At 40.6% G+C, this 258,292-nt stretch overlaps 5 protein-coding genes across 5 annotated transcripts; 3 read left to right on the top strand and 2 right to left on the bottom strand.

The window, feature by feature from the left end:
* Positions 1-2,064: 2,064 nt before the first annotated feature.
* Positions 2,065-33,263, top strand: DNAI4 (dynein axonemal intermediate chain 4). Its single transcript, XM_075936182.2, has 17 exons — positions 2,065-2,290; positions 4,309-4,498; positions 8,051-8,244; positions 11,236-11,345; positions 11,575-11,731; positions 14,923-15,062; positions 17,549-17,710; positions 21,281-21,478; positions 23,452-23,708; positions 25,239-25,325; positions 26,011-26,162; positions 26,739-26,896; positions 27,101-27,222; positions 28,058-28,156; positions 29,273-29,499; positions 30,348-30,501; positions 32,939-33,263. Exons 1-17 carry the CDS (start codon positions 2,238-2,240, stop codon positions 32,981-32,983), a joined length of 2,505 nt encoding a protein of 834 aa, XP_075792297.1. The 5' UTR covers positions 2,065-2,237; the 3' UTR covers positions 32,984-33,263.
* A 9,996-nt stretch (positions 33,264-43,259) lies between these two features.
* INSL5 (insulin like 5) lies at positions 43,260-45,024 on the top strand. The gene is made up of 2 exons (XM_089780460.1): positions 43,260-43,437; positions 44,780-45,024. Exons 1-2 carry the CDS (start codon positions 43,260-43,262, stop codon positions 45,022-45,024), a joined length of 423 nt encoding a protein of 140 aa, XP_089636586.1.
* Positions 45,025-50,627: 5,603 nt separating this feature from the next.
* DYNLT5 (dynein light chain Tctex-type family member 5) lies at positions 50,628-63,633 on the bottom strand. Its single transcript, XM_075936187.2, has 5 exons — positions 63,431-63,633; positions 62,307-62,421; positions 60,409-60,494; positions 56,453-56,577; positions 50,628-51,978 (listed from the first exon to the last, which is right to left on the bottom strand). The coding sequence occupies exons 2-5, from the start codon at positions 62,417-62,419 to the stop codon at positions 51,775-51,777; spliced, it is 528 nt and encodes a 175-aa protein (XP_075792302.1). The 5' UTR covers positions 62,420-62,421; positions 63,431-63,633; the 3' UTR covers positions 50,628-51,774.
* A 12,888-nt stretch (positions 63,634-76,521) lies between these two features.
* Positions 76,522-257,989, bottom strand: SGIP1 (SH3GL interacting endocytic adaptor 1). Its single transcript, XM_089780458.1, has 28 exons — positions 257,385-257,989; positions 239,052-239,169; positions 238,633-238,677; positions 185,570-185,633; positions 177,630-177,654; positions 171,206-171,262; positions 168,639-168,693; positions 165,884-166,062; positions 158,728-158,739; positions 151,991-152,002; positions 150,921-150,945; positions 150,107-150,158; positions 147,877-147,962; positions 147,071-147,163; positions 143,208-143,282; positions 140,653-141,108; positions 134,587-134,714; positions 132,268-132,394; positions 128,040-128,045; positions 127,294-127,353; positions 126,337-126,396; positions 97,519-97,630; positions 92,190-92,345; positions 90,745-90,877; positions 90,241-90,443; positions 89,240-89,304; positions 88,352-88,516; positions 76,522-82,247 (listed from the first exon to the last, which is right to left on the bottom strand). The coding sequence occupies exons 3-28, from the start codon at positions 238,640-238,642 to the stop codon at positions 82,225-82,227; spliced, it is 2,439 nt and encodes an 812-aa protein (XP_089636584.1). The 5' UTR covers positions 238,643-238,677; positions 239,052-239,169; positions 257,385-257,989; the 3' UTR covers positions 76,522-82,224.
* LOC142830638 (uncharacterized) lies at positions 248,637-250,081 on the top strand. Its single transcript, XM_089780674.1, has 2 exons — positions 248,637-249,149; positions 249,497-250,081. Exons 1-2 carry the CDS (start codon positions 248,765-248,767, stop codon positions 250,033-250,035), a joined length of 924 nt encoding a protein of 307 aa, XP_089636800.1. The 5' UTR covers positions 248,637-248,764; the 3' UTR covers positions 250,036-250,081.
* Positions 257,990-258,292: the final 303 nt, after the last annotated feature.

The following is a 258,292-nucleotide window of genomic DNA, read 5'->3' as shown; positions in this document are numbered from 1 at the left end:
AGACCCCAACTACCTTACCCATTACAAAGATAGCTTCCCCAATTATCACCTCTAATACCATTAGCTCACAGACATCTACCTTTCCCCACCTCTAATATCATTAACTCACAGACACTTACCTTCCTTCTCCCCCCCCCCCCTGCATCCCCCTTCTGTTCTGAAATGTGATTTGTCCTTTTCATATGTGTTCATTTTTTTAATTGTATCCTTTGGTATATATGGTTGTGACTATTTTCTTCCACTATTTGATCTGAGGAAGTGGGTCTGGCCCACGAAAGCTCATCATCTAATAAACCATCTTGTTAGTCTTTAAAGTGCTACATAGTCCTGCATTTTGCTTCATGCAGTATGGACGCTCTCTTGTGCAAAAGCGCATTGCAAAAGGTGTAGATGTGCTTTTGCGCAAAGACTTCTTGTGCAAAAACCCTGCAGTGTAGACATAGCCTGAGGCTTCCTTCATCTTCACTGGGACAGGCATAAGGATCTTGCACAAAACGGGAGTTTTGTGCAAACAGAAAAGTCCACACTGCTTCTTTTTGCACAAAAATATCTTGCACAAAAAGAAAGCAGAAATATGCTAATGAGATTGTGACTTATGTTAATGAGTCCATCATTAGCATATTTTCTGCAGGAAGAACGGGCAGTGAAGATGTAGCCTGAGAGTATGTTAACACTGCAGAATTTTTCCAGAAAAACAGCCATTTTTTCTAGAAAAACTACATTCACACTGCAATTGCATTCTTTTGACAGAAAGTCAAAAGAACGCAGGTGGGTTTCTGACAGTGGTAAGCCTCTTTCTACGAGGAAGCCTTTTTCCAAAAGAGCTCTTTCAGAACAAATAAACACAGTGTAATAATCTTAAGGCTGGTAAAGTGTCAGAGAAAAGAAACTTTATTAACCCTATTTACAGATGATGTTTAGAGCTTAAGTAATATGGAAATTTGCCAGGAACTAAACACGTCTAGTACTTTAGCCACAAGAGCATTCTTGACTATTCTTTTTATTCTATCCTCTAATTCTCTCCCCTACAATCTAAACTAATACCAAAATAGCTAAACAATGTAAGTGTTAAAAGTTTGTACATTTCTAGTCTCAATGTGCCTCTCACACACACTACACTCTCTCTGCCAAAGGCACACTGAGATCATTAATCTGGATTGCACCAAAATGTTGAGAGGGAACCTGCATCCACACTGTGCCTACTGAATCTATTTTGTTTTTTAGTCTGTGGTTGTGTTTTTTGGGGGGAAAATGTGTTATAAACAACAGGTCCATAGGCAAGGGAGGGTGCAAAGGGTGAGAAAGCACTTTCCTATGGGCCCCCAACTAAACATGCTCCTGCCAGTCATGGGAAGGCAGGAGTGGCACGCTGCCTGAGCCTCCCTCCCCCTTTCTCTGGCTGGCCAGGGACAGGCTGGGGCTGATTTCCCTGCTTATTTGGAGGACCATGGGGGGGGGGGTGGTGGTGTAATCTCACCCTTGCTGTTCATATTTACAAAAAAAAAAAAAAAAGCACATACATCCCCCACAGAAGTGCCTGCAGACGGGCCTGTCCAATATGTATTTTATTACACACTCAGTCCTCCAAAGCGACCGTTTTTTTCACGGCACTGGCGTTCATACTTAAGTGCTGTTACTTTCATGCACTCTTTGCCCACATTGATGCAACATTGTTTTCCTTAAAGAGGGAGATAAGATCCCCGACTGGCCTCCACGCCCCTTGAGTTGAAGGCGGCGTGCACCATCTCTCGCTTTCTCAAGGGTTTCTGTTCCAGCGAGAGGGGCTGGGCGGCAGCCTGCGTGGCCCTAAGGAAGGGAGGTAGGAGCCCCCCACAGGAAGGCTTGTTTGAACTCGAGAGCGTGACTAGTGTTCGGGGGGGGGGGGGGCAGAGCACCTGGACCCTGCTCTGCGGGGCTCCCGTACCTAGGGGAGCGGGAGGGCTCCTGGCTCGTGGGAGGAGCCGCGAGCCAAGCACCGGAAGAGTCGGAGGCGGACCTATCGCGACCGAGCTACGTCAACCCAGCGTCTCGCCGGTGTTTCCGTCCCTCTCGGCCAGCCAATCGCCTGGCCGCACGTTGGGAGCTGGTTGCCATGGTTACCATGTCAACACGCTCCGGCTGGGCTCGCGGAGGAGCGCGTGCAGGGTCGCTGAGACCGGAGTTGTAGAAGCCGCCCCCCCACTCCGAGGACACGGGCACCGAGCCGCCCCCCCCCCCACGGCACCGCTGCCAGCACCATGTCCTTCACCCAGCCCCGCAAGGGCAAGCGGCAAAGCATCGTCGTCAGCACGTGAGTGCCGGCCGCAGGGGCCCGAGTCCGGCCCCGGCTATGGGCAGCGGGGCCAAGAAAACACGTGGCAGGTCTGGGGGCTGCCACCTCCCCAAGCCCTGGCTGCCCAGGCAGCGCTCAGGCCTGTGGTGGTCTCGGTAGGGATGTAAGGGACTAGTCGACTCTCCAGTAAGCACAAGCTTATGGGATAGTGGACACACTAGTCGACTAGTCACCCCCCCCCCCCCAACTAAAGGGAGCGCCTGCCCGGGGGCGCGGCCCCTTGGACTCCAACTGCAGCCAGTGGCTGCACCCCTCCCCCACCAGGTCTGCTTCCCACCCCCAGGCTTCCCCCTCCTCCCAGCCAGCAGCACTTCCCTCAACCACACCCCCCCTCCCAGTTCTGCTCCCCCTCCCGCCCCCCGGCCTTTAAGTGTGTCCGGTTTTTTGGCAGGGTCTACCTGGTAACCCCATTGCTGCCTCTATCACGGAGGGGAGAAGAGGGGATGCTTCGAGGGAGCTGGCTTTAAGCCGGTTCCCAGCTAGCTCCAGCTCTGTGGGACAGGGAAGAGGTGCAGCGATGGCACTTCCTCTTTCAAATGTACAAGAGCCCCTGTGCATTTCAAAGATTGAAACGCTGCGTTGACTCCGGGCTCCACACAGTGCTTCCGCTTTGAAATGTGCAAGAGCCCAGCGGGGACTCTAGTATATTTCAAGGTTGGAACACAGGGTGGAGCCCAGAAACAGCAGGGAATCCCCAGGCTCCATGAGGGTGCTTCTGTTTTGAAATGTACAAGAGTCCCCACTGGGGTTCTTGTACATTTCAAAGTGGAAGCACCGGCCTGGAGCCTAGGATCAGCAGCTCTTGTACATTTCAAAGGTGGAACATGCACTAGTCCTTATCAACTAATCAAATCGTCGATGGAAATCCCATTGACTATTTGATTAATTAATAGATATTTAGCAGTCCTAGTCTCCGCTAACCCAAGCATGCTGGGTGCCATTGCGCCGTAAATTTGCACTGAGGATGTGGGAGTTTGCTGGTTATCATGGCCTTACTGCACAAGTACTATCTCCGTCATCTGATTTGGGGGGCATGTTTCAGGTGCACCCCTCCCTGCAGCACCTTGCCACCAAGAAGCTTTCTTTGCATTTATCATCCCAAGGCGTTTTATGGCAATGGGCTAAGCCTCACTGCTCCCTTGCAAAGGAGGGAAATGGTAGTGTGCTAATTTTACAGAGGGAGAAACAAAAGCACAGAAACATGATTCACCAAACTCGAGCAGAAAATCTGTGATAGGAGTTGAGAACTGTACCTATATGGCCTCAATCCCAATCCTGTAGTTTTAGGGTGACCATATTTTCTCAAAAGGAGAATGGGAGAACTTCTGCCCTAGTGCAGGACCAACCCAAACCAACCCTGCATATGCGGGACTGCCCTCTGAGTTCCCTGCTACTCCCCTGCATGGGGCCAGGTTCTTCCTCCCCTGAAGTTCTCCCTCCCCACTGGTGCCTCAAGTCCCTCACCCTGGCCTATTGCCCACTTGCATAGGGAACTATTTGTCTGAGCCCTCAGCCTCCCTCCTGCCTCTGACCCCCACCTCTTTAGTTCCCTTTGACTATGGGTGTGGAGCTGGTCCTCCAAGCCCGCCCCTTCGTCCTCTCACCTGTGAGTGAGGATGGTCTGCTTTGTTGGCAAGAGGAGATGGGACAAATGCCCACTTTTGTCAAAAAAGTTGGAACGGCCAGGACAGCAAAACCAGGAAATATAGTCACTGTTTACATTTTAATCCAAAGACTGTGCTTCTTGGTTCTTCATTTCCATACTCATTGCCTTTCACCACACTTAAGACCCATAAATAGACAAGAACATTAGTATTTCTTCTATTCCATTATTTTACAGTTAACATTTGCTTATATATTTTTGAGGTTGATATATTGTAATAGAAATCTACGATTTCACTACAGCTTGATATTGGTCATTATCTGCTAAATAATCTACACACTTTTCTTGATCATATTTTGTTTGGTTGAAATAGGACATCAAAGTCGGAGTTACAGATGAAGAGGACATCTGTTTCTTTTATTGGCAGCCAAAAACAAATGAGCTACATTAGTGGTTTCAATCCAAGTAGAGTGGGATCATTGAGTCGAAGAAGCTTGCTGATGGCTTCTGATGGCAAAACTGTAGATAAGGGGTCTCTCATAGGTAGCAGGCATACCATTCAGGTAATAAACTTTGCAATACCAAATATTTCTGTTTAATTGTTTATCTTAAAACTTGTCTGGAAGGAGGATTGGGTGGAGTCCAGGGGGTAAAGGAGACAATGTGATTGGCAAGTATGAAGTTGTAACATTCTGAATGTAACAAGGGTTGGCTTTCTAGGAAAAGGGAGAGCCACAGTGTGGGTGTTCCAGAAGGCAAGAAAACCAGTTGGAAAGGATGATGAACTGTGTTTAAAATGTATCTTCCCTGATTCCTTGAAAGTACAGAGAATTAGTGTAGGAAATGCCTTTATTCTTGCTGATCAGGGATGTTTAATTTTTTTTTTAACAAAAGATCTTTTATCCCAAAATGACATCAGTCATATGTGTTAATTTAAAAGAATAGCAATTAAAATTAATTTATTTTGAAGGTGCATAAGTTTCACTCCCTTGGCATTGGTACTTTTGATGTTATAAGCTATCTTGTTCTCCTTGTCTATGGCGTCTTGGGGGGAAATAAGATAGATGAGACCACGGTTTTTGCTTTTAATAAAATAAGCAGGATTTTTTTTTCTTAATGTTAGGCATCCATCCATCATAAAGGGAAATATTTCTTTTGTCACCTCTTTAGCAAATATTTGATATGTCTAGCATATTTGCTTGACTTCATTTTTGTTTAAGGCTGTATACAAACAGCTAAATGCTCAAGGAAAGCTTAATTCCAGATACAATAAATGAATGATACATTTTATAAATTCAGTATGTTACATGTAACTAAGGTTTTGCATGCAAACCAGGAAAAATTGTCAATCTCGGATAAAGCATATTACATACATGCATTTCTCTGCTAGTGAAGGGGTCTTACACAGGCCCTGTCCATTTAATTAGCCTTGAATGTATGGCAAAGGCAGTGCACAAGACACTGTACAATGGAACGACTTTTTCCCTTAGGCTATGTCTAGACTACATGGCTCCATCGACGAAGCCATGTAAAATAGTTTATTCAGCATAGGCAAAGAAGAGGGGATTTAGTAATCCCCGCTTCATTAAAATAAACATGGCCGCCGCGCTGTGCGTGCCGACAATCAGCTGATCCGGCATAGCGGGGCAGTCTAGACGCGCCGCGGTCGACAAGGGAAGCCTTTCTCGACCACTCCGGTATGCCTACACAGCATCGTTAGCTTGAAATAAGCTACACAATTTGCACTATGCAAATTGCATAGCTTATTTTGATGTTCTTTTCAAATAGCTTACTTCGTAATTTGGCGCTGTCTATATAACACCAAATTTCGAAATAACTCGCTATTCCGAAATGTCCCTTAACCCTCGTGGAACGAGGGTTACCAGGATGTCAGAATAAGCTGCCCATTATTTCGAAATATATTTTGAAATAATGGGCTGCTTCAATAGATGCAAAGTAGATGCAGTATACATGTTCTCTTCGAGCACTGTTTTTCAACTAGTGGTACAAATACCCTTAAGGGTACTCGAGAGGAATCTGTGGGGTAAGTCAACACAACTGAAATTTGGAGAAAACTGAATTTTTGTTTTAAGTTTTACAGAGCTTTATTATTTTTGTACTTTTTATACCCAAAAATTTCATAGCCCGCCTAGCTACGATTGAGTTGTTTAAACAAATGTGTTGCAATGGTAGAAAAAAATGTTGTGTGTCTGAAAACTGTAGGTCCTGGGGATACTTATTTTTTTTAAAGGGGTACTTTATAAAAAAAGAAACACTGCCTTAGAGAATTTCAGGTTCCAGTTATGTTAATCTGTCTCCTTTCACAAATACAGGCAGTCCCCGAGTTACGTGGATCCGACTTACATCGGATCCCTACATATGAACGGGGCTTTTCTTGCCGTGGAGGACGCGGGCGGCGGGACCGCCCAGACGCACCGCGGTCCCGCCACCCTCGTCCTCCGCGGCGAGAAAAGCTGCTCCGCGTCTCCCTGGTCTGCTGGGGGGGTACCCCAGCAGACATGGGAGACGCAGGCGGCGGGACCGCCGAGACGAGCTGCGATCCCGCCATCCGCGTCCTCCGCGGCTTTGCTCCGCGTCTCCCTGGTCTGCTGAGGCGCCCAGGGAGGCCCCCCCCAGCAGACCAGGGAGACGCGGAGCAAAGCCGCGGAGGACGCGGGCGGTGGGACCGCGGCACGTCTCGGCGGTCCCGCCACCCGCGTCTCCCTGGTTTGCTGGGGGGGGGGGGCCACAGCTAGTGCCCCCCCCCCCCAGCAGACCAGGCTTTTCTCGCCGACGCCTGGGGTAGAGCAGCTGGGGCGCTGCCGGGTTGGTCCAGTAGCACCGAGGAGCGGCGCTGCGGGACCAACCCAGCAGCGCCCCAGCTGCTCTGTCCCAGGTTTCCAGATTCAGCCACTGTTGAAACTGATCAGCGGCTGATTCCAGGAAGCCCGGGGCAGAGCAGCTCTGCCTCGGGCTTCCTGTAGTCAGCCGCTGGTCAGTTTCAACAGCGGCTGAATCTGGACGCCAGTTCCGACTTACATACAAATTCAACTTAAGAACAAACCTACAGTCCCTATCTTGTACGTAATCCGGGGACTGCCTGTACGTTAGAGTTGTTCTCCTATTTAAACAAAAAGTGGACAATACATTTTGAAAGAACATTTTTCATTTTGTAATAATAATGTTTTGAATGATAGAGCTTTTATCCAGTATTGTGAAGGCACTATATATATATGATATTTGCCTCACTGCACTCTATGTGGGAAGTATTATCTCCTTTTTATAAATGGGAAACTAGAGTAGGGAAATTTAAGTGGCTTACAATGGTATACAATTACTCACTTAAATAGCCAAGAAATATATATATATTTACTGAGCAGTGAAATTAACTTTCTCCAATATTAGTGTGGTTGATTTGAAAATCACCAGTTTTGAGAAACAATCATCTTCTTAAATTGAAAATAATCTGTGTTTAAATCCATGAGATGTTGACAGAGAGAAGAAACTCCAATATAAAGTATAAAGAAAATTCTGATTAGAAATTTACAATGTGCTTACAGTATTTTTTTTTTTTTTTTTTGGCAGATGAAAGTTTTTTAGGGAGAAGTTAATACAAATGTAATAAAGTTCCATAATAATTTTACAATATTAGTGCTATGAACCGGCTAGCCTCTGATTTGTACCAGATTTTGCTATAAGTTAGGTCTACTAGGTTCCTTCACAATGACTATTATACAGCAGCACAGCCTGAAAAATCAGTAATGGTGACCAAGCAGGAGTTGTGGCTCATTAGTTTCTCAGTATTCCTGAAACAGCTTCCACTGGCAGTGTTCCTAAGAAGCTCTTGGCAGAAACAAGCTGCTTCTCATGGCTGAACCCCTTGAGGGAGAGTGGCAGTGTAAACAACATCTACTCTGTCAACGTATGCTGGTAGAGAGGTTTCCTTCCCCCTGCGTATGTCAGTTACTGGGGTGAATATTATCTGTAGCTCAAAAGCTTGTCTTTTTCACTAGTTCTAATAAAAGATACTACTTTACTCACCTTGCATGCTACATATAATTTTCATTTGTTTAGAGAACACAAGATTTTTATTATTGTTTTATTTAAATATTCAGATTTTTGATGAGCAAGGGAAAGATGTAACTCCCCATCCACTCTATCGTCCAGAACCAAGTGCTTCACTACACAGACAAAGCAAAATCTTATCTGCGCAGGATATCTCAGGGGCCACTGGATCTGATTTTCTGTCTTCCTTGTCCATCCATCAGACTTCTGGAGTTAATGCCAGCTTAGTGGGTCCATTTTCAAGGTATGTTGTTGCATTCCTTAGGTCAAATTCTGGTCCACACTATACATAGTTCCAGAATGGCCATACATGTAAGCTTCAGAAGTGTTAGTACCAGGAATATTTGGAGACCTGGGTTCTCATCCCTTCTCAAATTACTTTAAGGCCTCTCCCATTTCCTTAGCATTTCCTGTCAGCTAACTTAGGTGGTTCCCTGCTCAGCATGATGGCTTTTGTGAATCCCATTCTTAGACTCTCCTAATGTATTGTATAATGAGCCTATGCATTTCATCCAAGGCCGTGGATTCCACTAGTGGGAAAGGACCTAAAGTTAGGTGTTTCAATGCTGAGGCTCAGTCTGCTTTGTAGATCTAGCCCTCAGTTGCCATTGCAGCACCACATGAATTTAAGTGTGTGCACTATCATTTTTAGTTACTTTAAATTTTGGAACTGATAATCCATATAATAGAATCTATAATTTGAGTTATTCTTTCCTTAGCCTATTTTCCTGTGCTGGATTATGCATGTGTATATTTTTAAACACACACCTTTTGGGGAAAGGAAGTATACTAAGAAAATTGTTATATATCATAGAATACTAGGACTGGAAGGGACCTCGAGAGGTCATCGAGTCCAGTCCCCTGCCCCCATGGCAGGATCAAATACTGTCTAGACCATTTCTGATAGACATTTATCTAACCTTCTCTTAAATATCTCCAGAGATGGGGATTCCAAAACCTCCCTGGGCAGTTTATTCCAGTGTTTAACTACCATGACAGTTAGGAACTTTTCCCTAATGTCCAACCTAAACCTCCATTGCTGCAGTTTAAGCCCATTGCTTCTTGTTCTATCCTCAGAGGCCAAGATGAACAAGTTTTCTCCCTCCTCCTTATGACAGCCTTTTAGATATCTGAAAACTGCTATCATGTCCCCCCTCAGTCTTCTCTTTTCTAAACTAAAAAAACCCAATTCTTTCAGCCTTCCTTCATAGGTCATGTTCTCTAGACCTTTAATCATTCTTGTCTACATGCATCTGACGAAGTGGGTCTTTGCCCATGAAAGCTTATGCTCCTACACTTCAGTTAGTCTATAAGGTGCCACAGGACTCCTCACCGCTTAATCATTCTTGTTGCTCTTCTCTGGACCCTCTCCAATTTCTCCACATCTTTCTTGAAATGCAGTGCCCAGAACTGGACACAATACTCCAACTGAGGCCTAACCAGTGCAGAGTAGAACATAAGAATGACTTCTCGTGTCTTGCTCACAACACACCTGTTAATGCATCCCAGAATCATGTTGCTTTTTTTGCAACAGCATCACACTGCTGACTCATTCAGCTTGTGGTCCACTATAACCCCTAGATCCCTTTCTGCCGTACTCCTTCCTAGACAGTCGCTTCCCAGTCTGTATGTGTGAAACTGATTGTTCCTTCCTAAGTGGAGCACTTTACATTTGTCTTTATTAAACTTCATCCTGTTACCTCAGAGCATTTCTCCAATTTGTCCAGATCATTTTGAATTATGACCCTATCCTTCAGAGCAGTCGCAACCCCTCCTAGCTTGGTATCATCTGCAAACTTAATAAATGTACTTTCTATGCCAATATCTAAATCGTTGCTGAAGATATTGAAGAGAGCCGGACCCAAGACAGACCCCTGCGGAACCCCACTTGTTATACCTTTCCAGCAGGATTGTGAATCATTAATAACTACTCTCTGAGTACGGTTATCCAGCCAGTTATGCACCCACCTAAGTTGTATTTGCCTAGTTTATTGATAAGAATATCATGCGAGACCGTATCAAACGCCTTACTAAAGTCTAGGTATACCACATCCACCGCTTCTCCCTTATCCACAAGACTCGTTATCCTATCAAAGAAAGCTATCAGATTGGTTTGACATGATTTGTTCTTTACAAATCCATGCTGGCTGATCCCTATCATCTTGCCACCTTCCAAGTGTTTACAGATGATTTTCTTAATTACTTGATCCATTATCTTCCCTGGCACAGAAGTTAAACTAACCAGTCTGTAGTTTCCTGGGTTGTGCTTATTTCCCTTTTTATAAATGGGCACTATATTTGCCCTTTTCCAGTCTTCTGGAATCTCTCCTGTCTCCCATGCTTTTCCAAAGATGATAGCTAGAGGCTCAGATACCTCCTCTATCAGCTCTCTGAGTATTGTAGGAGCTTATATAAATAAGTTTAAAAAATTCTTCACCACTACCACCTTTCCTTCCTCATATATTATCACTTTTTTCATTTTAACTTAATTGTGTTAAGTGTATATTATTTTTAAAATGTTTTCCTATATATTTAAAAAAAAATTCAAAGGATTGATAGTGAGAGGTTCTGAAGATTCTCACCTGGCAGTTGTGAGCTCATAGCATCACATGGGCTATATCTAGACTATGTTCTATTTTGGAAAGAGAATATGCAAATTCTGCGGGGATTTGCATATCTTCTTCCGATCTCACTTTCAAAAGAGGATCTTTTGGAAAAAAACAAAACCTTTTTCAAAAAAACTGCCCTTCCTTAAAAAATGAGGTTTATGCGGTTTTTTCGAAAAAGGGTTTTTTCCCCCAAAAAACGCATCCAGACTACTTTTACTTTTGAAAGAGCCTCTTTTGAGAGATTGGAAGATATGCAAATTCCCACCGAATTTGCATATTCTCTTTCGGAAAAAAAATGTAGTTTAGATGTACCCATGGTGTCCAATACCTTACAGGATTAAAAAACTATGTAAGAACGAATCCCAGATCTTATTACAGTCTCCCTAATGATCTTTTTAGTACCATAGAATACTCTCTTTTCAATAAATTCATTGTCTTTCCAGTGTCTTTCTATGATTTTCTTTTGTAACATAAGCATTTGCTGTATGCACAATCACTATATAAAGTGACGAGGCTATCCTCATACCAGTACTTTGGTTTTTTATTATTAATTATTATTATTATTTTGAATACGGCCATATCTGGATTCTCACATCTTATTTCTGTATATTTCTTTATTATTAAAGGACATATGGAAGCAGCAGTATTTCTAAATCAACCATATCTACAACTGACTCTACTACAGATGAAATAGTAGAACCTGGTTCTAGACGGGACACAGCTATTAGCTTATCTGGTAAAGAAAATGTACTTCTGTAATTACAGAGATTCATACTGTTGGCTTTGAAGTAAGATTCTGGGATACACTGAAGTCAGTACAAGTTGAGGGTACTGAGCACCCCTCAAGGAACTCAGTGCCAACAGTACATCGCTCATAGTCAACACTTATTTTTTCACAATTAAGTTTTCCTCTTTTGATCTTAGACAGAAAAATATTTTTATTTTCACATTATCTGATTTGACAGAAGTACAAGTGAGGCGGGAAGAAATTAAAGAACAACTGACAAAAGAAGACATTGATAAGAGAGTGGATATTTACCTCACGGAGACAGAAACAATGTGGCTCTTCGACATGCCAACTGTCATGGTGTCTGTAGAATCTGAAGATGCTGAAAAAGTGCAGTATGTATCTGCACTTACAATTTACAGTTTACAATTGCACATATCCTGTGGCATCCTGAGCCACAATGTGGTCAGTGCCCTCAATTTCCATTGACTCCAGGGAATTGAAAGGGCTCATGAATGTACTGGATCAAGGTCCTTACTATCTACATTTCAAAACATTAATTTTGTCTAAAGGCCATATTGGACTCACTTCCATCTATAACAAGTTAGTCTTCTTTACGCTGTCTTGCTGACAGTTTAGACCTTTCATCTTCTTGGGCAGGTAAAGCAGTTAGTGAAAAGCAGAGGTGGGTAGTAACTTAGAGCACGTCTGCACAGTAGGGCTAAAGCCGAAATAAGCTACGCAACTTGAGCTTCATCAATTACGTAGCTTAAGTCGAAATGGCTTATTTCGGCTTTTGGCACTGTCTATACAGCAGGAAGTCCAAGAAAGCACTCTGCCTCCAACTTCCCTTCCTCCTTGTAAAATGAGGGTTGCAGGAGTCGGAGTAAGAAGTTCTCCAGCTCAACATTATTTTGACATTATGTTGAAGTAACTGCTTGTAGTGTAGATGCCGACTGTGTTATTTTGGAATAACTTCAGTTATTCCAAAATAACACTGCTGTGTAGATGTACCCTTAGAGACGACAAAACCCAGTACTGAAATGAATGTTTTATTTAAAATAATTTCCCTTTATTCAAGTAAAAAGGCTTTAACAAACAAATGTCATTCTTTAATTAATTTACCATCAGTTGGAGCTTCATTATCATTCTAGGAACAGAAAAACATGAGCAGTTTTTTATTGATTAAAATGCATTTATTATGGAGAACTTGCTTTTAAACAGTTATTCATTGTCGTTAATGCTGTGCTTGCAGGTAAGTTATGGGAGGATCAGGTTCTGTGTGGTTAGAGAGCCTTCAGGAGTTATGTTTTGATACAGAAAAATGTTCTGGGATTTCTGGTTTACCTATAGTAGTTCAGGTTTATTAAAATAAATAAAAATAAACCAACCCACAAGTTTGGTAAAAAATTCTGGATGTATGTTTTCCATGTATCTTTTCAGTCAGTAATTCCTAAACAAATGTATAAACACATATATAAACAAACAGTTGGGTCATAGGCCTGCTGGGTTACGCCACTGGCGAGCCTACAATGCATTATTTATCTTGGGCTGCTGCTTCCTGAAGCTCCCCGTGGCTGGAAATGGCGAACCATTGCGGGCCCACCAGCATTACCCCAGTGGGCCAGCGAATCAACTGTGAAAACCATTGCACTAACGTAACTTAGCTCCTTTTAAAAGTGTAGATCCTAAATAGGTTCAGCTAATTAGTTTCACTTTGGCCTTTTAGACTAAATTAACAAAAGTTCATAGGTGGCTACACCCCAGACTTAAGTGACTAAACCCACATTTAGGCACTTAAGTCCCAATTTTAGTCTCCATCGTGATTGACAAATCTCAGCCATTTTCTGTAGGGGCCTAAACAAGCTTGCACCTAAATGTACAGAGTAAATATTTCCTCAGCACCTAAATGTCTGCCTCTGGATATGCACTCTGGTGCCTCAGTATAGGCATCCATGTGACTATCTCCCACCTAAGCCTCAGTGTGATTCACAAACCAAGGTAAATAGGCTTACCTGTTTCCTGCAGGGCCCTACTCATAGGTGTGCTCAGAGACTTGTCTTACACATTGGATCTTATTCAGAATCTGGCCAGAGGAGGAGCAGCTGGGTGGTAGTGCTATCCTCCTTACAACTCTTAGCAACCCGGTGACTAGAGCATTACCTCTGAAGTGAGAGATCTGGGTTCATCTCCTCCTCTGTCTGATGGGGAGAAATAATTTGAAAAGGAATCTCCCACCCCTCAGGAGAGTGCTCTACCACTGAACCATGTGATATTCTAATGGGGGGGGGTCTCTGTCTCTCCAGTTGTAGTATGCTGTCTTTTGTGAATCACAGTCTAAGGCATGGGTTCCCAAACTGGGGGGGGGGCATGCCCCCTTGAGGGTGTGTGAAGAAATTCCGGGGGGGGGGGGGGAGCGTGTGACGTGACCCAGCCACACACCCCGGTCAATCCCACCCCAAGTTTTGCTGCTATTTTTTTGGAGGGGGGGGGGCGTGAGGGTTTCTCAAAAATCAAAAAGGGGGCGTGATGCCGAAAAGTTTGGAAACCACTGGTCTAAGGACACCTATCTCTCTATAGTCATTTTATAAAGAACCTAAGTGCCTAACTCAGGTTCAGAAAAATCATAAATGAGACTGTAATTCACAAGGTACTTAAAAGTCACTTGTGAGTCTTGCTCTTCCTCCCTAGAGTAACTGTCTGATCCTTGGCCAGGAGTTAACCCCAAAACCCAGAGATTCCTGGCCTCTCCCTAGGAACTTCACTGGGTAGAGTGTGCTAGGGCTCCGCCCACCCCCATGAACTCTAAAAGTCTGTCACAATGCATTTGCAGAATTAAGCTATGAGGGCTGGGATTCAGACTCCCACACATGATTTGGCCTACCAGCAGCATTTGGCATATTTAACATCTTATTACTGATGGCCAGCTGCTTATGGTACAGGATGCAGGGAGGAGGTAATCAATCCATCCTGGTTCCTAAGGGGTCTCCAGCCACAAGATATAAGATCACACCACTCTGCTATCCAAGGAATGTAGTAAGGGAATAGCGGGGAATAATCTGACTCTGTATGCACAGCATATACTGTGGACTTTCTGAGGGTATAGAGTGACTAAACTTTGTAGACTCTGGTTCAGTATAATCCACTTCTGCTTTTTGAATGTTAAAATAACTTTAAAAAGTGACATTTCCTCTTCACCGTTTCTGCACTCATTAGAGACTAGACAATATAGATTAATCACATTCCCCTTTGTATTTAGGCAGCATTTAATTAGCTTCATTCTGTAGTGAAGATGGTCAGAGCTACACATTTCAGAACTATATCTGAATTTCCCCAAAGTTAAAAATGTTTGGATCTGGTGTTTTGGCTCAGGCCCATCTCTATAATATTTTTCTGACCTATAACAATGTGGCAAAGTTGGGGTAGTAGTAACCACTGCCATGGAATATTTGGAGCCAAACAACCTCTGCTTTCATTGAAAAAGACAGGATCAGTAGCCCTTAGTTGAGAATACCATATCTTTTTCAATGTGTGGTTTTAATATGAAGAGATTTGGGTTTTTTAACATATTTGTAATTTTTCAAAGGAAAAGGAACAACGTTTATATAGAACTTTGTAAAAATAGAGTTGGTAATGATTGCTTTGTGGAAAGGATGATGCAAACTCTTAATGGAGCACCAAAGACTAAAGAAGTGCAATGTGACAAAATCTTCATGGAGGATAAAGGTAAATTATCATTCAGAAAAATGATAAATATAGCAAATGTTTACAAGCCCTTTCCCATTAAACATTTTGTACCTATGCTAATTGTTATTACTATATCTCGTTAGTTATTAAACTTAGATTCAGGAGAAACAGGGATCACATGATGATTACCAGTTGTGGTCTCTCCTGGGGCATCTGGTATTAGCCACTATCAGTAGACAGGATACGGGGCTAAATGGACCATAGGGCTTACCCAGTAGGGCCATTCTTATGTTAGAACACTAAAACAAATTAAAGGAAGACCTTGGGACTTGGTTGAGGCTACTTTTGTTAAGGTGCACAAGCAGGCTGGCAAAGAATTCAGGAAGTAGACCTGTGTGGGAAATGGTATTCGTATTTTGCTAAAAGTTGTGATTTCAAGATTTTTTCACCCCAAACTGAGATGAAAAGTTAAGATCTCAGATTTTTGCACTCGGAAAATCTGAAAAGAAAATTTGGTTTGGATCCATCAAAATGTTTTGAAAAGTAGTTTCAAACAAGAAAAACTGGATTTTTTGTTTAAAGATATCAAAATGGAATGTTTTTACTATATCTCATTACTTTCTAAAACTTGCAAAGAATATCTGAAATGAAAAATTTATCAATTTCTCTTTCCCGAAGAACATTTCATTCAGACAAATACGTTTTTTTCCCATAAAACTGTTTCTCTCAAAAAATTCCTGAGCAGTTCCATTAGGGAGTCCTTTCCCTGCTTGTACATTCATGTAGGAGCCAACCAGAATATCAGAGTTTGCATTTCTTGAGCATAAGATGTAGGGATGCTCGAGTGACCTGAAGTAGTCTTCCTTCCTACAGAAATGTGTCAGTAGGGGTAGCAGCATCTGCAAGGCCTTTGCCTCACTTCTCCATCTCCTGACATTTAGAAACTGAAAAAACTTAAACAACATATGGTCCTGTTTTTTAAGTTACAGACTAACATAGCTACCCCTCTGAGATTTAGAAACTGGTTCAGGGAGCAGCTCATTCTGCATGCAATAAAAGGATGTAGTAGTTGCTTCTTCTAAGAGCTCCCTTTGTATACTGTCTGGCTATGTTGGCAGAGAGTATGCCAATGAAGTACTCATTAGCAACTTCTCACTCTTCATTAGCATAATCTCTGCCCGAGGCTTTTTGCTCAAAAACTAGCAGTATAGACGGATCCATTTTGTGCAAGATCTGTATTCATCCTTTTTTGAGGCATATGGATCCTGCACAAAAAGGGTTTTTTTGAGCAAAATGGATCCGTCTACATTGCTAGTTTTTGCGCAAAACCTCTTGTGCAAAAAGCCTCAGGCAGAGATTATGCTAATGAAGTATGAGAAGTTGTTAATGAGTGCTTCATTAGCATACTCTCTGCCGGCAAAAACTGACAGGCTACGTCTACACTGGCATGATTTTCCGAAAATGCTTTTAACGGAAAAAAGTTTTCTCTTAAAAACATTTTCGGAAAAGCACGTCTAGATTGGCAGGATGCTTTTCCGCAAAAGCGGTTTTCCGCAAAAAAGCCCCAATTGCCATTTTCGCGATTGGGGCTTTTTTGCGGAAAACACTACTGTGCTGTTTACTGGCCCTTTTGGGCAAAAGTCTTTCGGAAAAACACTTTTGCCCAAACGGGAGCAGCATAGTATTTCCGGAAAAGCACTGACGATCTTACATGAGATCGTCAGTGCTTTTCCGGAAATTCATCTGATTTTGCGGAAAACCTTGCCAGTCTAGACACAGCCACAGTGTAGACATAGCCTCTCAGCACCACAAATGCAGACAAAAGCTGCATGGCAAGAATGTGGGTCGGGAAGGCTGGGGACGGGGGCCCAAAGGCAGGTGGATACTGTTCCAGGGGACGCGTGGGGAAGGAGCCGCCGTCTCCCCCATTTCATGGAGGCTAGTCAGCGGGGAAGTCTGCCAGCAGCGCTGGTGGTGTGGCAAGAGGCGGTGGGTGTGCCAGCTGGGCAGTATTTGAGCAGGCTGGGGCAGGGTGTGAGTAAGAGGGATGAAGGTGGTATGGGGAGATGCTGCAGCCAGTAGAGCTGCAGGCAAAGAGTCTGGTCAGCAGGGAAGCCTGCTGGTAGCACTGGTAGCATGGCAAGAGGCCGTTTCTGGGGGAAAGGGTGTGTTCTGGGCTTGGAGTGTGGTGTCATCCCATAGGAAAAATGTATATTTAGAGAGAGAGAGAGAAAACAGCAAAAGTACCACCTGTCAATTGTAGGACCCATGTTAATGAAGCTAATTAAGTGGTTTCGAGGTGTCCTATTCAAAGCTATTGATGTTAAAATTTGGATGTCAAAGGCAGGGAGAATTGACTTTTTAGTGTGTTAACCAGTACTGTACTGTGTTTGCTTTTATTTATTTTTGTGTCTGACACCATATGACTGTATTTCCAATTACAAATGAAGTGTGTAGGTGGCCGATAAGTTTGTAACTCTGGTGATCATAACTCTGTGCTATGGTACTGCGTAATTCATTTTTAGGCATAATGGCCACTTCTTGGGACTTGTATGATTCCTTTAACGTCTTGGAAACAACACCTTCAGTAGCAGAAAGAAGTAGCAGACCAACAAGTGTGAGTAGCAGTAAATCTAACTTGACCAAAGACCGTGAACGAACTATGTCTACAGCTTCTGCAGGCAGAGGTAACTTTTCTTTCTAGGCTTAAATTTCTAGTGTTTTTAACTGTATAATCATATAAAGTTATGCATATTATCTGTATTGTTTTGGAAAAATTATACCAAGAACATGTTTAACTTTGAATGCTAAATTGTGCAGTTTGAAGTAAAAAACCCCCACAAGGTTCTGCATTTCACCTGAACCCTAATTTTGTCCCGTTGTGTATAAGTACTATGATAGTGTTTTATTACATGGTCACCCTCCACCTAAAAATGCAGTATCATGTTACACTTTTCACTGCAACCTTAGCTACTCATTGTAGAATCATGTATTTCAAGATGGTACACCTAAGTATGGTGAAACATGGTCACATATTAATCATAAGGCTTTGTCTACACTGCTGAATTTAAAGTGCTGCTGCAGCAGTGCTTAAACATAGCAGTGTGGTCACAGCATCAGTGGTGGGAGAGAGCGGTAAACCCCCTCCACAAGGGGAGCCTATTTACACTTGTGCTTTACAGCTCTAACTTGCTGTGCTTGGATGCGTATGTGTGTTTTCCACACCCTTAAGCAAGAAAGTTACATGCAGTAAAGTGGCAGTGTAGACAAGACCTCAGATAAATACAGTACAGTTTTTATAATCCTCAGAAATTACTGATCAAAATCCCTTGTTTGCTTTTGAAATAGGCTGTAATCTTGCAGCTCATACAGGTCTTCAGTTAACAAAACAAAACAAACCCAACTAGACAAGATAGCATTTGTGCTTCCCTTAAGCCTTGATCATCCATCAAAGCTTTCTAACTTTTGTTTCCCCAACTGCTATTCCTTTAATCAACAAGAGATGTTGCTACTGAATGATTTGAAAACCATTCTCTGCTGTGGGGTTTGCTCACTATGGCTGCGTCTAGACTGGCATGATTTTGCGGAAATACTTTTAACGGAAAAGTTTTTCCGTTAAAAGTATTTCCGCAAAAGCGCGTCTAGATTGGCACGGATGCTTTTGCGCAAAAAGTGCTTTTGCGCAAAAGCATCTGTAGCCAGTCTAGACACAATTTTGCGGAAGAAAGTCTCGATCCCCATTTTAGCTATTGGGGCTTTTTTGTGCAAAACAGTTCTTCCCTGTCTACACTGGCCCTCTTGCGCAAGTATTCTTGCACAAGAGGGCTTTTTCCTGAGCGGGAGCATGAAAGTATTTGCGCAAGAAGCACTGATTTTGTACATTACAAAGTCAGTGCTCTTGCGCAAATTCAAGCAGCCAGTGTAGACAACTGGCAAGTTTTTGTGCAAAAGCCATTGCTTTTGCGCAAAATCTTGCCAGTCTAAACGCACCCCCTGCTGCTTCCAAAGAACTCTAAACCCATATCCCCTTCATGGCCTGATGCAACTTTACAGGCTGAATCATAAGACTGTCACCTTATTTAAAGAGACACTTATCAGATTAAAAACAAAAGCAGTCAAATCAGTTTTCCTTTATTATATTATTAATACCACCTTAGAATATTAAAACTGGAAAACAAACTAAAAAAAAACTAATGTACTTTCCTCCGTGTATAGAATCATAGAATAATAGGACTGGAAGGGACCTCGAGAGGTCATCGACAGATGTCTATCTAACCTGTTCTTAAATATCTCAAGAGAGGGAGATTCCACCACCTCCCTTGGCAATTTATTCCAATATTTGACCACCCTGACAGTTAGGAATTTTTTCCTAATGTCCAATCTAAACCTCCCCTGCTGCACTTTAAGCCCATTACTCTTTGTCCTGTCCTCAGCAACCAAGAGGAACAAATTTTCTCCTTCCTCCTTGTGACACCCTTTTAGATATTTGAAAACCGCTATCATGTCCCCCCTTAATCTTCTTTTTTCCAAACTAAACAAGCCCAGTTCATGAAGCCTGGCTTCATAGGTCATGTTCTCTAAACCTTTAATCATTCTTGTCGCTCTTCTCTGTACCCTTTCCAATTTCTCCACATCTTTCTTGAAATGTGGCGCCCAGAACTAGACACAGTACTCCAGCTGAGGCCTAACTAGTGCAGAGTAGAGCGGCAGAATGACTTTACGAGTTTTGCTTACAACACACCTGTTGATACCAACCTAGAATCATATTTGCTTTTTTTTGCAACAGCATCACACTGTTGACTCATATTCAACTTGTGGTCCACTATGACACCTAGATCCCTTTCCGCCATGCTCCTTCCTAGACAGTCGCTTCCTATCTTGTATGTATGGAACTGATTGTTCCTTCCTAAGTGGAGCACTTTGCATTTCTCTTTATTAAACCTCATCCTGTTTACCTCTGACCATTTCTCTAACTTGCTAAGGTCATTTTGAATTATGTCCCTATCCTCCAAAGAAGTTGCAACCCCACCCAGTTTGGTATCATCTGCAAACTTAATAAGCGTACTCTCTATCCCAATATCTACATCATTGATGAAGATATTGAACAGTATGGGTCCCAAAACAGACCCTTGCAGAACTCAACTTGTTATCCCTTTCCAGCAGGATTTAGCACCATTAACAACAACTCTCTGACTACGGTTATCCAGCCAATTATGCACCCACCTTATCGTGGACCTATCTAAGTTATATTTGCCTAGTTTATCAATAAGAATATCATACGAGACCGTATCAAATGCCTTACTAAAGTCTAGGTATACAGTGAACCCTCGTTTATCGCGGTAGATAGGTTCCAAACCCGACCGCGATAGCTGAAAATCCGCGAAGTAGGATCCTCAAAGCCTCGGGGGAAGCCGGCGGGGGGGCATCCCAGGCGCGCCTGGGCTGCTCCCCCGCCGGAGCCCCTCCGCGGCTTTCAAAGCCTCGGGGGAAGCCGGCGGGGGGGCATCCCAGGCGCGCCTGGGCTGCTCCCCCGCCGGAGCCCCTCCACGGCTTTCAAAGCCTCGGGGGAAGCCGGCGGGGGGGCATCCCAGGCGCGCCTGGGCTGCTCCCCCGCCGGAGCCCCTCCGCGGCTTTCAAAGCCTCGGGGGAAGCCGGCGGGGGGGGGCATCCCAGGCGGGTCCTGGGCTCATGTTGCAATGTCTGAGTTGCAAACATTGCGGGGAAATAATTAAATCTAAGCAAAAAATAATTATTTAAAAATACATGGGAAAAAAATCTTAGCTTGTTTTTCTCTTTTAAACAATACTTCCACTCACCCACATCAAGTTGGGGAAACTGATGGGGCCTGAGGTGAAAGGGGGTGGTCCCAGTAGCAAAAGTATGAGACATTCGCCAAGGGACAATAGCTTGTTCCCCTGCTTGGGAATCTATAGCACTTATTGGCCAGCACAGGAGAGGAGTGCTGATTGGCCAGCACTCCCCAGCTCCTAGGATTTGTCCCTACTGCACATATATACACAGTGGGGCACAATTTAGCCATAAGAGACTATAATACAGACCCTTTATATGGCACTACCACTTGATAGAATTTTGGAAATACAAAGAAAAACTAAAGAACTAAAAAAAATTAATAGATAAGATATTTACTGATCATGGCAAGATTTTCTGTCGGTGGGTTGGTTGGATTTTGCCTGCTGAATGCATTGGATTATTATGCTAATCATGCCTTTTTTCAATATCATCTCTTGGTTTTCTAGAGAGCATAGCCTCAAGTTCCATAATTGATTTGGAAAGCGTTATTCTTGACAAAATCCATGAAGAAGAGAAAGACCATTCTGAAGCTATATTAAAATCAGAAAAATTTCAACAGGATTTATTTTTCATGGAAAGAGTTCTAATGGAGAATGTTTTTCAGCCCAAACTTGCAGCTTATCGGCAACTTCCTGTTCTTATAGGTATGCTTCTCATCAGATAAATAATTCTCAATATGAAGGAGCCTGTTTTGCATGCTAACAAAAATACTAGGTAAAAATGAGCCTACTCTGAACTCTTGCTAGAGAAACTGATTCTATTACATAAAGACGAAAGTGGTGAAAAGATTTGCTAAACCTAAACTGGGGTTGTTCAGTTCTAGGCTCCATTTTACCAACACCCACAAAACAGAGCTTTGTGCAAGGTTTGGATAAATGGTTTTTGAGCTGGCTCATCTTTACTATTAACAACAGTAAGCTGAGACCTGTTTCTACAGTATTTAGCAAGCTCATTTTTTACATTGTACCTTCAGCTTCAAGAAACAATATGGCTTCATGGACAGAGCACTGGATTTGGACTCAAAAGATTAGACTTCTGTTCCTCGTTCTGCCACTAGTTTGCTGTGGGTTCACAGGCAAATTACTTCCCCGTCCTGTGCCTTGGTTTTTCCCCATTTGGTAGAGGGGACAATGAAGCTGACCTCTCTAAAGCACTTTGAGAACTACTGATGAAAAGTGCTAGAGATGATTGTCTAGTATGTTTTCTTGGTATTACAGCTCTTCACTAGAATACACAGTCTTTCAGTTCATATCAAAATTTAGACCAGACTGGTAGTAAAAATTTAATCACATGATGGCTATTCAGTGCCTATACAAAATGAGAAGTTGGATTCACTGTGGATCCTAAATGGCATTTATTGGACTACTGTTGGCATTCTCAACAAAGAAGCCAAGAACTAGCTGGGGGTAGAAACTCAATTACCATATTCCCATTAAGGGAAGTACAGTGAAAAAGAGATTAAAAACTTATGAAATGAGGAAGCTCACATGGCCATGGCCTATATTGTATTGTACACCAGACAGAGGGCTTCAAGCGGTCAATCCAACACTGACCACAAGCAATACATTTTAGGGAGGAGAGGGGGGAACCTTCCGCCATATCCACCCCTGAATTTTAAAGGGCCAAGCAGAGTTCTTGCCCCACTTATCCCCATATAAAAAATTTCACATCTTACAACCTCTTTGGCGTAAATCCGCTAGGGTACGTCTACACTGTACCCTGTGTCTGAACAAGCTGCCCATTATTTTGAAATATTTTTTGAAATAACAGGTGTGCTATTTTGACATCCTGGTAACCCTCGAAATTTGGCGCTGTGAAGATGTCCTAAATTTCAAAATAGCTTATTTTGAAATTCCATTGAAATAAGATATGCAATTTGCATAGCGCAAATTGCATATCTTATTTCAATTTTAGAGTGCTGTGTAGATGCACTCCTAGCTGTATTTGCTCTTGTTTGACACTTTAAAGTTCTGGGAAGTAGATAAGGAAAAGATTTGCAAAAGCTCAGATGAGAGATAGGTGCCCTTGTACAGTGTATCCATATTACTTCACAAGAATGACATGAAATTCATTCCAGATTCACAAATTTTGATGTGGCAACTAAGCAAAAACATAGTAACAAATTAAATATAAATACACTTTGCACATTTATACTGACAAATGCAAATTTCACTGTAATTATAACATTACATAGTAACCATCCAATGTGCTATGGTGATAATTTTCAAACCTGGATCCATAACATTTGGCCTCAAAGTTAAAAAATGTACTGCTTAACAAATAAACAGGAGGAAGCTTTCTTTGGGGGTAGGTTATTCCGAACTACCTCCTTCAGGGTTCTTGAACCCTCATATGGAACACCCATTACTGGATACAGTAGGGGACAGGACACTGGACTATCTGGATCACTGGTAAGAATGCTAGCTCCTATGATACAAAAAAAATGTTGGCCACATTTTGAAGAAGTCATGAAGTGTTGCTTTTCTGAATTTTCATTGTAGTGATATGCTATGAAATCTTTGCTGAGAAGTGGACTGAAATCACTGTATTTCTGGTCAGAATTAGCAGGACTGCAGATTAGTTAAGTGAGTACTACTGTATATATGTTACACTGTAGAGCCAGTTCTTAAATCTGATGCTGAAAAAGAGGAAGCGGAAATAGAGGAAACAGAAGCAGAAGAGGAGGAGGAGGAAGAGGCTGAGGAAGAGGAGGAAGAGCAAAAGGAAATAGTAATTAGTCCATCACTTCTGTTAGATCTAAGTGAATCACCAGAAGAAACCTTGCCGCCCAGTCTGGAACGACTGTGGTCCTATACATGTGATTGGACTAATGGGCACAATGTGAGCAGCATGGCTTGGAACAAGTTAAACCCAGTGAGTTACCAAATCCATTCTTCTAAATGTATTTCTAGAATTGGGTGGGTACTTGTCAAGGTAAAATATAAATCGGGGGCTTGATGCACCCTGCTGGAGCAGATGTGAGAGAGGGAGGAATTCATCCCTGAAATTAGACAGGTGATGCAGTCTGTATTTTCTTCCTGCAGTCTGTATTTTCTTCCTCCATATGCTGACTTAGGTGCATTGACTGACTCTTTCATGATCTGCAGGATAGATAGTTGCACCTCACCATTCCTAAGAATGATCACATTTATCTTGAAATATCTTAAGTTGGTTCAGTATGTAGTAGCTCATCTTCTCAGCTGCACTGGTCTCAGAAGGCACTTGACCAGGATGTTCAGATAACTACCCTCATAGAATTCTGAGTCAAATTCGAATTCTCAGTACTAATGTATAAAACCATGCATGGCATGGATCCACATAGTTTAGAGACCACTTCTTGCTCTGTGACAATGATCTCCCTAGACCACTGCATTTCTCAGAAAGGAGAACACCAACAACCTTCAGAATAAGACTCATGAGAATGGCAGGCACAGCAGCTGGTGCAAGATTACAGAACTCACTTTTTCCTGTGAAAGTCAAAATGATCTCAAAGCTCTTTACCAGCAGAGCAGAATACATCTCACTTCTTTGATTTAGCTTTCTCATGGCTACAATAAAAACAACAATGTAAGGGATGAAGATAAAAATGGGAGAGGAAGAATATAAAAACAGTAAGATTGCCTCAGTAAGGGGAAAAGGAGGAAATAAGGCCATAAAAAAAGACCTTTGAACCAGATCCTCAGATGTAAATTGGTAATCCATAGAGCTAATGAGTACTAATCCACATGTTCACACTGACTAGCCACAAAGTAAGAATTGTAAGGCCATTAGATACTTAGTTTCAAAATGCTCATTTCACGATAAGCAGTTATTTTGTGTAGAGAAATACAATTTAAGGGAGTTGAAGAGTAAGGTCCTTGCTGCTAAGTTTCTTGCTTGTTACTTATAAAACACAATCATAAATCATTTTTTGCTTGTTACACATAAAACACAAGCAGTGGCAATCATAAAAATATTATGTCTTTCTGCCTCAAAATATTTAAAACCAGAAACATTTACCATATTGTATCAAATTCTATACATTAGCATGCCATTATAAAACACACACACACACACATGTAAATAATTTGGATATATTTTATAGGGTATTCTTTATTTGTGGGCACAATCTGTGCTCACCAAAATTGCACATGCAATTTAATTTTCATTTCTGCATAGTGAGTAGTGCCTTACACTTACTACACTAAAATCTGACCCTAAGAGTAAATCTTATTTACTGTAAATCACCCAACTTTGCTTATGTGACTACATTACTGAAAGGTGTACTTAATACTGAATACTTTATTACTGAAATAGAAAGATTTGCACACTCATCTGCAGGCAGAACGCTGCCACTTAAAATTCTAGCTCTAAATTTCTGCTTTAATTTAAGTATATCCACCAATCTGTACTTTTGGGTTTTAGGATCTTTTGGCTGTTGGTTACGGGCAGTTTGGTTTTACAGAACAGAAGAAAGGTTTGGCTTGCTGCTGGTCACTCAAGAACCCTATGGTAATACAAGTTTTGTATGATTTAATAACAGCTCATATAGTTTCCTGTTGCTTGAGAAAGCAAGTCATTTAGCAGTAACGTTCATTTGTTGGCCTAAACCTCAAACTCTTCTGGAAAATGGATTATAATTAACAATTCTTATTTTTAAAATGTCTAACCTACCTTAGTGCTAGTGAAAGATGCCAGAAAACACTGGGGACTAAAGTTCTTATTCACAGGACAGTTACCAGGGAACAAGGACACTTCCTCCACAATAGTCTGCCAATGTGCTTGACCAGAAATAAGTGCTGTATCTATAGAAAGTAGCATAGCCTCTTGTGCCCATTCATCTTCTGTACTCCGTCGACTTCCCTTACTGCTTGCTACAGCGAGGAGTACGAGAGCCAACAGGGGTGTTCTCAGCGTTTGATTTAGTGGGTTTTTACTAGACCCACTAAATTGAACCCCGGAGGATCGATCACCAGAGCGTTGAAGAGGTGGCCTTATAATACAAAAGTCACATTGCTGCACAGCACAGCTTTCAAATTTGACAGCCACAGCAGGAGATAGAAGTCTCACTTATTTGGAATATAGCCTTAAAGTTGAATCTGGTGAAGCATTTGTAGCTTTAGAAAAACAGTGGGTAATCTAGCGATTAGCTGATACTCAGAAAAATGAAAGAAATGTGTTGTTTTCTTCTGTTTAGTGGCCAGAGCGTATTTATCAATGCGATCATGGTGTTACTGCATTGGATTTCTCTCTGGTCAACCCAAACCTTTTAGCAGTTGGAATGTACAATGGCACAGTAGCCATCTATAATGTACAGACTCGTAATTCCACTGCAATTTTGGACAGTAGGTAAGACCACAAACTCTCTGCCTTCTTGTACTACTTTTATGTCTTGTTAGCTGTGAACATTCATTCCAATGTTTATTTAAATTTAGTGAATGAGCAGAAGTGCTCTTAAAAATGGATTCAGTGAAGGAAGGAAAATGCTGGATAATTCCCCCCTTCCCAGCTTTGCTTTGGTCTGTCAATTGTGATTTGAAATATCTACACTGTACAAACCTACAATTTGTGGTTGAAAAGAAACAGTCAGGCATAAAGACTTCGATACTTATACACATGTCCATGAAAGACTAGACCGGCCAAGAAGCAGCACCAGTACAGAAAAGTGCTTCGGTCCTTTAAACATTATTCTATAATTATATATGTAAAAATATTTTCTAAAATATACTTTTAAACCCACTTTTCGAAACAGTAGATGTGTCTTTTCTCCCATGAACATTAACTATTTAAATAACCATTTAATAAACATAGGACCACCCACCAGCGTTTGTTCCCAAATTACATACTTTTTTTATTGTTTTATGTAATAACTTTTTCAAACTGCATTTTCCTTTATTTCTGTTAATGTGTGTTCCTTTATTTCAGTGAATCTTTTGATAAGCATATAGGCCCCGTATGGCAGGTGAAGTGGATTGAACAGGACAGGGGCACAACGGGAGATGACAAAGGAGAGATACTAATCTCTATCTCTATGGATGGCAGAATAACCAAGTGGCTTCTACGCAAAGGACTAGGCTGCATTGGTGAGCATATTCTCTCAAGACTTGTCTACAGTGGGCTATTGTGTAATACCTTGTTCCAGGCAATTTCCCTGTGTACGTAAGCCATAGGTAAACATTTCAGAATTGTTAACTATCTGCAGTATTTATGAGTCATTCAGAATGTTCTAATATTCCACTATCTCTTCCATGTAAAATTCATATTCCATGTATTGTGTATTTGGATAGATCTGATGAAACTGAAGCGAACAGCAAGTGAAAGGAAAAAACTAATGGGTGAAAAAGAAAAGAAAAGTGAAGCTCTGATATCTCGACAGGCACCTGGAATGTGCTTTGACTTTCATCCACGGGTAGGTTCAGGAAATCCATTATGATGGATTTATGCTTCAAATTTGGTTGACTGAAGTTTTCTCTATTAGAACAAAACATTATAGTTTTCAAATTCTCAGCTGGTGAATACTGATGGAGCTATACCATCACCAGCTAAAGATTTAATCTGTTTGTTAAATCACTGTAAGTTTGAGTAGTCTCCTGGATTCTGGAGACAAACTAAATCAGACCTAAGTGCTACTTTAACTGGGTGAATATTCTCATATGAATGAATAAAAATTTCAAAATGGAAGCTGTCTGGTGCCAGAACATTAACACACTTGCCTTTTACTTTTAGTTGATTTTATTCAAAGTTGGCTTATGCCACCAATGAAACAAATTTGGAAATCTCTCTTTTCCCAAGAGAATTTTTCCAGTCTCAAGACCACTGCATGCATCTCTGCATTGTAGGCACTCTCTAATGAAAGCCCCCAAACAGTTCAAAAATGGAAATCAGGATTCAGGTATAGGGGAAGCTTGCATAGAAGTTGCCCATGTTTCGCCTGTAATAGCTATAGACTGGTTCTGATGTACAGCGCTGACAGTATTACCCAAAATTGATGAGAGAGAAAAAACAAGCAAGCTAACCTAACCCTTATACTTTGAATTATGTTACTCCAATTGACTTTGGGCCAGCTACTGAGGGCAGGTGAACGAATACAGTTCTCATAGAAGTCAAAACAGAGTTTGAGAGCTCAGCATCTCTGTGGTCCTTAGCTGTTTCACAACCTAAACTCCACACAGTTCTTTAACTATTTCAGGATAAATAACCTACAGGATGAATCCCACTTTGAAATACCTGGATTTTTGTTTCAGGATACCAATATATATCTGGCTGGAACAGAAGAAGGGTATATTCACAAATGTTCTTGTTCATATAACGAGCAATTCCTAGAAACCTACCGAGCACATAAGGTGGGTAAAATTAAACCACAGAAAAAGTGATTGGATCAGTTAGATCTCAGAACAAATATATTATTATACTGAATAAGTGTATTGTATTTGTTGTAGTCCACAGACAACATACAACACAGATTTTAAAACCAAAGTCTCTTTTCTCAGCCAGAGTAATAAGGCTAAAAGTAGCATTGAAAATGCTTTAGAGATTATACTCTTCAATAGATTCTTTAAGAATTAATTAACCCTTTATTCAAGTTTTGACTAACTAAATAAAATTTAGTCCTGGCTTTACTTAAATTAAAATTAAAATGTGATAATCAGATTGTAATCTCATTGAATTGGAATTCATGGATTAATATCCACAAGAATGTAAACACCCCAGTTGCTCTGCACCTTAGATTTGTCTCCTCCAGCAGATTGCATTCCCAAGTGTAGTTTTTCCTAATATCCTGACAGGACATTGAATGAGCAGGGAAAAACAAAACCCTTCCTGAATCATCAGCATCACCAATAAAATATTTTTGGTCTTAGAACATACAGTGCATCCTGTAATCTTTGTATGTGGCAGTGAAATACAGATTGGACCACCCTGGTCCTGCACTCTCGGGGCCTGAGTGGTCCCAAACCAGGGAGATCAAGGTGCCCTTCTCAGCTATGAGCCCCGGTCACTAGGCTGTGTTCCTGCCCCTGGCCACTTGGTCTCACTGCTGCCAGCCCCATCCGGGGCACACTCCCCGCTGTTCTGGCCCCACTGCTGCTGGCCCCAGCCGTGTCTGTGCTCCTTACCATGCTGGCCCAGGCCTCACTACTGGCCACCGGCCTGATGAACTCCCAGCTGCCAGACTGGCTGCCACCAACTGGAGTTTCACTCCTGACCCTGGGCAGCCCTTACTCCCAGCCGGGTTCTCTGGTCTAGCAATATCAGGACCATGGATGTTGCCAGATCAGAGAGTTCAAACTGTAAAGTATTTTCAGGGTGGGGAAGCAATGGCAAAGACACAAAGGGTAGTGAGGTACCCAGCTCCCATTTAAAATAATTGGGAGTTGGGTGCCTAGTTTGCTTGAGCTCTTTTGAAAATCTAAGTTGCTAGTTTTGGAGTAACATGCAATTCCTTTTCCCCCAATGTTAAGGGTCCTGTATACAAGATAGCATGGAATCCATTCAGTACTGACATGTTTTTAAGCTGCTCTGCAGATTGGAGTATTATTTTATGGAGCCAAGATTCAGTAAGGCCCATTTTAACTTTCAGTTCCACCACTAGTGTTGTTCATGACATTATGTGGTCTCCAAAATCAGCCTTTGTATTTGCATCAGTGAATGAAGACACAGTGGAAATTTGGGACCTTAGTGTCAGCACGTAAGTAATAACTTATCTTGAGTAGGGTTCTGAAATAATAGAAAGGCCTACTAACTCTTATACAATATTTAATTATAGTAATGCTCAAAGGCCCTACTTGGTATTAGTGCTTGGCCATTTTAATTATAAAGTATTTAAATGTAATAACATTGTATTGTGTTCTAGAATGTTCACTTTATAGGAAACAGGTAACATATGTTTAAAGAAAATCTAGGGCAGGGGGCTGGATGGTTCAGGGAACTGGGAGGCTTCCCTTTTGCTACAGGAGTCATAGATTCTACAATTTCCAGGTGTTTTTAAAAACCGTCTTTGAAGCTTCAACATTTTGGGACTTTTGCATGTAAGCTACACACACCTGTGGGGGATAGGACATCTGCCCCTTTTCCTCCTTTCAGTTTTTTGATGAAAAGTGAGTAAAAGGGTGTCAAATAGGAATTACGTGCTCACTTACAATGGTAAGTGAACAGCACTGAACACCCACTTTACCCCAGCATCAATGACTGTACCAAGTACAAGGCAGTAGAGAACTAGGCCCACTGTATCATTTACTACAGAGCAAATGATTTCTATTCTAAACCCCTAGGTAATAGGAAGTAGAGCAGATGATTTTTCAGGTAGCTAGAATGCCCTGGTTAGAGAGGATTGGGATTTAAGTTGTATTTATCAGAGAATTAGCTAAATACACTTTCACCATTACTTATGATGCTAGATTTTAGTTTACCTGGATAATAAAAATTAAAAGCAATACTGGGATTAGCTTATTCCTGTAATTTTGTTCTGCAACAGTAATCTAGACTGCTGGTCTTCATTCTAGGAGCTATTAACATCTGTTCATTTTCTGATTTCAGTTTGGACCCCCTGATTGTGACCTTTGCTAACCCAGGGGTAAAATTCACAACTGTGCTTTTTGCTAGAAACACAGACTGCATTCTAATAGGGGACAGTGATGGAACCATCAGTGTGTATGAGCTGAGGAACATGACTGCTTCAGATAGTAATAAGGTATGACTGACAGGATAAGTGGATTGATCCTACCATGCCCATATGCTTATCTCTGTCCATCTTCTTTCATTAAGCATTTCTCTTTAGGTTAAAGAAAGTTTAGCTAATAAAAGATGTTTTGTGTAACACATGGATTGGATGAATGGATTCAAAGCACAGCTGGCTCCTGATCTTATACATGCATAAATAATAGGATTTCTGAACCAGAGGGATTCATTGAAGTCCAGTCAGGACTTAGGATACGTCTAGACTACATGGCTCTGTCGATGGAGCCATGTAGATTTGTTTATTTGGCAAAGGGAAATGAAGCCGCGATTTAAATAATCGCAGCTTCATTTAAATTTAAATGGCTGCCGCGCTATGCCGATCAGCTGTTTGTCGGTAGATCGGGGCAGTCTGGACGCTCCCCTGTTGACCTTAAAGCCCTTTGTCAACCTCCCCGGTAAACCTCATCCCACGAGGCATAAAGGGGAGTTAGACAAAGGGCTTTCAGGTCGGTGCGGGAGCGTCCAGACTGCCCCGATCTGCCGACAAACAGCTGATCATCAGCTGGTCAGCAGAGCGCGGCAGCCATTTAAATTTAAATGAAGCTGCAATTATTTAAATCACGGCTTCATTTCCCTCTGCCGATCAGCCTAATCTACATGGCTCCATCGACGGAGCCATGTCGTTTAGACACACCCTTAGACTCCAGTTGATTGAAAAGCTGCAATAATGGGATTAGGTAAAATCTGTGGATTTTCTCCCAAAAGCTGAAGAGTTCATACATATTTCACTGATTCTCGGTGGCCATACTCAAAGGAGGAGTTTCTCCAGGGTAGAGAAAGGAGTCAGAGGTGTGGTGTATACATTTTATCACATTCCCACCCCAAGAATTAATTTTATTCCTAGCATGAATAATCTCCATGTATATCTGATTCAGATTGCATGTGCTCTCCCAGCCATTCAGAATAGAGGTTCACACTAATGCTGTCCTCTCATTAGCAAACTCACTAGTGTCTTTTCCCCATCTTCTCTGGGAGAAAAATAATGGCCTTGCTCCTGTCCCAAAATGCAGGTCTTTCCAGTTTCCTAGGATTAGTACTGAGTAACTCTCCCTACAATACAGCTACTGTGGATTTCATGCTAACACAGGCATATTCACGTGAGATGTATCCAGCAGTGAATACCTGCTGCTCACCTTGACCCTATCTTTTAACAGCCGTATCTGTGACAATTTATCCTGAAACTCTCCTATGGGCAGAGGCTGTGCTGACTAAATCAAACAACTTGGGTCCTTCATCCAAACTGGGGCAGTCTGCAAAGGTCTTGGGCAAACAGGCTTAATAACTGGTACATACATGTTACAAGGCTGTGTGCTTTAGATGCCTTTTTGTAAAATGGGGATACTATACTAGTAACCCCCTTTGTCTGTTTTGCTCATTTCTTGAGTTAGCTCTATGGACAAGAATCTTTCTAGGATTATATACAGTGCCTAGCACAGTAGACTCAGATCACTCATACTACCACTAATAAAATGACTAGACTGAAGCATGGTGCATGGTGCCCTATGCATAGGTACAAGGGATGTCAGTGAGTAGGCAACTTAATCCTGTCGACTATGTGCATTCCCTCCCACCCCACACACCTTGCTGCCTCTATTAGACTGCTCTAATAGAGCAGCAAGAAGGGGGAGGTGGGAGCTGGTGCCCATGGGAAGCTGGCTCCTCACGAGCACCGGATCCACCTGCCCCCGCCTCCCTGTGCTGCTACCTGATAGAAAGGCAGCAGTGAGGAGGGTAGGTGGGAGCTGATAAACCCATGCTGCCCCCCTCCCTGTCTCCTACAGAGGCAACATGGAAGGCAGGCAGGCAGGAGCCAGTGCTGAGGGGAGCCATCTTAGGAGCCAGTTCCCCCAAGCACCAGGTCCACGGCACCATCTGTCCCTCCCTCCCCCATGCTGCTGCTCTCTCTGATAGAGAGGCAGCAGTGTGGGGTGGCAGAGGCTCCCCAGGAGTGGGGCCGGGAGCGCACTGACTACCACCCCCGGGGACTATCAAATAGTCATGTAACCAATACATTGTGATGTGGTTACATGATTGTTCAGTTACATGGTATTTAACATCTCTAGTAGGTACTGCCTGGAAGATTAGCCTCTTTTTATATAGAAGGGTCTAAGATTGAATAAGTTTATGCTGTCAAGAATGATGTTGCAAATCGCACCACACAGATCCATCTACCACGAGAAATCTCTTTAAACTATCATAACAGTTATTTCAAAAAGTGCTATTTAGGAACAGTAAGTCTGTAAAAGGCAACAACTAGTAACATATATTGTCAACCTCTTGAAATCCATTAGGTGGATATCATTTGGGACTAAGTGGGGCTTTTTAGATCACTTCATTTCTTAAGCACAATTACAATGCAATACAATGTCTTTTTGTCTTTTTTTTTACAGGTGGATGCTTTACATGACATAATTGTCTCTGCTCTAGCCAGTTAACACTAGTTTATTGATAATTTTTCTCAATCAGTAAACAAAGGAAAAGACAATAAATAATTATGTCCCATGTGTCTGTATACCCTGAAGCCTGCCATTTAATTATGCAGAATAAAATCACCATAAAATGCAATATTGTATTAAATAAAGGGTAACAATTTTTCCATCATTAAATGTATCTGTATTTCCATCATTAAATGGAATCAAACTAAATGTCCTAAATTTTCCTTTGGAAATGCCCATCATTGTACACACTTTACGAATAAATTTACCTTCTAATATATTTTTCTGTATCATTGCATAATGAAATAAATAAAACAGTCCTTCCTTCCCCGTGACTCAAGAGTTCTCAGGCATCCTGTACCTAAGAAGAGGGCTGTAAACTTGAGCCATAATGGTAGAAAATTAAGTTTGTAACAAATAACTTGAAACAAAGAATTTCTCCAAGCATACTCTTTTCCAGCACTAAGATTTCACCCTCTGTCTATGATCCATCCCTGATTTATCTTCAGAGCACTAAACATCCCAGACACCTAGTGTAATGCGTTAACCATGAGAATCCCAAAAGTTCTGGCTAAAGGATAAAGCCCATTTATCCAAGAGATAGGGCTTTCTTTGGGAATAGCCTCAGACTATGAAACTGAAGGAACAGTCAGGAACATCCCTCAGTTCTGCCTTTCTGACAGCAAGGGCCTGAGCCAAAACCTAGTGAAGGTAAAAGAAAGATACGCACTAGAGTCAATGGGCTCTTGGTTAGGCCTTAACTTACTAGAAGAAGAAACAAATCTGGAAGAGAACTATTTAGATCACCATAGTGGGATTTGAGATATTGTCTCAAGTCTGCATTAGAAGCAGTGAATTTTTCATCTCTTGCTCCCAACCTAGTGTTGTCTTGTCTAGGAACACATCATATAGTGAGCAAGCAATATCTTTATCAGATCCCATGCCATCTGCATTCAAACCACAGCTAACAATAAAGGCACAGCTCCTTAGGCAATTACAACTAAACTCCATCAAGCAGCCAGTAAAAGCTACTAAGGCAGATACATAGTACCTCCACAAATTGTTGCACAGTGATGAATGACAGGCCAGATTTGAACATGGATTCCTTGTACAGAGGCACTTTATACTCTCTGTAGACCACATTGCTAATTCTGTTGAATAATGATACTGGATGAATAATGATAGTGGGGGTCCTTACATGAGGACAAATGTATTATCCTAGAGGATTTGGGGATATAGGTGGTCCAGAAAAATGGATCGTGTCCCCATGTGACCAATAAAAAATTAATTCCAAGTTCTCGCCCTTTTTTGGCACAGTTAGGAGAGAGCCATCTCTAGACACAGGAAAAACAAAGTCTTGAAATGAAATGCTCTGCCTATCAATTGACAAATGCAGTATCTGTTCTGACCTTAAATGTTATGTTGTGAGACATATTTTTTAAATGTACAGAACATTTAGTCGGTCTCATTTGTTTTACAGCGAATGCTCAATGTTTAAATACCACCAAAATCGTACATCGTTTAGTGACCCATTACCATTCATTTCCTTTGACATTATACACTTTATGACAAAACTGCTAGCCTGACTCTTGAGAAAAAACAGACTCGCCTATGTTACTGAGAGGACAACCATTAAGGTGAATCATGTGTTAATCATTATTAAAAATCTGAGCAAAAATACATGACTTCTTTTCGTCAGTGAAGATAGTTGTTTACTTACCGGTATTAATAGTGAAAACGCCCTTTCCATCACACCCATAACATGCAATAACTCACTCTGAACAAAACAATTAAAGTTTAATGTCTTGGTGCTGGGAAACACCTGTGATTATAGGAAGTGATAAAGATCTACATGACTGCTCATGTAGTTTATTTCTAAATAATGAATTTCTGAACTTAAAGGCCCCAAACCATATACATTTTCTTAAGCATGCATTATTGCAAAATAATGCTTTAGGCACCTACAGACATCATAGCAATGCTATACCAACAATAATACAGCTGGACCATTGCACAGTGTTCAAATCTCTCTTCATAGGTCCTATGCAAAATAATAACAAAGCTTCTCAAGCTGCACTCTTTCAAAAATTCCTTTTTTTTCAGATGTTGCCAAAATAAAAAGGATGAATACAATAATTGTAGCTATTTTGTCATTTGTTTTGATGCATGTGGAAATAATCCATTTCCACTATATTTCCTACTTAAAATGAAATTTAAACACCATATGTCTACATGGTCAGATTTTCAAAACTAGTCATATACAACTGTACATGTATACATGGTCACCATCTAGTTGACTATATAAAGGTAGCTTGTATGCACAAGACAATTAGGTGCATGGTAAGGATGTTGAACTGCATTTAATCAGCTGATTGAGTAGTCGATGGAATTTCCATCAACTACCTGATTAGTTGATAAGGGGAGAAACTGCAGAGCTTACAGTGGGGTTAGCTCCCAACACCTAGGGCAGGCCTACACAACTCGGAAAGCGGCGAGGGCCATATTACTCCAAAAAAACCAGCTGTGGTCCGCAAGTAGGGATGCTCTCCCAAAAAATACCGAACACGCAGGCTAAAAATTTTTGTTGAGGGAAAAAAAAAAAATGTCTCCCCACTTGGCCCCCTGGCATTTGTCTCTCCTGCACCCTGCCCCTTGGTGCCTTCCCCTTTCTCCTGACCTGCCCTCCTCCCCTCAGCACAAGCCCCTTCCGCTCCCCTACCTGGCTTCTGCCTTCCAGGTTGCGGGGCTGACGGAGCCCTTTTTAATCTGGTGGTCGCCAGCTGTGACGTCACAATGCCACGTCATGCCAGCATCCTGGCGTCTGCTGGCGTCCCGCTCTCTAGCTCAAGTCCCGCCTCCTCGCGCCAGAGCTGCATGCAGGCAGCCCTGCTGCGAGAATCACCGCACTTCCCTCTCCCCGGCAGCGCTCCACTCCTCCGCCCGGCCGGCGGATCAGATGGGGCCGCGCTGCCCATGGTCGGCACGGACCACACATTGAGCCCCTGTGGGCCATATGCGGCCCTCGGGCCGTATGTTGTGCAGGCCTGCCTTAGAGCTCTGCCTTTTAAATTTAGTAAGGTGCACCCTGCAAAGCTGGTGTTGCCAGGGGGCCTTTGGATATCTTGACTACGAGATGCTGTTCCAAGAAGGAGGTTCACTTTTCGAGGAAGAGAGTATTTGGACACAGACTGGCTAACCATGTAAGAAGGGCTGTAAACTAAGTTTGATGGGGGCAGGTGACGAAAGCCCAGAGGTAAGTGAAAAACATGGAGACCTGGGAGATAGGTTGGAAATGGGAGGGAGAATGGGCTATAATAGCAGAGAGCTATAATAGGAGGGACAAGGCAGAACTGGGAGGCAAAATCAAATCAGTATTTTAGATGCCTGTATACAAATAAGCAGGAAGAATTTGAACTGCTAATAATCACAATTATGACAGAGCTGCTATCACACAGACTTGGTGGGATAATACAATTGGAATATTAGTATAGAAGGGTACAGCTTGCTCAAGGATAGGCAGGGAAAAAAGGGAGGAGGTGTTGCCCTATATAATAAGCATGTATACACTTGGACTGAGGTGGAGATCGACATAGATTAAGAGTCTCATGATTAATTTTTAAAACAGTGATATTATGCTAGGAGTCTACTACAGATCACCTACCAGGGTAGAAGAGGCAGATGAGACTTTTTTTAAACAACTGACAATATCATCCAAAGTGCAGGATTTGGTGGTGATGGGGTACTTCAACTATCCAGATGGATAAGAATATAAGAGCAGCCATACTGGATCAGGCCAAAGGTACATCTAGTCCAGTATCCTATCTGCCGACAGTGGCCAATACCAGAGGCCCCAGAGGGAGGAATCACAACAGGTAATCCTCATGTGATCCCTCCCCTGTCACCTACCTCCAGAGAAACAGAGGCTAAGGATACCATTCCTACCCATCCTGGCTAATAGCCATTGATGGACCTAAACTCCATGAATCTATCTAGCTCTTTTTTTAATTCTGTTAAAGTTCTAGCCTTCACCACATCCTCTGGCAAGGAGTTCCACAGGTTGACCGTGCTCTGAGTGAAGAAAACCTTCCTTTTGTTTGTTTTAAACCTGCTGCCTATTAATTTCATTTGGTGACCCCTAATTCTTATATTGTGGGAATAAGTAAATAACTTTTCCTTATTCACTTTTTCCATAACACTCATGATTTTATAGACCTCTATCATATCTCCTCCTAGTCTCCTCTTTTCTAAGATGAAAAGTCCGAATCTTTATAATCTCTCTTCATATGGGACCCGTTCCAAACCCCTAATCATTTTTGTTGTCCTTTTCTGAACTTTTTCCAATGCCAGTATATCTTTTTTGAGATATGGTGACCATGTCTGTATGCAGTATTCAAGATGTGAGCGTACCATGGTTTTATATAGAAGCAATAAGATATTTTCTGTCTTATTCTCTATCCCCTTTTTTATGACTCCCAACATTCTATTTGCTTTTTTTACTGCTGCTGCATACTGGGTGGATGTTTTCAGAGAACTATCCACAATGACTCCCAAGATCTCTCTCTGGAGTAGTTGTGGTCAAATTAGTCCCAAGCATATGGTGTATATAGTTGGGATTATTTTTTCCAAATTGAATTACTTTACATTTATCAACATTAAATTTCATTTGCCATTTTTTTTCCCAATCACTTAGTTTAGTGAGATCTATTTGAAGCTCTTCACAGTCTGCTTTGGTCTTAACTATCTTGAGCAGTTTGGTATCATCTGCAAATTTTGCCACCCCACTGTTTACTTCTTTCTCTAGATTATTTATAAATAAGTTGAATAGAATGGATCCCAGGACAAACTCTTGGGGCCCCACTAATTACCTCTGTCCACACTGAAAACTTACAATTTATTCCTACCCTTTGTTTCCTGTCTTTTAACCAGTTACCAATCCACAAAAGGACCTCTCTTCTTATCCCATGACAACTTACTTTACTTAAGAGCCTTTGGTGAAGGACCTTGTCAAAGGCTTTCTGGAAATCTAAGTACACTATAGCCACTGGATCTCCCTCGTCCACATGTTTGTTGACTACCTCAAAAAACTCTAGCAAGTTAGGAAGGCATGATTTCCCTTTACAGAAACCATGCTGACTTTCCCCCAACAAATTATATTCATCCATATATCTGACAATTTTATTCTTTACTACAGTTTCAACTAATTTGCCCAGTATTGATGTTAGACTTGCCAGTCTGTAATTGCCAGGATCACCTCTAGCACCCTTTCTAAAATTTGGCATCAAGTTAGCCAAATCATTAGCTACGGAAGCTGATTTAAAGGATAGGTTACAAACCACAGTTAATAGTTCTGCCCATTTCAGTTCTTTCAGAACTCTAGGGTGAATGCCATCTGGTCCCGATGACTTGTTACTGTTAAGTTTATCAATTTGTTCCAAAACCTTCTCTAATGACACCTCAATCTGGGACAATTCCTCAAATTTGTCACCTAAAAAGAATGGCTCAGGTTTGGGAATCTCCCAATATCCTCAGCCATGAAGACTGAAGCAAAGAATTCATTTATCTTCTCCGCTAAAACTTTATCATCTTTGGATCTCGATCATCCAAGGGCCCCACTGGTTGTTTAGCTGGCTTCTGATGTATTTAAAAAACATTTTACTATTATTTTTTGAGTTTTTGGCTAGCTGTTCTTCAAATTCATTTTTGGCTTTTTTTATTATATTTTTTACACTTAATTTTACAAAGTTTATGGTCCTTTCTATTTTCCTCACTAGGATCTGACTTCCACTTTTTAAAAGATATCTTTTTATCTGTCACTGCTTCTTTTACCTGGTTATAAAGCCATGGTGGCACTTTTTTGGTTCTCTTACTGTGTTTTTTAATTTGGGGAATACATTTATGTTGGGCCTCTATTATGGTGTTTTCAAAAAGTTTCCATGCAGCTTGCAGAGATTTCACTTTTGTCATTGTATCTTTTAATTTCTGTTTAACTAACTTCCTCATTTTTGTGTAGTTTACCTTTCTGAAATTAAATGCCACAGTGTTGGGCTGCTGAGGTGTTTTTCCCACCACAGGTATGTTAAATTTTATTACATTATGGTCACTATTTCCAAGCAGTCCAGTTATATTTGCCTCTTGAAACAGATCCTGTGCTCCACTTAGGACTAAATCAAGAATAGCCTCTCCCCTTCTGGTTTCCAGAACCAGCTGCTCCAAAAAGCAGTCATTTAAGGTATCAAGAAATTTTATCTCTGCATCCTGTCCTGAGGTGACTTGTACCCAGTCAATATGGAGATAGTTGAAATTCCCCACAACTATCGAGTTTAATTTGATAGCCTCTCTAATCTCCCTTAGCATTTCATAGTCACTATCACGGTCAAGATCAGGTGGTCGATGATATATCCCTACTGCTATATTCTTATTATTGGACCATGGAATTACTATCCATAGAGATTCTATGGAACATTGTGACATTTAATATTTTTTACTTCATCTGATTCTACATTTTCTTTCATGTATAGTGCATCTCCCTCACCAGCATGACCTGTTCTGTCCTTCCGATATATTTTGTATTCTGGTATGACTGTGTCCCATTGATTGTCCTCATTCCACCCAGTTTCCGTGATGCCTATTATATCAATATCCTCCTTTAGAACTAGGCACTCTAGTTCACCCATTTTACTATTTAGACTTCTAGCATTTGTGTATAAGCACTTGAATAATTTGTCACTATTTATCTGATGTGTTAAGACTCTTTTTCATTTGATTTTGTCTGTTGATCTGACCCATACTTCCATCCTCACCTCCTGACTAGAGCATCTCTATTAATAGAGCCTCCCCTAGTAGATGTCTCTGTCTGAACCATATGCTCCTCTGCACTCATCGGCTTTCCCAGAGCCCTTAGTATAAAAACTGCTCTACAACCTTTTTAATCTTTAGTGCCAGCAGTCGGGTTCCATTTTGGTTTAGGTGGAGCCCATCCTTCCTGTATAGGCTTCCCCTATCCCAAAGTTTCCCTAATTCCTAATAAATCTAACCCCTCCTCTCTACACCATCGTCTCATCCACGCATTGAGACTCTGAAGTTCTGCCTGCCTGCCTGGCCCTGTGCGTGGAACTGGAAGCATTTCAGAGAACGCTACCATAGAGGTCCTGGATTTCAATCTCTTTCCTAGCAGCCTAAATTTGGCTTCCAGAACCTCTTTCCTACCCTTCCCTATGTCATTGGTACCTATATGTACCATGACCACCGGCTCCTCACCAGCACTACACATAAGATTATCTAGATGTCTTGAGAGATCAGCAACCTAGTTGGGATACTAACACAGCAGGGCACAGACTATCCAATAAGTTCTTGGACTTCATTTGGAGACAATTTTTTTATTTCAGAAGGTTGAGAAAGCTACTGGGGAGAAGCTGTTCTAGATTTAGTTTTAACAAATAGGGAGGAACTGGTTGAAAATTTGAAAGAGGAAAGCAGCTTGGGTGAAAGTGATCATGAAATCATAGAGTTCATGATTCCAAGGAATGGTAGAAAGGAGAACAGCAAAATAGAGACAATGGATTTCAGTAAGGCAAATTTTAGTAAGCAGAGAGCTGGTAGGTAAGGTCCTATGGGAAGCAAGACTAAGAGAAAAAAACAACTGAAGAGAGTTGGCAGTTTTTCAAAGGGACATTATTAAGGGCCCAAAAGCAAACTATACCACTCATAGGAAAGATAGAAGATATAGTAAGAGACCACCTTAGTTTAACCAGGAGATCTTACATGATCTAAAAATAAAAAAGGAGTTGTATAAAAAGTGGAAACTAGGTCAAATTACAAAGGATGAATATAAGCAAATAACATAGGTATGCAGGGGCAAGACTAGAAAGGCAAAGGCACAAAACAAGCTCAATTCTAGCTAGAGAGATAGAGGGTAACAAGAAGACCTTCTATGAATATATTAGAAGCAAGAGGAAGACCAAAGACAGGGTAGGCCCACTGCTCAGTGAAGAGGGAGAAACAATAACAGGATACTTGGAAATGGCCGAGGTATTTAACGACTACTTTGTTTCAGTTTTTGTCAAGAAGACTGATGGTGACAGGATGCCTAATATAGTGAATGATAGTGGAAATAGGGTAGGCTTAAAAGTTAAAATAAAACAAAGAACAAGTTAAAAATTAGTTAGAAAAGTTAGATGTCTTCACGTCACCAGGGCCTGATGAAATGCATCCTAGAATACTCAAGGAACCGAGAGAGGAGGTATCTGAGCCTTTAGCTCTCATCTTTGAAAAGTCATGGATATGTAAAGAACAGATCATGTCAGACCAATCTGATAACTTGTTATCCTATTAAAGAAAGCTTTGTGGATATGGGAGAAGCAGTGGATGTGGTTTACCTAGACTTTAGGAAAGCATTTGATGTGGTCTTGCATGACCTTGTTATCAATAAACTAGGCAAATACAATTTAGACAACAATTTTTGCTGCTATTTTGGAGGGGAGGGGCCATGAGGGTTTTTCAAAAATTGAAAAGGAGGTGTGATGCTGAAAAGTTTGGGAAACATGGATTTAGATGATGGCATAGAGAGTACGATTATTACGTTTGCAAATTATGACAAACTACAGAAAAGGCCTTCATAGGATGAAGTTTAATAAGGACAAATGCAAAGTACTTCACTTAGGAAGAAACAATCCATTTCACACATACGGAATGGGAAGGGACTGTCTAGGAAGGAGTACTGCAGAAAAGGATCTAGGGGTCAGAGTGGAACACAGCTAAATATATGTCAACAGCATGGCACTGCTGCAAAAAAAGCAAACATGATTCTGGGATGCATTAACAGGAATGTTGTAAGCAAGACACGAGAAGTCATTCTTCTGCTCTCCTCTGCACCGAGCAGGCCTCAGTTCTGGGCATCACATTTCAAGAAAGACGTGGAGAAGTTGGAGAAGGTCCAGAGAACGTGACCTATGAAAGAAGTCTGAAAGAATTGGGCTTGTTTAGTTTGGAAAAGAAAGACTTAGAGGGGACATGATAGCAGTTTTGCAAGTATCTAAAAGGATAGTACAAGGGGGAGAGAGAAAAATTTTTCTCCTTGGCCTCTAATGATAGGACAAGAAGCAATGGGCTTAAATTGCAGCAAGGGAGGTTTAGGTTGGACATTAGGAAAAACTTGACTTGGTTAAACACTGGAATAAGTTGCCTAGGGAGGTTGTGGAATCTCCATCACTGCAGATATTTAAGAGCAGTTGGGCTAGGCATCTATCAGGGATGATCTATACGGTGCTTGGTCCTGCTATGAGGGCAGGGGACTGGACTTGATGATCTCTCGAGGTCCTTTCCAGTCTAGTATTCTATGATTCTAAGAGCTCTTCCCACATTTAAAAGCAGAGGTGCAGCGTCTGGGATTGGGAACAAGCCAGGACACCTGAGTCCTCGCTCACGCCCGGTACCCCACTTTTAAGCCGGCTCCCCCAGCACCAGCTACTGCTCCCCTCACCCTGCTGCCTCTGATAAATGCAGCAGAGTAGTGACTTGACTACCCAATAAGTCTAGGCATGTGCAAATGTTTAGTGTATATGCAAATACTCAATTTGCTAGTGCACAAAAAATATCCATGTGAACAAATTAAATATACACAATGGATGTGGGTGCCAAACTTTGAAAATCCAGTCCATATTTTTAAACACAATTGCCAAATTACATGAAGGAATACTTAACAAGAGCAAAAATGATGAACAACCATGATTAGATAAATGTGAGCTAAATAACTGAAAGAAGTTAAATTGCTGTGTAGTTTAAGATTTTTGAGCTACAAATGCCACGATCTCTGTTTAAATGATGATAGCAGAGCTGTGAAATTGGCCACCAGAGACTGAACTTTTTAACAGTCAAAAACAATATACACAGTTAAATGTGTGAAACCTGCAATAAAACTTCCATTCATTTTTACAGAAAGTACTCATTAGTAGTCTTGATCTAAGCTGGTGCTCTATAAATATGCTGCACTACTAGATATGTTTCCATTGTTAAGCAATAGTGCTACTTAACTATATCTTTAATAATTGTTTGCTCAGAATCCAAGTGAAATTCCGAAAGCACTTACACAGTCACCAGAAACAACTGATTAACTCACATACTTGACAAATATTAAAGCGTTATCAAAATGAGCTCTTACTAAATAGAGTGAATGGACGTATATAAATAAGCTGGATTCAAGCGACTCCTCGGATCTTAGCTTTGCTGGCCCTCTTTCTTCCCCATTTACTTCTGATCCAATAGGTGCTATTTCTGCAAAATGAAGGGTGCAATCCTGGGTTTGGTTTTAATCTCACTCCTGATAGCAGTTTCTCATGTAAAAGGTGAAGGGAATTATATGAAGCTTTGTGGGAGAGACTTCGTAAGAGCTGTTGTCTTCACGTGTGGGGGATCCCGATGGAGAAGGCATCTGATTGATGATCCACAAGATCTATTTGGTAAAAGTGCTGGCTTACGTGCTTTGGGCTCATTTTTTTCCTCTTACACACTGACAAACCTTACTGAATTCAATGGGGTGGTGTCACTGAGATGCCTCAGAGGGCACAATTGGATGCTTAGTTGCTTCTATCTCTGCTAAATGTATGTCTTGAGTCAATATTGAGGGGCTTGTGTTTCAGACAAGGGAGTGAAATTGCACCACTTTGCACTGTTTTTATGAAACTTACCTAGCTTAGCTTTTGGGGAGTTTGTTTTAAATAAAATTGATCTAGGTTGAGTTATCAAGCCATCTGTGTGCTAAATCCTTATTCAGCTTTTGAAATTCTCAAGCTTAGTTTTTATGACAAAGGGGCAAGTACTGGCTGGCCCCTTCAATGTGAATGGAAGTTTTGCCAATGTCTTCAAGAGGCAACGCTTTCTCCCAAGAAGTTTTATGGTACAAACTAATACTTCGCAAATTTTGGGAAAGTTTCAGAAAATTCAGCAATAGACATTAAAGTCATACCAGTGTAATGAGCACAGCTAGCAATTTGTACTCAAAATTATTGAAAGGGTTAAATAAGTAAATTTAGTTTTAGAAAAACATTCTCTCTTTGTATTTTGTTTTTCAGTCAAGCATCTACTTTCATTGAAACTCTTATACTAGTTAAAACTTAAAACTCCTGGCTACACGCAGAGAAAAAAAATTGACTAGAAATACTTCTGCAAAATATTTGAGAGACCTAGCCATCGCTTAACTCTGCATTAAGCAAGGACGTTGTTGTATGTTATGATCATTTCTTTTTTAAATGTATTCCATCTTGTATTAAGAGCTTCAAAATATTCCTTAAAATGCACCTAAAACAGCTGTGAAACTATTTGCACTACCAAGGTAATTTAAAAAAATAAATCTTGGAACTATTCATACCTGATACCAGAAGCTAAGACACTTGAACTTCAGGAAGGAGTGTATGATATGTACAATATGACAATTTTAAATGTAATGGTCAGAATGAAGCTGCATTGTTAAATAAATTTACACAGTTTAAGTTAAAGCAATTTCACCAACAGAAATCAGAATTGTTGTAATCTCTTAAAAAGAGAAACTGTAAAAAAAAATTAGATTCTATAATGGATATTAATAGACACTTTAATTCTTAGAAATTTATTTTAGTGCAATTCAAGCAAATCTTAATCATTCAGACCACAATAGACATGCACAATGATCCAGAATGAGGTGAGAATACCTTTGACATTTTAGGTTTCTTTGGTGTAGGGTACTTTTTTTCTGTTAGATCTAAAAGTTTAGACTTTAGTAAGGGTTCTATGCCCTCTAATAATTTGTCTCTAATTTTTATTCAGAAGACAGAAAAAGTCACCTGCATTTACCACATGAAAACAGTGATTCAGCAGAACCCTTGGAATATGGTGTTCAGAATCCAGAATCTCTGAGTGAAGAAACCCTTAACTCGAAATCCCAGTCTGAAAGAGACTTAAGAGGCATCAGGCAAAAGTCTATACAAGAAAGGCGGGAAGTGGTTACGCTGCTCACTACATCCTGCTGCAGCATTGGCTGCAGCGAAAAAGATATAAGCTCACTGTGCTAAAATGTATCAGATGCTGGATGGATTATATCCAATAGCTCTCATACATGTTGTGATTATTTTAATGTAACTGTCTGAAATTAGATTATTAAAATTATGTTTCTTGAATTCTAACTTTATTTTCTGCATCATACTGAGGCTTAAAGGTTAAATTTTAACTAGTGTCATGCAAAGCAGCCTTGATATGCTTTTTTGTGATAACTCAACTGTTTATACAAGGCATTTAATGTGTTAAATTTCAAACCACACGTGCTAATATCTTCCCCTGTCCAATTATACTAGTTTCAGTTGTTGTGGTTAAATTTTAATAAAGTGTGCAATACACCATGTATGTTTTTCATTGTGTTTTTTCAATTATGAACAGCCCCAGCAGGTTTACCAAGGTTGGGAGGGGAGAGATATACAAGCTAATAGTATTACTTAACTGAGCAAATAATAATGTGGTACATGTAGTATCCCTAATGCCTTTCCATCATGCGTTATCAGAATGAAACTGTGATTCAAACACCCATGCGCATCATCAGACTTGTGGTATCAGACCAGTGATCCACCTAGTCCAGTGGCCAGTCTCTAACATTGGCCAGTACCAGAAACTTCAGGAACAGGTTCTAGAATTCTGATAATGGATGATTAGGAAATAATCTGCTTATCAAAGTTTCTTCCTCTAAACCCCATCTATTAGTAGGTGGCTTTTCCCCTGGGCATAAGGATTTGTAGCCCTTATACTTGTATCTTAACGGAAGCAGTTAGTGTCCCCATGGTTCTTTAAATAAAGTCTATACAAGGTTAATTCTGGGCACAAGGTCAAATTTGCCCCTCCCTCCCCTCTTACAGAGAGACTGAAGATACAGTTCCAAGCAAAGGAGGTACATTTCCTCTTACACTAAAGAAAGACTTCAACCAAGATCCCAAAGTCAAAATATTGATTACCTTTATGCACATTGAAAAAAAACTCTAAGCATGTTGAATATTACTTAAAAACACATAGCAAAACAACCTCCAATACAATGAGACAACAGCTATATCCTCCCGTATGGCCCACATCAACAAACTGAGCAGACAAAAAGCTAAAATTATCCTCCCTTTCCACCAATTCCCAAACTTCCCGAGTCTCTCCCACTTTCAATTCCCTGGAATAAATAAAAGGTGGCCAAAAATTTGCCCTGAAGATCATTAGATCTGGTGTAAAGTTTTCAGAAGTACTTCAGTGGCTTATGAGTCTAAATCTAATTTTCAAAAGTAACTTAGCATTTAAAAACCTATAAGCCAAATCTACACTAAAAAGTAAGATTGACCCAGCTATTTGGGCTGTTCAAAGTGTAAACATAGGGTACGTCTAAACTACATGGCTCCGTCGACAGAGCCATGCAGATTAGTGTACTTGAAAAAGGGAAATGAAGCAGCAATTTACATCAAAATGGTTGCTGCGCTGTGCTGATCAGCTGTTTGGCAGCACAGCGCAGTAGTAGATGCTCTGCAGTCGACAAGGGAAGCCCACGAGGCATAACATTCCTCATTCCATGAGGCATAAGAGGGCGGTCGACAAGTGCTTCCCTTGTCGACCGCTGAGTGTCCAGACTATCGTGCTCTGCCACCAAACAGCTGATCGGCACAGAGCGGCAGCCATTTTGATGTAAATGAAGTGGCAATTATTTAAATCAATGCTTCATTTCCCTATGTCTAGAAACCTCATCTACATGGCTCTGTCGACAGAGCCATGTAGTCTACATATACCCATAAGGACTTAGGCTTTGAAGTGCATAAGTCACTTTTGAAAATTAAACTCAGGCTCCTAAAATACTTGTATTAAACCTAGGGTATTTTGATTCAAGGTCATGGTAGGAAAATAGTTTATAAGATGTGGGAATAGCCTTCTGTACTTTGAGGAGGCTACTGGAATTAATGTACAGACAGCTCTAAGTCCCTGGACCAGCTAGGGGCTCAGTCTGGCTCCAGCACAATAGAAAAAACAGTGCTGGCCTGAGAAGTTAGATAGGCATCCTGCGTGCTGGAAATACAATTCAGTCAGGACACTGAGCTGTAACACAATTACATTTCATAGCATGGATTGGGCCTACTCATGCCCCCATAATCAGGCAAAAGCCTTGGACTGTTCCAAGCTTTTGCCTAGTTATGAGGAAGCCACGAAGGTTCCCATCCACACTGCAGTTTTAAAATGGTGTTGCAGCTGGATTTGGGAGTGTTGACAAGCTGACAATCCTGAAGTTAAACTGTGACAATATGGCACAATGGTCAATTCATTAACTGCCCTTGATTTCTAACATCTGTGCTTTTCTTACAGCAAAACTCTCCTGAGCAGAGGAGGGATTAAGCCAAATTGCAGGGTTCTACTGATTCCAAACTTTTTTCACTTAGAACTAGTTCTGCAGAGGTATAAAAATAAAGTGGGAGTTTATTAAACAGTATCTGCTTTACTGTTTAGTGCTTGCAAAAACAAAACTCACAGAATGACCTATTTTAAACACAGATGGTGCCAACAAGTTCAAACATAAACATGTACTAAAGAGTAAATAACAAAGGTAATGCTGCATATTGGTGCAGAATCGATGTACAAAGTACACATTTAAAGTACAGATTGAACCTCCCTGGTCTGGCACCCTCAAGACCTCACTGGTCCCAAACCAGAGAATTTGCCAGACCAAGGGACGTCAATGCTGGCCTCTATGCTCCTGGCCACTGGTTCCCAGGGCACTGGTCCCTCCCCCTGCTCTTGAGGGGCGCCGGGGTCTCTGCCACCAGATCCCAGAGTGCAGGGGGTCTTCTTCTCTGGGGGCACTGAGGCTCCTTTTTGCTCAATGCCCTGGGAACCAGTGGCCAGGAGCACTGAGGCCAGCATTGACCTCCCCTCATCTGGCAAATTCCCTGGTTTTGGGCCAGGAAGGAGTTGGGTGGTGGCTGGGAATAGAACCCTAACACCCTGGAGACCAGTCCAGAAGAGTAGAGGGGAGAAATTGATTTGTTTAGTCTGAAAAAGAGAAGACTGAGAGGAGATATAACAGCTTTTAAGTACTTAAAAGGCTGTTACCAGGAGGAGGGTGTAAAATTATTATTCTTAACTTCTGAGTACAGGACGAGAAGCAATGTGCTTAAATTGCAGAAAGGGAAGTTTAAGTTGGACATTAGGAAAATGTTCCTGACTATCAGGGTGTTTAAGCTCTGGAATAAATTGCATAGGGAGGTTGTGGAATTTCCATCACTGGAAATGTTTAAGAACAGTATAGACAAATATCTGTCAGGGATGGTCTACAATGGTACTTGGTCCTGACATAAGTGCAGGGGGCTGGACTTGATGACCTCTCAAGGTTCCTTCCAGTTCTAATATTCTATGAAAAAATATATAAATGATCCATGGGGTAAGGTACATCGGCTGGTTAAGCCATGAGTCATTTCAGTGCTTTAAAAGTTAAGGTCTGGACATACTACTACTTCACACAGGTCACTTCTAAGCAGAAGAATACAATATATGAATTGCAGATAAACCATTTTCTTTAACTCATAATGAGAGAACTATCCTACCAAGATAAAACTGAATCCCTTGCCATATCTGGGTAATATTTTTTTCTTTTTTATAGTTCAATATAACTGCGGTATATGATTTTTATACTATAAAGATAAGTTTATGTAACATCAAGAGATAAAACCAGTTGGTTCACATTACAGATGCTGCTGTGCTATTTGACTTTTACTAAACCATAGCCACTTCTGTTAGAACATTAACTATAAACTCACATTATGTATAAAAATAAATGGAAACCAGCTCTATGTTTCTCAAATGCCAAGAAAGATTTATTTTTGACGCTTTAGTCAATTAATTTAAAACATGTTCCACAATACTTGCTTTCTAGTATAAATTTAAAATCCAAACAGACCTGCTTGAAATCTTGCACATTTTGATCTTCCATGAAAATTACTGTGTAAAGTTTATAATGGGAGGGTTGTGGGCATGAATATGATCTAACCCATCCAATATATCAACAGGACTCTAAAGTACACAAATCCAAAATGTAAGCTGTGTGGAAGGTGGACTTAATCACTTGAAATATTGACCCAATTACCTTAAAGCCATTTCTCACCTCTTCGCACAGCCTCATCCCTGCAAAATCAAACTAAATTGTCTTTACCCAGTTACTTGGGGGCTACAGTTGTGAAAGAATTCATCCAAATGATCTCTCCTGGATCTAGATAGCACTATCAGGGATCAGAGAGTGTTAATTCCTGTAACTTCTTTTCCTACTTTTCTCTCCCTTCCTCCACATTTCTTTAAATAAAAAAAGAGTTTATAGCAATTTAAAACCAAATATGGGATTTAGCAGTAATAGCTAGAGGTTTTAAACTTCAGCATGCTGACTTCCAAATACTGCATAAAGAACATTGTAAGAGCACCACCCTGATACTATATGCATCCAATAATAAATAAGAAGGATATTGATTGTACTATGCTCCCTTTGATTCAGAAAAATATAAAAAGGAGTCCAGACTCATGAGTCATACAAAAGTACTCTTATAGGATTTACTTGTTGGGGAGAGGGGAAGGACTAAAAACAAAATAGTTGAGGACTAAAGTCTAGATTTACCCAGAGAATATACCATTTATAAGATCTTGTCAGAGGAGAGGTAGGAGAATAGGTAGTATTCGCTGGTAAGAAGGTATTGTGAGAACTTCTGGGAAGTGTGCCAAATCAATGTTCTCAATGAGGTAAAGCTACCCCCAGGACGAAGCATCTCCAGCAGTCTTCAGGAAGAGTTCCCATAGAGCCAAAATAAAGATGTAGATCATGCAAGCATGCTATAATACCAGAAGTTCAGAACCTTGCCCACAGAAATGTAATAAAGGGTTTTGTATGGGGGATAAATTCCATCTTTGCACACAACTCTAATTTGTATCAATTGGGATTCCATGAGTGAATCAAAAGGAGCAAATACCCCTAATATCTATATATTTTGGTTTAAGCATTTATCATGACCTCATGCTTAGTGGTCAACTGATGGAACAATTAAAAATCACTTGGCACGTTTGGTTAGCAAATGACATCTGGCATTAGATCAAATTTCTTATGCTATTTAAACAAAAGTGTTCTCCTCTAATCTAAATGGTGTCATCTCAACTTTTCCTGGGTAATTTATCAACTGTTTTCAAAATATTTAGTTTCAGGTATAAAAAACAACTAGGAGCAGAGCAGATAACAATTTAAGCCTTTAAGAAAGTGAGGTTCTGTATACACTCTTGTTGGTAAACTTTTGTCAGTCTGAGGTGTGAAAAAGAACACAATCTAACAGACATGTCACCAGCAAAAGTGCTGGTGCTGACAGAGCGACATCTGCAGGAGACGCTTTCCAGATGACGTAGCTAACATTGCTCATTGGGGATGGTTTAATTATGCTAGCAGGAGAGCTCTCTCCAACCGGCACAGAGTGACTATATATAGGAGATCTTATAGCTATAAAGGTAGAGGTTTGTGGTGTAGACATAGCCTAAAAGATTAGATTGATAAGGATTTAAATTGGATTTTCATTTTAATCCAGAAACTATAAAGAAATAAAACTACCTGAAAACATTAAATCATTAGTTCCACCTCTTGCACAGGGCAGTTTTAACTAATTGATTTTATTAAGTAAAATAGAAACAGAATTTCATATACATACCACTAATTAGACACACTGCTGCTTCCAGTACAATAAAATATTTCTCAGCATAATCAGCTGGTTTTACCTGTCATGATACTTATCTAGATTTTCCTCATGGTTCTTAATTCTTACTAGTCAAGGGTCAAAATTCTCTCATTGCAAAAAGAAAAAGTGGAAGCGCTACAGCTTTGCAACACTGGAAATAGAAGCAGGAGGAAAGATGGTCTAGCCCCACCCTGATTCACTTGCAAGAGCTGTTAGGCTTGGAGGGTGCAATTAAAAGTAAAAAGCCAGCTTAATTGAGGACCAGTTGGGAAGGACAGTTTGTTACCAGAAACTTGGTAGGGAGAGCAAGCTGCATCTGGGATCCGTGTGAAACGAAGGGGAATGAAATTTGAGCCCAGAAGACAGAAGGTTCTTGTGGTTTGTGTTGGATTTTAACTCGGTACTTCGCTGCCATGGAATGGGTAGATCTTCCTCAGTGACTTGGAGGAGGCCTAAGCCATATCCATAACTAAAATGTGCAGAAGACTCTCAGCCATAATCAAAACAGAATCAGAGATGCCACATGAGAAAGGGGTGAACAGGGACATCACTTATGCCACGGGGGTGGGGGGAAGGGGCTGAAGACAATGAAATGCATGGATCTAGTACTTGTAAATCTTTTAGGATACTGGTCACAGCTTGTGACATAGCTGTGCAGCTGCTCAACATTTTAACTCCATAATGAAAGCATTTTTTTTAACTTCTGCAAATCTCAGATTGGCCTAATGCATAAAGCCCTTTTACTTTGGTACTGAAACTGAGGTCCAGGATTTAATTAGAGCAAATAACAATGATACAAGCTAATACAGTGATATGTGGTTCTGAAACACAATTAAAGAATCAGGTGCAAAATGTCTTATTAGTATTAATCATTTCCTGTGGAAAGTAGCAAGAGTTGAAAATGGTTTAAGTTTGCATGATTATTATATTTATCACTGAAAGGCCTATTTTCTCCATTTTAAAACAATTGTATGTTCACTGACTATGTCTTCTAACAGTTTTTCTAATATAAACATGATAAGTTAGATATTTTTCTTCTGCTGATAAAACTAGAACGTTTTGTTATTCAAAATAAACAGCATAGACATTTGCAAGAGCAAATAGTGAGGTATTTTTGAAAGCATATGATGACAATGTATCACTGGCAGGATCCCAAACACATCTGCTTCCAATTTGCATGCTCTGTTCACTTAGTTGTCCAATATGTACAATCACAATAATTTTGTACCTTGGTATCATAAGGTCTTTTACCCGAGCCTTAATAACCTATAAGAGAGAAACATGTTCAGACAAATTATTTTATATACTAGCTTCAGAGGGTAAAATCACTGCCTTGATACAGTATACTATAAAGATGCTATGTCTAGTATTATTGAACATTTTCAAGAATCTTGTTGATAATCACCTAACCACAGACTTGCAACATCATCCAGTAAGTATTCCAGTCCCACTAGAGGGTCGAATATGTGAGACTGAGGTTACAGCACCAATGAATCAGTATTTCAACATTGATGACAGTAATATCAATTCTTGGAAATACCTCATCACAAAAGGGATTAACTTCAGGAGTTACAATTTTAAAAAGAGGTGGCATCTTCGTGATGAATTACAGCACCGATGGGCAACCTGAGGCCCATCAGGCTTGTATGTGTGTGGCCCACAAGACATTTTGTTTACTGTTGATCACATGCAAGGTTGCCAGATTCCACTGGTTTCTATCCACATAGGTTTTTTCCTACTGGTATTATTAAACTGATAGGCACGTGAAAATGATAGCAATGGACAAACTAGGCTAGTGAGTGAGCCACACATCTCAGTGGGCCACAAGACTGTCATAATCAAGATGGCCTCCAAGGATAGGGCAGTTTTGCTAACTGCGCTTGCATACCTAGAATTTGTGGGGAATGCCAACTGAACCATAGCAGCTTTTTGATGGATGCAGAGGGTGTGCACAGCTCTCACAAATGTGTGCAATCAGCATGCATCTCATTTAATGTACCCTTGTTTTACATGCACATTACTTTTCCATTAGGGAAAAAACAGTACCTATGTGGACCAAAATGAGTGGAATCTGGAACCCTGTACATAGGCAATAGTAAACAAAATGTTTCACAGGCCACAAATTCAAGCCCGATGGGCCGCATGCCCACCACTGTGAAATGTGGTCCACTCGCTAGCCTAGGTTGCCCATCACTGAGTTAGAGCAAAGCGTAGCTCAAATATGAAAATTGTCTACAAAAAAGATGGCACCTTCATGCTTAACAGATTGTCACCAAATTGGTGATCATGAGATGGTAGATTTCAGGATCCTGACCAAAGGAAGAAAAGAGAGTAGTAAAATACACACCTTGGACTTCAAAAAAGAACAGATTTTGACTCCCTGAGAGACCTGACAGGCAGAATCCCCTGGGATGCTAACATGAAGGGGAAAGGAGTCCAGGACAGCTGGCAGTATTTTAAAGAAGCCTTATTGAAGGCACAGAAAGAAACCATCCCGACGCATAGCAAGAGAGGCAAACATGGTAGGAGACCGGATTGGCTTACAGAGGAAATCCTTGGTGAACTTAAGCACAAAAAGGAAACTTACAAAAAGTGGAAACTTGGACAAATGACCAGGGAGGAGTTTAAAGGTATAGCTCGAGAATGCCGGGGGGTTATCAGGAAGGCGAAAGCGCAAATGGAATTTTGACTGGCTAAGGATGTGAAGGATAACAAGAAAGGTTTCTACAGGCACGTTAACAAGAAGAAGGTGATCAGAGAGGGTGGTACTGGATGAAGGAGGTAACCTAGTGACAGATGATGTGGGGAAAGCTGAAGTACTCAATGCTTTCTTTGCCTCTGTATTCACGGATAAGGTGGGCTCCCAGACTAATGCACTAAGTGACACAAGATGGGATGAAGATGGACAGCCCTTGGTGGGTAAAGAACAGGTTAGGAACTATTTAGAAAAGCTAAACGTACATAAATCCATGGGTCAGGACTTAATGCATTCGAGGGTACTGAGGGAGTTGGCAAATGTCATTGAGGAGCCTTTGGCCATTACCTTTGAAAAATCGTGGAGGTCAGGAGAAATCCTGGATGATTGGAAAAAGGCAAATGTAGTGCCCATCTTCAAAAAACGGAAGAAGGATGATCCAAGGAACTATAGGCCAGTCAGTCTTACCTCGGTTCCTGGAAAAATCATGGAAGGGATCCTTAAGGAATCCATTTTGAGGCATTTGGAAGAGAGGAAAGTGATTAAGAATAGTCAGCATGGATTCACAAAGGGAAAGTCGTGCCTGACCAATCTGATTAGCTTCTATGATGAGGTAACTGGCTCTGTGGAGGTGGGAAAGTCAGTGGATATGATATATCTTGACTTTAGCAAGGCTTTTGATACAGTCTCCCACAATTTTCTTGCCAGCAAGTTAAGGGAATGTGGATTGGATAAATGGATGGTAAAAAGGATAGAAAGCTGGCTAGAAGATCGGACCCAGCGGGTAGTGATCAACGGCTCGATGTCAGGATGGAGGTCGGTTTCTAGCGGAGTGCCCCAAAGTTCGGTTCTAGGACCGGATTTGTTCAATATCTTTATTAATGACCTGGATGAGGGGATGGATTGCACCCTCAGCAAGTTTGCAGATGATACTAAGCTAGAGGGAGACATGGATACCATTGAGGGCAGAGATAGGGTCCAGAATGACTTAGACAAATTGGAGGATTGGGCCACAAGAAATCCGATGAGGTTCAACAAGGACAAATGCAGAGTCCTGCACTTGGGACGAAAGAATCCCAAGCATAGTTACAAGCTGGGGACCAACCAGTTAAGTAATAGTTCTGCAGAAAAGGACCTGGGGGTTACAGTGGATGAGAAGCTGGATATGAGTCTACAGTGTGCCCTTGTAGCCAAGAAGGCTAATGGCATATTAGGTTGCATTAAGAGGAACATTGCCAGAAGATCCGGAGTTGTCATTATTCCCCTTTATTCAGCTTTGGTGAGGCCACATCTGGAGTATTGTGTCCAGTTCTGGGCCCCCCACTACAAAAAGAATGTGGACGCATTGGAGAGGGTCCAGCGGAGGGCAACCAAAATGATCAGGGGGCTGGAGCACATGACTTATGAGGAGAGGCTGAGGGAGTTGGGTCTGTTTAGTCTGCAGAAGTGAAGAGTGAGGGGGGATTTGATAGCAGCCTTTAACTTCCTAAAGGGAGGTTCCGAAGAGGATGGAGGAAGGCTGTTCTCAGTAGTGACAGATGGCAGAACAAGGAGCAATGGTCTCAAGTTGTGGTGGGAGAGGTCCAGGTTAGATATTAGGAAAAACTATTTCACTAGGAGGGTGGTGAAGCACTGGAAAGGGTTACCTAGGGAAGCAGTGGAGTCTCCATCCCTAGAGGTGTTTAAGTCTTGGCTTGACTAAGCCCTGGCTGGGTTGATTTAGTTGGGATTGGTCCTGCCTAGAGCAGGGGGCTAGACTTGATGACCATCTGAGGTCTCTTCCAGCTCTATGGTTCTATGATTTTGAAGAAAAAAAAACTGAGGCACCGTCTTGTCAGGGATACAGGGTTTCCCTGTCTTGTAATCTGGCAGATCCTAGGGATTCACAGGAGAGCTAGCACTAACATCGACATCCCATTAACATCCCCACCATGGGCAGCGTATAGCCATTTAAACGATTAACTGATAAATCTAAGGCTTACCAGTTAATCCAAACGATTACATGCCATCCCCCTCCCTACTTGCTGCCTCTGTATCATAGGCAGCAAGGGGAGGGAAAGGCGGGAGTTGGTGCCTGTGGGGAGCCAGCTTTTAAGTCACCTCCCCGCACATGTTGGTTCCTGCAGAGCCACCTGCCCCCCTCCCACTGCCTCCCACAGAGGCAGCATCACAGGGGGCAAGAGGAAGCTGCTGCTTCGGGGGAGGCAGCTTAAAAGCCTGCTCACTGTGAGCACCAGATCCTGTGGAGCTGCCTACCCCCCAACCCTATACTTCTGCCTCTGATAGAGAGGCCACAATGTGGAGTATGAGGGGTGCAGGTGGGAGCATGGTACACATGGGAAGCCAATTTTCTAGCCAGCTCCCCATGGGAAGCCAATTTTCTAGCCGGCTGCCCGTGCATATCGGCTCCTACAGAACTGCCTGGCTCCTGTGCTGCTGTCTCTCTATCAGAGGCAGCAGCGTGGGAGGAGAGAGGGCAAGCAGGATGCCAGAGCAGCCTCTGTCCATGGGGAGCTCAGGCCTGCTCACAGACAGGGGCTGCTGCTCCCTTTATATCAGAGACAGCAACACGGGGTGGCAGTCAGTCTGTGTGGGAGCCAAGTTTAAACTGGACCCCCTCATGGATAGAGGCAGCAGCTTGGGATGGCAGGGGGCTCCCCAGAAGCACAAGGGCCGTCAGTCCCACCCCTGGAGTCTTTTAGTAACCATGCAACTGCTAATTGTTGCAACTGTAATTACTAAAATACACACTAACATCCTTAGCATATGGTACACCTAAAACACACTCACATGGATGATTCAGAGGATAAATTCAGTAGAATAACTCTCCTCTGGCCACAGAAGCCCCCTATGACCATCTGGGGGCTCCCCATAAGTTACCTGGGACTGTTCCATTTTCTGCATTAATTTTGAGGACCAGAGGAAGGATGTTGTGCAATTTGGCTCACCCATTTGTCACAAGCCTGACAAGTCACAAAAAGGGGGTGAATCTGACCCATAATTTACCCCAAAAGTGTAATTGTACTAATAATTTATTTTTTGTACCTCAGAGATGGTCTTTGTCATTTGTCTGCATAGTTCTGCTTCATATTTTTCTTGTTGAAGATAACTAGTCAGCACATCCTTCAAAATATTATTTACTGTGACCACTGGAAAACGTTTTGCAGGACCTGGTATATACAGATATTTTATAATGCTTTAATTTGTAAGTCCATTTTGAGAATAACTGAACACACATTGTAAACTGCTTTTTTAACCTGATTAATCAAAATGACTAATGAAAAGAGACTAATTAGTACAGTGAACTAAAACGCTAGATATGTGCTTGTGTCTCTCTTTGAAGACCTGAATTCAAGTCAAAATTATATAATACTTTTATGATCTCAGCCATTATAAAGCTACTATACAATTTGGTATGGTTTAAAGTCTATTTAAAAGAGACCAGAAACTGAAATGGGAGTGATGGTAAAGATCAGAACTGAGGTGCTTTATTCAAGCTTGCACAGCATCTCTTCTAGCCAGCGCTATTACAATATTTCATTTTAAGAACATTAATTCCCCCCCAAATTAAAGAGAGAGACTGATTTTTATTACTGGAAAATGAAGCATCTTCCAATATATATATATATTTTCTCTTTAATTACAACCTTATAATAGATTTACCAGAAAATTAAGTAACAAATTAAGGTTTCAAGTATCAGAGGGGTAGCCGTGTTAGTCTGAATCTGCAAAAGCGACGAGGAGTCCTGTGGCACCTTATAGACTAACTGAAGTGTAGGAGCATAAGCTTTCGTGGGCAAAGACCCATGCATCTGCATGCATCTGTCGAAGTGGGTCTTTGCCCACGAAAGCTTATGCTCCTACACTTCAGTTAGTCTATAAGGTGCCACAGGACTCCTCGTCGCTTTTGCAAATTAAGGTTTGTAGCTCTTTGGGAATTTTTAATGAGATTCTTTCATTCTCATTCCCCTCCAGAATTTTTACCAGAAAATAAAACTGGTAAGTAAAACAGGAGTGACAACCATGTAAGACATCAATAGACCTCTCTAATTCAAAAGTAAATATATGGTTAGCTGTATGCTAACGTGACCTGCTAACAATCACTTGAAACAAATGCTATATGATAGATACCCTACTAAGAAGCTTCTGGGAAGGAATCTGCCTAAATATGGATTGTTTTCTAAATTCCACATTTGTGCCACCATATAACTTTATTTTTAAAGCAGCAAGAAAAGTTCCCAGGTTTATTTTGATGTATTTTTTTAACCTCTTCTCCCTAGTATTGGAGTGTTTTCTGACTTTTAATTAAGGTGCACAAAAAGAGGATACCTACAGTTTGTTATACCTCTTCCATGCTGAAATCTATTCAATGTAAATGTAATTCCCTTCAAAGTACTAGAAGTACTATAACCAGCAGAACAGCAGCAGTTGAAGTATTTCCTTCCTCACGTTCCTCAAAGGTCAAGAATATTTTATTGTCTCTCTGGAAAAATGCAATTGTGGATCAGGCAGTTTTGTGGCAGAAATGTATATTGGTTTGATCCTATAAAATGTTCTCAGTAAGTTCTTATACATAAGTCTTAGTTTAAAAGATTGCCTTACAAGAAGATTGACAAGTGCGCCATGTACAGCTACTCAGTAATTTTTCAGCAAATCTTCCCGTTAAAAAACATTGATTAGTTCTCTCACTGAAATTGCTGGAGAGAAAAGGTCAGTTTCAGTAAATTTTTTGACTCTAACAATTTTTGAAATTTTTTCTAAACTGATCAAACATTCTGTTTCTAACATTTAAAAATGAAAAATTAGTTTCCCATTTTGAAACATTACACTTTAGGGATGTGAATGGTTGACTGCTAAATATCACCCTTATCAAAGGATATTTACCGGTTACAGTCAACGAGCGGCCCAGCCAGACTAGAACAGCCCCCCACCTGCCAGCTCAAGCGCTCCTGCCTAGGTGGGCCCACTGCGCTGCAGGTGGGGGGTGTTCCTGCCCCAGGTGTCCCAACGCAGGTGGGGCATATTCTGCCCTCATTTAAACAGTTAACTGGTTAAACATAACATTTGACCAGTTAACTCATTAAACAGGATTTTACTAGGGGTGTTAGAAAGCAGTTAATTAGGTAACCGTGTAAGTGCTCCCAGCACACATTAGTTCCTACCTGCCTCCCCGCTCCCTGGGAGTCAACAGCCACCCCTGATACAGAGCCTGCAGGGTGGGGTGGTAGCCAGCTCCCTGGGAGTGGGGCCAGGAGCCTGCATGTAACCAATAATGGTCACCAATGAACCCAGGCTTATTGATTAACTGTATAAATGGTTATACTATTACATCCATAGACTTTACATCCCTATTTCATTTAGAAATTTAAGTTAATTACAGTACAAGTGAAAGCATTCATCAATAGGGCTGCCAGATACTTTCACAAAAAATCCCAAACATGGCAGGGAAAAAAATTGGTTGGAAAAAAAAAAAGTCTCCTTTAAATTGCCGTGCTGCCCCAATACTCCCGCCAGATGTGGCAGGGGAAGAATGTCCCCTTCCGGCCTTTTTACCAGACAGAAGATGCGATTACTGGACTGTCCGGGTGAAAACTGGACACCTGGCAACCCTATTCATCAAGAGGTTGCAAAAGAGCATAAAGAGGTATGTGGAAATGGCATCTGCAGAGAAAGAGACTGGATTTAGACCAGACCAAAGAGCAAAAGATCAGTTATTCGTGATTAAAAGAAAAAATCAGATAAATACACAGAACACAACCAAAGTAGATACGGGCTTTTCACTTAACAGAAAGGGTTACAAGTTATGACACTGTATAGCACTCCAAAAATGGTTGAAAGTTAACTGAAACAATTTGAAATGATCAAAACAAAAATTTGACCCTAACTGAAATCTTTTTGGTTTGTCAGTTCACAAAAGTTTTTAAGATTGCAACTTTTTGTCTCAATTCAAAATTGGATTTTAAAAAAAATCTTAAATATTTTACTGGGATGGGAAAACTGTTTCCTAACCAGCGCCAAGACCATTTAGTGGACAAACTTTATCCATCTACTATGCTGTGAATTAATTGCTCCTATACCTTTAGCCAAAAAAAAATAAATAAACTCCTTCCCTAGCTGTTAATAGCACCTCAGACACTGCAACTTTTAGATGCCTAAACTTTGTTTTCAATTAAAATATACATCATGCTATTTTCAATTCTAAACTAATACGAATTTTGATCCCTAATATTCTCTCATGCTCAGACTCAATTATGATAAAGCTGTTTTATCAGGAGCCTTTATGGCCGTAACAATTTAGGGGCAGGACAATCCTTTTGTTATGAGTTTGTACAGTACCTAGCAAAGAGTGGCACTGATTTGGAGCCCTTAGTATTACTTGAAAATCAAGAAGATAAATTACTATGCCTCCCGGTCTAGAAATTAAGAGACGCACTCCTGATAAAACAGTTATCTTAAAGAGATCCTATCAACCTCAAAATCCTTGTTCTCCCTTAAATTTTTCAATTTACAATTATTAAAGGTGGCAACTAAGACTATAATAAAATTTATAGAATTTTTTTTCTAAATTTAAGTCGTTAATTTGATAACTTGATGCATTTAACTGCTATTTGGCAGTCTCTATATGTTTTTTCACACAACAGGGAGAGATGATGTGTTTTAGGTTTTTTTTAAAAAACACAGAGAGGTGATTGTAAAACTACAAAAACTGTCAAAAACAGTTCAGGGCAAATATAGCAATGGAAACAATAGTAGGTTTTTGTTTTTGTTTTTTTAAACTGACTACATTTTGACGGTTTCTCCTTAATATTATATATCCATTTAGCGAGTACCTGAGTGATGCAGTTTACATTTTCAATTCATATTTGATGGTCAGAAGGGATCATTAGAGCAATTAATTTAACAGCTATATCACAGAGCATTAAATTTCACCCAGTTATGCCTATACTGAGATTATTCCTTTTTTTTCCCCAGCATGAGATTGAGGAGGAAGTGTTCCATACCCAGCTGATAAGTGTTCTCCAACTGAACAGCAAGACGAGGAATATCATGACCAGGTTCATCCATATAAGATACTGTGCTCATGGAGCTAAAAATAATCCAAAAAGTGACTGTATAAACTAGTGTATATTCAAAATGATGTTGATAAAAATAGAATGCAAAATTGTAGATAGAAAGCTGTGTGTCTCTACTCTCTCAGAAAACGTTAAGATCATCTTTGGACTGTTTTATATCAAAATAAGATCAGTTAAGAATGTCTTCTCTCAGGATATTCGATGCTAAAGAAATATGCTGCCACTTAGTGGGACATACACAGCCGTTAAACACTAAAGAGTAGTGGAAACAAAATATCTATTCTGCCTTGTAAAGCTAACTATTTTTAAATGACATAATGCATAAATTTGCCAAAGTGTATTCTGAACAGAGCTTCTGTTTTAAAAATTAATCTGCACTTAAGAAAACAAATTATGTTTCTAGCTGCATGGAGTTGAATAGAATAAAGCAAAACTATCATTGTAAAACCTTAATTTGGTTTTACTGTAACATAAATACAGTAAAGAAGCCCAGACTTTAGAAGCAGCTAGGGGGTCAACTGCTCAATTTTAAGGAGGGTGGTGGGGAAGCAGGATAGAGATAAATAAAAATAATTTTGATAGACTCTGATATACGAAGCAAGCAAAATTCATCTTAAAATACAACTTTACATAATATAATTTTGGTAAATACTTTGTCACTCTTCTTTGTATTCAAATTATCACTAAGCTTGTCTGTGGATTGAGGTGACCCCCTAAAAAGGGACACACTCTATAATGGAATCTACCTTCTGGTTCCAAATGGAACCCACTGGGTGAATATGTTATTGCTTCCCTATGTTCCAATTCATAGGGGGCATGAGTTGTTATAGCCTCTGTCTTTCATCTCATGATTTTCAGTCTGGAGGTTCCTGGTTCAGTCTCCAACATGGCAGTCACCAGTTACACAGTTATGAAAGGAATCACAGAAACACTGCATTTGAAATCCTTTTGAATTCTGGCATTTATTACTGTGTTTGTTATAATAAAAATAAATGAATATTTAAAAGTGATTGTTTTGCTTTACTCAATTCTACACAGCAAATTTTTTCTTAAATGGACATTAGTTTTGAAAAAAAAAAGCTGAATTCAGAATGCACATTGGAAGGAATAATTAGAAGACAGAAATCCCAAAGATGAACTTTTCCTCTTCCCATTAAAGGTGGTAGAGGGAAAGGATTTTGAGAGGGAGAGTAAACATAAATATTTTCAAAAAAAGAGAGAGAAAAAACTTAAAACGCACAAGCAGTTCCTCCCTCACCAAGACAAAAACAAGGAAACCATCCGGTTACAATTAACATTTTTAAATGGGTACTCTCCATGGGCTTCATCTCAGTACACAGGCCCTGACCCAAACATTTAAGCACTTTTTAAACTTCAGGAAATGAGTAATCCTACAGAGTTCAGTGGGACTACTCATATCCTTAAAGTGTTTTGCTGGATTGGAGCCAGAGCATTAGACAGCTTTCTGGGCCTCTTGAAATCAGGGGTGATCTTAATCATTACCAAGAACCAGTTCTTCAAGTAACCCCCAACTTATTACATCGATCAGCATTTACATGTGTTGTTTATGACAGTATGTTTGCACTAAAAAGGTCCCAAACATTTAAATTTCAGATTTAGTGAAGTAATCAATGATGAGAAAAAGCACTTTTACAGTGATGCCTGAATGACAGAACATTTTTCCTTAGGAATTGCTATGCAAAGAAGCTTCAGAAACAGGAGTTAGATTCAAAACAACCCTTCAACAACTACCCTTTTTATTTCTCAATTTCCTAACTAATGCACTGACATTTTAGAATACAAATTAGGAAAAAAGAACTACTCACTCTTTGTTTTTTCCAAGGATTTCTTTTGCTTTGACTTCATGGCTGCTTACAGAGGATATGCTGCCTCTTTTCTTTAACAGACGTGCTGCCTTATCCTTGGCTATGTCTGACATGTCTATTAAATATGAAAATGTATATAGTATGACAGAGACCCTAAAACATAAGAGTGGCTGCAGCCACAGCACACACATATTAGCAAATCAGCAATATTGAAGAATGTGCTCCATTGAAAAATGATTGATCCAATGGAGGTTTTACAATATTGTAGTAAACTAATAATCCTTGACCTAGTTTGTTCCATGTACACAATCATAAAAAAACTGAACTGGGGCATCACTGACTATAAAATGATTCCCCTGTTTTGAGTTTGCAGTAAAGAGCTTTACACGGAAAGTAAAATGAAAAGATTTTAGCTACAGAATTAAGATGATCTTGCCCCAGAAACAGGTTTCTCTGGGTGGCAAGTGCCACGCATTAGGTGAGGACCACTTACAAACCCTTTATCACCTTGCAGGACTGACTGGAGTGAAAATGAAGAACACCTTAGTCATTGCACAGCCAGCAGAGCTGACTGCCCTACACAAAGGGGAGAAGTACTGAGGAAGGAGAGACAAAATACAGGACGATGTAGCACTTTAAAGACTAACAAGATGGTTTATTAGGCGATGAGCTTTCGTGGGCCAGACCCACTTCCTCAGATCAAATAGTGGAAGAAAATTGGCACCAAGTGATACAATCAAAAACAAGTGAACTGAGAAATGAGATTTTAGAAGAGAGGGGGGATGAGGGGGGAGGTTAGTGTCGGTGAGGTGATGATATCAGGGGTGATACCTGTGTAATGGGTGAGATAAAGTGTTCAGAGAAACAGAGGCACCTTTGAACGCGGGTGCTCTGGCCTGCGGCGGGGACACACCAGCCCACAGGACAAACCTACTCTTAGTCCATAATCCCAGCCGCGCTGCGAAGCTCAGCCCAGGCTCCATCTTCCACCCCTGACGCAGAGAGCGTGTCTGTGCGTCTGTCTGTCTGTCTGTGTGATCGCCTGGGGCTGGCACGAGCTACAGACACACGCCCCCCCCCCCCCCGTCCCCTCAGCTCCCCGCGCCGCGCTCGCACCCACTCACCCCCGCCCGCAGCCGAAGCGCCGCTTGCCAGAGAAGATGCGGCTGCGGCTGGTTTCCAGGGTTACGGCCAAACACGCCCTCTGCTGGGGGCGGCTCCCACCATGGGCCCTGCCCAGCCGGTGCGGAGAGGGGCTCCCGGGGGTGAGCGCCGGGCTCTACCCCGGCCGGCTGGGCTCTCCCGCGGGGGGAGGGGGGCGGGCAGCCTCGCGCCACTCCGCTTGTGATTGGCTGGCGGCCGGGGGGCGGAGCCGCGACTTGCTCTCCCCGCCCCCCGCGGAGAAGCCGAACGCCGGCTGGTTCTGTATCCTGCCCCCCCCCCCCCCCGCTGCGCCCCCTAGGCCGGTCTGGCCACTGGCCCCACGGCCCCCAGCGCTAGGGGCAGGGAGGGGTAAGGCGGGATGCAGCTCAGTCCCCACCTCAACAATTGTTCCAGCACCACTGGCCATTCTCCCAGCAGGGAGCCAAGAGGGGACCAGGAGCCCATGGAACCAGCATCTCAAAGGGTAGCAGGGCTCTCAGCAACAGCCCGCATAACAGCCTGGCTTGGAGCAGAGACCGGGCAGCAACCTCGCTGGGAAGCCAGGAACCTGGTTTAAGACTAGCCCTACTGGGGCTGCTGCAGGTCCAGCTAGCCCAGCATCCTGTCTTCCAACAGTGGCCAATGCCAGGTGCCCCGGAGCAAATGAACAGAACCAGGAATCATCATGTGATCCATCCTTGTTCATTCCCAGTCCGGACAGAGGCATCCTGGTTAATCACCATTGACTTGGTCTAGTTCTTTTTTTAAACCCTTCACACCATCCAGTCAAAGAGTTCTAAGGGTTGACGGTGTTGCATGAAGAAATACTTCCTTTTGTTTTAAACCTGTTGCCTTATTTTTTTCATTTAGTGACACCTAGTTCTTTTGTTATAAGAAGGAATAAATATTACTTACTTATTTTCTCCAAACCAGTCATGATTTTATAGACCTCTCTCATACCCCCCCCCCCAACATGTCTCTCTTCCAAGATAAGAAGTACCAGACTAATTAATCTCTCCTCATAAAGGAAGCCATTCCATACCCCTAATAATGTTTCTTGCCCTTTTCTGAACATTCCAGTATATCTCTTTTTAAATGGGGTGACCACATCTGCACACAGGATAGAGGATGCAGGCATACCATAGATTTATACCAGTGGTCCCCAACCTTTCAAGGTTGCCAGGCGCAAGGGGGAGGGGCCGGGCGCCCGCCGGGCGCCAGGGGGCGGGGACACTTGCGCCCCGGGGGCGGCCCCCCCCATAGCCGCATGCCCGGGGGCGGCGCTCCCCCCGCCCAGCGCCGCGCGCCCGGGGGCGGCGCTCCCCCCACCCAGCGCCGCGCGCCCGTGGCCGGCGCTCCCCCCGCCATGCGCCGTGTTGGGGACCACGGATTTATACAGTGCTTTGAAATTGACAAAATAGCCAATAGCTGCTGTAAGGAATGCAATGTCCACAGCAGTGATGAGCAACCTCTCTAGTTAGTGGGCTGCATGGGTGGCCCTTTTTCATCTCAGTAGTCCACAAGATTGTCATAACCAAGTCTCCCAGCATAGGGTAGTTTTCCTAACTGTGCTTACATACCTAAAATTTGTGGAGGTGCCAATTGAACCATAGCAGCATTTTGAATGCAGAGTGAGTGCACAGCTCTCATTGTCAATGTTGGGTGTTGACTGAACACATCTCACTTCACAGGCCCTTGATTTACATGTATCAGTTAGTAATACCGGTAGGAAAAAAACCACACAGATGGAAATCAGCAAAATCTATCAATCCAGTGCATGGGCCACACAGAACCTCTATGAGCCATGTGTGGCCTATAGGCCGCAGGTTGCCCATTATTAGTCTGTAGAGACACTGAGTCACCCTAACTACACCAACATAAGCCAGATACTTTTGGGGGAGGTGGAGATATTGTTGGTATACAGGTTGAATATATCTAGTCTGACACTCTTAGAACCTGACTGGTGTCGAAACAGAGAATTTGCCGAACCAAGGGACGTCAGTATTGTCTAGCAATATTACCAAAACTTCCACTGCTTACTGGCCCCTAAAAGACATTTAGGGATGAAATTAGAACTAAATAGAACAGAACATAGAGCTGGGATTGGTGGTTGTAAACAAACTTCATGGGACTACAGGAAATGTAGCCACACCCACGATAAGTGGATATCCAGCTAACTAAAATCATGCTGGACACAGATGTTACTGGACCAGCAGAGAGTGCTGGACTAGAGAAGTTCAATCTGTAGTAGGGCACTTACATTTGGAGGAGCAAAGCTGCAAATCTACCTTAGCTCAACCTGACTGTGAAGTGCAGACCAGGCCTAAGTCTGCAGCTATGTGGAGAGCCACCCTGACGACTGGCCCTGAAGTAGCCCCATTTTCTTTACATATAATACAACTTTAATTACAATCTCATACTTCTCCCCCACGCCATACACCACACATGTAAATTGTGTGTTACATCCCTGCGGGCTGACGGGAGCAAAGATTAAACTTCTTTACCACGTATGAAAAAGCACACCCTCCCCCAAACTACAACAGACATGCTCTTTCATACAAAGTTAATTTTTACAAGTAACAGTTTAATTACTTTATGAATTAACATTATTTGCTGTATGCCTGCTATTCCCCAATGGCACCATTTTTCAAATATTGCCCCAAGATAGCAAAGCTTCTTCTGGTTCAAAGCCAGCACTTTAAATTGCTCTAAGATCCACATGCATTAAGAGATTTTACTCTAGAAGTACTGTCTAGGACAATAATATTAAGTGGTAGGAAGATGAAAGACTATGGGAGCCAGCTGCAATGACTAATACCATGCAAGGATACGGTCTTCAGTCAAAGTAGTAACTGAAGTTGATCATGGAAAATAAAATATATTTCAATTTGCTTCCATAATTCATTCTATCTATACAAAATAAAATTTCAAACATTAGTTTCATCCCTCAAAGCACTATAGTTTCTGTGAAAAGGTATCTGAAGGAAATGGCAAATGCTATAAAAATTGTCATGGGGCGGAAGCTATATCTACACTGCAAGGTTTTTTGGAAAAAGATATGCAAATTGTGAACCACATGTGTCTGCTGCTTTATTCCAGCTGGAGCCAGGGCCGCAATACTAAAAGTAGCACTGCAAGCAGCCTCTGCTCCAGTCCCGGCATATGGTCCCATCCCAGGAACAGCTGGGGCTGGGGCTACAGGGGCGTTGGGGGTTGGAACTGCAGTACTAAAAATAGTACCACGGTCCCAGCCCCTGCAAACTACTTTCCATGTGGAAGGCAAAAGGTGTGGAAAGGGGCAGGTGGTGAGCTAAGGGGCAGGGGGTGAGGAGAGGAAGGGGCTTGTCCTGAGAGGAGAGGAAGAGGCCAGGGCAGGAGAAGAAAGGGGCAGGCAGCAAGGGGCAGGGTGGAGGAGAGACAAATGGCCAGGAGACCAAGAGGAGACAACGAGGAAAAGGGCAGGAGCAGGTAGGGGAGGGAAGGTGTCAGTGGGGGTGCGAGAAGGGAGGGGACAGGATAACGCTGGGAGAAGAAAGGGGAGGGACAGTGGGGGCAAGAGGGAGGAAAAGGAGAGAGGAGGAATGAGTATCAGGAAAAGAGGGGTTGAAAGGAGGGTATGGCATGAGGAAGGCAGAGGACGGAGCAAGTCATGTTGAGAGTCTATGGGTTAAATTTAGACGTGGAAGCAACAGGGGTGATGTTGTGGTTGGTGTCTGATATAGACCACCGGATCAGGTGGATGAGGTAGGCGAAGCTTTCTTTGGACAATTGAGAGAAGCTTCCAGATCGCAGGCCCTAGTTCTCATGGGTGACTAATCACCCTGACATCTGCTGGGAGATCAATACAGAAGTACATAGACAATCCAGGAAATTTTTGGAGAATGTTGGGGAAAACTTCTTGGTACAAGTGCAGTCGGCAAGGGATGTGAAGGGTAACAAGAAAGATTTCTACAGGCATGTTATGATCAGAGAGAGAGTGGGGCCCTTACTGGATGAAGGAGGTAACCCAGGGTACATCTAGACTGCACACCTTTTTCGACAGAGGCTTTGTCAACAGATACTGTTGACAAAGCTTCTGTCTAAAAAGAGCGTTTAGACTATCACCAGTACTGTCGACAAAGCAAGCCGCTTTTTCAAAAGAAAGTCTAGATGCTCTCTTTTGAAAAAGTACAGTTTGCATGCAATAGTGCCTTTTTTGAAGAGAGTACTATCGAAAAAAGGCGTTACTCCTTGTAGAATGAGGTTTACCGCCATCGACAAAACTGCTGTGTTCTGTCGATTTAGTGTTGACAGAACGCGGTGGTAGTGTAGACACAGGCAAAACACTTTTGTTGAAAAAACCCTGTGGTCTAGACACACATCCAGAGACAGATGATGTGGGAAAAGCTGAAGTACTTAATGCTTTCTTTGCCTCTGTCTTCACAGACAAGGACAGCTCCCAGACAAATGCACTAGGCAATGCAGTATGGAAAGGAGGTGGACAGCCCTTGGTGGGGAAAGAACAAGTTAGGAACTATTTAGAAAAGCTAAACATACACAAATACATGGGTCCGGATTTAATGCATCCGAGGGTACTGAGGGAGTTGGCAAATGTCATTGCAGAGCCTTTGGCCATTATCTTCAGATAAGATTTTTTACTTTATCTGAAAACTCGTGGAGATTAGGAGAGATCCCGGATGATTGGAAAAAGGCAAACGTAGTGCCCATCTTTAAAAAAGGGAAGAAGGACAATCCAGGGAACTACAGACCAGTTAGCCTTACCTCAGTACCCGGAAAAATCATGGAGGGGATCCTCAGGGAATCCATTTTGAAGCATTTGGAAGAGGGGAAAGTGATCAGGAATAGTCAACATCGATTTACGAAGGGCAAGTCATGTCTGACCAATCTGATTAGCTTCTACGATGGCTCGTTGGATATGAGGAAGTCAGTGGATGTGATATACCTTGACTTTAGCAAAGCTTTTGATATGGTCTCCCACAATATTCTTGCCAGCAAGTTAAGGGAATATGGATTAGATAAATGGACTGTAAGATGGATAGAAAGCTGGCTAGACTGTCAGGCCCAACAAGTAGTGATCAACGGCTCGATGTCAGGTTGGTGGTCGGTTTCTAGTGGAGTGCCCCAATGATCAGTTCTTGGACAGGTTTTGTTCAACATCTTTATAATTATCTGGATTAGAGGATGGATTGCACCCTCAGCAAGTTTGCAGATGACACTAAGCTAGGGAGAGAGGTAGATACGCTGGAGGGCAGGGATAGGGTCCAGAGTGCCCTGGACAGATTAGAGGATTGGGCCAGAAGAAATCTGATGAGGTTCAACAAGAACAACTGCAGAATCTTGCACTTGGGATGGAAGAATCCCAAGCATTGTTACAGGCTGGGGACTGAATGGCTAAGTAGCAGTTCAGCAGAAAAGGACACTGGGGATTACAGTGGATGAGAAGCTGGATATGAGTCAACCGTGTGCCCTTGTAGCCAAGAAGACTAATGGCATATTAGGGTGCATTAGGAGGAGCATTGCCAGCAGATCCAGAGAACTGATTATTCCTCTTTATTCAGCTCTAGTTAGGCCACATCTGGAATATTATGTCCAGTTATGGCCCCCCCACTATAGAAAAGATGTGGGTGCATTGGAGAGGGTCCAGTGAAGGGTGACCAAAATGATTAGGGGCTGGAGCACATGATCTATGAGGCGAGACTGAGGGATTTGGGTTTGTTTAGTCTGCAGAAGAGAAGAGTGAGGGGGGATTTGGTAGCAGCCTTCAACTTCCTGAAGGGAGGTTCCAAAGAGGATGGAGAAAGGCTGTTCACAGTAGTGACGGACGGCAGAACAAGGAACAATGGTCTCAAGTTACAGTGTGAGAGATCTAGGTTGGATATTAGGAAAAACTATTTCACAAGGAGGGTGGTGAAGCACTGGAATGTGTTAATCTAGAGAGGTGGGGAAATCTCCATTCCTAGAGGTGTTTAAGTCTCAGTTTGACAAAGTCCTGGCTGGGTTGATTTAGTTGGGATTTGTCCTGCCTTGGGCAGGAGGCTGGACTTGATGATCTCCTGAGTTCTCTTCCAGCTGTATGGTTCTAAGTGTGAGTGCACAGAGAAGCACGTAGAGAACTGGGACAGAGGGTACTGAGGGGGTGGGCACCTGGGAGAAAGAGGGCAATGGGGGGATGGCACCAGGAAGATGCAGGGTAAAGGGAAGGAGCAGGTGCCAGGGGCATTCTGGGGGTGAAGCAGAAGGGCAAACACATGGAGGGGAGGGATGAGCACCAGAAGACAGAGGAGAGAGGCAAGGCAGGGGGTAGAGGGAGGTGTTGGGAGAGGGGATGGGGTGGGGTAGATATATATGATCAGAGTGAGGCTAGAGGAGGACTGGGCACAGGGGGAAGAGAAGGGTGGGTGCACCAGTCAAGGAGGATGTGTGTGTGTGGGGGGGGGCAGATCCCCAAAGGGCTGAGGGGAATGAGAAAGGCAGGAGCCAGGACAGCAGAGGAGGGTGAGAGGTGGGGGGCAGCAGACACCAGGGGAGCAGACGGGGTAAGGGGAGGGTAGGAGAAATGGCAGCAGAGGGGAAAGAGGGAGGTTTATAAGATTTTTCTTAACTTAGGTGCCACAGTGGCACACATCCAAACAAGCACACATGAATTCAATGGTGGTACACGAGACAAAACTCCCTCTGTTCATAGATGGAAATCTTAGAGGGAACACTGGCCACATACACCCTGACTGAATTGATCTTGTTAGCACTGGTCCTCCGTATGGTAGTATAATTCACCCATCTTTGTATGTGCTTGTATACCGACGAAGCGGGCTCCAGCCCATGAAAGCTTACGTCCAAATAAATTGAAATTGCCACAGGACTCCATATTTTTGTGAAAAAGACTAACATGGCTATCCCTCTGAAGTTTTACTCCATAATATAAACACCATAAAATCCTTTCTGAATACAAATTATGTACACATTAGTGACACATTTGCCTAAAAATCAAGTCCACATACTTATGATTTTATAAATGCTACATAAACGTTTATAAATTCTACATATACATTGCTATTAAACAGTACATTTCTAAAAATTATCACACAAATCTGATTACATGCTCATTATCTATACTATCTGTAAGGCACAAGGTAATGCCAGGATCCTTAACTTTCTTCAGCTCTACATCAGCAAAAGTGACTAAAATAAAACCATATAAGGGTATGTCTACACTACCCCGCTAGTTCGAACTAGCGGGGTAATGTATGCATACCGCACTTGCTAATGAAGCCCGGGATTTGAATTTCCCGGGCTTCATTAGCATAAGCGGGGAGCCGCCATTTTTAAATCCCCGCTGCTTCGAACCCCGTGTAGCGCGGCTACACGGGGCTCGAACTAGGTAGTTCGGACTAGGGTCCTATTCCGAACTACCGGTACTCCTCGTGAAACGAGGTGTACCGGTAGTTCGGAATAGGCACCCTAGTCCGAACTACCTAGTTCGAGCCCCGTGTAGCCGCGCTACACGGGGTTCGAAGCAGCGGGGATTTAAAAATGGCGGCTCCCCGCTTATGCTAATGAAGCCCGGGAAATTCAAATCCCGGGCTTCATTAGCAAGTGCGGTATGCATACATTACCCTCCTAGTTCGAACTAGGAGGGTAGTGTAGACATACCCTAAATGTTTTGGCTGGGGAAAGCATTATTCATGATTTACGGTGTCAAAGATACCAGCAGATAATTCTGATTCATTGTCATATATTTAAACTTGTGGCGGCAAAACTGCAAATACTACATTGCGAAACAAAACTGATAAACAAATGAGTATTTTAATTTTTTCATTTATTTTCAAGAAAAAAAATCACATTTAAATTACAACTTAATCAAGTACTTAATTTTGTTTCTGTGTATAGAATTAATAAACTTTGTTTTGAAATTGGGACCTTATTTGTTGCAATAGTCTATATGGTAAATAATTGCATAATCGGGATTTTGTGAAATGGGTCATTGGGAAATATCATGAAGGAAAGACATTTATAAAAAACATTATTTACAAAAATGATATCCACATATCTGTATCCTAATCTATAAGGCAAGTAACATTTAAAATATGTTGTTTCATGATTATCTTCAACAAGTCAATACAACACATTCATATTACCAGAGGTCAAATACAAAGCTTTGTTGCAGTATATCAAATGCAACACATCTTTGTATCTTTTACAATTTTTCTCTGAGAACATTAGGTAAGCAGCAAAGTTTATCATCACAGACTAAGCAATAACTAGGGCATCATAGACTAAGGGTACAGTATATTTAATTGCATGTGTAGGCTAAAAAGGCCAGACTAACTTTTTAACTTAAATCTTAAAAATATACTTGTGAAACTTATTCCACAAATATTTAAACATTTTATACACATGGTATTTTATAAAACAACATAGGTTAATATAGGGTAGTACACTTGGAAATCCAATTAATTTCTGGGACTTAGTTTGGGGGTGTGGAGCATTACTAACACTACAAATGTTAGTAAATAGGACCTAATCCTGTAAATACTTGCACTCTTTGGGTATGTCTAGACTGTAAGCGTCTTTCGAAAGAAGCTTTTTCGGAAAAGATTTTCCAACAACAAAAAAAACTTCTTCCAAAAGAGAGCATCCACACTGCAAAAGCGCATCGAAAAAGCGATCTGCTTTTTCAAAAGATAGTGTCCACACTGAATGGATGTTATCTTGTGTCAAGTTAAGTTATGATTACTATGGACAGAGTGGCCACCAAGGCACCTGTGCTTTTTCCTGGAGACTTCCTCTTTCGAAAAAATTCCCTTTTCCATGGCCACACATGCCTTTTTCCAAAAGAGCTCTTTCAGAAAAGGTGTTCTACCTTATAGAATGAGGTTTAACAATGTTGGAAAAACCCCTGCGTTCTTTTGATTTTCTTTCGAAAGAACACAGTAGCAGTGTGGACATAAGTGAAGTTTTTTCAGAAAAACGGTTGTTTTTCCAAAAAAAAACCCTACAGTCTAGATGCGCCCATACTGAAAGTTAAGCATGTGTGAAGTTCCACTAAAGACATATATAAATGTTTGCAGGTTTAGGGCTTTCCACTCTAATATCCTAATCTGACTCTGTCCACCAAATGACAATGTGCATTTTGACAGAATTTCTGACCTGAAGTAATTAGTTAGTATCATTATCTTTGGAGAATCGCCTAGAAGATTTTTTTTTAATTTTCTTAGGTATTCAGTGGGGGAGGAAGGTGTGGTTTTAAACCATGGGTTTAAGAATTAAACTGCAATATTTCATTTACACAAAGGTTTGCCATACAACTTGTAATAAACAAATAAGTTAATTTCAAATAAAGTATCATTAATATTATAGACCCTCATTTTAAAAAGCTGATTTTAGATGGACTTTTCAGACTGCTCGGCCTGTAAACCTTTGAATATCACCACCAAAAGAAAACTTGAAATTTTCAAGAAAAATTGTTCAAGCAATGTCGGTACTTCCACTCCTAAAAAGGGAAAACACACAGGGAAACACCACGGTCTTACATTTCTATAGCTTATTTTTTGCCATATTTAATGGTGCAATAATTAAAATGCTGACTAGCATAAAATATGTCCAACTCTACAAGAATTCTAGTTTTGGAATGGAGTCTTGAGAGAATAATTTCCTTACAAAAAATAGCATTGAGTGTGATATTACATATTTTGGTCATGTTAAATTTTCAAATGATGATTTTTAAACAAAGAATTTTATGTAAAAAATCAATACGTATTAAAAAAAAAGGGGTGGGAAATGAATCCATCCACATATAGGATCTAGTCTTTTATGTCTATGCCAAAATAGATGTTAGATGTTTAAGTGTGACAACAGTTTGTACTATATTTAGAAAATTGTCAAACTATTCAGAGTTCTTCTTTAAATGCAGAATTAGGAGTACCTTTCAGCGACATGCATACAGACATAACTGTACTCAATTTAATGCTAAATTACTTGTAAAACTAGAAAATTGAGGAACAAGAATGAGATTAAAGAAGTGAGGAAAACCATAATCACATTTTTATAGCGCATTATAAACATTCAGTAAACCATTATTTCACTTTGTTCCTCTCCGGCTGTTTAAAAGTTACTGTATATATTTGATTGTGATTCAGCCATTTTAAAATGTCTTCAATACAAAACGTTAAGCAGTGATAGCTCATATTATGCTTATGCTGAAAGGATCTCAAAAAGAACCATTCATTGGTGTCATCTTATGTGCAGTTCTTTAACATTAGCATTTCAAGTCAACGTAATGCCATCCTTCTACAGGTGTAGTCCAGAATTGTACTTTTAAAAAACAAAAAAATATTTTTCACTCTAAGAGAAAAATGGTTTAAGGGTTGAGCCAGTCTTCCATTTTACTTATCAACAGGGCAGCAGGTGCAATCAATGGTGAACTCAAATTATATTATTTAAATGCTTAACTTGATTTTTGAGGGTATGTAGATATGTAAACGGAATAGTTTTTAAAACGGAGCACTAGAAGTTTAAAATAAATATCTAATACTTATTTTTGATAAAAATAAAACAAAATAAAAATTGGACCTTCATTGTCAACAGTACAGCTGTACATAATTTCAATTATACATTTTTAAGGATAGTTTCTCCAGTTTTCCCTCTGCAGCTCAGCCTGCATATATATTGAAACATCATACCAGCAGATGGCAAAGGGAAATAAATCCTGAATTTGTTTTGCAGTGTCACTCCCTATCAAAGGCTGAAGGGGCTCTCTTTCAGTCCTGTCACTAGCAAGCTAAAATAACTCTTTCAGTCCTGTCACTAGCAGGCTAAAATAACTCCCTGTCTAAAATGCTATGCTTCTGGGACAAATACGTTATTTAAGTTGCTCAAGTTATACAAAAGGACCCTAAGGGTACATCTACACTGCAACACTATTTGCAATGCTATTTACTCTGCAACCAGAGTATCCCGAAATAGCTATCCTATGTCTTCACAGCAAGCCCATTATTTGGGGGCTTGCTATTCTGATGTCACTGTAAACCTCATTATATAAGGCCGTGGTCCCCAACACGGTGCCCGCGGGCGCCATGGCGCCCACGGGGGCATTTGTATGCGCCCGCCAAGTGCTCGGGGCTGGCCTGGCCCCGGGCACATGGTGCATGGTGAGCGCCGGCCCCGGGAGCGCCGCGGATTGGCCGCCCGCGCTCTGGGCGCGGGGTGCTTGCAGGGGGTGCCAGGCGCGCGGCGCTTGGTGGGGGGAGCGCCGGCCCCAGGTGCACGGTGCCTGGGGAGGGAGAGCGCCGGCCCCGGACGCGCAGCGCTTGGGGAGGGAGAGCGCCGGCCCTGGACGCGCGGCGCTTGGAGGGGGCGCGGCCCTGGGCACGTGGCTATGTGGGGGCCCCGCCCCCGGGCATGCGGCTATGGGGGAGGGCGCCCCCCGGGCGCGCAAGTGTCCCCGCCCCCTGGTGCCCAGTGGGCGCCCGGCCACGCCCCCTGTTGCCTGGAAACCTCAAATGGTTGGGGACCACTGATATAAGGAGTAAGGGACATTTAGAAGAGCGCTTTATTTTGAAATTTGGCGTTGTGTAGCTCAAATTGCATATCTTATTTCAAGTTATGGTGTAATTTAGACACACTCTAATGACTCTGAACGCAAATAGGAGCTGAAATTAATATAATAAGTGTATCCAAAGTGTCTACCTGCTTAGGCCTCCATTTCTGATACTGGTATGTACCAGTATGTACCAGACACTAGAAATAGAGCCCTGTTTGCTCCTGAAGTGACACATGCACGTACAATGGATGCCAAACTGGGGAAAAAAAAGAAAGAAGAAGGAGGCAAAGAATGAATATTCTTAACATCTAAAATCGTTCATCTGCAATCGTCATGGAAGTAAAAACTCCAGTTCAATGGAGGCTTGCCTGCATTGAGATTTTGCAGGTTCAAGCCTTTGAGGGTATCAGAAAAAATGGAAGAAAAAGAATACAGAACCAACTAGCTGAGTACACCCTTTTAAGACAATAGTTTTTTTCTGCAAACTATTTTACTTAACCAGCCAAAAGAGATGGGCCCAAATCCAAACCTAAATCCAGATCTGAATTTTGCTAACAATTGCTATCTTCACAATCATTCAAAGCAAAGACCTAACTATTGCTGAATTTGAAAGAGTTAATAATTTCAAATTAGTAACTCAGGTATATGTGAAATGAGAATCGAGTTTTGCAGCTTCCACACACTGTTAGAGAAACAGATCATATCTGAGCCTATATTCATACATTTGAATAAATGTGGATGCTATTTAGTTATTGGAAACTTAATCATACAATTTTAAAACATATCTTATGTTCACAGATATTCTTCTTTCAGGATTTTTGTGGGTAGCACAAAGAATGCATTTTTGAATGGTACAGAGGTATACCTGTGTAATGAACACCTTAACAATACACTAGCTTCTGAGATGCAGTTTGGTGTTTTTTTAATTCTTTTGACTTAGCAAGGTAATGGCATATTTTGCTGTATGGTTTCTTGCCTTGAGGAAGAAGCTTCCACTAGCTGATAATGTAATTCCAACAGAAAGAATTAAACCCGGGACCTCTGGAGCTCAGTACATGATCTAAAAGCAAGCTAGCTATAGAGTGGACTCACTACTCTCTCTGAGCTAGTCTACGCTACAAAGAAGATGGAAGCTGCCGCAGTCAATCTTCTGGGGGTTCAAATTAGAGGGTCTGGTGAAGACAAGCTACCATATTTTCCGGCGTATAAGGTGACTGGGCATATAAGACGACCCCCTAATTTTCTAATTAAAACATAGGTTTTCGTCTTATGCTCGCCGTATAAGACTACCCCCCTTAAGAGGCCAACCGGCAGCGCCCCAGCCCCTCCTTCTCCCCGGCTTTGCTCCCAGTGTCCCTGGTCTGCTGGAGATGGTCCCCAGCAGACCAGGGGCACCGGGAGCAAAGCCGCAGCCGCGGCGGGGTCCCGCGCCTCTGAGGCTTTGCCAGAGCAAAGCCTCAGAAGCGCGGCACCCCGCCGCCGCTTCGGCTTTGCTCCCGGTGCCTCTGGTCTGCTGGGGACCGTCTCCAGCAGACCAGGGACACCGGGAGCAAAGCCTCTGAGGACGCCGGCAGCGGGACAGCCGCGGTGCGTCTGGGCTGTCCCGCTGCCGGCTTCTCCCGAGGCTTTGCAAAGCCGCGGAGGGGCTTGGGCAGCGGGGCAGATCCCTTATTCCTACTTTCAAGTAGGGATCTTCCGAAAAAGGGCTTATTTTCCGCAAGATCCCGTCTAGACTGGCGCTTTTCTCCGGTAAAACTCCAAGCCGGAAAAAAGCGGCAGCCATGTTCATGCAAATGCTGCGAGGGATATTTAAATCCCCCGCGGAATTTGCAATTCCGAAGTGTCTCATTAGCATCCCTTTTACGGAAAAGGGTGCCAGTGTAGACACAGCCAATTTGTAAAAGGAGGCCGGGTGCTCTTAAACATCCAATACCAAGATGAGACAGACACATTTAAATTCCTCCATCCTGAAAAGGACCACTGCTGGAAGAGTAATAAGACTGCCAGATGGCTCAATTGCAATGGTAAACAAAGACTTAAATCTAGAAGGGAAGTCTTTTACTGTGTCACTACGATATGACACTAACACGGATATATATTAATGGAGTTCTCACAAAGGAAGCAAAAAGGTTTGATTTGTTCGGATAGAAAGAGAAGACACAACTAAGTAATACTGAAGAAAATCTTGTTCATCCTTAACGTATTTGACAAACTGTTCTTGAACAATTACTCTGCCAGGACAGTGGGGAACCTGGCAATCTCAGATTCTCTGGCTCAGATCCTTTCAACCAGCCACGCTGTGCTTGATGCAACCCAGGGTTGGTATGGGTGGGCAAATATGGTGTTAAGCCATCTCTGTGGCTCTCTGACCTTGTTGCTTTGACCTATTCCCCAGACTTTAGGTTGCTCTATTTTACATCAACTGACAACAGCCTACAGGGACTGTTCTAGCAGCTATTGATTAGCCAGGGTGACCCTGAGCCTATGTGCTTTCTTCACTGTAGGGCAGGAAGGTGAGTGGTTTAGGTAGCACTATTACAGTCTTGCAGCACTATAGGATTCAGGTATATAGTTAAGCCAGGTTTAACTCTGTTTTGTTCCACTGAAGCACCTCAAAGCAGATCAATGGGTTGGAGAAAGGCTAAAAACTAGAGATGCAGAACACCAACCTAATGTATAAAAAGTTAGAGCATCTTTAAATGTTTGTATCCATGTTTTCTTAAGACAGAATTGCTTACTTTTTATTCAAGGAAAGAAAATTTGAAACTTATTCATCTAACCCATAATTTCTATGCATTTCTACTTACCTCACAGTGGCATTGTGAGGATTGTGATTAAGGGCCCAGTTTGCTGTCTCCATGCATTGCCTGCACACACCTGCAAATATGCATGCAAGTGTACATACTTGATTGAAGGCTCATCTGCAGTATCTAGCCATGTATGTATCAGGGTCCAAATGCACACTTATTCAAAGGCTAAATATTAGATTCATTAGGCTGGTAAAGGGTTTTGAAAGACAGGACTGGATTTACGTGATTTCTTCTTTGGCATGCCTGGCACAGTGCTAAAGACACTCATTCAGGGCAAGTCTACACTACAGTGTTATTTTGAAATAACTCCCATTATTTCAATATAACAAGGTGAGCAGCTACATAGCAAGCCCGTTGTTTCAAAATAAGTTTGAAATAATGGGCTTGTTATTTTGAAATAATAACCACTTCTTCTCTGAGAAACAACACCTATTTCAAAATTGCTATTTCAAAATAGTGGTGGCGTGGATTCTCAGCTGCTGTTATTTCGAAATAATTAATCCCCAGAGTCAGTCAAAGTAATTACTCCCCAGTGCTTCCTGGGGCTCTAAGTCGAGATAGCACGTCCACATTAAGGGAGCCTGCCTCGGACTAATTTTGAGGCTTCTCTGCAGTGTGGACGCACTATTTCAAAATAGTTACTTTGGGAGTTATTATTTCAAAATAACTTATTTCAAAATAACCTGGTAGTGTTGATATAGCCTCAGATAGCAGAAAATAAGAGCTATGCTGAGCATAAGAGCTAGGATGAAACAGCATACTAATGTAGAAGACTGGTCTTCTCAACAGAACTGTCCTAGTTCTGTGATTTTTTTATAATGAAAGTTTTCATGATTAATATAATTATAGATTTGGGTAAATCAATCATTCAGTTCTTTAAAACAAAGTTCTGGTTGCTGCACATACTTGCTCTTCTTTGTGAGTATGTTCTGCTAGCCTCACCACAACTTAGTGTGAGAGTCTTTCTGAAGGGAACTGAATTTACAGATAACCTCTGTCCACAAAGAGCCAGAATTTTTTTAAAAATATTTATATCAGTTCCTATGTAACCCACTCTGGTGTATTCATATTCAGCTCACACCAGGGAGGTTGTGTGGTTTTTTTTAATATAGTTACTGAGGATGTGTGTCATACTGCAGCACGAACACTGTCCTCTTGTCAAAAGCTACATTAGGCTTGGTGGGTCCTTTTACTGTATAAGCAGAATTATTTCTAGCAACATTTAAAAACTGCCATAACTTGTGTTCGTTATTATCAAGTTCTAAATCTCCTTAGCATAAAATATAAAGTGAATTGCCTGTGTTTAAGATTTACATTTTTAAAAAACATTCTTGGTGTGGATAACAATTTTTAAAGTATAGTTTGGTGAATAATGTGTGGTATATTTCATAAATTGATTTGAAAAATGTACTTTTCTCATAGGTTTTTATTTTTAAATTACTTGCCTTATGATGTTGAGTTCCCACCTCAAATGTTAGCTATACAGTCAATACAGTCATATTTCCAGTCAGGGAAAATCAAACTAGAATGGTGAATATCTTATTTAGGAATACTGTCATGTTCACTTTTAAATTTTTGGAGGATGTATTAATTTTAATAGCTTAATTGTATTTTTGGGAACATGCACACATCATGTACACATCAACAAATTTGTAATTTTGAGTTATTAATCTAGGTTTCTGCTCAGTGTTTTAATATCTACACTCTTCCTTATTTGTCAGTAATTTTAAAATAAAGGTGCACTTAAAAAAAGCATTCAAAGTTCAGCTGCTAATAAGCACTTATTGACATACATGATCTGCAACAAGTACATGACAATGTTTTTATTTTCAATTGACATTTGTGAGCCTGTTGCTGGCAACTTTTGAGACACTAGAGATATGGGTAATGAATTTAAAAGCTGAAAATTAGCATTATTTGATATTGCATATATTTCTGCAGTACCCAACATCATAATTAATGGATACACTTGTAGGTTATCGGTGTACCTCAACATCAGAACAACATTAATGTTTAATTTTGAACAGAGATTTCATTTTCTCACAGCACAGTTCTTACATTAAAACAGGACAGAAACTACCTTTCTACCATTTCAGCTGACGTGCCATTAATGGCACCCATGAAAACATTATGCTTGCCAGAAGTAGGCTAACACATGTCAATTTTACTTCAGAAATACTTTTCAACTGCATTTCATGCAGTCTGTGATGGGTCTGTGTCACAACATATAAACTTCATTTGGATCCCAATTTTGTCTAGAATAGGGAGTGTTTGGATCTCAGATCCTAGTTCAGGCCCATCTTTAAATTTCACAATCCATCCATGATGAGACATGCTCCTCACTCAGAGACTTTTCAAAGTATAAAAGCAAGATGTAGACACCTGGTTTATCACAGCAGATGAAGATTTGTGAAATTAATATTCCGTCACGCTCTTGTATGATGGAACTGTGAAGATAGACAAAACATCCCTTTTCTACTGAAGACTGGCTCATCTAGTAGGTTGTACATTGTTAAGTCTGCAAAGTTTAATGATGTTTTATTTAAAATAGTTTCCTATCTAAAGAAAAAATTCTCATCTGAGAGCCACATAGAAAATCTTGATTGACATGCTGCTCTCTTTACATGCATGAACTCAGTTCCACAAGCAAAGGAAAAGTAGAATAGTTGAATTGAGATTGACTATGCCAATCTCAGAAGAAACATCTAGGGCCAAAAGTTTCAGCCACGAACTCCAGTTTTAAACACCCACTTTTATACATGCAACTATTTTTCCCAAGTACAGCTATTTTCTTCTGCAAATGAGGCAACTGAGTATAAGATCTGCATGTACACATTTGTACGCCATACACACAAAGTGGCCAGTGGACACAGTTAGCTGCCAAACTAACTGTTAACCTCATTTTCATGTTTCATTTTCACAATCTTTTAATTTAGCTCCCATGTCAATGTTAAAAACTTTACATTTCCAAAATAAATAAATAAATATGTAAATAAATAAAACCTCGGACCTGGCAAGTCATGTGCCACATGTACACTGGCAGCACTTCGAAGGTTTCTCCTGGTGAGAAAGATTTGCTAGTTCTGCTGGTCTGATCCATTCTAGACACAAGAGTTAGCTCTCTCAGTTCAAACTATTTGAAATATAAGCATTGTAACTACTCAGTCTTTGCACAACACAAAATTAACCAGTTGACAAGACAAAGGACTGTGAATTAGGAGACCAGGGCTCTATTTGTAATTCTGCCATTGAATCAACTCTGTGCCTTTGGGCAGGACTTGAGTTTTCAGTGCCTCCATTTCCTCAGGGTGAAATCCTTCTTCAATTGTGTAACGAACTTTATGATCTACGGATAAAAATTGCTATATCAAGGCTATAGGGTAGGAATATATTGCATTCTTTCACCAGTGAATTTTGCAGGGGGTGGGATGTTGGATTGTTTTGGCTCTTAAATATCGAGACAAGGAGTTTTTCTTACATTGCTGTAAAGCATCTTACATATGGTAGTCCCAAATCCCCTATCAAAAAGGATTGCAAAAGTGGAGGCGGTAGCTGAAAATATGCCCAATTACTATCTGTGGACATCCAGTGTTCTGTAGGCTCAGAGTAATCACTAACCGTCAAATTGTTTGCTTACGTAATAATCTATACATTTGTAAAGTGTCAGAATATTGGGAAAAAGCAAAAGTCCATAAAAATAGAAAACTATATTTGGAAAAGTTGCATTATTTGTTATGAAGTCTGAAATAAGTATTTTAAGAAGTATGGACCTTGAGTTTTTATTTTTTGTTTGGTTGTTCATTTTGGGGAGAGGGGAATATGTTATAACCTCCATATTTACTAAAATATTATTTTGGAGTTAAATCAGCTAAACAATTAAAGATAGACCTTTTATTTAGCACTATTATAAGACATACTAATGACTGAAGAAAAAGTAAATCAGTTTGCAGGTTTTACTTAACTCTCTTTTCATGAGGCACCCCCTTCTTTTTAACAGCTACCAGGATTGTATTTAAATCGCATATATTGACAAAATGTAATCTACCTCTGTAAGCATTGTGCCATTCAACAGTACTACTATTAAATTTGTATACCACAGTTTAAATTACATCCATTTCATGAATGGTAAAATGCTAAAACTCAAGTGTCTAACTGCCAAAATACAGCCTTACTGCAATGAATACAATTTACAAATACAATAATTACATTTTAAAACCATTACCAATGTTACATCTAGAAGTAAATACTGTAGGACTGGTCAAGACGGTGTTTTCTCAGGAAAAAATGCTGAAAGTCGCTGACACTTCCAACAGAAGTGCCCCAAATGCAGGATTTAGTTCATTTCCCTTAAACCGTAATTTAAACCCGTTCCACACAAAGCAGTCCTTGGTTATATGGATTTTCCATATACTTGCATAGGCTTCCTTTAGTTATCAGCCAAGTATTTTCCTGTAAATAGAATATATTAAAGCAACAGGTTACTGAGTGTGTTAATTACCTCCTATCTATTTTGTACCTAGATAATCCATATCAAAGCTAAACAGTAACACTTGATTTCACCCTGGTTCCACCAGTGGAATCGTCCTGGTTTTAGATGGATCATCATAAAATCACTTCTTGATTGTGCTTTTTAAATATATATCTGTCAATTTCATGCACAGGAACCCAGACTCTGGACCCATTGGATGAAGGAAGTCCACTGACAACAAGGGTCCAGTGGCACATTGCCTTCCTCTCCAACAAAGGGTGTATTCAGGGGTGAAAGTAGACATCTGGACTTACCAAAATGCTCTGAACCCTGTGGCATCCTTAGAAAGGGGGACAACTCTGGGCCCCTGGATGAGGCAGGTTCTCAGGCAGAAGGGGAATGGTTAGGGGCAGACCTTCCCAGCCAGTCCCTCATGGCCAGCAAATGGTAGCTCCAGGGTTCTGGCGGCGATTTGAATGACCTGGGCTCCTGAACACTGACATGGCAGCCAGGAGCACAGACCCTTTTAAATCATTGCTGCCCCTTTACTCCCCTCTGTTGGTGTCCCTGCCAGAAAGGTCCAGCAGCACTGCTGTGGCAATGCTTTAATGTCACTCCTAAGCCATACCAGCAGAGTTCCCTCTAAGCTGCATGGCAGCACAGCTTCACAAGTGATTAATCAGCCCTGCCCGGTCAGTGAGCTCCATGCAGGAGAGTTTGGAGAGGGAGTTCTCCAGGTAAAAGAGGAGTAAAAACGGGACCCTTGTGGTAAGTGGCTGTCTGGAGTGTGTGTTTGTGTGTGGGGGAGTTATTTGCAGTGTGCTGAGCTTGTGTTTGTCTGTTTGGTTTGTTTGTTTGTTTGCTTTGTTTGTTTGAAGGAGCTTCTAAAAGGTTTGAAATCTAGAAGCCTCTGTTAATTGGCTGAGCCTCAGTCAGGGGGAGGGGCTACCAGAGCTATATAAGCCTGTGACTCAGCGACCAGGGAGAGCGCGACCAGAAACAGCTAACAGGAGAGTTTGGAGAGGGAGGTTAGAGGGCTCTAGTGACTTGTGACCTTCTTTAAAACAACTCTTAGAATAATCTATATTCCAGAGGTTTAAAAAGAAGCCCAGTTTATACTTAAACTTATTCATTAGAAAAATGGAGACAGAAGCCCAGCAGCAGAGTGGGGGCTATCCTGTTTATTGTGTCGAGTGTAACATGTATGATTACCTGCCCTGTGGGCGGGTGGCGTATGTGTGCACCCATTGCAAAGAGCTCCTGACCGTCAGAGACCAAGTTCGGGCTTTGGAGGCCAGGGTGGCTGAACTGGAGGAGCTAAGGGAGGTAGAGAGCTATGTTGATGAGACTTTCCGGGACACTGTAGTACTGTCCCACCTCCAGTCTGAGATCCCCAGTGCTCTTAAGGAGGATGAAAGTCTCAAGGGAACAGAGCATTCAATGGGAGCAGAGGGAAACCATCCCGTAGTTGGGACCCTCCTCCCAGAGGATGTTGCGGTATCCTCTTGCACTGAGGATACCTCTGAGGGGGAGGGAATGCCAGTTAGGAAGAGGCAGGTGTTAGTAGTGGGTGATTCGATCATTAGAAACATAGATAGTTGGGTTTGTGATGACTGGGAGAACCGTATGGTCACTTGCCTGCCTGGTGCGAAGGTTGCGGATCTCTCGAGGCATTTAGACAGACTTATGTATAGTGCTGGGGAGGAGCCAGTGGTCGTGGTACATGTAGGTACCAATGACATAGGGAAGGGTAGGAGAGATGTCCTGGAGGCCAAATTTAGGCTGCTAGGAAAGAGACTGAAATCCAGGACCTCTATGGTGGCATTCTCGGAAATGCTTCCAGTTCCACGTGCAGGGCCAGGTAGGCAGGCGGAGCTTCAGAGTTTCAATGCATGGATGAGACGATGGTGTAGGGAAGAGAGGTTTAGATTTATTATGAACTGGGGACACTTTTGGGAGAGGGGGAGCCTAAACAGGAAGGATGGGCTCCACCTAAACCAGGGTGGAACCAGACTGCTGGCACTAAACATTAAAAAGGCCGTAGAGCAGTTTTTAAACTAAGAGATGGGGGAAAGCCGATTGGTGCGGAGATGTATGTAAATTGGAGGGAGACTTCTCTTAGAGGAGAATCATTGATAGAGATTCTCTAAGCTGTATTCAGAAAGAGAGGAGTGGAGAGGGCAAACCATGGGCCAGAGCAGACAAACAACCGCATATAAAGGAATCCAATGCATCAGGGAAGGGCAGACAAATAAGCAGTGGCAAATTTTTAAAGTGCTTGTACACAAATGCTAGGAGTCTGACTAATAAGATGGGTGAACTAGAGTACCTCGTATTAAATGAGGAGATTGACATAATAGGCATCACTGAAACCTGGTGGAATGAGGAAAATCTGTGGGACACAATCATACCGGGATATAAAATATATAGAAAGGATAAAGCAGGCCGGCTGGGTGGCGGAGTGGCACTGTATGTGAAAGATAATGTAGAATCAAATGAAATAAAAATATTAAGTGAATCAACTTGTTCAATAGAATTGCTATGGATAGTAATTCCATGCTCCAATAATAAGAAATTAGCAGTAGGGATATATTACCAACCACCTGACCAGGACAGCAATACTGACATTGAAATGCTAAGGGAGACTAGAGAGGCTGCCAAAATAAAGAACTCTGTAATAATGGGGGATTTTAATTACCCCCATATTGACTGGATAAATGTCACCTCAGGAAGAGAAGCGGAGATAAAATTTCTCAATGGCTTAAATGACTGCTTCTTGGAGCAGCTGGTGCAGGAACCCACAAGGGGAGAGGCAATTCTCGATTTAGTCCTGAGTGGAGTGCAGGATCAGGTCCAGGATATAACCGTTACAGGACCGCTTGGGAATAGTGACCATAATATAACAACATTCAACATTCCTGTGGTGGGAAGAACACCTCAGCAGTCCAGCACCCTGGCATTTATTTTCAAAAAGGGGAATTACACAAAAATGAGGAGGTTTGTTAAACAGAAATTAAAAGGCACAGTGACTAGAGCCAAATCCCTGCAAGCTGCATGGAAACTTTTTAAAGACACCATAATAGAGGCCAACGTAAATGTATACCCCAAATTAAAAAACATAGCAAGAGACCTAAAAAAGAGTCACTGTGGCTTAACCACCATGTAAAAGAAGCAGTGGGGGACAAAAAGGTATCTTTTAAGAAGTGGAAGTCCAATCCTAGTGAGATAAATAGAAAAGAACATAAACACTGTCAAATCAAGTGTAAACATGTAATAAGAAAAGCAAAAAAAGATTTTGAGGAACAGCTAGCCAAAAACTCAAAAAGAAATAACAAAATGTTTTTTAAGTACATTAGAAGCAGGAGGCCTGCTAAAAAACCTGTGGGTCCCCTAGATGATCGAGCTTTAAAAGGAGCAATCAAGGACGATAAAGCCATTGCAGAGAAACTAAATGATTTCTTTGCTTCAGTCTTCACGGCTGAGGACGTTGGGGAGATTCCTGAATCTGCACCGTCCTTTGTGGGTGATGAATCTGAGGAACTGTCCCGGATTGAAGTGTCATTAGAGGAGGTTTTGGAACAAATAGAAAAACTTAATGTTAACAAATCTCCGGGACCAGATGGCATTCATCCAAGGGTTCTAAAAGAACTTAAATGGGAAATTGCTGAGCTATTATCTGTGGTTTGTAACCTATCCTTTAAATCAGCTTCCATACCTGATGACTGGAAGGTAGCCAATGTGATACCAATATTTAAAAAGGGCTCTAGAGGCGATCCTGGCAATTACAGACTGGTAAGTCTAACTTCAGTACCGGGCAAATTAGTCGAAACAATAGTAAAGAATAAAATTGTGAAGCATGTAGAAGAACATAATTTGTTGGACAAAAGTCAACATGGTTTCTGTAAAGGGAAATCCTGTCTTACTAATCTGTTAGAGTTCTTTGAAGGGGTTAACAAACATGCGGACAAGGGGGATCCAGTAGATATAGTATACTTAGATTTTCAGAAAGCCTTTGACAAGGTCCCTCACCAAAGGCTCTTCTGTAAGTTACATGGACATGGGATAAGAGGGAAGGTCCTTTCTTGGATTGAGAACTGGTTAAAAGACAGGAAACAAAGGGTAGGAATAAATGGTAAATTTTCAGATTGGAGAGGGGTAACTAGTGGTGTACCCCAAGGGTCAGTCCTGGGACCAATCCTTTTTAACTTATTCATAAATGATCTGGAGAAAGGGGTAAGCAATGAGGTAGTAAAGTTTGCGGATGATACCAAACTGTTTAGGATAGTCAAGACAGAAGCAGACTGTGAGGGACTCCAAAAAGATCTCACCAAACTGAGTGATTGGGCAACAAAATGGCAAATGAAATTTAATGTGGATAAGTGTAAAGTAATGCACATCGGGAAAAATAACTATACGTACAGTATGATGGGGGCTAATTTGGCTACGACAAATCAGGAAAGAGATCTTGGAGTTATCGTGGACAGTTCTCTGAAAACTTCCACACAGTGTGCAGCGGTGATCAAAAAGACAAATAGGATGCTAGGAATTATTAGGAAAGGTATAAAAAATAAGACCCAGAATATCTTACTGCCCCTGTATAAAACTATGGTACACCCACATCTTGAATACCGTGTACAGATGTGGTCTCCTCATCTCAAAAAAGATATTTTGGCCTTGGAAAGGGTTCAGAAAAGGGCAACTAAAATGATTAGGCGTTTGGAACGGGTCCCATATAAGGAGAGGTTAAAGCAACTGGGACTTTTCAGTTTAGAAAAGAGGAGACTGAGGGGGGATATGATAGAGGTATACCAAATCATGAGTGGTGTGGAGAGGGCTGATAAAGAAAAGTTATGTATTAGTTCCCTAAATAGAAGAACTAGAGGACACCAAATGAAATTAATGGGGAGCAGGTTTAAAACTAATAAAAGAAAGTTCTTCTTCACACAGCATGTAGTCAAGCTGTGGAACTCCTTGCCAGAGGAGGCTGTAAAGGCTAGGACTTCATGGAGGTTAGGTCCATACAAGGCTATTAGCCAGGGGATAAAATGGTGTCCTTGGCCTCTGTCTGTCAGAGGCTGGAGAGAGATGGCAGGAGACAAATCGCTTGATTATTGTCTTTGGTCCACCCTCTCTGGGGATAAAATGGTGTCCTTGGCCTCTGTCTGTCAGAGGCTGGAGAGGGATGGCAGGAGACAAATCGCTTGATTGTTGTCTTTGGTCCACCCTCTCTGGGGCACCTGGTGCTGGCCACTGTCGGTAGACAGGATACTGGGCTAGATGGACCCTTGGTCTCACCCAGGATGGCTGTTCTTATGCATAGAGCCCTGAGCCTGTGACTGGGCAGGGATCATTAATCACCTGTGAAGCTGTGCTTCTCCACAGCTTAGTGGTCTCCAACCTCTTTACACCCAAGATCACTTTTTAAATGACAGACCAAGCCAAGATCTACAGCCCCGCCGCTTCCTTGAAGTCCCACCCCTTCTTTGAAGCTCAGCGAGGATGCACCACGCTCCACATGGGCTGGCGCAGAGGAGAAGCTGCCTGGCCAGCTGGCTGTGGCTTTCAGCCCAGAGGAGGCTGAAGCATGCTCCAGCGGATCAGGCAGCTTCCCCTCTGCGCCTGCCCACGTGGAGCTTGGTGCACCCTGGCTGAGCGCCATGGCCAGCCGGCCGGGAAGCCGCTTCTCTTCGCACAGTTCAGAGAGGGCTCAAGAGCTACTCTTAGAGCCTCTAAGATCTACCAGTAGATCGCGATCTACTGGTTGGTGACCACGGGAGGGAACATTGCCTACCAGGAGGGCTGCCAATGGTGGGAGGGGGAACAAAACATCGGTCGTGTGTGGGCTGGGCTGGTGGCTGGTTCTTAATGGTGCACTGCACCAGCCCACTTTGACTCTGATGTTATTCACAAACAGGAAAGAAATAGGGTTGGGCTAGTCTGGCTGGGAACTGGGCATATTCAACACATGTCCTGTGAAGATTCTGCCAGTGAAATACTTATAGCTCCCTTGATGGCACTCCCTGGGCTGAGCACCTGTTACTCAGTGCCCATCCAGTTAAGGAGAAGGGGTTTGTGACACACTTACCTGCTGCAAATCTCTTTTTAATGAGTGAAAACCGGTACCCTGCTCCCACAAGTTCTATATCACAGCTGGAGAGAGTGCTCCCTTCACTTGTAAACTGCACTACCAGTGGCGAAGGTTTGCTCGGTCCTTCAGACAGCTGGAATCTTGCCAGCAAAGAACCCACACCTTGAGATTGAGAATTCCAGAAGGAGATCATTACAAGAGAACACCACATACACTGCTTCTTAGCATAAAAGCCAAGGGAATGGAATAATAAAGAATATTATTGATTCCAAAAGTGCCCAGAAATAAACCTGATTCTCTAAGCTGTATAAATGGCAGCAACAGCACATTGATAAGAATGTGAGCGTTTCATCAAATCATACTTCAGCGGGCTCTTACCTTTTCAGACTTCAGAGATATAAATCAGGTAGCAAATAAGCTGCAGGAGTCACATCAAGTAGAAATTAAAAGCAAATGAACTGTTTCCATGGTATGTACAACATGACATCATAAAACACAGCTGGCCTTAAGTGTGGCCCTTGGAATAGAAAATGTATGGGGAAATAAGAGGGATTACTGAATCTTGGACGTAGATTTGTAGGAGCTCCCTGGAGCTGAAGACACTTAATTTTAGAAATCAACTGGTTTTTCTTTGATGAAATTAAAGCCCAAGTCATTACACACCTCCCTTTACTTTCCTAAAATGGGCAGTAAAATGTGAGACCAGTTACATTGATCTTGCTCACGCTTGACAAAGCTAGTTTGTTCCCGTGCTGTGATCAGTGTCCTATAATGTCAAGTTTCATCAGGAATTGATTTGTTGGTGGATGTGCATAAAGACAATAAGCTGGTCAATGAAAAACAATTAACAACCAGAATCTATTAGAAGTAAACTTGCATTATTACCTCCGTTTTCTGATTTTTGTGAGATATCAGGAATCTTCCACAATATTCTTTGCTGTTCAGCATTCCTTTTTTAAAAAAAGGAACAAAATAGCATAACTGAGGAGGAAATGAAGGAGCTCTTCTGAGTCATTTGCATTCTAGAAAAAGTAGTGGGAGCGGTATGATATTTGTTGAAAATACTTTCTTCTGGTCAGGCCCATCAATGGGGGACGGAGGGACATAGAGGGGGCAGCTCCCCCAGGGCCCGGTGGTTCAAAAGAGCCCAAGGCTCCCAGCAGCAGCCCCAGGACCTTGAAATTGTTGCTAGAGTACCATGCTGTGCACTCCGGGGGCAGCACTAAGGGCTGGGAGGAAATGTGGGGCAGCTTCAGGTGGTATTCAGGGCCCCATCCCTTCTGCCTGAGACCCCAGACCTTCTGGGAGCTCAGAGTCAGCCCTCACATGCACCTTGCCCAGGGGCCCTTGGAAGCTATTGGTGCTCCTGCATCTGGTTAGGAGTCTCATGAGGTTGTATGGCATCCGTTTTGCTATCAAAATGAGTTCTAGGCCCAACTCTGCCAGTGATTTACTCTGTGATGCTGAACAAATCACAAACTCAGTGCGGCAGCTTCCCCATCTGCATGCTATGGAGAATGATGTCTACCCATAACTGTAAAAGTACTTTGAGATCTATGGTGAAAAGAACTCTCGGTGCTAAGTATCGTTAATATTAAAAGTACTGATGTGACTGTCACATTCTTGCATGCTGGTTAAGATCAGACTGTCAATTTGTGAAAGTGACAGGAAAAAAAACAGAAGAGCATTTCATGTCTTCCTTTGCTGTAGAAAGCAGATTCTAATGTCTAGCATTCCCCTTGTGATCCTGCATGCCTCAGCTAGAGCCTTATGAATATCAGCATGTCACTATACCTATTGGAGATGAAGTACTGTTATGAGCATGAAAGTGGCAGGGTGGTAAACAATAAGGAATGGCTTTGTTGTACAGTACTAGACTTTCATACCAAACAGCAGGTGGAAGCACAGCTTGAAGTTTTGTTACACCTCCATCTATGGGAACTAGGAATTGGACGTTGTTTAGCGCTACGGGTGTAGTCATTGCCTCTGTATTATATTTGTAGTCAATGCGAAGGTCAGTGCTTGTAGATTCACACCGCCAGCTCACTGCAAGGTTTAATGGAGTAGACTGAATACCTTGGGCTGATACCTTAGAAAACAACAGAAAAACAATATTTAGTTTCCATAAGGCTGGAGGCATATGCAGCCATAGAAATAAAATCTTTGTTGATTTTAGAGTAGAGAACTTCATGTACTTCCTCAGTAAGTTTGTCAGGGACTTAAGTCACGCCCAGTTCAATGGTATTGAAAAGGCAACCCTCGTGCAAAATTCATTTCCTATACTAAAGAGCAGACTATTCCAGGCAATTTTCTGTACTAGAGACAGTTGCTAGCAATGGTACAAGGTTAATTGCATTTTTAACAATATTTTACTTTGGCAAAGAGCTTACCTGGTATTTGAGCATATCCACATTGTAATACGTTGCTTGTGGTTTCTGTTCAGACACTTTTTTTAGATGAGTCATCAGATTTGGCATGTTTACCCAGAATTCTTTTGTGTTGGCATCAGTTTGTGTACTGTCACTATGGATTTATAAAAGATAAAGGATTAGCTATTTTAACAAACAGAATCTGTAAAAGTAAGTTCTTCTCCAAATAATCAGAGGATGCAATCTTTGGCATGCTGTGTAGTAGGATTTAATTCTAACACTTACAAAACAATGCCCTTCTCCCAATTTTTGAAACACTTCATGAAAATTCTACCTTGGCCTCAACTATAAACATTTCCACAAATGTATCATATTATATATATATATAGCTTTGAAAGTTAGTTTCTCTTGAGAACGAGAGCTTAATAAACACTGGCTGCAGATGGCCATAGTGAGAGAAAGTGTTTACTCTGCTGTAAGACAGGCATATCTTTAGGCTGGCTAGCCTTTGCTGCAGCATGCACTTCCGAGGCTATATTCTATTTTTAACAAACTAGTTTGGATGGGAGTTAATGGGAATTGGTCTTCTTGAGATGCAAATGGCATCCCCAGGTCAAAATGAATACATGCCCAAAGTGAAGTTAGTGTCAGCGAGAACTGCCGCATTGCCAGACCTGTAAAAATTTTCAAAAGTGTCAAAGTCACGGAACCAATGTTCCATTTTCAAAAGTGACTTAAGTGCTTAGGAGCATGTGTCTCATAGTAAGCCACTTAGGGTCAGATTGTTCATGTTATTTAGGAGCTTGAAGATGCAGAAAGGCACCTACTGGGATTTTCAGAAGCTCTTAGGTTCGTAACTGCCCTGGATTTCCATGGGGGTTAGGCACCTAACTTCTTTTAAAAATTAACTCCTGAATTCTTAAAGTTTTGAATTTATATCTCCAGTGGTGAAAGCCTAGCATAGTATTATGGCACTTCATCCATATGCATGCTCCACCCATAGCACTAAATTGGTGTTAACATCCACAGTATTAAACGAAGCTGGAGGGTAGCTGGGTTGGTAGACATCCAAGAATTAGGAAGGCAGAGAGGTGACTAGGTCCTACACACAATCCAGGTTTCCAAGATCTGGGAATTTTATCTATTTTGTCCAGGATAAATGCCAAATTAACTTTAAACTAAGAGTTGTCAAATGAACAAGAAATTGATCTTAGGCATTATTTAAACAACTGTAAACAAAAACATTATGAGCTAAAATATTATTTTAAAATTGACTGCATCCTATTCAGTTTTATACTAAATAATATTAAGAGATGGTTACTTTTATGAATAATTCTGTAGTAGAGGCCAAGGTTTAAAATTCCACAGGATCACCATATTTTATTCTCTGGAAATGTTTCTTCTAACACAGCTACAGATAACATTTCTTATAAGTCTCTACAAAGTTTTTGTAAAATTATATTTACCAGCAGAGAAGTTGGGGATTTGGCAGGACGTGTTCTAACCTGTTGTAATTTATCACACGGAAGGTTAGAACAGCTGGGGCTGGATTATTGGCAAAATGTCTGGTAATTCCAGCAGGAAATGACAGCACCATTTCTCCAGTTATCTTCACTATACATCTTCAAAAATCAAATAAAAGGAGACAAAGGGAGAGAAGAAAGAAAGCAGCTTTAAAAGAATAATCTGGATCAAGCCAGGCATGATGGAGATGGTGACATTTCATTCCTTCCCTATTATACCGCAAAGAAAATCTTCTACTTCAAAAATCAGCATTACTCTGAATAGAGAAAAAGTCTGGTATTTGAGCAACAAATAGAAAACATGATCTTTCTGTGAATGCCTCTGGACTTGCATTTAGAAACAACCTGCTTCTCTCTTCATAAGAGAAAAACAAAACCCAACCATTTTAAACTGAACAGTTGCCAACAGCCCACTTCTGCCTAGGACAGCCCTGGCTTTCTGCTCTCTGATCCAGGCAACTGGAACTGAGCTGTAATTTCATTGCAGGTCCTGATCCAGCCATATTTACTGCTGTCCTGTGGCAATAGAAGCAGCCCACTTGCAGTGCTGTACCTCAGTGTCTCTGCTTGCAGTAGGGAGAGATGAAGCAGCCAGGGCAGCCTTCAGGACTCTCACTAGCAGCAGCTTCATCTCAGCCCATTTCCTCACTGGATCAGCAAGGAAGAGGAAAGAGTTCAAATCAGATATAGTGGATGTTCTAAATGTAGGTCTAATTATTTTGAAAGAGGAATACTGAGGATACTGAAAAGAGTTGTTCCTGGCAGTCAGATTGCCCCTCCCCGCAAAAAAAAAAATCCATGACAGGCTTTATCAAAGGAAAATAACATGCCCCAGCTTGTTTGAGTTTTACCTTGCCACTCAGTGCTTTCTCATGCCAGGTTTTTACATACATAGTAAGGCCACAGCCCACCTGGTCTTAGAGCTAAGGCTGACAAGATGTGTGCTTAGACTATCATCTTTAACAATGAAGTAGTGGGTTTCAATGATTCCATAAATGGGAGGTAGGGGATAAAGTGAACCTGGATACAACATAAAGAGAACTGGGAAACCCCCACAATGAGTTTTGCCATTTTTATTTCCTTGCTTATATGTTGTTTCTAGGCCTCAAACTAATTCAGAGATTGCACTATTAGTTCTTTGCTTGTTGCTGATCCATGTACATTAATACAAGGAAGCAGACTACAATATGCTCAGTATCCAGGTGTTCACAGCAACTTCCTTACAGGAACTATCACTTTTAAATACAGTCTCTGAATTTGCATTCTTATGTCTTTTGGAGATCACGTTATCCCCCTCCAGCCCTCTTACACAGATAGGCTATGTCTACACTACGAGTTTTTGCCAGAAGAGGCAATGCAAATGAAGCACTGATTAGCATTTTGTCGCGCTTCATTTGCATAATCTATTCAGAGCTATTTTTGTGCAAGAAGTCTTTGCGCAAAAGCAAACAGTGTGGCCGTGGCCGTTTTGCACAAAACCCCCTTTTTGCGGAAGATCTGTATGCCTCTTCCAGCGAGGCATAAGGATCTTGCGCAAAAACCAGACACGGCCACACTTCTGGTTTTTGCGCAAAAGTCTATTATGCAAAAACGGCTCAGAATGGATTGTGCAATGAAGCATGACAAAATGCTAATCAGCGCTTCATTTGCATTGCCTCTTCCAGCAAACACTTGTGTGTAGACATAGCCATAAAGGGGGAGGTAGTACATGCTGCCAGTTTCTGGCTGTGCAGTGGTCTATGTGGAATCCCTTGGACTATTCTAAGCTATTCCACAGGTTGTTTTGATTCCCTTTTGGCCTAGAATCTCACCACTCATCCTCAGCTGTTCTGATTTTAAATCCAGGGCTGAGAATCTAGCTCACTGAAAGAGATACATATGTATGTATGTAAAGTTTGTAGGAATATTGTTGAGGACATTGCTGACGAACATAGATAGGACAACCTCTGTCTTTCCAGTAAGAGGCAAAGAGCATCTAAGGATGTTCTGGCAAGGAGATGGCCGTTAGCACAGTACTAGGTCTGCTGTGTGTAAAGAAGAACTCATGGTGAAATGGTATTCTAGTGGTATTAGTTTGTGTCTATCAACTACTTGTCAGGGGAGCAAACAAGTACACAGGACTGAAAAAAAAAAATCAGGAAACCTGGGATAAGTCTCTTTACCTCTTTGTGCCTCCATTTCCCCATCTGTAAAATGGGAATAATGATACCTGCTGTCTTCTTCTATAAAGCACCTCAGAATATTCCTATACAGCATTCAGAAATCTCAAACATACAAAAATTTCATTAAAAATACTATGTTATGGGTAAATAAGGTCCCAACTAAACACAAAAATCAGGAAATACAGAATTAAAAATATCACCTTTCTTTCTTGCACACACCCACCATCGTGAGCAAATCAACAATAGCCACCAAAGATAAAGATGGGCCTTGAGTCCATCCATTTCTATATAGCTTTCTATTGGTATGTCTATATTGCATTCCTTTTTCAAGAGAGAAATGCAAATGCAGCTGAGCGAAATTGCTAATGAAGTGCAGATTTGAATTTCCCATGCTTCATTTGCATAATCGCATCCGGCCTCTATTTCAAAATACCCTATTTCGAGATAAAAAATGCTGTGTAGATGCGGTTATTTTGAGAAAAAAACCCTAGTTTCGAAATAATTCTTAAACCTAAGGAGTAAGGGTTATTTCGGAAGAAGGGTTTTTTCTCAAAATAACTGCATCTACACAGCATTTTTTATCTTGAAATAGGGTATTTTGAAATAGAGGCCGGACGCGATTATGCAAATGAAGCGTGGGAAACTGAAATCCACGCTTCATTTGCAATTTCATTTGTCTGCATTTGCATTCCTCTCTCAAAAGATAAATGCAGTGTAGACATAGTCTATACTTCCTGCAGCCTCAGGTTAAGTAAACCTTGGCTTCTGAATGCCTGCAGTGCTTTGAATAAGAAGACATCACTGTCATGGAAAGTTGAGTTATGCAGGATTTACAACAGTGGAAATGAGAACAGAATTTGGCCCATCATACACGTGTAGGAGGGATAATAGGTTAGTACAGTCATACTAGCTAGCATCAGGTCAGAATTTTCAGAATGCAACATCCAGAAAGTAGAGAGTGGGAGAAGAGTGGCCAATTACATGTATATTACTCCCTAATAAGCCCTAGGGACTCACTTTCTGGTTCCTCTCTGTCACTACTTTTAAAATTAATTCCTTGATTAACAGAAACAGATGTCAATTAAAGTATTTTTCAGTCCATAACGGGTAAGCCTGACACACAGAAGCAGAACTTTTACCTTGTTGGGTTACTTGTGGGTATGAGAAAACTGGTAATCTTACCATCTAAAAATCAAACCTATTAAGAGGATTTAACTATTTGTGCTTCTCTAAACTAAGAATAGCTCTTAAGAGAATATTATTTCCCTCATATTTATAAGAAGTTTTATAATCAGTAATGCATATTTAATGTGTATAGTATATAAGTACATTAAAACTTTTGTCTAACCATGTGACACTTTGCCTTGAGGAAGGAGACAGGCTATAACCAATGCTTTACCAGCCTGATTCTAGCATACACTTGTCTGGACCCAGGGTAGCTAATAAGGCTGTATGACATGAGTTGTGTCTGCAGTATCCCAGCAACTAAACTGCGAGCATCAGACAGAAGATACGTTTTCCTATCTTTTGCTGTTCTTTCTTCCTTTTACTGCTCATTTGTGTTCTCTCCCCCTTTCCTGCCAGGTTCATTTATGCTAAAAAATCAGAACCAGACCTGCATCACAGAAGCTGAGAGCAACCATCTAGCCTGACCCTATTTTCTCTGAAAGAATCACATTTGATGTCCTGCAAGAGCTTTCCCTTTAAAAAGGCATTATGCCTGGAGCTCTCTTCTCTTACCTATCTGGTGGAAATAGACAAAAGGCAAATGAGAATCTAATAAAGAGACATCAAAAAAGACGGAGACAGGGGAGAAACAAATTGATTTTCTACCTCACTGTCCTAAATACAAAATAAGAAAAAGAGACACTTCCTGAGGGTTCCACAAATAGTAGACAATTTCCCATTCAACTTAAGAAAAAACTGTTATGCACTCCATCTGGGGAAATAAAAGCCATAGCAGTCAAATCTCATGGTGTGAGCAATAGTATCAAGATGGCCTACTTCTGTCTACAGGACAGACATGCTGTATAAAATGGACATTATCTCTGGTAAACCTATTCTAGACATAGATAACAAGGATGAAATCCAGGCCCCATTGAAATCAATAGTTTTGTTATTGATCTGGGCTGGGCCAGAATTTTATCCTGAAGCTTCTGAATTTTAACATTGATAACTCCTGCCTAGCCAATAAAATAATTCAGGAACTGGGTGTTTTTGTTTTTTGGTAATACTTTCAGTTAGAGATGGCACAAAATATAACACCAGATTTGAATGTCCTTTGACTTTGGGGAAGATTCAGATCCATACAGACCCAATTCCTTTATTGCACATGGCTATTTGAGCACAAATCTACCTAGTATCTACTTACATTTAGCACTCAAGGATCTGATTTCTGTATGTGACAAGCATCAGAAACTCTCACTCAAGACTTATATAAAACGTGACCTTCAAAATGCTATCCAGATCCAATTGTTAGAACATCCCAGCAAAGCAGGAAGGCAGGCAAACATATTCCTTGCTTTACAAGGAAAATGAACTAAAGCGAGGCTGGGTGATTTTCCTACGGTCCCACAGCGAGTCAGTGGCTGAGTCAACCATGTCATTGGGACAGTGCTGGTACTCTTAGTGTTCAGATCATGACACTGCTCCACTGCGCTATGCATGGTTTGCACTGAGGTTTTCAATCTCTTCACCCACTTTTTTTTAAAACCCCACTAACTATACGGTTTGAACAATAAGATATGTTCACAATAACTGGTAAGTTTTACTGACAGCCATCAATATGGAGGTATTTTCCTTTGATTCACACCTAAAATTCCATTTAACAATGATGGGGATTTATGCACAAGCAAAGGAAAATATACTGTTAAATGAGTAGTAACACGAAAAAAATTGAGTGAGCATGCCCCTCAATGAAAGCAGTGTTTAAAGAGGCTGGATAGTTTTTACAATCACAGGATGTAGTTTTTATAGTCATAGTCCTGCTAGATAATTGGGTTGATTCATGCCCTTGGAGGGCTCTGGAAATAGGGACTAATGATCCAAACATTACATTGAAAAGATTTGTACCTAAAGTTGACTATTCCACTGGGGGTGGGGGGACTTACTTATTAGGGTCTGCTCCTTTAAAGTATGCATTAACAGTTTCTGTGAATGCTGCTGCTACAGGGAGGGTATCCTGTGCTCCCATCGTCAAAGGACTGGGTCCTCTAGAAGAGCCTGCAACAGAGAAGCAACTTTCACTTGTTATGTGCATATAGAACATTACAATTACTCAATACCGGGGGTGGGGGAATAAAGAATCATTAACTGAAAATAGAAAGTCAAGTCTTGCATTTTGCTTTTATTTGTGAGCAGTAAAAGTCCCCTGGGCTTTCAGAATAGAGGGTCATTTAATCTCTATATGACCAAAATAATTTATATTCTTTATGACAAACTGCCTGTGAAAGCAGAACACAGGGAGTGGCACACATCTAAAGGAACTTGGATGCATTATGAATAGGCAGTATTTGCATGACAGTTTGTGCAGTACACTTTTATATTCTACAAAAGAGAGTTGGGCGATTTAATTAAAAAACTCATTCACCTCACAATTTGCAGTAAAATATTTGGCACTGTTTTGTTTTTGCTTTTGTGCCCAATGTGCAACACACACTGATGAATCTCTTCCAAGGCTCTGCAGTTCCCTTCCTTCTTGCTTCACCCAAACTTAACTGCAGCTGCTGTCTCCAGAGGTACAGATGTCTGTGTCAGAGGCTATGACTACACTGCACTGTTCCTCCGGAAAAAGCTACACAAATTGCAAACTGCAATTTGTGAAGCTTTTTCCGCTTCTTTTTTCAGAAGAGGCTTTTCCAACATTTGGCTCATCTACACTGGGCCAAATGTTGGGGAAAACCCCCTTTTTTGGAAAATCCCTTCTTCCTCGTAAAATGAGGTTTACAGGGAAGCCAAAAAAGCTCATCTGCTTTTCCGAAAAAAACTTCAGAAAAGCAGACACGTTCTCTGGACACAGCAGAGTTTTTCCAGGATAGGTATCCTGGAAAAACTCTGGAGTGTCGATATAGCCTAAGTTAAATGATGCTCCAAGCAGCATTCACACAGATTTAATACTTGCATGGCTTTCTGAGATAGGGTTTGAACAGATACTGACTGTTTGTCTGCTCAGCTGCAGCCAGGCTCTCATAGGAACATGGCCAACAGAGATAATATAGAGCAAAAATGCTTCTATCACATTGGGGATTCTTTTCCTTTTGGATCTTGGAGATCTGTAGGAATATTAGGAATGCTTCAAAGAAACTCTGGCCTTGATTCTGCAAAACCTCAAGCACATATTTATGTCCTTTTGAAGACATTGAATAGGAATATGTTTAATGCTTAGCTGAATAGGAGCCTTTTACATTCATTTTAGGGAATTTCTAGCCCCTCTCCAGATAAGAGAAGGACAGTTTGGCCTGAGTGGCTTGTGAACCTTCCAGCCTGGCAAAGCTACCATACAAGCAAGACTACCATGAATTATGGTATCAGGTGGAAACAATGAAAAACTCTGAATTCAACTCAAAATCAGACAAACCATGGTAGCTCAGATTGAGTTTTGGGTTTAAATTAAATTCAGAGTGAAACTAAGGAATGCAAATTCACAACAATTAATTCAGGACAACCATAAAATTAAAAGAAATGGAAAGATTTCAATCATTAAAGTACCTAGATATTTGCTTCAGTCATGTGCTGCATGTTCTGTAATGAAGAATCTATGGAGCTGGCACCACACATACTCAACATGAACACTAAAAGAACTAATCCCCTGATGTTTGCAGCCACTGATTTTTCCTTTGCTGGCAATGAGCCTGCTTCTATGTAAGAAATCTGAAGTCAGCATCAATCAGGTAAAAACTGAAGGTTTAATAAAGTCATGTTAGGGGAAAAGAATAGTTGAATTCAGAATTTGCATATAAATCAAATATGGGCATGTGGGAGTTACACACTATTTTCCAGATAGACAGCTAAAGATGATGCCTTGTTCACTGAAAACAACAGAGAGGAGTATTTCTAATAACAAGTGCCTTGGGCATTAAGTATTGTTTTGGCAAAGATCTAGTTTCTCTCTTTAATGGAAATTCTAATAGATCAGAATGACAATTAGTAGTCATTTACCAATGCACGACATACTAAAGCTATGATTCAATAAAGAATGAATGCCTTTTACCTGTCATTCACACACTGGGAATCTGAATGCTTCAAACTTTCAATCCCTACTGAGATAGATTATGCAATTCAATAAGTTAGGGATGAAAATGAGGACAATGTGTTTGTGTGCATGGGGGAGGAGGAGAAATGTAGCATTGCCTTGATTTTTGAAGGTACTGTCACAGCTCCTATTACTTTGATTTGAATTGGAGGTGCTCTGCACATCTCTCAAAAGCAGACTTCATTTTTTTTTAAACAAAAGCCAACCCATTACATTCCCTATCTCAGCAGTTCCCAACCGCCGGTCTGTGGACCGGTGGTGAGCCATGAACCGCTGCTTGGTGGGCCCCAGTTGCTAATTGAGCCCTGCCCGTTGGAGAAGTGTGTACCTGTGCACAGAAAATTCTCCGCTCGCCCACTTCCTCGCACAGCAGCACACAGTGAATGATGCATCAGGCGGGTGCCCCAGGGGTCTGTGTGGGACCAGCGTGTGTGGGGGGGCCAGCTGCAGAGCACATGCATGGAACTGGAAGTCCATCAGTCTTTGCTTCTTAAGGGCCCCTTCTAGGCCATTAAGCCGAGGCATCTCTATGGAACGCAGCAGCTGCTCACGCAGGGGGCTGAGACGACAGAGGAGAGCAGCGGTGGCAGCGCTGCCTCCGCCTGCCCTATGGAGGGTGCGGGGATGGGCAAGAGCATCAATCCTATCAGTGTGATCCTAGTGAGCTTGGGAAGCAGCAGCAACAAGTTGCTCTTCTGCTTCCCCAGGCCGGTAACTGACAGAGTGGGGCCACGTGCCGGGCACACGAGGCCAGGGCGAGGCTTTGTCCTTTGGGCCTGATCACGCGCCAGGGTGGGGCCTGACACTGAATGGGCAGAACTTGTAGGCATGAGGGCTTGATGCCAGTCACAGAGGAAGAGCGAGGCAGGGGTTGGGCTCAAACTGGGCAGCACTAAGGGGCTGGAGGTGGGAGCACATTGGGGGCCAGTTTCCAGGCACTAGGGGGGTGGGTTCCTGAGGCAAAGGGAATGAGGAGGGAAGGAGGCAAAGAAAGACAATGAACCTCAAAGCAGGCAAATTTGGAGAAGTGGTAGGTTTGTGTGTGTACAGCTGCAGTGCAAAATAAACACGACTGCTTAAAATTAAATTACCATAATGAATATGCAAGTGTTTCTATATTGGTTTGCCAAGTTATTGAATGAGTTTGCTGGTCCACAGTATAAAAAAAGGTAAGGAACCACTGTTCTATTTGTCCTTCTTGACCTGGCTAACTCTCCCAGAAACAAACAAACAACCAAAAAAGGATCATTCCGAATGAAAGATTGTGTTTTAGAGATGGGATTTAAAAATATAAAAGTCAAACTATGCCTACCAGACCTCAGGGCTTTTATTTTGCAGTACAAAATTTGTGCACTGCTGGTACTTACATATTTTGCAAATGCAATTTAGTTTGTTAGAGCTTCCAAGGCCTCAATGCAATAAAGATTAATGATTTATGTCATTCATTCACAGGCTGCAAGTGTAAATACAGCAGGAAATCCCTGGATGATTTCAATCCACCCATGATTTACTAAGTGGTGACGCTCAGGTAAAGGGATGAAGTCACAAATGGGTGCAGGCAGCACTACATTTAAACATCCTAGTGTAGAACAGGATTCCAGTTCTGTTCCTCGTCTAGCACAGGAATGCTTGTATCATCCATTTGGAAGAGCAATCCTGATGGCTGCATTTTGACTTAGATTGGGTTACATTACATCCATGCAGAAGCAGCAGTATTAAAGGGAATACAAGTGAGATAGCTGTAGCTTCTAGATCTCTTCCCTATAAAAATGGCAGAACACAAAAAAGGGCAAAGCCCCTTTGCTTGTGGGTCGGACTACAGCATGTATACAGTAAGGGATCTGTTGATTGCTCAGTTTCACTTCCAAACAAAGAAACAAAAAGTAGGAAAACCAAAACTACTTAAAAACTGGAGACTGTGGAGTGCTTGTAGGGCTCGATGCCCTCTGCTATTCAATGGACTGGAGAGGGTAGGGAATTTAGAAGAACAAACTATATGCTATTCTCATGTGGAAATTTCTTTCCACTTGTAAGAGTCTGAATCTTTCTCAAAGTAAAAGACACATGAAAAATTTTCAAAGATGTATCAACTACTTTTAAAATATCAGATCACTCACACAAGCGATCACATTTATTTCTTCCTTTTGGCTATGTCTACTGGCGGCTTCTTGCGCAAGAACATCTTGTGCAAGAAGTCTTGTGCAAGAAAATGTTCACACTGTCATGTGCGAGCTGTGCTTTTGCGCAAGAGCGCCCATGGCAGTGTGGACGCTCTCTTGTGCAAGAAAGCTTTGATGGCCATTTTAGACATAGGGCTTTCTTGCGCAAGAAATCCCTGCCGAGCGTCCACACTGCCCTCTTGCACAAGAGCTCCTGTGCAAGAGGGCTTACACCTGTTAAAAAAGAGTGTAGCTCTTGCGCAAGAAGCCCTCTTTTATCATGCCATACTGTAAATTTCCTTGCGCAAGAGTGGGCAGGCAGTGTGGACGCTATGTGGATTCTTGTGCAAGAATGGCCATACTTGCGCAAGAAGCCACGAGTGTAAACATAGCCTTTGTGTTTTAATGATCTTGGATCTGAATGTGGGCAGAGTTTTTCCATCATGACCTCATTTATCTCAAACATTTTTGATTGAACCCAGTTTTTAATATGGGTTTGATCATTACATATTTATGTTACACCTCTTTCCTCAAGTCTGGATCTTCTTGCAAATATGGATTGGATGGGGGGGAGGGGGAGAGAGAGAGAGAGAAGCAGAGCAGAGTTTAGTTCAGCTCTAAACCAGAAGGCTACATGCCCTCCAGGCATGAGCTGTAAGACTGATTCAACCTGTTTCTCTTCTCCCCTCACCCCTGTTCTAATGATAGAACTAAAATAGACTCCATAAGGGATCTCTTTATTTTCTGCTGGCCTGCACTGTGGGACAAGAGCTGAAATCACTGAGAAGCTGAAATCACTAGATTTGGCCCAGATCTAAACCCATTGGCAGCAGTTGGCCAGCAGGGCGGCTGTCAGGAGCACGTGGCTGGTGGGCGGCCAACAGGAGCAGCAGCAGGTGGCCAGCAGGGTGGCTGGCAGGAACATGGGGCGGTGGGAGCAGCCGGTGGGAGCAGTGATTAGTGGTCAACGGAGTGGGTGAGATGCCTCCATTTCCCTCCCCTACCAAGGGTGGGAGGAGAACTCTGAAAAATCACCTCTCAGCTCTGGTCTGCTCTGACCAACGGCAGCAACTGTGAGCAGGGTACAGAGAAAGGTTGGGCATATGAATGGGACACTTACATTGCTGGATTTGTGAGCCTGTGAAACAAAGAACATTGCTCAATCCACTTGAGTGGGGATGTTAACTCGCGGGTTGGTTATGAACTCTGTCTGTGGTGTTTTCCCAAGTTAATGCCATGTTACTTCTCTCCCTCTTTCATTAAAAGTTTCTTTTCTATGCTCAGACTCTATGCTTGCGAGTGGGGAAGCATTCCTTCTCAAAGGCACCCAGGAGTGTGTGAAGTTCCCAGGCTCCTGGGTGGGAGCTCAAGCCAGTTCTGTGTGGATGGATGAAAAGGAATCCCTAGATATTGAATCTGGCCCTGGATGCTGCTGGTGCTACCTCACAGAAGGATTACGCAAGAAATGGGAATATTTTAACTCAAATTCTTGCTTCTTATTTATATAGCACGAGGAGCATGCTAGCCACTTTTAAAGGCAGAAAAAAAAATCATTCTCCTTGCCCTGAATAGCTAACAGTATCCCCACGCAACATACAAAGGTGTGTGTGTGTGAGGAGGGATGGGATGCTACAAAAAGCACAGTGGTGGTAACGTATGTCCAGGCCCCAGGGGGAGCTGGCTCCAGGCACCAGAAGGGGTGGGGCCTCAGGCAGAAGGGGTGTGGTAGGGGGCCTTTAGCACATGTGGAGCCACAGGCTGCATGTCACCAGGGGCTCCAGAGGTGATTTAAAGGGTCCAGGGCTCAGGCTGCTGCCGCTGCCGCCAAGGTAAGCCTTGCCCTTTTAAATTACTGGGCCATGGGGCAGCTGCCCCCCCCCCCTTCGCCTTCTGTCCCCATTGGCAATCATGTGTAGGTCTTGTGATTTTCATGAGTAACTATCATCTTCTTCTTAAGACTTTTTTTTTTTTGAAGGGTATTAAGTCTTCTGGAAGAAGTGTTTGAACAGTAATATTATGTTGAATTTTTGTGAAATCATTAGTAAATCATCTTTAGTTCAATGTTGTCCATTCATTAGTTTACAGAACTGAAGTTCTAAAAAAGTGTCTTGGAGGCACAAATGACCATTGCTAATTTTGATTGCTAGGATTTTCCCTTTTAATTTCTGGTGTAGCTCAAAAAAGCGTAAAAATTAGGGTAGCAAGGCATCTCCTCCTTGACTGAATATATGAAGAGACTCAAGTTAATAAGCAAAGGTATCAAATAAAAGATGGTCAATAAATTTGCACCAGATCAACATGTTTCAATCAGTAGAACAAACAGAACAGACATTTGGATGATTGGCCCACATTTTGTTATCCATACATACATACACATGCACTTTTCAGATGGATGCATCAAACATACTTATGAAGAGGATTTCTTTGGTGAGAGCAGAAATCAAATGCATTCACAGTTTAATGCAAAAGTGCTTAAATGAGTTTATCCAAACGTCAGAGACCAACCATCTAAACCTAAGTCCACAATTAGGCTCATGCGAAAAAGGCGCAGTTCTTTCATCTAGACAAGCTAATTCATCCCTAAAACCAAATATAGACACACATATTGAACAAAAGATATGATTTCCTAAGCACACATCATACTGAACTACAAAGTAGGTTTTTCCAGTGCACTGCATGGATGTGTAATAATATAATATAAAATTAACAACTGATGCCAAAAATGATTGATATGCAGATTAAACAAACCCTCTTTTGCTTCCACACAAGTTCACTTTTGCCCTTTCATTCTAAATTCCATGCTGCCACATTCTACCAAGGTATTATGGAAGACAACAGACATCTTGTACCTGACCAAACATCCTTAAAACCAGCTCAGCAGATAACAGATGTAATGAAATCCCTGAAGCTAGGTCTGGAGTAAAATAGTTTGAACAGCAGCAGCTAGATCCTTAAAATTTCACCTTTCTTGGTCAGGTTGAAACATTCCTTAATTCTCAGGATTCTGAAGACTCAAACACTATAGAGCCTGTGACTGCATAATTCATTTTAAAGGGAGATATTTTATTTCTGCTAAAGTACTCATGTGGAAGGCATCCCCAGTTTCTCTACACTATCTCACACACATCTACAACTTAGCAACTCTGCACTGTGCAACACTTTAGGAACAGAAGGTCAGAGGTGAGACCCTATCCTTATCACAGAGAGTAGCTAACTCTCAAAAGATGATGAGCTGTAAAATTTCTACCTCAAAGAAGGACTATCTATTGATAGCATTTTCCTTTCATAGATGGACAGTACAAGATTTGAAACAAAGAATGATCATAAAAAGATATTCTAAAATACCCAGATACCTAAGCAGAGTGTCTGCTGGACACTGCATCATTCCACATTAGTCTAAACGAATATCTGTTATGACATTCACCAAGGCAGCCCAGAGTTATTCTGAGCTCATGTGAAAATATTAGAATAGGGATTAAATAAGCATGGGACAGAGAAGGTCTACAATATGATGAAGAATTGAGCTTACATTTGTAGGAAACTGCATCCATGAATTATCATAAATACAGAACTAGGATAGCACTTCATTTTCTATTTCCAAAATCTTAGTTTTCAACCAGATAGAAATTATTTAATATCTTTGCATATCTAATTTTAAATCCCTTATTATTTATCCCTACTTCCAAAGGGCAGCTTTTTTGTAAACATGTTCCATAATATAAAAAGTCAAAGTTCTATTCGATGAAGAAATGAGACTAGTGAAAGATTTTTGTATCGATACTAAAAATGTAGAACTGATCTGGGAAGTGAAATTTTGATAATTTTAGCATAGCTTTAGATGTGTATAAAAGATAAAATGTGGTAAAAACTGGTTACCTTTTAATTTAAGAACAAATGGGGTTTTGTTATTTTGAGAGTAATGGCTACACATTTCTATGTTTGGCTGAATTTGGCGCATTCTTTACTAATTCTCAAAACCAGTTTGACATGAGCATCCACAATACAATTTCCCATAGACTTCCCAAGCTAATGTGCATGAAGCACGGCCTGAAAAGATCATCTTCTAGGATCAGCAAGGTTTAGTTTGCATGTCCATTTGGTCTTTGTCCTCTTAGCAAAAGCTAAGTACAGAAATGCCAATTAAGATAACAATTCTTGTAATATGGACTATTGCCTTCAGGAACTGGACTGAGACCACCAATTCATTTCACAAAGTCTGGTACACAACCATCTTTTGGCCACAACTTTCATTCATAGAGCCAGCTGAATGAATATTGTAAACAATTATGAATATTCAGTCACAGTTTAAAATGAATTTCTTGGAACGTTATCATATCTTTTCATCTTCTGTGATTATTTGAGTGGATGAGTTTGCCAACAGGAATATTCACTGAAACAAAATTCTTAGTGCACTGGAGAGAATGTTTGTGGAAAGCAAATATTTAATTTAGTAATATGAATACTGTAGTCACTAGAAATTAACTTCATATAACCAAGTAACAGAAATATACCCCGTGACCTTTGTGTCCAATCAAAACAAAACATAGGTTTTAATACTCAGTCAGACACTTGCAGCAAATGATCTATAGATATAGAATTCTGTGAATAATTTTGAATACAATTCAAACAATTGTGAGCTTTTCACAGACAATTTATAAATAGAAAAAAGGAAACGTTAATAAAATATCTGATTTACTGAAAGTTGGCCCTGCTCTCTCTACCAGTGTTTTGTTTTAGATTCTCACTCATGGCATATCAGTGAAATGCAACACAGAGTTTGTTACTGCAGACAGAATCAAATTATGAAATACAGACCTGAAGTGAGAAGACCTTAAGAGTTCAGTACTGTACAGCTGCAGAGTTTTGGTTTGGTCAGGATTGGGATAGAAGATAAGATCATCACACAGTATTACTTCTTTCTTTCTTCTACCTCCTCAGGAAAACAAAGCATCCACCAGTTGACCCCATTTTTCAGTCTTGCGCTGTCTGTTCAGGGATCCGTGTCATGACCATGGACTTGCCTTCTTTTGCTATAATTTTGTATAATGTGTGTCCAAGTTTCTTTTTCTTGTCCCTGGTGGTGTTTATATTATCACATATGGTGGAAGTTGTGTGCGGGGCCATCCTTAAATTGAGTCCTAAGTAGGTCTGTTGTATTCTTACACAATATTTGATGCTCTAGATTCCATTACTCTTAGAATTTTTTTCCACTCTTTCCAATGGACTCTGAAGACCTTCTGCAGTATGGACTTTGGAATCTTATCAGTTTCTATGACTTTGCTCCATAAAGGAGGATAGGCCTGATACTGGTGTTCAAAAACATGTATTTTTGTGTCAATACCCATGATGAAAACTTTCCAAATCTTTTTACAATTTTGAAACTTGTTTGATACTTGCCACTTGATTTCTAGCAATGTGTCTCTACAGTGGCACATCTTAGTTCCAAGATAGGTAAAATGACTTGCTTCTAGTATTTCTTCATCCCCTCTAATGGTTACTTTTGGGACACTGATGTTTTGCCTTTCCCTTTTGATGAATAAGGCAACTGGTTTTGCTATACTGCCAAAAGCTGAATCTTTTCTTCCATTAAGACAGTGATGTGTCAAACTAAGCAGAACACAGTCATCAACAAAATCAAGGTCATCCAATTGTGCTTAATCATTTGTCCATAAAATTGATCAGTTGCCTTCTGCAGTTGTTTTCTGCAGGATACAGTTAACGTCTGAGAAGATTTGTGACATGTCTAGAATGGGGCCACCTCTTCCTATTACCAACATATTACTATGCTCACTCTTGTTCTCCTACAAGTTATTCTACAAGGTGACCTCCTGGTCAAAACATTATTGTTTTCTTTACTTACTCTATTCAACATGCTTTGATCTTTTACCTTTGTTCTATTAGTAGTCTGTACACTGACTTAACACTCTCTACTTCTATTAGCAGTCTGTACACTGACATAATCACTCCACTGCTTTTATTGTTCCCCCTTTAGAGACAGCTTTGGATAACAAAGGTACAGAGAGCCAACAGTGAATCAACAAAAACACTTACATTTTAGGCAACAATAGCAACCAGAGGGTTGTAGAGGGTGGTTGCTCTTATCATAAATTATTTTTACGCAAGCACCCGCAGGGAACAATTCACTTGTTCAAGATGACACAGAACCCAGAATAAATCAAGAGTACTACTAGAGGAACTCTCACTCTGTTTGAAATCAGGTCTCTCAAAACTAAAGCAGTGACAGCAGCAGCAAGTGTGGATTTGTAAAATGTCACAGAAGATTATAGTTGCCAGGTGGTAACAATCATCTCCACCATATTTATACATATATGACACACATTTGAAAATTATTATCAGGCATCTTCTCAAGCTTGAGGTAGATATTAGATAGTTCTGAAGACTGGGACATATGACAATAAAGAAATCATACCGTTGTTAGGGACACAATTTTTTTCTTTTTTCAGAGAAGCTAGCTCTAAAGTCTAATTTCTTGGAGGTTAAGTAAGGTGCATGCATTCAGTTGTGTACATGAGAACTGAAAATTACAGATACTGCTCAGAATCAGAAGCATCAAAAATATCTTGACAGAAAAAGAGGGACTAAAGCTCCTTAGCCACCAAAAAGCAGAAGAGCTTGTGATTCACTATCATGCAACTGTTATCCCTGGGGGGGAATTTGCACTTGGAAGGCAACATAATCAATGGAATAAAGGTTTTTTTTGAGTAATTTATCTGGCCATCCATTTTAATAATTCAATTAATGTTTATGCCAAGAAAGGTATAATTGGGCCACCAAATCTTCAGTCACACCAAAAATTAAATAAGGATAAGGCTTTGCAGGGTTTACATACATACAATGGAAACTAGTGAGTGTTCATTTGTTAGACAACGGGTTAAGCAAAATGTAGATTCCACTCATAGGCAACAGATCCAAGAGGAATTAATAAATTGCAGTACAGGAGATTATACAATCACATACTTCACTATAATTAATTAAAACTGCCTTCTACATTAACACTGCTGTAGGAGACTCTGACATTTGGTTGATCAGACTGCATAACACTGTTTACAGTCAGGATAATTTGGGAACAATGTAGTTATAAAGGATGTTCTTCCTAGTATGATTAAAGAACCAAGAATGGCTTTGTCCATCTCAAGGAATCTAAGTGAATTCTACCACGTCATAAGTGAATTCAGGTTGCAGAAAGCATGTGTGTGTTTCTTCTATGGACAGGAGAGGTATTTTGGTACTCCTTCACTAATAATCTTCTCTATCAACCAACTGTTGATACACCTCAGTTGTTTAGTCATTTGTGAGTACAGTAATGAGACGTATATAATTACCTTAATAGGTAGATGATGCCTGTCTTTTCTTTTTCTAAGCTTTAAGGAAAAAGCATTTTGACTGAAGAATAAAGATGAAATATAGTCTTTTAGCTGCCAAGTTCTCAGTCACTGCAGTCAGTGACATCATCAACTATAGCTGGAGGCACAGAAAATCCTCGTATCAGGTCTTGTCACAAGTCACTTGTCACAAAGTATTTGGAAACCCCTTTCTTCCTTTAGGGGCTCAATCCTGGAATCCTTTATGCATATGGATTGTCCCTTCAAAAGAGTACTGCTCATTCCTATTACAACTATATTTGAAGGATTACAACAGTGTTTCCAAACATTCAATTTGAAAATCAGGGGTGGACTGAGTAGGCAAGCCCAGATTTTTGAAAGTATTTAGGCCTTGCTATACTCAGTGTTGCAACACCTAACTGATTTAAGAGCCTAAATCTCATTTTAAAAATGATTTAGACACTGAAGAGCTCAAATACCATTAACTGGAATTGAATTAGGATAGTGTCCTAGGCAGTGTTCCCTGTAAGTTGAGTGTTTGGACATCCACCTAGGAGAGATTCAAATGCCACCCAGCTGACTAGCAGAGAGCCTACTGCCAGCAGCATGTGCTTCTGCTGGTGAATGCACACAAAAATTATTCTGCACATGGATGGAAAAAATGGAGAAGGAATATTGGACCTGGATCTGAAACCAAATCAGAATGAAGACCTAGGTTTGATGGGTCAAAGTCTCATGAGCTGTTTTCCCAAGATTTCAGCCAATCGCATGAGATTTCCACAGTTTTAGGAGTTTGAGACTTCATTCATCTCAAAGAGTGAAGTCGCATAAAAATCAGCACAGTGCTCTTCAGAACAACAGACCCTTTTTTAATTCAAATGCTTCTGAACAGGAACAAGAAAATCAGTTCCATCCAATTTTAGAGTCAACTTTGAACCAAAATCACAGGATGGGTTTAGAATACAAGGGTCTTGTTTGGGATTATTTAAAAAAATACAGCTTCATATACAAATGATTTGAAATCCCTACCAGAATTATGTGCTAGAAGGTTTACGTTTAATGATGCGCCAATTTATTTTTTAAGTACTAACATCAGTTGTGCATGCATGTCTTGGGGGCAAAGGGGAAGGCTAAGCTAATATAAACAGTGTGGCTCCCTTACAGAGATTTTAAGTGTTGTTTCAAGGTCCATATTTTATAAACTTTTCATTTTGGCAGGATGATCTGCCAGTGAAGATGAAAAATCTTGATTTTTAGTAGGACTTTACATTCAGTTTCTTGTCTTACATTCCAAGGCAGGAAGGGACCCTCTGAACCAATCTAGTATAAGAGAGATCCTAGAACACCCCAAAAGCAATGCTTAGAATATATCTTTTTGAAAACCATCCAGTCTTGACTGAAAAATACTCCACAACACTTGGTAAATTGTTTTTAACTCACACTGTTAAAACATTATGCTTATTTCTGGATTTAGCTAGATTCAACTCCCGAACACTAGATAGTGCTATGTTTTTTCTAGTAGGCTGAAGAGCCTATTGCCCATGTAGACAGACAGCAGTCAAGTCACTCCTTAATCTTTTGTTAAGCTAAACAGATTGAGCTTCTTGACTCAATAACTATAAAGCTTCTTTCTTATCTTGTAAAACACTTGTAGTCATTTCTGTAGCTCTGAACCCCCTCCAATTTATCAACACCTTTCTTGATTTGTGGGCAGCAGAGCTGGCCACAGTATTCCAACAGCAGTCACATGAACATCAATGCAATTGCTCTACTCCTATTTGAGGTGCCATTGTTTATACATCCCTGGATCACATTAGATCTTTTGGACGTAGCATCACATAGTGAGCTTATGCTGTGCAGATTATCCAGCATGAACCCCAAATGTTTTTCAGAGTCATTGCTTTTGAGGATGGAGTCTCCTGTCCTGTAAGCATGGATTGTATTCTTTTCCCCTAGATGTATATACATTTAGCTTTATAGGTTGCACCACACAAGACCACTCTCAGGGCGGAGGAGGGAGAGGGTGTCTACACTGCACCCTAAACTCAAAATAAGATACACAATTTATACCATGCAAATTGAGTATCTTATTTCGATTCCATTTCAAAATAGCTTATTTTGAAATTTGGTGTGTCTACACAGTGCCAAATGTTGAAATAACACAGTATTTTGAGACCCCCCTTCGCCCTTGTGGAATGAGGGTTACAGGGATGCCAAAATAGAGCACCTGTTATTTTGAAAAATATAACCACAAAACAGCTGGGCAGGGTATATGTACCCTGGTCAAGTAACATCTGTGGTTAGGACCACAGAAAGCCCAAGGGCCAGGAGCTTAGTGGCAGGAGGGCTGGGAACCTAGTGGTAGGTGGGCCGGGGCCGTTATCTGGCAGCCTGTCTGGGCCCAGGGCAAGCATATGGCAGCCCAGTTAGGGTTGATGCCAGTGCCAGAGGCTGGTGCCAGAGCCAATGATAGCAGGACCAGGGCAAGCATTGAGGACTAGAGCCAGAGCCAGTGGCAGAGGGGCCGGAGCCAGCATCCGACAGCCTGGCTGGGGCTGAAGTGGATGGTAGCCTGACTGGCACCAGCAGTCCAGTTAGGCCAGAGGCAGGGGGACCGGTTGAGGTGAAACAGAGGCAACAGTGGGGAGTGGCAATGGGTTCAGGGGCCGGTGGCAGGAGACCTCCCCTGGTCTGGCAAATTTCCTCATTTGGATTTGGTAAGGTCCTGAGGGTGCCAGACCAGGGAAATCCACCCTGTAATAAAAACACATATTGTTTGCTGGCACCCAACTTATTTAAACAATTCAGAAGACAAATCATTCCAAACCAATGACTTTTCTTCTTCGTTATTTCCTACTCCACCAGTTTTTATGTCATCTGCAAACTTCATCAGTGATGATTTCATGTTTTCTTCCAGTTCAGTGATAAGAATGTTAAATTATGTAGAGTTAGCAACCAATCCCTGCAGTACCCTAGTGGAAACATCTGCTCGATGATAATTCCCCAGTTACACAGTTACATTTTGAGATCTATCAGTTAGCCAGGTTTTAATCCATTTAATGTGTGTCATGTTAATTTTATTTCACTCTATTTTTTTTTTTTTTTGGTCAAAACATTGTGTGGTACCAAGGCAAATGCCAATATAGTATATTAGTTTCTCAAACAAACTTGGAATTTCATCAAAAAAAGATATCCAGATAAGTTTGACAAGGTTTATTTTCCATAAGCTCAGGTTGATTTGCATTGATAAAATTATCTTCCCTTAATTCTTTATTAACTGAGTTTTGTTTCAGACAATCTATTATTTTGCATGGAAAGGATGTCAGGCTGACTTGGTTATATTTGCCCATTTTAGAAGTTGAAAAACTGAAAGAAAGTTTGTCTGGAACAACACCAGTGCTACAAGACTTATTGAAAATCAACATAAAGGAATAGCCAGATCTTCAGCCAGTTCTATAAAGAGATAGTGTCTCATTTTAGACCAGCATTTATGCCACTGAGATTAAACCAGGCACATTTTTAAAAAAATAATAGATTAAAAAACAGTGTAAATTTAATTTTTATATCAGCAAATGTAGTCAGCAAATTTTGCAAATTCAATACCTGCTTTAATTTTCTAAATATAATTTAATCGTGTAATTTCAAAGAACAATCTATTGTACTAATTAGCAGTGTATTTTTTTCCATGTTGAATTGGAATCTTTTTATTTCTATAAATTCAAGGAGAGAAAATACATGTTTTTAAATGCATGCTTCCACTTCCCCAATTAAAAATCTCCATGGTGAATGATGAATTACTTCTATTTAAAAAAAAAAAAAAAGTCTAATCTATTTTTCTCTTAACATAGAAGTACCCAATATTTCTGTTAATTTTTAGATTTTTATTTAATATTTATGCAGTGATGCCTATCCAATGATTGCTTTTGTAATGTCTATGTCAAAACTGCATTTTTATTTATTGTTTTTTGTTGGCTGAATTGCTTCTGCTTATTGCCCAAATTATAAAATTCTACCCATGTTATCCTTCTACATTGGTTAGTAATCTATTGAATACATAGTAATTGACAAAGGAAAATTAGTAAATCATATTAAGCACCATTGTTTTGGTAGATTAGTTTCCTATCTACTGAAATAACTTGTCATATTATCCAGTCACTTTTTTTTAAATGCTAAATTTGAGTGCAACTCTAGAATGTAATGCATCTCTAAGCATCCCTTGGGTACATGGAGCAAATTATGCATCTGGGTTTTTAGACCAGGTTAAATTAGGTTTTATATTAGGGGGAAAAAGCCAAATCTAGTGTTTTATCTATTGTTTTAGGTAACAAATCCATTTTTCCTAGAAGCTTCTTTTCTTGTTCTAATGCCACTATATATATGGAAATGATCAACAGATCCTTTATTTAGATACACTACTTTCTGGAATTAAACCAGTATGAAACCATATGATAGTATGGCAGGCATCACAAAAAAGAACTTACTATGACATGCTATTTGATTTTATTACAGCATTGGTAGTACATACTATATATCTTACAACAAAATGTTGCTAGTAGTAAGTGTTGCTTTAAAAATGGCAGGTGTCCATTTAAAATCCTACACATTTAACTAATTCTGAGTTTAACTGTAAAAAATTAGTACGAGTTTATAAAATATATCAACAAACATTGCTGGATAAAAGAACACGAAAAGACCAAATTAGTCCTTCCAAAACACCCTATCGATGTAGCTCAAGGACCGTGTTTAGGTAATGCGTGGTAAACAATGGGCCTGGAAATTAATGAACAAAAACTCGTGTGTTAGAAATTAGGCCTAATTAGGTCTAATAAGAGGACAGGCTATTATACCCATCACTACCTTTTGGGGTTCTTTAAAAAAGAGATACTTGCGAGAGAGGGGAGGTTATGGATGGACAGAGGCTATCATGACCCTGGCTGACTGAAAGAAGGGGAAGAAGTGAGCATCACCCATTATCTCTTGGAAACCTGACCTTCTGCATACTAATTCTGAGAGATGCTTTGACCAAACCAGACCAGAGTGGGAGCCAGAGGGCACTGCCACCTTCACTGGCTCAATCCCAAACACCATCTGGATGCCAGACTCTCTCTCTTCCTTCCCTATTTCTCATCTCTCTCCTGTTTCCTTCTGCTTAATAAGAGTCAAGATTAGCCAACTAAAAAAGTTTTTGTTTCCTTGTTTTCTGGGGCAACAACATTGCTTTAAACCCGAGAACAGGAAAGGCAGCTAAAATCAATAGGCTGAATGGTCTGATGCCAGCACAAGTTCGCCAGATCTGAAACTTGCTCATCAGACCTGCAGAGACAGAAGCTGCATTTTTCTATTTTAGTTGTCCTTTTTCCCCTTTTGTATGTTGTGTCTTATTTTGCCTTCTAGGAATCAAGACCAGACTTGAACAACAGCGAGAATTGCAGCTCCAGCCCCCCTCAACTAATTTTTTCTCCTTCCCCAAAAGGGAAGACAATTACCACTGTCTTTACTGACACCTAAGGTCATGTCTACACTAGGATATTATTTCAAAATAACTAAATTTGACTTAACTTCCGGTTTTACAAAATCAAAATAGTGTGTCCCCACTACAGGGAAGCCTCGAAATTATTCCGAGGCAGTCACCATTATTGTGGACCTTGACTGAGAGCCCCAGGAAGCCCCAAAGAGTAATTTTTTGAATTACTCTGGAGAGTAGTTATTTTGAAATAGTGGCACCAGGGCGTCCAAAATAATGCTATTTTGAAATAACTATTTCAAAATTAGTGTTCTTCCCTGAGGAAAGCAGGATTACAGATTTCAAAATAAAGGCCTGTTATTTTGAATTGCTGGGGTTGGTAGTGTGGACACTCTGCTTTTAAATTCAACCTAAGGGGGTTATTTTGAAATAACACCCTACTGTAGACCAGGTCTAAGAGACTGTCAGATCAGAGTTATTTTTCCCCTTTCTAAGGATTCTCTCCAGCTAGAGGAAAAAGGGATGCTGTTAAACTGATCACCTTATTTAATATGTTACACTTCAGTTGTTTTAACTGTTTTTCCTTCCTTTATGTATTGTTTTGTAAAGGGTCACAAAGATTTTTAGCAATATGTTTCCCATGGAACTAAGCAGGCTAAAGTATCTGTGTACCAAACCCCAAAACTTATTTAGCACTCTAATGCTAGACAGTGACAATGTCATATTCACACTTAAATTTTAGGGTCTATATGTTCCATCTAAATTAATACAACAGGTCTCCAAGCATTTTACAAACAGTAATGAGTTAACTACCTCAGAAGAATTCTGAAGGCTAAATATTTTTCTTTTCTTTTCTTAGATAGGGAAATCAGTGCTCAGGTGACTAGATCAAGGTCACACAAGAAATCCACAGCACAGATAGAAACAGAATGCAGATATTCCAACATCAACTCCTATGCCTTAAATAGAAGGCCATATTCCCTATCTATCCAACATTCATCCAAGTATACCAATGTAACAATAGACCCTGGTCATCTGTGGGCGGAACTGAACCTAGAATTGCTGGAGCTTAGTGCATTAGCCTCGACCTCATAAGCCAGCTGACTAGTAGCAATATAGCAGACTCATTATTCTCTCTAAGTGGTCTCAATGTCACTAGATGGGACAGTACACCACACTCTATTTACACACACACACACACACACACACACACACACACACACACACACACACACACACACACACTTTTCTCTCTCGGTCTGTTGCTTCCTAGTCATGTCTACATTAGCAAAAAGAAGCATCCAAACTTCAACAACTACAAGTTTGGTAGCAACATTGTGAGTGGTAGTGAAAATGGGTTTTCAAGAATTTCAGAGCTGCAAGGCAAGAATTTCAGAGCTGCACCACTGTTTGCAGTTGCTGGAATATAGGTAATAATTTTGAATGTAGACTGTCCTCAAACAGGATAGTTCAATGCAATCAACTTTGAATGAACATTGACATGGCATAACATCAGGACAAAATCACATAGTGCCCTTTCATATATCACCTGATTCCCAGATCTACTGCAGCTGGCTTCATCTTACCAAGAAACCCATTTTTCTGGTGTATCATTCACTGAGTTAATCATGCTAACCAATTCCAAGTGCTATCAATCTCCTTTTATACCATCATAGAACAACTCATAGTTCAAATCCAAAAATAAACCTGGACTCCAAAAGTTTGGGATAGATAAAGAAATATTATAAAATTAGAACTATAATGTGTGGAAGTGAAATTACTGTATTCAATTATATTTATTTCAAACAAGATATTCTCATCACAACTTTTCCAGCAGATGTTCAGGTTACCCAGTGAGGATCTGCATGTAGAATGGAGGTGGGATGAACAAAGGTGGGTTAGCTGTGAGACACTGATACTCTACTAGTTTGAGAGAGAGTGAATCAAGGACTGCGGGACAGGTATACCATATGCACATGGTTTTCCACAGACAACCAGCAGAGAATCTCTGGAAAAATATAATACCGCCTGAGGTAGTACTAACATAGCTACAAAACCTCTCCATCCATTAGTCCCGGGAAAATTCTGCAATTGTAGCATCTGGAGCCATAGTAAAATTGCAGAATTCTTCCCAGGGCTATCCATGCCACCAACTCTCTCTCTTCAAGGAAGGAGATTGCTGACAGGGCAATGAATAAGAGCCTCAAGAGTCCACGAAACAAAGCAAAATCATAGGGTATGTCTACACTACCACCCTAGTTCGAACTAGGGTGGTAATGTAGGCATACCGCACTTGCAAATGAAGCCCGGGATTTGAATTTCCTGGGCTTCATTTGCATAAGCCGGCCGGCACCATTTTTAAATGCCAGCTTGTTCGAACCCCGTGCCGCGCGGCTGCACGCGGCACGGGCTAGATAGTTCGAACTAGCAAGCCATTCCGCACTATCTGTACGCCTCGTCGAGGTGTACAGATAGTGCGGAATGGCTTGCTAGTTCGAACTATCTAGCCCGTGCCGCGTGCAGCCGCGCGGCACGGGGTTCGAACAAGCCGGCATTTAAAAATGGCGCCGGCCGGCTTATGCAAATGAAGCCCGGGAAATTCAAATCCCGGGCTTCATTTGCAAGTGCGGTATGCCTACATTACCCCGCTAGTTCGAACTAGCGGGGTAGTGTAGACATACCCATAGGGTGTATATGCTGAAGGCTTCGGAGGATCTCAGGGGAGCCAAAACACACATCTGCTGCACTGAGCTAGAGCATTAGCTAACTCTGTTTAACATCAGTGGCCTCAATATCTTCCTTGCTTTCATAAACCAGAAAACAGTATAGGTCCATCTCATAGGCCACAGACTATGGCTCCCCTCAGCACATTCAGAACCAACATGAGGAAATCAGCAAAATCAATCCAGAGAAGAAATCCCAATTGTCTCTTCCAGATGTGAATTCCTCTGCAACCCAGCTCCATGACAGTGGCATATCTAGTTTTGTCGATGGCACAGATGGATAGGTCTCTTAGCAAAATAAGATCTATTTTGAATAGAGGCTGCTGCTATTTAGCAAACTGTCAACTGCTCAGAATGGCTGCATCAGATACAACTACCCAACTGAATGGTTGCATAAACAACAAGGAGTCCTGTGGCATCTTAAGGACTAACAGATTGGTGCCACAGGACTCCTTGTTTTTGCAGATACAGACTAACACGGATACCTCTCTGTGAATCATTGCATGTGTGTAGGATTGTACTTAGCTAATAGAACTCTGCCATGCTTTTCAAAATGTGGGTCTTCAAACTACATATTCTTTGTGTGTACAATGGTTGATCTATTACAAGGCTACTCAACTGTAGAAGCCCGATGGGGCCACAGAGATACTCACAGCACATGCTGAGGGCCGCGACTTAAGCGTGGTTGCATATATATGCAAATATATGTGCAAATAGCTTCTTTCACACTGACAAGCATTAATACAAAGATTAAGGCAAGACTACACAATATGCAGGCCCCATTTAAATCAGATCTGCTGATATTAATAAAATGCAATGTTTACCCAATTTCTACCCATATGACAGCACTTTTAATGAGCAGTGACAGTCCAGGAATTTAACTACTAAACTACATATCAACAGAAGACCATTATATTGACTCACCATTGTGGAGCACGTTCCCAGTGGAGGCCATGTTCAAAGGATGCCACCCACGGTCCATGTGTTGACCCTGTGTAAACCCAAACCGCACAGTGGCCCGCATACAAATGCGCTGCATACGGCCCATGGGCTGCATGTTGAGTAGCCCTGATCTATTATCTCCAGATGAGATGGCCCAGAATACTTAGCTGAGCCATGTCTCCCATTCTAATCTGAGGATCACTGAGCCAATTTAATACATTTTAGAAACAATTAACTTTTGAAGGAATACATAAATTTCTTGCATCTGCAGACATGTCTATCCAAAAGGGGAGCTACATATGAAGTGCTGCTTCTTCCTTCTCCAAGTTAGGAAAAAGGAACTTAATCACTGTAGTACATCTGCCTGGTATCCAGTCCTCAAGAGTGGCCAAGATCAAATGCTTTGAAAGAAGATGCCAGATACTTCCATTGTGGTCAGTTATGAAATAACCTGCCTATAAAACAATTTTTTTCCTAAACTCTGTCAGTTAATTATACTTTTAACACTCTGTAGCATGGGGGTTACTCTGTTTCTGTGCATGTGCATAAACATGTCTGTGCACACAGCCCACACCTGAATGTTCTCCTTATGCATAACAAAATCTAATCTTTCTAAATCCCATTAATCTCCCCAGGACTAGATCACCTGTGGAATTCACTACCAGATGATTTTACATGTGTATAAAGTAGTATTTTTTATCAGGTTTAAACACACAATTTTTAGATTTCACTGGCTATCCCCTTGCTCTTGTACTATTAAGGAAACAAAACAGATGATATTGTCACCATAAACCAATTAGGAGATTACATTGATCCACATATGTACTATTTGGGACAGTGATAACATTATTCATTTTTACAATCTTATATTTTTCTTTCAATAAATTTTTACAAGTTAAAATATGTTGGAATATTATAAGAAAGCACACAAAAATCAGATTATAAATACTATTGCAATACTGAAGATTAAGAAGGAGTCTGAGGGAAAACACACTAATAGGGATTAAGGGGTAGCCGTGTTAGTCTGTAACTTTAAAAACAACAAATAGTCTGTGGCACCTTAGCAACTAACAAAGATATATATAGTATCATGAGCTTTCAAAACCCACTTCATCGGATGAGCTGGAAATGCAGCACATTCTCTGACAGCAAATAAAAGCCAAGTTAAAGTAAATGTAGAGCTGATTGCAAAATGTTGGGAAAAACTTCTATCTAAAAATAATTTTACTGAAACGAAAATATTTTGTACTGTGTCTAAACATTCTGCCTCAATTCATTTCGCATTATATATGTATTTAACATGTTATTAATATAAGAAGAAGACACCCAAACCTTTCAACACTATCAAAATGAAACAAATAGGTTTTCATTTTGCTATCAGAAGCCAGGCAGAGCCTTCTAGGGTAAAAAGCCTCCGGTGACAATGTTCCCAAAGATTGTGGAATTTTAAATTACACACATTTTAAATTAAACTGAACATTTTTCAAAATGTCTGCTTTTTATGCTGAATTGAAATAAAAAAATAAAATTTTGCAATTTCCCATGAAATGGAAATTCTGGTCTTGAGGATAGACTCATAGAAGAATCATAGAATCATAGAATAATAGGACTGAAAGGGACCTCGAGAGGTCATCGAGTCCAGCCCCCCGCCCTCAAGGCAGGACCAAGCTCCGTCTACACCATCCCTGACAGATGTCTATCTAACCTGTTCTTAAATATCTCCAGAGATATCATGGAAGATTAGGGTTGGAAGAGGCTTCATCTAGTCCAACCCTCAAAACAGAATCAATGTCAACTAAATCATTTGTCAAGCCCTTCCTTAAAAACTCTAAGATTGGAGATTCCACCACCTCCCTCGACAACCAGTTCTAATGCTTCACCACCCTCCTACTGAAATAGATTTTCCTGGTGTCCAACCTTGACCTCCCCGAATGCAACTTGAGACGACTGCTTCTTGTTCTGCAATCTGTTACCACTGAGAATAGTCTGGTTTGCTCCTCTTTGGAACCCCTCTTCAGGTAGTTGAAGGCCACTATCTAATTCCCCCTCATTCTTCCCTTCTGAAGACTAAATAATCCCAGTTTCCTCAACCTCTCCTTATAAGTCAAGTGCTCCAGCCCCCCAATAATTTTTGTTGCCCTTCACTGGACTCTATTCAATTTTTCCACATCCTTTCTGTAGTGGGGCCCTCCAAAACTTGACGCAGTACTCCAAAGGTGGCCTCATCAGTGCCAAATAGAGTGGAAGAATCACTTTATTCAATCTGCTGGCAATGCTCCTACTAATGCAGCCCGGTATGCCATTAGACTTCTTGGCAACTAGAACACACTGACCGGCTCTAAGTGAAGCTGTGTAGCCTGTTACAAGGAATTTATCTGTAAAGGGTTCATTGTTTCTCTTGTGCTTTTGTAGATGTAGATGTTTTCCTGTATGCAGTTTAAAGTATAGAAAAGTATAGAAAGTTTAACGTTTCATATTAAATATTCAGTAGCAGCAGTAGTGGTGAAAAAAGAAGGCTGTTAAGGTGAACCAAAATAAAGTCATAAATGACATGGATTCTTGAAAGAGGTAATGAAAAGTTCTCTGCCACTTTTATTTTAATGGAAGTTTTATTTGGTCTCCCGCATGCGTGCACATATGTGAGAGAGAGCAGAAAGATGAAACATCAAGTAGAATTTAGACACTGAAAAGATCTGTTCAACTACTAATACATAGCAGCTATTGAACTGATTAAAATTTTATTAAAGCCAATGTGAAAAATATATAATACACAGATTAAGGAAAGAGTTGTTGTACATTTTTATACTTTTGGATGGTTATATTATCTAAAAGTATAGAAATCTGGTTTAAACCTTATAAAATACATATAGTACATAATCTGCTATAACTCAAATTTAGATGAATAAATTTAATACAATTTAGATATTAGAATCTGAATACTCTGGTACATCACTCATGAAAAGTTACACAGAGTTGGTTGTAGAAAATAAATATAGGAATAAATGTAGAGTGTCCTTCAGTAATTGAGCATTTAGAATAGGTTGTCCCATAATAGATAAAATCCATCAGGGAAGTATTTCAGTTATTCTCCAATTTTGCAAGTCATTGGCACTCCAGCTCACCTCTTCTGGTATTGCCGGTGTTTGATGTGCTCTAGATGTCCCTTAACCTGATGTCATCTTACACCATGAGCTGCCACATCAGCTAAACGTAGCACTGACTGATTCCAGTTTCTTTCAACGCTCACTCTTTATGGGGGTCCCATGTGCCTAGGACTCTGACAATCAGTGAGTTTGAACCTGATAACGCCTAGCTCTCAAAGCCAGAGGGATGTATTTCTCCAGCTTTTGAGATCAGCATCAGAGACTGGAATGCTGTTTTGAAAACAGAACTGTGACATCCACCATGACGATCTTCTTTTGGACCTCAGTGAGAATGATGTCTGATTGTTGTCAGTTGTCAGTTCTGGGGAAGGCAGAGTTCACAGCCTCTTTCCCTATGATGGTGGGATGGCTCTGACAAGGTGATGTTGGATGGTGTTGTGTGGTACTTGGCAAGCTCTGGAATGGGGCTTGCATCTACATGAGATGGCAGAGCCACACTTTCTGCATTGCTTGTCCAGATTCCCATGATGGACGGCTCTGTTCAGCAGGATGCAGTTGACCTGGGCCCCTGTGGATGAATCTCCAAGTTGGAAAATCAGATAAAGATGCCCCCAGGGAGGAATTGATTGCTAACACCCCATTTACACATCACCTTGAAGGTCTTACCCTGGTCCAGCTTCCATTTCAGGTTTTCTGCATACTGCAAGGGGATAGAGTCCCTCAATGTCCTTTCCAGCATGCTTATAGCTCATGGAGTGATGTCTGTATGTTCCATGTTCTTCATCTGTGGCACTAAGCCTCTTTGCTCCTGGTGTTCCTGATACTACGCCCAGTGACAACCAATAAGCTTCTCCAATCATCACATATAATTGCACTTGATCTTTACCAAGAAGGTAAGGACCTGCCTTTTTCAATACTTTACCCATTAGTTTCTCAGCTACTTTGGCATCATAGCAGCAACAACTGCATTAAAAGAACCCTAAGAAAACCAACTGGCAGGTGATGGAATGTAGGCACTGTACCTAAGTTGAACTTTGTCAATTTTTTCAAGATATTAGCAGCCCAAAGGAAAGACTTGGCAGCTGTAACTCTAATGCTGATGTGTGCAACATTCTAAATGCTAAGTGATGAAAGCAGCTCCTAGGATTTTTTTTATCCATAGTAGAGTTACTACAGCAGGAATCTGAAATAGTACATACAGCAGCCAAAACAGTTTTCTGTTTGGGTAAGTTTTACTAGTGGAAATATGAAAGGGAATGCTTTGGGGGGCTTTTTCAGAGGAAAAAGTTCTAATTTATCTACAAATTAAAGTAGTAAAGTATGAATCACCTGCCTCCCCCTCACTGGTGAAAAGAACTGTTCAAGAACTAGTGCACCCAAAAGAGCAGCTAGCAGGAAAAAGAGCTTCAGGAAATATAAGCACAATCATAGAAGACTTCAGATAGCAAAATGGTGATGAGACTTCTATGCTTTGCCTCCTTTTTTTGAGGAATCTAATTTAAGAAACAAGACTTTACACAACTTCACTCTGGATGTCTTCTAATCCAAGGCTTGGAAACAATGGTAAAGTGTCAGATCCCACAGATCCACTTATATGGCAACCTTTGGGATATAGCCAATGACAGGAAGGAAAAAATAATTCCACCATGGCTTTTGTAAAACCCGGAGGAAGTTTAACCTTGGCATCTTCCAAAGGATGTTCAGATGAAAAGACTGTGGGAATGATACTCCAGTCAAATTGACTTAGGTTATTGAAGCAATGTCTATTATTTGCCTACTATCCTTTGCCTAACTGAGAACTTCTAAACTCACTCCTGGCTAGAATATACTCATCTGAGAGTGGACTATAATTTTTCCCAAATACTACTTCCCATATACATTTTATTTTAAAACCCTGTCAATTTTGAGAAGCTTGCCCTAAATTTGGAATCAGAGTTTCTCCCTCTTTGCCAATCTCCCTGATTTACATTCTAGCTCAAGAACTAATGTCAAAATATAATCTGTATCAGTGGTCCCCAACCATTTGAGGCTGCCGGGCGCCAGGGGGCATGGCTGTTCACCTGCCGGGTGCCAGAGGGCGGGGACACTTGTGCGCCCGGGGGCGGGGCCCCCCATGCGCCGCATGCCCGGGGGCGGGTTTCCCCCCCAAGCGCCACGCGCCTGGGGCCAGTGGGGGGCCCCCCCAAAGTGCCGCACACCCAGGGCCAGCGCCCCTCCAATGCCACGTGTCCGGGGCCAGCGCTCCCCCCCATGCGCCGCACGCCCAGAGAGCGGGCGGCCAATTCGTGGCGCTCCCAGGGCCGGCGCTCACTGTGCGCCATGCACCCGGGGCCGGCTCCGGCACCATGCATGCGCCACATGCCTGGGGCCAGGCCAGCCCCGAGCACTTGGCTGGCACACACAAATGCCCCCGCGGGCGCCATGGCACCCGCGGGCACTGTGTTGGGGACCATTCTATATATTTCCTTAAACACCATAGGCTGCGTCTAGACCAGCAAGTTTTTCTACACTTGCCAGCTGTCTACACTGGCCTCTTGAATTTCCACAAGAACACTGACGATCTCATGTAAGATTGTCAGTGTTCTTGAGGAAATACTATGCTACTCCCATTTGGGCAAAAGCATTTGCACAAGCGGGCCAGTGTATACAACATGGTATTGTTTTGCACAAAAAAGCCCCGATCGCGAAAATGGCGATCGGGATTTTCTTGCGCAAACCCGTGTCTAGATTGGCACGGGCGCTTTTCCGCAAAAAATGCTTTTGCGGAAAAGCATCCGTGCTAATCTAGACGCTCTTTTCCGCAAATGATTTTAATGGAAAAACTTTTCCGTTAAAAGCATTTGCGAAAAATCATGCCAGTCTAGATGTAGCCCATAACGTATAAGCATCACATCTCTGCATCATACTTGAAAAGCACTAAGACTGTCCACATCTGAGTAGGTAAATAGAACACAACGCTTATAGTACAGGCATTTACATCTTTATTGTAAAACAGTATTGATGTATAAGCAGTAGCTGACTTTCCAATGTTAATAACTCAGCCAATACTTTTTAAATATAAAAAAAAAAATCAGAGGAACTGGATGGCTCGGAGGATTATTCACTCCTGTTCTTTTCAAATTATCCGTACACACACCATATGGCTCAGGTTATCGGTGTCCTACAATTACCACCATTTACTAGCTAATCTGCTGCATACAGGAAAGTTGATAATCTCAGTCCAATCTCTGTTAGACAATTGCCTACATCATCACATTTGTCACTATGTGCAGTCATATCAAATAGCAAGCTAGCTGCTGAATGGGCATGGAGACTTGATTACACTTTCACCTCTTAAACTTGATTCCTAGGTCACACTTGGGGTCTTTAGTAGGGAATGGAGGCTTGCACTACTTTTGCCCAGGTTCCCATTCTCTTTAAATGCAGAGGACTTCAATCTCTAGTGCTGCCAAACTGGTAATTCTGATTAGCAAGAAACTCAAGTAAACCACGCAGACCAGACAAATGGACTTTTTTCTTTTTAAAAGTCTCAAGAGGTGTAGCTGTGTTAATCTGTAACTTTAAAAACAATGAGTAGTCCTGTGGCATTTTATAGACTAACAAACACACAGAATCATGACCTTTCATGGATAAGACCCACTTCATCATACTCATGAAAGCTCATAATCCCATATTTTTGTTAGTCTCTAAGGCTATGTCTATACAGCAGCATTATTTCGGAATGACATCAGTTATTCTGAAATAACATAGTCTGTGTCTACAGAGCAAACAGCTATTTCCACATAATGTTAAAATATTGTCAAGCTAGAGGACTTCTTACTCTGACTACTGTAACCCTCATTTTACAAAGAATAAGGGAAGTCGGAGGAAGAGTGCTCTAACTTGGAATTCCTGCTGTGTAGGCAGCACCAAAAGCCAAGATAAACTATTTCAACTTAAGTTGTGCAATTGATATAGCTCAATTTGAGTAGCTTATTTTGGCTTTAGCTCTATTGTGTAAATGTACCCTAAGGTGCCATAGGACTACTTGTTTTTTCTTTTACACACACTTAAATATTAAAGGCCAAAGAGATTGTGTTTTAATTCATTCCAATAATAGGTGCATTTTTAGCCTCTAATGGGTTTTTAAAATTGACTTGAATAAAACCCTGTAAACGAGAATTTATAAGGGACAGGCTTTACAGACTCAACTATAATAAAAGAGTTGGTAAAGGTTATTTGTAATTCAAAGTGAACAGACTAATGGGATGGCTCTCTAATTCATAAGGGTAACTCACTTTTATAGACTGACTGAAAATTAATTAAATCCAGTGCTGGGATTATGCAGATGCTGATGGATTTTGTCAACTGTATTCAAAGTACAGTAGCATTTGGGCACAGTGCCTGTTTTCCTACTTTTACAAAATGATGAGTAGTGTCCTTAATATAAAATCATACAGATTTTTTTTCGCATTACTCTCCAATATACCCTAGTATATCACAGGTTTTCTAGGAAGTTTAAAATGGGCAGCGTGTAATACTAGTTAAACCACCCAGAGGAGGGTAAAGGCCAAAAGAAAATAAAAAAAAGTAATTTAGGTTTCAGTCATATTGTGTAATGATACATTTAGTGTACCAAGTGGTTTGCAAAATAGTGTAAAAAGAAGCCCTGGTTGACAGAGTCAAGTTCCTTGGCAATATAAGTGATTTAGTTCTAGGGAATATATTCATGATTTACACAAGAATAGTTTCTTTTTGTCCTTGAAAAAAAGTAATTGAAGGGAGACAAATGTACAAATCAAATTTAAATGATCCTTATTGAACTTGTGATATGATGTCTTCTAAGTAGCCATAGCATTTTCATACAAAAAGTTAGAAGGCAACTTTTGAAGGAAACTGTAGGACTTAAATAGTAAGAGCAAAGGGGAGTAAGTTACAAGCTGGTATGCTATGCACTACTTACCTTCAAAAGTCAAATAAAACTTTCCTCTGTCAAACCAAACGAGGGAAGGCTGTTCATTCTCTGTATGGCCAGGAGTTGAAGCGGGTTGGGAAAGGTTAAGGAGAGGGAGAGAGAAGGACACAGTGTGAGTCACAGAGCAGGTAACTTATCTCACTATGGGGGAGGGAAGAGGCACTGCAAGCTGTTAATGAACAAGGAAAAGGGGGATGGTGTTTAAAATTCTATTTATTGGTTTAGAAAACAGAAAGCAAAAAAGCAAGCTATGGAAGCCTAGATGGAGGGGTGCTTTTGCTCGCTTGATCATAACGCCTATGTGTGGTGTAGAAAAGGCTTCCTATTCATGAAAGCTGGGTTAGTGTATTTAATTGTAGTAGGTTTGACAAACTTTGTAACTTGCATTATTTTCTTCATTTCCAGTGGTGCTTAAATAGGATTAGCAAACTGTATTGGGCAGGATGCTGTACTTTACATTGTCTGTTGGATATGTTATAGTCAAATGCATGTATTTTTAAAAATGGAATGTTAGGTCATAAAATTCCAGGTTGCGTGCCTGGAGTAGAAAGCGTCTAATTGATTGTTTTTCCTCTTCCCACCAGAATTGTCAGTTTATTTGGACTCATACCACCTTAAAAGTACTGGAAAAAGAACATTATAGATATTATGTACTGTTGAAATAATTAGAAAATATATTTTTGAGCAGTTAAACGTATTCCTTCAATTTAAATTCACGAAACAGTAGGATGTCTCCTCTCAATCTTTTTGGTCACTGAGAAACTGTCATGCAATGTGCTGCTATTTTTTGTGGCACAAGTTCCATTTTTAAATGTATGGATGTCATATGCACTGGACATTCATGGTGGTTGAAGAGAAAGCATGTCCATTTTTTAGGCATTCTTATGAGACAATGGCTTGGAGTTGTATTCCAGATTTCTTGAAACCACTCTGCTAGTACAGTACCTGCAGGCGTTTCACAGCGCCTTTCAAACGAGGGCAGTTTGCCAATAAAAGCATCATCTTCTGATACCATGAGCAAAAGAAATGTAAGAGACAAAAGAATAAAAACAAATCCCAAATGAAATCAAGCAGTGCACTATATCAACAAAACGCAAAGAAGAATTTAAATGGAAAAAAAATGTAAAGGTCATTGAAATAAAAACGACGGAGACTTTTTCTTTTTACAACACGTTATTCAAACTGCACAAGCAACAACAAAGAACAAAACCCAAATCACAACAAGAGAAAAATAAAAAAAACAATTCTGTTCAATATTCTTTGGATAAGATCCATTAAATTGTAATCTTTGCAACTAGGAAAACAATCCTAACATCATAGCAGAGATAGTTAAAAGCTCTGTTCATTACTATATTTGGATTTGCACAGATACATAGAATAAGTGCACAGGGAATGTCTTTTGTATAATTATCTGAGTCTAAAGAGCAGCCCATGCCTCAACACAATGCAAACCCAATACTCTTTTTTTTTTTTTTTTTTTAATTTTTGAAAGACAAGGCCACTTACTCTGCCATAAGGCAGACCTGACGGGTTGTCAAATGTAAGTATAGGGCTCCCTCTTTAAGAGTCTAGTTCAGAAGTGCCTAGATAAAGTTTGGACTATGAGTCACTTCCCATATAGACTCTGAGCTATGAATGTTCTGCAACTACTACTCTTTTCTGTTGATGACACACAGCTGCCTTAAGGAAACCACTGACTGTTTGCTTTTCTCCTGTCACTTATTTGGAAGGACTACTTCACACAATGCAGTCAACCTGTGGAACTCATTGCTAGAGGAAGTTGTGAAGGCCAAAGTACCACTGAGCTAAATAGTTAGATAAGCTCATGGAGGATGGTTCCATCAATTACTTTTAGCTAAGACGGTCAGGAATGCAAGCTTATGGCCTGACTGCAAAAAGTTGTGACTGAATGAACCCTTGAGAATTGCTCTGCTATGGTCATTGCCTTAAAGAACCCAACAGTTTCCACTGTTGAAGACAGAATACTGGACTAGATGGGCCATTCCTCTGACCCAGTGTCACCATTCTTCTGTTCTTACTCCACATTTTGGCAGCAAAAACATATAGCTTTATTTGCTATAGCATAGCCCTACCTTTTGCCTCTGTCTCTATTAATTTGTAGCAAAAATCCACATCAGGTCAAAATGGAAGCAGCCAATGGCATATTCAGTGGCCACAGAAATAGCCACACATTAACCTTTTTATTACACTGGGGAATCCTGAAGTGGGTTGCAGTTGTATTCCATATGGCACTTGAATCACGTTTATATGAAATGACAACATAATAATCCATGAAGACTTAACCCATACATCTGAATTGTTCATAGTATGCCTCTCAAAAATCTTCCTACCTCTGCCAACATCCATGCACACCTCCATGTAACACAACAAGGATATATTTTGATTTTAAATTGATAGATAACCTCAATCACTCTTCAGAATCACTCTGTTTCTGGGAGAAAGCAATAAGCACTCCCAGGTGGCTTGTGACGTGGGACAAATGAAGGGGGACTTTGACAAAACAGATATTTATGCTCTCACATTCCAGCACTACTCAGGAAGAGGGTTCATGTGGTCCCAGAAGTAGAACATGAAATGGATTCTATGATTGTCCCATTACTGACTACAATGAATATACTAAAAAAGATGAGAGAAGACACTCATTCCTGATGCTAAAGAAAAGCCTGACTGTGCCTAGTAATTGCAAAATTTATTCTGTAACAATTCATCTGTGTTAAAATAGGAACCCTGTAATGAGGCCATGGCTGCTGATGAAGAAATTAGGCTCTCTCTTTCTAGTATGTACACTCCCTCATGCAAAAAGATCACTTCTTTCAAATTAGAGACCCAACATATGCAGGGACTATTAGAAAAAAAGGGAGCAGAGGCCTGCCAGAACTCTACCTTCTGCATTTGAGTTACCAAAAAGGAAGCAGCTTTCCTGAACAGGTACCTCTTCAAAAGTGTTGAAATCCCACAGGACAGAGGGGAGTTTGTGGATTAATATAGGACCCACTGTTTTTGATTTGCTCCAGGTGAAGTGTTGGTGCCCAGGGTCACTTAGGCAGCTTTTACAAGGCTGCATCTTCAAAGCAATTTAAATATTGGTTATTGGGATGTTATCTACATACATCCATTAAAACTAAAAAACAAAACAAAAAACAAAACAAAACAAAAAAATGCCCACACTTTAAAAGCTTAAGCAGCATACACAGAAATTAATTTCCTGAAGGAACAAATCCAAGTTGGCACCATAGATCTTGTGATATGCATTTGTGCAGGTTCTCTTATTTTTAATGTAAGTATACTGTGTGCTCATAGTGCACAAGAACAATTTATTAAATTGATGAGGGAACTAACACAATACAATTAGGAATATCAGATTTTAAGCCCCATATTCAACAAAAGCTACTTACTTCTTGTGAGATTAACAACCAGCTTTTTAAACAAAAGAAATTTAGATAACTTGAAACAGTAATAATACACATCTTATTTCTGGATACTGCTTTGAACAAACCTCTGAACCTTTTGCCATTCACCTGTCCCTCAGAATAATTAACTTATACCAAAGTTATATACCAATAACCTTGATTCTGATGCTCAAAGCTGTAACCCTTACCTCCACCCGTATTGGTTTCATCCCCCAAAAGTGCAATCCAACAATGGAAAGGGTAATTAAATCCACTAGTTGCTTTTTTGGTACTTAGAGCCTTAAAGGAAGTATATTTGCAAGATCATCCTGTGCTGTCCTCTGGTACATTATATACTGATTGAAGGAATGGAATGAAAATCCAAGGAGGGAAGCAGAAACACTTTCCTTCCACTGACAAAATGTGCATGTTCAGGAAAATTTAATAGGTAGAATTCAACACGATTACTGAGAAGAAGCATATTTATGTTTCTTACGTTGGAAAAGATTGTTCAATTCAGTGAGAAAAGGGATGCCGACATGTTGGCAAAACATGGCATATTTATCTCAACAACTAGACCTGCCCAGAGTCATCTAAATTTTATTCCAACTTTTTATAGTATATCTGAAATACAAGTCATCTTGTTCTTTACCTTTGTTTCTTTATGCTATTTGCTATCCTATTTTCAAAGTGTGCTCAGTGATAAGGATCCAAATATTAAATGAAAACTTATGCTAATGAATACCAATTTCAGAGTTGCTATATGAGAACTACAAATCACACATTTTCCTTCCATTTACTCCCCATGATATTTAGCACACACAAAGCATGGATCCTTGCTGAACCCAGTCCTATATGCATTATAGGAAAATATATCCTAATATATATTATAGGAAAATATATCCTAATTTGGATTTATTAAATTATGTGTTGATTGAAATGCATTCAATTCAGAAATGCTACTTCTATAAGGGTGACCATCAGGAAGTGGGAACAGAGAACACAAACATAAAGAAGGCATTGGGAAAATTTAAAAAAAAAAAAAGTAGAATAGAGATATTTATACAATCTTAAAAGCTACAGCAAACAATAAATACAGAAATGAAAATGCCCTTGGGTTTTATCCAGAGACAGATGCAAACTACAAACATTCAAACTGAGATTCTCCTCATGTTCGAGGAGAAAGATTGAATCTAGGGTTCAGGTTCAAACCACCACCATTTTCAAACAAACAAAAACAATTCCTAAAAATCATTTATTTGTATTAGGAATAAAGCCTCTTGTCAATATTATACCTCAAGGCTCTCTAATTTAATGCCATTCAATATCAGAGTTGGGACAATACACACACACTTATGTTACTGAAATATGATTTTTCAGATGTCCTGGGTTTGAACATTAAACAATAGTAAATTGGCTTCCACTGGGGAAAGCTACACTGTTTATTTCAGACTAACCAAGAAAAACAACTTCAGTAGCAATGCAAGTCCCTTTACCCCAGAAAGCAAATCCCATATACGAACTGAAAATGTTCTTGAAAGAAAATGGAAACTATAAGAAGCAAGCAGCAGAAGAATCGGAGAAATATAGTTCAGTCAGATGGGGACGATGACACTGGGACAGAGATAAAGGGCGAAAGCAATGGAAAATGATGAGGCGAACACCTGGAACAGAGAGGGACTGAAGATGTATAGAAGTAAGCAAGAGATATTGATGAAAACAGAGAGAATATGAGCAAGAGGTAAAAAAAAAAAAAGAGGCCTGGAGTCTGCAGCTGATAACAAGACTCCATAGGAGGAGATGGAGCAAAAACCTTGTAAATGAGAAAGTGGCAGAGACAAAGAGAATAAAAGAGTATCTTGCACCAAGAAAAAGGATGAAGGAGCCCCAGAGGGAGAAAGCCATGATTTAAAAGCACCCAAACCTAGGAACTGTCACCCTTACAATATTTTTTGCCTTTATTTTTTCAAACTACCGAAAGTGTTACCTAATCTACTTAGCAAATGAATCAAGTTTTTAAAAGTGTGTTATGGTTTCCTCTAGAAGGAAACTGCACCATTTCCCCCAAGTTCTAAGATGTACCAGATTGAGAACATGACATGGTAATTGTTTCCAGAATGCCACCATCTAATATCAGATCTTGGCTCCCCCAACCCACCTCCTGCCAAAAAAGAAAAGAAAAATGTTCCCTTTTTAATTTCAACTAAGTTTACAGATATCAGTTAAAACTAGTATCATATCTCATTTGACGATATCTTCTACTTTTACCAACTATACATATTCTTAATATTTGTATATCCAATAGAATAAGAAAACTATATAGCTTGGGCGTTAGTTTATATTTCATATGTGGAGTACTCTCTTTCACTTAAACTGCTTTAAAAGAATATGAACATGAAAGCAAAAATTTAGAAAATGATATAACAAAGTAGAGGGTTTCAGAAACTCAAGCTTTTAAAAAAGCCATTCAATTCTATAAAAGATTACAAAAGAAACCTGTGTTTTTTACCAACTGTGGGAGTAGTGGCTGCACTCAAGGAATTGGTGGATGATATGGAAGAAGTACTTTCAGCACGAGCTAAAGGTGCTACCGGAGGAGGACTGGATGAATGAATAGGAGGGCTAAAAGGCCTGGACTGTAGAAAAACAAAAAATAATGCAAGATTAAAAATATACATACTGTAACATTTACATCAAATATAAACAGATGTCTGTGAACACATTCATAAGGCTTTTATATACCAGTAATCTTAATACCCACATAATGTGGATCTTACTGAGTCTCATACCTGTAATACAAGTGAGGCTTTAAAGAAGATAGGGCCTAGGGAAAAGGGTGAAAAACACTGTCTTGCAAGTATATGTTTATTTTCTTCTCTCGTGCCACTAAATGTTTTTATCATTTTAAAAAATGTGGCAGCGCCATAAAATTTTAAAACAAGCAGGAGAGTGATGGGAAAATTCCAGACATGAAAGGCCAAGCATTTGTTTCCAATCCTGCAACACTATGTAACTATAAGATGGCAATTTAAGACTAGAAAATGCCGGATGGACAATATGTTATGGGTAAATACCACACAAAGTAAATATTTCATGAGATGCCACTTGTGACTAGCATCACACACATTGAACTTTGTGATAACCCACTTGGAAGGGTAAGTGTTCATTAGGACCTAGTGGAGCTAGCCCACTGCGATGAAAATATGTTTGTATAAATTCAAAGAAAAATAAAGTAGATTATTTTTTCTATGCATGACTCTGGAACTCTTCTGCAGGCAAAACCCTCATTGGCCAGTAGAGTTCTAAACACTACTAAGGGTTCTACATGCACAGTGCTTCCAGGAATGGACTATAATTCCATAACATATTAATATACAGAAAGTTTGTAGTAATATTTTTACAGTATTACAATCGGTAAAAATCTGTTTGTAGTAATATTTTACAATATTAACATGTTTTGTTCTTATTTATAATTATTGTAGTGTGATATACCACTAAGACTAGACACATTTTTTCCCTCCTCACCAACCGATCAGGATTTCCCAGTCCTCCTATGACAAGACACTTAAGCAAAATACTGCAAGAGACACACTAAGGGTACGTCTAGACTACAGGCTTTTGTCGACAGATACTGTCGACAAAGCTTCTGTCGACAAAGAGCGTCTAGACTACATTCAGTTCTGTCGACAAAGCAAGCTGCTTTGTCGACATGGCAGTGTAGACGCAAAGGACAGTTTAGATGCAATAACACCTTCTGTCGACAGAACTGTCGACAAAAGGCGTTATTCCTCGTAAAATGAGGTTTACCAGCGTCGACAAAACTGCTGAGTTCTGTCGACGTTATGTCGACAGAACTCAGCGGTAGTGTAGACGCAGGTTTAGTTTTGTCGACAAAAGTCCACTTTTGTCGACAAAACCCTGTAGTCTAGACACACCCTAAGTCCCATGCAAACAGAATGCTTGCTTATTCACTGGAATGGTCTAAGTTTGTAGATTCCACATCAAACTGGCAGCACTAGGTAAGCTCAAGGCTGGTCTAAGCTTCAAAATTTACTGAAATAACTGTTCTGGAATAGTTATTTAGGGAAATTTCCAAGTGTAGACAGCCCTTAGCATTAACCTAACATGAATTACAGTACAATTTCTGTTGGGACAAGAGCAGAAAGCTATATAATCACATCTTTGTTTCTGATGATTTTCAATTGAAAAAAGGATTTGGTCATGTACAATGTGCATGAGTGTGTCATCTTCTGTAATTTAAAGACAAGCTATGCTTTGCTGCAGGATGCTCTTGGTATATAACTAACTAAAAATATTAACACAAAAATAATTCACTTTTTAAAAAAAATAATTTTGCATTGGCTTTCTGCAAACATTCTAGTGAATGAATTTAGTGGTAGGAATGTTTCAATAAATGGCATATTTTAAGGCAATGTTAGAAAATCTTTTAGGAAAGTGAATCTTTAATTCATAATCATAAGTATTCACACCAAAAATCCTGATTCAAAGAGCTAAGGTGTATCAAATCAGAGAACAGACACAATTGATTGTGTCCAATCAAAACAAACAAACAGCTCAGTCTGAACACTCACTGTGACCTGTTAGCAAGCCATCTGCACAACAACAATTATTCACAGAAACTCTCCCATGTGTAACGTTTAATGATGACTTATTGAAAATTAAATTGATTAAGATCCAGTTGCAGACTCATTTATTTGCTATAGCTTGCTCAACTCTACTAATTTTTTTTATCAGATTGGAAATACAAAATTCCTGATTCATCTTCCGTTCCCCCTCTTGTTAGTGGTTGTGAATAGGGTGAACATACCACATCACCAACCCCAGGCTTCCCTGGAGGCAGTTTTGGCCGAGATGGGGGCCGAGGTGGAGGAGGTGGTGGGGTAGTGCTGCTGCAGGCAGCCAGAGGAGTCGTTGGACGAGCCGGAGATGAAGAACCTGAAATAAACACAGGCAATTAATATAATATTAAACTCAAACTTCTCTCTCCACACCAAACTCCCCACAGTGCATTGCGTGCTAGCAAGCAAGCAAACACTAATCCAACTTCCAACTCACATTCACGGCTCCCATATTGCAAGTCAATCTATGAACGTGGCAGTGTGCAAGAATTACCAGAGAGGCCACAGTAAAACCCAAAAGTCAATTATTTGCTATGGAATTACAGAAAGAAAGTTCTGGTTTGAGCTGGTTTCATATCAAGCTCTAAATTTGCACATGCACACAGTAATGTACATTTTGTAAGTGTAATTTTTCTGAACACAAAATCAGAAGCTAAAATTTGCTCCCTGTTAAAATTTTTTACATTTATATTTAAAGCATAAGAAATTTTAAATCTTCCTTCTTGAACGTCAGTATCATATCCGTAAATTACATGTTGACAATTTAGGAGCAAGCGGTTACTTTGTACTTCTGTTTATTGCAGTGAGTTACTATGAGAGGCAGCTACTGATAACTACAATATTCCTCAGTTTAACTTTTACAATCTCTTCTCTTTGCCCCTGATTTCTCTTCTGTTTATTTGTATGCAAGTCTTTCTTCTTTACCTCTGAATGCTTAATTGCATGATGTTTATATATTCACAGGTTTTTTGGATGAAGGAAAAAGAATGTTTAGTAATTGAAATTTATTAATATATTTCCTGTAGCAAGAGACTGTTTTTATATGTACTGTGCAGATAATGCTTTTTCCTCAAGCATTATCATTGGTGTGAGACAGTTGTTATTCAGACATCTTCATGGTTATACATGAAAGACAATAAATGCAAGACAGGAGAGAGAGGGTTTTGTTTTGTTTTTTAAGCAGTCAACGAACATTTAACACAGCACTGTGTACTGTAAATCATGGAGGCAGGGTTTGGGAGGAAGGTCCATGCCAAGAAACAGCTTTTTACTCAAGTATTATTTGCTATTATGCTGGTCAGGCGTTACTGATTGGGAAGAATTTATTTTATTTTAGAACTGGAGAGATTGAATTGCTCTTATTTTTTCTCATTTTAAGTGTGGTTTGGAAAGTAGTAATGGTTTGTAAGATGGGGCTTAATTCCTGATGCTGAATACATCATATATTCAAGTTTCACTTTGGATTTTTTTCGTTTTTCTGTCATTTTTATTACAAAATTATAGTGATACTCTATCAAAACCTGGTTATGCAGCTGATACAGAGGCTAAAGTTAACAATGATGACATTTAAAGTAACTGACTCTGAATGAATACTTGAATGGTTTAAAAACAAAAAACAAAAACAACCCCCCTAAAATCCTTGGCAAAAATGGTTTATAGTGATGGGGACAAACTTTGCTTATTATTGTAAGATTGCATCTAATCATTAAACAAGAATGAGGACTGGAATGGGGAAAGGGCAAAATGTTATAAGATCTCTGGGGAGCTCAAAATAATCCATATAGTAAAATTGTTTAAAAATATAGTTACCATAAAACACAACTTTTTAATAACTGTAAAGCTCAAATGTTTCATTTTATCATTGGTGACTGTCACCTTGCTATGACAATCAACTTGGTGCAACTTAATGAAAAGGAATGAGATGGGGGACATAACAGAAAACTTGACATACTATTTTGATGTAACTAAGAAAATAGAACATACCAAGATAAGTTCAGCAATAACTGATATTGTAAAAAAGTACATTTTATACAATATTGTCAAAAATATCTTTTAAACTCCCTCAGCCCATAAACTAAGATTTACTGAAACTTCTAAATAGAAAAGATATCAGTAAGGATACATACATTGGGACTTTCAGGACTGTTTGCAGACTCATTTGTTAATGAATTTTACAGAATATTTGAAATAACTTTCTGTTTAGCACTGTAGTGTCTAATTTTCTAACTATACAGTAGAATAGGGTGCTTAGTTTTCCATTTTTCCTTTTAAAACAGAATCATTTGCCTTAAGAATATAACACTTGTTATAAAAACATGTTTAAAAACATAAACATTTGAAAATGAAATTTCTAGAAACAAAAATCTGCACATGTGTTACTTAAAATCTTGGATCAAAAGTTAGGCTCTGATTGTTTAAAATCCTGGACACCAGTTTCTCCACTTTGGAAATCAAGCTTCTATTTAGGAGCCTAAAATAGGATTTAGGAGACTAAATTGAGGTGCCCATATTTGAAAATTTTCCACTTCAGCCCATACAAAAATTACTGCCTTACAAGAATGAAGTTATTCAATAGAAATAAAGTAACAGGATTGCAGGAATTTTAAGGGGACAGGAATATAACTTGGATTTATCCACATGAATATTTTATGTAGTTAGAGAAGCAACAACTGTTAATGTTCTAGATATCAGAATTTTAAAAATGGATTATTTTTATTCCTGAAACATTCAGGATCCTTTGAACTCCACTGTGTTTCTATATCACTTTCTGCACCAACTGAATGCAGCAGAATTCCACTAATCAACATGTAACCAAATGTAATCCCACCACTACAAAAATCCAATTACATCTGCAGAGCTAAAGAATTCTTTGCCTTTAAAAAATGTTCTGCAATCAAACTATTTTACAGCTCTGGAACATATCCAACTAACATTACTCTATTTAAAAGTATAGCATAAGCAAAAACATTAAAAAAATAGATATGCAGATCAGACTTGTGTGAGTATGTATGTGTGTTTCCTCAATGAACTACTGAAAGGGTTAAAAAATAGAGATTAGCCAACGAATTTGGAATGAAAAAAACCAACCCAATCATTAACCTCAAATAAGGAATGGAAGCCAAGTCTCCACTACCTCCACCATCCTATTTAAGACACAGATGGCTCAGACAAGGACTTCTCCATCTTTTCCTCTTATGGCCTCCAACCAGCCTCTATTTTGGTGTCTGAGCAGAACCAGCAATCCCTGCTGTTTTTCTCAAACCCCACAGCTTCCGGGACTCCCCAGGAATAGAAGGACAACACATTTAGCGATAGCTGTGACCTGAGAACATCCCAAAGCAAGTGGAACCTGAATGTCCAGTTAGTCAGAGCATAGCAAACCAGGTAAGACTCAAAGGAATATCACCAAATAATTTGGAATGGAGAAGGAGCAAGGCCTGTTCAAATTTGGAAAGCTACTTATTTTAAAACATGTCAGGAGAACACAAGGATGTGGCTGAAATGAGAAGAGAAGGGACTTATATAAACCCAAGCTATCAAACTTGCCCTTCAGCAATGGTAAATATCCTCCCAACTGCTGCCCTTTAAAAGTCACACAAAGCACTTCACATCCCATATTCTTGTGGAGTGTCTTCCTACATCAGCATTATGAAGGAGGTCAGACACATGCTGACTGATCACATGCTACAAGACAATGGTCACTCACACGAGTGCTAACAACCAAATATCAGGGAAAAGATGGCGGATTGTCAAAAACACAGCAAAATTAAGGAAGATATTATGTAATGGCCATATATACAGCATGTTCAGAATTCCCCTTTTCCCTATAGTAGTATGGGCATCACTAGGAACTGCTAAGTGGCAATGGTTTTAAGATTCTTTCATTCTCATCTGCAAAGTGTGTTCCATGCTCCCTTTCTGAGGGTGTATCTACACAGCACCCTTCTGTCGAAATAAGCTACACAATATGCTTAACTTATTTTGATATTATTTCAAAATAAGGTGCTATTCCGAAATGTCCCTTGTCCCTCATGCAATGAGGTTTTCAGAGACATTGGAATAGCGGGTCCATTATATTTCGATATAACAGGTTTGCTTTTAAGACGCAGAATAGCTATTTTGGCATACTAGAGATATCCTGAAATAGCTCTGCTGTGTAGACATAGCCTAAGTGTGGAACATACTCTTTATCCCAGTTCCCCAAGCCACTACTCTCCCCTCTCCCCCATGGAAATCCTTAGTACAAATCCAATTTTCTGCAGTGCTTATAAGATGTTTATAATTCTTACACCTCCCCACCTGAGAATTTTCTAGTGGTGCTCCATCTTGTGTGTGACTACTTTTAGAGGGCAAACATTTCAAAGAAGGAAGCATCTGTATTTGTGTGCATTGTACAGAACTTGGGAAACAGCTGGTCCTAAACAAAAATATCACCAAGATCTAGCATCCCTCTTTCACAAACTCCAGCAGATAAGAAGTGCAATCGGTATCTTGCAATACAGAGCACTTTACAAACCCAACACATTAAAATCCACCACTGAAATGTTCACCTCTAGGACAGATGTTTGGTTTAGTTAAAAACCCATTTGAAAACTGGCTCCTCCAACTTAGGGATTTCATTGAGAGTTACATTCTGCCTCACGAAGATAAGAATGCCAAAAGGAGGCAAAAATCTAACTCTCCAGCTTTACATGCTCACAAACACTATAATGCTGAGCACCACAAAAGACCTATACATAAAATTAACACCCTGACCTAATAAAAGTTATAAAAAAAATTAGTTTTAAGTGGGAAATGTACTAATGCAAACAATTTCAAAAGAACATGTTCTACACTAGCTTCAGTGCCAAGTGTAAAACAGGATTCTTTTTCTCCACATACCAATAACTTCTGACTTGCTTAGGGCTGGTCTACATGGGGAAGTTGATCAGCCGATCTATACCTGTCTAATTATACTCTATAGTTATATTGCTTTTACTTCCCACATGGACATTCTTATTCCAAGAAAAGTGTGCTTTTTGTTGGTTTAGAGCAGGGTTTTCCAACCTATGGATCGGGACCCAAATATGGGTCGCTATTATATTTCAAAAGGGTCGCCAGGTGTCTCCCCAGGTGGCTCTTAAGGAGCCATTCACACATTTTTTTGAATTGCCGTAGGTCACCAAGTCTTCCTGAATTGTCAAAATGGGTCCCCATCTGGAAAAGGTTGGGAACTGCTGGTTTAGAGTATGATGTTATATCAATATGGAGACAGGTACCAGTATATTTACAGCAGTATAATTATACCAGTACTGCTTTGCCAGTAAATTTCCCTATGTAGACAAGTCTTTATTCATTAAAAATAAAGTGGTCAACTGTACCCCTTTTGAGAATGACATGAAAGACAGTCGGCAAACCAACCTGGAAGAAGTTAATTTGATCTAAGGAATGCATATCAATTTAGAATTAAACTGGTAAAGCCAATCAACCAGCAAACTTCAAACAAAGGCACATTTTACTCTGCAGTGTTTACTTTAAAAGTCATTTATCAAAGCCTAGTTCAGCCTCGCACTATCTAGGACTCTCAAGGATATACTCAGGATGATGAAGCAGCAGAGACAGCAGAGAATTTATTGCATCACAACTTACATCTGCAGGGCTTCTGTTTATTTGGCTTTGTTAGCCTTTAAGGTGACTTGGCAGCACACGTGCTGTCAGTATCTCATGTGAGCAGATAGTAAATTCAAAGAATTTCCTGTGTTACTTAAAAAGTGACAGTTCTGTTTTCTAAAAACTTAGCAAAGGTTTGTCTGTTTTTCTACTATGTGTGTTCATTTTGCAGTCCCTGGAGGACATTATGACAGGTTGGCCACTGTGCAAATACTGGGCTGTTGGCAGCTATGTCTCACAGGTGGATATCTGGTAAAGCAGTTCAAACTGGAGAGCACATGCACTTATTCAAGGCAATAAATGCAATAATTGGTGAAAAGATGTCTAGATTTACATCTTGGTGTCTGATTTGCAGAGCCACAATACCCCCTTGAATGTCAGACACTCAACAATGACAGGGTAAAAGTAAACATGATATCTAGGGCACAAGCTTGACTTGGACCACAAGAGCATTAGATGAAAAGAATACGCCACTGGAGGCACAGTACAATCAAACAAAAGGGAATGACTGATGCTTAAAAGCCAACTAAGAGCAAGTTGTGTTCACACTGCAGCAAAAAGGCATTCATGGGCACACTGAAGCACACTCAAGCTATAAAACATACCGCTGGTGCTTCCTGTGCCACTGCTAGAGCTGGGTCCAGGTGATGACACCACTGTTCTGTAGGTAGGTGGCGGAGGGGGAGGTGGTGTAGCTCTCTGTCCCAACCCAAAATCTTTAGGAGATGCAGCTGATTCTAAGTTATCATCTTTAACGTGGGTTTGCTCAGAAATTTTCTTCTGAACCTCTTCTAAATTGAGAGGTGATGGAACATTGCGAGAGGTTTCAACAGCTGGAGATTCAGCTGGGATTTCTGATGCCACAGTTGGGGACACCACTTTTTCCCTTGACGTCAATTCAGCAGTTATGTTTTCCGGGGACTGATCAGAAAAATTGACCCACTTATCTTCTGCGTTAACAGCAATAGACCTGGGGGATAATACTGGACCAAAAATGCTGTCCAAGTCATTGATTGATGGTAGTTTGTCACTTTTGACCTCTGTTGCTGTCTGGTCACTTCCTGTGGTCAAAGTAGTTTATTTTAAACTTTTATATTGATTGGTATAGCTGAAGTTGCACTATATTCTACATTTATATGGGGCTTGCAAAGTCAGCTACATTCCAGCAGAGGTACTTAAAAAGCATGATTTCTTACCCATTACTGGGGACATAGTTCATGTGCATGAAAATACCTTCATAATACAGATATGCCCAATGTACAAAAGCATACATGGGATTGAAATATATACATTGTATGAAAACAGCATGCACTAGATAGCATATATATCTTTCTTGTATACTACTTAACATTTTATCTGCATCCTACTGTAACAGATAATTGGCTAATAATATTCATTAGGTACTGTCTAAATAATTTAACATTGTGAATTATTGCTAATATTAAAAATGCACATATAGCACAGTAACCTCAGATTCACGGAGATAACCTGGATATTTATACATGCACAAACACTATTTTGGAGCACTTTTAACTTTAATCGTGAACTGAATCATCACAGATCATGTGTTATTTATTTTTGAACAAATCTAGCCTTGTAACCAATATGGAAATAGAATTCATCAACACAGCTATATTGCAGCCAATGGAAATTATTCCACATAGTCCTCTAGTACTCATTTTTTTGTCTTCCCTTCTTACTGTGGAAAACGGATGATCAGACTGGACACTTACACAGTATAACATCTTTTAGGGAAGATCTCAAAGTTAAGCCAGCCTAAACACATGACAGGGAGGTTGCATTATACCTAGTTATTGAAGGGTTACACTGAACAACAGCAGTTAAAGTAATCTGTCCAAAGTAACAAAGTCAGTGGCAGAAGGTGGTTGAACCTAAGAGTGGCCAGGAATAACCACTACCATAATGGCTACTTACCCTACAGTATACATCCGTCTACATCTATTGCATATTCTTAGATTTTTGAAAAACCATCTTCTGTCTAGAGAACTGTATTTTAGGGACTGAAATATATTCAATTTTAAAGGGAGATGTTTCCACATTACCACACTTGATATACATACTGAAATATGCAGCAAGCCAAAAGTAACAAATATATAGTCACGCACAGCTGTGTATTTTGTTTGCTCTGGTTGATGAATGCTATTTTATGCAGCTAGACAACTGCCATCTGACTACATAGATAAATAATGGAATTATGAAGATACATTAGCGTGAATAAAGATATTGATGAACAGAGCACTTTCATTGACAGAGATTCTATTTAACTAAGTGGCTAAATGTTTTAATTCTATGTTCATGTTGTGTAGTGCCACTATTGTTTTCCATACAATGCATCTGTTTCAAAGAACAATGACGGCATTTCTTTATTCAAACATATAGTTCTGATTTTAATTATAAATTTGTTTCTGCTAGCAACATATGGTACCTCATTTATTCCTTTTGCATTCCCTGTAGCCTAGATTTCATTCGCCAGACATATTTATTGGTATTATAGTTAGCTCTGCATGGATAACACTGAGATTTACTAATTCTAGATTAGATCCTGCCTTTGAACCCAAGCCTCTCATTGAAAAGCAACAGGAGTTTGGGGTGCAAGAATAACAGGATCAGACATCAATTTGCTCTGAGAAAAAGGATGTTAGTTTTGTATCCATATTTCATAAGAATTAAACCTTTAAATCATTTTAAATTAAAGTTAAAGTCCAATTTACAGAGCTACTATAACAATTTCAGGTATAACTTTAGAACTAGTGCCACATTTCTTTACTATAATGGCTCAGTATTAGAGAAAATAAACCAATAGACAATAAAGGTGACAAAATCATTCAAAAACCCAGGGCTCTGTATGTAGGACTTAGATGGTATAATTTTGAACACAATGGATGCTAAAACATCTGAAATACAAAGGAAAAATAAAATGCATGTGAGTTAAACATATACAAATATGTTCAAATACATGGCCATTGTGCAGATTTCCTCAGAATGAACCTGATTTTGTAAGCATTTACACATAAAGAAGTTACACAGAAGTCATTTGGGTTTCTGGAGTCAGTAGTTACAAGATCATGCTCAGTTATGCACAATATATGTTTATGCAGTCTTCTGTCATGAGCAAATAAACATTATGCCTCAGTCTTACCTATTCCAACTGTTAATGGAGAACCCGTCCTAGGTGGTGTAGCAGGAATGTTTTTTGGTGGAAGTGGTGGAGGTGCTGAAAAACAGGTCAGAGGAAAAAATAAATTCAAGAGCTACATTAAGTTAATAAGAAACTGTGTGTTCAATTTTTTGTAGGTTCCCACTGTTCAGAGTGTCCCTTTTTTATGCCATCAAAGATACAGAGCTGGTAAAGATTAATTGCACACTTGTCCCAAGATTCAGCAATGTGACACAGAGATAATGTCTATGACTGCTTTTTAACATGGTAGATTTTAAAAGTCTTGCATAATTAAATGATGATTATAGGGCAATTACTGTATCTCACCACTATTTGGGGAACTCACTAAATGGTTAGTCAGTCTCAGATATATTTTTCTGTAAAACATAATCTCAAATCATGTTCCATTTTTAAAATTAGCATTTCAAAATAAAATTTCTAACATTACCTATGAATGTAGTTCTAAAGTACCACCTAGCACCTAGTGCAGTGGTCACCAACCAGTAGATTGGGAACTACTGGTAGATCTTGGAGCCTCTGACAGATGATCTTGACTGGTTTGGTCAGGAGGATATCAAGTACAACACTTCAGCTGCCCGTTCTCACACTGCTGCTCATCTCCTCCCCTTTGCCTTTGAGCTGTTTCTCTCTCCCACCCTGTATTTTATCTTCACAGAATGAAGGTGGGGGTCACAACAGGGTAACTGGATGGAGGGAGTTTGCTGGCTGCTTTTGAGAGTGGAAAGGCCAGGGCAGGGGTGAGCCTGCCTTAGCCCCGCTGCACCACCATGCAGGAGCCACTTGTGGTAAGCAGTGTCCACCTGGAACCTGCATTCTGAACCCCTATCCCAGTCATGTACACCCTCCTGCACCCCAAGCTCCTGTCCTAGCCCTGAGCACCCCTAGACCCAAACTCCCTGAGGAATTCTCTACACTGCAGGGTTTTTGCACAAGAAGCTTTTTGCAGAAGTGATCTTCTGCAAAAACTTCTTGCACAAAAGTGCATCCACACCTCAAAAGCGCATTGCAAAAGTGATGTGCTTTTGTGCAAGAGAGCATCCAGATTGCATGGACATTCTTGTGGAAGAAAGTTCTGATGGCCATTCACAGAATGCCTATGCTTTTTCTGATAGGCTCTTTTAGCGCAAGAAACTGCTGCTGAGCATCCACACACACCTTTTTGTGCAAGAACTCTTAGAATCATAGAATCATAGAATAATAGGACTGGAAGGGACCTCAAGAGGTCATCGAGTCCAGCCCCCCGCCCTCAAGGCAGGACCAAGCTCCACCTACACCATCCCTGACAGATGTCTATCTAACCTGTTCTTAAATATCTCCAGAGAGGGAGATTCCACCACCTCCCTTGGCAATTTATTCCAATATTTGACCACCCTGACAGTTAGGAATTTTTTCCTAATGTCCAATCTAAACCTCCCCTGCTGCACTTTAAGCCCATTACTCCTTGTCCTGTCCTCAGAAACCAAGAGGAACAAATTTTCTCCTTCCTCCTTGTGACACCCTTTTAGATATTTGAAAACCGCTATCATGTCCCCCCTTAATCTTCTTTTTTCCAAACTAAACAAGCCCAGTTCATGAAGCCTGGCTTCATAGGTCATGTTCTCTAGACCTTTAATCATTCTTGTCGCTCTTCTCTGTACCCTTTCCAATTTCTCCACATCTTTCTTGAAATTTGGCGCCCAGAACTGGACACAGTACTCCAGCTGAGGCCTAACTAGTGCAGAGTAGAGCGGCAGAATGACTTCACGAGTTTTGCTTACAACACACCTGTTGATACAACCTAGAATCATATTTGCTTTTTTTGCAACAGCATCACACTGTTGACTCATATTAAACTTGTGGTCCACTATGACCCCTAGATCCCTTTCCGCCATACTCCTTCCTAGACAGTCGCTTCCCATCTTGTATGTATGGAACTGATTGTTCCTTCCTAAGTGGAGCACTTTGCATTTCTCTTTATTAAACCTCATCCTGTTTACCTCTGACCATTTCTCTAACTTGCTAAGGTCATTTTGAATTATGTCCCTATCCTCCAAAGAAGTCGCAACCCCACCCAGTTTGGTATCATCTGCAAACTTAATAAGCGTACTCTCTATCCCAATATCTACATCATTGATGAAGATATTGAACAGTACGGGTCCCAAAACAGACCCTTGAGGAACTCCACTTGTTATCCCTTTCCAGCAGGATTTAGAACCGTTAACAACAACTCTCTGACTACGGTTATCCAGCCAATTATGCACCCACCTTATCGTGGCCCTATCTACGTTATATTTGCCTAGTTTATCAATAAGAATATCATGCGAGACTGTATCAAATGCCTTACTAAAGTCTAGGTATATGACATCCACCGCTTCTCCCTTATCCACAAGGCTCGTTATCTTATCAAAGAAAGCTATACAAGATAAGTAGTAATTGTCCTGTTCTATTCATCACTGGCGAAGCCTCAGCTGGAATACATTGTCCAGTTCTGTGTGCCACACTTTAAAAAAGATGTGGCGAAAAAATCAGAGAGCCCAGAGGACAGCAACAAAAATGATAAAAGGTTTAGCAAATCAGACCTATGAGGACAGTTAAGAAAAACTGGGCAGAAGACTGCGGGCCATCTTCAAGATTTATGGGGCCCTATGAAATAGTGTTAAACTGGTGCCCCTATCCAACACACTAATAAATTATTTTTAAAGCAAATTTTAAACTAAGGTCCTGTAGACTAACACAGTAAATCCAGAAACTGACACTATATACCTGGGAAAAAAACAAGGAGTCTGGTGGTACCCAGACTTTGTGTTTTTGCTGAATCAGACTAACAGGGTTACCTCTCTGAAACATAGATAGTTGGGGTTGGGAAATTCCTGTTAAATGGCTTCATTATCACTTGAATGGTTCTTTCACAGATTCAGTGTTCTGCTAATAGACAGCCACACCTTTTTTTCTTTTAAATTGACTAGATCTTCTCTGGAGGTAGTAGAGCTACAGAACAGGGATAGGAGGAAGCAGACAGGTAGACATTAAGACCTAGTGGTGCCCCAAATTTTCAGGTCCCCTGCACAGCTGCATATTCTGCATCAGGGTAAGCACAGTTCTGCAAATAATCTTTAAATCATTAAGAGATATTATAAAGACGAGGGTGATCAATCATTTTCTATGTTCACTGAAGGTAGTACAAAAGCAATAGGCTTAACCTGAAGGAGATTTAGGTTTGATAACAGAAAGAATTTTTCAAACTATTGAGGACAAGTAAGTATTGGAATAAGTTTTCAGGAGGTATCCCCATGACTGGAGATTTTAAAGAACAAGTTAGACAAACATTTGGAATATCTAGGTATATTTGGTCCTATCTCAGTGTAGAAGGCTGGAGTAGGGGACCTCTCAAGGTCTCCTCTAGTCCTACATTTCTGTGATTTCTTCTGGAGATATAACTGTAAATCAAGCTTAGAATAATGGAATCTTTCTTGGAGATAAAGCAAGCAGACAGTCTAATATTCTTCACATGCTGTATTTGTTCCTAGATCTCTCTCTCTCTCTTTCTCTCTCTCTCTCTCTCTAGATAAGTAAGACTCAAATTTAGCCCTGAAAGTTTAGATATGTTACAGAGATGAAGTGCATTGTCTCCTCCTTCATTCTGAAAGCCATCCATCTAAATACATTATTAAACTAGATGTCTCCTTTTTCCATTCTAGTAGGTTGTCAATAAAGTCAGTCCAGTAAAAATAAATTAACTGGCTACATGATTACATTGTTAGAGATAATTTCTTAGTATAGAGTAGACCAAATAATAAAAATGAAACATCTGCTTTTTTCAGACTGATAATCCACACTTAACTTACTTCCAGTTGGAAAAGGTCTTGGTAGCTTTGGAGACTCTAGATTTGAATTCTCTGGCTGGACCAAACCCCATATCTCAGTCTGATCTAAAGGAGCTAAGAACACAGAAATAAATCACAGGCACCAAAGGAATACAAAGGATTTAATTTCAATTAGATAAATCACTAATTAATAATGAATGCCAATTTTTACCAGACAGAAGATACAAATATTCCATCAATACTTGGATTGGCTCATGCTTCTCCCAGACTCAGTGTCTGGCTTGAGCTGATGCTCCTCTTAAAAGGGTTTCAAAACCCTAGTCTATCTGCCTAATACAGAAAAATCACATTCACAAAGGAAAATACCAGAACATTGTATCCTCTGGGTTTATATTCAACAGAGAGATACTCCAGGAAATCCTTTGTGGTTCTGTTTATATTGGATTGAAGGGCCTATGCCAGGAGCAGAGGATATCTCCTATGAGCTGTGATTATGCCTTGGTTTGTATCAGAAATGTAAGATACTTACAAAAATGATCATTAAAGAGATTTTATTTCATGAGCGAGTAATTACTTTGCATGCATTGGAAGTACTAGTTAAAATGTTTATTATCAATTTATGATCTGTAAACTGTGCCAGGATAAGAGTTACTCAGGGTGCAATGTCTAAACGGCAGGGGGAATCATCAAGTGTATTTGTTGCACATTTGATTTTATTACAGAATTCACTGTAAAAGGCTTATTTCAAACTAACATTTGTGTTTTCTTAAATGGCCAGGCTAGTAAACAAATAAGCAAGCAACACACCCCTCCGTTGATTTTCATACCTTCCAATTTTTGTTCCGCAAATGCTGTCTCCAGTGGTGGGCCAAACAGTGGGGCCAGAGCTGAAGGATCATCTGGGGCTTTTTTGCTGCAGGATAATACAAATATTAGCATGAGGAATATAAGGAATAAACTGTACATGGGTTTAAAAGATAAAGAGGTCCTGAGGTGTTAGCATCTCAGTGCTTCTTGAGGGATTAAAGGGCTAACTAATGTGCATGCATACAGCACACCACACTGCTGCCAGCATTGATTAAGTGTCTTACTACATAGTTTGCTAGTGGCTGACCCACAGGGAAGATGACTACAGGGACTACAGAGGTGCAAGCTACAGCACACACCAAAACGTTACTGAAACTGACCCACATGGTAGCTGCTGGCACAATCTGAAGAATGTTAATATTGTCCTCTCTGAAGAGAGATGCTCATGCTAACCTTTTAGTTCATGAGATTCACATCTCCCTCCCATGGTTTCAATGCGGTACAGCAGTGTTTCCCAATTGGTGCTCAGGGAACCCTGGGGATCCGCGAAGTGAAAGCAAGGGTCCTGCAAAGAGCTGGCACTCCCCCCCCCCCTGTTAAAGAGACAGAGCCATGGCGAGGGCTTTTTTTTTTTTGCTCAACGAAACGCAGCAGGGACCTTTTTTAATTTTTATTTTATTAAGGCAACTCTAGGGGTTCCGTGGCCAAATAAAATTGGGAAACACTGCGGTACAGTGTAGACACAGCCAATATGAAGATTCACCTTTAGTTTAGTTGACAAGGAGCTGTGGTATTATAGCAGAAGTGCCAGACCTCGGTGGCAATGGACCCATTAGATTTTTTAGATACCACACAAGGTACTAGGCACTAGAGAGAGAACTAATGCAGACAGATTGCACAGATAACTCCAGTTAATACAAACAAGTATTATTCTGGATATGAATTACTTGCACATCTGTGGCAGAATACAATCCTTAGGGTGATGTCTAACATTAAATGTTGGGCCTAACTATCTTTCCCTTCAGTTTGCAAAGATTAGAAATTAGGAGACCTGATTGTTTAATATTATCCCAACATGAGTTTAAAAACTAATATAAATGGAGTGGGTACCTCAGCAGGCCTTTACTTTTGCATTTGCTTTAGGTATGCTTCTATATCTATTAAAATTTGTATATTATGCCTATGATAAGAACATTTCTTTACCAAGTTGTTATAGTGAACATGAGAGGAAGCATCATTAATAAATACAATCAATAGCATTTATATAATATTTGATTGACCTTTCAACCAAAGGTCCAAAAGTCCAATTACACTTTAGATACCCATCACTGAAACACAGCAAAGCCACCAGTGAAATTAAATGTGGCATTAGGATAACCAGACAGCTAAATTGTCACAAGTTAGGACCTAAATATAGCTAAATAAAACTTTATCATCAGCCTTAACGCTCACAGTGAACTCTTCAGGTGAGCAATGAGTCATCCTGATCCTGGAGGCAGGAGAATATATTGATATAATTATGTCTCATGGAAGGCATTTCTACTTTTTAAAATCCTTCTTACACTTATGATTGACTTCAGGAAATAAGATGAAATGCTAACGATGGTGTATTAAATAAATGCTTCTTTCCTGAAGTTGATACCAAAAATGGTATCAAATCTAGATAGTTTTGCCTATTTTCATGAACCAAACTTATAGGCTGTGTCTACACTGGGCCACTTATTCCGGAAGAGCAGTCGCTTTTCCGGAATAAGCTGCGAGCTGTGTACACTGGCCCCTTGAATTTCCGGAAAAGCAGTGATGATTTACTGTAAGAAATCAGCTGTTTTTCCGGAAAAACTATGCTGCTCCCGCTCGGGCAAAAGTCCTTTTTCCAGAAAACTGTTCCGGAAAAGGGCCAGTGTAGACAGCACAGTAGTCTTTTCCGGAAAAAAGCCCTGATGGCGAAAATGACGATCGGGGCTTTTTTCCGGAAAAGCGTCTGTGGCCAATGTAGATGCGCTTTTCCGGAAAAAAGGCTTTTCCGGAAAAGCAGCCTGCCAGTGTAGATGCTCTTTTTCCAGAAATACTTATAACGAAAACTGTTCCGTTTTAAGCATTTCCGGAAATTCATGCCAGTGTAGACACAGCCATAGGGTAGTTGTGGGTGTTAGGTAATAAGTTAACTGTTCATTTCTATCTGTGGCATGAGGATCTGACTAACCTTTAAGCAATATTTAGATTAAAAGTTACAATTTCTTTCATACTGACCTTACAAGTTCTGGAGTTGGGGTTGAACGCCTTGGTCTTGCTACTTCTTCACCTGTCACATGTGATACTTCTATTTAGATCATTTCTCAATCTCAATTTTTCACATGAATGACTCAAAGATGTGGAACTAGTATGTTAAAAATTAAACTTGACACTATGACATAAAAGTCAGAGTCTGAGAGATCGCAATTCATAATAAAGTTATAAAGTGTAATTCAGCTCCTCAATATATACAAATATATTAATCTCATCTCTCTCTACACAGGGATTTACAGTATATGTATAACTCCTGATTCACTGAATACATATATTCAAGGTGTATGTTGCCATATACCAAGCCTATTGGATAGTTGTCTGCAGAGAAAGCAGACTTTTCTGAGTTGAGAGCACAAAGGTGTAAGCACTAGCTTTGCCTTTGCCATTCCTCACAAGTCCCAAACACAAAATTGTTGATATTGGGCATTCTAATTATCAGCATCTTGAACAGGGTCGTATGCCACCAACCTAGAATGCTCCATATGCCTTTTGCAGTGAGAGGCATCACATTATTGAAAGGTGGAACACTATGTACAGCCGTTCAACAACACACACTGCATCTTAAATCCATTTAAAGGATTCAGTCATTAATCATGCAGTATCTCAAGTTCTCCTTTAAGATTTATTCTTTGGGAAATGAAAGTTTAAGTGTACTTTGAAAACTAAGTAGAGGAACACATATTTTGAAGTAAATTTGCCTTCTTTAGAGGTTACAAGAAAAATCAGTCTTGAGATACTATCTGTTCCTGCAAGCTAAAATATATATGTATATACTTACTAGATAAGTTCCTTTTAATTGCACCCTGGAATTAGAAATAGACACTAAGGTTTAGGACCAAGTGAGCATAATTTATACGTAAAACATGTACAAAGGTGACATCTGAATTTGATTAAGACAAACATCAATACTAAGGAATAATGAAATTTGACTCCAATCCAACATCCTGACTGGTAATTACCTTTATGACACACAATTACACTACAGGGCTAGTCCCATTCACTCATCAAGGTAGAGCAGTGGAATCACACATCACAGAGGTTTATCCAGAAGCCTATAGAGCACTCCTGAGGAAATGGAAGAGAGCAGTGGTGCTACCTAACCTGACCAATCCTCAGCAAAGTCAGCTAATCTCTAATTCCACTGCAGTGAGCAATGGAGATTGAAGAGGTGGGGGAAGGAGGGAGAGAATAGAAGGGCAGGGAAGACAAGGTGAGGGCATGGTTAAGAAATAGATATCTAAATGCAACTGATGTGAATGGCAGCCATTTTCAGGATGTTCATTTATTCCTACCACCTGTTGAGGTAGCACCTATTCCTGAGTTCTTTAAAGACAGCTCATAAGCAACAGGGCTTGGGCAGCTCTGGAAGAATACTTCAGAAGGGTCTCATGGAACACCATATGTCCCAAAACAAACAGCTCAAGGCTTTAGCATGTGTGCTGAGCACAGTGTGCTTGCAATTATCCAGAGGCACCTGTTCCTTTTGATTTTCTACACCATGTTGGACTGTGAGAACAACACTTCACCACACTAAGCAGCCCAGTAACTCGGGCCTGCTCTCATAACTATGACACTTTCCTATTGCTGCTAGATTGAACCCTGAGTGATTCATACCAATACATATGTATTTGAACAAAATATGTATATTGAGTTCTTTCTGACATATTCAGAAGTTACCAAAAAAAAAAACCTATTACAAGCTCACACCAAATAAAGTTACATTCATTTACTTCACTATAAATACCTAGGAAAAGAGATTTAAGGCTAAATAAACCAGACCAGACCACAACAACTAGTCATCCATTTTCACAACACTTGTGAGGTCTATAAAATTGTAAGAACTCTTACCGGGCTGCGCCTCTGTGATCAGCAAGAAGGAAGAGAGAACAGACACCTAGTCAGAGAATGACAGATCAGTAAAAAAAGATTTGGATAACACGAGATTTTTTTTTAATTAAATAAATACAATGTTTTGTAAAGTGAACTCTCACACAATCACCCGAGTTTGTGCTTTGCTCATTAATGGTGATTACCTTGATCGTGCTTTATATAGTCATTGTAGAGATTTACAATCTAACTACAGCAATTTTGGGAGTAAACTACATAAACACTAAGCTCCACAATCACACTGGGATAGGAGAGGTCTACTGGGGTGCCTGAAGTTTCCAACTGTATGTGTAATAAGTACCTCACTCGAGCATCTCTACAAGCATCTTCTCCCTCCCCTCTTTCCACTGGAGCTCTTCTCCTCAGAATTCAGTTCTGAGTTTACAAACCCCCTCACAAGTACCTTTCCTCTCTTAGGATACTGGGTAAGCAGGTGGGCTAATTTGTTTTGCTCATGTTGTCCTCCAGGTTCCTCTATCCTTAGATACAATGTGTCATGATTATGAGGGTTAGCCAGCAGCCTGGGGATTAAGGGGTTAACTACACCTAGCCAGGTGGGAGTGACCAGTAGGAATGAAGGTGGGACTTTCAAACTGGGACAAAGGAATTTGGGTTTTTTTCCTTTCTCCCTTTTGTCTCTCTGGGTGTCCTCTGCAGCTTCAGAGAGGGACAAGCATGTCTCTCTCTCCAAGGCACCATTCTTCATTTTCTGTAAGTAGGGTAAGGTTTAGGTAGTTTCGTTAGGCTTTATTGTTTTCAGGGTTGGGTATGGGATCTGATATCTGGCACTGTTTAAAGATGTTTTGGCTTTTCTTTGTAACTAAGTTCTAGGCCCATGGAGTTTCTCCATGAGTATATTTTGTTACCTTCCTATTTAGTCATTATGCCATCAACAGGAATATTGTTGTAATAATAAAAGTTCTTTCTTTTCTTTTTATTAACCTGGCAGTGGTTAATTGTGTGCCCTTATTTTTATTTTAGGGGCGAGATTTCCCAAATGATCTCCCCTGATTTCTTTATCAACATTTGGGTGGTGGCAGCGGAAGTTTTATTCCCAAGATCTAGGTTTTTAAGATTTTGGGGGAAGTTTTATACCAAAGCCTGGTAGATAAGGCTTTGGGGTTCACTTGCTGGCCCCCATTTCTGCATTTATCATGCCAGAATGGGGAAGGAGCCATGACACAATGCGTCTCACCATACTATCAACTCACAGAGAGCAGAGAAGCTGGGAGAGTGCACACCAGTGAAGAGTTGCCTAACTGTGGCCACATAAAAAGTTTCAAGAGAAAAACCACAGGAGAAAAAAAACCCAGGAGATTTTTTGAGGACATTTGAGAGATGGTAATAAACTTGTGGAGATTTAAGAGGTGTGCCCTCTGACTTCAAGATCAAGTTCCCTTCCTCTTGTTCTGTCTTTTTTGCTTGCAATAATTCCTCTGTTCTTTAGGATCATGCCATAAAGTAAAGCTGAGTCAATGGATATTTTTTCAAGAGAAAGTGCACTCTTAACTATCATGAGGGGATCATTACAACTAGAGAGTGAGAAAGTTCTGAACATAGGTGTGCTCAGTTGTATGCAAAGCATGCTAAAGTGTCCTTGTCCCAAGAAGCCAGTAGCAATGTGCAGACCATATTATTATCCAGGCTTTACAGATGAAGAAAATAAAGAGAGACAGAGGATTAAGGGCATGACACTGAGGTGCTGAACATCCTTAATTCCCTCTGAGCTGAGAAGTAAGAATGCTAGGCATTACCAATATTAGCTCACTGCAGGACTGGGAGCACATGATTAGCCCAGAGAGAGTCATGATTAGCTGCTATTAGAACTCCACAGTTTCAAGCTCAAAGTCTCAGGAACTAAACACTAGGTCATGCTGTTTTGCTACAGTAAAATATCTACCAGAAAAAAAAATTGTGTCCTACTGAATAAGTTCATTTTATACCTTGTTCCTCTAAGCACCTGGAATTGTTTCTGTACAATTTTCAGCCACTGTATCTATCCTCACACCCTAGGACTAATAAACTAGAGGTAGTGTGACTTGTATGTCACAGTTCAAATATCTGACCAATCACCCATTGAAGCACTAAGCTTTAACTAAGATATAAAAGCACTGAGTGTGTAGCTTGCAGCACTATCTTTTCACAGCTAGACACCTGCAGTTAAATTCCAGGTCTGATCACAAGCAAACAGCAGTTGGCTGGTTTCATTTTAATCTACATTTATAAGTCACAAAATGCTACAAAGCAATTTGACAGATAATAATTGAAAGATGGACTGTTTCTTCTCAAGATGAAAAGTCAGATTGAAGACATATTTGGAGCTAACAGAACTCTTCCTCGAGGAAGAAAAAACCTAGAATATAAAAGAGATAAGCATAAATCTGAAAGATTTGAACCACCATTCCCTTATTGAAAAATGTATTTAACTTATCAGGCTACCGGAAGCCTTTTGTTAAAAGAAATTAAGTATATTTGAGAGCTAAGTCAGGAGTCAAATGGAGACCATGTATCTTAAATACCCCTCAGGTCTTACACAGCTCTACAGAGCAGTTTAATGGGTTATGCAGGGTGTAATGTCATCCTCAGGCAATTTTAAACTTTGAGAATATTACAGAAAACAAGTCAGAAACTTCCTCTGGAAAGAAATTCTTCAAATGCAAATCTTCATGGGATAAAGAAACTGCAGCAGACCAGCATCTATTTCAAGTAGGTGACAACTAAATATCATGGTGATGAGTGCATTATAGAAGCATTCGTGAAAGAGAACTGGATTGGAAGGCAGTTGGTTTAAAATAAAAGGGAACAACAGGTTTAAAAAGCCTCTACGAAAGGTTATCTTCAGGAGAGGAATAATTATTATTAACAGAAAAAGGAAATATTTCCTTGGAAATTTTCAAGTGATCAAAATGAAAATCACAGGGTTTAAGAACTTGCTGTCCCAGCACAATGACGACCCTATTATTAATAGGGGAAAATACTTGTTAACGTGAATCAGCATAAAAAGTGAGCGAGGAATGAGTGAAAATACTGAGCTAGAGGCAGATTACATGAAGAATGGATTATCGGGGGAGCACTTATTCTCACCCCAAAAAAAGTCTGAACTTGTTGTTCTGGCTCTTTCTACTGTACAGAGGAAGGCAAGTGGGTAGCAAAACAAGAAAGAATATAATAATCCAGAACTTTTGTGTATGTTTCAGATATATAATGGGCTGGAAAGTTGTACATATACATGGAGTCATGTCTATCAGTATTCTCACCTATGTGTTTTCCAATTAACACAAAAGCCCTAAAGAGGTCGTGGAATTTCTGTCACCGCAGATTTTTAAGAATAAGTTAGACGAACACTTATCAAGAATGGTCTAGTCATTACAAAGTCCTGCATTAAGTGTAGGGGACTAGACTAGATGGCCTATTGAGGCCCCTTCCACTGCTTTTCTAGGAGTCACTTCTATGGTGCTATGAAAACAGGCCGGCCTTTCAGCAAGGTGAGTGAGGCAGTTGCCTTGGGCTGCATGCATTCAGGGCCCTGTGGCCCCATGCATTCAGGGCCCCATGGCCTCGTGCATTCAAGGCCCCGCGCTGCCCAGCTTCCAGGCCACCCAGCCAGCCTCTCACTTGCTGCCCTGACTGGGAACCCCACAGCCGTGTGGCTCAGCCAAACACAGCATGCTGCCTTGGACCAGGCCTGTATGAAAAGCCCTTACCTATTTAAAGTACACTAAGTGCCAATGAGAAACTATTATGTGTGTACCCCTCAGTTATGTTATTAGCTTCACAGACCATATTTGGACAACACAGAATGTTATTTCTTTAGCTTAGATTCACTGTTCTCTTTGGTATCACTATAACATTGCTGCGGATGCAAACAGTAAAGATGATGCCGGCATAGACAAGCTTGGCTCAGTGGGTGGGAGGCGGGGTATGATTTACAATATTCTGTAGCTCCCTCATCCTGAGTTTAGGAACTCCAGCAACCTTTGGATATCCTTTAAATTGCATCTAACTGCCTATGACTCCTAAGTGCAGTACCAATAGCTGGGAACCATGAGAGCACACTGGTGCTCCTGTACACATCTCTTACAGTTACTATATAGAGGTTCCTGCTATGCTAAAGAAATCCACAAAGGGCAGGATCTTCAGGCATTATGGGGAGCACAGGGTGGGGGTTCAAGTCCCACCCCCTCAGCAGCTCAAGTCCTGCCCCCTCTCCGTCCACCCTGGGAGTGACCAGACATCCAGGCCAAAGAAAAGCAACTAGAGGAAGGCTGAACATATGGCCCATTGTGTGTGCATGTCTATAACTGAATGTATGTACATGTACAATACTGTGTGTTATAGCAGAGATAAGTTGAAACATATGGATAAAATTAACAGTTTCGTGAAATTACTGATAAAGTTATGAGTAAGATGCTACATATTTTTCAAAACCATTAATATTCCTCTCACACCCGCACAAATATCTGAGACAGTCTGTTTGTGTTAATTAATTTGATACAAAAGTATTAACCATTTTTATGACAATGCTAAGCTGAATTGTGGTGCAATATATGTTGTGGAATTTCAGAACTTCACATTATCAGTCAAACATGTTAAAATCATAACTGCCTCAGGCATATTCTTGTTGTTTCTCCAAGCCCCACAGTTTGATGTACAACAAATACAGGACTGTTCAGCTCATGTTTTATTGGACTTTTCCCACATCTCTGTGATATTTGTTAATGAATAGCTAACTGTACCACTCAAGTTAATCTTTGCTAGGTTCTTAGAATGGTTAGTCTTTTTTCTATTGAATGCAGGAACTGGATAAAGTGAAGAAAGTTTTTTTAATATAGTAGATGTGATGAATCTATTACTCCAGCTAGGTTTTAAATGTTAGGTATTTGTTCACAATTTGCATTTTTTTTCTGCTTTTATTCCAAGAAAGACTTTTCCAATGTTTGGCCCATCTTCATGGGGCCACATGTTGGGGAAAAAACCCTCTTTCAGAACATCCCTTCTTCCTCATAGAATGAGGTTTACAGGGATGCCAAAAAAGTGTGTCTGCTTTTTCGAAATGTTTTTCAGAAAAGTAGACGCATTCCTTGGACATGGCAGAGCTTTTCCGGGATCTCTCTGTTATCCCGGAAAAGCTCTACAGTCTAGTCATAGCCTCACTTTCCAGCCTCCTAAACCCTATCTCCCCATTATCCTAGTGTCCTCTCATTTTTTGGTCTTTGCCCCGATCCATATTCTCCCCTTGATCTGCATGTATTATTTCCATGAAAGTTAATGGGAATTACGTGCACAATGAAGGCTAGGCCAGACCTCTGTTTCTTTGGTAACTCATCTATCCCCTATGGGACAAATCAAGTTCTCTCTCATTTTGCAGCAGGTAGGCCATTTTATATATACATAAATGCAGCTATTTATACTTTACAGCAAAGGAAACAAGTAAAGTACGGGGGGTGTGGACAATGTGAAATTCAACAAACCAGTGACAAAGTCCAGGACAACTGGATAAACAACAGTACCTTAGCTAATTAAAGGAATATTTAAAAAAAAAAAAAAAAAAAAAAAGACAGGAGAGCATTCAAAATTCTGATTTAGATTTTCTAATAAAATGTGACTGTTCTAGGTGAGTTGTTATGCAGACAATTAAGAGTACATCTGCACTGCACGGCTATTTTGGGATATCAGAAAGCAAGAGATAATGTATGTAAGCTAGCAGGGTAACGGAAGGAGAGTTCAGCTTCAGAAAATGACTTAATATGCCTAACAACTTATCCATCAGCTCATCTTTCAAACTACCTCTTATCCAGACATTAAATTAACAAAACCTCATAAGACTCCCCCTTGTCAGCAAAATCATTGTTTTATAGATGGCAAGTGAGGCAGAAAGTTCAAAGGACTTAACCAAGGCAACAGAAGGAAATGAGACTAGACAAGACAAAAAATGAGAAGTTTCTCTCGAGATCCAGTGCTCAGACCACACATTTCTCATTTAGTGTTCAAAACTCTGGGAAGGGCTCGGAGCACCAGAGCCCAGTGACACCTAACTGTAAACCCAGCTCCAGCATGAGGGGGGAATCTGACCTAGGGCATCTCCACACCAGCTCCCTGCTGCCTGTAGAGTGGGGTGGTGCCTGAAGCCAGGGAGAGGAGCCAGGAAAGTTACGTTATGGCATAAAAGTTTGGCATTGTTATGGCAGGAAAGTTTATAACCATGTCTTTAGCAAGAACACATTAATATAGTTAATGTTACTATAGTTGCAAAATTTATGCTGTAGAACTACTGGTTTTCTCATCATCTGAAAATAGGACATACAATGTAATGTGCATTATATGTACCATGGGAGAAATCCTGGCCAACTCAAGTCAATGGGAAATCTTTCATTGGTTACCCTGAGAACAGGCTTTCATCCCATAAATCTTTGGGCAAAAGCATCCTCCAACTTTCCTGGCCTCACACAAGCCAAAAAGGGAAATAATTAAATTGAATGGAAGTGAAACCTAGCTCATCTGAAAAATAACCTTTGAATTAAATCCACAGGAGAAAGAATAGATGCCATCACTTGTAAACAACGATATACAGCATTTGCATTTTACATTTCTATTCTATAAACAAGTGAAAAAATGGATAGAGGAAACAGAAAAACACCAAAGTATTTTTTAAATGTAAAGTTATCAAGAAGATAGAAAAAGATCAAATTATTTCTTACCGGACTTTTCCTCTAAAAGAATGCAGCCAAAATAAAAAAATAAAATGAGAAAATAAGATATTTTCTTAAAATAATTAACACCTGGAGAACAAAATAACTCTGCTTTTTCAAAAATGTAGACAAGAGCCTACCTGTTAAATGGACAGCAAAGTAGTAATATTTAGTACAAAGAATGTTATTCAGGTAGACCTAAGATTATAGTGCAAAATATCATACAATACATCTTCGCTTTTATTTAAGAATTTACAGAAGTCATTACAATAGCAATATTTTATTTTTAACTATAAGTTTTTTTCAATTAAAAGTTTTATTTCTTGACAGGGTTCACATGACAAGAAAATACAATGCCATATCTACAAGCTTTGACAACTACAAGAATAATGAAAGGCTACCAACACTCAGAGCATGGGACTGTGTCCTGGGCCATCTTGACTAATAGCAATTGATGGACCTATCCTCCATGAACTTATCTAGTAGTTCTTTGTATCACTATACTTTTGGCCTCCACAACATTCCTCAACAACAAGTTCCACAGGTACTTTCCTTTTTGTTTGTTTTGAATATGTGGCCTATTAATTTCAAAGGGTGACTCCTGATTTGTGTGTACTGGGAAGGGGTAAATAACCACTTCCTTATTCACCTTCTCCACACCATTCATGATTTTGTAGATCTATCTCCAATTAGTCATCTCTTTTCCAAGCTGAAGAGTCCCAATCTTTTTAATCTCTAATCATAAGGAACTTGTTCCATACCCTTTAAAATTTTATTGCCCTCTCCAAAACTTTTACAACTCTTTTTTTGAGATGGCACAACCAAAAATGCAGTTCTTATCAATCAGAGAACTATCCACAGTGAATCTAAGATCTCTTTCTTTAATCATAAAAACTCCGGTAATCTGATAAAATAGAGCTATTAAAACTTAGCAGGAGGCTCTCAGCTGTGCTCTCACCAAATAACTGCAGAGTTCTCATCTCTGCTACAGTCAACAAAAGAAGGTTTTGTTTGACCTCTGTGTAAGGATACAGTTGACATTGGCAGGACAACATCCCACTGTTAAAATGTCTGAGTCTCACTCCAAAGCAGCATACTTAACAGTCTTAGAACTACCTAAGTAGCTGGAGTTTTATTTTTTATATGAAAAGTGTGACAAGTCACTTTCCATATTCCTTTCCTAGGGACTGTACAGTTCTTTTTATTTCTATAGGTTATTTATATTTCTAGACATGTCTAATATATCTTTCTGGCTTCTTTAGACTGAAACATCGTAATTTTTGCAGAAGAATCAAGGAAGGCTATCAGAGTCCACATACACCTGGGTGTTTCCCATCATCCTTCTGGACAGGAGATATATTTTTAAGAGAGCCATGACAATGGTAATTAGCTAAATGGGTTTTGAGTGAGATGGGCACACACCTATGGTAGGGGAAAGGACAGCTATTTGAGAAACAAATGTAATGTCACTAAGACTTAGGAAAGTAAGTAAAATTCATTTATTCATGTCTGAATGGTGGTAACACCATAACAGAATTTTGGAAGCCTTCACAGTCCATTACTACCTTTCAATGTTCAGCAGCTTACCTTCCAGTCATCTGCCACACCACACGCCATTCACTGGCTGTCCTCTATCTATAACCACCTTTCACTATTCCTATAATAAATTTCTAAAGGTTATTTCCATCTCTGCACCTAATGTGACCATATTGATTTGTTTATATGAGAGAATGGGATGATTAGAACTGTACCAACAAGATCCATGTTTGTCATTTCATTTTTGGGCTTGTTTCAGTTTGTTGCTCACAATCTTGTACTACATGCGGACAAAGGCTTAACATACAGGGAGAGAGATATGGCTCCTTCTGTTTACTATAGTCTGCTTCATTTTATTTGAGCTTGACAAGGTAAAATGTAAACAAGTAAACAAGAAGCACAAATTCATCTGTTACACTCCAAAACCAATGGGGGTAACTTACCTGTGCCCACTTCCTGCTTTCCCACTGTACCCCCTTAGACCTTTTCATCAGAATCCCAAACCCTTAAAGAGAGACAGGATGCAGGTAAAGCAAATCTAACCTTGACATTCTGTTAAGATGTTATATACCTACATCCTGTCTCTTTAAGGGTTTGGAGCTAGGGAAGTTGTACAGATTCCTTCACTAGAGGGTTTCAAAAGGAGGCTGGATTGCCAGATGTCTTTAGATACAACCAATTTTGCATCTTGTCAGGGGGTTAGACTGGATGACCCTTGTAGTCCCTTCTCACTCTATCATTCTGTGACAATGAAAATAGACTAGCTAGTTTACTTTTGATTAGTCACTAAGGTTTTTTTTAATCCATTTGTACAAGGATGCAATGCTGCAGATTCAGTTCAGTTTTCTTCCATTCTGAAAATGATACATTCTAATCCGAGCTCTTGTGTAATGCTTATCACCAGTGGCTCTTAAAGAACTTTACAAAGGATGTCACTATCATTTTAACAGATGGGTAAGCTGAGGCAGAAGGTCACCCAATAAGCCAGTGGTAGAGTTAGGAGTAGAACCAAAGTCCTTGTCTAGCACTTAAACCACCAAACCACACACAGTCTAAATTAACTATTAAAAACAAAACTAACTTGTTAAGGAAACTTTTAAAATCCATGCATTTTTAACCTTGTGGTGTTATTTTCCCTAAAATTTCATTGACAGAATTAGATACCATAATGGCCCATTGGAGTGAAGCAGACAAATTGTAACACGAGATTAAAAGGAATAGAGTTTAGTTGAACGTAGGCTAAAATTCTTTCAGTTTGTGGACATGCACTTCTATCCAGGGGTACTCAAACAGTTTGTAAAGTGAGGATGCTGAGAACCATTGAGCCAAACTTGTAAACCTGACATACGACTGAAACCACTTCAAGCCAGTGAGTGCAGCAGCATCCCTAAATCTAGCACCTATGCTTGTAGGTTTATTTACAAGATAATATTAACACATTTTCAAGGAAGTGCATGTAGTTATTGAACCAGAAAGGGGCTCTTTTATATGGGCCAGATCCCAAGGCAATCATAATCTGCAATCCCTCCCTGGAGATGATTCAGAAGTCCAATCCTAGAATCACAGATCCACCTACCGTAGATACAGACATTTCCTGGAATGTCAGCAGCTGCCAGTTGAGAGAAAGTTTTCTTTTCCCTTCCTTTTCTCTTCCAATCTTTTTCGAAAGCGGGTTTTTCGAAAGTTAAAGTAGTCTGGATGTGGTTTTTTTTGGAAAAATCCCCTTTTTTAAAAAAAACCAACAACCGCTCTTCCTTAAAAAGGAGGTTTACGCCGTTTTTCGAAAAAGGGGGTTTTTTTCCCTGAAAAAAAAAAAACCACATCCAGACTACTTTCACTTTCGAAAAACCCACTTTCGAAAAAGCGATCAGAAGAAGATATGCAAATTAGCACCAAATTTGAATATCTCCTTCGAAAAAAAAGTAGTCTAGACATACTCTCTCTTTCTCTCTCTCTTCTCAGCTTTGAGGACAAGGCACTTATCCTTGAAGCAAGCCGCTGCTTGATGGAGGATATGGCACCACTGGGGTCCATTAGTGATTTGCTCCTCTTTTGTGATGGCTACATGAGTTTTCTTGTGGTAAATACACTTTCAGTGGGTCTTTGTAGCATTTCCTCTGATCACCATGGGATCTCTGACAATGGGCAGGCTCAGAGTAGAGGGCTTGATTTGGAACGTGAGAATCTGGCATCCGCACACAATATCCAAGCCAGAGAATTTGGTGTATGAGGAGTCATTGCTCAAGCGCTGCTGACACTGACTTCAGTATATGGGCCAGATCCCCAGGTGCACTGTACCTGCTTCATGCCACAATATCACTGTACTAAAATTGCAGAAATTGATTAAGGGAGGCAGGGAAGATCAGCAGTATGCCATGTGGTACACCCAAAGGAGGGGCTTACCTGTCACATGCCTTCCTTTTTCAGTGTATCAGGAAATTGGGACACACTTAGAGTATATATCCGCCATCCAGTCCTGGACTAAGTACTCTATCCTTCATGGTTGCTATACATGTACAGCAGAAGGTCAATGTACAGCAGAAGTCCAGCCCTCAGGCTAGTTTAACACAACATATGGTGGTAGCTGCTGAGAACAGCACCAGAATCAGAGCAGCACACAAAGGAGTGCTTTATGTCAGTGGTATCCACTGACCCTTGACTTCCACTGCATGTATTCTGGGAGTGTGTAGGAAGACGGATCATATAAAAATCCAGTTAATTTAATGTTAATATTTAGGGTCAGATTCTCCAGCTGATGTGAACTATGGTAACTCTTCTGAACTGGCTAGAGCTATACTGATTTACAGCAGCTGAGGATCAGGCTTTTAGTATCTTTCTCTAGCCAATTTCATCTCAGACTAATTTTTCTTTCTAATTCATATATTTCCTTTCTGCAATCAGCATTACAGCAACTAGCTTCAAGTGTAATTTCCTCCAGGCAATGTATCAGGAAGCCACGTGCGCCACAGAACAACAAAGCCATCATTCTGCATGATTTACAGTCCCCGCATCTCCCATGGCCCAGGAAACGAGAGTCCCAAAATGACTCTTGAATCTAGCTTCCGCACATAACAACAGAATACGCTGCTGTCCTGCCTCCAAGCCAGCTGCAGCATCTTTACAATTTCATAACAGTACACGTCAGCTCACTAGAACAAAGACTAGCCACAAACCAGACTCCTGACACGTTTGCATGCAAAAGGGAAGAGCTTCATGCAGTAGCAAATTAACAAACATAATGTGTTCGCAAGGGGACTAAATCCTGCTCCATATTATTCGAAGGCAAAACTCCCATTCAGTGGGAAAAGAATCACAGAAACTAGAAAACAGATACTCATTTAATTTGTACGTGAAAATAGGCTTTGACCTTGCAGTGTATTTAGAAGAGTGTGCCTATCTGTGGAATTTCTGTTCTCATTTCATCTTCAGGTACTCAAGGCACAAATGAGATCAAACGACCACACAAGCCTAATTACTTTTATGTTGCTTCATGTGAGGGTTTTTTTTCCAAAAAATCATTAAAGCATGGTAACAGCTAAGAGAAAATGTGATTGCCAAGAACCAACCACGTTTTGATACTCTCTTAATGTACCTCTATTTATTTGCAAAATGTTTCATGATCAATAATATTCTGCAGCATGAGCTCAACCTCATATTAAAAAACTGTAGGGCAATTAGATGACCAAAGTACAAAATTACTTGATGAGTTAGTCCTATACATCTGCCAGTAATGAATTATGGATATATGAATTATTAGTGAGAGTAAGAGAGACACACCAGATATATTCACAGTGGACTACGGTGGCAAAGAAATCACAGAGATTTGGTTTAGATGATGTTGCATGATCCTAGAAACTCTAATACAGGTTCTGGCCTTTGAATGTTAGACTTCAGGAAGCAGCCTGGCTACAAAGCGGAAAAAGCATTTTTAAAAAAATCACTAAATGGGACAATTATCGGGGTGAAATTTCCATAGAGAAACTGCACAGATTTCATCCCAAATCTAAAACTTCTCACTTCATGGAAGGATTAATGTCTTTTCGTTAGTTGCTCACAAAACTTAGTGATGTTGCACTGGCCGAAGATAAGGGGGAGGGGGCAAGAATGCAGTTTTGTTTCATTTTTAATTTGAGTTTTTGAGTTGCAGTCACATCCCAAACTCAAAGCAAGATACCAGGCTTGCAAATCCATGCAACTCCAAAAATGTATTAAAAAAATATAAAAAAAATGTACCTAAACCCCTTATGGAGAGAAATCACAGAGCTTTGCAAAGCTGAATAGTTTGGAATAGCAAGTCAGATATTTTGGCAAGCCTTGAAAAGGATACGTGGCAATAGAATGTAAAACAGGAAAGATGTAATGAAATATGATCCTTCCTTTTAGAAATCTAGATTTATTTCTTTATTAAGTAATGCGCATGATGATGTAACGTATATCAGTGTTATTACAAAGAAGAGTAAGTGCCTTTGTGCTCTCTAAAGTAACAGATCGAAACAAAAGGTAGTTCTGACAGATTTTTATGTATGGCAGAAAATGAAACAAAAATTAAAATTAAGATGCGAGGATGAAAGGAGGAAGGTGAAAGCAGGGAATTACATTGAAGGCCTAATTCAGATCTTTTGCTATTTTTACATTTTGTAATACCAATAACTACAGTGGAGTTTCTCCCAATTGTCTTATTGCTCTTACAGTACGATCTCAGTTACTCAAGTGTCATGAAAGATACCGTGTTAGTCTGGTGTAGCTGAAGCAAAATACAGGACTATGTAGCACTTTAAAAACTAACAAAATGGTTTATTAGATGATGATCTTTCATGGGCCAGACCCACTTCCTCAGATCAAATAGTGGAAGAAAAGGTTGTGACTATTTTCTTCCACTATTTGATCTGAGGAAGTGGGTCTGGCCCACGAAAGCTCATCATCTAATAAACCATCTTGTTAGTCTTTAAAGTGCTACATAGTCCTGTATTTTGCTGATGAAAGATACCGAATGCCTATTTTCCCACATTTACCCAGGCTAGGTAGTAACTTTTTACATGAGCTAACCATTCCATTGATTTCACTAAGATGACTCATAAAATGATACTGCCCAATATAAGATTGGTAGTATCATATCTTAAATTTTCATATCTGAGGGAAATTTCCACACAATTAACAGATATACGGGGAGCATGACCCTGTTTTGTATAACAGGGAGTATCAGATAACTGGAGTTTGGATTGCCCAGATTTGTAATAGCAAATACTAATTTTTTTAAATAAAAAATAAGCAAAAAGTATACATGGACTTTGGTCATTTGGAGATGTGTGAAACTCACTAAAATAAAGGTCAGGGCTAGGCAAGTTGTTATAAGAAGACTTTTCATTAAATTTTAACACATTTAAGGAACTTCATAATATTTTAGCACATGCTGAAGTTAAAACTTCTATTAAAAATCATGTCACTTGAACTCCAAAAGCTATTCCTGGCTGTTGGGTGACTAAACTAGATAAAGCAAAAACAACTGTATTTAAGTAGGAATCAGTTTGACTTTGAGATTAACAGACTTTCCGACTACTAATACAGTTAAGCAGGATCGCCAGTTATTGTTCTCTGAACTTTGTAAAAGATTAAAACACAAGGGACTCACCACTGGAGATGGAGAAAGTGCAATGTTTCCTATTGAGGCTTTCAATTCATCTACAGTTGCTGCACTCTTCAGAATGTCTTTAGCCTGCAAAGGCTTAATCTTAATGTTAAATTTCTTGTGTGACTCTCCTTCTTCTTCTTCTGATTCACTTGAGGAATAAAAGTGCTTTCCTTTGGTAGGTAGATCACAGTTAAAGAAATTCTTGTTCTGCTAAGAGCAAGGGATTTTTATACAGAGTGGAAGCAAAACAGTATCCCACCCACCCACCCACCTGCCCCCTTTTAAACTCACGGGGTCAGGTTTTCAAAAAAGTGCCCTACTCCCATGTTCCAAAGTGGAACTTAGAAGCCCAAATCCCTCTAGTTTTCCAATAAGAGTGAGCTTCCTAAATCATCATGGAAAATGGGATTTAGATGTTTTTGAAAATTCTACCCCAATTGTACACCTGAAAAAATGGGTAACAGGACACACATTTGCCAATCCTGTCACTATCATTCCATTTTGTGATATTCATATATAATACATAATAAAAATAGAAAATACACATACACACCAAACAGTATGGATGTAACTTGCTGACTGTTTATAAAAGTGAGTAAAACTTTATTGAGGAATAGCACTAATTAACAAGCAAGTCTTCTTCTCTCACCTGTCAGCACTGTACCAGTTTATACTCTATATACTAATACATAGCCAGGATGTTTCAGTGGAAGCAAAGGAGGACGTTATAAGCCTATTTTCCTACTGTCTACTTACTAAAGGCTGCTTACTGCACTGATCAGATTCTTGTTTACGGCGTGGCTGCTTTGTATCACACCATTGACACAGACTACCTGTAAAGTTGGAAAACCAGTAAGGGAGATCACCCCAGAGCAATGGGTGAAGCACCAAATCTGAGGCCACTAACTTTCCCTGTAATAGGGATAGACAGTATGCTTGGAGGAAAGAAATATGGTCACAACATCCCTTCACTGTGTCAATCCTCAGTTTAGTTTTATATCCTGAGATAACAGAGTATCTCACTCCTGGCCAGCAGGAGGGAGATGATGAAGGGAGAACAAATTTGAGCTTTAAACCCACTTCTTATTCACACCTCAGACTTGTGCTCAGTGTGTCACAGAGGAGGAGATGGGCCAGTGTGTATATGTTTTTTACACTTTGAGAACATTTAAAATGTTAGGGCTCTCGGTACCAAGTACAGGATGAATCTCTCTTGTTCGGCAACATCCATGGTCCTATATGATTTTAGTAGCCAGATGTACACCTATCATTGGCGTGGCCCAGTTTTTCATGGTCCCATAAAGTTTGTTTATGGACACCAGTCCTGGTTCTCTATGTTCTCTGTGTTATTTATCTGTAAATTATCCATATATGTTTGCTAAGAGACCGCCAAGCAGTGGAAATGCTGGTAATGCCACTAAGCATAAGCATGGCTTTTATGATTTAATTGGGATTGGTCCTGCCTTGGGCAGGGGGCTAGACTTGATGGCCTTCTAAGGTCTCTTCCAACTCTATGATTCTATGCTTGATCTACTTGTTTTCTTGTACCAATACAGTACAATTGTGTAACAACACTAACACTTTGATATGAAGTGAGCTGATAAGTCTTGGCTAGGCATAGGCTTATATAGCATGTACCAGTACAGTCATACATACATTATTAAGCAGCATTGCAAGCGTTGTTCTGTTTATTCACCTTGGTAAAATATACAAAGAGAGAGACCTACTCACTACAATATTGACCTCCTGTGGTTTGGCAAATTCTCTGATACAACACCAGTCAGGTCCTGAGGGTGCCGGACTAGAGAGGTTCACCCTGTAAATAAATTGTATGATATCTATCTTAAGGGTTTTCTACAATGCCTATCACAAGCTAGACATATGTAGTTTAAATAAAATATTTATCTACACTTTCACAGCCTGTTAAACGTCAGTGTAAATAGACGGTGATTTTCAAAAGACAAAGTCATGTTTGCTTAGATTTGGTTTCACAAAAACAAGATGTCTCCTCTTGCTCCTGTTTATGTCCATATAAATGGATGTAATAAACAGTGTGACTACAATACTTTGCACATTTCTATATTACCTTCCATAAAAGAACCACAGCATGGTTTATAAATACTCACTTCTGTCACTAGTTGGTTGAGAAGCACAATAGTAGCAAACCCATTTTATAGATGGAAAAACTGAAGAATAGTGGTTAGGTGACATGCTGAAGTGTGTCTATGGCAGAGGTGAAAATGGTACTTAGAATTGAGAGATCTGGGTTCTAGTAAATTATGATTCCTACTTTTCAAGACTCATAAATGTAATATTTGCTCAGCTCTCCTACTTTTAATTTTCTCTTACATAGCCAAAGGCATGCTGCAGAGAGATGCACTGCTTCCTTTCTCCAATGAATGAACGCGCTGCTTCTGCAGCCTTTCTAGTTTCTGCCAAACCAAAGAAAAAGGCTAGAAATCTGCTTCTATTCACTGAAAGCATTATAATCACATCTGTTTTAGTGGCATGCACTGAACATAATTATTCCTCAGTGCACTTCCTAGCTATTTACCCCTTTCTGTTAATTTCCTATGAATAAAACACGGCAATTAGAAGTGCCTTCTGGTTAACTGTATCCGGTGATACTCCACTGTACTTTACATTTAATAATAGTGTACAGAAAAATAAGGGAAAAATTTCCGTGACCATTCCATGAACCCAAGCTCATATTACAGTTTGCAAACTGAGATGCAAGGCTAACAATAAAGGATATAGCCTGGTTCTTCTGGTCTGATGCTGTATCCCTCTTCATCAAGCTCAGGTGAATTCTGGTGAGGGGACAATAAAGCAAAATAATTAAGTTCTTGCTAAACAGTTTATTGAAAAGCAGCTTAAACTATTTCATCTCTTGGGAGGATACTTCAAAGAAAACACTGGGCTGATTAAATAGTGAGCTTTACCCAAAACTAATAAAAAGTAGAATGAACTGAAGAAAACCCTTTGTTTACAGGAGGCTTAACATGGCAGTAGCAGCTCTTGCTAAAATTTGTAAACTACCCTACGATGAAAAGGTAAATGATATTGTTAACAACTCGGGCAGTGTCAATCAAATACATTACACTTATACTTGCTATATCAGCTATGTGCAACACTGATAGATGGAACTGAACCTGGAACCGCTGGAGCTTAGTACATGAGTCTCTACTGCTTGAACTAAAAGCCAGCTGGCTGTAGAGCACATTCATTCTTTCTCTCTGTAAATGGTTTAAGTGCCACTACATGGGACAGTAAACCACACTCCATAGATGTGGGGGTTACATATGGATTTGGAGAGAAAAGAAAGGTGAGATTATAGGAATTGCAAAGGATTTTAACAGTCTTGCTTTGGTCACTACAGAAACTACTGCAACTATGGCCTGCAGAATTAAGCAAAAGAAAGTGCTGGAGAAAGGGATGGAAACCAAAAATAAGTAGGCATGTAGTATAGAAACACTACCTTTCTAGGGACGGCTATCTACTCAAGAGAGAATACATTCCAAAATAGCATTTGACCCTGCAGACCCTGTAGAATAGGCTATAGAATCAGACTTGTAGACAGTTAAGGCAGAAGTTATTAGTGCTTGTCCACACTACCGGGCGGGAGAGGAGAATGGATCTAAATTAACACAACTTTAGCTACACTATTAACATAGCTGAAGTTGACATGCTTAGATTTACTTTCTGTGGTGTCTTCTCATTGGTGTGTTGACGAGAGATGATCTGCTATTGACTCCCCATGTGCTTCTTATTGAGGGAGAGTATGAGGATCAATGGGAGAATGATCAGTGATCAATTTGTTGTGTCTATACTAGACACAATAGCTTAACTCCCACTGGACTGATCACTGCCCCATCGATCTTGCCCATAGTTTTGAACTGGCTAGTTTCTTCACAGGTAAATGTTCTCAATATTCAACTGAAATTTTTTTTCAATTAACTTTGACATATTCCATATTGACGGTATAATTGCTCTCAAATAGACCTCTTCTTATTACTCAGGGTAATTGGGACTTAATGGGTAATTTGAGCCACCTAGTCTCTGGACAGTTTTATGCAATCTAATTAACATGAAGCTATAAAATATATTTCAGGGTAAGGTTAGGTTTCAACTACACATTTGTAGGGTAATAAAATACCTGAATTCATTTGTTTCCCTACAGTGATGTAGCTCTTATAATTGCCAATTCTGATTTAACAGTACGATGCACTGCATCATTTAAAGAGGGACATTCAGCATGAAAAAAACTGGTTAGTTCTCGCATATCAATTTTTGTGATTTTACAATTACATTTTCCTATTTTTAAAAAATTTTCTCTCTCCCCTCTTGCTGCAAGATGCATGAACAACAGGGGAAACTGTGCATGAAACACTGTCAAATTTGCAGTGGTAAACACAAACTGGAGATAGAATTGATTCTTTAATCACTCAGTTCCAATAATCTTAGTGTAACTCATAACTGGGCAAAAATGTTCTGACGGAAATGTGCTTCCCAAGTTTACAGTATCCCCCCTACTCCAGGGGCAGGCTCTCTCTAGTAACAATAATTCCACATTAAAAAAATACGTGGTAAGAAAAACTGAGTCTTTGCCTAAAATACATGGTAACATTTGAACCAAGCTGGAGTTGTGAATATTCCGGGATGTGACCACCATCCTGAAGTGGAGAGAGTTAAATGAAAATGAGGATGCTGGGTACGGAGCAAACACATTTGGACCAAAAGACAGAACTATGTAGCAATTTAAAGACTAACAAGATGGTTTATTAGGTGATGAGCTTTCGTGGGCCAGAACCACTTCCTCAGATCAATATATGGAAGAAAATCAGCATGACCATATATACCCAAGTGATACAATCAAAAAAAAGTGAACGCATGTGAAATTGACAAATCAAATTTTAGAACACAGTGGGGAAGAGGGGGGAAGGTAAGTTTCTGTGAAGTAGTGACATAGGGATGATAATAGGGGAAGCTTCTGTGAGGTAATGACATTAGGGGTGATAATTGAGAAGCTATCTTTGTAATGGGTGAGATAATTAGAGTCTTTGTTTAAACCCATACATAAAGTGTCAAATTTAAGTATAAATGACAATTTTGAAGCTTCTTGTTGAAGTCTGGAGTTAAAGTCTCTTTGAATCAATATGCATGTTTTAAGGTCATATGCTAACACGGCTGCATCTCTATCACTATTCTACATTTGGACCAGAGTAAGATAATCCTGCATCTTACAAAGGTATGTGAATTCCCCATCACATAGCACTGATATCTATTAAACAAGGGCTGAGAGGTGATAGTTCTGATACTTACATATCTTTCCCAGTCAATCTCTGCATAAAATCCATTCGGAGCTCCGTTGCTTTTCTTCTGTAATACATTTGAGAGCATGTTTACAATTTTTAAATTGAAGAGCTAAGAATCACAAAGTGTATATCTGAAGTGAACTATTGAAATCTGTCACAGCATGGCCACATTACAAACCTTTTAAATAAACTGGTTAGCAAGGTTAGGTGATAATTATATTTATATAATAAATAGCTATTTCATACAAATGATAACTGTTTCAAATAATGTAAAGATGAATTTTGTAACAAATAAGGCAATTCAAAGATCTCAACACAGCAAATCAATGATGCTTTGCATGTCTGTAGAGTCTTTCACGTCTCTATTTCAGCGTACATTATAAACAACCATTAATTGAAATCCACAACACTCCTGTGAGAAAGAGGAGCAAATTTATTGTTTCACTGTGCTGTGCTGAGACACTTCAGCACATTTTTAGTGTTCTTGGTACATCACCTCCAAGTACTGTACAGATATCCACAACTCCTTCACTTACTGAATATGCGTAGCTTTCTTCAGATTGTAACGTAAGCAGTTATGTAACTAGACATACATAAGTATATATGTAGAAAGACTTGTCAAAAGTGATGTTTCATTTATGTAAAAAAGCCTGCTTGCTTAGTCATCATCCACTGCTTTAGTCTTTTCTGGAGAAAAAAACCATGATATTCTAACCAGCATTACTAGTATCTACAGAAAATAATGTTGCTTTCTTACAAGCAGTAAACTGTGTTCATTGCAGAAATGGTGCTAAAGCAAAAGTGAGTAATTTTCCACCTGAGGTGCACGCTGCAAAAGTGAGTAATTTTCCACCTGAGGTGCACGCTGGCAGTCTAAAGAGGTTCAGATCTAAGGTCAAACTCTACTATAATTTAGTACACACACTCCTCACTCACCAAAAAATGGTTCCCTTGCCAATATCTGTTAGTTAGCAAAACAAAAACTGACAGCTGGGCAAACTTGTGTCCGTAGTTTGAGAACTTATACTCTCAATGTAAATTTTAATTGCAAAGTTATAAAATGTTTACTCAAAGAGTTTATACAAGAAACACTAATGCTCCTTTCCACAGAATGGTGTAGATGAAAACTTCTATAATGTTCAGACAGGAATTTCATTGCGTTAGTGGTATCACTATGATTAAGGTTAGTCTTAAAGCAAAGTCAAGCTGTCTCTTCTACACACAATAAAACATGCCAAAGAAGTCCCCACAATTACAATGTACTGTATGTGCAGCAAACAAATCTCTTTTCAAATCAACAAGCTGTTTACCAGTCTGAGAGATGTCAAACTAAACACATGTACGCATGCTAAACATGCAGGGCCACTCTTAAGGCACTAAACCTGTTTAAACAATCCTTTAATTTAGACGCTTAATATAGACCTAGTTTTTAAACTCAGGCAACTAAATTAGACAAGTTCCAGAATGTAACTAGGTTAACAACCGCACCAGGGTACTCAAATATCCTAATCGAAGGCCCCAATCCTATTGATTTTAGTTGGAATTGGATCAGGCCAAAAAGGACCTAGAGGTTTGATGACATGAACATTCAGTTTGCAGAGAACTGAATCTGCCCTGCCTTGAGTGGACTCTGCAGGTGCACAGTAACAGTTTACTGTTTTAGCCTTTTGAGCTAAACCTCTATGAAACAGAACTAATCAAAGCACATTGACAAATTTTTCATGTATCCAAAGGGTCCCTGGGTAGCTAATCCATAGGAGGCGACTGTGGAATAGAGCTGTGGGGGGAGCAACAGCTTTCGTGGGCTCCCTACAAAGTGTGGGTGTGGTGGCTCCAGAAGTGGCAGGGCCTTGAGTCGAAGGGGTGGAGGTGGAGCAGCCAGTTCTCTGTGTCACCTGGAGCACAGCACTGGCCCTCCCCCACCCCAGCTCTCACAGTTGCTCAGAGCACCTGGTGCAGCGCTCCAGCAGTGATTTAAAGGGCCCATAGCTCTAGCCACTGCCTCAGTAGCAGCATTGGCTGGGAGCCCTGAACCTTTGAATTACCAGGTCCTGGAGCAACTGTCTCCTTTGCGTCCACCCTTTCCCCCGCTCCCATCGGTAGGCCTGAGTAGAGTCACTGCAAACTGCTCATGTTGACAAACCCTAAGTCTTTCTGGTTTTATGCCATGCTTGTCACTTAAATGCAGAACTGAGTACCCTATTTTAGAGGCTGAGTAAAAAATGAGCTTTGACTGTGCCCTGCACAGTTGTTTTTTGCCTCATTATTAATAAATTTGTATTTATAGCCAACATACCAGAATTATCTGACTATGAGTGTGAAAGGTATTTTCCCTAATTTGTTCAACAGTTTTAAAAACATTTTTACTCACTGTTTTTATAACCATTTGGAAGCTTTAAACTGAAATCTGTTTCCTTACCGAATTTTTTTTTCCTCCTTCACGTGCACATTCTGGTTTGTTAGTGGAGGATGGCTCATGAGGATGAGGGCTGGGCAGCTGGAATGGATTTTGTTTTTGTAGAAAAAGTGTTAAAGTATTGGGAGGGTTTTAAAACACACAAAGAATGACATTGAGTTAGTAAAACATGGAGTTAGTTTAAAAAAGATTTGCTGCATTTGGTTCCTTTAAATGCAAAGGAAATATTGGGATGCATATCAGGGCTCTATTCAGCAGACACTAGGCTCTGTGGATACTGGGCTCTATTTTGTATCTCAAGGACACATCAGATCCTATTCCTGGTTCAGCAAGCACCTAAAGGGCCTGATCTTACAGGAATAGGCCCTGAATCTATAAAATGGGCAGGAAGAATCAGCCAGTACATCAGGAGCTCTGACACTTTGTGGCACCTGAAAGACTAGTGAATTTATTTGGACATAAGCTTTCAGGACTATTTCATGGACGCCTTCACTCTACAGATCACCTTGCCTTCCATTCACAATGACTTATCATTCCTGTGGCAACTAAGGCAATTGCTTTCAGGAAAAGCAGTATTAGAAAGGGATTTACTATGTTTTGTCTATTAGTAGAGCCATGCACAGATATAAAATTGGTATCTGCAAAAACGAGCAACAAATATCCACACCCGCATCTGCAGATGCAGATATGCATGGATATAAAGCAGATATCCATGAATTTGCAGAGCTCTATCTATTAATGCACGTTAACTGCTGGAAAGAAGGAGGGGAATGTCAGCACCATGGACAACCAACTCTCTATGGAGCACAAATCGAGAACTTCTGCTCTATAAAAAAAACAAAAACAAAACCAAACAGCCAAGAACTGATCTGGTCAGAATGGTTGGGAGTCTGTAGTTTGGGATTTCAAAAATGTACCAGGATGACATACTGCTACAGTGTGTCATCTGTCGGGACGACATACTGCAGCAGGTTACGCTAAGGGTTAGATTCACAACAGTACTTACGTGAATAATTGCCACTTTGGTGTCTAAGTCCCAGCTCACTCCAGTCCTCACTGACATTCACAAAAGCCCCTCTCAGCTTCTGTCAAACCCTGCTTGACACTAAACTTGACACTAAACTTGCTTGACTCTTCAGTTTTTGCAGTAAAAACTTCTCTAGCATCTGTATTTCTGCCTCTGCACACATAGGTTATCTAGGCATCTAGATGCTTAGATCCCAATGTGATGCACAAACCAGGGAAAGACAGGTGTCCCTTTGCCTACCTCACTTTCAGGACCCGATCTACTAGGAGTGCTCAGTAGCTGCTTACCAGAAAGCTCATGCAAAATGGTTGGGGGCAGGGAAAGAGAGAGAAGGACCACCCTCATACGTTTTAGCCCAGTCATTAGGTTACAAACCTGCAACATTGGATTAGGGGTTTGTGGAGCTCTGGGTCTGAGCAAGCAGATGTCCCACTTAACTCATTCTGCCTGACGTTCCCCCGTGCTCCCTCACCAGTGCTCTTGCCCAGGAGTGGGATCAGGGCACGGAGGCACTGTTTTTTTCTGGGGGTTCCAATAGGCTAGGGTCCCTGTGCCTGGGCCCCATTGACCCAGTAGTTAATCCACCACTACAAAGCTGGAGCATGTGAGACCACTAGTTGTAAGTCCCCCTTCCACCTGAGGAGGAGAAGGGACTGGGACAGGAATCTACTATCTCTCAGATGAATGTCCAAAGGACTATGTGATATTCTCATGTGAGGCTTCCTTAGTCTCTTATGCGGAAGACATTCTACCGTAGATAAGTAAAGGGAACTGGATCCTGGTTGAGGGCTCTAATCACAAAGCTAGAGAGTCATTTTCATGCTTGCTCTCTCAATCTCTCTCTAGTTGAATGACTTGTTAACATGGACAATAAAATTACTGTTTGCTATTGAAGAGTGTCTGTAATACTAGCTCTAACTACAGCAGCAACTTCTGCTCCTCTTTAGAATCCTCAACAAAAAAGCCCTGATGTGGTTTGACAAGCAACCCACAACTTTGGCACTCGAGCCTGCTGTCACTGAAATCAATAGTACTTTTCCCATTGGTTTCAGAAAGTTCAGGGCTGGATCTTTTAATCTATTAAGTCAATTCTACATTCTTAAAAAAATGAGGAGTCCTGTGTAGTGTTCCCTATAAGCTGCACACTTAGGCGGCCACTCAAGAGAGATGCCCACAGCTGGTAGCATGTGTTTCTACTGGTAGTGAACATCACCACATGCCTCAGTGCACATAAAAAATTAGAGGGAAGGGAACACTGGTCCCGTGGCACCTTAAAAGACTAAACAAATTTATTTGGATACAAGTTTTTGTGGTCTGGAGCCCACTTCATCAGAAAGTCCCAAAGGACTCCTCACTGTTTTTGCTAAAACAGACTAACACAGCTACCCCTCTGAAACACTTCATTCTTAGACTTCATATATGGGGAGACATCACCTTACACTTTTGTCTTGCTACAAGAAGCACATTGTAGTTACATCTGTATACGTGACACACAGATGGAGGAGAGAATTCCCCTCATATCTATATCTCTAGGTAAGTGTCGCATTTACAGGAGACCTGGGAAAGTACAAAGGGAAAAAGGGAAACTTGCGTTGCAACTGAAACAAAAGGAATAATGTACTCAGAGAAGAGATAAGGCAAACCCGTGACTGCAGCTGACATAGAAAAGAGAGAAGAAACAGTCTGGCTATGCCTGCACTACCAGGTTATTTCGAAATAAGTTATTTGAAATAATAACTCCCGAAATAGCTATTCTGAAATAAGCTTATTCCTCTTCACAAGCAGGAGTTGTTATTTCGAAATAACAGGCTTGGCAGCGTGGACACTCTCCTGTTTATGAAATAAGGGGAATTATTTTGAAATAACTACCCAGTGTAGACATGTCCTCTGTGAGCAGCAGAATAGAAAGTAGAGGACAGGAGGAAGAATCCAGCTTAGACAAAAAAGAAAAAGGAAAGGGAAAGGAGCAAAAGAAGTTGAAGACTAGCGAAAACAGATTTATACATTCCACAGGTTCGTGTAAACTGGAAAACTACATTTCTCCCTTTTTTTTCTGATGAATAGAGCCTTGATTCTAAACTTCATTTCTTGACATTGTTTAACAATTAATGACAAAGGGTTCTATGGAGTGCAGTGTTATCCAGAAGCTAAGGATCTTGGGTCAGACGCCAAAGACTTCAGCCTTTTCAGGCTAGAATTTGGCATTCCAATTTTTTTGTGATTTTACAGGAGAGACACGTGACATTTTTAATGACTGGTTTAGTTTCCATTCCAGAGCTCTGAACATGGTGCAGAGCAACTACAACAGTTTCCCAGCTGCATCGGTTTTCCCTTTGAACATGTTCCTGATTTTTATTTTAAGTGTGAGCTTTTTAAATCTGAGTACAAAATCTCCTAAAAAAGACTTACAGTAAAATCCACGTCTGAACCCAACATACTTCTTTGCAAACTTGAAATTTAGGAATCAAGACCCTCTAATTTTAGTAGGGACATTCATTCCTAAAACTAAGTTAAAGCAGCCAAAATTTAAAAGCAATTACTTTCCTATTTTCAATTTAATATAGAAAATAAAAATGGCACAAAAAATAGTCAAATTTGTCACACATAATAATTTTACAGATTATTAATCCATTGGAGAAAATGCTGTATCTTTTTTCATGAAAAGTAAATGTGAATAATAAAAAATAAGCTTTCATATGCTTGATTTTAGTTAATATTACCTTTGACATATTTTATATTTTGGTACTGCAATGATATTCATTGTTTATTTATCAAAAATAAACAATCTTCCCAGACAAAGTACTGGGTTCCTCTGATTTAAACAAATAGATCTTTCATAAAGAAACTTTTAAAATGTATTTACTATATTAAAGGGAAATAGAGAAAGTGTAAGACTTCCTTAAACTGATTTGCAGAGGAAAATGCTTTTAGTTAGACACAGACTGAATGCCATTAAGAATTATTTTATAACAAGAGTTTGATACTTACAATTCCATCCCTGTCTGGTGATCCTCTGCAACAAAGAGAGAACATACATTAGTCAAAAAACAGTCTAATTCAGCCTTTGCTGTTTAACCATTGGAAATAATTTTCTCAGCTAATACACCTTCTAATTGCTGATAACCACAGGATGGCTTTGGTAACATTTTCATAGGCCTTAATATCTCTTTCATGGGATTTGGACACCATACATTTTTAGAGAGAAATATGGACTTCTATTTTCAGCATTTGTTCTTTACATCTATATTCTGACTTTCATGGTCATGACCCTTTATGCTTTATAAAAATTGGCTTATGAACATGAATATGCATAATTCAAAGATGCTTTATGCAACAGGTCACGTAACCTATCATTCAATACCCTCTGATCCCTTGAATGTGTATATTCTATTCTTGTGCATGTACCTTTCCTATACCTGAAATTAGAAATATTAAGTGGGAACCTTTTTTATTAGTTCAGATACTCTAGTAAAAGCCATTAGTGATACTTTAGAAACTTAATGGCTTGGTGATCAAGCCAATGACCTGTGAACGGCTTTGATTTTCTTATAAGCCCGAACTGCAGTCTGTCCTACAAAAACATGTGGCCAGGTCACCTGTAGGACTTCACTAGAAAAACATTTGATGATGAATCCCTCTTATAAATACAATTAGAACAAATGTGCCTTTTCAGATTAGCTTAGGATGATGAATACTATGCACATCAGTATCAGATAAGTAACTTAATTGATAAAAGAAGCAAGTAACTTTGGAGTTTTTTCCTGGTCTCCGAATTCAATCCAATTTTATTTTCCTACACGAATCCAAACAATTGTTCTCACCTTGTGTAGGCTTTTTGTCTGCTCTCTTGATCTGTGCTAGGTTCCAAAGATATCTGACCTGATGTCCTCAAAGGCACCCCACTGGATTCCTTGCTCTGAAACCTACTCTTTTGCTTTTTCAGCTTTAGCATAAAACTCTTGAATATGGATGCTTTGCAAATTCCTCTTTAGGACATCTATGCTATTTCAGGATTCTCCAGGAATTAATGTGTCCAGTGAATATTGATTTCAGACCTCTACATAAGCTCACTGTGCATAGGTACCTTTGTTGGATGGTATGACAGATATGGCAATTTTCCGCAGTATTATTGTAAAGCCTTACTGCGTAAAACTAGGGTAACTGTGAGTCAGGATAATATGTAACCTCTGTAGGGGGAGGGATGTAACCCATGAAAAAACTGGTAGTTGAAAAGCCTTCACTGAAAATATGCCAGACAAATTTAGACTTTTCGGACAATTAGTGTTAAGTGGATTTCCTAGGGAGTCCCTAGGGACAGGGCCCTCCTAAAGCATATGCAGCATACTAAAAATCTGGCACACCATTGCCTCACTGACAGTGGACATACTATAGCCCATCCCAAGAAGACCAATGGATAAGAGAGTCAGTACTGTTGCTGCAGCTTCTTCCAATGGACAATTTCTGTAGGTTCTTCCAAATTACATTTCTTCCTACCTAACTAGGAATAGGAGCATTCATTGTCAATACAGCCAATAGATTCCTGTCTTCCTTCTGACTTCAGCTTAAAATATTACAACCAGTTCAGTTTCCTTTTTTATCTATACCTCTACTTGATTGAGGTTGTCCCTTTTTATGTCATCAGTCCCTTTTGGAAACTTCTGAGTTGATTGACACTTCTCCTTTTCTCCTTATTTGAGCATATGCCACAGTTAAGCCACCACTTCTTTCTCCCCCAGTGTGTGGCTATCTGTGCACCTGTAGACTGAGCAAATTATCCCTTCACCATCTACTGTTAAATTTAAGAAATGTTAATAAGTTTCTTTTACAATAAATCTAGCTATAAATATACATGTCTAATTATAATTAAGGGTTCAAAGGATGAGAAAACTAGCATGATAAAGCAAATTGGATTACTAAAGCATTGTTAAACTTTATATTTGTAGCAAGACACAAATTTGCAGTTTTTAAATTATGACTAGACAATACTAAAGTTGCCTATTTTGAATGGCAATCTTCACCCAAGTGTCCACTGGTTCTGCTTGAGTTGTCCCCACCTAAAGCCTATGGATGATTCTGAAAGTTTTCAAAGAAGTTACAGAAATCATTAGTCTTCAGAGCCTCCTAGCCTGAGTCTCTTCAGCTGGCTAGTTAATGTTTCTACAGAATACATGATCTCAATACTGGCTCACTCTAGTTTTTTTGTTTTTACTCAGGAACTCAGATGCTATGGTGATAGGCATCAATATAAGACTCTAGATAGATTTGTTTAGGATGCCCTAGATAGATTTATTTAGAACTGGTTCCAACATGCCAGTTTTTAATAGTGAGCACATGAGTAAATATGGGAGGTCTGTAACTGACTGTATAAATGTAGAGAACTCTTCTCCTTGCCCTAGAATTTCTATCAAAGGGTTATGATTTTTTGTAACAGCTGCCCATGCACAAGCAGAAGTAAATAATGTTGCCTAGTATCTAGAACTGCATGAGAATGACTAATAACTGTGTCTTCCACACTGATGTTATGCGGTCTCTGCACTCCCATTACATTTACAACAAGCATTTTTTTTTTTAAGTCAGTAACTGTACAACAATGCCAACATTACTACGGCTCCATGCATGGGAGACAGCTGACCCACTGAAAGGAAAGGAAGGGCAACATGTGAGAACACTTGTAGGGTAACACTGCATAATGAAATAGAGGCTAGACTGGTAGACAAAATGAAAGGAAGGGAAGGAGTAAGGAGCAGTGAATGACAAAATATGTAGTCCCACATCTTCTAGAGCAGGGCTACTCAATATGGGTATGTCTACACTGCCACCCTAGTTCGAACTAGGGTGGCTAATGTAGGCATTCGAAGTTGCAAATGAAGCCCGGGATTTAAATATCCCAGGCTTCATTTGCATTTTGCCGGGCACTGCCATTTTTAGATCCCCCTTAGTGCGGACTCCATGCCCGCGGCTACACGCGGCATGGAGTAGGTAGTTCAAACTAGGCTCTCTAATTCGAACTACCGGTACACCTCGTTCCACGGGATATTTAAATCCCGGGCTTCATTTGCAACTTCGAATGCCTACATTAGCCACCCTCGTTCGAACTAGGGTGGCAGTGTAGACATACCCTATGTGTCCCATAGGTTGCATGCAGCCCCATGGCCTGTTTGTTTGTGACCCACGGTGTATTTTGGGTTTATGCAGGGCTCAACACATGGCCTGTTGGTGGGAGCCAAAACAAAAATTAGTCAATATAATGGTCTTCTGTTGATATGCGTTTTAGTAGTTAAATTCCTGGACTGTCATTGCTCATTAAAAGTGCTACATATGGGTGGAAATCAGGTAAATATTGCATTTTATTAATATCAGCAGAACTGTCTTGAATGGGGCCTGTGTGTTGTGTAGTCTTGCCTTAATCTTTGTATTCATGCCATTCAGTATGAAAGAAGCTGTTTGCATATATATTTGTATGTATATGCAACCACACTTAAGTTGCGGCCCTCGGCATGTGCTGTGAGTATCATTGTGGCCTCTGGGGCTTCCAAAGTTGGGTGGCCTTGTTCTAGAAGTTGCAGGTCTAGGAAGCAGATATTTGTGGATCTGCAGCTGCTTCTTTTGCACAAGTAGTAAAGCTACCAAGTTTTACAATGGACACATTAACTAAATTACTGCGTATGGTTGCATTGTTCCAATCCCACTAAATTCTATGTTATGGCACCCTTACATCCTCCCCTGCCACAAAAAGAAAAAAAAATCAATCCACCCACCCCATCTACACAGGAAGAGGAGCCACAGCCGTAGCTCGCTAATTAAAGTGTTTTCGTTAATATAGTCTCCATCAGCTCATTATCAAAAATATCCTCTTCAGGATTTATCATCTTAAGTCTTTCACCAGCATTCCTACAGCCTCTGTAAAAAACATGTTGTTTGAAATTAATTCCTTGAATTGTGCTATCCATCTGGTTAGATACAAATGTAACAACTAGATGTTGTTTCATTGATTTTCTTTAAGTAAAATATATTTACCATTTTTGTTTCAGCCACTTTATGATAAATTATAAATGAAACTGCACATGACCTATATGGATGTCTTTAGCTGTCTTGCAGTCTGGCTGGCTGACAAATAGGAATCTAAGTATGCATCTCATGTTCTCTTACTAAATCACTCCAGGTTTTTTTAGGTTCTCTGTGTTTTTAAACCATCCCTCTTCATTTTTCATATTTTCTTCTTATTTCTGACTCCAATACACTTTTTATTCATTACTGTGGTGGGGCCACTGCCCCCACACTGGCTGGAAGGGGTTGAAGCAGGTAGGAGGGAACCTGGGCACAGCCCATGCAAATGAGAGAGAGGCTTTTTAGTAGCCAAAAAAAGGTGTGGTTTGCTGGTATAGCCCAGTATATAGGGAGCTGTTCAGCAGAGTCAGTTAAGCCCTGTCAGGGGAGGTTCCTGGAGAAGCACCTTCTGGACAGCAGTTCTGGGCAGGCTCAGGTGGGCTTGTAAGGGATGCTCCAGCCTGATATCTGCCAGGCTGCAGGCCTTGCTTCAAAGGCCAGGAGGGTGCAAAGGGTCACAGGGGAAGTGGCCCAGGAAACTAGAGGCAGTAAAGGGGAGGGAGTACAGGAGGGCAGGACAAGGTTGCTGCTAGAGGGACCCTGGGTCAGGAGCCATAGTAATGGGCTGGAAGGATTATGGTTTACCCCTCAAGTGTGGGGCTAGACTAAGGCTGCAGTTAGCCACGGTGGCAGGTGCTAAATGAAGGAATGCTGGAAGAGGGACAAAAGACCACTGGAGTTGGCACTGCTGGAGGGCAGTGTCCCAAAGAGGACACTGTGGTCGGGGAGCTATGTGGGTCCAGAGCAAGAATGTGCAGCACAGACGGGTGAGACACCAGCATGCAGGACATGCCCTGTTCTGGGAACACTAGTCCATCATCAAGAACCAGCAGGAGGCGCTGCAGTGGTGAGCCTGCTCCATGACCACTACCTTTTCCTTTATTTATGGTCTACCTATCTTAGCCATTTTCTCATCACAATTTCTACTCTTCCAACCCAACTCTGCCACCTCGTGTCTCCTCGCTTTTCCCCCATTGCTTCAGTTTTACTGGTCTTCTTCCCTTCCCCTTCTCAGTATCATCATTTACCTCCCCAGCTCTTTGCCTTCATCCCGTCTCTTCTCAACTTGCTCCCCTCTGCCTGATTGCTGATATTTGAGGCCACACAGGGCCTCACATGCTGTTCAATAGTCAATTTGAATGAGTTCATGTGGTTTGAGGTAGTTTGCGTCTGTGATACTTGTTGCTAAGCAACCCATTCACAAGCAAGGATGGCAATATAACAGTTGTTACCACTTTGCTGATTCAATAGCTCAAAATTTTTTTTTTTTTAATACAGGCCTTTGAGCTTTGCTTGCAACACCCAGAGGTTATCCGCTTGGACAGGCACTTTCAGGTGTCTGCTGAGACGTAGGGGAACTTCACCTCCTCTTTTTGAAGGCAGCAGAGGCCACTGCTTCTGGCAGGGGTTCTCAAACTTCAGTGCGACTCCCTTTTGACAATAATTATTACTATTCAACCCCAGGAGAGGGAACTTAAGCCTGAGCCCACCTGAGTCCCACCTCCTTAATGGAAATCAAAGCAAAACCCAAGGGCTTCAGTCCCGGGCAGGGGCATGTAACCTGAGCCCCAGCTCCAGGTGGTGGGGCTTGGGCGCTGGCCCCATGTTCCAGCAAGCCTAAGCCAGCAGTGGTGACCTCATTTTAATAAACTTTGAGGTCCTGACTACAGTGAGACCTGATGGCCTATGACATCAAAATGTAATTGGAAACAACATATTCATTATTCTCCACTTTACCTATGGTAGGAAAATCCTACAGCTAGCCCCATTCTGTGTCATGTCAATGATATAGCAACATCCAGCAGACATGGAGAACTCACAAAAACACAGTGGTGCAGAGCCCCCAAGTACCTCTAGAAATTCTATTGCAAACAAGGGGCTAGATTCTGTAAGCTGCCTTCTTTCTAGAAAGGCTGCTCAGGCTACACGAGGATGCTAATTAGCCACAACCTCCCTTTCATCCCAGGGAAGGGAAACTGGTCAGTACCATGGCTAGGGAAGCTAGGGATGCTTTGAATCAGTGCATCTGTTGGGCAGATTTCTGTAACAGGATTCCCATGGTGCCTGCCTCATCTGCAGGTTAAGATGTTCCTCACTAGGTGGAAGTCAGAAGGAGGTTGGTGAGTCAAAAGCACAATCTGTCCAGGAATCACTGGGTATGGTCACAGAGTGCCACTGATAATTAGTACTACAATCCATGCAGTCACTTAATGTTGCTGCCTGTCCAAGTTTTCTCAGTATCATTCCTTTTTTTGAGGTGACTGCCCTGGAAGTCTGAAAGGATGTTGAGTACACAGCCAGTTGCCCAATTTTATGGGCTCAGAAATATCCAAGATGTCCTTTTTTTAAACAAAACAAAAACAAACACAAACACTTTATTGGGAAAAAGATATGAATTAATCCATTGCCAAAAGCTAAGCACACCTGAGAACCCTTATTTCCCTACTGCTACCCTTACCTCCACCAACCCTTTGTTCCATAAGATTAGCACTCCTCCGGTGGCTGCTATACAATCAAATGTATAGCAAGTGACATGCTGTGTATCCTTCTGCTGTTGCTTTTTTATTTATGTTGCTAGTTGAACATGGTATGTTTTCAATTAAAACTCTTCGAAAATACACTTATTAGAATGCTATAAGAAGCGCAGAGCATGTTGCAGCAGTAGCACATCATATAGTTGGAAAGGAGTACACTAAAATAAATGCCAATTCCTCTAAGTGACTGCAGAAACAGTGTTTTTCATGAAATGAAAACAATACTTAAAACAAAACCAGCTTAACAGCAAGAGCCCTTAAGAATTGGTAATCCTATTATGCATGAGCATCACCACCTTCCCCCAGCAATGAAACATCACCTTGATTCTCTTCCTGAGCCTTAACTACCTCTGGAAGTGTATAAACACAAAGCCATTTGAGTGCTTTATTATTCCAAGGACTGGCCTGTTAAGACAGCATATTGAAATGGATGGTGAATCTAAAGACGATTCTGAGCAGAACACATACAAGCTGGCAGAGTTACCCTCAGCAGTAACAATCCTTTAATTTGCACACCACACCACCACCACAATTTTGAAAAATTCATTAAAATAAATCGTTCCTTCAACATTAGACAGGGAGCATGCATCTCGTTCATTTGGATTCTAGAATAATATGAACATGGTACATAGGACTGGAATGGATCTCCTGGTTTATTGAGTCCAGTATTTTGTTATTGCACACAATCCTGTCTTACCCCTGTTGATAAATTTGTCAAGGTCCCCCTTCAAGCTAATTAGGTTCCTTTATCCAACTATTGCTTGCGAAAGTCTATTCTGGAACCTCCAACCTTTTAATTTCCAGCCTAAGTTTATTCATGGCCAGTTTATAGCTATTGGTTCTTATGCCAACATTGTCCCCTAGCTAAGGGAAATATTTTAACATGTATTGTTGAATATTGCACTGCCAGTTTTGAACAGTAATGTATGCTGCATACATCAAGTGAACGCAGCACTTCTACAATGTACTGGTACTGTTTGGCTCATAATACATTTAAAAGGCTGATGCAAGGCAGGAGGGGCCCTGCGTGAGCCAGGAATCAGCTGTCCCCCCTGGCACTGGGTCCCCCCTGCTGTGCTTTAGCCTTTTAAATGTATTAAGAGCCAACAGGTTTCAAACCCGAGCCCGGAGCTAACCCCACTGGCACTCCCTGCTTATCAACTAATCAACTAGTCAATTGAAAAATCCATTGACTAGTCGACCAGTTGATTAAACTAGATTTAACATTCCTAATATAAACATTTCAGCCATTCACAAATGCATTAAAGTTGTATTGCACAGACTTACGTGGAATCAGTGTCCTTTTCCTTCTTCCGTATTCCAAAGGCCTTCCTTGTACGCTTTTTCAATCCTGTGAACAAAATGAAGATGACTCAGAAGGAAATATTAATATCATCCTAAAATAAACACTAATAAAGATCACATGTGCCACGAACAGCTGTAATTAAAATCAAATGTGGCTTTATAGCTAATACATACGTTCATACCTTTTACCAATTAAACTAAAAGTATCTTTTACTTTATCAACATCATATGTCTCACTAATTATGGCCAATAATTTTAATCATCCATATTCATTGTGGTATGACGACAGATATTCAAAAATGCAGTACACCAAGACAGATTATTAGACCATTGAAATATATTTTGAGTAAAATGTTAAAATGAGCTTGTGTGAACAATTCAAAAGAACACAGAATACTTCTACCAACATCATGCTTTTTATATATCCAGAGTAACATTTTATGTCAGTATATTTATGTGGAAGAGGATATGTGGGTAGGTCTTCTTTAAAAAAAAGCCACATGGAAACAAAAACATCTATATACAGTTACCATTGCTCAGACCTATACAAAATAATCAGACTTGCCAACAGATCAATACACACACACACACACACACACACACACACACACACACACACACACACACACACACACACACACACAATCCTGTACAGTCAATGCTTAATTTGTAATGATAGAACTGTTGGGATTCATGTAATTCTTTTACATTCATAACAGATGCAAGATGACCAGAGATGCAGCCTGGGGCTCTGAATGACCCATCTTAAAGATGCCAGAGCTCAGCACTGGTGCAAATTAAATATTGAGTACAGTACATATTTCTATTATAAATATTATAGAATGCAAATTAGCCAAATAACCAAAACAAAAAAGTTTGTGTATCCAACCTGCCACATTGTATAAAGGATACTTTAACTAAGGAATGATTTCTACTCTCTTGTACCAGACTTCTGTTGCTACAATGATACCCTTCATTTCACCCCTGGACAAAGTGTACGAGTCACCATGCCCCTTGAATATTCCTTGCTCGTTTCTCTACAAAGCAGTGCCTGTGCAATATTGTGCTAGAAAAGGGGTTGGAAAAAGAGTGCTAGAACATCAACTGCTACCAGAGGATTGAGAAGCGAAGCAGAGAAAGATCAGATAATGCTTACACACCTCGCAAGTGCTTGTTTGCAGTACTGAAATGCTAGCCAAAATTGTTGCAGAGAAATCTGCATCTCAAGTGGTCCTTCTGTCTAACTGTAAGTAAAACACCCTTCTCAATGTGTTCAAACAACTCAGCATGAAACAATAGCATGCCAGGCTCCCTTCTGCAATCTAGATTACTGCACACAATCTTGTGTCTGTCATTTAAAACAAGAACCATTCAATATTTCTGCTCTGATTATATAACCTTTACCTTAAGGCAAACAGAATGGAAACTTTCCAAAAGATAAACAGCCCATTCCAAGTACCAAAATAACAGCAGCTCTGAAGCATGGTCATGGAAGCACTTAGCCAAATCCTGAACTCATTAGTGTGTCCTTACTTAGTGCTAATTCTCACTGACTTCAATGAGTTCTGAGTCAGGACTGAGCAGAAGCAGATTTGGCCCATAGATAAGGAAGGCATAGAGGCTATTTAGATCACCCAGTCCAAATTTTGCTCTCTACATTATTCATGTCATATCTCAAAATTACTTTTCAGGTCTAACAAAAATCTCTCATATTTCCTATGAGACAAAACACAAGGTCCTCATTCTGTCCTTACACAAATACTCAAAACTTCAAACAAGAGTTCTGAAGGACGGCAAGATTTTGTCCACTGATGTCACCAGGTTCAGATGGTATTTTTCAGAACGTTGCAGAATTTGAAATGTTCTAATCACTAATTAAACAGGCCAGTGCCATTAAAACAAGGGTGTTGATAGAAACTTTGCTGCAAAGTACAGACCCAATCCTGCACACGTCAGGGAGGACTAGCCCACATCAAGGAATGGCAGAGAGAACACTATTTCGGGCATTAATTTTTTTGCAACAGCAAAGGAAATATGGCAACAGCTATAAAATAATAATCATTTGCTATTCATGATTTAAGAATCTTCATTCAAATTCCATGAGTTAGCTATAATTCTTCAGCCCATTATCTTACAAATGAAGCCATCTGGCTCTCAGTCACACTCTTCAAAATAAATTTGCTAAAATATAAGATTTATACTTTGACTGTGCACATTGAGGCCTTTAGTCCTTTGACCCTTTAGGCCTGTTGTGAAGTCAGTAAGAAATGTGGCATATAACCTCCCTAGATTTAATATATTTGACTTGTATATGAAACTGGTATTTAAGAATACTCACTCATTCTGTGATGATAATAATGGCAAGGGTAGACTTCGAATTGTTCAGCAATCAGGAACAGGTCATGCATTCTAGGATTCTCCTTTAGCTCATGTGCTTGGTGGCCTGTATATCCAAAGTTCTGACTAGCCATAATATGCAGCAATTACAACTATGAAATTGATAGTGGCATAAGGTGCTCTGGGACTGGAGCACCCATGGGGAAAATAGTGGGTGCTCAGCATCACCCACCACAACTGTTTAGCAGCACCCCATATCAGCTGTTTGGTGGCTGGAGAATGGGGATAGAAGGGAAGGGTGAAGAGCAGCAAACAGGAGAGCCTTGGGAGGGAGCAGAGCAAGGATAGGACCACTTGTGGGGAAATAACACACTCAGCACCTATGGTTGGTGGCCAAGGATTTGTTAAACTAGTGGCTCTCATACTGGGACTCACTGACATCTGGTGATCCATGGAGCATTTGCTTGTGGTTCACTATGAGTTGCTACGTCATTTAGTGCCAACTTCCCTTGTTTACATGTTTGTCACCATATCACCAGCATGCCTGAAGCTCCATTCATGTTCAAGAGTCCAGAAGAACTGGAGCCAGGAGTCACAAGGAGGAGCAAAACCCACCAACAAAGGGAGCAGCACGAGATTTAAAAACAAAAAAACAAAAAACTAGGCAGCATGAAAAGGGAACCAGACTGCAAATACTAGGGAACTAGTGATTAAAGGCTAGGGAAGCATGCGCACTTAAAGGGAGAAAGAGAATGGAAGGGAGGAGATGAAAAGATCAAAAGCAATAATAGCCAAATTATTGTTTTCAAAGTTACAAAACACATTGAATCAAAGAGTTAGGATATCTAGATACCAATCTACTTTACTTTTCTGTAAAGGTAACTATAGCTGCTGCAGACTGTGGTACATTAGCAAACAGGCCATTGATGAGCTGGGAGGTGGTCAGGAAAACCTGTTTAGATGTGGACTACCTAAAACTCCTGTTCTGTTCTTTTGTTGGGACAGTTTTTCAAAAGTACTAACACTGAGCTCATGGCAACCCTTCGGGATAGATGTTCAGAAGTTCTCAGCATCCAGTGTACTGTGCTATTTTGAGAATCTAAGCAGCACACTGTTAATATGTGAATTAACATAGTGCCTTTGAATGCTTAATTTAACGTGTGTGACGTGTATGACTGAACACACATCAGAAGTTTCCAGAAGCATGGGAAGACTGAAAAGAATATTTATAAAGCTAAGAAGTTTTATATTCTATTTAATGAAAAAATCTGACCCATCAGTATGGTGTAATGATGGCGGGAATTAGAATACAAAATCTAAGGTTTGATGGGGACCCCAGGGAATGGATAGAGCAAGCTTTTGGGACCTGCAAAACCTGTAGTTGTGGGCAGACAGCCCTTAGATTTGCAGAGGGTCACCCTAAAGGTAGGTAACATTACCAAGTATGTGGGATGTCTGAGCACACTGCTGAGTTGGTTTATTAGGTCAGGATCATAAAACATGGTGACATCTCTAGAGAAGAAAGGGCAGGAAAAAAAGGAAAAGAAAAAAAAAGGGTCACCCCCCCCCCCACCCCCAGAAATAACTTCATTGGAGGCTTGAAGCATCCTGAAGACAGACATGATCCTGAAGAAAGAATTTCAAGCATGATTCACAAGATAAAAGTTATCGTGGAAGTTTGAATGCAGAAATAAAGCTTCCCAGCATCTGCTTTCATATACCAGTCAGGAATTACAAATCTAATCCATGCAAATACAGACCTCTTCAGCCTTTCAGGGGTAAACTTCATGGAAGGAAGCATTGTTCCTGAATATTTTTCTCCAAGATCATCAGATGTTTCTTCCACATCATTATTGTATTTATTTGACTCACTTTTAGTTCCAATTTCAAGATATTAATGATAGACAGTGATGTCCCAGACCTAGCCTTTTATAAAACAGCAGCATTTCACCAGGGTCAGCCTTTGGAAGGCTGACACCACTATATTTACCTTCGTCTCCACGGGTATTAGCTATTGCAGCTCCTGTTGGCCGCAAATCACTGTCCTCTGCCAATGTGAACAGCAGGAAGCAATGCAGACTAGGACACCGCTTCCCGCAGTTTTCACTTGCCAGGAAATCCCTGGCCAATGGGAGCTGCGATCACTGATACCTGCAGAGGCACAGGCAAATATAGAAGTGGGGGCCTGCTAGGGACTAACCCTGGAAGACCATATCCAACCCAAGGGTCTATATTTGCCCATCCATGGCCTAGAGAAATTAGTAGCGCTAAGTCAACTTTTGCACTGATCTTTCCCTTTTATGGGACACTAAAATTTACCCCTATTTAGTATTTAAAGATGTAGTCCATGCCCTTTGTCTGGTAGCATTATGCAAAGTGGGATCAGACAGCACTGAGGCAGCAAGGGCAGAAGACTAACCGTAAGAAGTCTGCAATACCCTGTCATAGATCAAAGGCAATAACTAACATGAATTATCCCCATTCTCCTAACAACAAAAATAGCGTGCCTGGTGAGAGCACAAGCAACATTCTTGTAAAATGGGAGCAGTGCCCATCCCCACTTTGGAGTATTTTCCTGTGAATTTCTTACTCTTTTTAAGGCTGGCTACTACTCACAATTGCTCTAATGATCATATGGCACAAGTGCACTGGGATTAGACTTTGTGGTATTTCAGGCTGAAAATAAATGTCATGGTTTATTTAGACTTTTTGTCACTCATGCCTTGGGTAGTACTGATGCTTGCTAATACCATGCCATGCCAGACTCTGTCACTAGTCACTAGTAACAGTCTATTTCCAGTGAGACTCACTATGCAGGGTGAAAAAAAAGGCATTTAGCACTGCAGGGCTGTCTTTTCACCTGGGTATCTAATATTGAAATGCTTCCCTGCCTTCCACAAAGGAAGTCCTGACACTGTAAATGTATTTTAATGAACTCTTCTAGCTCCAAACACTTTAAAAAATATATTAATGAAATGCCATCCCAGTGCAGTGACAGACATGATAGTTCCTAAGACCACTTTAAATTTCCAGACAGCAGCTTTTAATGTAATGGCTAGTTATTATTGATGCCAATTAACTAAATCTCTCATTTGGGAGAGGCATTTACTATAAGCATATCCTGCACACACACACCTGCATTAGGTCACACTTCAAAGTAGCTGTTCTACAGCTGTTCTAGAAGGTGATCCTTCTCCTTGGCCGGATGAGTCTAACTTATATTAAATCTGGTCTCAGCTCAAGTCACCATCTGTACATCATAAAGGCATTGGATCTTAAAGATCGATTGTTGGTCAAACCTGTAGTGTAGTCAATGATCATGAATATGATAGCTTAATCTACGCCACAAATTAGAAACTTTATTCAGTGACTGCTGACTGTGTTTAGATAGTGAGCTAGAGAATTATAAGATTTTACCTTTATCTAGTAGTAGCATCAAAAAGAATCATCTTAACAGACCCCTCTTTCTTTCTACAAGGAACACTATCAAACCATGCTCCAATACACCCACAGTGGCTTTGCATGAAAATTATCCATATTTCTTAGTGTGTAAAACAGCTCAATACAGAGGTTAATTGTTTTGAAAAATGATCCCTATACCAAAAGCCTTTTTTTATAGTTTGTAGCTGTTATCACATACATACTTGACTCTTATTGAAAGCAAACAACAATATTTTTGTTTCCCATTAAATGTTCATTTCAGTCAAAACTCTTAACATATAATACATTTTTTAAGAAGACAGATCACTTTATTACAAGAAGATTCAAGAATTAAAACACTAACATTTCACTACATAAATTCAAAACAGTTATTTATTGTACATGCCATGTATTAACAGCATGGAAACATTCATTGAGGATAGTTGTTTTTAATTAGGAAAGGCTGAAATGCTTGGTATTCCACTAATTAAATACTAGTTATATTTTACTTAGATATTATATGGAAGTTGTATGTTATTATTCACAGAATAAAAATTTCAGACAATTACATAACTAGTGGTTTTCTGTATTATAGTACATAGTGCACAAATGTTAATCAGTATGACGAAGAGCAGAGGTTCACAAACTGTCGTCAAAAGGAGAGGTGACTGGACACATGGGAGTTAGCTCTTCCTCCTTACTTCCAGCTACTAAAAGATTTTAAAATATATTCTCTGCTCCTCCCTAGCCTCACTTTTCTAAGTAATTGCTATAGGAGTTGATTCAGAGATTGCCTCAGAGAAAATTAGGTTGACATGAAAAATGTTTGGAAACTACAGTAGCAGAATGCTATTCAACAGTAATTCATTCCCATAAGCATACAGGAATATAAAAACACTTAAGCTTTTGCCCAGCAAATAGGAAAAGATATGATAATGATCACCTTTGGGAACTGAGTAACTTAAGGTAAATCCAACAGCATATAATGAATGTGGACATACTCTATTACACCCTTCTTTGCTGGATATTAAATTAGTTTTAAAACATTTTTAGCAAAATTAAATCAGATAATTAGTACAGGTGTAGAATCAGGTACACAAAAGAATAAAGGATTTCAAAATTAATTAACAAAAATGTTAATCATATATTAATCTTAATTACATTATTACCAGCATAAGCAATCACATAATCCTATTGCTATAAACCAGGGGTGAACAAATATTGGCCCATGGGTCAGACCCAGTCCACCAGGGTTAGCTCCGGCAGATCCCCATCGCTATATTTATCTATGTCTCCCATTGGCAGAAAATGATGATCCATGGCCAATGGGAGCAGTGATCACTGGTACCTGTAAAGGTGAAGGTAAAGATAGTGGCAGCTGCCTGCAGGGGCTAATCCTGGCAAACTGCTGTTTTATTGAGTACCACTGCTATAAGTTCTTGTCTTTTCTGTCCCTCTTGCAATATTCACCACCCTTCTTCCTCATGTCTTAACTCAGTCAACTTCTTTAGGTTCTTATGAGAGTCTCCATAAGCATAGCAACCAAGCACCCCTCAATACTGGAGTGCACAACTATTGTAACCCTTTTACGGAAGATCAACTGAAACACAGATCAAATGACTTGTCCAAGATCACACAGGAAATCTGTGGTGCAGCTGGAAATTTAATAGAGATCTCAAGATTCCCAATCCTATGCCATAACTATAGGAATTTCAGTACAAAAGGACCTGACCAATGGCCATTTTAGTTCACAGTGCTATCAGCTATAACATGATTCTTCATTCTCATATGTAAAATACCATAAATATGCAGTGTTTTACAGTAGAGACTAAAAACATTTTTATAAACACTGCATATTTATGGTATTTTACATATGAGAATGAAGAATCATTATAGCTGACAGAACTGTGAACTAAAAATGGCCATTGGTCAGGTCCTTTTGTACTGATACTGAAGTTAATGGCATGCAGGAGAAATCCCAAGCCGTAGTAAAATTCCACTTGCTCTTTTCTTAGTATGAAATATTCTCTCTCTTGGACACAGTAACATAGCAAAGACTATAGCATCTTATTTACCCTTCTTGATACTGTTACCTTCATATCCAGTTCTCATTCTGTGTGCGTCACATGAATGATGTTCTTCTTTAAGGAAAGGCCTGACAATGATTCAGCAGAAGCAATTCAATGTATCTAATCTTTACATATTTGCAATGATAAAATTAGTGCAGAGGATAACGCACAGAGCCAGCTAAGGAATGCTTTCATAGTGTTCATTCCATTAGCAAACATGCTCTCTCTCAACTCGCATGATTAATGCTTTTTCTCTACACTGCTTACTTTGAATTTGTCCTTGAATTGCAATTCATTTCAATTCCCTGACACCATTCTGCACTTGCTGATATATATACTGAAACCTGTAAGAGAAACTATGCAGAGACAACTACTGCTAACAGATGTCAAAAACTGTATGAGCTGACACTGGGCTTGGTTTTCATCAACAAAATAAGACATTAAGTTAATTTCTTAATACCCTCCTGATGACAGATTTTAAGAACTACAGTGGTATAAAAGCAGCCTAGTTTCAACATTAAAAAAAGAAAAAACAGCATCATTACCAATTACAGGAAACAGCACTTAGCACAGTTTCATTTCTACGCTATATGAGCCACACTAAATTTTGTACTAACTTGAAAGATCTAGAACCCTTAGCACCTACAGTCTGTGGAAGTTTTGCTGTCAACTCAACAGAACATGGGTTTTGCCAGGTATCTGGGAGACTGCCTTACCCTCACATCCCCACTATGGAAGCTAGGATGTGCTTAGGACTTTTTGCTGCTGATGCTTATAACCCAGATTTCCAGGAATGGTGACAGGATTTCTTCAATTGAAGGGTCTCATCTATGGAATTTGCACCTTCTAATCCAACAGAATGAGTTTGCCAATTTTCAGGACACAGGGCAAAGCAAGGCTTTATTTGTTCCTTCAATATTTAAGTGTGGGAGAGGGGACTTGTTGGGGGGCTCCCATTGAGACAGGTTCTTAGCAGATAGAGAAAACACTGGCACCCTTATTTTACTAAGTAACCCTATGGGGTAAATTTTAAAAATGTAGTAATTTTGTGAAACAAAAGTAGTAACACTTTTTTTTTTAAAGTAAAACAACAGTGTCTATATCAGGTTATGAATCCAGGTTTCCAACAGTTCACAAAATACGCAGCATGTATTTACTAAGAACAAACCATGCCAAACCATTCTGATTTCTTCCTTTGACAGAGCAACTGACTTGGTGTATTGGGGAAATGTGGTGGACATAATATACCTGGACTTTAGCAAGACTTTTGACACAGTCCCACATGGCAGTCTGATAAGTACACTGGAGTACTATAGGCTTAGCAGAATTACCATTAAGTGGATACATAATTGATTCAACAATTGCAAAGAGTTGAATCTCTTGAAATCTGGAATGATGTCAGATTGCAAAAATTCTCAAGGAGGATTCTACAGGTATCTGTTCTGAGTCTGGTGTTACTTAACATCTTTATTAATGACCTGGATGTATGAAGTGGGAGCATACTGATCAATATTGCTACTGGTTAGACAACTGTAACAAATCATGTAGGAAGTATATGATGTAAGGCATCTATGGAGAAATTATGACATCCTAAATAAGATTATACTATTTAAATCCATGCACCACTTTATCTGAAGTATGAAAGTTGACTGTATACCTGTATTTCAAAATGTGTTTGTTCTTGGAGTACCTTCTACAAGGTAGTTTACATCCAGTCTACCCAGACCTTGTGAATGGACTATTCAAGGTAGATGGCCCATCAAGCATATTTCACTCTAACAATGAGCCACAGGAGACATTTGTTCTGCCCAGATAAACCTTCCTGTGGATTCCTAAGCATGGGTATGGGTAATGACTCTGAGAGGCACCAGAACATGTAAGGATGTGTGATATGCTCATGTGAACACTCTACTACTTGATCTTAGAGCAATAACTTTCCACAAGCATAAGCTGGGAGCTGTGTTTGATTCAATGAATTTCCAGGAAGACTTCTGAAATGTCTCAATTTCTCCTCTTTTGGGCCCTAATTATCTGGACTGTGAATTTATTGCCAAAAGACTATTGAACTATGGACTGCAGACCTTCCAATCTTTTGGAAGCTACCAGATAGACTACAAGCCAGCAGTCTATAGCATCACTTTTACAAACTTGATATAAGAACTTTGTAATTACTGACTGCATCTGATCTATTAACCATTTTTAGCTCTTTCTTTTCTTTTAATAATAAAACTTTAACTTTTAGTCAGGGTAGTTCTTATGATTTTTGGTGCCCAGCACAGTCTAAGCATCTACACCCTTCATCTCCCACCAGGGGTGGTGGACACTCCCTTGGGGGGGGGGCTGCACTCAGGGCTGCAGGCGGGGGTAGGAGCAGAGCAAGGAAGCTAACAGGGGAGCAGGCAGACCAAGCAGTGCAGCCAGCTGGAGTTGCAGACTATAAGGCAGAGCAGTGCATTGGCTGGAGCTGCAGGCCAGAAGGTGGAGCAGGGGGCAGAGGGCTGGGGGGTTGGAGCCACCAGGCATATAAAACATAGGGCACTACTAAATTTGGAGCATCATTTAGTGGTGCCCTATGCAGCTGCACATGGCCATGCTTTAGGTTAATAAAGGATTGGCAGCTAAATTATACACTGACTTAGCTAAGTGATGGATCACTTGATACTAGAAGGACTCAGGATATTAGCAGTCTCAAACTCCTGGCCTGTGGGTCAGTCCCAGCCAGAGTGATTGTGCAACCCAGCCTGGGACTCCTGGCAGGCCGGGGAGGGAGAGATGAAGAAGGGGAGAAACTTGACCACTACCAGTGCCCAAACCCTACTCCTTCCCTTTGTTGGGGTTAGATTAGGGCTGGAATGCCTAAGGAGACTGCATCTGTGACTTCTTGTTAAACAGTGTGGTTTTCACAGTTGCATACATGGACCTACCCACACTTTCAAAGAGTTTAAAAAGTAAAGATAGAACCAAGTGTTAGCCATTGTTACTGGCTTGACATATCAAAAGATGAATAACCACCAGGCTGGGGTGAGACTGCCCTATTTCTCAGCATTATGTCCTGTACCTGGTATTCTCAAGTGTGACCCACTGATGCACAAAGACAACATTTCAGAGAAAACATCTTAAAACACAATGAACACAGTTGTATACATATCTAGATTTTCTAGTGCTGTTGGAACAGTTTTACAGGGAGCTTGGTGAAAGCCATTGAACCAAACTGCAAACCCTGTATATGATGGGAACCACTTCAGCACCCCATATCTTTTTGCTAAAGCTTACAATGAATTGCATCTGGAAAGGCTGTACTTCTTTACATTCCCTACCAGAGTCTTGGGTCTGTCTCTCCAGGTAGTTCTTGACAAATGAAGCCTCCTTTTTTGCCGCAGAGGTACTTTAAGTCTTTAGTCTTGTATTGCTCTCTAGACTCTGAGCTTGGCAAACTAGGCTTTCAGCCATTTGGAACAGTATCCTTGAAACCAACAACTTGCCCCACAATCCTCTAAGCATGTCCTTGGATTTTCTTCTTTAGAACTTGCATGGCTTTCTTGATTCCATTTCCCATAGCCCCCAATTAAGCTAGATTGGTATTCCTGGAGGTTATCACATGACAATCTCTGATTAAATTTTACTCTGTAATTTCTGGAGGCGCCAAGGCAATCCTGGAAGGGTGGCAGGAAATTCTAATAACCCTCTGTACTCATATAGCAACTTACATCTCTGACCAGGTCAATTACAATATACAAACCATTAACACAGATCATTATCCAAATAGTAGTACATAGTGTGTCCATGACCAAACCACATACCTGCAATAATGGTTTCAGCACATTTTTATCCGACTAGTCTATAATTTCAGTAACTATGTTCTGAACAGAATGCTTTTCTAGTTTTGTTTTGTCTGTTGGGTATGAGTGAGCTTTATTTGAAGGTCCCTCTATAAAGACAGGGTTTTCTTTGGCCTGCTTTATCCAGTAGAGAAGCATTATTTGCAGCAGGTGATCTCAGTCACTCTCGATGACTAAATAAGCCAACAAACAGCTCTGCTTTCAGGTTAATGAGCATCACCAAATGGATCATGTTTCTCTTTGTGTTCCTACAAGAAACAAGTGTCATCAGTCTCAAGACTTGGGAACTTGTTGCCTTGACATCAGAAGCAAACATGCAGTCTCTCAGCACCAAGATGAAGAGGAGTTAATGTTATTTATGTTTCCTTTTATTGAGTTTCTTACAATTTTCACTCTCTCAGTAAAGTTACAGCATGGATTTTCCTCCTTTATTTGTTAACCACTTTCTTAGCACAGGAACAAAGGATCTGAACAGCCCCAGAGGAAAAGTTATCCATTGTCTCTTTGGTCTTCCATGTACATGCAGCAGTGGAGCAACTTCTGGATGTTTGCACTCTTACTGGCTGTGCTGATCACAGTGGTGTATAAAGCAGATCTCACTCTCTAGAGATGCCAGACAGGATTTTTTATTAGTATTATGTTTTCACAATTGTATACATGGATCCACCTACACTTTCAAAAAGAATTGAAAAAGCTGAAGACAACTAAGTATTAGCTACAGCAGCAAGACACTAGAACTCAAAAACAGACAGCATCTTCTTCTAGACTAGCCTTTATCAAACAACATAAGTAAAAAGACCTTAGCAGATGTATCTGGAAAAGGTGACGGAGATCCTTATATTTTCTCTGGTTTCTTTATGCCATACAAAAAGGCTAGGAGCAGCATAAAGGAGCCCTAAAAGCCCCATTTCCATTCAGGGAAAGGTTTCCGTGGCATGGGCATTGAAGAAAATTGCTATAAGGCTGCATCCTGAGGACCTTTTCACAGCTTTGGTGTAAAGAGGGTGCTGTGGGCCCACAGTGTGACTCTAGGGAAGCTATTTAAGTTACACCCAGGGCCACTATGTTCCCAAAGGAGCCCAAGATTGGGAGGATACAAATGTAGCATAAACCCACTACAGTACCCCTCTATCCCAGTGGTGCAATTTTTGTGAACCTGAGACTCTCCCCCTGAATTGCCAAGAACACTACAGTACACTAATACTAAATTAGCAGCAGTTAATCTGAACAAGTTAACATTAAGCCCTCTGTTAAGCAATTGTCTAATTTGCCTTACCTACATATATATGATGTCCAATCACTGCAACAAAGAACATGCTTCTGCTAATGTATGGGGGCTCTTTTAAAAATACAGCAAACCTAGTAAGTACTGCAAAAAATAATAAAAATGCCAAACTTTTATGCAGCAAAAATGTAAACAAAGTCTCCTGTATCAGACACGTTTGTAATTGTGTGTCGGTGTTTACAACAAGCATTTCACAGAATGCTTTTCATTTTTTGCATTCCACAGAAATTCTCTTGGGAAGTGTTCCTTAAAGCTTATAATGATTTCATAGAGCAACATTTTAGCCTCCAGCCAGAGAAACCACCTCAGTGGGCCTACTACTGTAGATGGCAAAGCCAGACATAGTATCTAAACACCATTGAAAACAGCAGCAAGTTGGCAAGGAAAGTGATTCCGTATTCTGTTAACATGAAAACCCCTAGAGAAAGAATTTTAAATCCATTTCCACAGTTATGAGATTCCCTGCCCTTCCAGACATGTTCTCTGAGGATTTCATATGCTATTGACTTGAGGTATGTTAATGCTTCATATTTGAAAGTATTAGCAGTTAGACCAGATCCTTGTTTACCTACTAATTTGCTAACCCTTTGGTTACAAAATGTCCAAAGTTACACTGTAAGCTCTTCCGGACGAGTATTAGAACTGTAGTGGGAAGTGGTTAGCACACTGTAGGATGCTCTAAAATATTATACCAACAACTACTAAGTGTCAGGGATACTTAAATAAATATGGGGTTGCATGCTCTGGTCACCACTAAAAGTCAACATTTATTACCTATTAATTCTAAGTGAAAATTCCAAGGAAAGAAGTAACGCAGGAATAAATGTTGACTTTTCTGTGACAGCCACCTCACTCCATTTTCTGAGCTCTTCATTATCCCCATTTTGTAAATTCATAGTGAAGATGGATGAGGGAACAGTTCCCCCCCCCCTCCAGGTTTGTATACAAACACACAATTTTCCTTAATAATAATGGAAGTTGGGTACACCAGAGACCAAGTTGTTTCTCTAGGTGTCTAACTCCTTTACTAGATTAAGTTTTGACTATACAACAAAGAGACACCTGAGAAAGTGAAGGAAGATCTCCTGAGACATTTCTTGGTATCTGGTAATATGAAAAGACAAATCTTTCACATTGTCTGCCTACATTATATTAAAAATAGCTTATCCACACTCTTTCAAAGAGCACAGAACATCATAATTCCCGGAAAGAGTGCTTACAATACTAACAGCAAAGGAACAAGGAAAATAAAAATGAAAATCTTGAAACTGTTTTGATAGAGTGTGGACTATGGATTGGGATGGTGGGACAGGGCTGCCAACATAATTTCTGGTCCCTGTATCAGGTGGGGGGGTTGTCAGGTGGAAGGGCGGGTTTGGGGGATTAGCCTTTCCCAGCCAGCCCTTCAGTGCTCTGACCCATGTCACTCAGAGCCTGGTTGCTGCCGCTGCCATTTTAGTGAGAGATAGGAGCCCCAGGCCCTTTTAAATTGCCAGACCCTGTGGAAACTGCCCTTCCCTCCCCCCACACCAAGTTGGCAGCCCTGTAGTGGGAGCACAAGATGACCAAGTCCATTTCTTTGCCTCAAGGGCCTTGATATTCTTTGTTCTAGGGAAAGGTTAAAAATATATAATTAGATACATTTTTGAGAGCTATCTAGGTTTGGTAATTTGGCAAAGGGGCACTATTAGGTATTGCCTTACCATAAGAGTGGCAAGACTTCAAACCAAGGGAGAGTGACATCTCTCGTCCTGGGGCCAGCACCCAAATTACGTACCTAAATCATCCACCCACAAAAGACCATTTTGTTTATTTTTACTAACCAACCAATGCACCACTAAACTACACACAGGTATAGTTTACAGGTTTTAAGTAAAGACTTGCAGAAGCAAGGACAAGGAACTACACATGGGGGGGGGGGGGGGAGAGAGGACATGACAGGAGCCAGTCATTCCTTTATGACTGCATGATGTGTGCAACTGTGTGGTGTGTGCAAAACAGCATAGGGCACTGGGCCACCCCCCACAGGTACCACAAAGGGTAACACTGACCACTGTGCACTAAAGCATACAAATACCGACAGTGGAATGGACATGTGCCAATCAATCATTCAAAGAACCAGCTATTGATGTTGTAAACCACAAACTTTTAAATATTTTTCAGCAAAGCAAGCTAAAAATAAACTTAGTTTGCTAGAGCAAAGAGATACCACAACTTAGCGCCACTCAATCAAGAATTATATCAGATTTAAAGAAAGATAATGGGAAAACATGAAATACAAAAGCACAAATGAACACCCAGTTGGGCATCTAGGAAACTGCCCTCTTACAAAATTGCATTTTATAGGTAAGCACAGAAAATAGCTGCATCATGACCTATTCCACATCTAGTGTAAGGTTAGCGTCTGGATTAACACAGTATGGCCAAAACAAGTAGATATGTCCCATTCACTTTGGAAGCAGACTTTCAAAGACAGCCTTCCTAGCTGTCCTAATTCAGGGTCTAGCATAGAAAGTAATGGTCTCAGTAATTAAGTTATTGTAACCTTCAATTATATGTATTTCTCTTTATGTTTTATAATTAAATCAACACAATGATGTACACATTTGAAAGTTATCAAAGATATGGAACATTAAAAATCTATACCGGTCCTACAGCCAGACCTCTTCAATGGGCTTATTAACTGGGGGAAAAAAATACAAAGAGGATCTAAACAGCAAACATGGCAATTTGATACATTCATTAATATATAACTGAACTATTTACAAGTATAATTGCAAATGTTATGCAATGAGGATAAGAGACAGGAGATCAAAAAAACCCAGAATGAATCTGTGATCTCAATTAAGTTTTCTAATGCACATAGAGAAAAAATATGGATCAATAGTACAAGAATTTATCTAAAACCACAGATCTGGGCTTTAAGTACATGAACATTTTGAGCAGTCTTCAAAATTCTACCTGAGCAATGCACTTGGATAATACTGTGTGCATGAGTGTGTGTGTTTTTACATAGACATACATGCAGCCTGAATCTGTCATTTGACAGATTCTGTGCATGGCCCCAGTCTTGTAAGGAGATCTCTTTGCATGATCAGGGTTTAAGTATATACACACACAAACATACATTATATATAAATTGCTATCAAATGTATCTTGCCTCTGCACTCTCTAACCAAAGAATCCTCAATTTTCATTAAAAAATGGTTACACAGGTGCCATAATAGGATAGGGGACTGAAATATGCAAATACAAATATGGAATATTACTTTTACCTAAGCTATTTGATTGGATTTATTTCCATATCTAAATTATTATTAAAACATACACTGAAGCCATTTAAAGTCATCTACTGGATTCTCTTCCAGCTCAGTGAATTAGTATCATATGAAGAGTATTTTTCCCCACTTGTTCTGAAGAGTCCTGAGCCCTATTACTGTATACAACACTGAAATACTTGAAAATAACTCTATTGCCCCCTGAGGTTTGTGATGGGCGTCAGGCAACTTGGGAACTATTTCCAGCTCTGCCATTGATCTAACCGGTGTGCCTCAGTTTTCCCAAACCAGAGTTAATAATGCAATCCTAGCATACAGAGTATTGAGCTTGTGAAGATTAATTAATGTTAACAAGGTGGTAGGAGTCCATGGAGGAAAGGTAGGACAGAAATGCCAAGTACTACCATTGTGATTCTATGCTCACCCTCCCTTCTCCACCATTTAGTGACAATCAGGGAACGTCTTTACCTTTTTTCATGGTGTTTCTTCTACATGACTCCACCAAACAAAAAATTCATCCTAATGTTTGCAGCACTGCATTTAGCCACTGACCATCTCAGTCTGCTTCTAGGTCACAAGTAGTTGCTACCTTATACATTCAGCTTAATGCACTGTTCTCCACTCAAGTAGCTCACTCTTTGTTCCAGTTTGTCTCACTGACCTTGTGTAATGCTGCAGCTTTCATAACTTTAGGAACACAATGTTCATTGCTCTCCTGCCTCCTCCTATCACTCTCAAGAAGTGCTATGTAATTGTGGAGGCATGTTCTCTCCTTTATTAAACTACCTGCCTTTCCTGTGGTTCACCAGCAACAGATCCTGTGCTATGGAAACTACAGTGCAACACAACTTATTAATTAAAAATTGCTACATGCATGGGATTCCTCTGTTCTTCACCTCATGAGTTTTTCTAATTTCTTTCATCATTGCTGAAGTCAAACTGATCAGTGTATAGTTCCTGGATATTGCCTATGGGTAAAATGCTTTTTAAGTCAATCTGCCCTAGCATCATTCAATATATTTTCAGATTTCAAGCATACACTGCTTATTAAAAGATCTACAATACCAATCAACAACATACAATTGCCACCACTGTTAACAGTTATTTTATAGTGTAAGTATGTTAATGCTAGGGATGTAATCGAGTAGTCGACTAGATGATTATCCTATAAGCCTGGACTTATCAGTTAATCTTGTTGACTACTTGCATTTCCTTTCCCCCTTGCTGCCTTGTATCAAAGGCAGCAAAGGGTGGGGTGGGGTGGGGGAAAGCAGCAGCCTCTACTCATGGGGGCCCAGGCTTGCTTCAGAGGTTGCTCTGTGGGAGGCAGAACAGCCTCTGTCTATGGGGAGCTTGGACCCCCTGCAGAAAGGGGCTGCTGCTGAACCAGCCTCTGTTGGCAGCCAGCCCAGGCCACCACAGACAGAGGTTGCTTCATGGCAGCCTCCCAACTCCCCCCTCTCCTCACCAGCCTTTGCCCATGGGGAGCTTGGACCCTCCTGCTGCCCCCCGCGAACAGAGGCTGCTGCCACCTCTATTGTTTAAACTGGCTCCCCTCACGGACCAGCTCCTGCCTGGCACATACTGTGCCTACCATGGCAGGTGGGAGCCAAAAGCCAGCTCCCTGCATGTGCTGGCTTTGCACAACTGCCAGCTCCCTCCCTTACAGCCTCCCACAGAGGAAGCAGGGAGGGCGGCACAGGAGGCTACCACAGAGCAGCCTATGTACATGACAGGCCCAGGCTCTCTGGGGACAGAGGCTGCTCCGTAGGATGCTGGCGCAGCCTCTGTTTGTGGGGAGCTCGCTGCTGCTGCCCCACTCTGCTGCTTCTGCATCAACTTGACTATTCAACTACCAGATCTCTATGGGAATCTCTAATTCGAACTACCTACTCCGTGCCGCGTGTAGCCGCAGGCACGGAGTTCGGACTAAAGGGGATTTAAAAATGGCGGCGCCCGTGAAGATGCAAATGAAGCCCGGGATATTTAAATCCTGGGCTTCATTTTTAACTCCGGTTGCCCTCATTTGCCTACCTAGCTCGAACTACTGAACTAGTGTAGACATACCCTAACACCCCTAGTTAGTGTCTCAGCTGCTATTGTGGGGTAGCTTTTGGCAAAAGAGGGCTTATTAAATGGTAATCCCCAGTATCTGCCAATTTGTTTAATCACTTAAAGACTTCAGAGATGTATCCATTTTGAATTTCAGTATGATTTTATCAGGCTTCAGATTTTTGCAAATATTTTTCCATTTGTTTTTGCAGGATTCTGGTTTCCTCGATGTCTTTCCTAGGCAAGGAAGAAGAAAGTATGTCTGGCATTTGCTATCTACCTTCCTCTGGGAAGACTGAAATAAATAATTCATTACATTTCTTTTTACCAGTGTCTGTCTTCTCTGTCAATAATTACCTTGGTTATCCTCTTGAGGAGCTACTTTAAAAATACCTCATTTAACCAGACTGGGCTGTTCAGTTCTCCCTTTATTCTCAAAAGGTTCTTTTTCTTACCACATTCAGATTTAGATTTTATATTTTCTTTCCTACAACATATTCGAACGCCTTGTCCCAGTAAGTGCAACAATTCATCACCTATCTATGCTTCTCCATGTGCCCATTAAGCACTTATGAAATTTGTTCAGATATGGGTCAAAATTTCTAGAGATTCTCCTGATCAAGCAATAAGGATTTTACCAACCGAGTTGTGATGACAAGCACTCAGAAGATAGGACATTAAGTATCATGGTTTGACTAATCTGAGTGTTTCTACCTGATTTCACCACATGAATTATTAATACTGGGAGCACTATCTCCACCAGCTGTACATAAATGAAGTGGGTGTTCAAAAGAGACTCTTGAATTTTATTCCTGTAAATCAGCTTTAAATACTCTTAAGCATTTAAAAAAAATAAAATTCATACTTCAGTCATATATATCACATGCCCAGCCTTACTGCTGAAGCATAGAGAGAAAGGCAGAAGGAAAGAAGATCCAAGGTGCTCGGTGAAATCAACTCTCATTTTATCTTTCCGTTACCATTCTGATTTGAGCAGGAGTTCAGGCCATTGAGCACCTTGTAAGATTTCAACTGGCTACCAGCAAAAAAATTTAAAGCCATAAAAAAGTGTAAATCTTTCAGAATTGCCCTATCACTTAGTGCACCTTCCAACTAAATCCAAAAGGGGAAAAATTTCCAAAACAAGCCACATCGCAGTAATTTATTTTTCATCATGTGTTATTCTTCACCACTATTCCTATTCTAGTCATCTTCACATTCCATGACCAATCACCAAGTACCTGAATAACCAGACTTTCACTTGTTACCATCAGACTCACTCCTGCAACCACCTTCAAAATGTTACTCCAATGGGGGGAATCTTTAAAAACTTCTATCATAACATGTTATTGACTACAATCAAGTGGAAAGACTGCAACGAGCCTACCTATAATATGGCATAGCAGCAATAAACTCTCTGAGCTTTACAAATCTCTACCATCTTTCTCCCCTGTGGACTCTTGATTTTGAGTAGCAGTTTTATAAAATGCTGGCAAGATGAGAGTTGAAAACATTCAAATGTCTACAGCATCTCTCTGAAGGTGCAGACAGTACAAGAATTAAGCATTGCTGACCTCTCAAGTATTCAAATATGGTTTGGGATACAGGGAAGCTGCAATGCCTGGAGAGATCTGGGGTTTGTTGCTTGCCCACTCTTCACATGTGGAGTCTCTGTAGTCAGAGAAGCTGATAGCTGAACACCTTTTTCTTAAGGAGTTCGAAATTTAGCAAGCTCTTAATTTCCAAAAGTGTTTCTTCAGTAAAAACCATAGCACTGATGCCTACTTGTTAAGCTCAGAATTGGACCAACATGATGATGCAGCTTGTTGACATATTACCAACTTTTAATTTCAAATAGTAATGAATATGATTAATACTTCAGATATGACTCAACTGTGCAGATGGCTAGAAAATGAAGGCTACTTTTGGTAATGAAGCAAGTAGAATTTTGTTATTAATCTACTGGTAAGTGTGAGGATAAAACTAATTCTCAAAGGAAGGCCAGGCTTGTCTGAATATGAATCATTAAGCATCACTATCACATAGTATCTTCAATTTGTCTTTTGGCAGCAAAAGTGGAAAAGACAGAATTTTCACTGAAAATCATAACCTTTCAAATTTTATGAGCTAAGCTGGGTCAGGGTATGGCACAACTTAAAGGAGACTCCTTAAATGAGAGTCTAAGGGGTCCTTTTGTCCCATTGCAGGACACAACTAATGTGCATTGTTATTTGTGGTTAATGAGAATTATTCATATCCCACAGGTGCTGGGGTAATAAAGCTTGGTGTAGCAGGAAGTGTTGTTGGTGACTTAAAGCCTGCTCCTGAAAATTGATGAGCATTCTCATGGTGTGTTTACATTGCACCTGGAACTCAAAATAAGCTATGCAATTTGAGTTTATGAGTTAATTTTGAAATAGTCAGTTTTTGAGGAGTAATGTTAGTTTCAACCAAGGGGTTTGATTCGAACTAACGCGGCCCGGAGCGCACTTCCTGGTTCGAATAAGCTGGCGAGCGGAACAGTGCGCGGGCAAGATTATGCTAATGAAGAACGGGATATTTAAATCCCCACTTCATTAGCAATTTTGGTCGCCTATATTTGCATCCCTAGTTCAAACGGGGGCAAGTGTAGACGAATCCTAAGTACTGAACCGGTATCCTAGCTAGATCATAAATATAAGAGAATAAGAATAAAAAAAATAGACAGACTGTTAAGGTTAAATTATATTTTTGTTTTGAATGGGAATGGTGCCAGACTGTCAAGTTCTAACATTAGCAGGCTTTGGGGATGGAGTGGATTTTCAGGAAGGATTTGAAAAAAAGAGAGGGAAGAAACCTGATAAATAGGTAGAGGGAAACTGTTCAGGGGAAGCATGAAAAATGTGGGTGCTGAGTCAGGAGCAGACAGAGGACATGGAGAGAGAGCAGTGAGAAACTTGTAAAGGGCTGGGGAATTTTTAAATCGTGTATTTAAAGGAAATTAAGAAAACCAAATGAGTAAAAAAAAAACCTCAGGTTTTCATAAAGCCCTTTGATTTAGGGTAGTTTTGTGCTTTATTAGAATCTACCACAAAATCTAGAATTAGAGAGGAGGCAGGAAATCACTAAATACTAAAAAACTTCTTTATGTGTAACAATATAGTTTGTATGATCTAAGTAAGGGCATTTGTTTACATTAACTTGAACCAGAGTCAATTTTTTCTGACTTACAATCCTAAATCCCCCTTACTTTCAATGAGATTCAGGCTCCTATAATCATATTAGAAGTTTGAAAACTCTTAGAGTTTTCTGAAATTTGACTTGTGTTTATCAAGTTGCTACTAAAGTATTCTTAAATTGGTTTTACCAAACTTACCTCTACCACTCCTCTTAATTAAAATGATACAGTATATCCTAGCAATGTAACTTAGAATATAGAAAATTTAGGAAAACTAGGAAAGTCAGAGCAACAGCTGGCAGATGTGTAATAAGTTAGCACTGCTTTTTTTCTTGCACTTCTTTTTATTTTAGAATGGGAGGAGACCTATAATTTTTTATTAGTGAATTTAAAAAGACATGACAAAGCTACTCTTTGATTGATAATTCTACTTGATGAGATCTCTCAGGCCACCACTATGCCACACCACACAATTTGTTTGAAGCATATGTTTAATTAAAGCTGGTTGAGCTTAAAGCCCTTGCATCTTTGTAATGGAAAGAAAAAAATATTAAAAAATCCAAGCAAACAGATGGCTGTGTGTCATCTACAGAGCTAAAGAAGACTGAGTGCATATATTACTAGCAAGAGTCACATAACACATGCATTATACATTACATGACTCTTCCACATCCCCATTTCAGACAACAGCATAGGAAAATCTGGGTTTGCTTTGATAACTTTGCCCTTTTTGTATTTCAATGCTGATTTCTTAGTTGCCTATGTGGAAGTCCAAATGTGGAAAACAAGCAGACCTGGAATTCTATGCCCCTTGAAGGATTGAAAAAAAAAAAAAGAAGGAGGGATGTTTAGCAGTGAAGGTGCTGGCTAATGCATAGGTTATTCCAGATATCAGATTCAGCAGCACAGATTGGAGAGCAAAGTAAAGCTTAAATTGTATTTGGGGAGTCAAAAGGGGAAGGAAAAGGAGGAAGAAAATTCAGTTGACAGATGTCCCTGACTGAATCCAGTAATGCTTTTCAATCTTGTTACTATTGAATAAGTGTCTTGATCACAAAAAGGGCCATCATAAACTGCACTCTGGCTCAGTCTCACCTGAGAGGCCAAAGACTAGAAGGAACTGAATTAACTCCTATTTCCATAGGCAGTTAATACAAGGTACAGGCTCATTAGTAAGCCAACAGTGACAGGAAGCTTTTAAATGCTCAGCAGGTGGAAGGAATGTGATCTCCAAGGCTCTCACTTTGGCACTTTTCAAAAAGTACTAAATGTGATGTTTTTTAAAAGCAAGTCTTACCTGTGAAATTCACACACCCCACTACCACAGTAGTTGATATTGTAATCAAATAGATTGCAGACGTAATATTGATATTTTTTTCATGTTTTAGTGAATTTTTAGAGATTTAGATGACAAGAACAAATATTGCTCTCACTAACGGTTATAGCAAATGTTGTTCTGGCTTAAAAAAAATCTGGTCATTCTGTAGAAGTGGCTTGTGCTACATTTTAGACAGAGAAAAAAACGATTATTCATTGAGGTACACTGATTTTTAAAAGTTTACTGCAGTTTTATAGGAGAGTCCATTTCTCATTTGATATGCTTCATGTGTGTGTGCAGGCAGGCATTGTCGAGTATTCATGTCTTCAGTAAAGATTAATTTAAGCAAAGCATAAAGCTGTTCATATAGGCTATGCCTATACAGCAACGTTATTTCAAAATAAATTTGAAATAATGGGCTTCTTACTCCAACTCCTGTAATCCTCATTGTATGAAGAGTAAGGGAAGTCAGGGGAATTGTGTTCTATTTCAAAATATCTGCTGTGTAGACTGCTCCAAAAGTCAACATAAATTAAAAAAAAAACTATGCAATTAGTTGCAACCCTAAGTTGCATAGCTTATTTCAAATGTAGTTATGCTGGGCAGACATGTCCCTAGTCCAGTTTATGTTTCCTCCTTTTCTGGAGGTAGCAATTTCCTTCCTTCTTTCCTTCTCACCTTCCATCCTCTCTTTTGTTGTTTAGCTTGATCATTGTGGGAAAGATAAGCTAAAGCAGGCAATTTTACCCTTTGAAAAGTAGAGAGATCCATAGCCATTTTAACCTGCTTCTGAAGACAAACTACTAATGAAGTAGCATCCCAAGCTTTCAAACTGATAGCTCCCTAGTTTGTGAGAAATCTATCCATCCAAGGAAACAGTGGTCTCAGACAAATAGTCTCTTAAATATCATGGGCTAATACTATGAAGAGTGTTACAGATCAGAACTAAGACCTTGAACTTGACTCTATTCAGTGGGGAGCCATCAAGTATAGCAGAGAACTGGGGCAATGTGTGTCTATATACTTTTTAGTAAGGATCACTCATTTATCCAGGACCAGCCTTAGCATTTTGGCATTTTAGAACACTTCTGGTAACTTCCCTCAGTTATTCTATTATCTACTGTTTTTTGTAAAAGCTATCTGCAAAAATTTTCCATTATGAAAAACCTCAGGAACCATTAACAAGTCACCTAAGATCAATTACCACAGCTTTTGAACACACATCAAGTAGTAGGTCATATAATATTGTGTGTCTCCTGATATGTTTTTAGAATGAGAGAAAGCACTTGTGAGGTCCAGAAGGTTCAGCTGAAGAAAGTTAATTGCTTTAAGATGTACCAAAATGGGCCCAAAAAAAGTGATATTTGACTAACAGAACCTTACACCCAGGACTTTGTCAAGCCGGGACTTAAAAACTTCTAGGGTTGGAGATTCAACTGGCAAGAGCAGGTTACTTGGTAAAAATACCAGTAAGCTCATGCTTACCAATTAACATCCCTATTTAAAGGAATATAAATTTCTAGTTTTTCCACATACATTCAACAGGGAGAGTAATTACCAATGTACAACTTACCAAGTATTGTGGTGGACTTCCATCACAGGGCATTTTTAAAAGCCAAGAAAGGATGTGTTTCTAGAAACTGTTCTAGTTCAAACACAGCTTTTAGATTTGAAGCAGAATTTAGTCACGTAAAGCCCATATCCTGTGTTACACAGGAGGTCAGACGAAATGATCACAGAAGTCCCTTCTGGCCTGAGAATCTACTAATTCAATTGTCCGTCCCCCAACAAAAACTAGAACAAAATCAATTATCTGAAGCCACAGCACCCTGGATTGTATTGGAACTTATCTGATCAAACAACCTATGCAAAAACTGAACCTTATCTTTACTATGTAGGAGACTACAAAGGGAAAAGTAATAAATGAGAAATACATTAATCTTTTATACCTCAGACTTCAGCTGCTATTCAGTTTCTTGCAGCATTCATTATTCAACTTTGCTTACATGTCGACCAGCATCTCTAGATTTATCATAGTTCATTTTTCAGATTTAGAATGGTTTGGCACCTTCAGAGGAAAGACAAGTCAGGAATTTGTCAGTGGCAAAGTGTTAGCTAGGGGGTGTGAGTTTTCCACCCTCCCTAGCATTCATTTTCAAAATAAAAACAACAACACAGAAAGCATTCATTGATGCAAGGAGACAGTAAAGAATTTAAGAGCTTAGATACCAGGACAGGATATAGTTTGTGAAGATATAAAACTTAACTCTCTACATTGCACATATGCATTACAGATAGAGGAAAGTGCACTGATCCTCTGAAAACAAATAAACTGAGCCAGAAGTTTTGAGGATCTAATCCATTCCAAGTTACTTCTCAGACTACATTTTGAGGGCAGGATTTGAGCCCTTAACTGCTGAAGCAGCTCTTTTCTAAGTGCTGACAAATAGTGATGCCCACAGATACACGAGTTTCATGAGCCTGAATTCCTTATCCTTTATTGCTTCTTAGCAGTACCATTAGAAAGTTCATCATCTTTTGTCTGCAGTGAAACAGCCACAGAATTGTTTCCACAAAAGGCTCCCTCACACAAAGACAGCAAGGGCTTGTCTACACTATGGAGTAGGGATGTTAAATACAGTTTAATCAACGGATTTTCCATCAACTGGTCAATTAGTCAATGAGCCACAGTGGAGTTAGCTCCGGGCCCAGGAGCTAACCCCGCTGCAGCTCTGCCTTTTAAATGTTTTAAGAGCTTGCCATCTCTTAATACATTTAAAAGGCTAAAGCACAGTGGGGGGACCCAGCGCAAGCCAAGAATCAGCTGTCCCGATTCACACGGGGTACCCCCCACACTGAGCTTCTGATTTTTAAATGTATTAAGAGCCAGTAGGCTCATTTTTAAACGTATTAAGGGCCCTGCGGAGACAGTGCTGGGGGGGAACCAGCTTTTAAGCTGTCTCCCCCTCCATACTGCCTCCTGCTCCCCCCATTTGATGCCTCTGATAAAAGCAGCAAGGGGGGGGAAGTGACTAGTCAAGCTTTTGCTTATCAGATAGTCAACTAGTTTGCTTACACCTTTATCCTCCAGAGGTCGATCTTTTAGCATTTGATTTAGCAGGTGTCGTGTACACCCCCAAATTGAACACTAAGGACAGCCTATGCTGGCATCCTGTACTCTTCATTCTTTGTGCATGCTCCCATCAGCCTAGTGCAGTATAGATGCTGCGGAGGCTTGGCTTAAGGTGAACCTAATCCAGCTACGCATTTTGCACAGCTGGATGGCATACCTTAAGCCAACTTGTCTGGTCTGGTATAGACCAGGCCCAAGAGTTTAAGTGGTGCTGTAGGAAGTGGGAGAGATGTCTCCATAAAAGAAGTTTAACACCAAGTACATTTGTAAAACATGAATACAAGGGTATATGCAGAAATTTAAATTTGACTGCTCTTGGAGGGCCACTTTCTATGCCCCTTGAGTGGTTTTGGGCCCCTGCTTCTCCTTTGTGCACACCTCTGAATGGACACATTACTCTATGGGTGCATTCAATTTTACAGAACGAGCATGCTGTGCCACTACATACCTATGGATAAAATTCATATTATAAAGGCATATATGCATGGAGGAGAGTTAAGTGTGGTGTGGGCATTACAGTATGGTTTTTTGTATAAGTTGTCAATCCTGACTTTAAAATGTACTATCCGGTTCCATTGACAGTAACTTGTTTATACATATTATGAACTCATCTTTTCTCTTGATACAGAAATTACAGAGGAAATATAGAAAACATTCGTATTCTGTGATTTTTCTATATGGCACACAGAAAATTAAACAATTCTCAGACATTTAGAGCAAAAAACACCTTCAAAGCAAATATTTAAAAAAAAAAATCACACTAAAACCTTTGTGTTCCTCCACGCATCACCTTGATCAATGAGTCCAGCAGCCCTCACAGAGAGCATGCCGATCATAACTTGTAATTCGTTTTGTTCTAGTCCAACTGCTCCCAACCGCCAGTCCACAAACCAGTGGTGGGCTGCAAACCACTGCTTGCCAGGCTGTGAACACTGCCAGGCCATGCTCCCAGTTGCTGACTGAACCCTGTCCTCTGGAGAAGTGCGCTCCTGCGCACAAAAAAATTCTCTGCCTGCCCACTTCCCTGCACACCAGCACAGTGAGTGGTGTGGCAGGCAGGTGCGCCGGGGGTCTGTGTGGGGCCTGCATGTACGTGCAGGCCTGAGTAGTCTGGGGCACGGGGAAGGGGAGAGGGTGGCCCATGCCTCACAGGTGTGGGCCCAGCCCCAAGGAAGGCACTGCCCAACCTCAGCACAGGCCAGAGGAGTAGTGCTAGCCAGCCACAAAGCACATGTGCAGAACTAGAAGTCTGCCAGTCTTTGCTTTTTGAGGGCCCCTTCTAGGCCACTAAGCTGAGGTGTCTCTATGGCTTGCAGCTGCCACTCGTGCGGGGAACTGTGAGGCGGAGGGGAGCCATGGTGGTGGCAGCGCTGCCTCCGCCTGCCCTGTAGAGGTCCCCCCCTCTCCTTCCCCATCAGTGTGATCCTGGTGAGCTTGGACAGCCGTGGCAATGAGCTGCTCTTCTGCTTCCCCTTCCAGCAGGGCCCGGAGCACCCAGCTGCCCAGGCCGATAAGTGATAGCGTGAGGCCATGTGCCGGGTGCACAAGGCCAGGGTGACACTTTGTTCTCCAGGCCTGGTTGTGTGCCAGGTGGGCCTGCCACTGTGTGGTCAGGGCTCGTAGGCATGAGGGCTTGGTGCCAATCTCAGGGGAAGAGCAAGGCAGGGGTTGGGCTCTCTCTGGGCAGCATTGTGGGGCTGGAGGTTGGGGTATCTTGGGGGCCAGTGTATAGATGCTAGGGTAGAGTTGCCAGATGGTTTAACCAAAAATAACAAACACCCCCCCTTTCCTCAAAAAAAACCACCAGGGAAAAAATTATGTTGGGGGGGGGGGGGGGAGAAGAGACCAAAGGACCCCGAGAGTTAAGCAAAAAAAAATTAAAAAAAACACAGCATGGCCCCTTTAAGAACAGGGGCTGGGCTCTGCCTCTCCTAACAGGTTGCTGGCAGCCAGCGGCCATCTTCCCTGCTCCAGACTAGACAGCTCCCCTGCAGAACCAAGGGGGTGAGGGGAGGGCGGGTGAGCAGGCTGGGCCCAGTTGTTGAATATGTGTAGGGTTGCCAGGTGTCTAGTATTGACCCAGACAGTCCGGTATTTTCGCCTCTTGGTCGGAAAAAAAAATGCATCAGAAAATACCGGACATTTTAGGCGTCTGGTATTTTTTAAAAAAATTTTTTAACTGAACAGGAAGCAAAAATACCTGACTGTCCAGGTCAATACCGGACACCTGGCAACCCTATGCTAGGGTGGTGGGTTCCTGAGGCGAAGGGAATAAGGAGCAGAAGGCAAAGAAGGACAATGGCCCTCAAAGCAAGCAATACTTGAAGAAGTGGTGGGCCTCCCAAGTATCTGAGATTAAAAACATCACTGCACCCAGCCACATATACGCTCATTTATTACAGAGGCTAATGTCTGTTATAACTATTAAAATAATTCAAATCAATGATTTGGATGCAATAAAAAAAACAAAACTCCAGAAGAAATGGAAGACCATGAAATGTCTAAATCATGTTTTCTATTTGGATAAACTAGGGTAACACCATTTATAACAAACCTGGCTTTGGAGAGTGATAGAGACACTATGTAGCTTGGTAGCAAAGGAACTAGGTTAATGGTTCAAACCAAATCAGGTCATAACAAAGAGCTGTCACTATCGATAAGCTTTATGGTAGGCTATGTGAAACAAGAAGGCTGTCTTAATCCAGTTCCTAATAACTAATGAACCACTTTACAAAAACCTCAAAATTAGTGCCAGTTAGCATCACCACTGGAAGTATGAGCTGAGCGGTTGCAGACAGCATATGAAGGGATACCAAGCCAACCTTTAAAACTTACAATGAATCTGTATCAAGGCAACATATCCATTGAGGGCAGTGGGAAGAAAAGCGTGGTGCTACAGCCAAGTCATAAGCAACTCCAAATGAAAATTGGAGCCTAAGAGCAGCCATCCCACCCAGGGTTATTTTCTTCAGGGTGTTACTCCTTGTCACTTTCTTCAGGGTGTTACTGTTTAAGACATTTGTACTAGTGCCACAATGCACATAGGACATCATAAAGGTTTTGTGGAATGAATTAAGTCTGCATTTGGAAACAGAAAAGACTGACTGTTTTGTTTTCTTGTATTATGCACTTTGATTATGCAATAGTGCTATTTGTTAATCTGGGAAATACCTGCTGGTACCTCACCACTTCGGGCCCTTGCCCGGACTGGATGTGTCACTGAACCAGATTCAGGCTATTGCACCTCGGTGTTAGGCTGAACTCATTTACATACATTTTAACCAAGTTTTTAATCATTAAATAAAGAAAAAGTTAGTTTCCATTAGTTGAGACTTGTTAAAACATATTAGTTTGTAATTAAATGTAGCCTGTACATTAATTTGGTGACAAGTTTCAGAGGGGTAGCCATGTTAGTCTGTTTCAGTAAAAACAACAAGGAGTCCAGTGGCACCTTAAAGGCTAACAAATGTATTTGGGCATAAGCTTTCATGGGTTAGAAGCCACAAAAATTCATGCTTCTTTTTTCTATTCAGGAGAATGCACTAAATCTATTCACATTTACTTAAACAATTTTATAACTTTTCACTTATAAATTCGGAATCTGAATGTAAAGGTTAGAAAATGTAAATGATGCATTTCTTATTTCCTAGAGGATTCATTTTTTGCTTGTGATTCATGTTACACTCCATTCAGATGGAAATACAAATTCAATTAAAATGCACAAAACCAGAATTGTGTTTTAGTAAGTAAAGCTACCTTAAAGCTGATATATTTTTAATATAAACTGTCCAACACATGGTTGACACTTAAAATTAAACAGAGGGGCTACGTCTACACTGGCCCCTTTTCCGGAAGGGGCATGTAAATTTCAGCAGTCGTCGTAGGGAAATCCGCGGGGGATTTAAATATCCCCCGCGGCATTTAAATAAAAATGTCCGCCGCTTTTTTCCGGCTTTTAAAAAAGCCGGAAAAGAGCGTCTAGACTGGCCCCGATCCTCCGGAAAAAGTGCCCTTTTCCGGAGGCTCTTATTCTTACTTCAAAGTACCTTTGAAGTAAGAATAAGAGCCTCCGGAAAAGGGCACTTTTTCCGGAGGATCGGGGCCAGTCTAGACGCTCTTTTCCGGCTTTTTTAAAAGCCGGAAAAAAGCGGCGGACATTTTTATTTAAATGCCGCGGGGGATATTTAAATCCCCCGCGGATTTCCCTACGACGACTGCTGAAATTTACATGCCCCTTCCGGAAAAGGGGCCAGTGTAGACGTAGCCAGGAAGTATTATCGGTAGTTAGTGAACTGAGTTGACAATTATAAAAGCTTAAAAAAAGGACATGGTAACCAGAAACAAGTAGCTCTCATTCTAGTTTTTATTCACAGTTTGGAAGAGGACAACATACTTTCCTATTTTTTCTAGCTTCACCTATATTTTTTAAACTTCCAATGTGCATGTTTTGAATTAAGATAGTTAAACTGAAATGTAGATTAAATCCTTCTGTACCTGCTAAAAAGGTCACAGCTAGCAGAAGCTTGTTTAGCACTTCAACAAACTCTCATTCTGGGTACTGAGTCAGTAACTTCCACCAGTGCAGTGATTTGACTTTCTTTAAAGCTTGCCAAAATGTTATTTTTGTATTTAAGTGATTTTAATAGACTGAAATAAGTACACTCCTTAATATAGGTCACCAATTTCAACTGTTAAAATATAGATTTTATTTTAAAAAAAGCTAAATTTAAAATTAAAAAATGGATGAATTTTAAAATTATTAATTTTAAACTACCTTGGTCAAGATCTGGTTGATTTAGGATTAAAAATACTTCCCTATAACCAAAACCAGGGGTTCTCAACTGTGGTATGTGTACTCCTGGAGGCATGCAGAGATCTTCCAAGGGGATATGTCAATTCATCTAGATCAGCATTTCTCAACCTGGGAGTTATGACAGAGGTTTCGGCTCGGAAACACAAGTGCAGAGCTAGCATTTGGGGGTAGTAACTGCCATAGACCCTATCCCACCAGTGGGACCCAATGAAACCAAGTTATATGCTTGAGCCCAAGGTTGTGTGCTTGGTCTTCAGATACCTGAAAGGGGTATTGTAGTCTGGAAATGTGCTCTAAATCTTGTTTTAAATACTATGAACAAAGAGTTCTAGTGGATGACAGACCCATTACTATTCTGAGATACAGTCAAGCCACAACTCCCCCTAGGAAAGAGGATTAAGGGAAAGACTCATTGTGGAGAAGCCTGGACAGGTGAGGCTCACATAGGCCTGCCGACACGGGATTTGGGAGGGAGTGGGGAGGTCAGGAGAGAGGAGGGGCAGTTGCTCCACGACCCAATGATTCAAAAAGTTCCAGGACTTCCAGCCACAACAGTAGCAGCCAGAGCCATGTGCCCTTTAAAATCACCGCTTGAGTACTACTCTGTACACTACCCATGACTCCAGTGGCTAAGGGGGAAGGTCAGCACCACATTCCAGGCAGCGTGGAAGGCTGGTTGCCCCACCCTTTCTGCCCAAGGCCCTGCGCCCCTCCCTGCCCACACACCCCCCCCTTCCCCGAGAGCTCATATAAGCTGTCAGCCCCCTTGGGCTCACACTATATTTGTTCACTGGTTAAACCAAGGGCTTCATTTTCCTATGCTATAATTTCAAACTTTTACAAGGACTCAATTCATTGGAGGAATAAGTTTGGTGGAGCAATCCAGTTTTCATTTGAATTGTCCAGGAAATCAACATCTGGTGGAAGTAAACTGGTATAGTGACTATATGGTGTAATGTATAGACACTGAGTGCTGTCCCAGCCTCCAGTCTGAATGGCTTAATTTCCTGGGCTGAAGTCTCCTTCCCCAACCCTCCATTTCTCTTATGTTTTCAGGAGGAACTGAATTGGTATCACTGAACTTTAAACACACACACACAGAAAGCTTCAGAGCTTAACATATTCAAACACATTCAAATTTCACATGTAAGTTGCATACTTGTCCTTTACTATATTTTGACTGACGACCATGTTGCCATTTTTTTTAAGGTCCATGGAGGAAGCAGATCTAAGCTATACAGCTGCCATTTTTGGTTGGATGTTTTGGAGGTTTCATTACATGACAATCTTTCATTAAAGATTAATCCTTAAATCATGGCGACTCTAGGACAATCCTGCAGGGTTAGCACTCCTACTAAGTTAGCGTGAGGAATCAATGACTATTTGATGTTTTTTCTTAGTACAAGATTTAACAGAGAATTAAGAAGAGCAGCAGTCTACGTGAACAATAGAGGTGTTGCAATTAATTTAGTGTTTTAGTGCAGTAAATAAAGAACAATTAAGATCATAATATAAATTGTTTAAGCTTTTATTCACAACTTCAATAATGTCTTTATATCAAATGCTAGTCAGCACCTGCATTTAAAGCAAATATGATTTTTTTTTTTAAATCTTGTCTTACAGTATGTACAGACAGCAGCCAAGAGATTTTCCCTACCCATCTTCTATAAGACAAAGAAATGAGCCAATCATTATGGAAAATGAGTTGGACTTGGATAAAGTTTGTCAGTCTAATTCCATGCAGGATTAAAACAACAAAACAACAACAACAACAACAACAAAGATGAATGACTTTCAAAAAGTTTGTGATATTTAAAAAGGTGTCCATAACTGTAATAAAATATAAAACAGACTCTCTCTCCTTTAAATAGCTCCCGGTCAAGAATTACTATATTTTTTTCCCTACTGACTAGACATTTGAGACAACACCCAATAGCAATATAGCACCTTTCCTGTGAATAATTCAATACTTTACCATTTGTAAAGACATCTCCTCCCCTACCCTACCTCCCAGCAGCTAGCAGGAAACAATCACTAACTATTAAGTTGAGATTTTAACAGGCCAAATTTCTGTTAGGAGACAGCTCTTAGAACTGAGTTGTGCACCATCTCAGCAGATTGCTGAAGAGCTGCAACATGTATTTATTTGGCCTATTTTCTGGTGAGCGGTTTGCTGCACACAATACATCTATCAGACACCCACGCATATACTCTGCACACCAATATCACCTGAAATGAATGCTGCAAACCTTTATTTCTTTTTCAATGCATTTAACATTACTTCTGGGCTACGTCTACACTGGCCCCTCTTCCGGAAGGGGCATGTAAATTTCACGAGTCGTCGTAGGGAAATGCGCGGGGGATTTAAATATCCCCCGCGGCATTTAAATAAAAATGTCCGCCGCTTTTTTCCGGCTTTTAAAAAAGCCGGAAAAGAGCGTCTAGACTGACCCCGATCCTCCGGAAAAAGTGCCCTTTTCCGGAGGCTCTTATTCTTACTTTGAGATACTATACTTAGCCTTACTAAGAATAAGAGCCTCCGGAAAAGGGCACTTTTTCCGGAGGATCGGGGCCAGTCTAGACGCTCTTTTCCGGCTTTTTTAAAAGCCGGAAAAAAGCGGCGGACATTTTTATTTAAATGCCGCGGGGGATATTTAAATCCCCCGCGCATTTCCCTACGACGACTCGTGAAATTTACATGCCCCTTCCGGAAGAGGGGCCAGTGTAGACGTAGCCCTGGTGTTACACAATATAATGTCCTTGTAGTACTCTCCACAGTAGTCATAACCAATAGTAACTCTTCTGTTATGGCACAGCTTTAAGGGATATGACTACTTAGAAAAGGTTCACCTTTATGTACATTTATTGCAGAGGGCGCAATGAATAGTCTTAATTATTAATTAAAATAAATAGGATAATTGTATTGATTATACACTGTGAAAGACAGGTTATTTTAGAAGTCCATTTCTTTATTTTAATGTTGGGATTCTTGGCTAGTTACAAAGTTGTAACAGTCTTTTTTCTTTCATTTTATACAATAAACTCTGCTGCCTCTAGCATAAAAAATTTCTATGATGCACCTTGTAGTCTCACTGCAATAAAGAAATGTTTTTTAAAACTAAAACGTCATTAAAATAAAAAAGTAAAATTATGCTGATGAGCATTTGTAATTAAACTGTAATTTGGTTTCACAAGGGCGTGTTGACTATTTTCTAAGGATGATTTTTTATACTGATAAATGGTAATTTATGTTGGACTGTGAAGGTGAAAAGCCAAAACAAAATATTAAAGTAGAACTGACTGTATGACAGCATTACAAAATTGAAAAAATATATATATTAAAAAACCTGTTTTGACAATGCATGAAAGTACTCTATCACCTTCAGCTGTTTAATGTATTTTGGATTTTTTTTCTCTTGATGTAATTAGTTAAAGGATGGATTTTGTGACACTGTGCAGTGTGAATGGGCCCTCTGTCCAAATTCCTTTATGATAATATATTGTTTCTGCTCAGTTTCTGATCAGGGACTTTTGGGAACTTCTTAGTTTTAATATAAACTGAAATAAACATATGAACATATTAAGCACTGACTCACATCCATGTGCCTTTCACCTTTCTGTAGCAACCAAGGTCACACATTTCTATTTAGACGTTTACTACTCACCAGTGGTATGGTTACCCAAACCATATATTTTCAAAAATTTGACAATATATGTAAACAAACCAACCTGTTAGTTATCCCAAGAACAGATCAGATCACACAGCAACAACAGAAAAATAAAACAAACAGACTCCCTCTTGCTAAACAAACGGCACTCCATAGCGTTTCCATATGGAGCAAGAAAGAGATGTACCTACAAGCACACCCTGAAGACCAATAAATGTGGGTTGCTATAGTAACTCATATCTTCTCTGTAGTCTAAGTCATTAAAGCCCACATTTTTAAAGATATTCTATAATGTGATGCTATATATTTAATGGAAAATAAACCACAGTTTTAATATTCTGTAACAAGATTTTAGCCAAAGTTGGGAGAAAAACTGCAACAAAAAAATCCATAGTTTTTAAAAATAATTTTTCTTCTATTGCATTCATGACCTGTGTATGTTTGCTTTATTAGTGTGCTAGTTTATTTACTGTAAAGAACATCCATCAAAATTACACCACATTAAGCAAATGCTGCAGAAATAAAAGATAGACTCATCCAAGCAGAGAGAAGATAACTGCCATTTTGACCCGTGGGTCTTGTAAAAAAATGTGGTATGAATAATTCACAGAAATAATTTCCCAAATAATTTTGAACAAAACTGGAACAAACTGGTATGAATTAATTTGCAATTGCTCTATTTTTAATTGTTGTGAATGTTACTTAAAAAAAAAAAGTGAGACTTGAATCTCAACACCATAGACCAGCCAAATAAACTATGCAAAGCTTTTCCTGGGTTTTCCTTCTCACTTTCTGTCTGTAAATAGGTAGGATCTAAAAATCACTTTAGATTCTACCAGAAAGGAAACATGCAAGGCTCTCCCACCGGAAAACATGTATTATACCAATGGCTTCAGAATATCCCAAAACAGCATGTTGTAGACACAGCTGACCCCTTCCTTTCCTTTAAAATGACAAGGCTCAATTCAGGACAATTGATAGAGGGATTATCCTAATCTGAATTAAATAATTTTAATAATGTTTCTGAAGAATTAATGCTTAGGAAATAAATTGATTAATGAATCACACATGTTTAACAACATAAAAGGGAGACAAGTTATAAATGCTTGAGACAGAATCTTGTCTATTCTGTTTAGAGATGTACGAATAACTGATTTTTTAGTTCTCTGTCAGTTCTGAGAAGTTAGTCTGTTCTGAATCAACCAGAAACTCATTTTTTCCCTCAGAATGAGAAGTTTGAAAAATTATTAATTTATTAATAACAATGAATTAAAATGTATTCACAACAGTGAATTAAAAGTAGAAAATGAAGGGCTAAAAACACGAACGTTTATACCTAAGAGCCCAATGAGTGGATAATAACCAAAGTGGAGATTTGAACTTGGAGGGACAGGGCCATTCCACTTGAGTTCTCTAACCACTGGCCTATGAGGTATAAGAGGAGGATTTCTGCCTCCATTTCATGAACTTATTTCACAGAAACAATTTGCTGAAATCAACATGAATTTATCAAATGTTTCAGTCAGCCTAAAATTGCATTTTTGGCAAAATGAGACAAGTTTCACCCAACTGCACATTTCATCCCGATCAGCACAGATCTTCACACAATCTTCTTTTTCCAGTTTACATTTAAGGAACACATGGAGCTTTTGCCATTGCTAGAGATTTTTTCCATAATATAAAGAGATCACTGTTTTTCTTTCCATGTCAGCTTCATCCCAGTTTAATACACTGAAATATTTTCACTGAGTAAAAGTTCAGGATGAACCCTCGTTTCAATGGGCATATGAAATTATACCATTTAAAAATAGCTAAGAAAAATGAAAAAACCCATCTTCTTATCACATCTTAAAATCTATCTACACCTTGGCAATGATCAAAGTAGAACTAGAGAGTGTTTACCAATCCTTATGCAGAGTCTATGAGAAGCTCAGTCTTCATCAGCAGAGAGGGGAAGATGCTACTCTTCAATTCCATGCACAATTTTGCCAACTAAGCCACAGCATGATTTTTGGGTGCTTTTTCAGTGATTTTGTCAGCATTGTCACATGGTGCCACAGTCTATTTTTACTTTTACTATATAAAAGCTGGAGAGAAAAAAAAACTAATACAAAATATCCAGGAATACTATGTATGAATAAGTTGGTTTTCAACAATTATAATGAGACAGTGGTGTGATGGTATGGGGATCGGGTGAAGACACTGAAGAAACCATATATGTAACTGAAAACTACACTGAATGGAACATGGTTAAATTAAATATTTATGTACAGAAACCATAAACATTTATATGAATTATAATTGATGTGATATTAGATGTATTGTTTGATGTAGTTTTAAGGAAACCACAAAATTGAACACCACATTTATACCTGAATAAGAACATAACACAAGAACCACCTGACCAAGTCAGACTAAAAAAGTTAATCTAGTCCAGCGTCCCGACTTCCAACAGTAGCTAATAGCAGGCTCCCCAAAAGGAATGAATAGAACATTAAGTGATCCATCCTCTGTTACCCATTTCCAGCTTCTGGCAAATGGGAGCTAGGGATACCAGGTCTTCCCATCCTGCCTAAGAGCCATCAGTGGACCTATTTTCCATGAATGTATCTAGTTCTTTTTTGAACTCTGTTATAGTCTTGGCCTTCACAGCATCCTCTGGCAAGGAGTTCCACAGGTTGATTATGTGTTTTGTGAGGAATTACTTCATTTTAAACCTGCTGCCTATTGAGTTTATCTGGTGACTCCCTAGTTCTTGTGTTACATGAAGGAATAAACAACACTTCCTTATTTTCACTGTCCACACCAGTTACGATTGTACAGACCTCTATCATATCCCCTTCCACCCTTCTTCCCCCTCACCCCCGTCATCTCTTTTCTAAGACAAAAAGTCCCAGTCTTATTAATCTCTCCTCACATGGAAGCCATTCCAAACCTCTAATCATTTTGTTGCTCTTTTCTGACTCTTTTACAGTTCCAACAGATCTTTGAGATGAGACGATCACATTTGCTCACAGTATTTAGATGTGGACATATCATGGATTTATATAGAGGCAATATGATATTTTCAGTCTTATTATCTATTCCTTTCTTAAAGGGATGCTTCAAGTGCATGCATGTGTATTCATTATTGAACATAACTGCATGCATCCTTAATGAGTTCACATCCTACCTTGTAAAGGTGCTTTTGTCAAGATTCAAAACCCTAAATCTGCTTGCTTGATAGCTGCAAATAGATATGAGGGAAAGAGATGTGAAATGCTGCCTTGCTACAATCACAAATTACTTCCATATTCCTTCTTCACAGGATGCTTCTCTTCCTTAATTCAGCCCATTTCAAACCATGTTCAAACACTCTCAACACATCCCACGCTCAATTACATTAATTTTCAAGTTGGTGTTTTAAGTTCCTTTCAGCATATAGATGTAGGCATTCAGTTTCTCAGTAAACTGAGTTGTCCTTAAAAGAGTTGTCTACAAAAAGAGTTGTCCTTAAAAGCTATAGTTTTTCTGACTTCCATGGGCCTAAACAGTAATAATTTCTGATTATTCTTTAAAATTGTCAAAGGCTATCCTTTTCTAGATAGCTTTTTCCTTCAGAAAAAAAAAGCATCATGCCACCAAGCATTTTATCAGAAGTCTAAACAATCGCTTTGCTGAGGATAATGAAAACAATCAGTTTGTGATCATAAAGTGGATCTGGGATGAATTGCAAAATGAAGAGAACGGAGCAATCTTTGAACATTTAGAAGTTTATAGGAGATATTTTTCCTCTAGTCCCCACCCCGATTTCCTATTAATTTGATGTTTAAGAGAGAGGCAAATACCCTCCAAGCATCTCCTAGTCATTCACCAACTCAGACTGTACTTAAGAGAGAGAAAGAGAGACTATAAATCCCTATGTATCAGAGTTTTTAAAATTCTGGGTCACATTTACCTTTCTGCGTCTTTCCTTTCCATCAATTAGCTCTGAATATGGTCCATCTCTAGTTCATTTCTGTCGATTTATCTGTATTGTTGGAGGGTGGCGTTTTATTTCTCCCTCTGATACCAGGATTACCTGGTACAAACCCCTGCTGCATATGCCCTAACTGTACAAAATTTAGCAGTGAGGGCAGAAAGAACCTGAGACCATTTCTGATCAGACAAGCTTATGAAGAAAAAAAAAAAAAAGGTATGTATGAAAATAATGACCTAGCGACATGAATTTTATACAAAGGAGCAACAGGAAAGAAAGGAAAAAACCCAGCCTGAATTACAAAGATTCATATTTAACCTCCCTGGAATTCAAATTTCATACATTAATCCCTTAGGTTATGTCTACACTACAAAGTTAATTCGAACTAACAGCTGTTAGTTCGAATTAACTTTCGTAGGTGCTACACATTCAAACCGCTAGTTCAAACTTAATTCAAACTTAATTCGAACTAGGTAAACCTCATTCTACAAGGACTAACGCCTAGTTTGAATTAAGTAGTTCGAATTAAGGGCTGTGTAGCCACTTAATTCGAACTAGTGGGAGGCTAGCCCTCCCCAGCTTGCCCTGGTGGCCACTCTGGGCCAAGCCAGGGAAACTCTTCTGCCCCCCTCCTGGCACCGGAGCCCTTAAAGGGCCACGGTCTGGCTATGGTGCCTGTGCCAGGTGCAAGCCTGCCAGCACCCAGCCAGCAGACCCTGCACCTGGCACAGCATGAAGCCAGCCAACCGCCGCCACCCAGCCCTCCGCCTCTTCCCAGGACCAGGCTGGTGGCTCCCAGGAGCCTGCCCGAGGCCACAAGAGGCGGGCGCCCGCCTGGTCTAGTGCGGAGATCGTGGACCTCATCCAGGTTCGGGGGGAGGCCTCCAACGTCCACAATCTAGGCACTAGGCACAGGAAAGTGGCCGTCTAGGGCAGGATAGTTGCCAACCAGGCCACCAAAGGCCACATGCAAACCCAGGATCAGGTGTGCATGAAAATCAAGTTAGTCCAGTAAGACCCCCAACCCTGAGCCCTGAGCTTAGAACATAAGAATGGCTGTACTGGGTCAGACCAAAGGTCAATCTAGCCCAGTAGCCTGTCTGCCAACAGTGGCCAACACCAGCTACCCCGGAGGGGATGGACAGAAGACAATTACCAAGCCATTTGTCTCGTGCCATCCATCTCCAGCCTTCCACAAACAGAGGCCAGGGACACCATTCCTACCCCTTGGCTAATAGCACTCCATGGACCCAACCTCCATGACTTTATCTCACTTCTCTTTAAACTCTGTTATAGCTCTAGCCTTCATAGCCTCCTGCAGCAAGGAGTTCCACAGCTTGACTACACGCTGTGTGAAGAAGAACTTTCTTTTATTAGTTTGAAGCCTGCAACCCATTCATTTCATTTGGTGTCCTCTAGTTCTTCTATTATGGGAACTAATGAAGAACTTTTCTTTATGACCCCTCTCCATACCACTCATGATTTTATAGACCTCTATCGTATCCCTCCCTCAGTCTCCTCTTTTCTAAGCTGAAAAGTCTCTTCATATGGGACCTGTTCCAAACCTCTAATCATTTTAGTTGCCCTTTTCTGAACCCTTTCCAAGGCCAAAACATCTTTTTTGAGGTGAGGAGACCACATCTGTACACAGTATTGAAGATATGGCGTACCATAGTTTTATACTTCCCCTCCTCCTTCTTCCCCTGGCTTCCCCCTTCCAGCTCCCTCCTCCCAGGTTTCCCCCGCCCCTCTCTCACCCTCTCTCTTCCCCTCTCCCACCTCCTTTCCCCAGTCTCCCCAGAGGTTAATCCCCCCCTCAGTTTTGTTAAATAAAGAGACTTTCTATTTTTGAACACACGTGTCCTTTATTTTGTACATCAGGAAGGGGGGCTAGGGAGGGGCAAGTGGAAGGAGGTGAGGGAGGAATGGGGCATGAGCCCCCGATGGGGAGGACTGGGGTGGCTCTGCGGGCTCCTCAGGGTGGAAGCTCTCCTGCAGGGCCTCCTGGATCCTGACAGCCCCTGCTTGACCCCTCCAGATGGCAGCCTGCGGCAAGTGCAGCCGGGCTGATGGCCGAGTGCTGTGATGTGCTGAGTGTGGGCACTCAGGGCACTCCAAGACAGGACTGGTTTGCTGTCCCTCATCGAGGTAGACAAGCAAGCAGGGAACCCTGAGAACGCTCTGTCCAGGGTGGGGGTCGGGTCCCTTTAAGTACAGCCCTCGGATAGCTTGAGGCAGCAGCTCCACACTCTAAGTCCTAACCTGATGCCCTGCCAGCACTGGTTCCGGCCAGCCTTAACTTCAGTTCAGGGTCCACTCAATGTGGACATGCTAGTTCGAATTAGCAAAACGCTAATTCAAATTAGTTTTTAGGTCTAGATGCACTAGTTCAAATTATCTTAGTTCAAATTAACTAATTCGAATTAAGTTAGTTTAAATTAGTGTTGTAGTGTAGACATACCCTTACAGATAGGGTTACCAGATGGTTTAACCAAAAATACCAAACACCCCTCCCTCCCCTGCAAAAAAACACCAGGTAAAAAATTCGGGGGGGGGGGAGTAGGTGGGGGGGGGGAAGAGAGACCAAAGTTGTTGAGGAAAAAAAAGAAAGGACTCTAAGGCTATGTCTAGACTGCAAGCCTCTTTCGAAAAAGAGCATCTAGACTGCAAGCAGTACTTTCGAAAAAGCAAGCCGCTTTTTCAAAAGAAAGCAGCGAGTGAGTCTGGATGCTCTCTTTCTAAAAAGCCCTGTTGGCATTCAAGAACGCCTTTTTTCGAAAGAGCACTTTCGAAAAAAGGCGTTCTTCCTCGTGAAAAAAGGCGTTCTTCCTCGTGAAATGAGGTTTACCGCCGTCAAAAGAAAAGCCGCGTTCTTTCGATTTAATTTCGAAAGAATGCGGCTGCAGTCTAGACGCAGGTGAAGTCTGGACACAGCCTAACAGTTATTAAGCAAAAACAGCATGGCCCCTTTCAGAATGCCTGCAGAATCAGAATAGGGATAGGAACAGAGGAGCAGTTAAGCACTAAGACCCAGGGAAGGAACTGCTTCCCCTTGGTCTTTAGGCTTTTTGCTGGCAGCCATTTTGTTTCCTTGATCACGCCAAAACGCAGCTTCCCTTCAGAACCAAGTAAGCAGGGGGCCTGGGGTGTCAGCGGGAGGCGGGGAGCTAGGCCCAGTTGCTGAGTGTGTTGTAGGGTTGCCAGGTGTCCGGTATTTTCATCTCCTGGCCAGGAAAATTAAAAAAAAAAATCAGAAAGTATCAGACATTTTAGGTGTCTGGTATTTTTTTATTTTTTTTTTTTTAAACCAGACAGGAGGCAAAAATACCAGACTGTCCAGGTCAATACCGGACACCTGGCAACCCTACTTACAAACATGGGGACAGACAGTAAGTTTGGACATGAGTCTGCATCTGTATTTCCCCAAAGATTTTTGGAACTAGATATTTGTGTCTTATAGACTACAAAGTAATATTATCATCACTTTGGTAACAGGACAGGATCCATTTTGATATGTGTCTACTACATTCCACAGCATATTAATCAGTGACTAGATAAACCATAACTAGATTCAAACCTAAAGGACAACCCACACCACTGAGTTTCCTAATTTTGGAAATCTGTCTGCTTTATGAATGTTCCAAGTGAAGAAATAATACAAATATGTATTTCAACAAATGCACTGAAATCCATATCTTGACAACACAGTTAAACATCTACCAAAGCAGATCTCTGAATTGGCAACACCCCCTTCCCTCCAGCCGCAGTGCTCTGCCCTGCTCCACTCTTTCCCCAAGTCCCTCACCTGTCCCAAACATTCCCCTGACCAGCATGGCTTGAAGGATTTAGAGAGACCTGGCGTGGCTGCAACCAGGGTTGCCCCCCTTACCTTCACCATGGTGGCAAGTGCCAGAGAGGCCTGGCAGCCTCCTCCTCTACACCCCACCACACCCCGGCCCGCTGTGTCTCACTTCTCTCCACCCTAGTGAATGGGGAAGAGAGAGGAGGGAGGTGACCCCTGTTGCCACTAAGCCAGCCTCCCAGCCCAGATAATACCATGGATCCCATCCATAGAATGGTTGGGACAGCTGCAATAGCCCCAAACTGTCCTATGAAAAGAAGGGCTCTGGGTAGCTGTATTAGTCAGTTGAAGCAAAAAACCACAGAATTGCAACCCAAAGAAGCTTATGCCCAAATAAACTTGTTAGCCTCTAAAAGATGCCACAGAACTCTTGGGGTTTTTTGGTTTTTTTTTTTAAATTATTGTAGTGTCACTTTACCAACTCATGTGCTCTGAGCCCTGCAATCATAAAATGGCTTCCTTCCACTTCACCATATGTTAATGTAGATTTTGCAAAAATAATTCATCTTAGTAATAGGAGTTCATTTCAGAATCTGCTATTAAATCTTAGCTGAGACGTACACAAGGGAGTTAGTTGAATTTCAATTTCCACTGACTTACAAAAGGGAGTTGGACACTTATTTGCCGTTCTGCCTTTGGTCCCCCTAAATAATTAAAACTAAACTGCAGTTGTCAAAATACATAAACCAAAATGCATTTGAGAGGCATTTATGTTTGATATTTTAAATTGGAGACTAGAAATCCTACATATTGGAGCTCTAGCTTGAGTTAAGCTGTATCTTGCTATTTCACATTATAGTATTGTAGGTGTCCATTTTTTTAATACACAACCACTTTTTAAATTTCAATTTTTACCTAACTCCCTATTCTTTTCATAGGATTCAAAATAAAAACAGAAAACAACTTATATTCAAATGGACTTTCAATCTGTAATCAGGGCAGGCCAAGAAAATTTGAGAGGATGCAGGAGCCTTCAAACTCTGCAAAGAGTTACATGGCCATGGGATAAGAGGGACGGTCCTTTCATCGATTGAGAACTAGTTAAAAGACAGGAAACAAAGGATAGGAATAAATGGTAAATTTTCAGAATGGAGAGGGGTAACTAGTGGTGTCCCCCAAGGGTCAGTCCTAGGACCAATCCTGTTCAACTTATTCATAAATGATCTGGAGAAAGGGGTAAGCAGTGAGGTGGTAAAGTTTGCAGATGGATACCAAACTGTTTAGGATAGTCAAGACAGAAGCAAACTGTGAGGGACTCCAAGAAGATCTCACCAAACTGAGTGACTGGGCAACAAAATGGCAAATGAAATTTAATGTGGATAAGTGTAAAGTAATGCACATCGGGAAAAATAACCCCAACTATATGTACAGTATGATGGGGGCTAATTTGGCTACGACAAATCAGGAAAGAGATCTTGGAGTTATCGTGGACAGTTCTCTGAAAACTTCCACACAGTGTGAAGCAGCGGTCAAAAAGGCAAATAGGGTTAGAAAATAAGACACAGAATATCTTACTGCCCCTGTATAAAACTATGGTACACCCACATCTTGAATACTGTGTACAGATGTAGTCTCCTCACCGCAAAAAATATATTTTGGCCTTAGAAAGGGTTCAGAAAAGGGCAACTAAAATGATTAGGGGTTTGGAATGGGTCCCATATGAGGAGAGGTTAAAGCGACTGGGACTTTTCAGTTTAGAAAAGAGGAGACTGAGGGGGGATATGATAGAGGTCTATAAAATCATGAGTGGTGTGGAGAGGGCCGATAAAGAAAAGTTATTTATTAGTTCCCTAAATAGAAGAACTAGAGGACACCAAATGAAATTAATGGGTAGCAGGTTTAAAACTAATACAAGAAAGTTCTTCTTCACACAGCGTGTAGTCAACCTGTGGAACTCCTTGCCAGAGGAGGCTGTGAAGGCTAGGACAATAATAGAGTTTAAAGAGAAGCTAGATAATTTCATGGAGGTTAGGTCCATAAAAGGCTATTATACAGGGGATAAAATGGTGTCCTTGGCCTTTGTTTGTCAGAGGCTGGAGAGAGATGGCAGGAGACAATTCGCTTGATCATTGTCTTCGGTCCACCCTCTCTGGGGCACCTGGTGCTGGCCACTGTCGGCAGACAGGATACTGGGTTAGATGGACCTTTGGACCCAGTACGGCCGTTCTTATGTTCTAAACCCAAACCCTGAAGTTTGGATCCAGCTCAGACTTGCCCAAAAGCAGAGCTCTGGTTGGGTCCACCAACTATTAAACAAAATGGTCCTTATGATTCTGCATACACACTGGTATCTGTGCCATTGATGAGCACTGCCATACATCTATCTTTCCTCTATGCACAGCCCCTGCATGCACAGCACCATCATTGAAAATCCTGAATAAATTTTTATCATGTTAAAAGATTCCAACTAGCTATCAGTGTAAGGGAGTGGTCACCAACCAGTAGATCACGATCTACTGGTACATCTTGGAGCCTCTGAGAGGTGATTCTGACCGGCTTGACCAAGAGGCTGTCAAGGTTGGAGACCAATGGTGTAAGGAATCCTAGAAAATGTCCTTTTCTGAAAATGGTACTTCTCTTAAGGACAAGAAAACACAGCATCATGCATCATTTTCCTAAGTGTCCATAAATGGGCAGAAATGTTTATAGGTAGCAGGCATTTTCATGTCAAGGTATTTAAAAAAATATTAGGTAGTTTGTGATTTTGCTCATCCTATACAAAATTTTAATCTCTCAACAATAGACTACAGCAAATACAAAATAGAGTTTTCATTTCTGTCTATCTCTTCGCTGCAGATGTGTTTAAATATTATGATAACCTTGGAAATTACATAGTTGGTATTTGTTATTATTGCCAGCCAGGGAATGCAGCAGCACTTCCAGTAGAGAAGTTATCTGGTTAAATTGGTAAGCATACGGCTTACCATTATGCCTACCGATTAACCAGTCCTTGCCAGTTAACTCCACTGGTGGCCAGCCATGCCAGGCCAGAATAACTCTGTCTGTGGAGGGAACAGCGAGGAATTGAACACATTTTATATCCTTTCTTATCCAGATTGCCTTTCACATGATTCTAGAGATCCATAACCTGGCATAAGTTGCCAAGGAGGCAGGAAGAAGGAAACAAGACCAGATTGAGTTAGCCAGAGTGTTGAAATTACATGGGAAGTACTGTACCTGGGTTTTCACACAGTCTATTAAAAGGGCAACATTTTCTAGAACGGCTACTAATTTGGGGAATGCCAATTTATAGACATCAAATTTAAGTAGGATACCCTGGACCTGATCTTCGAAAGTGCTAAGCTCCACAATGCCTGCTCAAGTCAATGGGAGACAAGGATGCTCATATGCTCAGAACATCTGGAATACAATCAAGCTAGGAATACTAAAAATGTGGAAATCCAAAATCAGTGGTCATTTAAAAAAAAAAAAAAAAAAAAAAAAAAAAGGTTATCTGTAAGCAGTCAGACAGTCTTAGGGTTAAAGGCACTGGTCTGCGACTCAGGCAACTAGATGTCATTTCCTGATTCTGCCACAAGCTTCCTGTGTAATCTTGAAATAGTTGTAATCTCTAGGCCTCAGTCCCACAATGATGAAATAATTTAGAAAAAAAACCTTAGTTTTGCAATACTCCCGTGAGAGAGTAAATTCTTCATCTTATTTTAGCTGCTCAAACACCATGGTGTGGGGTGCTATTATGAAAAGATTCTAGATTCCCCAAAATGCATTTATATCTGTCACGTGGGGTCAGTCAGAATTGGCAGTAAATAGAATCAATCATAGTCTAGGACAGCCTCCGTTATATATAAGGATATCAAACTTGCCAATCAAGTCCATTACTCAGCCTTGAACAATAGCCAACCCGTTAGGCTTTAGAAGGGCATGAAGCCTTTAAAACCGAAGACTGGTGGTTACAATTAACAACATATGACATGCTGTACAAAGGACAGCAAATAAATATATGGTAACAGCCACTTTTTAGCTGGAAAAAGAGAATATGTTACAAGAGAGAGATACTAGACATTTTGACTTTATACTGCCAGCTGCATTACCTTAAAAATTTGCACAATGCTGTCTTACCTGAAGGACAAACAATAAATTTTGCTGTGCTACATTTGCTTAGGCCACCATATCCATTTTTTAGGTGCAATGTATATGAAAGATTTTGCTGTCTTAACACTTTTGGATTTAAACATCATCAAATCATCAACCTATGTATATAAATTGGCAGCATGTTGATAATTTAACTGAACCAGCAAGAGATGTAACTTTCCTGAATTTTTGACCCATTCTATGATACTTTAATAGATTGTTATTATCATCCTTTCTCTTATCTCAATAGCTTTGATAAATGTTAAGTTAGTAGATGCAGAATTAACAAGTGAATTTCTCCATCCCCCTGTTCTCAGGAAGATTTTACTCACACACTTCTGCCATTTAAGTTGTGTCTCTGTTGGTCTAAAAAACTGTAAGGCCAAATGTTTTCAGAAGTGCTTATTAATTGTAAGTGACCAACTTTCCCATTATCTTCAGAAGTGCTGGGGTCAGTTGCTTCCAATGAAGAGAAGGGGAATTGCAGGAGGACAACACTTAGAAGTTCAGGACCTAGGCTGCATATTTTGATAAGGCTTGTGAGTGTCTCAGCATTTAGAAGCCTGTTTGAGGGTCCTTCATGACCCTGCAACCAAATAATCCATTTCACCTCCTGGACTCATGAGTTACATGCACTACACTATCCTTGCAGCAAAGGCCAATGGGATGCATACATGTATGGGGACTAGAGGGAGAGTGGAAATGAAGATCCGGAAAGGAAAAAAGCAAAACTGCCCCATCCTACATCAAATGAAGCTCACATTCTCTGTCAAAGTGAATACTACTGCTTATGAATCAGTGTGTTTCCTGTATTATAGTAGATTGACTGTCTGCCAAGCTACTAGGCTTCACAAAAGGGTCAATATTTTGATGTGGAAGGGAACAGAAAATATTTGAATCCTTTCACTGTGTCTGTAAGAGAGGACCACCAAATTGGCTTTGCCTTTTCCCTCACAAAATATGGGAAGAGTCAGTTTCTACTTCTTAGGGTTACCCAAGTAGGGTAATTATTTTACACAGAGATATTTCTCCAAAATGGTACATATCTGGATCTGATTCAGATCATAACTAGCATCCCCTCACAACCAAATTCATGGCTCAAGCCTAATGAATCTTTATATCAGGTCCCATTCTGAACATCAAAGGCAAGAAATCCCAAGAGGTGGGGATGCTCTGCTTTAGAGCAGAATTTCCTAATACAAAACAGATTTATTTAATTTAAAGACGGAAGAACTTACCTGGAAATATTTTTTAATACATTTGGCCATTGTGATGCAGTGACTAAGAGCATACCTACTCAAACTTGAAATATATCTACAAAGGCAGCATCTTCACTGAACAAAGTGGAAAATAAAACCACTACTCTTTACCATCCTTTCAAAAAAAAAAAAAAAAAAAAGACCAAATTATTCATTTCTGACCATGGTTAGTTATTAATCTGGATAATGACTGACCAGACCATTCATGAAACATAGACCACATGCTCACAAGCAGTAAAAGTGTTAATATTGTTTACAAAACTGGTTTAAACAACCAGTATATCTACAAAAGCCCAACAGTAAATTAGAGAGATTGCGGCAAATCCAATGACACATTAACCAGGAACAAAGATTTTATTTGGAATACATATCCCTAAAACACAGTAAGGTGCTCTAATTTTCGTATAAGATGATCTAATTGTAACATACAATATTCTGTATCAACAGTAAGGTGACAAAATACAGACAGAATAGTTGTGAATAAAAAAAAAGTGTTGAAAACAATTCTATTACAGACAGACTTGAATCAAATCTGAATACAGAGCCACTTCCATACATTCCAAAAAGTCAAGGGGTATAGGATCTTTTGGTTTACTTGGGGCTACAATTTTGCCCTCTATACATTTTGTTATATTAACTATTTATAAAGGTTTAGAGACGGATACTGCAGCTCCTACCAATTGTGCAAAAGCAAACTAGAAAGTCCCTTTATAGCGAACTATGCATGACTATAAATGTTCCTATTAGCAATATTATCCAGCCTATTTATAAAACCAAAGAATTTGACTAGTTACCAACCACCAAGCAAAAGTAGCATGATGTTGCACATACACAATTGTTCTGCTATTGATTACCATTCCTTTTTCAGTTATTACACTTTTCCAGGTAACTTCTGCTATTCATTGCCTGAACTTGGTGCATCAATCATCCCAAATCAACCAGTGGCTTTGTTCAGACAGCTATATAACACAAAACATGTATGTGCATAAAAACATCTCCATGTAACAGTCCTTAGAAATCAGGTATAGAACAATAAAGGATCAATACCTAAGAATATAGTGAAACCATAATTCTTGCTTTTCTTGATAAAAGTAGGAGAGACTTTACTATCGTCAACTACCTGCAAAGCCCTAATTCTGTATATTCAGCATGACAGAAATTGAGTCAGGTCCTGCAAGTGCTGAAACATACATAACCTCATTGAAATCAGTGGCACAATGGACTTGCCATACTGGATTCATCCATGAACTCTAGTTTTCTTGTTTCTGACAGCAGCCAGTGCCAGAATCCTCAGGAAGGTGCAAGAAACTCTGTAGTAGACAATTATGGTATTAAATCCTCAGAGGGAAAGTTTTTCCCCTAACTCCCTGCAGATCAGGGAATAAACCAGCCCTTAAGCCTATAGTTTTCTATTCCTTATAAAAAGTTATCCAGTCCAATATAACTGTTGATGTGTTCATTAGCCATATAGATGCCTAACCCTTATGAAATCCTACTGAGCTGTTAGCCTCAATGATATCTTGTGGCACAGAATTCCGCAGGTTAATTATGTTTTCTATAAAGATACTTGCTTCCATCAGTTTTTTATTCAGTCTTTCAGTTGTATTGAATGATCCCCTGCTTTTGTACTATGAGAAAAGGGAGCATACAATTTACCTTTGTAATGCCATTCAATCAGATTCTTTGATTAAGGGATATACGATCAGGCCCAGAGTTACTTAAACTCAGTGTGAAGATGGATCTCTCTGTAAAAAGCAATTAGGCAAAAGACTGACGAGAAGGTGGAATTTCATACTTTTTTTTTTATTAGTTTGAATACAAGACCTAGTTGTGAGACATGGTACAGTTCTGTTGCATGTGTGTCTTCTCCCAACATTTTAAAACTACAGGAGATTATAGACTCTTTGAAAAAAGAACTATACTTTCCTACATGTTTATACAGTGCCTAGTTGACATTCCGTAGGCCTTAAGGTAGTGGTCGCCAACCTTTTTAAGCACAAGATCACTTTTTCAATGTAGGAGTCAATCCAGGATCCACCTTTAACCCAAGTAACCTTGCCCACCTCCTTCCCTGCCCCTTCTCCAAGGCCCTGCCCCTGCCCTGCCTCATTCCTTCTTAGAGGCCTCGCCCTGCTCACTCTGTGGAGATGTGGTACCATTAATTATTGTGATATTCAGGACTGATTGACTTCCCTATGTAGAATAGTTGTAGTCATGTAGGTCCCAGGGACACAAGGTAGGTCAGATAATACCTATTACTAGAATTTCTGTTGGTGAGCAGGACAAGCTTTCAAGCCACACCAAGCTCTTCTTCAGTCGGATTTCCTGGTTATTCTACATTCTATGGTATATGTTCAGAATCCACTGTTCTGTGAAGACTGATGCCATGCTGGCATTTCTTGGCTGCTTTTTAAGATCTTCAGGTAATTCTGGATATACCACATGTACCCTATTACATGTCAATCATCTAAACAAAATATAAATGATTAAAATAAATAGAAATACAACTTTTGCCTATTTAAAAACGAATCGAGGAGGCCTCCTGCTCAAGATTCAGAAGAAGAGTAAAACACTGTACCAAAAAGAAAAGAGTCAATAGTATCTTACTGAAAAAGAAAAATATTACAGATCCCATGAACATCCATCAAGAACATTAGGCTTCCATTTGTTTAAATTTAGTGGCTATTAGCTAGTGGTGATATTAATTCTACACCTTCCCCATCCTCCCCCCCACACACTTTCAATAAATTAGTAAATTTCACTTTTCTTTCCAGTTAAAGTCTCTTTCAGGTTCTCAGACACTAGCACAATATTTCAATGTTATGCCAGTACACTGAAGAGGACTTAAGAAAACTTTTTAATAGTAGTAGTTTAAGGAAATAGCTTGGTTGTACATGTTATAAATGCTTTTTTAATCAAACCTAAATCTCAGCCCAAGATTCACCTGACAGTGACACTTGAGAAATATTCTGGTACCAAGACATGAGTCTTTGCAAAATTATGGTCTTCAGAATTATTGTGATTGTACTCCTTAAACAGAATTCTTGCTTTAAAACTATTAAAAATTAATCAAACTTGTTAATGATTTTATCCAATAATTCTATTGGTCTTGCTTCCTTATAGATTTCCTGAAGCATCAAGTTAATTGTTTACATGTTTTTGTTTACATCAATGTAATAAGTCACAAACATCCAACATAGGAAACTTCCAATTGTTAATTCCTTTCTTTAAAATGCAGAAGTGTTTTATTAAAAGGTTATTTCTTCTCTCAATGGGGGGGGGGGGGTGGAGGGGAGGTAGAGAGAGAAACCCTTTATATTTATAGTTTTATTTCTCTTTTATCTGTAAGGCACACAATCTGTGTAGGATGCAGCTTTTAAATCTATACCAATACTGTCCATAAAGCTCAATACAGGCCTTCATTTAATTCTTCATTTTAGTTTAGGCAGCACTTTGATAAGCTTATCAGAATGGACTGAACTGACAGTCTGTGATGACACAGACTACACTGTAAGGGGAAAACAAAGATTTACATTAGTGTATCATCTCCAGAAAACACACTGAACTGTGTAATTCACTAGACAAATATCGGGGGGGGGGGGGGGGAGCAATCACAAGGTTTGCTAAAGAGTTTAAGGAAAGTAGTAAAACTGAACATTTATTTTTATGAATTCATTTTGAAATTAAGTCACACTTGTGAAATACACATGGTGTAAACAAGTTATCTAAATTTAAACCATTCCTTTCAATCCTGCAACAGCCTCAGTGACTTGCTACTAAACACGCATACCCACACTCCGGGGGGATGGGGGGGGGGAAACCCACACCACACATTGATGAATTAGAGGTAATGGAAGGGATTTAAGCCTGAGGCCATTGAAGACCATTTTGAAAATTGTGTGATACTAGTTCATGTCTATATTTTAAAGTTAAAGAATCAGACAGCAATAACCTTAATTCTTTTAATAGCTAAATACCCAATAAAGTGTTATGAACAAAACAGTTATGTGCAAATCAATATGCAGTATAGCAATTTCCATAAATTTCATAGTAAATATTTAAAAACAAATCCTGAAGATCTCTGTTCAATATGCAGGATAACTGCATTGCTATTTTCTTAGTTGGCCTGAGTACCATAGCAGATTGAATATAGAATAGATTTAACTATAAAGATTACAAAATCCTGTCTGTCATCTTTAGAAATGCTGATATTTTTGCACCATTGTATGGGGTGAAAACCAGAAGAACTGCAGTCTACATACAGCTGCTGATATATGCCCTGATCACGTTACTGTATTGGTGGTAGTCCCTTCCTGTCATCATCCGAGAGAATGCAAAATGACTAAGAATCTGACTAAAGACCATGAAGTATCTACTCTGTATTTTTTTAAAAAATGAGTTCCTTTTCCTAGCCTCTTGCTCAATAAAACATAAAAATAGCTTTATATATGTTGCAGAGGTGGGGGGGAAGGGAGAAATGATAGCTTCAAATAGGCTCAAGAAACAGAAGGCTTTTGCTATATGATGCCCAGACTGGCATCCTTGTGATATTCCCACAAAGCAGGGGTGAGGAATCTTTTTTGGGTTGGGGACCACTGATTCAGAGAAAAAAAAAATCAGTCAGTGTCCCCAGAGAAGGAAAAAGACTCCCCACATTGCCTTCACACACCAGTGTCTTGGGGGGCCCAGGCTAGTAGATTGTGTGCTCCAGCCCCAATGCTGGGGAAGCCCCAAACCTCTGGGGCCGGATCCAGGCAAGCTGGGGGCCGCATCCGGGCCCCAGGCCTTAGGTTTCCCCACCCCTGCCATAAAGCATCTTATGTGCCTAAATACGCTACAATTGCTTTGTAAAGAAATAAAAGGCCTGTAAAGAACCTCAAATATATATACATAGTGTTAAAAGCCTGCATCTTCAACCCAAAAACACATCACGGTAAATATCACCTTGGATTCAAATGCATTTGATCCCCCTCAAATAATTCAGCAGCATATCCTTAAAACTAGAGACTGTGACCAAACAAAATCCTATCCTGAAAAAACTTAAAAGAAAATCTACAGAATCTGCGCTGGGCAACATTTTCAATGACATTGACACAAGGCTGGTCAAATTCAGAAAGTGAGTTTCCTCATACGTGATCAATTGCTACCTAATCAAATAATCTTAAAATGCCAAAATAACCGCACCCATACTCACATTTGTTTTGTGATCAGGACATTTCTATACTACTATGAATGCTTCTGTATTTAACCTGATCCTCTCAGGGTGATAAAAGAAATGTGCCCATCTTGAACACCACACAGTACTGAGGATTCACTGCATTAGACTAAACACGCTATGCATTATATCATTTGCAACATACCAATTCTGCAAAGCTTCAAGACAGGAATTTTAGGAGAAATATATACACAATTCCTTCACTCAGACAGAGCACATTTTTATAACCCCTCCATTAATGCTTTTAAAACTCTAGGAATATTACAAGACATGCTGACAGAATAACCTACCTTCCATCATGGTGGCAGAATTGCATTCCTCAATTTCCAAGAAGCCTGAAAAAAACCCAGGAAAATATAATTCCAGTTACCAGATGCTTAGTGTAAGTCCTTAAAATAAATGCTTTAGATCCCTGATTCGTGCAGCAGTCACAGCAAAATGGAAAACAATGCTAAGGCAAAAAACAGGCCATGGATGCTGCTGTATCTATATCACCTACAGGATCACAGAAGGATGCTGAAAGAGAAAGGGAGAGAAAGAGAGCTGGCTTGGCTCACACGCCTGCCAGCATCTCAGCCAATCCCTCCAGCTCTGTACCTCGTCACATGGTAGCTTGCTTGCATCTCCTGACACAATACCCCTTGAGAACAGCAGAACCCATTTCCCATTTTCCCCCCACTTTCACCAAACACATAACCCCTTTTCGTACCTTGTGACGCACTTCCCCTCTTTTTAATCCTATTGCAGCAGCTGGGTGAACAAGATTAATTATCAGCCACTGTCAGATTAAGAGAGGGCTCTGCCGTGAAATGTGCACATAAGATGGACTGCAAAAGAAAAAAAAATAGTTTGAATAAGTAATCAGATTTTACTAGCATTGCATGGCTCCCTCCATTCAGAGCAATTGTGTTCTAATAATATCAGTGCATTCAGAACATCAGCTTCTGTATCTCTCTGAAACAGAGGCAGTGGCTTTGCTTCACTTTTGTGTCTGCTGATCCCTCTTCTCTCCCTCAGCCATTCAAGAGAAAAATCAATTGGACTGACGTCATATCATAAACAATTATCCCCAAAAGGATGATGCAGAAAAAAAATTTCACCCGGACCCGCCTTCAAGACAGCCTTGGAATTAATTTCGCATGAACAGCATCAGAGCCAAAGGGGCAGGGAATTGCCATTAAAAAGAGGAAACAAAAGACACACACAAGGGAGTGGGGCTCTCAGCTTAGACTGCAAATGCATGACAATTTCAGGGGTGAGGTCTGAGGTCGGGGGAGGGAAAAACCAAAAGGTACGGACAGTGGATTGCAGACATTCATTTATACACAATCCAACCCCCCCCCCTCCCAAAAAAACCCTCACAACCTGTATTAGCTTCAAGCAGCTATCACAGTCATCTCTCATAGTATTGTCTGTGTGTGAAATGCTCAGACAACAGCTTTACCCCACCACCACCAAGCATGTTGAATTCATTTTCCTGTAGGACTCCACTTGAGTCAGATACTGTAAGCTGTATTGTTAGAAAAGCAAACTGCTACCTCTCATGAGTTTCTCTGGCATTTATATCTTTCTACCTATAGATTTTCTGTAGAAACCATCACATCAGTATCTGAGTCTATCTTTATCCCGAGTTTTCTCTTGCCATAATGTGTGTCTTTAATGTTTCTGTAGTCATTGTTTACTATGTAAATTTTAAATCAAGACAGATGGGTCAGGAAAGAATACAATATTTTTTAAAAAAAGACGCTTGCAGAACTGCTTGAGAGAGTCAGCACATTCAGATCAGTCATCAGACATGTTACTGAAACTACACATTATCTCTTTGACACAATACGTCTTTAGATGTAATTGCTTTCCTTCCCAAAACACCAGAAAAGATTATTTGCTAATAAGAAAATACTTACCAATTCCCCCACACTTTGTGTTAAATATGCTATTTCCACAACTTCAGGAAAATGGAGACGTCTCTCATATCCTCACTTGGAGCATTACCACTTGCTATTTCCTTCCACTGACAGGCAAAGATTTTAGCCTAGTACTACAGAATTAATCAGCTACAGTGCAGAGGTCTGCCCACAGGTAGAACGTTGCAGAACACAAGTTCTTTGGGACAGAATTTGGGCCTTAGCTAACTAAACTGACTGAGATTAAGTGTCTCAGGTTAAGAGGAGACGATGACTGTCAATGCCAAAAGTTATTTAAGTGATGGATGGATTGGGAGAGAGAGCCTCAAACATGTCTGACCAACTCCAACATACCTCTAGGCCATGCCATCTGCCTGATACAGTGCAGCTCCAGTACATATAAGTGTTCTGTGTTCCTTTTTTAGAATCACACCAACAAGGTGGGACATTTGTATTTAACCATGACAGGGTTTATTATAATAAAGGAGAAAAAACCCCACAAACAAAAAGAAAAAAGCTCTAATCATAGAGATTATATAAATATACATACCCCTGATTGGTCTGCTTTGGGACCTCTTTCCACTTGCCTCAGCTTGTGATGATTTCTTTGACTTTTACAGACAGAAAAGCAGCTCTCCCAACCCCTAGATAGAAACCTAACATTGCAGCTCCCAAAACTTTTCTATGGCATGGAACACACTTTAGTAGGGAGCACATTTTCCTTCCATTGAAGAAATGACAATCCAGCAGCAACTACAGCATAGCTCAAGTAATATTAGGAAAGCATGTAAAATAGATTTAGCTTTCTATGAATGCCACATAGTAGACAGCGATAAGGAGTTAGCACCTGCAGACTACCAGCAAGTGATCTACTTAGTGTGGAAACACTCACCTAAAGGAAAGAGTACCAGTTATTAATATACTCTGTAAATTTACAGTCTAGTCAAGACAGACAAAGGGATGAGGAGAAAGGAAGTATTGTCCCTATTTTATGTATAGGAAACTGAGAAAAAGAGTAACTGTCTGGCCAAGGTCATTTAACTGTCCCGTTGCTGAGCAGGGTTTTACAGTTTGGCTCAATTTGACCACTGTCATACAGAAAATGTGGCAAAGACAAATACTGAATCCAGATCCGCAGCAGCCCAGACCAATGTCCCAGCCAGAAATCCATCCTGCCACTCACCTCTACTTTTTGCACTCGAAAACACCTACACACATTTAAATTGAATCAATTGCTTTAAACTAAAAACAAAATTTTAAGTTCTCTAAAAACCCAGAAACTTCAACCTCTTATCTTTTGGTCTAAGGAATTGAATGGTCGAACAAACTCACCCTGAAATAAACCTAAAACCTCCATTTTCTAATACTCTCCCCAGGAATACTGCTGTATTTAAAGAAATATTACAAAGAATAAATATAAAATATGCACAGAGTTGAGAGAATAAACTTGGCAATAAAAGACTAGAGAGAGAGAGAGAGAGAGAGAGAGAGAGCTGATGGGTGCCCAGTCCCAGAATGAGGCACTCAGCACTATGGCTGCATGAAACATTCATAACCCATCCCGACCATCATATCAGGTTCACCCACGTTCAGGTTTTGTTACCAAGTCAGATGAAGTTTATCAAAGTGTTTGCTTTTTTTTTTTTCCTTTTTCCATTAACTTGGTGGTTTTGCCATCTTGTGTGTCAGCCTGACTGACTCAGCAATTGACGGTTTTGTTTTGAGTCTGTTGGAACCCATGCTTCAAAAAGGGAAAAGAAAGGATGGCATAGAATGTCCACATGAACCCCTGGGCAACAAAACTAATGCCAACTTTCTCAGGGTTCACCAGTGTGTACCAAAGTCATACCCTCTGCCCCACAGGAAACTCTGGTGGCTGTCAACTTTGGGGGACTTGGGCCCAGGTGCAGCAGCACCATTTCCCCATTCCTGAGCACAGAGATGCCTGAACTAGGGATGATACCACCATGCATGCTGGCTAGCAGTGGTTTTTGTCACACACAATGTTTACTGTTTGGTTCAATAGCTCTCAGAACCCCTCCTTTGGCAGCACCTATTTTACTAATATTAGTCTCCAGAACAACAGAAATGTCAGAGAGGGACACTTCCACCCACATAAAACTTCAGGGACTTTGTCACTAACCCCGACTTCACCTGACAATATACCCTAATCAGAAAATAGGCTGAAGAAACAGCTCTTTACTTTTCACAGGAAAGAGTTGAGACTCTTCCACAACGTGCACCCTAAGTCGACCACGTTGTTGTGAGAAATCCTTTGGGTACTTGGGGCTTATAATACAATCGGTTAAGAAGCATGTTGAATTTGTGTGGATCATAGGAATTGTAGCATCACCAAGAAAGGAAAGGAGTCTGGCCATCTTTTGAAAGTCCTTTTATATTCTGGTAAACATGTCACACTGCACTTGTCATTCTCTATTAATGTGCCCATTTTATTCTCTTTTTAATATAAAGGCACAGCCTCTTTTATGAACCTATGATTCTACTAGTAACAAGTTCTCTTTGCATTTAAGAGTATCACAAGCGCTTCTTGGGATGAACAGATTATGTACTTTACCCAGGACTGCAACACTTCAATCATCATTTATCACCTTATAGAGTACACATCTGTGGTTACCAGCAATACGTATGACTAGAGCAGGGCCATCCTTAAGATTTTTTGGTGTCTTACGCAGCTCAAGCATCTGCACTCACCCTGTGGGGGGGGAGAGCACCACTCTATGGGGTAGGGCTGTGCTCAGAGCTGTAGGACAGGAGCTGGGTTTGGGGTGCAAGAGGAGGGTAGGGAGAGTGGTGGGGAGCAGGCATATTGAGTAGCAGGGCCAGGTGAAGTTGCAGGACAGGAGGCAGAGCAGCCTGCCAAAACTGTGGACTGGCAGGTGAAGTGGGGGAGGAGAGAGCAAGTGATGGCGGTTAATGGGGCCGGGAGATGGAGTAGGGGAAGTGGGCTGGACGAACTGGAGTTGGAAGTGGCCCTCAGCATAAAACACTACGGCTGTGTCTAGACTGGCCAGTTTTTCCAGAAAATCAGCCGCTTTTCTGGAAAAACTTGCCAGCTGCCTACACTGGCCGCTTGAATTTCCGCAAAAGCACTGACTTCCTACTGTAAGAAATCAGTGCTTGTTGCGGAAATACTATTCTGCTCCCGTTCAGGCAAAAGTCCCTTTTGCACAAAGCTTTTGCGCAAAAGGGCCAGTGTAGACAGCTCAGATTTGTTTTCCGCAAAAAAGCCCTGATCGTGAAAATGGCGATCGGGGCTTTTTTGCGCAAAAGCATGTCTAGATTGGCCACGGACGCTTTTCCGCAAAAAGTGCTTTTGCGGAAAAGCATCCGTGCCAATCTAGACACTCTGTTCCGAAAATGCTTTTAACAGAAAACTTTTCCGTTAAAAGCATTTCCAGAAAATCATGCCAATCTTGACGCAGCTTACTAAACTGTGGTGCCCTACACAGCTGCGTATGCCTAAGGAACAGCCTTGGACTGCAGAAACGCCTGTGTTGATGGCAATCTTTCAGAGGCACAAAAAACACATTCTAAGCGTGTGTCTACACTGTAGTAAAAATCCTGCAACAACAAGTCTCCAAGCCTGGGTCAACTGACATAGGCAGCAGGGCTAACAGTTGCAGCGTTGCCAGTTGGGTTTGAGCTGGCCTGGTTCTGAAACATGCTCCTCGCTGGGTCTCAAAGTTCAGACTCCACTGGCCCAGTCTCAAATGTCACTATACCACAATTTTAGTCCCCACGTCCTGCGCCCTATCAGACAGCTGACCCAGGCCAGCCAGAGTGAAGCCATTGGTCTATTATTGCAGGGTAGACATGCTTTAAATGAACAAGTCAGAGGGGTAAAGGAAGGAAGGGAAGGATACTCATCTGATGCAGTAACTGGAGTTCTTCGAGGTGGCTGTCCCCATGGGTACTCCACCTTGAGGTGCACCAGCATTGCTGCGCCTCTAATCAGAGATTTGTGATGGCAGTGCCCCCCCGGTTGGCTGTACACATGCAATGCCGGTGCGCAACATTTGAAACAGCTATCCCACGCGTACAGCCAACCTCCTCCTCAGTTCCTTCTCGGACCCGGATGTAGTTGGATCCGAAGCAGAGGGGAGGAGGGTGGCTGGTGGAGCACCCCCGGGGACAACCATCTAGAAGAACTCCAGTTACTGCAATTGGTGAATAACTTTCTCTTCTTCAAGGAGTATCCTGAGGTGACTCAATGTACTGTTCAGCCAAAACACGTATCCTCATTCGCAAAAAACTGGATGGCATAGCGCTGCGTGAAGGTGTGTGCTGAACCCACGTGGCAGCTTTGCAGATTTCTTCTGTTGGTACATCCCTGAGGAAAGCTGTTGCTGCCATTGGCCTTGTGGAGTGAGCTAGTATGATCGACAGGGGCTCCTTTTGGACTATGTTGTAAGCTAGATGTATGCAGCCAGAGATCCATTGAGACAGCCTTTGTTCGGATATAGGTAACCCTTTTGATCTTTCTATAGAGGACACAAAAAGTCGCAGAGATTTGCAAAAGGGATCCGTGCGTTCTAAGTAAAAGGCGACTGCCCTGAAGACGTTAAGGGTGTGAAGCACCCTTACTCTGTGGTCCTTGTGGGGTTTAGGGAAGAAGACAGGTAAGTATATAGGTTTGTTACAGTGGAATGAGGCAAGCACTTTTGGGAGAAATTTGGGGTGAGTACAGAGGACCACTCTGTCCTTATGAAGTATTGTGTATGGAGGGTCTGCCATTAGTGCTCCTAGCTCACCCACTCTTCTTGCAGAGGTGATTGCAATTAAAGAGGCAATCTTCATTGACAGATGTAGAAGGGAACAGGTGGCTAATGGCTCAAAGGGCTTGTCTAGGAGTGTTCTGAGGACGAGGCTGAGGTCTCAGAGTGGAATTGGGTCTCTTCATGGTGGAAATATATTGTGTAGCCCCTGGAGGAATCTCTTGATGGATGGGTGAGTGAAGACAGACTAGCCCTGTATTGGCAGATGTAGTGACACTTTATAGCAGTGAGATGTACTTTAATTGAACTTAGTGATAGTCTGGCGCCCGAACGGAGACAGACTTTTTATTTTGCGAGCACTTCCTTGCTGGGGAGTCAGACCCCAAGAAAGAATGGCGCCTTGTTATGGACATTTGAGCCCTTTCCTGGTCCCTGGGATTTGACCTGGTCGGAACTGCTCTCTCAGATGCCACTCCAGGGGATGCATGCCTGTGTGGCATGGCTTGTGCAGGGTCTGAGGCAGACCATGAGGTTTTTTCCATGCAAATAACTTTTAGCTGGAGTTTCCTTGCTTTTCTTGTTCTAGTTGTTAACTTTTTACTGAGGGCACTGTTCCATGTCGTGCTTCTCCCCCACAGCAGACACACTCTGAGTGTTCATCTGATATGGAAACGGATGGCCTGCAGTTCTTACACTTTTTAAAATCCGGATGAGCCAGGCATATTTCAGTAAAAAGTCTCTTCCGAGCGCTCTCTGAGCAGTGGGACTGCAGCTATCTATCTGCAGTATAATAAATCGCAGTTTAACAAAAAGGAAAAATAAATTTTAAACTACAGTAATGAGCTCAACTATGCTAATAAACAAGTAACTATCAACTCTATCCAAGAGCTAAGAACAAGGTAAAATTAAGGGAAACTGCTTTGCTGCAACAGAAGCCAGCGCCAGTCAGAAAGGAGCTGAGTAGGTGGTTGGCTGTACGCGTGGGATAGCCATTTCAAATGTCACGTGCACAGCTGACCGGGGGGCACTACTGTCATAAATCTCAGAGTAGAGGCACAGTAGTGCCAGCGCACCTCAAGGGGGAGCAGCCATGGGGACATTCCTCAAAGAAGAACAACTTTTAGGAGGCTGTGAGCTTTAGACGCCTGTCCAAAGACCTTCTAATGATGGTCCAGTGATACAACAGCACTGTTAACACTACTGAGCAGTGTGTTTTATGAAAGCATCACAAATACATGAACAGCACTGATGTATATTAAATAATACTGAACTTACACTGCACCAGCACCCAAAGGCCCCAATCAGGGTTGAGGCCCTGTTTCATTAGATACTGTATGGAGACATACAAAGACACCGTCCCTTCCCTAAAGAGTTCACGGCTCTCACATCTAATTTCTCATAGTACCTGCAGCTTAGCTTCACATCGACATTTCCTTTGGAAATGCCACAGGAGTTCTGTGCTGTCTCAAGTCCCCCAGTGCCTTTATTTATTTTTGTTCTATATAATCATTAAAATGGCACAAAGCAATTAAGATGTCATTGAGGAAGCCAGTTAAGTATGAAAAAAAAAAGGATCAGAAGGAAATGTCAAAGATTGGCCTTGAACTTGGAAGACTAATGCTACAACTAAGTGTTCTATTAAAAAAGCCATGGGTAATGTACCATGTGAGCAGGTAAGACCAGTTTTGCATGGGGCTGGATAACTGTTCTTTATACATGTCCATTCCAAGGCAGTGTACCTGTGCAGCTGGAACATAATTACACAACACTTTCAAAGGCCTTGGAGGTATTTAAGCAGGTGAGGAGAACATTCCAAAAAGGGCTGCTCGAAGGTTAGCTGTGGTGACCTCTCTCAAATAGATTGGCCCGCTGTGTCTGTAAGCTATGTGGCCTTTTTCCTAAGACAGATCAGCTCACTGCATTCAGTGTTCATGGCTTTTAATCTGGTTATATCATCTTGCAGTGTATGCAGCATACCCAACACTTCTGTTCTGGATAGACCACCCCCATGATGCTATGTGTGTTTTCTAACATCAGAGCTCATTATCATTAATAAAATTGCCCATGGGTATCTTAACAGGGAGTACCTGTATTGTTCCTAATGGTTCCAAAAGTGCCTGTAGTTCTTTAATTCACTTACGCTGTGTGCAACCAACAGCATACCAAATCTGTTTTCTATTATTTACCTACCTTCCTCTATATTGATTTACACACACACACACACACACACACACACACCCCTAAAAATCTAGAGTTGTCTGTATAGAATACCTGAGCAATTCGGTAAGCATTAAGAAGAGATTTGTATTGATTTTTTAGAATTTGCAAGTTAACTCTCCATTCACTATGCAGACTGCAAAAAATAAACAAACAGATCTAGTTAAAAATAAGTGGGTCAGATTCCTCCCTGGTATGGCTTCTGTGTTCAGTGGACTTACAGTCAGGGATGCATGTCCCACTTAATCTAACAAGACAGAAAATGTTAAACCTGTCTGCAGTGCCACACAGTTAAATTCTTTGAAATAATTACAGCATTTTTAAACTAGCACCATTCAACACGTGCTGTTTTCATGAATTCAGTGCTGTGTAACTATATTTCCAGTTTGTAAAATTCAATCTGACAATATATATCCTGTTGTTCACTATATTAAAAAACAGACAAACACATGGTGCCTTGTTTTGCAGGATTTGTATTCTGATCAATATTTCTAAACAAGTAAAAATAAGCAGGACTTTTACTACAAACTTGTATCCCATGCTGGGTAACAGACCAATGAATTATATTTACTGTCAATAGAGTTACAGAAGCAGCCCAGAATTTGTCAGAGTTTTATTTCTGAAAGGTGCAGTGCTCCCCATATTACTTTGACATTTATTTCATTAGTTTAAGGAAGGTATTGGAAGGTGACAGCAGCAGTCTTATTGTTGTATCAGCATGCAATGCTAGTCTTACTTTATAGAGGAGACAGCACCTCCTAGTGGATAGAGACTCCAGAGACCCAGTGGCAGTTCCTGACTCTCACTGCTTTGCTAGATGCCCTCAGGGAAGTGACTTCCTTTCTTTGTGCCTCAGTTGACTCATCTGTAAAATGGGAATAATCACAATGAACTCCTTTGTAAAGTGCTTTAAGAGAAGCACTACATCAGAGCAAAGTGCTATTGTCCTTGGTAATGAAAAAGCTACACAATCAGTGCCAAGCCATCACAACGTAAACAGCTAGGTTGTGTCCAGACTCAGGGGTTTTTTCGAAAAAAGTAGCCTTTTTTCGAAAAAACTTCACCTGCGTCTAGACTACAGCCGCGTTCTTTCGAAATTAAATCGAAAGAACGCGGCTTTTCTTTCGACAGCGGTAAACCTCATTGCGTGAGGAAGAACGCCTTTTTCGACGGCGATCCATCGAAAATAAGTGAGTGTGGACGTGGGGAGGCCATTTTTTCGAAAATACTGGCCTCCAGGAAGAAGCCTTGGTGGACAATCTGGGGCATGCCTTGCATGTCTCTGGTTCCTGTCTGCAGCCATTTCTTAAAGGGACAGGCACCCTCACAGCCACTTGTTGCAGCAAAGGAGCCAGAGCACACAGCTACTTAGGTGCAGCATGTCCCAGCCCCAAGACTCTCCTGGCCCTTCCAGAGAGCCTTCTGGGGACCCAGCCAGGGGCTCCAAACGCCGGGCACCATCATGGTCTGGGCCAGAGCTCAAGACCCTTCTGGAGCTCTGGGGAGAGGAGGAGGCCTTACAAGCCCTCAAAAGCAGGCGGTGAAATGCGGACATTTATGGCCGCATGGCAGAGGCCCTGGCCCAGAAGGGACACTACCCCCGCATCCAGGACCAGGTGCGCTCCAAAGTTAAAGAGCTGCGCCAAGGATATGTCAAGGCCAGGGAGGAGAGCTCCCATTCTGGTGCAGCCCCCTACTACTGCCCTTACTACAGTGAGCTGGACCAGATCCTGGGTGGTGGTGGTGAAGCACGCACACCACGGCGTTTCGTCCAGTCAGGCTTGGCAGACCCTGTGGTGGACGCGCCAGAGCAGGACCCAGAGCACTCAGGAGACGGGGACATGGTGCCAGAGGAGGACAGTGAGGAGACGGCGACCCTCACCCTGGAGCCAGTCACCCAGACCCCAGAGGCCTCCCAGGTGTCATCTGGCGCAGGAGATGAAGCAGCAGGTGAGTGCAGTGAGGTTGTGTAACACCGGGGGGGGGGGGAGAGGTAGGTGGGTGCACAGTGGGTGATGCACAAGGGAAACCTGTCATGCTCAGGCTGATGCCCAGGTCACACATAGTGTTACCTTCAGAATGTCTGATTCCCCTGTCTCAAGGAGAGGGCATGCCCTTTTGGACAGCTGTTGCACACATGACTGATTGTGATAGAAATGTAGCCGTGTTACTCTGATCTGAGGAAGTGGGTCTGGCCCACGAAAGCTCATCACCTAATAAACCATCCTGTTAGTATTTTAAGTGCTACAGAGTCCAGTTTTTTAGGACTGATTGTGTCTTCTTCTTTTCCTCCACAGCCGGACCAGCCGTGCAAGAGGGCCGCAGCACCCCAGCCCCACCTCCATCTCCATCTCGGGGACATGGGAGCCGCAGACACAGGCGTGTGTATGCGGACATCCTGAGGCAGCATGTGGAGGCCGTGCAGGAGCTCAACTCCATCCTGCGAGAGAGGGCGGAGGCAGAGGATCGGTGGCGTGACCGGCTGATGGAGGAGCTGGTCCAGCAGCGCACGTCCCTGACTGCCACTCTCAGGGAGGTCTGCGGCTTGCCTGCTCCTGTGCCTGGTCCTGCTCCTCCAGCACCCCATGACCCCGCCCCACCAAACCCCCCTTCCACAACAGCATCCCTTTCCCCCCTTGGACCTCCCTCTCCCCCAGCCCCCCCAGTTCCCCAGCCCCTCTCTCCCCCTGGCCCTCCTCTCCCCCTGGCCTCCCCGTCCCAAGAGCACCCTATCCAGCCAACCGACCGGTGCACCACCCGATCCCGTGGCCATGGTGGACCCCGAACACGAGGCCCAGGCAGGAGACTGAGATCAGGCAAGCACCGTGCAACCTGATCCCCTTCCCCCCTCCAGGTTTCAAGTCCCCTTCCCCCCTCCAGGTTTCAAGAACCCCCCATCACCCCAGTTAAATGACAAAGAAAGTGTTCTACAAAATGTTTATTGTACATAGTTTTTTCTACATCAAAAATGAACAAAAGCTTTTTTATGTTTGCAACAGTTATACTATTTTTTGAGTGATATTTAAAAAAATAAAACAGAACTTATTATTTTGAGACAAACCCTGGTGTTAATGATTTCTCCAAACAGGGTCAGGAGATGGGTTGTGGAGGGAAGCTTCTTTTGGGCCAGGGCCCAGTCCCCAGGCAGAAGCCCCTCAGTAGAGTCAGTGGCCTCCACTTGAGAATTGCTCCCGTAGGGCCTCCTGGATGCAAACAGCAGACCGGTGAGCCTGGCGGATGGCAGCTGTCCGGGGCTGGGCAAAGTGCCTCTCCTGGCCATCAGCACCTGTACCCCACCCTGGTAGGAAGGCCTCCCCTTTCCTCTCCACCAGGTTATGGAGAACGCAACACGCAGCCACCACCTCAGGGATGTTGCTCTCCCCCATGTCTAGGCGTGTGAGCAAGCACCGGAATCTGCCTTTTAAACGTCCGAACGCACATTCCACCTGGTTGCGAGCCTGGTTAAGGTGAGTATTAAACTGCTCCTTGCTCGCATCCAGGTGGCCGGTGTAGGGCTTCATCAGCCATGGCATCAGGGGGTAGGCCGCATCAGCCACTATGCACATCGGCATGTGCACATCCCCAACTGCAAAGTCGTGATGCGGGAAAAGTGTTCCTGCCTGAAGCCTCCGGTAGAGGTACGAGTTCCTGAAGATGCGGGCATCATGTGCCCGCCCTGACCACCCAACACAAATGTCCGAAAACTGGCCACGATGGTCGACCAGGGCCTGGAGGACCATAGAAAAGTAGCCCTTTCTGTTAATGAATTGGGCTGCTCGATGGGGCGGTGCACGGATTGGAATGTGTGTTCCATCGAGCGCTCCTCCACAATTCGGGAAGCCAAGGGCAGCAAAGCCGGCCATGACGCTGTCCAGATCTGGTAGACAGATGAGCCTGTTGAGCAGCTCCGAATTGATGGCCCTCACCACCTGCAGAACGAGACAGACAACAAAATGTTAGAAGGGGTGCCTTATCTCTTAGGAGGAGAACCCACCACCCACCTTCCCTCTCAAACACCCCGGGAATCCCCTCCTCAGAACCCCCCCCCCAACAATTCAGGGTGAGTGGAGGAGCTCCCTCCCACTCACACTCCACTTTGCCCTTCCTGACAGTCTCCCTTCCCCCCACCCCAAACTGTGACTGTCCCCAGACAATGACTTACCTCCATCAGGATGGATCCAACAGTAGACCTGCCCACTCCAAATTGGTGTCCCACGGAGCGGTAGCTGTCGGGGGTTGCCAGCTTCCAGAGGGCAATGGCGACCCTCTTTTCCAGGGGGATAGCGGGCCGCAGGTGGGTGTCTTGCCGTTGCAGAGCAGGGGCGAGCCAGGTACACAGCTCCTGGAAAGTGGTCTTTCGCATCCGGAAGTTGCGTAGCCACTCTTGGTCATCCCAGAGCTCCATCACGAGCCGGTCCCACCAGTCAGAGCTGGTGTCAAGCCTCCAAACTCGCCTGTCCACAAAGAAGTTTGGAGGCAAGGGCAGTATGGCTGCTTGACGGACGATCCCTTCGTACCTCTGGTCTGGGTCCAGATGGGGAAGGAGCCTCATGACTGTGTCATGCAGATGCAGCAACACTTGCAGTATGATGGCGTGGAGCCATCGCCTGCCCCAGGGGCAGCTCTGGCTCCATGCCAAAAAAATGGGTCTAAAACAGAAAAACCTCCAAACAAAAAACCTGCTGGGGTGTCCCAGGAAGCTGAGCACTCCAAACCAGCACTGCAATGCCTTGCTTACCTCCTAGAGGGACAGCAAAGGCAGCTGCAGAAGCAGAGCAACGGGTGTTCAGGAGTGTCCCTTTAACCACGCTGCATCTCTGCAAAGGGCAGGCAGGCAGCAGCACCCGGAAGGAAATGCTGCCCCCATGCCCTGGCAGAAGCGGTTCCGGGTGGCTTTTAATTTCGAAAGAGCGTCCAGCAGTCAGGACGCTCTTTTTCGAAAAAGCGGATCAATTTTCCGATCCGCGTATTGTAGTCTAGACGCTCTCTTTCGAAAGAGGCTTGCAGTCTAGACATAGCCCTAGGGCCAGACCCCATGAGGCACCAAGCACCTGCAATTCATGTTGACTGTACTTGTATTTGCATGTGTTTAGCAAATCACAGGATCAGAGCCTAACATGCAGTACATGATAAAGAGCCAGTCTGTGTAAAATAGCTATAACTGAGTTCTTACATTTTAACCTGCTCTTTTACAATTTTTAAAAAAAATAAATACCATTAAACTCCATGCATTAATTACATTAACTAAATCCTCATTCTTCAACTGGGGTGCTTTCTAACAACTTAAAATGATAATTCATACCAAAATTTAAAACTGTGACTCATCAGATTGCCCCAAATTAACCCTAAAACAAGGAAGTCTGTTAAACCCATCCACACACCTCCTTCCAAAATGCCCATAACGTTAATAAATGTGGTCTCTGATGAACTGAGCCTAAATCCAACCCAATGGATCCTGAACAGAGAATGCCCTGCCAGCATGCCACTCTTTTAAAGCAGCCTAGCTGTAATATTGTCAAGTCATTATTTCACAATATTTTAAAACTGTATTTATTGATATTTGGATTGCAGAAATTCTTGAATTCTCATTTGGATCCTTAAGGAAAGACATTTGCAGCTTACATATCAGGAGCCTAAGCTCGAGTGACTGCAAAAAAGAAAATGAGTCATACAAATACATTACTCATATCTGAAAAAAAATAAAGTCATGCTTTCAGTACATGTGACAGACCCATTGTAGTCTATGCATTCCTGGCTCCTCCTCTGTTTTGCTCCCAGTGGCACTCCCCCATATGGATTGCTAAACAGGGTACCTCTGGCCACTGACTAACATGTACAAGGAGCTTTAGATTCTGAATGGAGAGGGATTTGCTAAATAAAGCTTAAATCCGTCAGATTCATCCCCAGTCAGGCTATGGCAACAATAAATCCCATAGTATTAATGGAAATAACTAGGTAGACAATGAATTGTTTACATATTCATACAAGGTTTGATAACCATTTCATGAATCCATAATGTACATGTTTTCTAAAAACAAGCTCATACGTGCTCATTTAAAATGAAAAAAAAAGCAGAACTTTTATGAAAGAGGCCTTACGCACTGAATGTCTAATTAGACATGAAAAGCTGTAATTAAGCAGATTTCATGATTCCTCCCCACTTACTTGAAAAAAACTGATTTCTTACAATTAGTGACCATTTGTGCATTCTGATAAGAACACTATTGTGCAGAGTCTGTGTTTGGATTTCTACTATGTAGTACTCTGCTGATCCACCTTGGGTTATAAATTAATGTAGGCAAAGGATTTTAGTTTGGCACTTAGGCTATGTCTACACAGCAACATTATTTCGAAATGACATAGTCTGTGTTTACACAGCTGGCAGTTATTTCAACATAATGTAAAAAAAAAAACAAAAAAAAAAAACTGTGAAGCTGGAGGACTTCTTACTCTGACTCCTGTAACCCTCATTTTATGAGGAGTAAGGGAAGTCGGAGGAAGAGTGCTCTATTTCAAAATAAGTACTGTGTAGACAGCACTAAAATTCAAAGTAAGCTATTTCAACAAATTATGCAGTTGTCATAGCTCAATTTGCATAGCTTATTTCGAATTAAGCCCAGCTGTGTAGACGCACCCTTAGTATACTGTGGATCATGAGATTTACATTTCACAAGAATTAAAGAAGTTATCTAGATTGGTACAAAAACACTGATTAAAGTGACACTTGAAGAATAGCTTGTTTTAAATGGTTTCCTGTAATGTGAACAAATTTGTTACTGTCTGTGCTTTTAAAACAAAACAAAACAAACACCTTCATTAGAACTCTTCTCTAAGTCAATCATCAGAGTACAGAACTAGGGCGATGTTGGAAACAGTCAATTGGAAACACAACTCTTCAACATATATTGTACAATCTGGAAATGCAGCCACGTTTGAACATAAAACAGTAAAAGCTATATAACAAAAATGAACTGAGCCAGCCAGCCCATCAAACTGGTGTCGGATTTGATTAGTATGACCTTTTCCAGCTTCTTGGGTATGAAATACAAATAATGTTTTACAGAGCATTTGGAATTCACCCCCTCCCCTTGGTACATAAAAGATAGAAGCTGGGTATCTTCTAAGAGTTTATGAAAATGAAACCTGACAGACGCCAGTCTCTGATCTCTGTGGTTCATCCCTGTATGTCAGTACAATGAGCTAATTGACTTCCAAGTAGAGCATGCAGCTATTAACAGAGCTGTTCAATTACACTTCACAACATTCATTTATCTTATGTAGAGCTATGATGTTTTATGCTATTATAATAAACCTACACAAGACTGATCCCAAACACAGAAAGGTCTTCCAATCTCCCTTTACGCTCTCTTTACTATGCACACAAAGTTCCTATTCAAGACACCGTTTCTCCATTGATTCCCTGAAGTTCCGGCTTAGTTGTAGTCTGCAGAGTTAGGTCCCATCTCCCCCACCCCCATGGACAACAAACCGCATACTTCTCATCTGAGTCACCTCCTTTGAGTGCAAGAGAAACAAACCGAACAAGAAAGAATAAAAATAAAATCTTCAGAAAGCACAATCCCTCCCCCTCTCTACAATACATGCTGCTCAAGCTCTTCTGCACAAATGGCCCTGCCCCAGAAGACAGAAAACTGCTAGAAACTTTCAGTATGCAGAAGCCATAACTATAGCACTTAAATAGCCACGGATACCACAGGAAGGTCCCCCCCCTTCAGACTCTCTTGCTCCTATTTACTCCGTCATGTCAATTCTTGGCTGATGGCTAAAGTTTCAGAAAACCTCATCTCTCTTTAGATACCAAAACATGTGGCCACACACTGGGGACAGAGTACTTCTGAAAGAGAGGACAAGTGGATATTATCCCTAAAAAGATATATATTTAAAGTGACATGGGCCAGCTGTGCCCCTTAATCAGCCCAAAATCTGATTTCTGTTTATTGATCATTGTTTAAGATTTTTACTGTATTTGGTTACTGACAATGTTATTTAAAATAGAAATATGCAGAGATTTTTTTAAAAATGGAATTGAGCAGAGGCTTAGTTAAACAATAAAGAAAGCAAATTATTTCATAGACCTAGGCTGTGCATGTTGCTGGTCCAGAAGTAACTGCATAATCTTATTACTCTTACCCTCATCTTTCCACGTGCTCTCTTCTCTCTCCCTGTTTGGATAAGATGCAAGAAAGGGGGAGTAACAAGACACATATGCACATGAGCAGCTTTGCTCATGTGAGTAAAGGTGTGTACTGCAAATAAGAACTCGATCCTGCTGTGAAAATAGCCAGTCCCTCTTTCAGGATTGGGGTCTTAGAGGGACTGGCACAGGGACATTGACATTCTGTATGATTGTCTAGAGACTCAGTCCTCAAGCAGGCTTCTAAATATTATTTCAATACAAATAATTAATTAGAGTTCTCTACTGGTACAATATAATTTGAAGCCCCATCTACTAACGGAGCTTCTGTTTCTCAAAGTGATTCAAGTGAACATGTAACTATAGTATCTCTCATTCCTGGTATTTAGTACACTTCAATGTGCAACTTTTTTATGGGATTTCCTCTCCTCCACTTCCAGGAAAGTGAAATTATTTGCTAGTCACCCTAGAAGTAAGGGTAGGCCTACTTTGCAATCAAACATCCCTGACCTAGCTTTGTTGTAGCTAGTTCAAATCACAGAGGTAACAAAACCATAGCAGCCCTGGCTAGCCACCTGAATGCCTATGTAGGTCTTCGGATGCAGTGGTGTACAGAAATCAACCTCTAGAGTCAATTAGGAGCCACAGATCACCTGCTTTAAGAGATTCATGCCCAACAGAACAGCTTACAAGTGCCAAAGAATAGCAGCCATCTCAACCACTGACTTGCTAACAAAAAGCAAAAACCTCCTATGTTCTTTAACAGGCCTGCAGCTACTGATGTTTATGGGGATGAAGACTGAGGACCCAAGTGGAAGAGCAAATGAAAGTGAATTTGCATGGAAAATTATGAACCTTATAAAAGTTTTTTTCCATTTTTTAACATGAACCAAGAATTTGGTCCTATTAAAACTTGTATGACTCCAGCACATAAAGGCACAGATGTTTTCCTCTGAAGTCCATTCTTACTATTGATGGCTTCTAAAGACCCTCCTTCCTTAGTGTACTCAGCTCATCTCCTGCTCCTCCTGCAGACTTTAAAGGTCCACAGGAAGCCCCCCTCAACATCATTTATGACAGCCTTAGAATGAGAAAAGAGTTTCTTTCAGTTCATGCCAACTTCAGTTCACTTTTGAAGAGGCTGTTAGATTAACCTCAGACTCCCCCTAGCCACTGACTGCCTTTACTCCACCGTGAATTTAGAAGGAAACCACATTCCAAAATGCTTCTTCCATCCCAGATTCCAATTCAGACTTTACAAGGTTTTAAAACAATGTTTTAATAGACTTTCTACCCCAAAGATAGGAAAAAGGTTCATATCTTAAAAAATAAAAAAAAGAAGCCAGAACTTCTCACCCCACCATTCTGTCAGAATTATAAAACTATTCGCAGGGCCAGATTAAGGGGGAGTGGGAGGGGCTAGCCAAGCAGCTGCCCGGCATGCCAACCTATGGGGGGCACCTGATTGAAGTGGTAAGGGGCACCATGCACCCAGGGGTGGGGGTCGCCCATGCGCTGCGCACCCGCTGCCTGGGGCGCAAGTATGGCTCGGTCCGGCACTGACTATTTGCACTGAGTATGTAAACTCAGTCTATTTTCTGAGTTGCAGGTAGGTAGAAAAACAGTGATTCTATTTTTGTTTTGTCCTTTTAATTCACACACACACACTCCTTTCTCAAACTAGAAATAGAATAAAGATTTGATTAAACAGAAGAAAATAAGCTATTTATAGAAGCATAACATAGTAACCTAAGCACAGGACTGGCTGCCAGGAAAACCTGAGTTCTAGCTCCAGATATTACCATTGATACAAGGAACAAAGAATAGAGACCTGAAAAGTAGGTCTGATAATATGGAACTATCCGCAGGCATATTAATTAGCTGATGTTTGTAAAACCTCTCAGAAGCAGAACACAATATATAAGAGAAGTTATTAATTCCAACAGTTCTGGTAGAAAGTGGGCATGCTGAACCAAAAAGCAAGCCATACAATCAACAAAAGCAGTCAGATTAGAGATAATAGTTCTTACCTGTGACAGACACCAGCTGTGTTAATGTTTTGGCAGCTTAGAAGGACTCCCCCAAATTTCAGGCATGTGCCTGCTTCACTCTTTTAATGAGCCTAACAGGTGATCCCAGAGGATGTTGGGAAAATCTATTACTTTTTCCTCCTTCAAGTTTGCCTGTTTTGCATATTTATCTGAATTAGAGTCAGAGAGGTAACTTATAAGAAGTCTTTAAAACAAAATTTTAAAAAAATCCTTAAACTTGTTTACAGCCTCTTGACTGCAGCCTGAAGTTAATAGAGGGAAACAAGCAATGTGTTTCAGCTGTGATAGGAAAAGGAAAATCATGCTTTGTAGGAGCTGCCAGCAGAAAAAGCAAGAATGCAAAGCTTATAATTAAGGGAAATCCCTCTTTTTTTCCCCCTAAGGGCTTTTTTTTTTTTTAAGTTGCAATGCATGTGGATTAAGTACTTGCAATCCAATAGGCTAGCCAAGTTTTCTAATGCCTTTTGGTATTACTTCCCTGACTTATAACAGCCAGTTTGTTTTCCTGAAGCTCTTGAGGCTGAGCTATTACCTAAAGTCAGATGCTTTTTCAAGACATATGTTACCTACAACTTCTTTTATTTGCATGCTGTGACTTTTTCAAAATCGATACAATGTGTCTTAGAACAACAGTTAAAGACTTAGCCTCTGTACAGAGGTGGGAAGCAAGTCACAATCTTTACTGTTACTCAAAAGCTGAAATAAAAAGAGATCTTGCAATAGGAAAAAGTTGCACTCTTTCCTAATTAGATCTGCTGCTGGTTATACCTTGCAACACTCTGCTACCATAGTGGCCTGGAGTAACACTCTCAGACATCAGAGCTACCCAATTCAATGAAGTTCTGCATGAATTAGTTCTATAGTGCAGCATTTTATCCTCACAACAG

The sequence above is a fragment of the Pelodiscus sinensis genome, chromosome 9, assembly GCF_052426305.1.
Source record: "Pelodiscus sinensis isolate ZL-2025 chromosome 9, ASM5242630v1, whole genome shotgun sequence".
Lineage (NCBI taxonomy): Eukaryota > Metazoa > Chordata > Testudines > Trionychidae > Pelodiscus > Pelodiscus sinensis.
This window is presented reverse-complemented; position numbering and strand designations above follow the sequence as displayed.

Bases quoted from the DNA above. Each gene is read 5' to 3' on its own strand.
- DNAI4 (XM_075936182.2), top strand. From the start codon at position 2,238: ATGTCCTTCACCCAGCCCCGCAAGGGCAAGCGGCAAAGCATCGTCGTC. The intron at 15,063-17,548 runs GTAAATTATCAT...ATTCATTTTTAG, and splicing joins AATCTTCATGGAGGATAAAG to GCATAATGGCCACTTCTTGG. The intron at 30,502-32,938 runs GTATGACTGACA...TTTTTTTTACAG, and splicing joins CTGCTTCAGATAGTAATAAG to GTGGATGCTTTACATGACAT.
- INSL5 (XM_089780460.1), top strand. From the start codon at position 43,260: ATGAAGGGTGCAATCCTGGGTTTGGTTTTAATCTCACTCCTGATAGCA. The intron at 43,438-44,779 runs GTAAAAGTGCTG...ATTTTTATTCAG, and splicing joins TGATCCACAAGATCTATTTG to AAGACAGAAAAAGTCACCTG.
- DYNLT5 (XM_075936187.2), bottom strand. From the start codon at position 62,419: ATGTCAGACATAGCCAAGGATAAGGCAGCACGTCTGTTAAAGAAAAGA. The intron at 60,495-62,306 runs GTGAGTAGTTCT...GATTATTTTTAG, and splicing joins ATCCTTGGAAAAAACAAAGA to CTCCATGAGCACAGTATCTT. The intron at 51,979-56,452 runs GTACAAAAAATA...TCTCTCTTATAG, and splicing joins TGACAAAGACCATCTCTGAG to GTTATTAAGGCTCGGGTAAA.
- SGIP1 (XM_089780458.1), bottom strand. The intron at 143,283-147,070 runs GTAAGTTAAGTG...CCTGTTTTTCAG, and splicing joins AAGACCTTTTCCAACTGGAA to CACCTCCACCACTTCCACCA. The intron at 88,517-89,239 runs GTAATAATGCAA...CTCAATCTCAAG, and splicing joins ACAAAAATCAGAAAACGGAG to GTGTGGGTTCTTTGCTGGCA.
- LOC142830638 (XM_089780674.1), top strand. From the start codon at position 248,765: ATGGCAGAGGCCCTGGCCCAGAAGGGACACTACCCCCGCATCCAGGAC. The intron at 249,150-249,496 runs GTGAGTGCAGTG...TTTCCTCCACAG, and splicing joins CGCAGGAGATGAAGCAGCAG to CCGGACCAGCCGTGCAAGAG.